The sequence below is a fragment of the Sarcophilus harrisii genome, chromosome 3 (genome assembly GCF_902635505.1).
Source record: "Sarcophilus harrisii chromosome 3, mSarHar1.11, whole genome shotgun sequence".
Lineage (NCBI taxonomy): Eukaryota > Metazoa > Chordata > Mammalia > Dasyuromorphia > Dasyuridae > Sarcophilus > Sarcophilus harrisii.
Genome location: NC_045428.1, coordinates 546,541,012 through 546,823,936, shown reverse-complemented (window position 1 = coordinate 546,823,936; position 282,925 = coordinate 546,541,012). Strand labels below are relative to the sequence as shown.

Here is a 282,925-nt window from a genome sequence, read left to right as displayed (position 1 = left end):
AGTGATAATTTGGTTTTCTCATTGGATGGCAGAGTTTAAAGTCAGGGACTCATCTGAGCTTTCCCATAACATTCCAAATTTCCTTAAATAACGATTCTAGGGACAGCTAGGTGGAGCAATGGATAGAGCACCACCCCTGAAGTCAGGAGGACCTGAGTTCAAATGACCTCAGACACTTAGCACTTCCTGGCTGTGTGACCCTGGGCAAGTCACTTAGCCCCAGTTGCCTCAGCAAAAGGTAATAATAATGACTCTAAATAGACTTAGAGCATCAGAATCTACAAAAAGACAGAATATAATAATTTTCCAACTGAAGACAAGGTCAGCAGGAAAGGTCTATTCTACCAGGGTCACAGTCCAGCACAGGCTGAGTCAACACAGCCCCAGACCCAGAAAACAAGGGTGAGTCTTAGGCCTCTGAATCAGCAGCAACTGGCAATTTCCAAATTTCTCAGCCCAGAGACACCAAAGACAACTTGGAAGGTTGACAGGAAAGATTTGACTCATAAGAGTGTGAGAACCTTGGGAATTACTGGCAGTAGCAACAGCAGAAGCAACACAGAAGACAGAATATCATTAGTAGCAATAATTTCTGAAGGGCTGGAGTTATGGTAAGAGGTCAAGAAGCTGGACAAAAGGAGGTCTCTTCACTAGTACTGAGGAAGGACTCCGTTACTTTAGCACATTAGAACTTCAACCACAATGGAGTGGAACCTTCCTCATAGTTAGAGGGTAAAAAAAAAAAAAGTATTTGAGGTCATTTAAATACAGTCTTCCTTGGATCACAAGACATTGGAAGAACCAAAAACTTGCATATCTCTAGAAAGATCTTTGAAAACAACAGATCTCTGAAGTTTCGTACATCACATCCTCCACCATGGAAACAGAGCCTTACTTTAACAAGAGTTAAAAGCTGAGTAATAAGCTGAGGAAATGAGCAAACAACAGAAAAAGATTCTGATCATAGAAAATTACTGTGGTGACAAGAAAGATCAAAGCACACACTCAGAAGAAGATAACAAAGTAAAAGTTCCTACATCCAAAGCCTCCAAGAAAAATAAGAATTGGGCTCAGGCCATGGAAGAGCTCAAAATGGATTTTGAAAATCAAGTGAGAGGAAAAAATGGGAAAAGAAATGATAGTGACACAAAAAAGAGATACAAAAAGCTATTGAGGAGAAAAATGTTTTAAAAAGCAAAATTGAACAAATAGGAAAGAAGGTACAAAAAAGGTCACTGAGTAAAATAATTCCTTAAAAATTGGAATTGAGCAAATGGAAGCTAATGATTTTATGAGAAATCAAGAAATAATCAACATTCTTTTAATCAAAAGAATGAAAAAATAGAAAACAATATGAAATGTTTCATTGGAAAAAATAACTGACCTGGAAAATAGATCCAGGAGAGATAATTTTAAAATTATTGACTTTTCTGAAAACCATGATCAAAAAAAGAGTCTAGACATCTTTCAAGAAATCATCAAGGAAAACTGTCCTGATACTCTAGAACCAGAGAGTAAAATAGAAATTGGAAGAATCTCCTGAAAGAGATCCCAAGATGAAACCCAAATTTTGAAACTCCCCTGTAAAGGAGAAAATATTTTAAAAATCCAGAAAGAAACAATTCAAGTACAGTAGAGTCACATTCAAGATGACAAAAAAATTAACAGCTTCTACATTAAAGAATTGGAAAGCTTGGAATATGAATAAGGGAACTAGGATTACAACTAAGAATCACTTACCCAGCAAAAGTGAGTATAATCTTTTAGGAGAAAAGGTGGAAATTCAATGAAATAGAAGACTTTCAAGTATTCTTGATGAAAAGTCCAGAGCTGAATAAAAAATTTGATTTTCAAATATTTGACTCAGGAGAAGCATAAGAAAGCAATCAGAAAAGAGAAACTATAAGATTTGTCTGTTTTCATTACTACATGGGAACATGATACTTGTAAATCATAAGAATTTTTTCATTGTTATGGTAATTAGAATGAGTATTTATAGACAGAGAGCATAGGTGTAAGTTGAATATAAAGGGATAATAGCTTTAAAAAATAAAATTAAGTGATGAAAGAGGAATGTAGAGAAAAGGGGAAAGGAAGAAGTGGAATGGTATAAATAACCTTTCATAAAAAAGGCTAGAAAAAGCTTTTACAGTGTAGAGGAAGAGAGGTTAGAGAAGGCATAAGTAAATCTTACTCTCATTAGAATTGGTTCAAAGTGGAAATAATACACACTCAATATGAGTATAAAAAAATCTAACTTAGCCTGCAGGAAAGTAGGAAGGGAAGGAGATATAAGAAGGAGAGAGACTGATAAACAAAATAACATATTGAAGATGGGGGAGTATTTAAAAACAAAATACTGTTGAGGAGAATCAGAGTAAAAAGAGAGAATAGAATGAAGAAAATACAGTTAGCAATAGTAATTGTGAAAAGAATTTTGAATTAAGTTTCTCTGATGAAGGCCTCATTTCTAAAATGTATAGGGAACTGAATCAAATTTTTAAAAATTAAGAGCCATTCCCTAATGGATAAAAAAAAGATATGACATGCCCAAAGGGCTATAAAATCATGCATATCCTTTGACCTAACAGTCTCACCACTAGGCATGTACCTTCAAGGAGATTTTGAAAAAGGAAAAAGACCTATATGTACAAAAATATTTATAGCAGCTCTTTTTCAGGGCAAAGAACTGGAAACTGAGCGATGCCCATTAGTTGGGGAATGAGTAAATAAATTGTGGTATGTAATTATAATGGAATACTATTGTTCTATAAAAATGATGAGCAGAAAAGTCCTTCATAAACTGAAGCAAAGTGAAATGTATTGAATACAAAGTAATTGCAAAGTTGTGGGATGATCAGCTCTTAATGACTTTGATGGTCCTAGCCCTACAATGATTTAAGACTTCTCTGAAGGACGCATGATGAAAAATGCTAACCATATCCAGGGAAAGAACTGATTGTGTCTGAATACAGAGTGAAACATACTTTTTTCTGTTGGTGGAGTTGTGAACGAATCCAACCATTTTGGAGAGTAGTTTGGAACTATGCTCAAAAAGTTATCAAACTGTGCATACCCTTTGATCCAGCAGTGTTACTACTGGGCTTATATCCCAAAGAGATTATAAAGAAGGGAAAGGGACCTGTATGTGCATGAATGTTTGTGGCAACCCTTTTTGTAGTGGGTAGAAACTGGAAACTGAATGGATGTCCATCAGTTGGAGAATGGCTGAATAAATTGTGGTATATGAATATTATGGAATATTACTGTTCTGTAAGAAATGACCAACAGGATGATTTCAGAAAGGCCTAGAGAGACTTACACGAACTGATGCTGAGTGAAATGAGCAGGACCAGGAGATCATTATATACTTCAACAACAATACTATATGATGACCAGTTCTGATGGACCTGGCCATCCTCAGCAACGAGATCAACCAAATCATTTCCAATGGAGCAGTAATGAACTGAATCAACTATGCCCAGAGAAAGAACTTTGGGAGATAACTAAAAACCATTACATTGAATTCCCAATCCCTATATTTATGCCCACCTGCATTTTTGATTTCCTTCACAAGCTAATTGTACAATATTTCAGAGTCTGATTCTTTTTATACAGCAAAATAATGTTTTGGTCATGTATACTTATTGTGTATCTAATTTATATTTTAATGTATTTAACATCTACTGGTCATCCTGCCATTTAGGGGAGGGGGTGGGGGGTAAGAGGTGAAAAATTGGAACAAGAGGTTTGGCAATTGTTAACACTGTAAAGTTATCCATGCATATAACCTGTAAATAAAAGGCTATTAAATTTAAAAAAAAAAAAAAAAAAAAAACATACTTTTTTCTTAAACTTGATTTTCTTGAGAATTTTTTTTGGGGGAAAGGAAGATCTATGTTTTCTTTTGCAACATGACTATTTTGGAAATGTTTTGCATAACTTAACATATATGAAGAAGGGAGGAATTTATCACCAAAGAACAACTAAGCACATTATTAAATGCAAAATAGACAACTTTGATTACATTAAATTAAAAAGGGGTTGCACAAACAATGTGCTGATTTACATTGTCTCCATATTTCTCTTTCTGAATGTGGATGGAATTGTCCATTAAAAATTTATTGGGATTGCCTTGAATCCTTGAATCTGAGAAGCACCAAATTTTCTTAATTGATCAATGCACAATCTTGCTGTTACTGTGTACAATATATTTCTGGTTCTGCTTGTTTTACTCAGGATCAGTTCATGTAAATCCTTCCAGGCCTTTCTAAAATCAGTTTGTTCATCATTTTTTATAGAACAATAATATTGCATTATGTTCATATACTATAACTTCTTCAGCCATTCCTCAATTCATGAGCATCTATTCATTTTCCAATTCTTTGCCACCACAAAAAGAGCTGCTACAAACATTTTTGTACATGGGGTTTCTTTCCCTTCCTTTATAATTTCTTTGGATATAGACCCAGTAGGGGCACTAGTGGATCAAAGGGTATGCACAGTTTGATAACCCTTTAAACATAGTTCCACATTGCTCTCCAGAATGGTTTCACAACTTCACTGACAATATAGTAGTTTCCCAGTTTTCCCTCATCCCCTCCAACATTTATCATTATCTTTTCCTGTGATCTTAGCAAATGTGTGAGATGATACCTCAGCGTTGTTTTAATTTACATTTCTCTAGTCAATAGTGATTGAGAGCATTTTTTTTCATGACAATAGATTTAATTTCTTCATCTGAAAATTATCTGTTCATATCCTTTGACCATTTTTCAGTTGGGGAATGACTTATATTCTCATTAATTTGACACAGTTCTTTATGTATTTTAGAAATGAGGTTTTTATCATGGCTCTTTTCAACAATAAGATGATTAAGGCCAGTTCCAAGGATCTTGTGATGAAGAGAGTCATGTATACCCAGAGAGAGGACTGTGGGAACTGAGTGTGGATCACAACATAGCATTTTCACTCTTTTTGTTGTTGTTTGCTTGCATTTTGTTTTCTTTTTGATATGATTTTTTTTTTTTTGCAGCACAATAATTGTAGAAATATGTATAGAAGAAGTGCATATGTTTAATATGTATTGGATAACTTGCCAACTAGGGGAACAATAGAAGTGGGGGTGTGGAATTTGGAATGCAAGGTTTCACAAAGATTAATGTTGAAAAATTATCCATGTATATGTTCTGAAAATCAAAAGCTTTAATTAAAAAAAAATGACGTCTTTATCAGAAACACTAGCTGTAACATCCCCTCCCCCCCAGTTTTCTGCTTCCCTTCTAATCTTGGTTGCATTGGTTTTGTTTGTACAAAACCTTTTTTAATTTGATATGATTAATCAGAGTTGTCCATTTTGCATTTCATACTAATCTCTAGTTCTTCTTTGGCCATAAATTCCTTTCTTTTCCAAAGATCTGATAAAAATTATTGCTTGCTTGACCTTATTTTGGTATGGAGTGTGAAATGTAGGTCTATGCTGAGTTTCTGACATATTTTCCAGTTTTCCCATCACTGTTGGTAAAATAGTGAATTCTTATCCCAGAAGCTAGAGTTATGGAATTTATCAAATACTAGATTACTATAGTCATTAATTATTGTGTCATATATATCTAATCTATTCCACTGATCCACTATTCCATTTTTTAGCTAGTACCATATATTTTTGATGACATTACTTTATAATATAGTTTTAGATCTGATACTGCTAGGCCATTGTTCTTTGTAATTTTTATTAATTTCCTTGATATTCTTGACCTTTTGTTTTTTCAGATGAATTTTATTGTAATTTTTCCTTGCTCTATAAAATAATTTTTTGGTAGTTTGATCGGTATGACACTGAACATGTAAACTAATTTGGGCAAAAAAAAATTTTTTCTTATTATATTAGCTCAGCCTATCCAATGTACAATTGATATTTTCTGTTTAGATCTGACTTTATTTGTATGAAAAGTATTTTGTAATTATGTTCATATAGTTCCTGGGTTTGTTTTGGCAGGTAGACATCCAAATATTTTGTTTTGTCTACAGTTATTAAATTTCTTTTTCTATGTCTTGTGACTTGGCTTTGTTGGTAATATATAGAAGTCCTGATGACTCATGATGGTTTATTTTATATCCTACAATTTTAAGTAGGTTTTTGGATAAAGTTCTCAAACACTCTAAAGTACACCATCATTTGATTTGCAAACAATGACGGTTTTATCTCCTCATTGCCAATTCTAATTTCTTTTTCTTTTCTTATCACTAAAGCCAACATTTCTAGTATAATAAATAGTTATATGAATAAAATAGGAAAAAGGGAGATCAGTGAATTGGGCATGCAACTAAAAAAGCTAGAAAAAGAACAAATTAAACAACAACAATTAAATACAAAATTAGAAATTCTGAAACAAAGGAGAGATTTAATAAAATTCAAACTAAGAAAACTATTGAACTAATTAAAACTAAGAGTTGATTTTATGAAAAACCCAACAAAACAGATAAATCTTTGGTTAATTTGATTATAAAAAGGAAAGAAAAAAAAACAAATTATCAGCATCAAAAAATGGAGAGTGAATTTACCACCAATGAAGAAAAAAATCAAAGCAATAATCAGGAGATATTTTCCAATTATATGACAACAAATCTGATGATCTAATTGAAATGAATGAATATTTACAAAAATATAAATTGCTCAGATTAACAGAAGACAAAATAAATTACTTAGTTTCATTTTAGAAAAATAAATTGAATGAGCCATCAGTGAACTCTCTAAGAAAAAAATCTCCAGAGCCAGATGTCTTTACAAGTGAATTCTACCAAATATTTAAAAAACAATTAATTCTAATACTAAGTAAACTATTTGGGAAAATAGGTTTAAAAAAAGAACCCTCCCAAATTCTTTCTATAACACAAATATGGTACTTATACCTAAACCAGGAAGAGCCAAAACAGAAAAAGAAAATTATAGACCAATCTCTCTAATGAATATAAATGCAAAAATTTTAAATAAAATATTAGCAAAGAGACTACAATAACTTATCAGCAAGATAATACACTATGATCAAGTGGGATTTATGCCAGGAATGCAGGACTGGTTCAATATCAGGAAAACTATTGCTATAATTGATCATATCAATAACAAAACTAACAGAAATCATATGATAATCTCAACAGATGCAGAAAAAGCTTTTGACAAAATGCAGTGCCCATTCCTACTAAAAACACTAGAGAACATAGGAATAAAGGGAGTTTTTCTTTTCTTTTTTTTTTTTTAATAAATATAATGTTTTATTGACAGAACCCATGCCTGGGTAATTTTTTACAACATTATCCCTTGCACTCACTTCTGTTCCGACTTTTCCCCTCCCTCCCTCCACTACCTGCCCCAGATGGCAAGCAATCCTATACATGTTAAATTTGTCACAGTATATCCTAGATACAATATATGTGTGCAGAACCAAACAGTTTTCTTGTTGCACAGGAAGAGTTGGATTCATAAGGTAAAAATAACCGGGGAAGAAAAATGAAAATGCAAACAGTTTATATTCATTTCCCAGTGTTCTTTCTTTGGGTGTAGCTGCCTCTGTCCATCATTGATCAACTGAAACTGAGTTAGGTTTCTTTGTCAAAGAAATCCACTTCCATAAGAATACATCCTCATACAGTATTGTTGTTGAAGTGTATAATGATCTCTTGGTTCTGCTCATTTCACTTAGCATCAGTTCATGTAAGTCTCTCCAAGCCTCTCTGTATTCATCCTCTGGTCATTTCTTTTTTTTTTTTTTTTTTTTTTTTTTTTAATTTAATAGCCTTTTATTTACAGGATATATGCATGGGTAACTTTACAGCATTAACAATTGCCAAACCTCTTGTTCCAATTTTTCACCTCTTACCCCCCCCACCCCCTCCCCTAAATGGCAGGATGACCAGTAGATGTTAAATATATTAAAATATAACTTAGATACACAATAAGTATACATGACCAAAACGTTATTTTGCTGTACAAAAAGAATCAGACACTGAAATATTGTACAATTAGCTTGTGAAGGAAATCAAAAATGCAGGTGTGCATAAATATAGGGATTGGGAATTCAATGTAATGGTTATCCTCTGGTCATTTCTTACAGAACAATACTATTCCATAACATTCATAAAGCACAATTTACCCAACTATTCTCCAGCTGATGGGCATCTATTCATTTTCCAGTTTCTAGCCACTACAAACAGGGCTGCGACAAACATTTTGGCACATACAGGTCCCTTTCCCTTCTTTAGTATCTCTTTGGGATATAAGCCCAGTAGTAAAACTGCTGGATCAAAGAATATGCACAGTTTGATAACTTTGGGAGCATAATTCCAGATTGCTCTCCAGAATGGTAGGATTCATTCACAACTCCACCAACAATGCATTAGTGTCCCAGTTTTCCCGCATCCCCTCCAACATTCATCCTTATTTTTTCCTGCCATCTTAGCCAATCTGACAAGTGTGTAGTGTTTTCTGAGAGTTGTCTTAATTTGCCTTTCTCTGATCAATAGTGCTTTGGAACACTTTCATATGAGTGGAAATAGTTTCAATTTCATCATCTGAAAATTGTCTGTTCATATAAAGGGCATTTTTCTTAAAATGATAAGCATCATCTATCTGAAATCATCAGTGAGCATTATTTTTAATGGGGAAAAGCTAGAGACATTCCTAATAAGATCAGGAGTAAAACAAGGATGCCCATCATCAATATTGTACAAGGGAAAAAAATTTATAGCCAGTGTTTCTGACAAAGGCTTCATTTCTAAAACGTATAAAGAATTGAATCAAATTTATAAGAACACAAGTTATTCCCAATTGAGAAATGGTCAAAGGATATGAACAGATAACTTTCAGATGAAGAAATTAAAACTATCTATAATCATATAAAAAAATGCTCTAAATCACTACTGATCAGAGAAATGCACATCACATCATTGACTATGATGACAGTAAAATATAATTATAAATATTGGAGAGGATGTGGGAAAACTGGAAAATTAATACATTGGTGGAATTGTGAAATGATTCAACCATTCTGGAGAGCACTTTGGAACTATGCCCAAAGCACTATCAAACTGTGCATACTCTTTGATCCAGGAGTGCCATTATTAGGTGTGTATCCCAAAGAAATCATAAAGGAGGGAAAAGAACTCATGTGTGAAAAAATGTTTGTAGCAGCTTTTTTTTTGTGGTGGCAAAAAATTGGAAAATGATTAGATGCCCATTAATTGGGGAATGGCTGAATAAGTAATGATATATGAAAGTAACGGAATAACATTGTTCTATAAAAAATTATGATTTCAGATTTCAGAAAGGCATGGATAGATGTACATGAATTAATACTAAGTAAAATAAGCAGAACCAGGGAAACGTTATACACAGTAACAAGATTGTGTTATGATCGACTATGAAAAACTTGGTTCTTCTCAGAGGTTCAGTGATCCAAGGCAATCTGAATAAACTTTGGATGGAAAATGCCAGGAGTGAACTATGGAGACTGAAAATAAATCAACACATGCTATGTTCACTTTTTTTTTCATGGTTTTTCTTTTTGTTCTGATTTTTCTCTCCCAACATGATTCAAAAGGAAATGTGTTTTTTAGAAAATGAATGTATATGTATAAGCAAAATAAATAAATAACTTTACATGTGCCTTCTCAATTGTGATGGGGTCAGGAGAAAATGAAAGAATCTGGAACTCAAAAATTTAAAAACAAATATAAAAAATTCTTTTACATGTAATTGGGGAAAATAAAAATATTGATTTTTTAAAAAATAAGGTATTGCTTTTCTCTTTTTCTTTTTGTTTTTTGTTTTTTCAGAGAGGTAGCTATGAAGGGAATTTCTCTCTTCCTCACCCCTGACTAGCAATTTCATCTTGTTGAGGAAAAACTCACCCAATAGATGATATTTCACCCACCAGGGAGAGTGTTCAGATTGAGAATTAAAGAGAGGTAAAGGTCTAGAGAACCTACTAAAGTGATTCACCCAAAAGAAAATCTGTACTGAAAGGAAGCAATGTGAAAATATTACAAGAAAATAAGGGATGTCAAGATTTTGCAGTGCCTGAGAGATGGGTTTCTTTGGCCACCATATAGTCCTTACATGTGTCTTTCTACTAGTACATTCGTTGCATATGCTCTTCCCACTAACACTAGATGTATTTGTGGGAAAGTGTGCTTTATGTTTATGGGAAAGATGTTTTGTTTCTATTGTTATTATTACTACTATTACTACTGCTGCTGCTGCTACTGCTACTGCTACTCCTCCTCATGCTATGTGTTATTGTTCAGTCATTTTTAGTTGTATTCAATTCTTCCTGATCCCATTTGAGATTTTTCTTGGCAAGGATGCTGGTAGGATTTGCCATTTCCTTCTCCAACTCATTTTACAGATGAGGAAATGGAGGCAAGGAAATTTTAGTAACTTGCCTAAGATGAGGAGAAAAGAGAAGACAACTACTTGATATAGATGGAAAATGATAATAGATGATAGAAACAGAGTTGCTCAACTTTTATTTTAGTTCTGTTTTCTTTTTCAAAGATTTCTGGACTAGAAAGAGCAGAACAAAGAATTCAAGACCCAAGATTAGTTGTTGTTCTTGTTAAATTATGTCTGACTCTTTATGACCCTGCTTGGACTTTTCTTGGTGAAGATATTGGAGTGATTTGCCATTTTCTTCTTCAAATCATTTTACAAATGAAACTGAGGTAAACAGTGTTTAAGAAATTTGTCCAAGGCAAGATCACATGACTAATTAAGTGTCTAAGGCTAAATTTGAAGTCACAAAGATGAGTCTTACTGATTTCAGACTTGGCATTTGATTTTTAGATTAGATAAGAAAATAATTCAGATAAATTATAGACCAGGCACACTGACTTGGATTCCTGGAAAAATTCTAAAATATATTTTGTCAGTATCTAAGTGGTTTATAATCTCTGGGGGAAAAAAAGCAGTGATCACTTACAGCTGTCGTAGCTTTATTAAGAATGGGACAGACTAACTTCATTTCCTATTTTGATAAAATTATGATATTAATAGCGTAAACGAATGACATATATACTTATATATTATGTATTTAATAGGGGCACAAGAGAGGGAGAAAGATTTAGAATTGGTAGAATGGCTATATCCACAGAGAAGTTTCTAATAATTCAATATCAACTTGGAAGTAGATTTTTAGTTGAATAATATAGAGATTTCTGCTTGGATTTAACTACTTAATGTGTTTATCATTTATTTGGATAAAGCTTTAAATGGCATGTTTACCAATTTTGAAGATGATGCATAAAGTGGATAATAGCTAATATTTTGGATGCTAAAGTCAAGAATCAGAAAAATATTAACACACTAGAATTAATATTCTAATTAATTAATATTCTAGTGTGTTAATATTTTTCTGATTCTTGACTTTAGATCTTATAAAATGAAATTTAACAGGGATAAATAGAAAAAAATTTTAAATTATTTTCAGAAATAAAGCTTTATAAATACAAATTGTAAGCAGCACATAAATTTTATAGCAGTTTGTCTAGGACTTAGTAAATACAAAGTTGTGATATAACAACCAAAAAAATCTAACATTTGTAAGCACTTTGTAATTTGCAAAGTGGTTTACATATATTATCTCATTTGATTTGATTTGATTCTTATGACAACCTGTGAAGGAAGTACTGTTGTTAACTTTATTTTATAAATTAGGAAACTGAAGCTAAGAGAACTTAAGTGATTTTCTCCTAGTTACATAATAGCTAGTCAAGGTCTCCATGATGTCAATTCAATTCTACTTGATCTAAATCCAGCTCTCTACTCAACTCAACTCTCCTCTACTCTAGCTACCTAGCTCCTTCAATATGTCCTTCCATTTATTTGGTAAAAATTGTCCTCTCTAAAATTGAGACAAAATTTTATTATAATTTAAAATAACTTTTTAATATTATTTTATTAAACAAGTTAGACTTTTTTGTGATATATGAAAATGTGTATCAGTCAGTCAGTAAACATTAATCAAGTGCCTATTGTGTGCCAGTCACGATGTATTAAAAAAGGGGAGGGGGGAGGCAAAAAACAGTCCTGATTCTCAGAGATTACAATATAATGTGGGGAAAACAAACAAAGAAATATGTACAGACAAGTTATATGTAGGATAAGTAGGATATAATTAAGTGAAGGATTGGAAAAGACTCTATAGAAAATGGGGCAGGGATTTTGCAGATAAAGATAGTAAAATAGGAGGAGCCTGGTTCCAGGAAAATTTCAGTTATACAAAATGGAAGTTCCATAGAAATACCTTAGAGCAGGAAAGACATTTTATAACTGGTTCTAGTTGACTAATTACGTGGTGAGTAGGATCTTCTTTAATTAACTGTGGTATGATTTGAAAGGGCAATAGTCAACCTAGATCTTCCTCTGTTGCTTTAGCTTTTTCTTTGGTTTGATATCTCTCTTTATTTGACTCCTTCCTGGCTGACAAATTCTGTGAGGAAAGATGCCTTGTGCTCTCCCCCTTTAAGGCCAACATGTTCTTGGGGCTTGAGGGGGACCAAAAATGTTGGGGTTCCAGACCAGAGCCACAAGGTATCTCAAAAGAATGTGCAGACTCAGACCCATCTCCTAGTCAAGGGAAAGGTTACTATAATTGTGAATGCCAATTAAAGTGGATTCAATTATAAAAAAGTTAGCAAAGAGCCAGGAACAAGAAGGCAAATTTATAGGGAAATATCAGGCACTTCACGTCAGTGATATATGCTAATATTGTGACTTAGAGATGCAGTTGAGAAGTGTGCACAAGTGCAGTTCCCATAGTTCCCTGAGTAGAGCTCATTAGTGGGGAGGATGGAAAAGGGAAATCTTATAAAAATGTTTTTGAGCCTGAAATACCAATAGGTCAGTGGCAGGCATCCAATTTTGTTCTGAGCCTTTGTTAACATTAAGTACCTCATTATTGTTACTCATTAATCTCAGAAACCCTGTTATCATTGACCAACAGGCTGTTTATCTGTCAGCCAGCTATATTTGTGGGCTCAGCATCCTGGTTGTATAAACTAAGGCAGATAGTCTAAGGGAAGAAATACATCATTTCTAAGTACATCTCTCCCAAGGCCATGTAGCCTTGGGCTTATTCTATATCATCCCCAAGAGCTGCATCACATCATTCTCCCCTCAAGCAGTTGGGACCCAAATTCATTTGGGGCAAAGGGATGAAGGTCTCATCTTCTGGACCTGCTTCAGGCTGACAAAGAGTGTAGAACTGTCCCTGCCTAGTGGATTCCAGACTAAGGAGGGGAAAGGTGTGGCTTGAAGAGGATGGCAGCAGCATGCATGGGGTCCTGAGCCTCAGAATCAAGAAGATGGTATCTAGGTTGAGCAGGTAATTTGGAGGTGCATGGCTTGGAGCCTAGGAAAGAAACAAGGCTCTCAAAAAGTTTGAAAAACAGTTGTCATGGAAACATGAGTAACCACACCCTTGCAGGTATCCCAAGTTAAAAGACTTGGGAGGGTATTTAAGGACTTAATTCCAGAACAGTACATATCAAATAAGGCACTTATAAGAAAATATATCTGTACCACAGGACACACAGTGCGAACATGTTATTTCCACACTAGTAACAAACTTGAATAAAACTGACTTTTTCAATGATGTAACAACAACAAAAAAAAATTCCATAAGTTACATTCCTTTAAGAAAAACTGATTGCATTAAAATTCTCTTCTCCAAATCATATCAAAGATGTTTTAGATTTTAATTTCAATAATCGATAGAATAACAGGTTTCATAGACAGTTGTATCAATTGAAAAATTTAAGGACATTATTTCACACAGACACACACACGTGTGTATATATATATATATATATGCACATAACTAGGCCAAATATTCATTTACCTGGTTGTTTAGGATATAATGACTACAGATGTTCAGGTTGAAAAAAGCAAGATCTTGCATACTTGTATTGTGTTCATGGCTTCAATTGACCACTTGTTCTATTTATAGAAATTTGCATTGAGAAAAACAGGGACATAATTCCAGGATCAAACTGGTCCTTAGCCTAAAGGTACATATTTGACAGGATAAAGTATCTTTAGCTATGTGTAACTTCAGGGAAGAGTCACAGTTGATAACCAAACATGCAGTATCAATTCCACCTCATAGCCAGACTCAGGAATAATTAGATGGGAAATGTTACTCTTCAAAGGAACACAATTGGGAAAGTGATTCACAAGGATATTATCTTAAGCAAAGCTAAAATTGTTCTCTCAGCTTTTACCCAGATACAGACCTCTACCTGCTACAGTTTAGGATCGCATCCCTCTGAGTAGCTTATGGCATTTTTCTGAAATGGTGGGATTACTGACTTGATGGTTACACCTGAATTCAAAACTCAAAACAATATCAGTTATAGTTCCAAGAGACTTCATCTCAAATAGCAAGTTTCATTAATCACAGCTTAGGGCTAGATACAATTATTTTTATTTTAGTGAAGCTTCAATAAACAGTAAGAGTTTACCATAACTCATACATAAGAAGAATTTAACTTAACATATTACACATGTTTTCTGTTTTTCTTCTTCATGATTTAAACTCATCCTAGTTTAAAGAGCAATCATTAGAAATAATTCCTACGTAATAAACAAAGGTAAATTATCTGTAAATCCATTCCTTGTTTGGAACTATAATATCGAAACAAGCTCTTCTATCGGGGCTGATGACCCTATTCATGCTAATTGTTTAAAAAAAACTGGCAAGCTTACAAATTAAGGAGAGTTGACAGGGCCCCCAGAAAAGGGGCTGAGCTTACTGCTCTTTCCTATCCTTAGGGATGCTGTGGGTTGAATTGACATCTTCTCTATTTTGTGAAGGGAGGAAGGGGCTGCACATCCTCACACCCCAAGGCCAAGTGAAAAGCCTTATTTCATACCTCTTTTTCCACACACAGTAATGTTTGTAGCAGTTCTATAACTTTAATTATCTAACTTTTTTTTTCTGTAGTCTCAACTTGGCCAGTGTCAGGACCATAGAAAAAAAAGTTTTAAGAGAGGGTTAGGAATGCTCATAAATTTTTCCCGGTGTTATTTCTTTAAAAGTTTTTCTTTCTGGCTGCATTTTAAATCTTTCAAGGTAGCAGAATCTAGCTCATAGACATTCTGCAAGCAGAGATGAAGACACAGACAAAAATGGCAAGACAAATAGAAACAACAAAGTGAAATCGTTGGGTAAATTTAGTATCCAAAAGCATTTTGTAAGAATTTCTAAAGTACGATTTTCAGATATGGAACCTCAGACCATTATTTTTCCCCATCTACTGAACAAATCCAATTGTTAATGGGTATTGTAATTTAGTGGTCCGTGCATTGGCCATTTCTTTCAAACTTCTTAAGTATATTGTGGCCAGGTCATATTGCAGAGAAAAACTAAGTGCTTGCATTAAAAATCCTGTGTCGCAAATTTCTCCCAATTGGTTAGCAAACAGCCCAGTGGGAATATGATCCATTTTCTCCACCTTCCCTGATTTTTAAGTGCTTCACCCACAGTTTCCATTATTTATGACATGAAGGCTGGGCTACTGTCACTCTCTAAAGAGCTGAGCAGATCAAAATGAGGTATCAACAAAAAGCCAGAAATAATTTTGAAATTCCTGCATATGGCATATGTGTAAAGTTTATCTGTCAGTCTTGTGGATAGGTAAACAGGTAAACAAGCAAACAGGTTTTTAAAAAGAAAGGGTTTAATAACAATTTCACTTGAGCAACCACCCAGAAGTAGAAAGAACATACTCCCTTTCTTTTGCAAGTGCCTTTTATAGGATGGAATATAAGAAATGGAGAGTTGAGGAATAAGGAGATTAAGGTAATAGACTGGTAGACAGCCTCTTTTGTAGCTGTATCAGCAAGCCAATTTCCAAAGAGTTGGTTGATGCCTATCTAATAAATTGTTTATAGGAAAACATGTTTATACCACAGGACACACAGTACAAACATATTATTTCTACACTAGTAACAAATTTGACTAAAATTGACTTTTTCAATGATGTAACCCAAAATAATCTATAAATTACGTTCCTTTAAGAAAACTGATTTCACTAAAATTTTCTTCTCCAAACCATATTGAAGATGTTTTAGATTTTAATTTCAATAATCGCTAGAATGACGGGTTTCACAGACAGCTTGTGTCAATTGAAACATTTAAGGACATTACTTCATACAGACATACATACATCTCACAGGGGACAGAGTCAGAAGACAGGCACCATTAAAAACATGTACTTGCATGTAAGACAACTCAGTTAGAAATGTATAATGAATGGATAGACTCTATCATATGATAAAAATGCTACAAACACCATTTTGTTGCCATAAATAAAAAATTTTAAAATCCCAAATGCTGGCATTCCCCCCCCTCCCAATAAATAATAGGAAGAAGAGATTTTTTCCCTACTTTGAGGATGAAGAATGTCTCCCATCACCGCGGAGTTGTTTGTTCTCCGCGTACTCGGCACGCTCGCCGCATCTTCTGGTGAGATAGCGACACGTTTTGCGTGGATAGCACCTCGTTTGCACAGATCAACCGGAGGCTTCATGTGTGTGCGGAAAGTTGCTGCAGCTGCAAGCGCAGATCTGGGATGAGCTCCCGAGCAGTTTTATGCACCGGGTGCTGGAAGGGAAGTTTATGCATCCGAAGCTCCGGGGACTTGTCAGATTGCACCAAGAGCCGCAGCATCCAGCCGGGAGCTTCTCGACCCCACTCCTCCAGCCCCCTTCCACTCCCCGGTGGAGTGCACTCTTGTGCCGCTTCCTGGGGGTTTTCCTCCTGTGCTGAAAACTTCACCTTCTCTTTTGGCCTGGGCTCGAAGCGAAGAGGCTGCCCAAACGCTGGAGGGATGCTGCTGCACTGAGAGCCCATTTTTTCTCACAGTTTATCTGTAGCCGTTTCTTATTCTGAATTTTCACTTTACATAAAAATGCATCGTCTATCACGGACGCTTGTTCTGCATGGATTAAAGAATTAAAGTACACGAAAACGCTTGGAACACACTGTGTGTGTGTACATGTCTGTGTTTTGCATATAAATAAAGGGGGGAATAAAAACAACACTTAGCTAGATCACAAGATAATATTAAAATGATATGGGATTCAAAACCCTATTGTTAACAACTAACTTCAGTTCTGACTGGGAGGCTTAAAACGTGTGTGTGTGTGTATGTGTGTATGTGTAACATACACATTCTGTTAAAGCTCCATAAATTAAAAAATGAATTTGTTACTGTTGCAAGAGTGTGCTTGCGTCCCTCCCACAGGGAGAGACTGTGGAAGTGTCTGTGCCCTCCACAGTGACACCTTGTGGTTATATGGCCGTGGTGCCCAAAGTTTCCTGCCATCTAGTTCCATCTTTTGTAGCCAAACAAATTAAATCTCTCAGCTCCATGACATCCTTTTTATATGGGGCATGAATCCGCTGGCCTCTCTAAGGGCCCAGATTACCCCCCTCAGGGTTTTCTGATCCCTGAAAGAGTTGGATGAATCTCCTTTCTTAGCTTAAATCTCAGCTAGCTTTTCCCCTTTTACCTTCTCCCTGCCCTTTTTTTAAGTCCATTGACTATCTCCACAATTCCATTTTTAACTATGTAACTCAGTGTTTTGTTTTGTTTTTTTTAACAAAAATAACCAAAACGTTTTGACAAACTTTTACAAAAAGTATATTTACTTCAAAAATATCACAAGGACAAGTATAAAGACACTTCCCCCAATACCTTACAGAAGTGATTTCCTCTGTAGGTGAATGTTTCTGGGCTTATAAAAGGGTGGGTTAGACTCACAGGTTAGCTTGGATCCTATATAGCATTAGTTCCATTAAATTCAAGTCCACAGTTCCTGGGACCCTTACTCCTCAGAGCATAATTACTGCGTTGGTTGCAATACTGGCTTGTATTTCTGATCTTCTGGACTAGATGGCTCTATTTCCTGCACATAGAAAAGAAAAAAGGAAAAGATCAAAGAACCAGAGCAAATTTGGAGGACCAGGTGAACTGGGGGTGGATAAAATAGGTTACTAGTTGTGTGACCCTGAGCAAATCACTTAAACAAAAATGGATTATTGCAGAAAATACATATGACAAGCCTGGAAGGGGAATCCCTCCACTGCCAATTCCTGTTCTCTTCCTTTTCTGTTTCCTTTTCTGAGCACAGGTCAAAGACTAGAGTTCTTAGGAATAGACATTTTCAGCCTGGAAAGATACCTCATGGGTTCCCTAAAGAAAGTTTCTGAGATTATATCTTCTAAAGAGAGAAGACTTCCATGGCATGTTTCTTGAAGAAGAAAAATAATCACCAATGTGACATTTGTAACTGCATGGCAACATCATGGAGGACCAAGAGATTTGCATCTGACCAACCCGTTCCTTATTATTGACCATGAATTACATGGACAGTTTGAGTTGGTGAATGGATAGTATTTGTTCAGAGGTCTTTAAAAGGTTTTTATCTCCCAAGAGGAGTTTACTAGGCTACTTGAGTACTTTGTGATTCTACATTTTTCATGGATTCCTGTGAGTCTTTTTTTTTTATCTTATGTATTATGTATAAGTAAAGTCTGTCTCATACCCAGTGCTCATTTTATATAATAAATGCCTGTGGTGAAATGTTAATTTACTTTTTAGGGGAGCCTAAATATGTCTCTTGGAAATTTTCTTGGAGAATTCAAAATTGGAACAATGAGTTAAAGAGTAGAATTGGTCCTTGGAGGTCAATCCTAATATTGAATCTGGTCTGTGAAAATAGTCAATAAAAGCTTTGCATTCCCTCAGTGAGTCCATTAGTCCTATGAAAAATGGAATATTGTTAATATTTGGACTTCAGAAGTAACTACTTTAGGTTTTCTGGTTCTATCTATGCCACATCAAGCTCCCAACATCTGAAATTATACTTGGACTCCAAAATTTACCTATTTTTAATATTTAACCTAAGCTAATAACACAAGGAAGACTCTAGGTGGAAACTTCTAAAGAAATCCATCTTATTAAAATAACATTTTATATGACATTTTAAACATGAAATTTGAAAGCAAAACTACATTTATTTTATAAGATCTTAAAACAAATTTAAGTAATTTAAAAAGAGAAGTTATAAAGTTTGTTGAACTTATTAAGTGTGAGATGACAAGACAGCTCTGTTGCACATAAATAGGAAAAAAAATAAGGTTAATATGAAGGCAGGGATTTTTCTATAGGACGGAAAATTTTCTGTGATCTCAGGCATGATGGAGATAAGATGACTGATAGCAAAATGGATGCCTTTAAAGTGCTACTTGGAGAAATAAACTGCTTAGATAGAAACTATGAGCCAAAAAGCGCAACAAAACTTTTAAACCGATTTAGGAACAGCTAGGTGGCTGGATTATTGAACTTAAAGTCAGGAAGATCTGAGTAGGAATTCTGTTTCAGGCATTTGCTAGTTATCTGACCCTGGGAAAACCATTTAACTATGTTAGGCCTGTTTCCTCATCTGTGAAATGAAGGTAATAATAATATCTACCTTAAAGAGATATTATTATGAGGATCCAATGAAACAACAAATGTAAAGTGTTTTGCAAAATTTTAAAGCTAGCTGTTATAACTACAATGTGCATCTGCCATGCTACGGATGAGGTCAGGGTAGCAATTCCTAGTTCTAAATAAACATGTGACTTTCACAATGGCCATTCTCTGTGTCAAAAGGAAGGTTTATTTAGGGGACAAGGTTACAAACAAAATAAGAGATAAAATAGACACCAAGAGTGGCAAATATGAAATAGAGCTGAGAGAGCAATAGGGTTAGTATTATCAAGGAAAGGAGTTTGGAAGAATCCATTAAAGGAATATACCAGGAACCCTGAATATGCCATTGACTTGCAAGTTAGATCCATAGGGGAGTTGAGCAGACTAACCAGAGTTAGCCAGAGTATGGAGAAAGATGCCATTAAAGGGAAGGAGGGAATGAGAGTAGCTCATAGTGATTTTGGTCCCGGAAAGGATTTAGCAAAGATCTTCATCATGGGCACATCTTTTATAGGGAAAATAAAACCGTGGGAGTTTCTCAGGAGAGATGGGGAAATATGAGGGAGCTCAGAAGGAGGGATCCAGAAGAAGCCAGATGGAATGCACCTGGCAAATCAGGTCCCAGACCTCTCTAAAGATATGCTAATCGATATCTCAAAGGCTGTTTAAAAATGCACAGATGGCATACCCTTTGATCCAGCAGTGTCTCTACTGGGCTTATACCCCAAAGAGATACTCAAAAAGGGAAAGGGACCTGTATTTGCCAAAATGTTTGTGGCAGCCCTGTTTGTAGTGTCCAGAAGCTGGAAAATGAATGGATGCCCATCAATTGGAGAATGGTTGAGTAAATTGTGGTATATGAATGTTATGGAATATTATTGTTCTGTAAGAAATGACCAGCAGGACGAATACAGAGAGGATTGGCAAGACTTACATGAACTGATGCTGAGCAAAATGAGCAGAACCAGGAAATCATTATATACCTCAACAGCGATACTGTATGAGGATGTATTCTGATGGAAGTGGATTTCTTCAACAAAGACAAGATCTAACTTAGTTTCAATTGATCAAGGATGGACAGAAGCAGCTACACCTAAAGAAAGAACACTAGGAAATGAATGTAAACTGCTTGCATTTTTGTTCTTCTTCCCAGGTTATTTATACCTTCTAAATCCAATTCTCCCTGAGCAACAAGAAAACTGTTTGGTTCTGCACACATATATTGTATCTAAGATCTACTGTAATCTATTTAACATGTATAGGACTGCTTGCCATCTTGGGGAGAGGGTGGAGGGAGGGAGGGGAAAAATCGGAACAGAAGTGAGTACAAGGGATAATGTTGTAAAAAATTACCCCGGCATGGGTTCTGTCAATAAAAAGTTATTAAAAAAAAAAAAAAACTAACTTTAAAGATAAAATAAACAGAAAGGCAAAAAAAAAAAATAAAATTTAATGAAACAGAATTAAGTTTTCAGAAACTGATATACCTTCTCCCACAAAGAAAGCAGAAAGGGAAGAGATATGCAGAGTAAGAAATCAATAGCCCTAAGGTTTTTTTTTTTTCTTTTTCTATTTTGCATTTAAGTTTAAAATAAATAAATAAAATGCCAGTGCTGAGAAAAAAAAAAATGCACAGATGTTGGGGGATAGACAATAAAGACTGAGAAAGTTCCATCCTCACAACCATTCTATACAAACAGAATAGCCGGGGACTTATTATGACTGATAATAGCCAGACAGAGAAAGTAAGTCCACATCACTATCATCTTAATAATATTTTAAAACAAATTTAGGCCAGATAGTGGGGGAATTTACTTACACATATCAATTTTGTAATCCAGAAAATATATATGGATATATGTGTGTACACACTAATTTTGTAGAGACAATGACAACTTAATTGTGTGCTTGGATGAGAGATGAAGTTAGTACCAGAACTTGGGAAAAGAAAGACATTCATTTCTTCATTGAGAAAGACACACATGGTTCTTGACTCTTTTCAAGAAGACACCCAGGGAGAAAAGAAAAATACTTTGGGAAGTGGCAGAAATGTAAAGGAGCTGAACTCTCAATATTCCCTGATCTATCTTGCCTCCCCAGGGCTTCAAGAAATTTTCTCCTGGATGAACCTCTTTTTTGATTAAGGTGAGATATTTCACTCCATTCTAAAGAACTCATTCGCACTGTACATTATTTGATATGATCTGTATAACTTCTCTGATTTCTGTTTGTTATTTAATAAATAGATATACTCTTTATTCATTATTTGTTATGGTCTTTTGTATAATTAGCATTTGGTGGGAAGTAGTCGAATTTGTGGAAATAAGCTTTTGAACTATTCTTCTCCAATAAGAAATAGTAGTCAGGAAAACCTTTTGAAGCTTTAAATAGATAGATAGATCATATATAGAGATCAATGTCTCCATTGATGAGGGGTGAGCAAGATTTCAGAGATACCTATCATCACTGACTTCCCACTAACCACGATTAGGTAACTCAAGTCTAATGAGGTCCTGGGTAACTAGTTGGGGTCATCAGAGAAAGGCTTGAAGTACTTTTAAGATTATAATACTTGTAAGTGAGTAGGGAAGGCACTGATGGGGATCAGTTCAGATTTACAATTCCACCCGTGTGGAGGTATTGGAAAACCCTACCTTATTGTATCTTGTCAGAAAGCCAAGTTATGATGTTAAAACCCTGAGATTAAATTTTCCCAGTATATCTGCCCCTGGTTTATACCATCTTTCCTGAATCCCTTTTGGGTTAGCCCACCACAGCTTTCTTCTTACCCTCCTCCATGTCTCATGGTGTCTTTCACTTTGTTAGCTAATTTTTTTTTTTTTTAATTTAAGAGCCTTTTAGGTTATATGCATGGGTAACTTTACAGCATTAACAGTTGCCAAACCTCTTGTTCCAGTTTTTCACCTCTTACTCCCCACCCCCTCCCCCAGATGGCAGGATGACCAGTAGATGTTAAGTACATTAAAATATAAATTAGATACACAATAAGTATACATGACCAAAACGTTATTTTGCTATACAAAAAGAATCAGGTTAGCTAACTCTTTTAATGTACTAAACTCATCAATGGATTTAACCAGCCAGTTAATGGCATACTCCCACCTCATGGTACATTTCCTTTCTCCTGGTTAATTGTGAGTTCCACAGAGAACATATCTTTTTCCATTATTAATTATTAAAACCCTTTCCCTTGCTAACTACATGTTCTCCCAAATCTATTTCATATGTACACTCCTGGTGTCTATTTTAATTCTTTATTTTGTCCGAAATTTTTCTTTTAAATAAAAGTACATTTTGGCAAAGAGAAAGCCTTTGGAATTTGTCACATATGTGGGTACCTGGTGCCTAATATTTCAAACTAGGAATTGCTACCAAACCCTAATGTTTGGTGTCTGAACCTTATCACGTCTTACATAACCTATTGACAATATGGATACCCTACATGTGAGAATCTATCCATAAGAATATGGCAATAATCTCTTGTTATTTATCTTTGCAGGAAATTTTTTGAAAGGCTGTCTTTTTTTAACTTTTTGGAAATCATTTTTAAAATCTTGCTTCTGAAATTATGGGCTGTTTTACTTCAGAGGAAGTCCATTATTTTATGGCAATATTTTAGTGCTTTCAGCCTGAATAGTTCTGGACAAGACAGGCTGTAAACACTTAATGACTCCAAAGTCCCAGGGCTTTGATTCTAATAAGTCAATTGTTTTAGTTTTGTTTGTACTTTTGCCTGCCTTGAATGAGTTTAAATCGGAATAGTTGTGGGTTTTGTTTTGTTTTTTTAATTTGTGGGTTAACAGTTTAAATTTATATATATTCTCTGCTCTTTTGAGTGTGACTAAGGGAAAGATTTTTCTCAATATGTTTTTTAGGGATAATAAATCCTGCTGATGTTTCTTTTGCCTATAATTCCTTACCGTTAACCTTTTGCACTTAAATAGGCGCTATCTCAGGCTAGCCATATAAGTAGGAGGAAACTTCTTTAGCTTTAAAGGAAAATTTTAGATATTTGCTGTGATCATTTGTTTCAGAGAATGATTTTGTCTCATTCTAAAAAATATTTTTCTTGAAGTTTTTTTTTCTTTCTTTTCAGAGTAATCAGATTTTCTTTTGATGGGCCAGTAATTTTGTTTCTTCCTAGTTATATCCTGGAATTGTTTTCTTATGTAACTTTTTATTTTCTAGAGTTATAAAGAGCTTATCCAAATTAGCTTAGCCTCATTCCTTCATCAAAATATTATGTGATTGTTTAAGTTATTGATGTACTTTATCTCTTAAAAGTTGTGAATGTTTCTATATACAAAACTAATTGCTAAATATAAGTAAAAAAATTTCCTACTGTTTTCATTATTTGAGTTAATGTTTTTTGCTGTGTTTTTGTGTTTTGTTTTAAGACTGAATTTCCCCATCTCAGGCCCAAAGTGCTGGGTTCTAACTCACTATTTGTCAACACAAGAGCTTTAATTACCTGAGCCAATTTATTTCTTCTTAGACAATCTGTTGGCTCCCCAACTTCTGGGGAAGGAAAAAAAAAATGTTTACCATTTTATTAATGCCAAATTTAATATGGAGACTTGATTGGCTTAGTCTCCTACAGCTCAGAATTTCCACTCAAGAGATCCACCAGCCTCAACCTCCATAGTAATTAGGATTCCAAGAGTATGCAACCACATCCAGCAATACGGTGTTGTTTAAGCACAGTTTACCAATTCAATAGAGCAGTTTTGCTGTAATACTACATTTTTGTTATTTCCATTGATATTGGTGTATTGACAAGGCAAACAAAGATGACTACTTAGGGGATTAAGTGATATTGTCTTTCTTTGCAATTATCAAGCATAGAGTGTTCTTAATATTAGAAATTGATGCAGAACTTAAGAATGATGACATTTTAATGATATTGGAAAGAAAAGTGAAAATCTTAAAAGAGTATAAGTTTATAGAAATAAAAGATACATGAAGTACCGAACTATCAGATGGTGGAATGTGAAGAATTCACAGGAGACCTTTATTGTAGTTACAAAGGATGCCTTTTATTGAAAGGAACATGGGCAATAAACAAATTAAGCAAGATGATTCAGGTGACATGGCTTTTTTTTAATAGTTTTTAATTGACAAAACATATGCATGGGTAATTTTTCAACACTGACCTTTGCAAAAACTTCTGTTCCAAGTTTTCCCCTCCTTCCCCTCACCGTCTCCCCCAGATGGTAGTTCCATACATGTTAAATATGTTAAAGTATATGTTAAATGCAATATATGTATACATATTATATATGAGGTTATCTTGCTGCAAAAGAGGATTTAGAAAAAGCTAAAAACAACCTGAAAAGAAAAACAAAAATGCAAGCTGACAAAAACAGGAGTGGAAATGCTATGTTTTGGTTCACACTCATTTCCCATAATTATTTCACTGCGTGTATCTAGTTCTGTTCATTACTGATCAATTGGAACTGGTTTGATTCATCTCATTATTGAAGAAGACCACATCCATAAGAATTGATCATCATATAGTCTTGTTGTTGAATTGTATAATAATCTCCTGATTCTGCTCATTTCACTTAGCATCAGTTCATGTATGTCTTTTCAAGCCTCTCTGTATTCATCCTCCTGGCCATTTCTTATATAACAATAATATTCCATAATATTCATATACCACAATTTACCCAACCATTCTCCAATTGATGGGCATCCACCCAGTTTCCAGTTTCTGGCCACTACAAAAAGAGCTGCCACAAACATTTTTGCACATACAGGTCCCTTTCCCTCCTTTAAGAACTATTTGAGATATAAGCCCAGTAGAAACACTGCTGGGTCAAAGGGTATGCACAGTCTGATAACTTTTTGAGCATAGTTCCAAATTGCTTTCCAGAATGGCTAGATGTATTCACAATTCCATCAACAATGTATTAGTGTCCCTGTTTTCCCACATCCCTCTGCAACATTCGTCATTATCTTTTCCTATCATCTTAGCCAATCTGAGAGGTGTGTAGTGGTATCTCAGAGTTGTCTTAATTTGCATTTCTCTGATTAATAATGACTTGGAGCATCTTTTTGTATGACTAGGAATAGTTTCAATTTCTTCATCTGAAAATTGCCTATTCATATCCTTTGACCATTTATCAATTGGAGAATGGCTTGATTTTTTATAAATTAGAGTCAATTCTCTATATATTTTGGAAATGAGAACCTTTAACTATAAAAATGTTCTCCTAGTTCATTGCTTCCCTTCTAATCTTGGCTGCATTCGTTTTGTTTTTTGATATAATCAAAATTTTCTATTTTGTGATCAATAATGATCTCTAGTTCTTCTTTGATCACAAATTCCTTCCTCCTCCACAGGTCTGAGAGGTAAACTATCCTATATTATTCTAATTTATTTATAATCTCGTTCTTTATGCCTAGATCATGAACCCATTTTGATCTTATCTTGGTAAATGGTGTTAAGTGTGGGTCAATGCCTAGTTTCTGCCATACTAATTTTCAATTTTCCCAGCAGTTTTTTTTACATAGTGAATTCTTATCCCAAAAGCTGGGGTCTTTGGGTTTGTCAAACACTAGATTGCTATAATTATTGACTATTTTGTCCTGTGAACCTAACCTATTCTACTGATCAACTAGTCTATTTCTTAGCCAATACCAAATGGTTTTGATAACCACTGCTTTATAATATAGTTTTAGATCAGGTACAGCTAGGCCACCTACATTTGATTTTTTTTTTCATTAATTCCCTTAAAATTCTTGACCTTTTGTTCTTCCAGATGAATTTTGTTGTTATTTTTTCTACGTCACTAAAATAGTTTCTTGGGAGTTTGATTGGTATAGCACTAAATAAATAGATTAGTTTAGGTAGTATAGGTGACATGGCTTTTTAAGGTTAGAGATGAATAAAGGCAGGGTCTAGGGAGCTAGGGAGGAATCAGGGAGGGAACAGGGACCTAGTTAAGAACAAACTCATAAGCACATCTGAGTGACCAGGTACACTGGAAACTGGAGGAAATAGAGTATGCCTTTTATATATTTTAATTAGATAGTCTAAGGGATTCAGCCTACCTTTATGTATGACTATGAGAACAGGATGAAGGATTAAAGTTTTGACCATGGAGATAAATCTGAGGAATTGACAATGGGAATTAGTACTGGGAATTTCATACGTGTCTATAGTCTGAGGAAGAATTGCTTAAAGAGATAATTTTGTAAAGCACATGTTAAAGAATTTTCTTATAATCCCACACCAGGGCACAAATACTTCTTTAATTAATCCATTCAGTATTTAACAATCTAGGCTTAAAAGTATTTTATGAAAATAGACCTCCTTGCCTTGTCAACAGGAACAAGAAAAGTGAGAGCAAAGATACTGGAGTATTTGTCATTTCCTTCTCCAGTGTAGTAAGGCAAACTGAGAGTAAGTCATTTGCTCAAGATCAAAGAGCTAGTAGGTATCAGAGGCTGCATTTGAACTTGGATCTTCCTGACTCCAGGCCCAGTACTCCACACACTATGGCACCACCTGTCTAGGGATAAAGGTATAAATGCAGACTGTCCTAGAATTCATCTTACTTAAATTGGGTTATGAGGCCATATGAGGTCTTTAAACAGAATATGAAAGACATGAAATTATTATTTATTATAAGTAAATGTTTGATTTGTATGTCTATTTTATACACATAAAAATTTCTTTAGTGAAAAGGTTTAAGAAGCCCTGTTCTAGTGGAATGTTCACTATTTCATGGTGTCTTCATATATAATTTAGCTGTCCAATTCTTAGACTTTTTCTAAGGTGTGACATATCTATTTTGTATCTGAAATCCATCTGCCTTTTAGTCCCTCTAAACCTGTGCTTTTTGCCTATTCTCTTTTTGGGGGGCTTTTTTTTTGTTTTTGAGAGGAATTAAGATTAGGTGATTTTCCCAGGGTCACACAGCTAGTCAGTATTAAGTGTTTTAGAGGCTGGATTTGAACTCAGGTCCTTCTGATTCCAGGGCTGGTACTCTATCCCTGCTCCTGCTTTTTTGCCCATGTAACAGTAAAAATAATTCTGTTCAATCTTGTCCTGATAACAACTATCTAACTTGACATAAAATTGTGAAATATATGATCACCAAAGCTATTCCCCATTGTGATGAAGGATGACATCCATAACAAAGTCCAAGGAGAAGAGTTTTCTGTGGATGATGAGGTTCTCCAGATGCTCCTATTTGTGGCTGACATTATATTGATTCTACTAAGCCTCAAACCATTGCAAGACTTCCTGGAAAAGATCTGTAATCATTTGTCATTACCTAAAAATAAATCAGTCTGCACTTACATACAAGACAAACCAAATGATTGAAGAATGTCTATTGTCCAGATTTCAACATGCATTTGGATAGACACCCTATTGAGTTTGTCCATAAGTTTGTCTATCTGGTATAAGCAGTATAGATGGACAATGAGCTGAACTAGTCTCAGTTTAAAAAAAAGAAGCAAGATGGATTGCTTTCGGGAAATTTCTGATCCCCATACTTCCCATGAAAGCAAAAGCTTATCTTTTCAATAACAATGTTTTGTTGGTGCTGCCATTTGACAGTGAGATGTGGAACATTACATATGCTTCCAGCTAACTAAAAATGAGCATTGTATGGAAGGCAATAAAAAGATATTTTGCTGTGAAAATATAGTTTTTTTCTAAAAATTTCTGACTACTCTTTGTTTTAAAAGTTCATTTTCCTTTGCCTGAACCTCCGGACCTATATTTAAGGGTTATATCAATATCATTTTTTGGTCCTGTTGAACTTCAACTGTGAAGATCTTTATATAATCCATTTCCTCTAGAATAGCAATATTTAGATAGATTGATAGATATAATTCTAGTTGGGAACCACATCTTTGAGGAAAGCAGAGAGGGCTAGCTTCAGGGCCCCAACCTTTTGTTCCCTTCTAGAAAAGAATCAAATTCTCCCTTGCAAATGAGTAACTTCTATTTTAGAGATATTTATTCTAGGTTCCCTGTGAGTCCCATTTACAGAGATCCCTGTAGACATTCACACAACATGCATGGGCAACATATACATTATACATTTAGATTTTCATTGCTCAAAACATGCCAAGAACTTAAAAGTCAAGGATTCATGTTTGTGCCCTGAAAACAGTTACTCTGAGGCAGCTAGATGGTGCAGTGGATTAGAGTATTGGCCTTGGGATCAGGAGGGCCTGAGTTCAAATCCAGTCTTAGACATTTAACACTTACTAGCTATTTGACTCTGGGCAAGTCACTTAACCCTAACCCTACCTTCCCCCTTCTCCCCCCCCCCAAAAAAAAAGCAATTACTCTAATTTCTTTCTTTTTCTAAAAGAGCAGTGGAAACTCAAAAGACTTGGGTGCTTAAAAGTGTGAATCAGCATTTTCCAACTAATTTGCCAAGGAACATTTTGGGACAAGGAATAACTGGGTCCAAAATATAGATGATATTCTCCATTTCCTAAATGTGACTCATATAAACATTAATTACAATCTATAATAGGTGTTATCTGCCAATGTATAAGATTTTTTTTTCAATAATTTCTCATTTTAGAGGTTCAACTTGTATTTGGACCACTGTGTGGTATGGATTGAGACAAAGAAGGAACAATTAGATAGGTTAGAGCATCAGGGCTCCAAAGAGTACTATAATCTTATAGAATGAACTTTAAAGAAGTTATTGAGGGAATTAAAAGACTGTATAGGAGAGGTAGTCAGGAAGCAAACTCTATTCCAGTTTTTCTTCCTGGAAGTTTTTGTGTGGTTGAACTGGAATAAGATGCATGAAAGATGAGTAGGACAGCATTAAGAGATTGGTGAGGAATGAGATGTCTTCACCTAATGAATGTTTATTGGGAAATATTTGCTCCTCACTACCTTTAATCTTCATTTAGCTCCTGTCTTCTTAAAGGAGATCTTCAATATCAGATATTTTCACTTCAGAGTGTTTGTTCACATGAATTACAATATGGCTACTGTTTTGGGATCCAAAATGTTTTAAGCTTTTAAGGATAAGTCATTTATATCCTCAGTTCCTTAGATGGTATTATGTCTTAGAAAAGTCTTCAGTAGACACTTACTTATGAAAGTGTTTTCTAATTATCAGCCCAAGATCTCTTGGGATTTCAGTTTCCTCATCTATAAAACAAAAAGTTTGAGTTACATGATCTCTTAAGGATCCCTTTAACTCTAAATAATATGATCTCATGATTATGCAATTGATTGATTTTGCAACATTTAATGTTCTTTGTATTTATTAATGTTTTTTCCCTAAATACATATAAAAACACTTTTAACATTCACTTAAAATTTTTTTGTGTTCCAGATACTCTCCCTTCTTCCCTTCCCTCTCCTCTCCTTGAGAAGGCTAGCAATTTGATACAGGTTATACATATACAATCATGCAAAACATTTTCATTTTATTCATGTTATGAAAGAAGACACAAAACAAAACAGGAAAAATAAAGTTTAAAAAATTATGCTTCAATCTGCATTCAGAATCCATTAGTTCTTTCTCTAGAGATGGACAGCATTTTTCATTCATAAGCCCTTCAGAATTATCTTAAATCACTGTATTTCTGAGAATTGCTAAGTCATTCACATTATCATACAATATTGTGGTTACTGTGTACAATGGTCCCAGGGTTTTACTCATTTCACTTTGTATCAACTCATGTTAAGTCTTTCCAAATTGTTCCGAAAGCATTCTGTTTGCCATTGTTTTTATAGCGCAATAATAATCTATCTCCATCATATACTACAATTTGTTCAAACATTCCCCAAGATGGGCATCCTTTCAGTTTCTAATTCTTAGCCATCACAAAAAGGGTTGCTATAAATATTTTTGGACATATAAATCCTTTTTTTCTTTTTTATCTCTTTGAGATATAAACCTAATAATCATCTTACTGGATCAAAGCTTATGCACATTTATATAGCTCATTTCCAAATAGTTACCATTTGTTCTACCAGGGTCACTAGTGGGTCTATATCCCAAAGACAGGAAAGGACCCACATGTATAAAACCGTTTGTAGCTGCTCTTTTTGTGGTGGCAAGGCAATGGAAATTGAGTGGATGCCCATCAATTGGGGAATGGCTGAATAAATTATGTATATGAAAGTAATGGAATATTATTGTTCTATAAGAAATGATGGAGCCGGATGATTCCAGAAAAGCTTGGAAAGACTTATATAAACTGATGCTGAATGAAGCAAAGCTGAAGTACGAGAACATTATACGCAGTGAGAGTAAGATTGTGTAATCAACTATGGTAGACTTAGCTCTTCTCAGCAACACAGTGTTCCAAGACAATTCCAATAGACTTAAGATGGAAAAATCCCAATTACATTCAGAGAAAGAACTAAGGAGACTAAATGCAGATGAATGTATAGTATTTTTTAACTTTTTTTTTTATTTTTTTCTTTTGTGTGGTTTTTCACTTTTGATCAATGTTTAAAATGATTATACATAATCAGATTAACCGATATCAAATTGCTTGCTGTCTTGGGAAGGGAAGAGAAAAGGGAGAGAGAGGGAAAATCTGGAAATCAAAATATTACAAAAATGAATGTTGAAATGTATCTTTACTAGTAATTAAAAAAAATAAAAGACTATCAAGTGACACAAATAAAAAAAAGAAAAGAAAACCAGATTGCTTTCTACAGGTTTGAATCAGTTCACAATTCCACCAATAGCATCTCAGTTTTCCCACATGTTCTCCAATATTAGTCATTTCCCTTTTCATATTAACCAATCTGATAGATGTGGGATGGTATCTCAGAGTTGTTTTCATTTGCATTTCTCTAATCAATAATGATTTACAGCATTTTTTTTCATATAACTATAGGTAACTAACTATAGATTACTTCATCTGAAAATTGCCTATTCATATCCTTTGACTATTTATCAATTGGGAAAAATGACTGATATTCTTATAAATTTGACTCATTTATCTATATTTTTAAGCAATAAGCTTTTTATCAGAGAAAATTGATATAAATTGTTTTCACAGTTATAATTACTGGGTTATTTCCCTTTATCCCTTTGTTTCCTATTTTGTTTCCTTTCACCCTGTCCATCCTAAAAAGATTGGGGTATACTTAAGATAAAAATAATAATTATGTGATACAAATGAGGGCAGAGGAAGAATAAACACAGAGGCATTAGAGTTGAGGGGAAGGCTTGTAGTTCTGAAACCTACTCACATTGGGAGTAGGTTAAATAGACAACTATATGTGTGTGTGTGTGTGTGTGTGTGTGTGTGTATACACTATAAAGGGTATATCAATCTCCCAAATATGTAAAAAATAAAATAAAATGGGGGGAATGGGCAGACAAGGAAGTAAAGGGTGCAGGAAGAAGACAAGGGAGGAATCCATAGGTGGGGGGAGATTAAGTAATAGTGAAGCAATTTAGGAGCAGAATTAAAGCAGAGTCAGCATGGATAGGAAAGCTCTGTGTGTGTGTGTGTGTGTGTGTGTATCCTTTTTTAACTAAAGCCTTCCTTTGGGGGGGGGGGGGTTTGAAAGGTGGGGCAACAGGATTCTTCAGAATAAGAAGCATTGCCTGCAGCTCAGCCCCTTAAGCAGATTGGCCAAAGGTAGGGATCTGAAACTTCTCCCCACCAGAGATGGGATGGTATATGGCTGCAGCCTACATGGTTTCCATCCCAGGAAGTAGACCTCTACTATAAAGTAGACCTCTTTTTGTTGGCCCAGGGATAGCCCTTCCCATGAAACATCCAGGATACCAGTGGTTTGGGCAAAGGAAGAAAGTTTTGCTTGTTCTCAACATGAAGGTTTTGAGGGCATTTGAGACCAATGTAGAGGATTGTTATACATGCTAGGCCCTCCAGTCTCTATCTTGAAGGTACCATTTGAGACCAGAACTAGAGATTGGTCTGAAGCAGAGCCCAGCTTTCAGGGGAATCCCACATTAACCCATGGCATAATAAAGATTTGGGTGAAAATTGTAGCAAGCTCACTCCCTGTAAAGATTTCTGTTTCTAGGAGGGACTCATATGTGTTCAGACTTGGCATTTCAGAAGTATGTGACAACGTACTTTTAGGCAGTCACTTTCAAGAAAATCACACAGAGAATTTCTTATCTCATTAATAGTCTACAGACTCTAAAATGTATAATTTTGGGAAACACTGACCTTACCCTGGAATTCTTCACCTGAGGTAGTAAGGCATCAGTGAAGCATCAGTGAATCCTACTGAGCTGTAGCCAGGTGGCCTCTTGCTGCTGAGGGACCTAGTCAAAGATGGTAGATTTTTTTGACCCAAAACATGAGGGGAAGGAGGCTCTGCAAATGGGAAATGTGTTGTTTCTAAAATGCAAACAGTCCAACAAGCCTTTGGGTCTCTAACATCCAGGTAACTTCAGGGCCAAGACCTGATCTTTTACCAGCCTCAATTTAAATGAAAAATTGTGGTATCCAAGATTTCCTGTACTGGGTCAGTTGTAGTTCTAGCTAGTAAATGGCACTTCTGTTTTGTGGGAATCAGTGGCAGGGGCCATTGACGATAGCTGGGCTATTCAAGTAATCCATAGAGAGCCAAATAAAGATACACTGATTCTCCTTAAAAATAAAGGCAAAAATTGGTTGTGACTCAGGGAAGATATGTACATAATAGAACATGTTAATCACATTAGTTACCCTGTATCAGGGTAGTAGGGATGACTACATATATTCTATCAGGTTAATCAAGATAAACATTTTCATTCAATAAAAACTGCAGCCCCACAGCGACTACCAGAAGACTTAATGTCAACAGATTAAAACACTTCTCTGAGCAGGAACAATCTGTTGATAACTTGAAGAGAAAGCTGAATAACACATGGTTGGCAGCAGTGGAGCAGAAAAGGAGTGGGTAGCTTTCAAAGGTCTGGTGTACAGCATCAATGTACTCCTCTGGGTCAGAACACTTACAGACATCAAGATTATTTTGACAACAAAGATGGAAAAATTCAGAAGCTGCTAAATGAAAAACGAGAAATCCACAGGGATATCCAGAGGGATAGATCATTTAATTCTAAGAAGACAGTATTTAACTTCATCAAAAGTACAGGCAAAGCTCAAAGAGGTGAATGATTCTTGATTCAGTAAGAAGGCAAATGAAATCCAGTTTTGTCCTGATAGTAACAAGATACTTTTATGATGCCCTGAAGGCTGTTTATGAGCCAAAAATCTGGTGCTTCTCAACTAGTCAGTGCTTATGGAATCACACTTATTAGTGATAAGGACATGATCCTGGAGAGATGGACTGAACACTTCCATAGTGTTCTCAACAGACCATCATCAATTAACACTGAAATAATTAATCATTTACTTCATTTTGAAGTCAGTCCCTTTCTAGACAAACTCCCAACTAAAGATGAAGTTTCCAAGGCCATTTAGGTTCCTCTTGTGTGGCAAAGTGCCTGGTGCTGATTCTATTCCTACTGACATTTACAGGGCAAAGGTCCACTGTTCATACAAAAGTTGACTAAAATTTTCTAGATTATATGGCAAGAGGAGATTATCTCTCAGAACTTCAAGGATGTTTCCATTGTCCATCTCTACAAAGTTAAAGAAAATAGATTGTCCTGTGACAATCACAGGGGACTCTCTCTCTCCTAGTCATTGATGGCAAGATTCTTGCCAAAGTCTCCTGGATAATAGATAATGCTCTCTTGCTTTCCCAACAACCCAAGGTTGTCTGCTTGCTCTCCCATGTTTTTTAGCATGATGTTTTTTTTAGCATTGTTGCCTTCAGCGACGCCTCAAAGTTAACTATGATACTGATGGTAAATTCAGTGGTAAATTATTTAACTTGGAAAGGCTACAAACCAAGACTAAACTGAAGGGAGAGTTAGTGCCTGATTTTTTTGTTCATAGGTTGTGCACTCAACATAGCCTCTGAGGCCAAGATAAAACAAAGTATGTTCTTCATCAGCCAGCACCACACCATCCTTATGTGGAGCCACTGGTTACAGCAAATGGAGAAATCTGGAATGCTGTTGTGAATAAATATTATTTCTGTCCCATTCTTTCTTTAATCCAAGCCTACTAAGGAGGCAAGCTTAGTCTTTTCATAATTGGATAGCACCAAGACCCAAAGGGAATTCTGGCCATTCTCTCAACTACAGCTGCTTAGAATTCAAATTCTAACTTTTACTGTCAGTCTTTTGCTAATCGCTTCCAGCAACCGCTTTCCTTCTGTGAATTCCACTGTTTCACTGTCCCAATAATTTATATCTGAATCTTGAGACAGTAATTATTCTCAATGGCAGTTCTCTTTTGTCACTGCCTTTTCCTTACTACTTAAACTTCCACTGTTTCCTTCCCTGACCTCCTACCTTCCTTTCATTAGGCTGCTGGCACCTTTTATTGAAATTGCACAAAAGAAATTAATAAATTAATTATTAATACATATTTATTATAATTCTTATATATTTGCTAATTATTAATTATTAATAAAATAATTATTGAAATTACGCAACTTGCCAATATACAAAGTACTTAGAGCACACACTTGAAAAGAAGCGGTTACATAATGAGTACATAATGGATAGCTACATGAGTTGAGACAACTTGCTAGCACCATTACATTACATTACACAAAGTACTGTTATGTAGGAGCAGGGTCCTATCTGCTTGGGAAAGTGATTTGAAAAACCTCTGATTTAATCTGGAGACTTTGAGGCCAGTTTTAGCTCTTTCACTACTGGGAGAAATTACATGAACCATAGCTATGGATTCGTTTACCTTGGCAATAAATCATACTTTCCTGCCACTTGGTAAAAATACGGCAATTCTGTCACTCAGATATCCAGTTGTCCTGTTGATGTCCTGTTGCTCCATTTCTGGAAGAGGATCATACTTGATTATGTAATGACAGGAGATCTGGAAGGAACTCCACTGGTTGCCTTAACATTACTCATTTGACAACCCTTTTGTCCACAAACTGTGGACTCTCTCTTCCATCTTGATGAGCCAGCCTGTCCCAGAAGTGGGAGTTCCTACCTTTAGAATTGGGATTCTTGTTTTTATCTGGCTTTAACTCCTGAGAGGGGATAAGGCGTAGCACCTGTTTTTCTACTTTTCATTCCTCAGACTCCACAACATAAACTTTGTTTTTCTTTTTTAATAGCTTTTTATTTTCAAAATATATGCAAAGATAGTTTTCAACATTCACCCTTGCAGAACTTTGAATTCCAAATTTTTCTCCCTTCCTTCCCATAGTTAACCCTCCCTGTAAGTTTCACTGCTCATTTTCACCACAAATTTCTAAGGAATGGTTGACCATGGCTAAGAGCAGGACTTTATTATCTGTGTCCCTGTGGAAGCAATACAGCTATTGATGCAATTAGTAACATTAATGATGGGATTCTGTAAGAAATTCATGAGCTAAGCAAAAGGAAAAAAAAAAAAAAAAAGCAAAAGAATGGCCCATGTTTGGCTTATTCCCACCCAGATGCTTCAGTTAGATTCTGACAGGAAAGAATAACTCTAAGAGACATTACAGGGTGTTGGAATACACGGGGGCCACCTGACAGTGGCTGCTGGAGTTCCAACCCAGAATGAATCTTCTCTTGTGAGAGGGTGATACAAGGAGACTGAGAGGCAGTTGCTGTTTTCTGACCTCTCTGACTGAGAGGCCGTTGCATTGTCTGACCTCTCTCCTCTTCCCTCTGCCTCCAATTTATCTCGTTCCCAGTCCGCAACACTAGTGTCAGCAAAGGCTGCCCTGCAACTCCTTCAGATGCTATGATCCACAGCTGTGGAGGCTCTAGGAGAATTGACCTGTTCTTCAACAACAGGAGACTTTATTAGTGATATATTAGTGGTACCCACTGTAAGAGGTTGTTGATGGAAGTAAATGAGGTCCAGACACCAGTGGCACAAGCAGTGAATCTTACAGGAAGAAATAAGGGATATGGGGAAAGGGTCTTACTTAGGGAATGAAGAAATAACTATGGGAAGCAGGAGCTGATTTCTGGACATCAGCTGAGAATCAGATATAAATCATGATATACATCATAATGTCAAAGAACTATCAATGATTATTCTACTGACTACACACCCATTTGCATGATGGCAGGATTCTATCTCCCAGAGCAGGGTAAGTAAAAGCTTTGTCATTGTTCTGACTTTGGGCATCTTGACAATGAGGGCCGTATGTTAAGAAACAGGGTAGAAGGTGTCTTATCAGAATACATTGATAGGATAGGCCAAAATGGGGGTAGAAAGAATGGGAGATCAGCAATTCAGACGGTAAGTTTCCACAGCAAATTAAAAATGTATCACAACTGAGAGTTATGGAATGAGTTTAAGAATAGAGTTAAAATAGAGTTTAAGAAAAATCAAAGGATCAAAACCAATTTACTTCTGCTATAATAGTCCTTCACCTCCTTGAAGACAGCTGTCAGGTCCCTACTAAGTCTTCTCCATCTTTTAAATGATCTTTATATGACATATTCAAGATCTTTCATCTTGCTGCCCTCCAGTTTATTAAAGTCATTCCTACACTGTGGTAGTGCCCAGAATAAGATATATCACTATCTTTTGACAAGGGCAGAGTGCCATAGGATTGTTTCTTTCTTTCTCCTGGAAATCTCCTTTCTTTACACTGCTTAAAATTGCATTTTCATTTTGGCTCTCACTTGTGATTCAAATTGAGCTTGAAATTCACTAAACCCCACCAGAGCTTTTTTCAATGACTACTATTTCACCATGTCTCCCATATTTTGTGATGAAGTCCTGGGTAGCTAGGTGTAAATCTGGAGCGTTGAGAGGATTATAATTCTTTCTGTGGCAAGCAGGGAAGGACAAGATAGGATCATCTCAGCCTTAAGTAAGCCTTTTGTTCTTAAGTAGGTCTTTTATTCAAGTGGACTCTCATTATAATCCCACTCCAGGAGAAACCCCACCTTTACTTATTCAATAGAAAGCCCAGTTATGATGTCAAACCCCAAGATTATATTTCCCCTATAAAAGATCCACCCATGATGTAGCTTTTAGCTAAATCACTTTTTGGGTTAACCTGCCATGGGCCTTTCTCCTGTTACAATTAATTCTTTTAGGATGCTGAATCCCATTCAGGGTTATCCCACCAATCAATGGTGGAATCCCCTTTCCTTGCTAACCCCTTTTGATGTTAGTCTGCTAAAATCTTCCATGGATTTAACCTGCCAGTCAATGGTGTATTCCTACTTCATGGTGTTTTCTTTTTAATGCTTCTTCCTCCTTATTAATTGTGAGTTCCCATTAGGCAACTTGTCTTTTCCTTTATTAACTATTAAAACCCCTCTCCTTATTAACTCCTGTGTGTTAATTCACATGATAAATAGCACTTCTTTGTACCTATGATAACTGTCTTATCATGGTTATTCAATGTCATGAACTGAATCTCTATTATGCTATTTCCATATTTTTTTTAATTTTTATATATATATTTAAATAATCAATTGTTTTCTTGAAACTAAAAGGTATGTAGTTTTATAGCTCTTTAAGCATAGTTCCAAATTGCTCTCCAGAATGGTTGGATCATTTCACAACTCCACAAATAACATTTATCATTATCTTTTTCTGTCATCTTAGCCAATCTGAGAAGTGTGAAATTGACCCCATATATCTTATACCATGCGGAGGAAAGAGATACTTAAATTCCAAATTCTATACCCAAAGGCAACTCAATAGACTGGGTAGATTTCTGACTCTTGGTCGGTGACAGTAGACCAGAGCAGGCTTTTTTTTTTTCCTTTTTGGCTTTATTTTTCCTAATTTTCTTTTATAATATGACTAATATGGAAACATGTTTTGCATGGCTCCATATGTATATCCTTTATTAATTTGCTTGTTTTCTCAGTGAGGGGTGGGGCAGGGAGAGAGGGAAAGAATTTGAAACTCAAAACTGTTTAAAATGAATGCTAAAAATTGTTTTTACACATAATTGGGAGAAAATACAATAAAAAAAAAAACTAACAAACAAAAAAGCAGCTGATATGGTAAGATTGGCAAATTATCCAACTAGTATTTCACTCGGATCTTAATTTATTGATGTAATTTGTAGATTCCCATTAGAACTAAATTTGAGAGAATATCCAATAGTGATTTTTGGTCAGAAACCTGACACTAAAAAACAGGACCTCTTTCAGAATAGAGTTAGGAGAGTGTGAGGTTACTAGAAACATTTACATGAAACATGGTTGACGGAAATGGGAAATTTGGAAGAGGGAAAATTTAATTGGGACAATGATTGCTACATTCAAGAATTTGATGGTCTTGGGTCTTGATGAGGTCCAGGATAAACAAGAATTCCACTGACTTGTGAATGAATCTAGGAAAGATTTTATTTTATTTTTGATATGGTATAACTTCTAGGGAAATATAACAGTGGTTTTAGAGTCCCCTGACCTTGGGGCGTTTTTGTTTGGTTTTGCTCCTAAATATTCTAGCTTTAGAATCTGCCCCAGGAAACCCCTATACCCAATCTGTCTGATTCTGAACACTCCTTAGACAGGTAGCTTCTAGCCTCAGGAAATTCCCACAGATCAAAGTCCTGAGACAATAGTGAAAAAGCCCACTCCTCAGATTCATTGCTGACTTGTAGTCTTGTTAGTAATAATCTGGTCAAGAGAACCAAATCCCAGAGACCACTTCTTCCTACCTATGAGCCATAGAATTAGTATATCTATGATTGGAAGCTAGATAAATGTATCTCTTTGCTTCTGTTTCTCTACTAAATTCCCTTACAATTCAGTCTGCTTTGTAATGGCATTACTATTATTATTGCAATAAAACTTTGTCCCTTGACTAAGAAATGGGTTCAAGCCTGCAAATTCTTTTGAGATATCTCACAGCACCGGTCTGGGACCCCAGACTTTTTGGGGTCTTTAATTCCCTCTCAGGAAGCCCAAGTCTATCTCCTGATTCCCCTTTGACTGGGTATTACAGAGGTTACAAACTATTCAGAGTGCCTAATCCCCCAACCTGAGCATAAGTCCCCACCTCTGATTACATCTCCTCTTGGCTTTATTTGACCATAGCTGCCTGTGAGTGCAGTCTCTCCAAGTTTCATTTCCTGTGTTCCACTTCAGCTTAACTCCTAGGATTTATTTCTTAGATTTCAGTTTCATTTGATATATTTTTTATATAATTGTGGAAACGAAATCCTCATCCAATTCTCACAATTTATAGGATTATAATACTCCTTGAAACAAGCAGAGAAGGAGCTGATGGGATCATTTCAGCCTTAAGTGAACCTTTTTGTTCTTATGTAGTTCTTAAATCTTTTGTTCAATGGACTTTCAATTACAGTCCCATCCCAGTTGGGGGTTTCTAGAAACACCACTTTTACTTATCCAATTGGAAAGCCAAGTTATTATGTCAGACTCTGGGGTTATATTTTCCCTAGAAAAGATCTATTCATACTTTAGATCTTTGCTACCTCCCTTTTAAGGCTAACCCAACAAGAGCAACTTCTACCTCAAGAAGTCTTTCTCCTTGTTATAGCTATCTCTTTTAGGGTGCTAAATCCCTTTTTAGAGTTAGCTTCCAGTCAATGATGTACTTCCACCTCATGAGTCTTCCCTCTAATGGCTTTTTCCTCCTGGTTAATTGTGAGTTCCACTAGCAAACTTGTTTTTCCCCTTGTTAATTGCTCATTCGTTTATGATTTTACATTATATCTGCTTGAATCATGTGCTATACATGTAAAATAAAATACCAAAACCTTTGTAATTTGTGATGCATGTCTGACTTGATTTTTTGAAGTCCATTGAACTGTAATCAAATCTCTTTCACATTATTTTACAATTATGCTCTCCTATTGCTTTCCCAAATCTATTCCATATTACTGCTTCTGGTACCTTTATTCTACTTCTTTTTGTACTTGTATAATTGATTTTTTTCTTAATCCAAGTATGAAACTTTGTTCATCTGCATTACATTTCATTTTATCCATCTTAGTTAAGTGTTCTATTCTGTCAAGATTTTTTTTTTGAAAAAACTTGATTCTATCATCTAATATATGAGTTATTTTATTTCTCCTAGTTTTCTGTCAACTGGAATTTTTTGTTTTAATTTATTTTATTAAAAAAAAATAGAATAGAAAAGAAAAAGGAAAAACAGAAAAGGGAAACAAGAACCCTTGACAAGGGTACTTGTCAAGTACCCAGCAGGACATCAGGGAGGATTCAAAATATTTAACAATAAATTACCTGTTCGTGAAAGGAGTCAGCTACAATTTAGTAAGCATGCCAAACCGCTGCTAAATCTTGTCATTTCTACTTCTATAACATCCTCATATTTGTCCTCTCCTCTTGGTTCATGCAGCCACCACTCTAGTTCAGTCCCTTATTATCTCTTTAGTTTATTGTACTAGCCTCCTAACTGTACTCTTATGTCATTTTACCTTATTGTAATCCATCTTAGCCATTAAAGTGATTTTCCTGAAGCACTTTTATAAGTACCTTATACACCCAGTTTCCACTTATTCCCTCTCCAGGTTATGTTGCAAAACTTTTGTCTGTTAGTAATTAGAAACTTGAAAGGGTCTTCATACAATTGCCATAAAAACAGTATTGCTCAGTGCTGGTTAAGTTCCCAGGGTAGCCAACAAAAGACTAATATAAAGGATACTTGCCACATAATTCTAATATTTATGTTGTTTCATCTATATCTAATCAGCATCTCCCACAAAATCTTTCCCTCTTGCTTTCAATAAAAACTAAAGAAAAAAAATTCATTACAAATATGTATAATTGGTGGGGGAATTAGGTATTCTGGATAAGTGGTAACTACTGTCTTACTCAGCCAATGGGGAATCAGAGGAGGAACTTGCCATTTGGGAAGGACACAAATAGTTATGTTTTAGTGCTCAAGTGTGTGCCTGCTTCTGGACACCGTTCTTTCAAGATCATAAATAAAAAATCTTTTTCTTTCCAAAACAAAACAAAACAAAACAAAAAATGTACAGTTGATCAAAACAAATTTCCTTATAGGCCATGTCTAAAAACACTATCTTAGTATGCACTCTTGAATTCTTTACCTTTCAGAGGTGGGTAGTATGTTCCATCATTAGTCCTCCAGAGTCATGCTTGGTCATTATGCTGTTAAGAATCCCTAATTCAAAAGTACTTGCCTTTGCTATATTCTTGTTATCATATAAATTGTTTTCTTTGTTCTGTTCATTTCATTTGACATCAGTTTATACATGTTCCCAGAGGTCCCCCAAATCACCTCCTTCATCATTTCTTACAGCACAATAGTATTCTATCACATTTATATACCATAATTACCCAATTATGAGTACCCTTTCAAGTTTCCACTCTTTGACATCTCAAAAAGTTATAAAGATTTTTGAACATCTTTAGAATTTGTTCTGCTTAGTACTAATTCTTCTAATTATCTTTCCCTTTCTTTTTTCCCTTTGAGCGAAATGTATTTCTGCACCAAACTCTGTGTGTAAGCCTTCTTTTTTCTTTTAACCAATTCAGATGAAAGTGAGGGTGAAATGTCAGTCCTTTTCATTTATATAGATGTCTTATTTGCACACTCTAATTATAAGATAATTTTCTCTAATCTTCCTTTCTCTTTCTCCATTAATGTATTCCTCTTTCCCTTTTTAAGATTATCAAGACATAACAGAACCACTCTCAAACCTTGCCTAATTGAATTTCCTCTGTTGAACCTGATAATAGGTAGGGTTCAATTAGGACACATATATGATCTCCTAATATTTAAAAGTAAGCAATTTGTCCTTGCTTATTCTCTTGTTACTCATTCATGCTGCTTTTTATTTCTCAGTTCCTATTCTTTTTACTTAAAGTTTGTATATGGCTGTGGTCTTTTCATCAGGAATACTCAGAAGTCCTCTATTTTATTAAAGATCTATTTTCCCACCCTAAGTATTATACCCAGTTTTCCTAAGTAAGTTATTCTTAGCTGTGAACCCATATCCTTTGCCCTCTGCAATATTGTATTCCAAGTTCTACATTCTTTTATGGTGGCAGCTGCTAAATTCTGTGTGATCCTAACTAGGTACTTGGATTCTTTCTTTCTGGCTTCCCTGAAGCATCTTGTTTTTCTTTGACCTGGAAGCTCTGGATTTTGGCTTTGATATTACTGGGAGTTTTCATTTGGGGATTTCTTTCAGGTAACCGATAAGATTTCTTTTTTTAATTTTCACTTTGCCTTCTGGTTCCTTATAAGAGATTGGGCAGTTTTAAGATTTCTTAAAACAGCCTATCTAGTCTCCTTTTTTGTTTATGATATTCAGATAAACCAATGATCTTTAGATATTATTTTTTCTGTCTGTTTTTCAGGTCACTTGTTTTTGCTAGAGATATATTGCATCTTATTTTTTTTCAATCTTTTGATTTTGTTTTAATATTTCTTATTCTCTCATGGAGTTTCTATTTTGGCCCATTCTGGAAGTGTTGAATGGTCAAGTTTTGTTCCTCTTATGCCAAACTATTAATTCCCTTTTTAATTTTTTCTTTTATAATTCTTATTTCTTTTCTATTTTCCCCTCATGTGATCTCATTTAATTCTTGCTTCATTTTATCTAAGAATTCTAGTTGAGTTTGTGTCCAAGCTGTGTTTTGACTGAGGCTTTACTTACAAATGACAAAAGTCATACTCTTTTTCTGGGTTTTTTTTTTTTTTTTCTTGAGCTTTCCCGCTAATATAATAGCTCTTTATGGGAGGATTCTTTTTTGTTTGTTCATTCTTCTAAAAGAATGACTTTGGACTTGATGTTAGGACTAGGCTCGATCTGGGCTGGTCCTATTGCTACTTTCTTAGGCTATTAAGTGTTTTGATTATCCCAGAATCTCAGCCACAGCTTAAGCTGGGGATTTTTAGGCTCTCAGTGCTTCCAAAGGGACCTAATTCAGGGCATAGTGTGATTGCTGTTCCCTATTCCCATTTTCTATCTCCTCCCCACCCACCTTGTCTGAGCTATGCAAGTTCCTGACCCAGATTTGGGTCTGAGTAACAACAGACTCCTGAGGGACTCAGCCATTATCAGCCAACAGGGAAAGTCCTTAAGGTTCAGAATGGCAAATTTTAGACTCAACTTTGGTCTGAGATTCCTCCCCTGGTTATTCCTAGGTTGGACAAATGCCTCACTGTGACTTTTCCTGGTTTTCCTCAACAGAATTTGTTCTGGTACATTTTGTAGTCTGCAGTTTTATGGAAGGGAGCATGACCATATTGCTTCTCTATCATCTTAAAACTGTCTTCCCATGTATTCAATTTTCACATGAGAAAATGTATTTCAAGTTCTAACTTGGTATCCCAGGAATATATCTCTCCCCTCCCTCAGTAACAGGATAGATGCTGCTGGCCAGTGGGAACTTTTTAACTCTCTATACCATTATACACACATACGATAAGGTGCTTGACAAGTCCATCATTCCAATTCTGAATTGGGGAGCATGAGATGATTGTCTCCATGAAAAGCAGGGTCTGCCTACTGCTTCATGTTCCTATATCCAAGCCCTTTATAGCTGGAATATTTAAAATTCAGGGACTACCTCTATTAGTTTCGTTTTTTCCAAAAAGTGTGTGCTTGACTTTACAACATTCCTTGAAATTGCATCAATTTAAAATTACCTACTGCTATTAATGTGATAATAGATTAGAAGGAAATATGGGCTGGTCATGTGATGAGAATGACAGCTGTCTGGGACTTAGCCAGAGGGCTGCACTTCTGTCATCCCCAGAGGAGAGGAAACCCTCAAGCACAATGGAAAGATCCCCTTGTAGGCACCATATGGGAGAGGATGGACGAATCACATGGGATGAGTCGCCATGGATGAGTTGTTCTCTGTATCCCTGGAGAAAAACTTCCAATCAGTGAGATCACAGATATATATGACAGATACGCATATTAGGACAAATACAGACAATCAGCTGGGAATTTTTATATCAAAGGCAAGTACACAAACTACACTGGGGAAAAGTGGAATGGAGCACACACCTTAGGGCCATTTGATAGCTTTCTATTTTAACTAATTATTCTTGCTAACCAGAGGCAAATCTCTGTTATTTATGTACTTCTAAAGAACCTTAAGTGCCCTGAGATAAGAATTCTGTGGTCCACCCTAGTTATATCTCTGTTAATAATGGTTTGAATTCATTTTAATATATCTATTTACATCATATTGCACAGAACTCCAGGTCTGTTGTCCCAGGCTTAATATACTAAATATCAATTATTTTTTCAATAGTTGACATTTCCTCACCAACCATTCCAATCCTTTAGAAGGAAAGTGGATTTCAGATTTTTCAGCTTTATTTTGTGACAGAGTAGTTTTCTTGATGGTAGAGAAGATGAATATGCTTTATGCAGATAGTCAGCTTGACCACCCTGAAATTAAAACTAGTAGAAATCATCAAATATGCATTTGGATTGTTGTTTTATTGGTGCCAAACTGAAAATGTTCCCTGTCCCTTAGAAAGTAAGCATTTCACAATACTATTTAACCCCCCCAAAAAATTCATTTTCTAAAATAATAATGTACCAAAAGTATGATTTGGGGGAGACAGAAGAGAAGGGCAGACCCAAATTTTCTTGTTCAACTCACTCATTTATTTCACTTTGTATTTTTTTCCAGTAAAAAACAAAACAAAATTGAACCACATAAGAACAGTAGGCACAGATCAAGTACATAAAAACATACACTATAGACCAACCCAGGAATGTACCACTATAGATTATTCCCCATCCTTTTGCAATATGTCCATTGCTGCTATCTGATGGTCTAGTCATTTCCAGCTTTGGTTTGACTTTTTTCCCCTTGTAATATCTTCAGTTCCCTGACAACAAATACATTTATCAGAGGAACTGGCTGCCTCAGAAACTTGGCAGCCAAAGACTGGATGACAGTTTTCTTTTCCTTTAGATGGTTTATGAAAAGTACAGAGCTGTCATGGTCTAGAGATCTGCAACTATAGCTCTGGACTCTTCCTCTGATTTTTGGGTCACTTGCCAAGTTATGATTTTTAGTACCACATACTGTATTGCCAAAGTAAGCTGCCATCTTCAATCAAAATCTCTAATAATCTCACTGGAGAGATTTTGATTAACAAAAATTGCATCTCCAAAGATAGATTGGTCTCTTATACCATAGAGCCAAGAAAGAAAAAGAGTTGACTAATGGAATCAGTTTTCTTTTCAAAGTACAAATAAAAATAGCCTCCATTTGGCTTCCTTTAAGTCTCAGCTAAAATCCCACCTTCTGGAAGAAGCCATTTCTAGGTCTCCTTAATCTTAGTGCTTTCTCTCTGAGATTATTTTTGATTTACTCGAGATATATTTATTGTATATGGTTGTTTGCATGTTGTCTTCTCCATTAGATTTAGCTTGAAAGCTTGAAAGCAGACGTTTTGTTTTGTTTTGTTTTGTTTTGCCTTTCTTGAGTATCTCCACTGCCTATAGAGTACCTAACATAAATGCTAGTAAACAAATTGAATGATTCCATTTCACAATGTGTTGCTTTTCCTCAACTAAAGTTTAATAATAATGTATTGATAATCATAGCATGTATCTAGTGCCTTAAGACTTGCAAAGTGATTTACATTTTCTCATTTAATTGATGGTATTCAGCTAACTTGATTAGTCTTTCACATAAAGCAAGTATCATCTTCATCTCAAGTTATAGAAAATCAAACCCACTGTTTGGAATATTAATGAGATCCAAGGAAATAAAAGATACACAACTAAGAGCAAAGTCTATAATTCCATACCTCCAACATGCATAAGCAACCCTTTTCTCAGCCATGTGGTGCTGAAGTTTTAAGAGCATCTGTAGGTAAGGTAACCTTTTGGCCACCCAAAAGGTCCTGAGCCACGCTCCATTTGATCATTGTTTGGGTCCTAATTGAGGGTCTTTCTCTCCCAGATTCATTCATTTATTTATTTAGATGATTTTTTTGGACTAAATGAAAAAGGAGATTCTTTGCCTCAATAGTTACCTAGTCTTAATCATTGAATGGGTTCATCCTCAGTCAAACTGAGACCTGTTGAAGACCTTAACTTAAAAAGGCCAAGGTATCCCCTTGCATTCAGGGCCATCTCCAGCCATCCTGATCTGTATCTAGCCACTGGACCTAGATGGCTCTGAAGGGAAAAGTGAGGCAGGTGACCTTACCCAGCCCTCCCTCACTTAAATCCAATTTACTTTCATGTCATGGTATCACCTCCCTGAAGTCAAGGTCCTCTTAGAGAGTAAAGGACAAATAACAACCTCTGGTGGAGCACTAAGAAAATGCTCCTAAGGCAGAATGTTAGACAGCAGTTGTCTAAAACAACATTGTCCATCAGTGATGAGCAGCACTGCATTACTGCAGAGTCTTACAACTTTCCCATGGAACTTGTTTATAATGGACGTACAACCTTATCATAAAAGCAGCATGATCCTGATTTAAAAAAAAAAAAAAAGGTATTTGATTTGGAGTCAAAAGACCCGAATTCAAATCCTTTCTCTGCCATTTAATGCCTGTATAATCTTGGATGAGTTGTTCACATTTTTGGACCCCAGTTTTCTCACATGTTACTCAAGGGGCTCCCTTGTAAGTGAGCTCGAAGATTCCTGGCAATTCTAAACCTATGATCCTGTCAAAAATGTTTGAGTTGCTTCCTCAGCCCAAGGTTTCCAGTGACCAACTTGAGTTAAATGTCCAGTACTAGAAGGGACAGGATATTCCTATACCTGCATTGGCTTTTGAGAATAACTGCCAAATAAGAAAAATCTTTTTATTGACAAATGCTGGAGATGTTCTCATTTAAGCTTTATGTTCCAGCCTCATTCTTTGATTCAACATAAACCAAGCAGGAATAATGGTACCTTAAGAATCATCTTCTTTTGTTCCCATGTTCATTTACTACATGAGATGCTAATTTGGACTCTTCCAGGCCTTAGATTCAATTTCATCTCAAAATAGATAAAGCCTTCTTTTAACACTGGAATGCTGCTTGAGGAGAGAGGAAGGAGGAGTAAGTATTTTTTTACTGATAGTCAAAGCAACTACTATAAAGGCCTTCTAGCAAAATTTTAGAGAAAGGATGCTGTTGAAGATGCTGTCACTCAAATGCGCTACGACTCCAAACATTAGAGATTCATTTTTACTTTGAACACCAAAATAAAATGGAAGATATGTCTGCTCATTTTTTCTTAGCTTCAAATGAGACAGCCCCACCCACCTCTTGAATCATACACACTTAATATCTCTCAATGAATACTGGATTCTTCCTATAATGCCATAAGGAAAATTTTGAGTTTCTTGTTTCACTATTACTTCCAAGGGGCCTTTTGAGACCAAGACCATGAACACATGCAAACAACAATCCCTAATACTTATTTAAAGTAAATGGCTTGCATTGGTTCTAATGTTCCTCTTTCATTCAAAGCCTGGACTTTGCTGAGTGCTGATCTGTTTGGGAACAAAAACACAGCAGAACTAAATAAACTTCCTTAGTACTGAAGGCATAGTGTGGCACAATGGCAGAAACATTGATGTTAGAATTTTTTTTTAAGTCTCCGCTCTGATTCCACTAAAGGAGTGACACTAGCCAAGGCACTTCCTCTTTTTGGACTTCAGTTCCCTCATCTCTGAAAAGAGATAAAGATACTTTCACCACAGGCAGTTTGGGAGAGGAGCCAGAATTCCCACTTGGAAGTCAGGAAGACTTGAGTTAAATACTGCCTCTAATAGATAATGTCTGTTTGATCTTGGGCAAGTCACTTACCCTCCTGATACCCCGGGGTATCTCTCTAAATGTATAAATCACAGAGCAGGTGCTGATCTCTATATCAGTGATATAGATGTTCCATCCAAAACCAAAACCAAAAACACTTTCACCACCTAACTCATAGGACAGTATAAGGAAAGCCCAATGAAATCTCAAAGTGTTATAGAAATGTAAGCTATTACTATTTGATTCTTCACATCCCCTTTCCTTGTCCAACTTTAAAACTGACCCATCCCATGTCCAATACCAACATATACTCATATGGGGCCCCAGTCATACTTTCCTCTGCCCAGCAGCTGGCCTCCTCCCAAAATAGTTCACTGATGTACTTATCTGATAACTGCACAATGTAATAGGAAACTTTAGACTAGTACACATAAGACACAGATTCTAGAGCTGGGACTGTGTAACTTTGTGTGACAGTGTGACAGACCCTTCCCTTCTCGATCTCTGATTTCCCTTCTAGTGATAGATATAATCTACATGACTCCAGCTAGGTGTGCAGTGCACAGAGTGCCAGGCCTGGAGTTAGGAAAACTCAAGTTCATGAGTTCAAATCCAGCCTCAGAGACTTAGTAGCTGTGTGATCTTTGAGATAGTCACCTAACTCCATTTGCCTGAGCTTCTTTATAAAATGACCTGGAGAAGGAAATAGCAAATTATCTTTACCAAGAAAAGCCCAATGAAGTTAGGAAGAAGTGGACATGACAGATCAATAAACAACTACAAGCTACCAGCTCTGACATTCTGTAACTAAGTGTGCAATATTTTATGATTATTCAGGGCTATCAGGTCATTAAAAGCCTTGAATCAACAAAAAATTCATTTCTACAATGTTATTGGTGAAAACAATGGTAATCATAATAGTAATAATAGGCATAATAGGTTTACAGTCTTTACAATGTGAAAATCATCTTGCTCACAGCAACCCTGGAAGGTAGGGAGTACTACAGATAATACTATTCTCAGCTTTTTATAAATAGCCCCAGGATTTGAGTTGAAAGGGTTTTCTTAGCCATCTTAGAACAAGGGCTACATGAGACACAAATCACCTCACCAATTCTCCAGGCCTACTTCCTCAAAAAGCCATGTGAGAACAAGGATTCTTTTTTTCTAGTTTTAAGGAGATACAATAGAATTTGGCTAGGAGCAAGAGAACTTGGTAGACTGACCAAACAACAGAAGAAACAAATCAATGCAAACATGCACTGGGCCAAACCAGATAATAAAGTGTGTCCTTTTCTAAAGGGATGACGGCCTTTGCAGGAAAAATGCAAGGTCCCCAGGAAGCTAAGCTATAGCATTCTTGGGTTAGTACTCATGGGTAATGTTTCTCTTAACCCAAGCTTTAGGGGGCCCAGCATTTCAGAAGGATGGTCCTGCTCTCTGTACACAAGGAAATCTCAAGGCCCAAATGAAGCCATCTGAGTAGTCTGATAGGTTTTTTCCTGTCTCTGGTTTCAGTTCCACCATATTTAGGCCTTTCTGCCTCTTCCCTTCCTTCCTTGTGAGTCTGATATGACTGCATCACTTTTCCAGGAGGTTCACTATGGTCAGCTTGACAAGATCTAAAAAGGTCAGAAATTTTCATGCTACACTGCAACTATGGACTATGGATCACCATCTCACTAGGGAAGTTCACTGTCTAATGATCACTCAAATATTTACACATAGCAGCATCTTTTGGCCAAAGAACCAGACAGTAGAATTCTTTAGTCTAGTACAACTAATCTGTATTTACATTCCAAACACACCCACCCCACACCCATCACTGGGAAGGCCTGTCCCCATGAATTTCCACTCTCCATGAATCCCATTTCAAATTTCATTACACACACAAACCCTTCTTTTTCTCCTCTGCCCACCATTTCTACTATTAAAGTCTTTCAAAAAGTTTCTTTGTGAACTTGAACTAAACAGAAGGAAAAGGGGTCATCAAGACTACCCTCTGGAACACAAAAATCTCAATTGCTATGGGCCTACGTTGGCACAGTTGTGAATTTACTGCTTATAAGCCATTATCAACTCCATTGAATGACAGTTTAAAGGCAATAACAAATGCTCAGAAATATCTCCTAATATAATGTGAACAGTAATTTAAAATAAATAGACATTTACTTTATGAACTGATATTGAAGATTAAAAAAAACACACCTCCTCCAGCAAGATGACAGAACCCAGTGAGCTGAGCATAATTACAAATGCCAGTACTTTTAGTGAGAATACTGCTCTCCAGAATTGAGATGAAGGGGAAATAATGGGCCATCTGTGATCATAACAAGCTGAAACATTATTGTGGAAAAAATCTCTGTCCTAGGGAAATGTTTCAAGAATGAAATTTCACATCTCATTTTCTCTTACTATTCTGCTTTCAAATTCAGTAATGGTCCATTTACTGGTCTGAGAACACACCTCAAAGCCAGGATTTCTTCAATTCTATTTCTTTACGTGAAATGAACTATCGCCTTGGGGTAGTTACCTACCATCTGTATCTTTGCAAAAAGAGGAGCCAACCAGTTTCCAAAGCTTTGGAGTAGAATTGGGGAGGGTCTGTGAAGCATTCTGATTCTGAAGGTGGAATTCAGGATATTAAAAAGAATGAAATGCTGACATTCTTCCTTTTCTAGCATATCCATCCTATTGGATCTTACAGAGAAGTCCCCATTGCGCATTTATGTCTTTATGCTCAGGAATACAGATTCTAAGGTTCTAAGATCTCAAATAGGATTGTGATCTTATTACAGGCCAATAACGGCACAAAAACTGGAATGTGAAGGTAGAAAAGTCTCAAACATTTAAAGAGAGGTTACTCTTAAGTTTCAACATTGAAAACTGCTTTCTTTGTATCCCTCCAACCACCACGTGTTTAGAGCTTCTGTCTTACTAAAATATTCCTTTAAAACAACAGGGAAGACTTGTCTCTTATTTTTTTATATCAAGGAAAATGTTTCTAGAATTGGTTCATTTTTTAATAGCAAACCTCACTCCAACAACTATAAACTTTCTTCCAACAGCCATAACTCTGGCTCTCTCTTTGGCTAGCTATTTAAGCCCATATCATATTAACCTCTTTGTAGTAACTTGTAGTTCAAAGTAATTTAGCCATAAATCATTTCTAGACCCCTAGCTAATTCCATAAGGCATATAGTTAGTTAGTTTTTTTTACTCAAGAGGCAGAAAACAAAGTAAGTATACTACCTTCAGGAGAACACATTTGTACCTCAAGAAAAGGCAGACAATGAGGCCACAATGTAAATTTAACCAGGGGACCCAATTATTAAAAAAGGCCTTATCACCCAAGATTTCCTTAATCCTTTAAACAGCCACATTCACCAGAATAACCAAGAAGATTGCAAAGAGGGTAGCCGAGTACCTGGGCTCTCACAAACATTTCTCTTCTCCCTGGGCACTACCCTATCTCCCTTGTGGAACCTTTGAAAATCTCAATTACTACTGGCCTGTGTTGGCACTAAAACTTGCTTTTTTAAAGTTTATACTTTGGTTTTAACATTTTGTATTTAAGTAAAACCCATGAAATTTCTGTTCAGCTATATTTCTATGCTTACATAGCAACAGAGCCTTGAAATAGAAGTTAGAAAGGGAAATCAGGTTATTATCTTGGCTCCTGGGACAATAGCCTGAATGGCACACAATTCAAAGGGAAGAAAGCTAGGTTTTGAGTCAAGAACCTTTGGGTTTGAACCTCTGGTAACTTTGTGTAATTTATAGTCAGTCTCTGGTAGTTTCTATTCTTGATCAATAAAATGGACTCTAAATCTATGATCCTTTGTGTTTCAGAATTACAAAATATGTGCTATGTGCATGGTGCCACTAAATATCAAAGGCTGAAAGTTGTGTGATTTATCACTGATTAGTTTTGTGATTTGGGCAAATAACTTAGCCTTTTAAAGCCTGTTTCTTAATCTGCAAAACGAAGGGTTTGGAACTGATGATTTTTAAAATCCCATTCAGGTTTAAATTCTGTGAAAGACTGACTGCAGGCCCTCTGCTGATCTCTCTATAAGGCTTATTTTCTAATTTATCCTTAGAGAGAGTAGAAGAGCCCTTTGATTTGTTCTTGAAAACTGCTTTCTGTGTATTAGTATTTATTATGTTTTTCATGTTTGCCTAGCTAATCACCATATTATAGAATCTGAGTCCTAGAATTTTAGATTCTCCTGGAACTTTGGGAAAATGGAATACTAGGGCCTTAACATGGTGGCATTTTAGAACCTTCAAATCTTGGAATCACAGAACCCTAGAATCTTGGAGTTGGGAGGAGATTTAGATGGCACATGCTTCCTCATCCATCACTATGGACAGACATCTGATTTTACATTCAAGTGTTCTACTGGTTTCCAGAATTAACTGATCATTTTAACCCTCTATCTAAAACAAAATTTAGAATTTGTAGTGTCTGAATTGAAGTACTTCTATTTGATGGAGGCATCAGAAAAAAGGAAGTCACATCTGAACAGTTTGGCTAAAATCCAAATGAAGTCCAAAGCAAAATGTCCCCTTAGCCATCTCTTCTCAGAAAAAGTGTACTAATTAGGGGGAAAGGGGGGGAAAGAGACCCGGTGTAAGTGTGTCCACATGTATATATAAGAGAGGAAGGGTCAGAGGTTCTGGGAGATAAGAAAACAAATAAGAAAACTCTTTCCTACCTCCTAGGAGAATCACCTTCTCTCCTAGTCGCATTTCCAAAATACAGCAGTGAAAAAAGAGATCTGAAAAACAGCCACAGTCTGACCAGAAGGAGGAAGTGGCTGACAAATACCTCAAAATTAGAGTGCACAGCACTGAGAAGTGAAAAAACATTTCAGAATCACAAAAACCAACCCCCTGCCTAGTGTTTATCAAAAATGTAAAGGGAGTCATTCTTTTAAAAAAAATCCTCTTGAGGTTCCATCAGACTGAGTCCATGGGTGGTTTTGAACCATCCCAGGATGCCCGGTCGCGAGGGGGGGGTCTAACAATCCTCCTCCTCCCTGCTTCTTGCTACATCAGTGTCGCTCTGTCCAGAAGGCTCCGATGCAGCTGCTGCTTGTCGTCAGCATCATCCCCCGCGGGGTCATTTTCTTCTCCGGACTCTACATATATGGGCCAGTCGCTGTCCGGATCGCCCTTCTCCTGAGCCTCTGAGGGCGTCTCCACCTGGCTCAGGCTGACGGGCGCTGGGTCATCCTGGGGATTCGTAATGCACGTGCAGCTATCACATAAACCAAACCGCCGCAGCCCCTGGGACAGGCTGCTTGTGAAGGTTCGCCGGCACCCCTTGCAAATGATCGGTCGGTTGGAGCGATGCACCTAAAACAAGGAACAGAATTCCCCAGTGAAGAGAGGGGAGAGCCCAGCGGTGAAGGGTGGAGGGACGGAGCTCCCCGAGACACGAATGAACAAGAAAAAAGCTTCAAGTTCTGGGCTCGGGACTTAACGGAGAACCACAATGCTGGGCTTGTGGTCGGCTCCTTCCCAGATACGGACCCCAGACCCAGCATGGGTCTTGTGACCAGCCTTCTGGGAGTGAGGCTCTCCGCACCTGGCCAGATTCAGCTTCAGAAACAGACCACTTGGGCCAGCGAGAAGATGCTTTGCAAGCCTGAAGGCACCATATACATGTTGGTTATTAATGTCATTGTTATCATATATACATAATAGATATTTTATATATATAAAATATTATTACTCAGCACTTCTAGATTACTGGGACTTGCCAAATCTCAGGTTCCACTGGCATGGCCTTTGCCAGGTCACCGAGAACTCCGATGTTACTGAAGGCACAATCAAGAGAAAGAAAAGGAGGGGGAGGAGAAGACCTTCACCATGCCATTTTATAACTCCATAAATATTGTGATTGGAGAGGCTGTGTGATAGAAAGTGCTAGACTTAGAATCAGGAAAGACCTGGCTTCAAATCCCCCCTCAGCCTCTGTTTCCTTATTTGTAAAATAGGGACAATAATAGCAGCCACTTCCCCAGGTTAGCATGAGGATCAAATGAGATATTGTGCATTATTATTGTAATGACTAATATTAGGATAGAGACTAGACCTATAATTACATTGGAAAATGCCATCCATATTCAGAGAAAGAACTATGGAGACTGAATGCAGATTAAAAGCACTCTTTGTTGCTGTTGTTGTTCGTTAATTTTTTCTTTTTTGTAGCTTTTCCCTTTTGTTCATATTTTTTTCTTTCACAACATGACTAACATGGAAATACATTTAAAAGAATTATATATGACTTACCTATGTCACATTGCTCTCTTGGGGAAGAAGGGAAGGGAATGAGGGAGAAAAAAATTGAAACTCAAAATCTTATGAAATGAATGTTGAAAAACATCTTTACACGTAACTGGAGGGAAAATACTATTAAGGAAAAAAATGAAGATGAGAACTCCCAGATTAGTAAACTCTCTCCAATGTGACTTGACCCCTTCTTTGCAATTTATAGTCTTAGTTGTCTGGGGTACTGAAAGATTGTAACCTGCTCCAAGTCACACAGTCAGAATGTGTCAGAGGCAGAATTTGAACCCAGGTCTTCCTGCCTCTACTACATCATTGTGTCTTACTGTTATTGATAATTTAGAAATTTAGAAAATTTAGCTGTGTTTTTGACAAGTTACAAAGAAAGATCAAAACCACCTGCTGACAAAAACCAAACAAACATGGAAGGGCACTGAGAGGGGAAGAGTTATGAAGCATAATTCTCAACATTTTCTGGACCATATAACTGCTTTGTTCTGTCTCTGCTGAGAGACCCCTCTTATTTAGACTTAGTTCTCCCCTTCACCCCCAAGTCTCCTCTTCCCCCTCCCCCCTCACTCCAAATGTAGGCTGGAGCTCTGACATCATGTGTCAGGATGTTGGGAACAGTCAAGTCAACAAGCATTTATTAAGAACTTACTATATCTCAGGCACTGTACTAAGCTAAGGACCTACTATCCTGCCTCTAGTACTTATTATGTGATGTTGGGCAAATCTTTTAGTTTCTCTTTCCTGGGTTTCTTCATCTGTAAAATGAAGGTGTTGGATAGATGATTTCAAAGATCCCTTCCATCTCCAGATCTATTATCCTTTGATCTTTAAGGTGAAAGTCATCCCCACCCCAATTCTATCAGAATCTGTATTTTAAACCTATTAGGCAACAGAATCTACATTTAATAAACTAAGGGAGTTATAAGATGAACTGAGAGTCAAGAGAAAAAAGGATGGAAGAATCGCAGACTCTCAAAGTTAAAAGGGATTTCAGAGACCCTCCAGGTCAATTCTTACTATAGGAATCTTCTCTACAATATTCCCAATAAGTGGCTAATCCAGCCGATATATTTAAAGATAATTACCATGCCCTCACTAAATCTTCTCAGGCTAAATTCCCCACTTCTTTCATCTAATCCCCTTAGAAGAAGAGTATTTCCAGTTCCTTCACCATCCTGGTTCCCTTACCTCTAGACAGCCTTTAGCTTTATCTTATCAAGTCAACAGCATTTATTAAGCACTTACCATGTGCTCTGCCATCTCATCAATTTCCCTCCAAAAAAGTGTTCCTCAAAGCTTGACCTAGGGTAGCTGGGATCTTGGCACCAGACACAGGAAGCCATCAAACAGGTGGGTCCCAAAGACAACATCCAGAATGCTGCTGCCCTATATCAGATGGCCCTGGGCCCATCCATCCCTGCAAGAAGGAGGGGCACCCCCAGACTCACACTCAGGGAATGGCTCCGAAGATGCTCCTGACGGGTGAACCTCTTGCCACAGGTGTCGCAGGGATAGGGTCTCTCACCGGTGTGGGAACGGATGTGCCGTTTGAGGATGCCCTTTTGCTTGGCTGTGTATGGGCAGAAAGGGCACTTGTGGAGTTTGATGGGAACCACCAGCACATCACCTTGAAAAGCAAATTAATGGTTTAACTATTCTATAATATAAGCAGAAGCAGCAGACAGTTGAATTACACAGATATAGGGCTGGGAAATTGTACATGTAAGAATTAGTCACAGTTTATGTTTCTGTAATCTTCTGCCCTCTCTAAAGGACTTTAGTACAATTCTAATTTTGCTATTTATGGTAAGTATGATTTTATATGTCACATCACTTTTTCCTCATCAGTAAAATGGACAGGTGGGATTGAATGATCTTTAAAGTCCCTTCCAACTCAAAATCCCAAGTGTAATTTTCCCCATTTTACAGATGAGGAAAAGGCTGTGGGAGTTTCAGTAGTTTGCCCATAGGCAAGAAAATAGGAATTCTATCATTTCATAAATCTTATAAATTATAAAATACTTAACATGTCTGGCATTTAGTAGAAACTAAATAAATATTTATACCCTTCCTTTCTTCCTTCCTTCCGAGATAGTAGGTAGCACAGTGGATGAAAGCACTGGACCTGGAGTCAGGAAGACCTGAGTTTAAATTCTGCCACTTTCACTTACTAGCTATGTGATCCTGGGCAATTCTATCAATCTTTGATGATCTCAGTTTCCTCAACTGTAAAATGGGGATAATAATAATACCAGCATCAAATGAAATAACATTTGTAAAGCACTGAGCATAATGCCTGGCACATAAGAGATATTTAGTAAACGGTTGTTCCCTTCCCTTCTCCTCTTTATATCTCAAAGGAAGGTGAGATCATGAAAGCCAACCCTTCATTTTACAAATAAGCAAATTGAGGTACAATTGGCTGAGAACCTTGTGTCATGTTTCACTGAAAAAACTGGTGTTTTATTGAGAGCTCCTTCTTCCTTATTATAACATTATTATCATCCCCTCTTCCTCAACTTGCATTGCCCCAATACCTTGACACCTTCCACCACTGTCTCCTCCTTCACTTATGAGACAAGGCAAACTCATGTATAGACATGCACAAGGAATTCCATTCCATCGCATCTTCAGCAGATTGTTCCTCTCTTGTCTCCACTCTCTGACTTTTCTTCATTCTCTCTGTCTGCTGGTTGCTTCTCTGCTTCCTGCAAACTTGCACATATGTCCTCCCTCCTCAGAAAACCCTCACTTGAACCATTCCTCCCCACTAGCTATTGTCCCATATCTCACCTCCCTTTTATGGCTAACCTCCTTGAGAAGACCATCCACTTCCTTACCTCCTCTCTATGGTCTATTTAACTGAAATTGCTTCTTCAAAGTTACCAATGATCTTTAAATTGCCCAATCTAGTAGCCCCTTTTCTCTCTTTGTCCTTCTTGGCTTCTCTGTAACCTCTGCAATGGATGATTCACCCTTTTCTTCCTCTTCTTCTTGACATCTTTTCTTTAGGTTTTCAGAACACTACTCTTTCTTGGTTCTAGTAGATACTTAATAAAGGTTTATTAATTGAGAAGGCTTAGAGGAGAAGTAACGTGTTTTCATTTGTTTAACAATCTCTTACTTAGAAAATGGATTAAACTTCTACTTGGCTTCAAAGGACAGAATTTGAGAATTAAGAATTTGAGCTTTGTAAAAACTCAGGAGGAAATATTACTCAGGTAATATTTCCAATATTACCATATTAATGGTAAAAGGCATTTAATAAATGTTTTTTGTTTATTGGCATCTATTATATCGCAAGGTACTTTACTAAGGAATGGGTGTACAAAGAAAGGCAAAATACAGTCCTTGCCCTTGAAGAATTAAAAATCTAATGAGGGAGACAATATGTAAAAAAAAAAACTATGTATAACCAAGCTATATGTAGGATAAATAAGAAATAATCAACAGGGAGAAGGCACTAGAATTAGGAGGGATTGGAAAAGGCTTTTTGTAAATGTGGCATTTTAGTGGGAACTCTTCATCAAGAAAAGCCAATAGATAGAGATGAGCAGGAAAAGCATTTCAGGCATTGAGGACAGACAGTGAAAATGCCCTAAATCTCGATGAAATGTCTTGTTTGAGGAATAGCAAGAAGTATAACATCACTGAATAGCCAAGTCCTTGGGGGGGGAAAGGCAGGGCTTAAAGTAATGCAGGAGCTTTGTTTTTCTTGCCTTCTCAATGGGTAGGAGAAGAAAATTTATCATTGAAAAATTAAATCAAGGAAAAAGAAAGATGAGTTCAGTTTTAGACATGTTGAGTCTATGATGCCTAACATCTAATTTGGGATACCTAGTAGATAGCTGGAGATCAACAGAGAGATTTGAGATACTATCAGTTTAAAGATGGTCATTTGAATCCCTAAGAACTGAGGAGCTCACCAAGAGAAACAATGCAGAAAGAGAAGATAATAGGGTCCAGGGCATATCCTTGGGGATAACCATTATTAGGAATGATCTAGATCCAGCAAAAGAGACAGAAGAATCAAGACAGGATGTGAAGCAGAAGAAAGTAGTGTCCTGAAAACCTAGAGAGAAGAAAGTGTCAAGAAGAGCAGTGCCAGAGATCGAGGAGGGCAAAGACTGAAAAAAAACTAATATATTAGCCAATTAAAAGATCACTGGTAACTTTGATGAGAGAAATTTCAGTTAAATCGAGAGTTAAAAGGAGTGTAAGAAAAGGAAGTGAATAAACCTGTTGTTTACAGACAGCCTTCTCAAGATCGGTCATAAAAGGAAGGAGAGATATGGGACAATAACTACTGGGGAAGGATAGTTCAGATGAGAGTTTTCTGAGGAGGAAGGACATATGTGCATGTTTGTAGGCAGCAGGGAAGCAATCAGCAGACAGGGAGAGAATGCAGATAAGTCAGAGTGGAGACAAAAGAGGAGCAATCTTCTGGAGCAGATGCAATGGAATAGAATTCCTTGTTCATGTAGAGGAGTTTGCTTTGGCGAGGAGAAAGGTCACTTTATCATGTGAGACAAATAAAGGAGGAGACAGTGGCAGAAGTCATTCATCTGAATGACAAGAGAAAAAGAGGGAATTAATGGCAAATAGTCTCAATTTTTTTTCAGTAAAATATGAAACAAGGTTCTCAGCTGAGAAGGTGGGGGGGCTGGGAGACCATGGGAGGTTTAAGAAAAGATTTATTAGAAATACTGTGGCAAGGGGCTTAGTGAGTACAGCAGTAGTGAGGGTCCAGTTGAGGTTATACAACAAATTTGTAATGGGACAAGTCAGAAGGGTTTCCAAATTTTCTTCACCTTTGTACAGAGGCAAAGGTAGAATCAGATGATAGAAGGGATCCAAGGCTGAGGTTTAGCAGAGCACTGTTAGTGATATGATAAAAGTCAAGAAGAAGAGATCTGGTCTACCAAGGGTCAAGTGGGAAGAGCAGAGTGCAGTTAATGGATATGTGTAAGGTAAGCTATTGTAGAACAGTTGTCAGAACGAACTCGTCTATGTAGCAAAATAGTGAGATGATTTTACAATAGGGGTGAAAAGCCTATTGAACTTAATGATAGCTGATTGTCCAAAAAATGAATTTAAGTTCAACTTTAAATTTAACTCAAGTGGCGAAGGCTAATTAGAGCACCCAAGGGTCAAGGATTGGAGGTCATGATATAGGCAAAAAGCAGGGTTTGGAATTGAAAGGCAGAGGAAGAAGTGTAAGTCCAAAAGATTGTGATCAAATTAGGGAATTCAAGTTCATGAACACCTAAATAGTGCATTAATGTAAATAATAAATGCTAATTGACTGACCAGTCTGTGGTATATTCCAAAAGCAAAATCATTTCTGTTTTTCCTCCACTGGGCTTTATCCAAATGGTTCCTACCTTGCTTTCTCCTTCAGATTCCTACATTTCCTCATAGGATTTTTATCTATATAATTTTTTTACTATTTAATGCTAGTCTACCTCTTCCACTTATCCTATTTCTTTGAGATTTTTAATATAGTGGTTTTTATTTAACAATCATAACATGATCTTTGTAGAATAATCAGACTTGTAGGAAGAGGAGGAGAATGGAATCCAAAGAGATTTGTAGGAAGTGAGATCATAAGTATCATAGGGTTTGAAAATAAATGAGAGTGAGAGAGGGTTGCTTTCCCTAACACATGGGAAGCATAGTTCGGCATTTAAGACAAAACAAAATTTTAGAATGTATGAGATTTGCTAATGTATTAGCAGTGATGGTCTGCTCATTAGTTTTGCCATCCTAGGATTCAAAGCACTCCATGGTGTCCACAAATGGGAGCCATTTGTCTTGGGTCCAACATTTGTCATGGACAATGTACCGGGACCTATGTGTTCAGGAAAGTAGAATATCTTGTAACAAAATTTCTTCTATTCAGTTACTCAGAGCATGAAAATTTTCTGCCTTTAGAAACTTATCTGCAAAGACCTGGAAAGTAACTCAATTTAATGACTCACTATCAACTGAAAATCGAAGTATACAATGAGATTGACCATGGACATAGATGACTGAGCTGGAAAACATTGATGGAAGCAATGGTAGTGTGGGTCAGTGTCCAGCAGGCCAAAGTTTGACTGCCAAGAGCAGCATCTGCAAAGCTTGTCCTGTGTTTTGTTATCTAAAGCTATACTACAAAAATGAATTTGACCACACTAATCACCAATAAATTTGAGATTAAATTTGGCCCCCCACATTATTAGCTCCAGTTTCTCTTACTAGCTAAATTTTGGACATTTATGTTTACACATTAGATTTTTATTACTGGCTCCTTTCTTTAATTTTTAATGCTGTGAATTTCTGGGTGTCTCAACTGTTATTGGTATTCCTTCATTGAAGTCACTTTCTAGCTTGATGTACACAAAACCATTTTCTCCTTCTTCCTGGTTTTAAAGAGCTTTTGATTAGATATGCAAGACTTCAGATAAATACAATCTTACCTTTCTTTGTTAGGTGTATTCCATCCTGGACCAAAAGTCTTGTCATCCCTAGAATGGTCTAGAAGTCTGAATCCCATTTTCAGCTACTACCTTCTCAAGTAGTAATCTTCTTTCCAAATCAGTGTTTCTCTTCTGCATCCCTTGTCTTTGTTGCTGTCCCAACCTTTTGCTTGTTTTCCAATGAATATAATGTAAAACTACCTATTTTAACTGACATATCCAAAATCTGCCTTTTGAGTTCCTTCAAAATTCTTGGAGGAGTGCCATATTGTTTCAGTGATATAAAAAAAATCACATTTGTCAATTTAGTTTAGAAGACATATTTATTACTTCCCCAGATCATAGAGCAAATTAGTGATAGAACCAGAATTAGAATTTGGATAGTCCAAGCTTCTTTCCCTTATAACATATATTAGAAAACTTATACCCCAGAAGCCACCATCCTCAGTCATGATAGGAAATGTGGTAGAGTAGAAGGAATTCTAGAATAATAACCAGGAAATTTACCATGACCACTTACTAAGTGTAACATTTATATATCATTTTGAAGTTTGCAAAGTGCTTTACATATGGCATCTCAATCCTTACAATAATCCTATGAGGTTGGCACTAGTATTATCCCTATTTTATAGATAAGGAAACTGATATTAAAATTAAAACACATCTACGCTCACATAGCTAGACAGAAGGATAAGCATTTATTAAGCACTGATTATGTGTCAGGTAAGGCCCTAAGCAAAAGTAATACAAATATAAGCAAGCCTAGCCTGAAACTATTTGCCCTCAGAACATTAAAATTCTGACAGAAGAAAACAACACATATCAGGAGCTAGAAAACATCTAGTATATTTCTGAGACAGGATTCAAACTCAGGCTTTCCTGACTTCAGGTCCCACATTTTATTCCATCAAGTCACCTAGTTGTATGTTCGATACTTCTATGCCTTGAAGGGTAGTCTCCTGGCATGCATTCTCTCCTTCCCAAATGATTCTGGCCTTGAACACAGAGCAAATCTGTGAATTTCCCTGCCTTGATCTGCTGTCCACAGATAACCTCAAAGAAGAAGGGTTAGTGAGAACTTCAGGATATGGCTTGTAGCTGTCATCTTCATCCCTGATTTAGCTGCCTTGGCTTTTAAAAAATGCTAACAGATGGCTAGTTGGGCAAATTCACACATTATATTTCTGCCAAATACAGTTACTTCCTTCCTAATGCCTCAAGGATGCTGGTGACTCCAGGCTCCCTGATGACCAAGATCAGAATTGAAGCTGGGGATACATGGGAGAGAATAGAAAGAGGGTTGGATCTGAATTCATAGGACTTCAGGATTCAAATGCTGATTCTGCCATTTACTAATGGTGGGATCTTAGCTAAAGGAAGGACTCTTCTCACCTCAGTTTCCTCCTCTGTAAAATGAAGAGTCTGAACTAAAATCAGGAATTCTAAATTTTTTTGAGTCATGGATCCCTTTGGCAGTCTGGTGAAACTTACACACCCCTAAAAATCTTTTTTTTTTTTAAATCATAGTTGTTCTACTTAGTTGCTAACACTGTTAGAACTATCAGGGAAGGGATTGTTGTACTTAGGAATTCATATACTCCTCATACAATAATCATGTTGTAAGCAAAGTAGATGTATACATTCATTTGATAGAAACATGTGGTACATTACAGATTTCTGGACTTGGAATTAAAAAGATCTGAGTTAGCATTCTATACATACACTTATTAGTTATTAGCTGTATGGCTATGAGTAAGTTATATAACTTCTCCGAGCTTTAATCTTCTCATCTGTAAAATTTGTATAATAGCATCTCATATGGTTGTTTTGAAAACCAAATGGGATGACATAAGTAAAGCATTTTGTTTAGTACTTTAAATGCTGTGTAAAAAATATTGTGAGAATCATCCTTTTAAATGCAAAAAAACTCGGGTAATTATAAAGAAAACCAAATATCTTAAAATAAAGATGTGATTTTTTTTTTCCATCTAAATTCACAGAACACCCATCCATGGACTTTGTGGTTCCATGAACTCTTAAACTAAATGACAGCTAGCGTTCCTCCTAGCTTTAAATATATGAAATACTTTTGGTCAGTATCATGGCATTCTTTCTTAAGTAGAGCCTGAGAACTAGATCTGTGATTTCACCAGTATAAGCTACTCCTAAATGAGGAAATTTCTTCTACAGACACTGGTTGGCACCTTTTCTGCAATTTAATGTCTTAGACAGCTTTCTACAAGTGATCTGTCCAAGGCCATCCAGGCCATAAGGCAGGCCTTGAATCCAAGTGTTCCTAGTCTCAAAGCTAATTCTCTAGCTACTATCCAGGCTGCCTCTTTTTTCAGTGTTACAATAAATATGTCCTCCTGGATAGTGTTCCTTGTCTATAGTCTTCACCAATTCAAAAATGGGTTTCATTTAGTTCCTGATCTAAAGGCTGTAAGATCAAAGGGACTCTTCCACTCTTCAGATGACTACCAGATCAGACTCAGTCTGGTGCAATAGGAAGAACATCAGACTAGCAGAGAGACCCAATGCTTCTGCCTACTTGCAGTGTGATCTTGGAAAAGTGCCTTCCTTTCTCTGGACCTTACTCACCCCATCCATTAAAAAAAAATGAAGAGATTGGACTGGATGATTCTTAAGTTTTCAATGACTCTAACAATGGAGAGACAGTGCTCTCTTAACTCATAGGAAATGACCTGACAAACTTTGCAAATGCCATATCAGAAATGTTCACAACCCCACTAACTGATGTAAATTATGACCTTAAAGCAAACGGCAGAGTTCAGAAACTCCCTCAAATGGAAAGAACCATCAGTCAACCTTTTATTGTTGTCTGCTAGGAAAAGACACAGTCCCTGCTCTCATGGAGGGGCATGATGTAGCTTGAGAGCATGTGAAGAGACTGTCATAATGACTCAAGTTCAACAAACATTTATGCAGAACTGCTATGTGAAGCACTCCTTGTAGATCCTGGGGAATGTACAAAATTCTGATAAGACATGATCTTGCCTTCATGAATCTTATAGTCTAATGGAGAATCTGATATGTCATAAGTACTTCAGAGATATTTGAGGAATTTGTGATTTCATTGGTATAGATATTCTTTGCACCATTGATTATATAACTCCTTCAAACCTTGGTAGATGTAGGCCATAGCTGAAAAGATCTATTACCTATGGAAGCTAACCATTTGGGGATGAGCTGCTGTCACATTAACTAGGCTGGTCCTCAGATAACAAACAATGGCCCACAATCAGGCCCCTAATCAAAAACTTCCCAGCTTTCAAGGTAGGCCCAACCAGAGCTTGTGCTTTGGCTAGCACATTCTTTGTTAATCACCTCCATGCCTCAGTGAATCCTCAGACAACTTTAGTGTAAAACATACAAATTAAAGAGGAACTCATGAGATATATATGTATAAAATATCATGTGAGGCATAAGGAGGGAAAGGTCATTATTAATCAGCAGATTTAGGGGTGGACAGCAAGAGAAGCTTCATTGAGGTACAAGAATCTGAGTTGGGCTTTAAAAGATAGGGTTTCAAAGAGTGAGGTACAAAAGAAGGACATTCTCAGCATAGGAAACCACATGAGCAAAATCACAGAGGCAGTGACATAGAGAGTGACAGACATAAGCAGTAATATACTGCTGTGTAGATACCTAAAGGAAATATACTGTATTACACACAGAGAAAAATAATATAAGCCTGAAGAAATAGGATAGAATATATAGTAGAGTGAAAAAAAAAAAAAACACTGGCTTTCAAGTCAGAGGACATGAGTTCAAAATCTGCTTCTGTCACTTACTATATGCATTATCTTGAGCAAACCAATGTAAACATTTGGGGCCTCAGTTTCCTCACTTGTAAAATTAGGGAGTCAGGCTAGCTGTGTTGTCTAAGGTTCTGAGGACCCTGCCAGCTCTAAATCTATAAGCCTATGAATGCTAAATTCAAATTAAGTTCAAACTAAGGAATTTTGAACTTGACTCAGGAGGCAATAGAGAACCACAACAGGGTCTTTTTTTTTATTTTAATCACTTTATTTGCATAATTCCAAATTGCTTTCCAAAATTTCACAAATCCATCAACAATGTATTAGTGCATTTATCTTTCCACAACCCCTCTGACATTGTTGCCGTTTATTGTCATTTCTGTCCATATGCAGGATATGTAGTTAAACCTCAGGGTTGTTTTGATTTACATTTCTTTTATTATTAGTGATGAAGTATTTTTATGTGTTTATGAATTCTTTGAAGTTTTCCTTTTGAAAATTGTTCATATTCTTTGGCTATTTATCTACTAGGGAATCTCTACTAGTCATATATGTGTGTATGTGTGATATGTGCATGTCTACTAGTCATATATGTATGTGTTTAGGTATTTCAGATATCAAATCTTTATAAGAGAAATATGTTTTAAAAGCTTTTTTTCCCCATTTGACCACTTCCTTTCTTATCTTAAATGCATCAATTGTTTAAAGAAATTTTTTTTTTCATTTGACCACTTCCTTTCTTATTCTAAATGCATCAATTAAATGTCTTACAGAAGCTTTTCAGTTTAAAGTAATCAAAATTTCATTTTAACTTTTGTAATTGCCTCTTATTTCTTGTTTGGTTAAGAATGTATCTACTAAATATGTTTAAAAGGATTGCACATATTTAACCTATATCACATTGCTTGCTGTCTTTGATGGGGTGAGGGGTAGAAAAATTTGGAACACAAAAGTCTCACAAAAATAAATATTGAAAAACTATCTTTATATGCTTTTGGAAAAATAAAATATTGTGAAAACAAAAATAAAACTGGTCACTGACTCCCCCAAAAAATTTTCTATCCACAGCTGTGAGAGGTAGATGACCTATTTATTTTTCAATTTTCATAGTATAATTTTTAATATTAAGGTCACATAACTAAGAATTTATTGTGGCATGTGGTATAAAATGTTGATTTAAGCTCAATTTCTGCCAAACTATTTTCTAGTTTCTCAACTTCTCCAGTTTAATAGGAAATTTTTCCCTAAGTAATTTTTCTATTTTATCAAACACTGTGTTATGACATGCAAATCTGTGAAGCATTCTAAATGTTTTGGATTTAACTACCTTGTCTACAGTGATGATTCTCAAATCTACTTATACTGTCCCAGCCTTTTTGCTAACATTTTATCTTGTACCTCCATCTGCTTTTTAGACCTGTTGAACTGAATGTTCAATGTATTCACAAAATAAAATTTATTAACTTCCCCCCCAACTCCCTCCTCCAACTTTCCTATTCCTATAGAAGGCAAGATGATCTTTTCAGTCCCTCAGGCTCACAACCTAGAAATCATCCTAGACTTCTCATTCTCTTAAACCTCCCGAAGTTCTGTCAATTTCACCTCTGAACCATCTTTGAGATGACAAAGTGCAGGCCCTCATCATCTCCTGCTGATGGGTCTATCTGCCTCTAAGTCTTTCTTCACTCCAATCCAACCTCTTCTGCTCAGTCATAACTACAGTTATTTTCTAAAGTACAAGTACAATCATGTCACAGACACACACACACACCTCCCACTCAGTAAACTTCAGTGGCTTTCGATTGTCCCCATGATCAAATACAAAGTACTCTGGTATTCAAAGTCCTATTTTTATAACCTATCCCCCTCATACCTTTCTAGTCCTCTTACATGTTACATCTTCCAATATTCTCTTTGATCTAGTGACACTGGCTTCCAAGCTATTCCATAAACAAAATACTCCATCTCTTGCCTCCAGGCATTTTCTCCAGTTATCTCTCATGCCTGAAATGCTCTCCTTCCTCTGCTCCAACTACTGACTTTAAGACCAACTAAAATTCCACATTTTACAAGAAGCCTTTCCCAATCTAATTTAATTCTAGTGTTTTCTTCTACTCAGTTAATTATTTCCTATTTATCCTATATATAACTTACTTTGTATATATATATTTGCATGTTGTCTCCCAATTAGATTATAAGCTCCTTGAAAGCAAAGACTTTTTATAGCCCCAGGATTTAGCACAGTGGCTAGCACATAGCTAATATAATAATAAAATGTTTACTGACTGATTGTAACATGAAGGAGTTGGATGAAATTACCTCTAAGGTCCCTCAAAATTCTAGTTGTATAATGGTTCAGTGATCTTATCATCAGATCAATGCATAAATCTGACAGCATGTGAAGGATGAACCAGAAAGCATCAATAATCTCACCTGTTTGGAAGTTACTGCAGTAATCCCAATGGATGGTACTCAATGGGTGGCAAGAATAAGGTAGTGGCAAAGAAATGGAAATTGAGGGGATTCTCAACAATTGGGGAATGGATGAGCAAGTTGTAGTATGATTATGATGGAAGACTATTATGCTATAAGAAATGATGAGCAAGATGGTTTCAGAAAAACCATGATATGAACTGATGCAAAGTGAAGTGAGCAGAACCCAGAGAACGATGCAAATAGTAACAGTAACATTGAACATTGTGAGGATGATCAACTATCATTTAGCTACATTGATCCAAAGGATTCATGATGAAAAATGTTATCTACCTCCAGAGAAAAAACTGATGAATCTAAATACAAACTGAAACTTGTTTTTTATTCTCTTTATTTTTATTGTTTTATGTTTTCCTTTGCAATATGGTTTAAATGAATATCTATTTTGCATGACTTCATATGTATAATCACTATCAAGTTGCTTGCCTTTTCAAGGAGGAAGAATGGATGGGAAGAAGGGAAAAAACTTGGAACTCAAAAAATTTTTAAATGATTGTAAAAATGTTTTTACACTTAATGGAGAAATATTTAATGAAATAAATAAAAATATTTTTAAAAATAATATGGAGGGTATGTAAGTAAATGCTCCTAAAGTGGGAGCTAATGTGGTACAGTTCTCAAAGCTCAGGACTAGAGTATGGAGACTTTAGGTTCTGGTCCCAATGTTAGCACTAACTCAATGACTTTTAAGTAAGTCACTTCCCCTCCCAAGACTCAATTGACTTTCTTCATCTATCAGATGAAAAGATTGAATTGAATGATCTTTAAGGCCCCTTCCAGCTCAAAATAATCTTGAACTATTACTTCCATCATTCTTAATGTTTACTTATCTGTATACATATTGCTTCTACCTACTAGAAGCTAAGCTCCGTGAGGGGAAGGACTAGTTCATTTTTATCTCTGTATCTCCAGTGCCTATCATAGTGCCTGGCACCTAGCAGACACTCAATAAATATTTATAAGATTGAACCTATGACTCTAGCACTCTCATAGGTACTCAGTAAATGTTTGTGAATGATAGCAAATACATAGATAAGTGCAGTAAATGCCAAATGAGAGGTAGAGATGGTAAAGACTTTCAGAAGTAGATGATAATCTCACCTGCATCTTCTCCATACCAGTCACTTGGGATGTCCATCATAGAGTTCATGGCCACTCCTGCATCCTCTGGTCTATTCTCAAAACCTCGAGAAAAGTGAGCAGCATCCTCTTTGCTCTGGGTTGTACTATTACGCAAGAGGGCCTCCAAAAACTGCTTCATGTGGTAATTATTACAGGCCAGATCCAAGGCCTGGCTCCCAGGCAGACCCCCCTCCAAGGGTTCCAGGGCCAGTGGGGCTGAATACTGCTGCAGCCGGTCACCAACTTCAACTTCAACCTCCACTTCCTCAGAATCAAACTCCACTTTGGGCTCGGACCCTTTGGGCAGAGAAGGGAAGTCATCCACAGAATCACTAGTGGGAGGACATTTCACCACTAGTTCCAGTGGGTGACAGCTGGTACAATCCTCACAAGAGGCATCTTTGGAACAGTCTCCAACTTCTTCTCTTTCTTCTGGCAGGGGCACCAAGATGGGACATTGGCTTTTGGGACCACAAGAAGTCATCTCTCGGCCACATGCAGAATTCCCACCATCAGTCTGGTGAGCAGCTGCAGCAGCGGCTGCAGCGGCCACTGCTGCCGCAGCTTCCTTCTCCATCTTCCGGCAGATGTCAAGTGAGGAACGAATATAAGTCTTGCAGAAGTTCACTACATCTGTCATCTGTAGATAGCTGGCAGCTGACATGACCTCAATTACATTTTCCCCACACAGATCCAATTTTCCAGAATAGAGGAAATCCAGAATAGTAGAGAAGGCTTCAGAAGTAACAATATCCAAAGAGGCTGTGCTATGCCGCCCACTGTCCTGAATATAGTGGATCAGCAAAGCTCGAAAGTATCCGCTGTTGGCAAAGAGAATGTTCCTATGGGCTTTGAAGATTCGTCCTTCCACAATGATGCTACAGTCACAGAAGAAGTCCCTCTTGCGTTGTTCATTCAGCTCTCCCAAGAGCTTCGTGTAATAGGACTGCATCTCCATTTCTGCTATAGCCACAGCTACAGCTGTTGCTGATGCTACTAAAGAAGTTGCCTGTGATCCCTGTCAAGATTTTTTAAAAGGTGACAGAAAAATTACTCTTATCTTATGAAAGTTTTTTTTAATAATTGAAAAGCATCTAATTCAAAAAGCCAATAACTCTATAAGGACAATATGTTTTAGAACCAAAAAGGACCTTTGAAGTCATCTGACATGCTGTCTAACCATTCCTTTGAGGCCCTTATGGTCTTCTTGTGTGCTACCATGAAGCAGAAACAGTCCTGCTTGGTTGGAATCCTGTGTTTTGCTTTATGACCCTGAGTTTTTCTGAATCTCAGTTGTTTCATTCATTAATATATATATATATATATATATATATATATATATATATTGAACTAAAAATTTCTAATAAGCTCCCAGAGTTATTTTTTTAAATTATATATATAAACTGCAAGAAAATAGGAGAAACTGGACTTGTGATTTCACTGGGGTAAGGAACTCCCCATTAAGAAATTCCCTTTACCAATGCAGACTTTTGCATTAGTAACATCTTTGCAACTTATTGCTGAGACAGTTGCCTAAGACTGACTTGCCTTGCCTAGGATCACACAGCTATATGTGTCAGAAGGGACATTTGAACCCAGATTGTCCTGGCTCCAAGGTCAGCTCTCTGTCCATGAGATAGGCTACTTCTCCTGCTGTTCAGAAGATATATAAATGCCAGTTATTCCAAAATGGTTCAAGTAAAACGTTTAGGTATTTGACAGGATTAAACCTGGTTCCCTGCAAGCAGATACCCGTTGTAGTTCAATCTCCCTTTATCCTATGGCCCAGCCCATCACCATCCCTCCTCCATCTGTGGTACCATGTTAAAAGGATAAAGCCCCAGAAACCAAAGCTATCGCTTACATGGTACGGAAAGGGATAGGGAAGGGATATGAAGGCTCCCCGCAGACCTCCCCCAAATCCGTGCAACCACCTTAGAGGCGTAAAACCCTGGATGTGCGAAGGTATCAGTAAAAGGGCTACAACCACTTCAAGTTACTAGGTTCAGGATCACGTCTATCTGCAGGACTCTGTTTACATACGGGACTGGGCCGGCCAGATCCTCCTGACGCACTACCCCGCAAAGTCGGGGCCAGGGACTAGTGGGGCTTCTGGACTCGGGCTGGACATGGCAGAGAGCGCAAAAAATGGAGCACGACCGCAAGGATCCTGAGTAGGACAGGAGGGAAGGGGGCAAATGGACGTGTGCTTGAGCCCCGCCCCAGGATCCCTGTCCAGCACGCGTCCCAGCGCTCGCTCTTAGGTGCCGGTGCCCATCCCCATCCCCATCGCCATCCTCATCCCCAGGCTCCGCGCCAGCCTCGGCCAAGGCCGGACCTGCCCGCAGGGGGCAGGAGAGGGGCGTATCCCCGCCGCACTGCACGGCGCAGCGACGCGCGCAGAGGCAAGCGGGCATAAGAGACCGACCCCCAGCCCTCGGGACGTCCCACACACCAGCACGCCCGCAGCCCGGAGAAAGGGGGCCCGCCACGGCACCCCGCACCCTCACCTCAGAGCCGGCCCCGGCCGCGCCACCACCGAACCGCAGGCGCAGACACGCCCCCCTCCTGCCATCGGCGCTCCCTCTCCTCCCCCCCCCCCCAGGTTCCAGCCAATCACACAGCGCCGCTAGGCTCCGGAAGGCGGGATCTCTGGTCAGTCCGTTCGCCTAGGTCGCTGTCCCTTTCTTGGCCTCCAGCGAAGAAGATGCGCTCGGAAGGTGCCCTAGGTAAGAGGGCTGCTGGGAGTTGTGGTTTCCACCTTCGTTTTCGGGATACAGGTTCGAGGACTGGACTGCAAATCCCAGGATGCAGTGAGATTAAGGATCCGAGCCAGGGACGAAGTGATGCTCCTGTCTCTCAGTGCCCAGCATTTCACATGCGCCACCTGTAACATGGCTGGCCTTCATCTTGGTCTGGACAGCGTGACATTATGTGATAGATATTCATTCAAGCAGGCCTAGAAAGAAACACGGTGTACCCATCTCACCCCAGTCTGATCCAGTTCAAAGAATTTCCTTCAGCACCTGCCCGATGCATGTCTGTAAGAAGGAGAAGCTTGCGAGAACTCACAATTGCACCAGGGAGTGTGCATTCAACTCCGTAGACAGTGTGCAAATTATCTCTTATTCTCTATATAGGAGGTGCATGCCCTAGTAGAATGTAAGCTCCATGAGGACAAGAAATGTCTTTCTTTTTGTCTTCATGCTCCCATTGCCAAATAAAGTGTCTTGCAAATGGTGAATATTAAATGTTGAATTGAAATTAAATAGCTGCAGTGTTACTACTGGGCTTATATCCCAAAGAGATTATAAAGAAGGGAAAGTATGTGCACGAATGTTTGTGGCAGCCCTTTTTGTAGTGGCTAGAAACTGGAAACTGAATGGATGCCCATCAGTTGGAGAATGGCTGAATAAATTGTGGGACATGAATATTATGGAATATTACTGTTCTGTAAGAAATGACCAACAGGATGATTTCAGAAAGGCCTGGAGAGACTTACACGAACTGATGCTGAGTGAAATGAGCAGGACCAAGAGATCATCATATACTTCAACAACAATACTAGATGATGACCAGTTCTGATGGATCAGGCCCTCCTCAGCAACGAGATCAACCAAATCATTTCCAATGGAACAGTAATGAACTGAACCAACTATGCCCAGAGAAAGAACTTTGGGAGATAACTAAAAACCATTACATTGAATTCCCAATCCCTATATTTATGCACACATGCATTTTTGATTTCCTTCTCAAGCTAATTGTACAATGTTTCAGAGTCTGATTCTTTTTGTACAGCAAAATAATGTTTTGGTCATGTATACTTATTATGTATCTAATTTATATTTTAATGTATTTAACATCTACTGGTCATCCTGCCATCTAGGGGAGGGGGTGGGGGGTAAGAGGTGAAAAATTGGAACAAGAGGTTTGGCAATTGTTAATGCTGTAAAGTTATCCATGCATATAACCTGTAAATAAAAGGCTATTAAATTAAAAAAAAAAAAAGAAATTAAATAGCTGCTGTGTATAAAGTGCTGGAGGGGGAGAAAGGGAGAAAGAATTTAGATAAGAGCCCTCCTACCTCTTTTGGTAGCCTTAGAAAGCTCAATCTAGTAAAGTGATCATAAACAAACTACATGATATACAATATTACATGTAATACTTGGAGTACCAATTAACTTATACATTGGTCCTATAGACGTGTCTACCCTAGGTTCAAGATACTTTAAGGATCTACATCTACACAAATCTATTGCTCACAAGTTCTTAAGGAGTAACCTTAACCAGGATGCATCATATATTTTTCCTAGGTAAAATTCTTCAATGCTTCCCCTCTCCCAGTTATCTGCCAGTTATTCTGTCGGTCTTATCTAGAAAAAGTCCACTTTCCAAAAGGCTATTCCTTGCTAAGGTTCCAAATCCACTGTTACACAGAGCAGTACCATTTCCAGTTAGGGCCCAGGTTAATTTTCTATTTTGTTCAAACTGTATTTCTCAGTCATTAAAGCTTGGATCTTCACTAGACATTATCCCCTAGCTTAGACCTACAACACCTATGTAACTTTTATGTTTAATGTCTGGCAAATTAATCAAACCTAGTCATCATCTATGTAGAGAATATTCTTCAAGCAAAAAATCAAGGGCTCTGGAGTTTGAGATCCCCTAGTTTCTCAATTCATATTTATTCTCTCATGAAAATGAATGGAGAGCAGAAAGGTGCTGAAACAAACCTAAGGGACATGATCCCCAATCTGGTACACACACATATACATGTATATGTGTGTATATATATATGTGTGTGTGTGTGTGTGTGTGTGTGTGTGTGTGTATTTGTGTGTATTGAGCAAATCTTTTTCAGGCATTGAACCCCATTCTATTAGTATCCTTTAATCTCAGAATTGGAAGGGATCTCAGAGATGATCTAGTCTAACCTCTATATGAGGAAGAATTCTCTCTAAAAGACATCCACCAATAGTTATATAAGTCTCAGAAAACTCTAGAACTATGCCCTTCAGAATTTTTTATAGCATAGTAGTATTTCATCATATTTATATGCCAAAATTCATTCATTCCTCAATTAATGGACACTCTTATCAGTTTCCAATTTTGTGCGAGCATGAAAACAGCAACTATAAATATTTTTGTACAATTGTACAATGTCTCATTTTCCTCTTTTATATTTCTTTTCAGCATAGATCCAATAGCAGTATCATAAGGTAAAGGATATGTGCAACTTAATAGCTTTGGGGCCATAATTCCAAATTGGAACTCGTTCACAACTCCCAACAGTGAATTCGTGTACCTATTTTCCTATAGCTTCTCTGGCATTTGTCATTTTCCTTTCTTATTGATTTTGATTATTTGAAAAATGTGATACCTGAAAGTTTTTATCTGAATTTCTCTATTCGCAAGTTAGAGTATGTTTTCATATGTTAATTGATAAGTTGTCTTCCTCTGAAAACTGTTTATTCACATCTTTTGACCATTTATTAATTGGGTAATGGCTCTTCTTCTTAAAAATTTTAATCCATTCCTATATATCTTAGATATGAGAAACTTGCTGCAACTTTTTTTTTTTTTACTTATTTGCTGCTTCTCTTCTAATTTTAACTTCACTGATCATGTTTGTGCAAAAATGATATAATTTATCTAATCAAAATTGTTATTTTACCTTCTGTGAATTTCTCTATTTCTTGTTTAGTCATGAACTCTTCCCCTATCCATAGATCTGACAAGTAATTTCTTCCATGCTCCTCTATTTTGTTTATGATGTCACCCTTTATGTGTAAATCATATACCCATTTGGAGCTTGTCTTAATATATGGTGTGAGATGTTGGACTATATCTAGTTTCTGCCAGACTGCTTTCCAGTTTTCTCAAGAGCTTTTGTCAAATAGTGAGTTTTATACAATACTTGAGATCTTTGGGTTTATCAAACACTGGGCTACTGTATTCCTTTGATTTTATTATATATCTAATCTGCTCTCCTGATCAACCTCTTTATATCTTACTTAGTATCAAAATGTTTTTATGATTACTTTGTAGTATAGTTTCAAATCTGTTCTATAGTTCTATAGTTCAAATCTAACTACTAGACTCCATTCCTTCCTACTTTTTTCATTAATTCCCTTAATATTTTTTTACTTTTTGATCTTCTAGGTGAATTTTATTATTCTTTTAAAGCTCTGTAAAGTAATTGTTTAATTAGTATGTCACTGAATAAGTAAATCTAGGTGGTATTATCATTTTCATTATACTGTCTCACCATACCCATAAGCAATTAATATTTCTCCAGTTATTCACAGCTATCTTTGTGTAAAGAGTATTTTGTATTTATGTTCATATTGTTCCTTTGTGTAAGGCATATCTTGGTAGGTAGACTTAAGAGTTTTTGAAAAAGGAATTTTTCTTTCTATCTCTTTCTGCCAGATTTTTTCTGGGGGGTGGGATGAGGCAATTGGGGTTAAGTGACTTGCCCAGGGTCACACAGCTAGGAAGTGTTAAGTGTCTGAGACCAGATTTGAACTCAGGTCCTCCTGACTTCAGGGCTGGTGCTCTACTCACTGTGCCACCTCGCTGTCCTTCCTGCCAGATTTTGATGTTAATATACAGAAATGCTAATGATTTGTAAGGATTTATTTCATATCTTGTAACTTTGGATCAATTAGTTTTTTTGTTGAGACTTTAGGGTTCTCTAAGGACTATCTGCAAAAGGTGATAGTTTTGTTTCCTTTTTACCTATGTTTATTCCTTCAATTTCTTTTTCTTGTCTTATTGTGACAGTATTTATAGTCCTGTGTTACATAATAATAAAGATAATGGGCATCCTTGCTTTACCCCTAAATTTGATTCTTTGAAACTTTTACCAGTTGTTCCTAGTTCACCCTTCTGAAGCCAAAGAGAACATCAAGTTTAATCCATCTTAGAAAGACAGGCCTTCAAATACTTAGACAGCTATTATATATCTCCTCAAGTCTTCTCTTCTCCAGGCTAAATATCCCATTCCTCCATTGACATGGTCTCCAGACTTTTCCTCATCATGGTTATGATTATACCTTCTCTATATAGTCTCCAATTTGTCCTAAAATGTAGAAACCAGAAATGAACAAGTGTATTCTGTCCAAGGCAGAGTACAGTAAAACTATCACTTTTCTACTCCTTGATATTATTTATGACTCTCTTTAATTTCGCACTCATATTTCTGGCTGCCATTTCACAATGTTGATACATATTGCTATTGTAGTTCACTGAAACTCCAAGATGTTTTAACATGTATCTAATCTTGCCACCTTATATTATACTTATGAAGTTGATTTTTTGAATCCATGGGAAATACTTTATATTTGTCCCTATTAAATTTAATCTTACTGGATTTAATCCAATATTTTAAACTGGGCAAAAATCTTTTTAGGTATTGACATCCAATGTGCTAAAAAAAAAAAAAAAAAAAAAAAAAAGCTGAATGATGTAGTAGAAAGAATGCTAGATTTGGAATCAGAGACCCTTGACTCAAATTTCAGTTCTACTTATTGCCTATGTGACCTTAGACAAGTCACTTCATGTATCTGAGCTCCAGTTTCTTCATGTGTAAAGTGAAGAGACTGGCTCATTGACAATTAGGGTTTCTTCTAGTTCTAGATCTATGATCCTATAATAGCTGTCCCTCCCAATTTTAATATTAATTTCTCTATTAATGATTTACAATATTTTTGCATAGGCTAAAGATTTGATAGATATTTGTTCTTTTATGCAAATCACTGATAAAAATATCAACCAACATGGAGCCAAACCCAGAATCCTAGAACACTCCATAAGAGACTTCCTTCCAAATTGACATCAAATCAATAATGACTTCTCTTTGGAGATCTAATCATTCAATCAGTTTTAAATCCACCAAACTGTACTATCATCTAGCTTACTTTCTTCCAACTTTTCCAAAGAATTATGCTGTCACATGCTTTACAAAGTCTAGGCAACGTCCCCCTCGACTCAACTTTTCCTGATAGTATATTTATAACATGGGTCTCCCAGTGGGCCAGTGACCATCTTAGATTTAAGGGTACACATTATGGTTCTGCACTCTTAAAAATATAGCTCATGAGACCTACTAGTTCTTCTGCCTTTAACAGTCAGCTGGTAACTGTAACTGAGTACAAAGACAAATCAGTTTTCTAAGATGATACAGTTAAGAGCATAATAGCTATCTATACATTCTATCAAACCATAAATCTTCACAAATCCATTCAGTGTCAATGAGAAGAGAAGTTCATTTAAGTGCAGCCTAAATTAGAGAACACTACAAGAATACATGTGTAAGAAGCAGGTGGCTACTTACAATATCCCTCTGGTACTGAAGGACCCAACACTTTCTCTTTTCATCACTTCTTCCTGGTCACTGCATCTTTGTGTTACATGGTGACAATAGTAGAGAAGGATAGGTAAATTCCTTTCCCCTTCTTCTCCATTGCCTTTTTTGCAATGAGTGGAGGGTGGAGAAAGCAGGAGGCAAGTGGGGATCACCCTCCACAATCCCATTCCCTTTCTCAGTTGTGATAATATAGAATGCTAAGTCAGAAAAGACCTGAGTGCAAAGTCTGCTTCAAATGATTATTAGCTAGGTGAACATGAGTAAGTAATTTAACCTCTCTCAGCTTCAGTTTCTTCTTATGTAAGGTGGGTATAATAATAGAATCTAATTCATAGGGCTGTTACAAGGATCATTTAATATACATAAAATTTTTCAAAAACTTTAAAATGCTATGAAAGTATTAGTCATTTTCAACATCGTTGTAATAGTTGCTGACATTGTCATCATGTCCCAGACCTGGCAAGTATAGCCTTTTAAAACTTTAAAACTTTCCAACCTAATTAGAGAAATGCCTTCACATCTCTTACTTTAATTAACACATTAACACCTTGCTAATGCTATCTATTATCTGTTTATAATTTCATTTGACTTCCCTTTGGTTCCATTCTACATGCTCCACTCTATTGAACATACTGGTGTTTATTTCTTGCTTTGATAATTTATTTTATACTTCTCTAGTGAGTCATTCACTTAAATTCTCAAATTTAATCCATCGTCTAGAATCACATAAAATTACTTTAATGCCATATAGAATAATCTCTAATCATTTCCTTGATATTTTCAAAATTTGTGTTATATCACCTTTCTTGAATCTTAATCTTAAAAAATTTAAAAAATAAAAATAAAAAGATTATGTCATTACCCACCAGTATTTTTAGTTTTTAGGGGGAAAAAATCCTGCTCTTTAATTAATTTACTATTTCCATTTTCTGTATTGATCCATGTGCTTACCTTGTTTATTTCTCGTTTTCTGTTTTCTCTTGGTTTTTGTTTGTTTGTTTTGGCTTAGTTCAAGAAATTCTTTGTCACTTTCTTGTTTCCATTCCAATGCATCTGGTTCTCTAGCTCCTTTATCACCTTGGCCCAGAAACTCCTGATTTTTCTTCCTCCTAAATTTTTCTTCCATCTGCATCTATCCCTAAGACCTCCCTGTTGCCCAAGTCTTCACCTAGAGAAGTAAGTCTACATCTAGATAGCCTCTGTGGTGTTATATTTCTTTCCAACCTATAATGCCTTGAGGTCATTTTTTAAAAACCAAGCCTAAGGGTGAAGCTCAGTTTATTAACTGGCCATAAATGTCATCAGAAGGATAGTATTGGGAAGGTAATTAGGACTCAGGATTATAATAATAGCTGACATCCATATGAAAAAAAATGCTCTAAATTATTACTGATTAAAGAAATTCAAATTAAGATATCTCTGAGGTACCACTACACACCTCTCAGATTGACTAAGATGATAGGAAAAAATAAAAATGAAGTTGGAGGATATGTAGGAAAACTGGGACACTAATACACGAATATATTGTGAACTGATTCAACCATTCTGAAGAGCAATTTAGAACTATGCCCAAAGGGCTATCAAACTATACATACCCCTTGATCCAGCAGTGTCTCTACTAGATCTGTATCCCAAAGAAATCATAAAAAAGGGAAAAGGACCCACATGTGCAAAAGTGTTTGCGGCAGCCCTTTTTGTAATAGCAAGGAACTAGAAAGTGAGTGGATGCCCATCAGTTGGAGAATGGCTGAATAAATTATGATATATTAATAGTATAGAATATTATTGTTCTATAAGAAACTATCAGCAGGATGATTTCAGAAAGGCCTGGAGAGACTTGCATGAACTGATGCTGAGTGAAGTGAGCAGAACCAAAAGAACATTGTAGGGGCAGCTAGATGATGCAGTGGATAATGTTGGCCCTGAAGTTAGGAGGGATGAGAGTTCAAATTTGACTTCAGACATTTAACACTTCCTAGCTGTGTGACCCTGGGCAAGTCACTTAATTCCAATTGCCTCAGGGGAAAAAACAAAAAGCAGTAAAAAAAAAAAAAAAAAAAAAAAAAAAGAGAACATTGTACACAGCAACAAAATTATGTGATGATCCAACTATGATGGACTTGGCCCTTTTCAGCCCAATTCCAATAGACTTGTGATGGAGAGAGCCATCTGCATTCAAAAAGAGGACTATGGGGACTGAGTTGTGGATCACAACATAGTAATTTCATCTTTTTTGTTTGTTTGTTTTTTGCTTGTTTTTTTTTTTCCTTTCTCACTTTTTTCCCTTTTTGATCTGATTTTTCTTGTCCAGCATGACAATTGTGAAAATATGTTTAGAAGAAGTGCACATGTTTAACTTATATAGGATAACTTGCTGTCTAGGGAACCCATTAAGGGAAAGGGAAAAATTTGAAAGACAAGGTTTTGCAAAGGTGAATAATGAAAATTATCTTTGCATGTATTTGGAAAATAAAAGACTATTATATGAACTTAACCAGCTAAGCCCAGAGAAAGAACTCTGGGAGATGACTAAAAACCATTACATTGAATTCCCAATCCCTATATTTATGCCCACATGCATTTTTGATTTCCTTCACAAGCTAATTGTACAATATTTCAGAGTCTGATTCTTTTTGTACAGCAAAATAACGTTTTGGTCATGTATACTTATTATGTATCTAATTTATATTTTAATGTACTTAACATCTACTGGTCATCCTGCCATCTGGGGGAGGAGGTGGGGGGTAAGAGGTGAAAAATTGGAACAAGAGGTTTGGCAATTGTTAATGCTGTAAAGTTACCAATGCATATATCTTGTAAATAAAAGGCTATTAAATAAAAAAGAAAAAAAAGACTATTATAAAAAATAATAGTTGACATTATAATAACATGTTAAATCTTAAAAGGCACTTTACATACACAATCACACTTGAACTTCAAATTACAAACTGGTAAGGCAAGTTTTACAGATAATTGTTGTCCTCATTATTCATATGAGGAAACTAAAGCACAGAAAGGTTAAAACTTGCCCATGATTATACATCTGGTAAGTGTCAGAGGCTGGATTTGAACCCACATCTTCCGGATTTCAAAGCTAGTACTCAATTAACATGTAAAATTTCCTTAAGTTTTACACATGGCAAATTCTTCCTAATACAGAATACAGAAAAAACTCCTAAGCCTGAAAATGCAAGAAATATAATGTGTAAATGTATTTCTGCCTGAATGTTGAATAGAGAAGAAAACAAATCCTAATTTATTGGTAGTTCATTGATACCAATTTAGTAGAGGGCTGTGTTAATTCTCCTACAATGCTTTTTTAAGATATTTCCACAGGAATTCAGACAGTTCTTCTTTCCCAATTCTGTTTAATTTCAGCCATTTGTTTCCCACAGAATCCTTTAGCCTTTTTATTAAACTTGGTATTACTTTCATTAATGTCATCAGTTTCAGAGTCAACTTTACAAAGATGTCTCTAGCTGTACTTGTCTCATTTTTCAACTTGTGTTCCTACATAGGTAACCATCCTATTAATTTCCTCTTGTCAAAGAGTTGATCTTTTCCTGAGAATTCTACACCTTATTGAGAAGACAGTAAAAGGAGATTTAATCACCTCTCTAATCATACTTGGGATACCTACCACATATTCATTATATAACATATTCTAATTATTGCATTATGATTTTTAAATATATGATCTCTGTTTTTTTTTTATATTTTCCTGTATTTTCTGTGATACCTGGCAGCAATGAGCAATTGTTATAAAAGTTCTCCATACTCACACAGAAGCATCATGGCCTTAGGAAAGTACCCAGGCAGAAGTCCTGGTACAATACAAAATAATAATATAATATATTATAATTTTATTATATTAAATTAAAAAGGTTTTGTACAAATAAAACTAGTGCAGACAAGATTAAAAGGGAAGCAATAAACTGGGAAAACATTTTTACATTCAAAGGTTCTAATAAAGGCCTCATTTCCAAAATATATAGAGAACTGACTCAAGTTTATAAGAAATCAAGCCATTCTCCAATTGATAAATGGTCAAAGGATATGAACAGACAATTCTCAGACGAAGAAATTGAACTTATTTCTAGCCATATGAAAAGATGCTCCAAGTCATTATTAATCAGAGAAATGCAAATTAAGACAACTCTGAAATATCACTACACACCTGTCAGATAAGGCTAGAATGGCAGGAAAAGATAATGATGAATGTTGGAGGGGATGTGGGAAAACTGGGACACTGATACATTGTTGATGGAATTGTGAACGAATCCAACCATTCTGGAGAACAATTTGGAATTATGCTCAAAAAGTTATCAAACTGTGCATACCTTTGATCCAGCAGTGTTTCTACTGAACCTATATCCCAAGGAGATCTTAAAGGAGGGAAAGGGACCTCTATGTGCAAGAATGTTTGTGGCAGCCCTTTTTGTAGTGGCCAGAAACTGGAAACTGAGTGGATGCCCATCAATTGGAAAATGGCTGAATAAATTATGGTATATGAATGTTATGGAATAGTATTGTTCTATAAGAAATGACCCGCAGTATGATTTCAGAGATGCCTGGAGAGACTTACATGAACTGATGCCAAGTGAAATGAGCAGAACCAGATCATCATTATACACGGCAACAACAAGATTATATGATGTCAATTCTGATGGGACATGGCTCTCTTCAACAATGACATAATCCAAACCAATTCCAACTGTTCTGGAGGAAGAGTCTCATCTACACCCAGAGAGAGGCCTGTGGGAACTGAGTGTGGACCACAACATAGCATTTTCAGTCTTTCTGTTATTGTTTGCTTGCATTTTGTTTTCCTTCTTAGGTTTTTTCCTTTCTTTCTAGATCCATTTTTCTTTTTTTTTTTTTAATAAGTTTTTATTGACAGAACATATGCCTGGATAATTTTTTACATTTTCCCTTGCACTCACTTCTCCCAACTTTCCCCTTCCCTCCCTCCACCCCCTCCCCCAGATAGCAAGCAGTCCTATACATGTTAAATTTGTCACAGTATATCCTAGATACAACATATGTGTGCGGATCCGTGTAGTTCTCTTGTTGCACAGGAAGAATTGGATTCAGAAGTTAAAAATAACCCGAGAAGAAAAACAAAAATGCAAGCAGTTCACATTCATTTGCCAGTGTTCCTTCTCTGGGTATAGCTGCTTCTGTCCATCATTGATCAATTGGAACTGAATTAGCTCTTCTCTTTGTGGAAGAAATCCACTTCCATCTGAATACATCCTCATACAATATTATTGTTGAAGTGTATAACGTAGATCCGATTTTTCTTGTGTAGCACAATAACTGTATAAATATACATAAAAAAATGTTCTATGCTATTCCTTTATTTTGAAGGCAGCTTGGTAGTGCAGTGGATTGCTTTTTTGTTGTTTGTCCTTAAAGAGCACCAAAATAATATTATTATGTTAGGATTAAGGTGCAGTGTGTTCAGGTATGGCTAATCAAACTAATATGAGCTTGAAAGGCTCTACCACAGGTCAGGCAGATTGTATGAACATTCTAAATTTGTACTTCTGACATTTCTTGTGAGCTACTTCAATTCAGCTTTGCTCATAGAGCCACAGTAACTTTTTTTTTTTCTGAGACAATTGGGATCAAGTGACTTGCCTAGGGTCACACAGCTAGGAAGTGTTAAATGTCTGAGGTCTGATTTGAACTTAAGTCCTTCTGACTTCCAGACTGGTACTCTATCCACTGCCCCATCTAGCTGCCCCTACAGTAACTTTTGTGATGCAGGAATGCCATGCTGGATGATCCTGTGCCAGTGTCTCCCTATATCTCCCAAATAATTCCAGAGGTCTTCAGAGAAGCCTTGAGAGGATTCTTGTCACCTTTCTTTTGACCCCTATATAAGCGCCTTCCTTATGTGAATTGTCTGTAAAACAGTCTTTTAGCCAAATGTACTTTTGGCATCCAGAAACTGATGGTAGCCCATCTGAACTGACTCTCTGCAATAGAGTTTTAATGGTTGGTAATTCAGCCAAGAAAGGACCTCAGTGTCCAGCACCTTATCTTCTGGGTGATCTTCAGAATCTTTCTAAAACCATCCATATGGAAGGGGTTCAGTTTTCTGGCACGGCCAATTGCCAAGTCCATGAGGTTGGCACACAGCCAACTTCTGTATAGTAGATGTCCTAACAGCTCTTCTCCCACACACATTCTTTCAAAGTCTCCCAAACACTGAACTAGGCCCGGCAATGCCTGGGTCACCCTCATTATGTATGTGGACATCCCTGGAAAAATAAAGAGTGCAACTAGACCTAGAATCAGGAAGGCCTGAATTCCAACTGGCTTTACACACTTACTAGTTGAACAAATCATTTAATCTTTGTCTCATTTCCTCACCCGAAAATGAGGATGATAATTGTATCTACCTCTAAGAATTATGATAAAAATTAGATATTATTTGTAAAGCATTTTGCAGCCCTTAAATCACTACATAAATGCTAATTGTTACTAATAGCATTTGGTCTTCTGGTTTTCTTGTCAATGTTAGCTCTTAATTTCTTTAAATTTATCTTTTTGAGGTGATCCTTTGGGATATCTTACATGATTCCTCTTTCCATTTGAGTTCTTTCTAGAATTTTTGTTGGTTCATTCCTCTTGACCATTTTTTCATACCTGGATGCCATTTCTTCTCTTGATTCTTGTGATATAATACCATTTTTGTCAGTCTCTTTGGTGGACAAGTGTCCTGCAAGAATTAATCCTGGGACTTTATCTCTCTTCTCTTTACACATTCTTCCTTGGAGAAACTCATTTACTATCATACCGTGGGGAATAGATAAGGTGAAGAACTTACAGGAATGTATGAATTCTTTTTCTGTATTTTATTATTTCTATGTTTCCCCTATGACTTGTATAATATGTGCAGGCTCATATCTACTTGAGCCTTGGCCAGCTAGAAACATATTTACTTAACCTGAGCTGATGACATTTATTGGTATTTGACATTTATCGATATTTAGTCTATTAGCTGGACCACTATCTGCTTGATTAAGTCTGAAGGCCGACTTTCTGTTTCCCTGAAATCAGGAGATTTCAGGGAAACAGAAACCTTCCATTCCAATCTCCCCAAATAGCAACAACCAATTAGATGCCTCCCCCTCCCCTTCTCAATGCTCTCTTACTTGTGATGTAATTTCTTGTATAAAAGCTATGTATCTTTACTACTTCTTTAGCCCTCCTACCGCAACCTTTCTCTTTCTTATCTTGCAATGGGACAGCTCATCCTCTGGAGGTTTTCAATAAACAACTTTTCTGCCTTCTACTGAGTGATCTCTGAGTAGTCATTTTGGGTAAGGGTCTTCTATATCCCTCACAATACTTATTCAATTCTATCCACTCTTAAATCTATATATCCAAACCTAATCTCTCTCCTGAGATCCAGGGCTATATCTCCATTTGCCTGCTGGACATCACTATCTGAATATCTCACAGACATCTCAAATTCAGCTTGTCTAAAATGAACTCATCCTCTACCCTCATAAAGTCTCTTTTTCTCTAAATTACTAACATTAGTCCCCAACCATGGGTCTTAGGCTAATCTGACTTTCTCTCTAGTTGTTCTGGAGACTGGAAATAAATCAGAACTCCAGTTATTAGTTAGCAATCATTTTGTAAAAAGATACCAAAAGCAGAGGAGATATATGCTCTTTATGAGTTGATTGGAGAACCACCTCTTTTTCCGATCAACCTATCTTCTAGGGGATGTCTAAAAAATCTAAGACTTTTGACATATTTATATGAGAAACTGAATTTATATACAAAACTTTCAAATATGTTTTTCTCTATAATACTGTTGTATAGATTGTTTTCATAGTTCTGCTTTCTTCTCTGTATCAGTTCATAGAGATCTTCCCAGTTTCCTCTTATCTATTCCATCATTTTATAGCCTAATAATATTCCATTATTTTCATATGCCACAATTACCTTCAAAGGCCACAATTGGCCTTTTAGTTGCCAATTCAAGGCAACCATAAAAAAGTCTGCTGTAAAGATGTTTTGTGCATATAGGTCCTTCCTCTTTCTTTCATCTCTTTAAAGTACAGGCCTAGCGGTGTTAGAACTGGATAAAGCTTATGTACAGTTTAGTAAATTTTTGGACCTAATTCCAAATTGCTTTCTGAGATGACTGAATCAATTCACAGATTCATCAAATGCGTACTACTGTGTCTATTTTCCCATAGTCCTGCCAATATTTGTCATTTGCCTCTTTCATCATCCTTATGAGTCTGAGGTAGAACCTCAAAATAACTTTATTTGAATTTTAAAAATTATTTATTAAAAACATTTTTCCATATGTTTGTTGATAGCTTGGAAGACTTTCTTTAGAAAAATCCTATAATGACTCTTCATCTTACGAATTTGAATTAGTGGAGTAGCTAATTGGTGCATTCGATAGAGCATCAGCCCTGAAGTCAGGAAGACCTGAGTTCAAATCTGGCCTCAAACGCTTAACATTTCCTAGCTGTGCGACTCTGGGCAAGTCACTTAATGCCTCAGCAAAAATAAATAAATAAATTTGAATTACTTCCTCATTTATCTTGGATATAAGACCTCAATTAAAGAAATATGCTTCTTTTTGTAGTGGCTAGAAACTGGAAACTGAATGGATGTCCATCAGTTGGAGAATGGCTGAATAAATTGTGGTATATGAAAATTATGGAATATTACTGTTCTGTAAGAAATGACCAACAGGATGATTTCAGAAAGGCCTGGAGAGACTTACACGAACTGATGCTGAGTGAAATGAGCAGGACCCAGGAGATCATTATATACTTACAACAATACTAGATGATGACCAGTTCTGATGGATCAGGCCATCCTCAGCAACAAGATCAACCAAATCATTTCTAATGGAGCAGTAATGAACTGAACCAGCTATACCCAGAAAAAGAACTCTGGGGGATGACTAAAAACCATTACATTGAATTCTAATCCCTATATTTATGCACACCTGCATTTTTGATTTCCTTCACAAGCTAATTGTACAATAATTCAGAGTCTGATTCTTTTTGTACAGCAAAATAATGTTTTGGTCATGTATACTTATTATGTATCTAAGTTATATTTTAATATATTTAACATCTACTGGTCATCCTGCCATTTAGGGAGGGGGGGGGGTAAGAGGTGAAAAATTGGAACAAGAGGTTTGGCAATTGTTAATGCTGTAAAGTTACCCATGTATATATCCTGTAAATAAAAGGCTATTAAATTAAAAAAAAAAAAGAAAAAAAAAAAAAAAAAAAAAAAAAAAAAGAAATATGCTTCAAAGAATTTAACCATTAGATTTGTGTAAAAACTTTAAAAATCTCATATAATCAAAATTGTTCATTTTATCCATTCTTTCTATCTCTTGTTTAGTTGTGAATTCTTCCCCTGTTCATAAATCCAAAAGGCAATTTTTTTCTTTTCTCCTCTAATTTGTTTATAATGCAATCTTTTATAGGTAGGTCATGCATCCATTTAAAATTTACCATAGTATATGGTGTGAACTGCTACTGTAAACCTAATTTCCCAACAGCTGTCCAGTTTTCCCAGCAGATTTTGTCAAACAGTGAATCCTTTTCCCAGTAATTGGGAATATTTGGATTCATCAAACATTATGCTTTTTGTTCAGTTGGTTGGTTTGGTTGGTTGGTTCTATATGGTGGGGACCTAATCTGTTCAACTGATCAAACTTTTTTTAATATATTACAAAATCTTTTTTATAATTACTATTTTATATTACAGTTTGAGATCTGACATTAATAGACACCTCTTTTTCACTTCTTTCTCACTTTTTTCTTGAGATTCTTTGCCTTTTGTTCCTTAGTGTGAATTTCATTTTTTTTTTAGTGCTATAAAATAATCCTCTGGCAATCTGGTGTAGCACTGAATAGATATAAGTAATATTGTCATTTTTATTATATTGGGTTAACCTATAAGTAATTCATGTTTGTAAAATTATTTACGTCTTTATTTCTGCAAAAAATGTTTGGATTCATGTGGTTTCTGGATGAACACTGGTAGCATATACTCCCAAATATTTTATAGTTCCTCCATCTTGCTTTCCAGAATGGTTGTATTAATTTATAGCTCCACTAGCAATGCGATAGTGTGCCTTTCTTTATACAATTGAGGAGGGATATTCATGATTGAAGGCTATGTAGAGATTTGTTGTAGAAAGAATGCTGGACTGGGAACCAGATGTCATGGCTTCCAGTACCAAGTCTGTCACTTAAACCATCGGGAAAGTACAAAGTGGTTAGGTCTTCCGATGCTTGTGTTCTGGCAAAATGATCTCTTGGGGAAATATGTGGACCTAGACATGATGGAGGTATTTTATCTGGCCTTTTATCGCCACCTGCTGGTAAGAGCATTATAGTGCTAAAGACAAGTTGGAAATGAGGGACAAACAGTATCGATTTATTCAGTTAAGAGCATTTTATGGAGAGGAAGTAGGGACTTAATGACCGGGAAATTGAGAAAAGGGGGAAGGATTGGGTATACAAGTGCTAGAATTGTAGACTTTGCAAACGAGAAGGAATTAGGAGGTCATTTAGTCCAATTCCCCATTTCCAGTTTATAGATGAGGCCCAGAGAGGGAAAGACATTTGTCCAACATTACATAGCCAATTAATGGCAAAGCAAGGACTTGTAATATCTGTTAATGAGACCATTCTCCCTCTCCCTTCCTGGATGGAAGAAGGCACATATGATGCTGGAGCCAAGAAAGCATTCTTCAGAATGCTCCTTTCATTCGCCCAACAAAGAAACTAAGACTGATTTTTCATGTTTTAGAGTTCAGTGTAGGCAGAGAATCTGGATCAGATACTGGAGAGGACACTGCCCCATTCTGAAAGTCACCATGAAGCACTCCTTCGTGAATAAGGGTGTAACAACCTTGGAGGATGAGATACCCAGAGTTGCTCTCTGCAGAGCCAGATATTACCTCCCTACAGCTAATTCTAACACAAGGGAAGCCAAAAGTGTGCATGAACATGGAAGAAACCAGATGCTGATTCTAAGCTCTGTTTCCCCCGCTACCCCCTTCATCTGACTTGTAACAGGATAGAAGAGAATAAATAAAGCCGCCAGAAAAGCATAAGGAAGGTCAGACTTGGTGTTAGATGGCTATAATATCTGGGAGGTTGAGGCCTGTGAGATACACTGTCCTGAGCTAATAATATGTCCTCACTATTTGGCACAGTGAATCCCTAGGACTGAAGTTGCCACTAGGCTGCTCAAAGAAGGGTGAGGTGACCCAGGACTGGAAAAGAGAAAGTCAAAGTTCTATGCCAAAGAGAAAGTGTTTCCACCATGAACAGCTCCTTTACTAATGACTTGGAGGAGATGGGAAGACCCAGTGTTAATAAGCAGAGATAAATGGATGAAGAAAGGAAGGGAGGAAAACAGAGAAGGGGAGAAAAAGAGATGGAGAAAGAGAGATAGAGAAAGAAAGAGAGAACGGGAGGAACAGAGGGAGAGGGAAGAAAGGAAGGAAGGAAAGGAGGGAGGAAGAAAGGAAGGAAGGAAGGAAGGAAGGAAGGAGGAAGGGAGGGGAGAAGAAGAGAGGGGAGAGGAAGGAAGGAACAGAGGAAGGAAGGAACGAAGGAGGAAGGGAGTGGGGGAAGAAGGAAGGAGGGAAGCAAGGGAAGGAGGGAATAATATCTTATTTGATCCTCACAGTAATATTGGGAGATAGGTGCATTATCCCCATTTTACAGTTGAAGAAACTGAGGTAAACAGAGGTTAAGTGACTTATCCTGTGTCACACAACTAGTAAGTGTCTGCATCCTTATTTGAACTCAGTTCTCCTTGATTTCAAGCCTATCACTGTCTCCACTGAGCCATCTATCTGTTTCTGCAGGAATTTTTAATTTTTGTTGTGTCATGGACCCTTTTGGCAGGCTGGTGAAACCAAGGGACCCTTCTGAAAATTACATTTATAAATAACAAAGAGAAATGCTACATTTCAGTTAGAAAATAGTGAAAATTAAAATGCAGTCTTTTTGAATTCATTCAAGCTCAAGAACCTCCAGAAATCTATCCAAAGATCTCTTGGGGATTCATGGACCCTAGGTTAAGGATTCCAACTTTAAAAAAACAAATTTCAATTAGCCACACACATATTGAAGTATCTTCTCTATCAAATGCAAAATAGCTGATAACATTTTGATTTATTTGTATGAGAATTTTATAATTCAAAAAGTGGAAGGGAACAGCAATTCTAAACTTGACTTTCACCACAGTTGATGAACCAGAAATGACATCCACCTTGAGGGAACATGTAACTGATCCTTCTGTGATAGACAACAAAGCTGGATATAGTCTGATGTGTGTCCTGGACTGTGAAAGAGGAAAAAGATTCAAAAGAAAGGGAAGGTGGAATATCATGGCCCAAATTTCTACAGGGGAATATAGCCCAGGAAGGATGGAAAGCTCTGAGGACTGAATCCCAAAGACACAAAAAGAAACAATTTTAGTGAAGAAAAGGACAAGAGTTAAACATGCTTGTACCAAAACTCATCAACTTTGATTTTTAAAAGACTTAAATGGATGATTGAAGGCAAGGACAGTTAACAGAAGATGAATATAAAAGTAGAAAAATATATAGTTCTCATCAAGCCAAGGCAAGAAAGTGTGAACTGCTCCACTTCTGGCAGAGAGAATCCTCCCTTCAGCAGGTGTCCATTCAGATAACTGAAGTCTTCCTCTGTCATGTCTCTGTGCTGGCTTGTGATCAACATGTCTCATAAAAACAAAGTTTAAGATGAGCAGAGGTTGCTGGTACAGTCCAAGACCCACAAAAGGGAAAAAAGAAATGATAGTCATGCTGCTAAGATGGATGATACAAAAATAATAAATTATCTTTGAAATAAAAAGAAAAGAACAAACATTTTTAGTAGGCAATTAAAATCCAAGAGAAATAAGTTTATAAGAGAACACCTGATTGCCCTTAAGTTCAAGTTTAAGTTCATTGCCCTAGGTATAACTGAAACACATTTTGGTCTACCTAGAAGGCCTCACAGATTCTGCCATTGGCAATGATCTTTGAAAACTCATGTTGGCTAACAAAAAAAAAAAAAATTGTGGGAAGAAGGGAGAATGAAGAAGGAAATGACCTGGCTTTTGCAAATTTCCCTCCAAATAAAATAATACATCAGATTTTAGATTTTTTTTTAAATTTTAGAGCAGCAGACTTAATAAAAAATAAGAGCAAACCAGTCATGTAGTCTAAGACAATTTGAGAGGATATTAGATCTGACTTACCAAGAGGGTGGTCTGCTCTGGTCTAGTCTAGAGCAAAGTGCAGGCACTACCATGTCAACAAAAGCAATCCTCGGGAGTAGCTCTATCAGGTTCCTGGAGGGAAAAGACTGGTTATGGCCACTTTCAGAAGAAAAATTATCTCCGGTTTTGGTTGCAAGTTAAAACTATGAATTATTGCTTGCAGAACAAGAAAACAAGGGGCTGGTGGCACATTCCTAGGATCATAGGGACTATGCAGTGGCAGCAGTGTAGAGGCCCCAATCTGGACCCAGGTGTGGAGAAGAGTAGTTGAAGTAATTCAAAAATCAAGGTATAAGCTGTTAGAATAGTCACCATACCTGACCTTGAATTATAAAACACTGTAAGAACCAAAAAGTCAAAGACCTCCTCCAAATAGCTCTGAAAACAACGTGAAAGATCTGAAGCTTAAGGCATTATCCCCCACAACTCAAGAGCAGAGCCCAACCCTAAAATAAGTTAACACTCAAGAAGCCATTTAAAAGATTTAGCAAAACAGAAAAAGAACCTGACCATAAATACTTGTTATTCAGAAAGATCAAGGTTCAAACTCAGAAGACAACAAATTAAAACAGCTACTTGTAAAACTTCAGAGAAAAATGTAAAATGGTCACAAGCCCAAAAAGAGTTTTTGGAAGAGCTTAAAAAAGACTGAAATCAAATGAAAGGTAGAGGACAAATTGGGAAAAGAAATGAATAAGGCAAGGAAATTATGAAAAGAACATCAGGCAATTGAAAAAGGAGACCCAAAAATTTATTAAAGAAAATAACTCCTTAAAAATCAAAATTGGAGAAAGCTTAAGATTTCATAAGACATCAAGAAATAGTAAAACAAAAATCTTAATTAAAAAAATAGAAAAGAATATGAACTATTTTCATTGGAAAAACAAGGAAAACAGATCAAGGAGATCTGTTGAACTACTTAAAAGTCATGATCAAAAGAATCATTTATAGACATTATACTTCAAGAAATTATTAAAGAAAATTGCCCTGAAGTTTCAAAACTAGTGGGTAAAATAGAAATCAAAAAAACAAATCTACTGAGGCTGCCTGAAAGAGATCCCTTAAAAGAGAAAAATGAAAACTCACAGAAACATTATAGCTAAGTTTCAAAACTCCCAGATCAAGAAGGAAATATTATAAGCAATTAGAAAGAAACAATTCAAATATTGTAGAAGTATAGTCAGAATAACAAAATTTATCAGTTTCTACGTTAAAAAATCAAAGGGCATGAAATATGATATTCTAAAAGGTAATAAGCTAGGTTTGCAACCAAAGAATAACCTACCTAGCAAAGCTAAGTGTAATCCTGCAAGGGAAAAAAATAAATTTTCAATGAATTTTAAAAACTTTCAGAAATTCTTAAGGAACTGACCAAAACTGAACAGAAAAAAATTTATTTTCAAATACAAGAATCAGAAGAAGCTTAAGAAGGTACATGAAAAATTAATCATCAGTGATTTAATGAGGTTAAGCTCTTTACTCTTTTATACAGAAAAATATTACTCTTAACAGTGTTATCATTAAGATAGAAAAAAAATATACATAGATAGGGAGTTTGGATTTAAGTTAATTATGATAGAATGACTTTAAATAATAAAACTGGAAGGGGAAAAGTCAAATTGGAAAAAAATCTCATACAAAAGAAGTGTGAATGGAAGAACTTTTATAATGAAAAGGAAAATAAATAGGGTGGAGGGCTGGCAGCATGGGAATTTTATTCTCATTGGAACTGAGTTAAAGAGTGAAAAATACATACAACCAATTAGTTATAAAAGTCTTTAAGATACAGAGTTTCCACAGGTGGAAACAGATAGCAAAACTATAAAATAGTGGATGGCATCAACCTTCCTATCTCAGAGCCTGATAAAACTAATCAAATAAATAAATAAATGAAACAAGTGGGGGAGGGGGATGAATAGAATTTAAGTAAGCTAGAAATGATACACATCTAGAAAGAATTAAATGGTGATAGAAAGAAATACCACTTTTGCTCAGTGGTACATAACATCTTTAAAAAAATTAGAGCATAAAAACATTATGGTCAAACGCAGAAAAATAGAAATGAAAATGATGCTTTTAGGATCTACAATAAAAAATTACTTTTAACAAAGGACCATGGAAACACTTATTAAAAAATAGAGACTAAATAAACTAATCTTAGAAAATGAGTGGGTCAAAAAACAAATCATAAAAACAATAGTTAATTTTATTAAAGAGGATGATAATAATGAGACAACATACCAAAACTTAAGGGATACAACAAATGCAATAATCAAAGGAAAATTTGTTTCTAAATGCTTTATTCAATAAAATAAAATGCAAATCAATGAATTGAGTATACAATTTTTAAAAGCCTAGAAAAGGAACAAATTAAAAATCTCTAATTCAACACCAAACTGGAAATCTTGAAAATTAAAGGTAAGAGTAATAAAATCAAATTAAGAAAACGATTAAATTAATAAATAAAGAAGGGAGTTGGTTTTTATTTTTAAAATAACAAAGAAACCATTGATTAATATGATTTTTAAAAGAGAAAACCAAATCACTAATACAAAAAGTAAAAAGTATGAATATACCACCAATGAAAATTAAATTATTAGAAGTTATTTTGGCTAATTATATACGAATAAATGTAACAAGTGAAATGCAAAAATACTTACAAAAATATAAACTGCACAGATTAATAGACGAATAAATAAAATACCTAAATATTGGGGTTTTTTAGAAAGAGAAAGTGAATAAACCATAAATGAGTTCCTAAGAAAAAAAATCAGGACCAGATGGATTTGCAAGTGAATTCTACCAAATTTTTAAAGATCAACTATTAATTAAAATATTAAATAATTTGAAGTGATAGGTAAAGAAAGAATTCTATCAAACTCCTTTTATGAGACACATATGGCATTAATTTTTCCCCCTTGAAGTAATTGAGGTTAAGTGACTTGCCCAGAGTCATACAGCTAAGAAGTGTTGTGTCTGAGATCACATTTGAACTCAGGTCCCCCTGACTTCAGGGCTGGTGCTCTACCCACTGCACCACCTAGCTGCCCCTGCCATTAATATCTAAAGCAGGAAGAGTAAAAGCAGAAAGAGAAAATTATAGATTAATTTCAATATTAAGGCAAAAATCTTAAATAAAATACTAATTGGGAGATTATAGCAATATATCATAGAGATTATATATTGTAGCCAAGTTAGATTTATATCAGGAATGTGCAAGGCTTTTAAAAATAAGGAAAATTACTAACATAACTGATTCAATCAATAATAAAATCAACAAAAAAATCATAAGATTTTATCAATAAATGTAGAAAAAGTTTTTTACAAAATACAACATCCTGTCCATTAAAACCACCTGAAAGTATAGGCATAAATGGATTTTTCCTTAAAGTGATAAAAAGCATCTACCTAAAACCATGAGCAAGCATTTTTGATAATGGGGATAAAGTAGAAATCTTCCTAATGTCAGAAGTGAAATAAGGATATCCATTATCATCAGTATTAATCAATATTGTACTAGAAAATACTAGCTGTGCATTCCATGCAACTACTAAGGTTAAAATGCAACAAGGTATGGATTAACTCTGTTGCTTGTGCTAATTTTAGCCTAACAATTACCAAGAAAACAAAGGTTCTTCACCCATCATCACATCACCCATACATAGAGCCATTAATTACAGCAAATAGAGAAATTGTGGCTGGGATTGATAATTTCATTTACCTTGGCAGTAAACTTTCCAGGGATATACATATACATGATGAGATTGACATATGCATTCCCAGAGTTAGCTCAGTGTTTGGGAGGCTCCAAAGAGAAATGTTAAGACTGCCCACCAAACTGAAGATCTAAAGAGACTTTGTGATGATCCTCATTGTTATATGTGCCTATGAAACCTTAGCAGTCTTATTCAGTGTTGCCCGGAAATTGAATTGCATCCATTTGACTTGTGTTAGGAAGATTCTGAAGATTACTTTGCTAGATGAAATCCTTTCTCCAGCTGAATTGCCAAACATTCAAATTTTATTTCTGAGAGTACAATTCAAATGGGCTGGCCACATTATTCAAATTCAAATGTATGTTTGCCTAAAAGACTATTTTTTTCTTTTTCTTTTTTCTTTTAAATACTTTTTCCTGTTACATGCAAAAACAATTCTTTACATTTTTTTTAATAAACTTTTGAGTTCCAAGTTTTCTACCTTCCTCTCCCTCCTATGATGGTAAGCAATTTGATATAGAATACATTGTGTAAAACATATGTCTATAAGTCATGTTGTGAAAGAGGAAACAGAACAAAAGGAAAAAAAACAACAACAAAAGTGAAAATAGTATACTTCAGTTTGCATTCAGACTGCATTACTTCTTTGACTGTGGATAGTATTTTCCTTCGTGAGTCTTTTGGAACTGTCTTGGATCATTGTATTGCTGAGAAGAGCTAAGACAATCATTTGATCATACAATGTTATTGTTTCTGTGTACAATGTTCTCCTGGTTCTGCTCATTCCACTTATTTCCATAAGCTCATGTAAGTGTTTTCAGGTCATTTCTTATAGCACAATAGGATTCCATTACAGTTATGTACCACAACTTGTTCAGCCATCCTCCAAATGATGGGACATCCCCTCAGTTTCCAATTTTTTGCCACCACAAAAAGAACTGCTATATTTTTGCACATGTTGATCGTTTTCCCTTTTTTATAATCTCTTTGGGATATAGACTTAGTAGTGGTATTGCTGGATCAAAAGGTATGTCCAGGGAAGGGGTGGGGGTTAGGAAGGGAAAAGTTGGAACAAAAGGTCTTGCAATTGTCAGTGCTGAAAAATTACCCAAGCATATATTTTGTAAATAAAAAGCTATAATAAAAAAATTTTTTTTAAATAACAAAAAAGAAATAGATATATACAAAAGGTATGCCCAGGATAATTGCCTCAATTGCTCTCCAGAATGGTTGGATCAGTTCACAACCCCACCAATATACATTAGTGTCCCAATTTTCCCATATCTTCTCCAGCATTTATCATTTTCCTTTTCTGTCATAGTAGCCAATTTAATAGATATGAGATGGTACCTGAGAATTGTTTTAATTTTAATTTATTTAATCAATAGTGATTTAGAGCATTTTTTCATATGACTATAGAAAGCTTTGATTACTTCATCTGAAAACTGCCTGTTCATATCCCTTTGGCCACTTATTGGGAAATGATCCATATTCTTACAAATTTGATTCTGTTCTCTAAACATTTGAGGAACTGGGGGCAGCTCGTTTGTATAGTGGATAGAGCACCAGCCCTGAAGTCAGATGGATCTGAGTTCAAATCTGGCCTCAGACACTTAACACTTCCTAGCTGTATGACACCGAACAAGTCACTTAACCCCAATTGCCTCAATAAAAAAAAAAAAAAAAAAAAAAAAGAATATTTGAAGAATGCGACCTTTATCAGAAACACTTGCTATAAAAATTGTTTCCTAGCTTTGTGCTTTCCTTATCTTGGCTATTGGTTTTGTTTGTTGAAAACCTTTTTAATTCAACATAATCAAAATTATCTATTTTATATCTCCTAATGTTCTTTATCATTTGTTTGGTCATAAATTCTTCTCTTTTCCATAAATCTGAAGATAAACTATTTATTCCTTGCTCTCTTAATTTATGGCATCACTCTTTATGTCCATATCCATGTATCCATTTTGACCTTATCTTGGTATACAATATAACATGTTGGTCTTTACTTAGTTTTTGTCATACTGCTCATTTCCTAACAGTCAAATAGTTTTTATCCCAGAAGCTGGAGTCTTTGGGTTTATCAAACACTAGATTACTTTGATGATTTGTTACTGTGTCTTGTGTACCTAGTCTTTTCCACTAATCCACCACTCTGTTTCTTAGCCAGTACCAAATAGTTTTGTAATTGCCCCCTAAACAACTATTTTACAGCGAACTCACATAAAGCAAATACTCATGCAGAGGGAATAAGAGATAACAAGGACACTCTTATGATCTCTCTGAAGAACTTTGGAATCGAGTGGGAGACATAGGAAGCACTGACACAGGACTACCCAGCATGACACTCCTACATCAAAGAAGGAATTATCCTCGGTAAGCAAAGAATTTCAGTAGCTCAAAAAACCAATGAGATCCACAAATTTAGAGACATTTCCACTCCAAAAGTCCATACAGACTATTTGTGTTGGACCTGTGGTAGAGTCTTCCAAGATCCTATTAATCTGATGGGTCACACAGTTGGACACACTTGACCCCAATATAGAGCTATCATTTTGGTCCTCTTTAAGAACAAAGGACAACAACCAACCAACCAACCAGAAATGCTAGCACATAACAAGAGTAGAAAAAGAAATTGAAAGAATCAGAATGGGCAATGAGATAATAAGACTATCTCTTTTTGCAACAATATGATGTATACTTGGAAAACCCTAGAAATTTAACTAAAAATTAGTTGAAACAATAATTTTGGCAGAGTAGCAAGATACAAAATAAACCTACGTAAATCATCAGCATTTCTATATATGTTAATAAAGCCCTGCAAGAAAAGATAGTAAGAGATTTTTCATTCAAAATAATTGTAGAGAATATAAAATGCTTGCCAAGACAAACCAAGGAACTATATGAATATGTTTATAAAATACTTTTATACAAATAAAGTGGAATTTTTTTAAATTGGAGAAATACTCATTGTTTTTGAATGAACTAATAACCTAATATAATAAAAAGTAACAGTTATACCTTAACTAAAATACTTAAGTCCCATCGCAATTAAACTACCAAAAACATTTTTACAGTTAGAAAAAACAATAACAGAAGAATAAAGGTCAAGAATATCAAAAGAATTGGGGCAAAGTAAATGCTCATAAATAGTGGAATGGATAATCAGATTTTGGTACATAAATGTAATGGAATATTCAGGAGATGAATTCAAATCCTTCTTCATCTTATTGCATGTGTACAGATTAAAAATTGGGACTACTGCCAAAATAATCAGGTGCTCCTGTTTAGTAAAATGTTTAATATTTAGGCACAGGTTTTGTTGTCTGCCCTCATTTAAATTCTTTTTATCTCTTGTAAATCCCTGGCCTCTTTATGTTTAAGGCAAAAATTAGGATACAGGAAACATTTAGGTAAAATAAACAAGTAGAACATATTATATTGTCTTTTAATGAATTGACAGGAGTGGAAGTTAGGAAAAGAAAAGACCCTTTTTTAATAACTTCCATCAGTCCTTGAACAAAAGGGTACAACCTGAAACTTCAGTCTGAATCCTATGCCCTGAGATGTTTGGAGGAGGGACTCAGGGGACCTATTTGAGTTCTTCCTTCTCTGACACATTTCTTTTTTTTTTTTTTTTTTTTTTTTAATAGCCTTTAATTTACAGGATATATACATGGGTAACTTTACAGCATTAACAATTGCCAAACCTCTTGTTCCAATTTTTCACCTCTTACCCCCCCCCACCCCCTCCCCTAAATGGCAGGATGACCAGTAGATGTTAAATATATTAAAATATAACTTAGATACACAATAAGTATACATGACCAAAACATTATTTTGCTGTACAAAAAGAATCAGACTCTGAATTATTGTACAATTAGCTTGTGAAGGAAATCAAAGATGCAGGTGTGCATAAATATAGGGACTGGGAATTCAATGTAATGGTTTTTAGTCATCTCCCAGAGTTCTTTTTCTGGGTATAGTTAGTTCTCTGACACATTTCAACCCTCTTTTCATTTTTCACTTTTACTTCTGGTCCTTGTACCACCCATTCTTTTTGGTTTTGCTCTTTAAAGTCCTGGGCAAAGCAAGGAACATTTGTCTCCCCACTGATTAATTTTTAAAGTATCCACTCCTTCCTTTCCATCTCTGTCCCAAAGAATGTTTCAGAATTCCTGGACATGACTCCAATCTGCCTCAAAGATATGAAGAGTCCCAAATAACTCCCAGGGCTAAGAGTGAATGCTTGTCCTTTTGAAGTGCAAATCATAAGATGCTAGTGAGTTCTCAAGCCTCCATTAAAGAAAGAACAAAAGAAAAAAAGCTGGATGCTCTATAAGTATAATGATTAGGCTTAGCTCCAAAAAAGAACTGAGAAAATGTAGCTCTCTTCCCACTTTGCAAAAGTGGAAGGCTATGTGCGGATTAATGCAAGTACTACTAGATAAATCTGGTTGACATGTTAATTGATTATGCTGAAATAATCTTTTCCCCTTTCTTTTTTGATCTTAGAAGGAATCTCCTGAAGGATAGAAGAGAAGGAATATATAAAGAAATCAAAGTGGCATAAAAAGAATAACTAACAATAAAAATAAAATTGTTATGTTAAAAGAAAAAGCACAGAAATATATTTGGGACTTCCATATCACATGAACAGCAAGGTACAAGACTAGAAACATTTTTTCTGATCACCACTAACTCTCAAGCTTCTCCGAAATAGACATTCCAAAGATAAAATCATCTTCAGTTGTCTCCATGGTCTAGGATTTCCACAATCTAAAAGGTTTACCCTTCTTTTAGTATCCTTCTCTTACCAACTAGACTATCAGCAACAAGACTGCACTAGTAAACTAAGGCTGGGACACCCAGCCTTGTTTATGGGACACCCATAAACTAAAGATCTGAAGAAGAAGAAAAGTCAAGACCTTGAACAAAAACAGATAAATCGATAAGGAAAACATTAATATCAGGAGGAAATGTGACTTCCAAATCTAATAAGCAAGTTTAAGCAAGTATGAATAAAAATTATAAAACAAAGGAAAATGAACCAATTCTTGATGAGATGGAGGACTCTGTCAGATATGAGAACATGAAATTGCAACACGGTGTTCCTGAGTGGTTCAAAAGGGAAATGAAAATTATGAGAGCAAAATTTATGGCCTACACAACAAAAATAACGGCAGAATACAAAAAGTAGAGTCCTCGATGGCAAGTCTCATCAAAGAAACAAAAGTGAGAACAATAGATTGGGAATACAAATGTAGACAATCTAGAAGAGAAATAAAAAAACAATATGCAAGCATAATATAGGGATCTAGAAGATGCATAGAAACAATCTAAGGATCATAGATCTGCCAGAACACGAAAAGCAAAAACTCTTAACACCATAATTCAGGAAATAGAAGAAAACCGCCTAGAACTGCTGAATATAGAATACTAAATAGCACCTAAAAGAATTCACATATTACTTCTAGAAAAACAAAAACAAAAACAAGGCTGCAAACTGCAACACATAATGATTAAACTTGATAATTTGATTCGGAAACAAGTTATTCTAGAAATGATCCAGGAATAATACCTTCAAATATAAAGGAAAATTTAAATAACACAAGACTATTCTGGACCTACCCAAAAACATAGGAGGGAATGAAATAAGGTGTCCCAAAGAGCAAAGGAGTTTAGGATGCAGCCCAGAGTGATCTACCCTGTAAATATGAGATTAACCATATGCAAAAAAGAAAGATAGATGTTCAACAATAGAGGATTGTTTGAAACATTTTTTGAAAGAAAACCAGAACTGAAGAGATTATTTGCTTCTTGAACTCTCCAAAAAACATAGAGGAAGAGTGACTAAATGCATCAGCTAATGACAGCAAAAATAACAGAGTAGCAGCAGAGATATTATGAAGAGAGTTCCTTCTAAATGTACAGAGAAAGGAGTGAAGGCAGAAGTCCAATGGCATTAATTGTGAGAAGATGGGCATATGGAGCATTATGGACAGGACCTAGTGAAGTTACAGGTGAATCCGTGTTTTTGTTTTTATTTTGTGGTACTATATTACAACTTAGGAGGGTACAGGATAGGGAAAGAGGGGAGCACAAGGGCCTAACAAGAATATGTGATCTTCAGGTCAAATGGATTGACAGCAATGGGGAAAGGTGATCCCTGCAATATCAAAGAAGCATCTATGGAAGAGTTGGGGGGGGGGAAGGAGAGAGGGAGAAGGATTAAAAAGGTGGGGAGAGGGAGGAATGAGGCCTTGCTTTGGTGGTGGGAGAGGATTCCATTGATGAATGCTCCTAAGAGAACGATCTGTGCAGTGAGATGAGGATTTTGCACTAAGAATGGCCTGGAAAATTTGATGCTTGAAAAGTCTACTCATCCCACCTCAGGAGGGAGACAACCTGTATCTGGGGCAATGGGAGAGCATGGACCCTGGGATAATATTTTGAAGTAAATGGGGAAAGGAAACCAGGAGAGGACTGTATAACCAGGATGTTATAGGAGTGGGGTCCTATTCCTCTCTGACCCTTGCAGTAATCTGGCATTTTTCTGGGAGCAAGATGTAATGGAGTGGTTCAGAAACCATAAACAAAAGATAGAAAGTCAAATGGAAACAAAAATGAAATCCTAAATAATGAGTGGGTCAAAAAACAAATCATAGAAACAATAACTATGTAAATGAAAATGAGAATGAGTAAACAACATACCAAAATTTCTGTGATATAGATAAAGCAGTCCTCAGGGGGAAAATCATATCCTTAGAAATATACATTACAAAATAGAAGAGAATTAATTAACTGAATATGCTTTTATAAAAAAAAATCAGAAAGCTAATAAATAAACTTCAAAACAAGCACAAAAAAGGAGATATTTAAAATTAGAGGGGAAATAAATTAGAAACAAAAAGAACCATAGAAATGATAAATAAAACTAAAAAATAGTTCTTTGAAAAGTCTAATAAAATTGACAAACCATTAGCTAATATAACTAAAAAGAAGAGCAGAAAAATCAAATCAATAAAATAGAAAATAAGCAAGATGAAATCACAGCAAAACCTGAATAAAAATAATAAGCAGAACATACTATGTAGAGTTATATTGTAACAAAACTGAGAACACAAATGAAAGAAAAGCAATACTTTCAAAAATGTAAAATGCCAATAAAATCAGAAGACCAGATAGTGGTCTTAATGAGATCTCAGAAAAGAAAATAGATCTAGCTGCAAAAGAACATTATCAAATTCTTAAAGAACAGTTAATACCCATACTTCACAAATTGTTTTCAAAAATAAAGAAATAAAGCACATTATGAAAATTCTTTTATGGACAAATACAGTCTTAATATCTAAACCAGAGAAAGATAAAACAAAGAAAGAAAACTACAGATCAATGTCATTAATGAGCTACTTAATATTTTAAACAACATCCTGTCAAACAGATTACAACTAGTTATACAAGAAATTATTCATTATAACCAAGTGGGATTTATACCAAGGACAGGTTCAATATTAGGAAAACAAACAAACATAATCATATTAAAAACCAAAACATCCCAAACCACATGATCATTCTCAACAAATGCAAAAAAAGCCTTTGAAAAATTACAACACTCTTTTATGCTAAACACCCTACAAAAAGATAGGCATAAAGGGATCTTTTTATCAATAACATAAAAATCATCAAAAACCAAAAGCAAACATGCTATGTAATAGGAACACACTAGGACCTTTTCTAATAAATACAAGAGTGAATCAAGGATGCCCGCTCTTCCCATTATTATTTGAAATGGAAATGCAAGCAATAGAAATAAGACAAGAGAAAGAAAGTAAAGGCCTAAAGAGAAGTAAAGAAGAAATAAAATTATCACTATTTGCTGATGATATATGATGGTTCACTTAGATAATTCTATGGAATCAGCAAGGACACTAATTGAGAGAGGTGTGCAAAACTGCACTATAAAATAATTACTCAAAAAACAATTATTACATAGTTTTATATAATAGTAAAATACAAACAAAAGAATCAGTAATAGAAAGGGAAATACCATTCTAAATAACTATAAAGGCATAAAATATTTGGAGATTGGCCTACCAAAGCACACAAAGGAGTTTTATAGATTCAATTATAAAAGTATTTCTTAAAGAAATAAAGAACTTGAAGAACTTAAGGAATAGTGAGTGTTCATAGCTAGGCAGTACCAATGTAATAAAAAGGACAATACTGTGAAAATTAATTTATATTTTTAATAGTATACTAATCAAATTACCTACAGGATACTTTATAGAATTTGATAAAACAATAAAATTCTACTTAAATGTGTTATTAGATGCTCAGAAAAGAATTAGTAATTTGGAATCTGATTTTCTAGGTTGGCAAATCTCTGCTAAAGGAGAACCCTATATCACTAAGACAAGAATTTATGAAAGCCCTAAACATGTCTTGTAGATCTCTGTCCCTATTTGTGATGTGGAATTTTGTAGAAAATTGGAAATTTGTAGAAAATTTGGAAATTTTCTCTTTACGTAAAATATAGTGATAACTTTATATTGTTCAATAATTAAACACTGAACTATTTTATTAGGAAAAAATTCAACTGGAAATGATAAAAGGAGGGATAAAGGGGGGAACGACACTTTTAGACCTCACACTAGATTATAAACCAGCAGTCATCAAAGCCATCTGCTAGTGGTTAAAGAAAAAAAAAAAGAGATACATAGAACATCCTTAATAAAAGAGAATCCAAAACAATGTAATATAATAACCCAGTGTTTGATGAAGTAGAAACCTTAATTTACCTAGGAAAAACTCCTTATCTGACAAAAACTGCTAAGGAAAACTGGAAAGTAGTCTGGTCAAAATTAGACGAGACCAATTATACCATATTTCACAATACAATCTTAGTGGACATGTTTAATATTAAATTATTAAATATTACAAAATAAAAATATTAAAAATTAGAAGAAAAACAGAATATATAAACAGATTTGGAAAATTTTTTTCAATGTATTGATCAGTTGTATAGACTTTTCCTCCCCCCCAAAAAAAGTCTATTTGTTATACGAAATGGCTAAGGATGGGGAGGAAGGTATTTTGTGATATAAAAATGTTGATATAAGAAACAAAATATAATAAAAGTTTATTTTTTTTAAAAGAAAAAGCATGGAGATATGAGAGATACAATAGACAATGGACACAAATTATATATATGGTAACATTAAATAAGGATACATTGTGGTACAATGGAGATTACTTTGGTTTTATAGTTTGTGGATCACTGTTCTAGATTCAGAACTTCTTAGAGATGGAAACCTTAGAGGCCACCTAGTCTAATGCCCTCATTTTGAAGAAGAAGCTTCCAAAAGAGGAAGTAACAAAAATCAAACCAGTGTCAGAACCAGATCTTGAACCCAGATCTTCTGTTTCCTAGTCCATCACTCCCCATCACCACACTATACTGAGCCAATCTTGGCTCAGTATCAACTGATTAATAACACCTATTTCAATTGGATTAAGGCGATTGGGGTTAAGTAACTTGTCCAGAGTCACACAGCTAGGAAGTGTTAAGTGTCTGAGGCCAAATTTGAACTAGGGTCCTCCTGACTTCAGGGCTGGGGCTCTATCTACTGCACCACCTAGCTGCCCCTATTTCACTTCTTTGTTGTAAAGATCAAATGAGATAACATGTCAAATCAGATCAACTCAACAAATATTTGTTAATTTCCTACAGTCTGTCAGACACTGTGCCTATTTAGTGCTGGAAATATAAAATGGCAAAAAAAAAAAAAAAAAAAAAAAAAAAAAAGACCCAGTCCCAGTTCTTAAGAACTTAAAGTCTAATGGGGAGAAAATATGCCAACAACTCTGGACAAGCAAGATATATGCAAGATAAATTGGAGATGATCTTAGGGAAGGCAATGAAAATAAAGAAGACCAGGCTTCTTGAAGAAGGTAGAACTTAAGGTGAGATATGAAGCAAGTAGAAGGCAGAAATGAGAGGGGAGAGAGTTCCAGGCACAGGAGATTGAAAATGCAGTCAAGAGATGGTCATGAGTCACTGGATTGCAGAGTACATGAGATGTAACATGACAAGAATTATGATCAGATAAAGGAATTTTGAAGTTCATAAATATGGAAGTAGCACACTGGCAAGTGAAGGAAAGATCAAGAGTATAACTATTCCTATGTGTGGCTAAGGTGGGATGAAAGAGTAGGTCATTGGAAATGAGAAAATTGAGTAACTGTTTTGGTAAAGTGTTTGAGAGAGTATCATTAAGTATGTTGAAGTCCCTACAGTATGAAAATAGAAATGGGTTAGGAAAGAAATGAGCCAAGCTTTGAACTCTGATTAAATGTCCTGGAGATCATGAGAAATTTTAATTGGGTGATAAATATGGAAGAAAGATTACTGAGCATTAGTGGTGGGAAAGAAAAAAGTCTGAAATCACTAGTGGCCACAAGTATTCCAGTTCCCTTTCTAGATCAGTGATTGGGAGAAGTAGGGAAGGGTATTAGTGAAATTATAACTAGTGCTGGAAAGGCTAGCCTGGGAAGCGCTCAGTGAGGGCAAGATGGAAGGAGTGAGAAAGGAAAAGATTTTAAGATGAAAGCTAGTCTCTTACCTATAGAGCAGGCACTCCAGAGTTCATGATTTAAGGATGGCTAACTTTCGAATGGATCCCAGTGGAGAAGGGTGGGATGAAGAGAATATGAATAAGGGAACCTTCAGTGAAGAGGAAAAAATGGGATTTGAACAGTGACAAACACATTCAGAATCATTGGGATGGGAAGGGCTATGATGGGGATAGGAGCGGATTAGTCGTTGAGGAATGAGTTCAGGCCAAGTTTTCATTATCCTTGGGTTGTTCTAGGGTGACAATTTTGTGTAGCTGGAAAACTATAAAGGGACATGGGAGTGCTGAGGTCTGGAACCAAATGTTGAGGTGTAGACCATGTGTTGAGGTCTACATTTGGGGTACCTAAATGAAATTAGGGTTTAGTTAAGGTCTAGTGGCAGGTTTGGGGTACAGGGAGTCAAACAGAGTCCCCCTTGAACCCCCTTAGATTCGGCGCAAGGATACGGCGGTAGTAGCGGCGCGGGATTCCCAATAAAAGCATTTATTGGCCCAGAGAGCTAGATTAATAAAAAAGGTTTATTACTGAGTTTAGAAGTAGGAGATAGGTGAAGGTAGAGATAAGGAGGGCACTGGACAGAGGGTCCAGTGGACAGAGGGTCCTTACATGGCGACCGTGTTTGGAATCTCCGCAAAGATGGGTTCCCAGTGTGGTCCTTTTAAGTCGGAGACTTAGCTCGAGGGGCTTTGGGGTATAGCCCCAAAGTTGGCTCAGATCCGGGTGGGGCTGGGACAGGTCTGGACCTTCTATTGGAATTCAAAGGGACCAGGGTTTGTGAGTCAAAGGGTAATTTACTTTAGCTAGGGGGGTTGGGAATCAAAGATTGGAATCTTTCCCTCAGGAGGATGGGGAGGTGGACAGTTGGAGAAGGAGCAAAACAACTGTTAAAGAGTTCTATGTGGCCAGAGATGGTTCCTAGAGAGTGACAGAGTGGATGTTTGGAGAAGCTAGGAAGTTTCTCCTTCCTTTAGGTGTAAGCAGGGCAACTATTATTATTCTTGTCTCAGTGGTGCTGGTGGTATTAGTTGTATGACCTCAATCAAGTCACTTCCCTTTTCTGAGCCTGTTTCCTTCTTTATAAAATGCCTAGTTAGATTACATGATCTCTGTTTCCTTCCAGCTCTAAATTCTCTTCGAGGAGAAGACAAAAGAAACGTTTACCTACCACCACCAAGGTGGGTGCTGTGAGATGATTGGAACCTCCTCTGGCCACTCACTCCCACATTGCACTTCGAACTTCATAAAGGAAGGCCTTGCCTTGATTATAATAACCCTTGCTGGTTGCAGTACCGGCTTACCTGTATGCTGCCCTTGTTCAGCCCCTAATGGACTCAACTATGTTCCTTTGCCCCCCTCCTGCCCCATTCACACATTGGTTGGTAACAGTCACAAAGACACAGACTTTACCCTCTAAGGGGAAAGAAGGCATCACTCAGGTCTCTGAAACCCTTTGAGAGGGTCTACAAATTCAAAAGCAGTTTTTATTTCCAATAATGGTAAAAATGTCTATAAATATAACCCAGATAAACAAAAGCTCTTTGGAGAGATCCTCAATCATTAATAGGACGAAGATACTGAAAACAAAAGTTTGAGGACCACTGTCCGGGCTACGCGCTGCTTCAGGGACAAGAGGCTACTGATCCGGTGGGATTAAGGGGTTAGTAAAAGGGATTAAGCGGACTGAGGTTTCGAGGACTGTTTTCCCTTCCCACCTGGCCTGGCCGATGGCATCAATCAGCCCACCAACAAGCATTTATTAACCTTCTGTGTGTCAAGCGCGGGGGTAGATGCTGAGGATGGCAAGAGAAAGTTAGACCGTCCCCCGGAGGAACACACAGAGGGACGCGGCACGGAGCGCCCGCTGCTCGGCTTTCAGCTGAGAAACCTTTATCTAGGGCGCCGTCCAGGAAGGCAGCCGATGATAGGGAGGGAAGCTCGGGTCATAAGGAGGGAGTCATCTGCATAAAGACGATAAGAAAGCCCGGGTGAGCCGATCAAGTCACAGTAGGGAAAGGCCCAGCACTCGCAGGAGGCCCTTCCCGACGAGCGGGCTATGGAGAGAGGGCCCAGAAAGGAGCCCAAGCAGCAGCCGGACAGGTGAGAGGAGGAGGGGGAGGGCGCGAGAGACACGGCCGGGGGCAGGGAGCCGAGGCGCGGAGAGGGGCCGCTCCGGGATGGAAGGACTGCTCCACGCCAGCGGCCGGCGGGGTCCCCGGGGCCAAAAAGGCTAAGGACGGAGAGGGGACGTCCGCCCCACCCGCGGCAGCTTGGGGCCGAGAAATCCGCACTGAGGGAACGCGAGCCTAAATGAGTGTTGAACTGAGTGGAAAAGGACCGGAAAATGCAGGACGCGGCGGCCGTGGCCGAGGGCCGCGGGCTGGGCTGGGCGGGCCCGGAGGGAAAGACACCCAGCCAGTTTGCCCAAGAACTTCGGGCTCTCCTGCGGCTAAACCTTCGGCGTCCTCTCGGAGCTCCGCCGGGACCTATAGGAGTCAAGACTCCTCGCCTCGCTCCTCCCTCTCTCTCCGCCTGCTGCTCCCTCCCTCTCCGCCTGCTCCTCCCTCCCTCTCCGCCTGCTCCTCCCTCCCTCTCCGCCTGCTCCTCCCTCCCTCTCCGCCTCGCTCCTCCTTCCCCTCCCTCCTCCCTCTCTCTCCGCCTCGCTCCTCCTTCCCCTCCCCTCCTCCCTCTCTCTCCGCCTCGCTCCTCCTTCCCCTCCTCTCCTTCCTCTCTCTCCGCCTCCTCCTTCCCCTCCCCTCCTCCCTCTTTCTCCCCCGCCCGCCCGCCCTCATACCCGCCCTGTCGGAGGCCTGGGGTTTCTGTCCCACGGAAGCCACCGTAGTGGGCGTTGTTGCTTCTTTGGGGCCGGGGACGGAGTGAAGGAAGGTGGGTTGAACTAAGAGGGGTGGGGATTGGACCAAGGCTCGCGGGGATAGGCGGAGCTTAAAGGCAGAGGTCAAAGGGCAGTAAATAGTGGTGATGTCAGGCGGGCAAGATGGCGGAAGGGTGAGATTTCCCCATCCCGGCGCCGGGGCCCAGGGTCGGGCGGGGAGGCTGAGACGGAGGGCGGCGTATGGAGGCCGGAGAGGCCCAGTCCGTGGTCTCTGGAAAAGAGGCCGGGCCGGGCCGGGCGAGGGGCGCTCGGAGCCAGGAGGAGTAGAGAGTTCTGAGAAAGGGAAATCATGGCCAGGTTTAACGCCCCCCCCCCGCCTGCCCCGCCCACCCCAGCTTCGGGCTCTGCCCCGTCCCCCCGGCTGCGCGTTCGCATCTCCCCCCCATATTCCTGTCCCCTCCCCCCACTATTCCTGACCCCTAACACCCCTCCCCCCCGGCGCGGGGAATCTTCATCCCCGCCCCTTAGCAATTTTTACCTTCCTCTGATTCCTTAAAATGTTCCCATGCCCCGGCATTCCCGTCCTCCCAGTCCCAGGGGCGCTCCTTTCCCAGTACTCCCGCCCCCTAAATCCGGGGAACGTTCGCCCCCCAGCGTTCCTGCCTTCCCGAGGCCGGGCCCCCCTGTGCCGCTTCCCCATTCCCCCCTCGCGCGGTCCCGCCTTCCTGCCCCGTTCCCCAAGCCCTCGGAAAGTCTGTGGGATGGTCACCCCCGTTTCCGTTCTCTCCCAAGTCCGGGGCTGCCTCTCCTGGGCTTCGCCCCCTCTCCCCGCGCTCCCCTTTCCCGGGCACGGCCTATGGAACGTTCCTCTCCTCCGTGTTCTTGCCCCCCCCCACCTGCCGAAGCGCCGGGCCCCCCGCCCCCGCAGGCGGCCCCCCCCCCAGCTCGTCTCCGGCCGGACCTAACCCCAGACTTGCTGCTTCCCTTCTCAAGCTGTGCCTGTTTCTTCCCCAGGGAGGATGGAGGCTGGTGGAGGAGCTGGCTGCAGCAGAGCTACCAGGTTGTCAAAGAGAAGGTAAAGGGGGCCAGGACCCTCCCCGCTTCTGGACCGCAGTTGTGGAGAGCCTTGGACTCTTCCTTCCCTACCGGGAGGAAGCTCTGGCCCAGTTGTAGCACATGTGTAGCTGATAAGCCATTTAGTGTTTCTGAATCCAAAATCTTGAGCCCCACAACAGTCCTATTTGACATTGCCCCATTTTATAGAGGAGGAAGGAGCCTGAGAAAAGGGAAGTGACCTGCGATGATTACATGGCTGGCAAATGGCAGGTTGTATGATTTTTTTTGGCATGAGACAACCATTTCCCTTTTCCTCATCTGTAAAATAGGGGGATGGACCGGGTCATCTGACAAATTCTGATTGTGATTCTGCAAGTTATTCGTGGCCCAGTGTGCTGTGCTAAGCATCGGGGCATACAGAGAGCAATGATTGCCATTCCTCTCAAAAAGTTGACTGAAAAGTTACGAGAAACAACAAAAGCATCCTGTGGCATGTGCCCAGGACCAGCTGTAGGACCAGAAGGCAGTAAATATGACTAGGGGTAAACAGAACTGGGGTAATCAACAAAGGCCTCTTAGAAGAGGCGAAACTTGAGTTTGTCCTTAAACATTGGATAGGCTTCAGATTAGGAAAGAGACATAAGATGAGCATTTTTTCTTTTTAATAATGATAATAGCTTTTTATTTTTCAAAATACATGCAAATATAGTTTTCAGCCTTCACCCTTGCAAAACTTGTGTTCCAAATTTTCTTTCTCCCTCCTGTCCTCCTCTCCTAGACAGCAAACCATGTGATAAAGGTTAAACATGTGCAGTTAGAAGAGCATCTTAGGTAGAGACCGAGTATGGGTAAAGGTAAAAAAATAAAAATTAAAACAAAAGCCAGGAATGAGTCTGACATGTTCCTGGAGTAGTCAGTGGGCCAGTCTGTCTGGAGTGGACCATTTTTATGAAAGAATAGCAGGGAGCAAATATTGAATAGATGGAATGATAGGGGTTAGAACTAGGATTATACCTTGTACATCATCTAGTCCTCTCATTTTACAGCTCCCTAAGGAAGCTGATATCTGAACCTGGGTCCTCTGACCCCAGCTGCCTAGTGGCACTTGGGAGACTTGAAGTAGAAGAAGGAAGACCCCCGAGTTCAAATTTTACCTCAGACAATTGATTAGCTGTGAGACCTTGGGCAAGTCACTTTAAAGTCTCAGGTTTTTCATTTTAAAATGAAGATTATATGTATAGAAGAATTGCACATGTTTAATACATATTGGATTACTTGCCATTTAGGGGAAGGAGGGGGAAAAGGGAGGGGAAAAATTTGGAACCCAAGGTTTTGCAAGGGTGAATGTTGAAAATTATCCATGCATATGTTTTGAAAATAAAAAGCTTTAATTTAAAAAGGGGAGGGGGACAATTATAATCACAGCTACTTCCCAGAATTATAGTGAGAATCAAATGAAATATTTATAAGGGTAGTATCTGGCACATACTAGGAGCTACATAAATGTTGTTCCCTTCTTCCACTTCTTGACACTGCCATGTTATGCTTGGGATGCTAAGTGGCCCAATAATATGTACACTAATGCCATTCCAAGATACTTTGTCAAAACTAGCTTCTGAGTTGACTATATGAAGTTAATTACTGTTTACTTAGGCAGGAGACGGGTAAGACCAGTTTTGTTTCTCCAAAACAGGTTTTACTTCCTGGGAGCAGGTAGCTTTTTGTTTGACTTGACTAAGTCTTTAGAGCATTTGTAATTGGTAAAGTGACCTTTGGCATTGATCCAGCCCAGTCCTTGATTCTGTACTGAGCTATGTCTGCTACTCTGGAGGAATGAATGATAGGTTTTAATTTATAATAGGAGCCTCTGAGGTGCTTCCTTCCCATTTAAGAACATTTCCTGGAGATTGTGAAAAGCTGTAGTTCATTTGTGCAGCAGCAGGGTAGGTAGGTTGTTAGTGTCTTTAGCTGTCTCTCTTGCCCTTGCCCCCTGTCCTGAGCACTGTGGTGAGTACAGAGAAGACTTTGTGCTCTACCCTTAAGGAAGTCCTGATTTGAGATGAGAGACGTCATATCCATTTGAGGATACAGAGTGTATCCTGAGGGAAGAGTTTCTAGAAAACCCAGTTGAGTCCTTCAGAGTCTGTGAAATAAATGTAAATTATTGTAGTCTTACCTAATTACATACATAATTTCTACAGAAATTATGGAATAAAGGAAATAGGTACATGTTAGAATTCCTCCTAGAAGGCTTCATGAAGGTTGAGTACATGGAGCTGTTGAGGTTACAGGCTGCAATTAGACTCTTCCTATACCAAGCCATCAGAACAGTGGGTTTAGCCTCCAAGATGATGGGTTATGGGTGAGACCCCAAAAGTAAATTGGGATTAAAGGCCAGTCAGGGGACAGCTAGATGGTGCCGTGGATAGAGCAGTGGTCCTGAAGTCAGGAGGACCCGAGTTCAAATCCAGCCTCACACCTAACACTTCCTAGCTGTGTGACCCTGGGCAAGTCACTTAATCCCAATTGCCTCACTTAAAAAAATATATGTAAACATAGACCTCCAAATCAAAGGGCAAAAGATTATATTTTGCTTCTAAGAGAAGGCTAAATTCCTAGTGGAGTTAGTAAGGAAACGGCTTTTTAGCATTTAACAAGAGAACAAGAAATTCCCTAGTGAAACGTACAATTAATCAGGAGGAAGACGTTATTAAAGAGAAAACACCTCATAGAGAAGTTACTATTATAAGGAGTACAATGGCAGACTAATCCTAAAAGAGAGTTAGCATCTTATAAACAGTTACTGTAGGAGCAGATCTTTGGTAAAGAACCTCCAGCTGGGGTAATCAAAAATCCACTTGAACTAAAGGCCTACTCAAGAAAAAAAAAAGCCTACTTCAGCTTGAGATGATCCCATCTAGGCCCCTCCCTGCTTGCCTCAGAAAGTATTATAATCCTATCTGTACTTCAGGCTTTCTCTGCTAATGCCCACTTTGATACCCAGCACCTCATCAGAACCTGGTTTGAAATGAGAAGGAAATATGTGGAAATAGTGAAGGGAGAGTTGGGAGGTGAAAGCTTGAGGTCTAAGGGAATCCCTTCCTGCGGGCAATGTGATGTAGTAGGAAGACTCCTGGACTCCTTTTGAACACTTAGCTTTGTTTAACAGCCAGGTGACTTCCAACTAGTCACTTTTTCTTAATAAGCTTGTCTAATTGCTTTTTTAAGAATCAATATAAAATCATAAACAACATTAAGAATGCATGTCATTATAATCAGTCATTATTATTCATTTGATTAGAGCTTGTTTCCAAGACAAGGTATTAGATAATAGAGAAACCTGATTGTGTGAATTTGGATTTTGATATGAGCTTGGAATTGTAGTCTTCTGAAAATTGCCTCTGATATCTAAGTTCTAGTTTGAATTTTTGCTAGCTTGATTTGGTTAGTGAGCTCAGTGTTCAGGTGCAGGAGTGTTTGGGAAAGTGGTCATTTGGGTCACGGTGGGTAAATTTGAGGGGAAGGGAGAAAAAAGTAGAGACCCAGCAACTTAAACTCTGTAGAAGTTGACCTTTGGTTTCCCACTCCCCGCAGTCCACAGAAGCCCTAGAATTCATGAAACGCGACCTTACTGAATTCAGCCAAGTGGTCCAGCATGACACAGCCTGCACCATCGCAGCCACTGCCAGTGTGGTCAAGGAAAAGCTGACTGTGAGTATCTTTGAGGCAGAGCCAACTGCACACCTCCCCTTGGGGAAGCTGCTGACCCTACAGGTAGGGGGGACTCGCTATCCCGGGACCTCACCTCATTTGGTACCACTGAGCCATTCCCTTATTCTCACCTTACTTTGTGGCCTTATGCCTCCAATTGCTCCTGTGTGCCCCTTGGGCCACATGCCCATTCTCTAAGAAGTCCTTGTTCTTGTTGTTGGTAAGATATTGGGTGTTTGTTAATTTGTGAGCAAAATTTCTGGGCTTCAGGATGGCTTGGAAGACAGTTGGAGAGGCCTAGAAATGTCCTTCCGCCCTTCCTCCCCAAGCAGTTGTGACCTGGCTTACCTTGAAGTTAAACCCATTACTTGTGATTGGCTCCTTGGAAGCTCTTGCACAAACCCCTTAGTCAACCCTGAGCCATGCATTTCCTCTCCCTTGTTCTCTTATGCCCTTTCTTTCCAGTCTTCACAGTCCCAGGGTGGTCACCAAGCCCCTGACAGGAAAGGTGACTGGGCTGAGTTGGTGTCCAGTACTCTTCATTCTTTCTGTGCCTCTCATTCATTCATTTGCAAAACAAAACATCTCTACTTTTCCTTTGATTTCTTTGCAGACTGAAGGTTCTTCAGGAGCAACAGAGAAGATGAAGAAGGGACTATCTGACTTTCTCGGAGTGATCTCAGACACGTTTGCCCCTTCTCCTGACAAAACCATTGATTGTGATGTCATTACCCTGATGGGCACACCTTCAGGAACAACCGAACTTTATGATAGTGCCAAGGTATGTGTCAGATCACCCCAGGAATCCCAGAGAACTCTATGTGGAGTCAGTATGTGTGGAGGAGAGAGGGGAGACATGGGAGAAAGAAATGGCATCTCCCCTCAGATAAAACAATGTCTGGCAGGGCCTTGCTCCATGGGACCTTGATGGGAATGTCAAGCTTCCCATTCCTATGGCCTTTCAAGATTTACAGCATACTTTCCTCACAACCACCCTCAAAAGCAGGGAATAAAAGAATCATTCCTATTTTGCAGATGAAGAAACTGCATCTGCCAGAGGTTAAATGACTTATCAAAGATGGAGACATTGTTACTGACCTTAGGGAGTTCCTGCTACAAGAGAAAACAAATAATACTCTGAAAAAGGGTGATAGGGGTCATAGTTGACATTTCTATCTTACTTTGGTTACAAGCTACTTTATGTGAATTAGCCTATTGAATTCCCAGAGCAACATGTTACCAGGAAGAAGTACTCCTATTTGGATGGATTGGTAATGGCTCAGGAGTCAGCCCTCCTTTCATCAGAAGATCATAGTAAATCATGGGTGTTTCTTGCCCTCTATGGCTTCCTGTGGATCTTTGTCAGAGGGTACACTCAACATGCTGGGGACCTTTTCCAGGCCAGATAGTTGGACTTAACCTATAAGCTTAGAATATTTTTTGTATGTTTATATATAGTAAAACCATTCTTAGCTCTCTGGGCTGCACAGAACCAGGTGGGAGGCCACATTTGGCCACCAGTGGTAGCTTACCATTTACTCTGCTCATTTTATTGATAAGGAAAGCAAGTGTCAAAGTGAGACGGATTCCCTAAGACTACCTAGCTGGTAAGCAGGGAAGCCAGGATTCAAACCAACATGCAATGTATTTTTTTCTTTATTTATTGTTATGTGTTTGATAGAGCAATGTATTTAAAATTTAGAAATGAAATTTGACCTAAATTTAGAAATTTAGGAATCAGACAAACCAAGAGTGCTGTAAGTGATTTGCTCAGGAAATTCACACAGCTAGTAAATATCCGAGTCAATATTTGAATAAATGCTGTGCTATGTAGCCACCTCTCAGGAGCTTTTTTAGAATAAAATAGTGTCTGTAGTGATCTTGATTCCAGTAGCTCCTCATTCCTCAATAAAAATCCAATTCCTTTATCCTGGAATTCAAGTTAGATTTAATTTGTAAGGATATACTGACTGCTGGGACAGACAGCCTGGTAGCATGCTAACACCAGAGCTTCCTTTAGACTAAACCAAATCAAGAACAATAGCTCTGGCCCCATGCTGTGTATGTTTCCACATTCCCACTTAATATATTGGACAGTGACTTGAGGACATAGCTAGTGGGAGTAATGTCTTCCCAGCTTGTCATTCAAAAGTCCCAAAGCTCTTATGCTTAAAAATCAGTCCTTAGGTGCCTCCCTGTCTTAAGTTTAACCCCTTTGAAGGTTCAATTCCTCACTTGTCACTTAGCATTAATAATCCAGGAGTATACCATCTAAAGACTAATTACTTCAAGGGTCTGTGATTTCACTGGTATGGCATCTCCTGATCCCAATCACAGTCTCCACACTCTTGTAAAGGATCTTCCTGAATCTCTGACTGAACAAAATTCAGCCCCCGCTGAACCAGCTTATCCTATGATGTCTGACAGAGTCCATGACCACATCCTTGCCGAAGCCTCTGAGACTTTGGGCAAATCAGAGGCACAGTGGCCCTCTGGTAGAAGGGCAGTTAGGAGTTTGTGGCACAGACGCTTGGATGAGGGGCTGGGCATCTTGGTCAGGACGATTTTGGGTAGGCTATACAAACTCTTGCTGGGCAGGCTCCTGGGCAGCCTTCAGAATCAGTCACATATGCTGCCCATCACAGATTACAGAAGGTTTTTCCACAATGGCTTTGGTAGATGAACAATGGGAGCAGTACTGTTCCCATCCCCTTTTCTCAGATGAGGGAACTGAGACTCGCAAGAGGTGAAGTGGGAATGCCAAAACCAAGGCCTTCTAACCCCCATGGTCAGAGGGTGGATTTGCCTCCACAGTCTTACTTGCTAACCCAGGGCCTCCCTGGAGAGTCAGAGAAAGCCTGCCAGAACTTTCTCATGGATGCTCAGTGGAGAATGGAATATATGTTTCCTGAATGGTGGGTTTCCAGAGGAAGCAAGAAGCAGACAGTCGCAGTTTTTCAGGGAAGCTGGAGGGGAATTGCCCCGCTCCCCTCTGAAGCTTATCTCATACCCTGTGCTCTTTGTGTCTTGTGCCAGGCTCGTCTGTATAGCCTACAGTCAGACCCAGCAACGTACTGTAATGAGCCTGATGGTAAGTAAAAAGTGAGGGGGGCATGGGAGCTGCAGTGGGGCACCCCCTCCATATGCCCTATATAGAGATGGAGGAGCCAGTGTGCTGGCTGGAACTGGCTTCCTATGCCCACATTGGTGACCAGCTCTGCTGCTCACTGCTCTGGAGCTCTTCCTCCAAGTCATAGGATCATGGACCCAGAGCAGTGGGATAGCATGAAAAGAGTTTGGATCCCTGCTCAGTCTTTTACTGCTCAGTGAACTTTTGCAGGCCTCAGTTTACTCATGTCTAAGAGAAGGAGTTGGACCAGATGGCCTTCCTCTGGTTTGTGATCCCAGAGGTGACGCAGGCCAACCCTCATTTTGTAGAAGCAGGAATGCTCATTAAAACACCACCCACTAAGGAAATTTACTCAGTTTCCTTCTCTTCCTTTTCACCCCTAGTCCCATGAACAATAAAGGCCAATTTTAGATCTCCTTCCCTGCCTGTGTTTGCAGCTCTCTCAGACCCTTAGCATCTAATCCTGTGTTATGTCTGGGTCTATCTCCTTACTTGACCAAAGGGGATCTTTAGTGAAATTTAAGCTCTATGAGGGCATGTTGCATTGTATCATCCTGTATCTGTCCCATTGCAGGGCCTCCAGAGCTATTTGACACCTGGCTATCTCAGTTCCATTTGGAGGAAAAGAAAGATGAAATCTCCAATCTGCTCATCAGCAGCCCCTCCATCCGGGCTCTCTATACTAAGATGGTGAGGAGCCCTTTGCATTGGGATTGAACGTGGCCAGTCCAGCATAGGAGGTTCCTGGGCAGCCAGTACCAGAGCTAGCTGAGCCAGGTGTCAGGGAACCATGGCTGGGAGCATGGACTGGAACCAAGGGGCATAATCATTGTGAGCCAGACAGAGGCTATTGCCTTGCATCCACTCAGCAAACTCTCAGCCCCTTTGTACAGAGACTTGATCTAAGTGCCAGGGGAGTCACAAAATGCAAGTCAGACATTGACCGTCTTCTCATAAGCTCATAATCTAGTATAGGGACCTGTGATTCACAGTATTAGGTGAGTGCATTAAGGAGTATAAAACAAAATGAAGTCAGAGATGGCCAGTGGAGAAGGGGAATCAAAGAAGACTTCATGGAGAAGGCAGCATTTTAATTAGGTTTGAAGCATCTTACAGGCATTATGCAGGTGAGGAGAAAAGTATAGGGCACATTGTGGGGATAGTGAACTGTCTGATTTGGCTCTATTGCCCATCTTTGACATCTATTATGTCTCCTGGATGCACTTTTATATAATGTAAGGCTGGAACATGACAATAAGTATATGTTGAAAGTTAAGGTGTGCAAGAGTTTAGAGGAAATTGAATATCAGATATGAAGTTTTCATCTTGACTACATGAGAACTAGGGAGCCAGTGAAAATGTGTGAGCAGAAGAGTTTCATGATCTGATATTTGTAACAATGCCTGATTGAGAATGAAAGGACTCCTCCAAGGGCTTGATGAAATTTCTCCTCTCCAAATGAAATGTTTAAGGAGTTCCACATTGTTTTAAAGCTTGCTGACAGGTATTGCCTGGTACAAAAGGAGGGTGACAGCCCAAAAGAATCTTGGTACATCATACAGCCTCTTCCCCTGTGATACAGACTTTAATGTTTCTCTAGGTCCCAGCAGCTGTTTCCCACTCAGAATTCTGGCACCGATATTTCTATAGGCTCCACCACTTAGAACAGGTATGTCCGTCCCTCCCTTCCAAGGGTGGTAGGCAGAGTATTGGTGGGTTAGGGAGAAGGGAAGAAAGCACTGGGGGGAAGGCATCTTGATCCCCATCTGTCTCTTCTCTTTTTCTAGGAAGAGGCACGGAGGGATGCTCTAAAACAACGGGCAGAACAAAGTGTCTCTGAGGAACCAGGCTGGGAGGAAGAGGAAGGTAAATGAAGAAGGGCTATGTGACCAGATGTGCCACTTGTCTGTAGTTAGACGCAAACACTAGGCATTTTGCTGTGCCGTACTGAGGTGCTATTGTTCCTTCTTTAATTCACAGTGTACCAACTGTGCAAAGAGCCACGAGCTTCCCAGAATTTTTAGATGAGACATAATCTCTACCCTCAAGGAATTTACATTTCATTAGGAGACCATGGTGAGATATTACGTGACCAGTGTAGGGCCGAGGTGCCAAGGGCTGTTTGAGGTCTGAGGGCCAGACTGGGTGGCTGGCTCCCTGGAGGAGACAGTGTTTGAGTTTGGCTTTAAAGAATATATGGGAACTCATCAGGTGAAGAAGAGGATGAGCGGCTTCTCAGCAAATTTGAATAGAAGACATAGGATTATAGCAGATGCTTTCTCTAAAGTCCATGCTGGATCCGTGTTAGTTACATGCTGGGACCCTGTTCAGTCACATTGTCAACCCCTTCTTTTCCCTCTCCATTTCCCCACATAGAAGGACCCTTGGCAACAGCTCAGCTGAATGAGCAATCCCAAGAAGAGGGAAAAGCTGCCGTATTAAGCCCTGCCTCGGCTGCGAAGGGCCAGGCCAGCAGTCCTCAGAGTCCTTCTGAGGAGAGTCTGGGAACTTTGGCTTCCCCCTCAGCAGAGGTCACCCCTTCAGAAAGCAGCGAGAGCGTCTCCCTTGTGACCCAGGTCATCAATCCTGCTTTTACACCTGAAGCCCCAGCACCGGTGCAGACAGCCCCTGCTAAGGACCTCTCCCAAAAGCTTTTGGAAGCTACTTTGGAAGACCAAGTTCCCACAGCTGATACAGGAGAGACGGGCCCACCTCCCGTGGAACGGCCCAAGCCTTCAGCCCCTGCTGGGCGTCCAAGCAGCTCTGAGCCCAAGCCAGTTATCAGAGTAGAGACTCTGAGAGAGGAGGGACCAACAGACTTACGGGTGTTTGAATTGAACTCAGACAGTGGGAAGTCTACACCTTCCAACAATGGCAAGAAAGGTGGGTCTCACAGGCCTAGGAGGGAGTGGGGGGGGGGGGTATTGGGAGTGTCTTTGAATCTTACTGAGCCATCCTTCTTTATTAGGGGCAGATCCCAGCTGCCTCTTACTGGCTTTGATCAGTTCTCACTGACCCTGGGCTGGGAGCTCTGACTTGGCAGCATCTGTAATGGTATCAGCTGCGGTGATAATGTTATAAGGCTGATAATCAAGGATAAGGTGACAAAAGAAAAGGATTTAGCCAGGAGTCACCAGATTTCATGGTGCATTCAGAGCTAAACAGCCCTTCTAAGGGATACCAGTCAGAATCGGGAGCTTGCAGGGTAGCTGAGGTCAAATGGGCTGTCTGTCTCTCCCACTAGTTAATGTGTGAATTCAGATGCTTGCTCAATAGTACCCTGTACTCTGTTCAATCTCGCAGTACAACAAAAGTTTAATTCCTTCCAACTCTAAATTCTACCATCCTAAATTTGTAGAAGGAAGAGATGATGTAAGAGTAACAGTAACATTTCAATAGCAATATAAGAATAATTTGGGAAAATTACAGGTGGTATGAAACTTTAGCTTCAAGAATAGTGTAATTTGCCAAGAAGAAGTGAAGGTGTTTTAAACTGGAGGAAGGTCCTGACAGAGAAGGGGGTAGAAGCCGGAGGACCACATTTGGGGAAACAGTGAAGAGATCAGCCCATGAAAGGCAACAGCATGCCCTAGGGAAAAGGATACTAGTTCAGGAGTCAGCTGCATCTCTGGCACTGACTGACTTCATAGGATTCTAGTCCCCTTTGTGGGCCTGTTTTTTCATATGTAAACAGAGTTTCAGGCTATGGCCACAGGATCCCAGGACTTCAGACTTGGGAGAGATCTTGGTAACTATCTTAGTGACTCGTATCTGCAAAAGACTTCCCCTACAACATATACAAGTGGGCATCCTTATATTCGGGAAGAAGTTCCCAAAATAGCCCAGCTCAAACCATTTCGGGGATCTTAGAATTAAGTTCTTTTCTCACACTGAGCCTCAGTTTATCACTTTGCAGTTTCACTTGATAGTTCCTAGTCTACCTCTTAGTATTTAATATTTTGCAGACCTTAAAGTCCTATATAAATGCTAAAAATCATTATTATTATTATTACTATTATCCTCTGGGAGATAATGGTCCTTCAGATATTTGAAGACAGTTATCATGTTTGCAGAAGAAATCTCTTCATCAAACTAAATATCCTTAAGAAATGAACTTGAGGGGCAGCTAGGTGGCGCAGTGAATGGAGTCAGGTTCAGATCTGGCCCCCAACCATTACTAGCTGCATGACCCTGGGCTAGTCACCTAATCCCAATATCCTCAAAAAAAGAAAAGAAAGTAGCTCAAGGCCCTTTACCACCTTGGCCATTCCTTCTGGTTGCTTTTCTTTCTAAAACATGACCAGGACAGAATACAGAATTACAGATGTGGCTACTCAGGGCAGAGCAGAGGGGATGAAGGGACCGCCCCTTCTTCCTTCCTGAAATGAGCTTTCTTCCTTCTCAAAGCTTTGTGAAGGTCTGGGAGCCTTCTATGTGCCAGGCACCATGCTAAGTGCTGGCGGTGCAAGGACAAGCAAGAAGAAAGAGAATCCCTGTCCTGCCAGCATATGAAGGGGGGAGGGGAAGCAGCACAGCCAGGGGAGGCGAGAAGCAGGGACGGGGGAGCCAGGGCCGGATGCTGGAAAGCTTTGACTGGCTGCCCGGAGGATGTTTCTGGAGGCGGGAGGGAACAAAGAAGCTCCAGGGAGGGCTGCCCTAGGCTGTGGACAGAAAGGAATGGAGGGTGCTGGGGTACTGGAGCCCTCTCTGTCTGGGCCCTCAGAAGGGCCCTCAACAGGCCTACAGCTCAGCAGCTGGGCCCAGGGGGCTTGGTTGGGCCTTGCCAGGCTGCGCCTTAACTCAGTGTCCACATCATCTGCCGGTATAAAACAAGCTGGTTGGTTTTGTCGCGCACCCCCCACCACCACCACCAAGAGTGCAGCCACCAGGTGGCGCCAGAGGACCCAGAGCTGGGCCTGGAGTCGGGAAGATTGAGTTTAGATTTCATTTCAGATCCTTACTGTGGGCAGGTCTGCCAGCCTCAGTTTCCTCAACTCTAAAATGGGGGTAGCAATAGCGTTCACCTCCCAGTGGTGTTGTGAAGATCAAATGGGCTCTTTGTAAAGCGTTTAGCACAGTGCCTGACAGCTTAGTCCTGTGGAAACGCTTCCCCCCAAGAGTCTGATGTCGGTTCCCTGATCTCCCCTTTTCTCTATCTCAAGGCTCATGAAATGACTGCCTTTATTCCTCTGGGGAATTGTGTGAGGGATGAGGCAGATTGCCATAGAAGAGAAAAGGCTGGGTTTTTTCAGGAGATCCGGATCCAAATTCTCATGGCTATTTGCTAACATTGAGCAAATTAATTCACTTCTCAGAGGTACATTTTCTTTATTTGAAAAACCAGTGTCTTGCATTTAATGAAGGTTCTGTCTAGCCCTAAGTCTTTGGTGATCCTGTGATGAAACCTCTTAAAATCTTTTCTAGCTTTAATATTCAGCAAACATTGAGTCATAACTGTGTGTAAGACTTAGCATTGCAGACACCCAATCAGCTCTTGGGGAATCTCCAGTCTGATTAAAGGTCCCCAAGGGATGCTGCTAGAAGGGAGCAAAACTAGAGAGCAAAGCAAAGTGCATGGAGAAATCACTCAAGGGAGAAGGGCTGCCTTCACCTTTGGGTAGGGGAATGGTCTCCTCGCTGGGCCATAGAGGGAAGGTCAAGAAGGGTATGGGAGGCACAGGACAGAGCTAGTCCACCAAGGGTGGAAAAGACTGCCCGAGGAAGCTGCAGCCATGTTCTGGGCAACCTTGAAGGCTAATCAGGAACTGAATTGTTGAAAAAGCTGGAAAGTCAAGCTTTATTCACTAGATAACAAGGAGCCAAAAGGGGGTACTGATTTGAGGGGTAACATCGGTAGGATCAATGTTTTTGAAAGATTCCTTTGCAGTAACATGAAAGATAGATTACAGGAAGTCCCTTGAGGGCAGCTGCTGATTTTCAGCTTTATCTCTGAAGCAGAAGGCCTTCTCTGTTCCACTCTCTTGGATCCATTGTCCTCTTCAGCCCTATCTTTCCCAAGGCCCTAGCTTTTTCTGCCTTTTTCTTTCCTAACACCCCCTGGAACCTCCATTCTCTTGCCATTATGGAAAGCTAATTCCTTTCCAAAGACACGGAATCCCTGACCACCCTTAGCAGTGCCATGCTTGTGCTCTCATGGTGTGCCACTGCTAGACCCTGGTTATACTGGAGAGGGGCCCTGTGCCAGGCAGGGTGACTAGGCCCTCACTGTTCCTAGGGAATCTTTTTATGCTTCCTCAATTCATCCACATACCAAACCCTTCTTCTCTCCTCAAGACCCTCAGAGGACCCATTCTCTGCTCATTGCCACCTTAGTTTCTGCTTTGCTGACACAATTAAAGGAACCGGGTCAACCTTTCTGAACCCTTTGGCATTAGCCTCCCTTTTCCCAGCAGCCTGCATTTTTTCAGGCTCTCCTCAGCCCAGATGCTCTCCTAGCTCACCTCTGCCCCTTTTCAGGATTTGGCTCAGCTTCCTCTTCCTCCTTCTCCTCCTCAGGACCTTTCTCTTAGCTCCTAGTGCTACTGCCCCTCCCCAGATGATTACAGCCCCTCCCCAGATGGTTACAGGAAGTTCACCTCCAGGATAAGATAAACTCCTTGAGGACACGGATTATTCATATCACCTTCCTATCTCAGGGAATGGCACCTAGGAAGCAAATTATTAGTAAAGGCTTCCCCCGTCTCATTCTGTCCTCTTCTCTTTCTGTGGGTTCAGCCAAGGCCTGTAATTGTGCTCTTGATCCAGTTTCCCTCCAGCGCCCCTGCAGTGAGTCTCATTTTTACTCTGTTTCCGGACTCTCTCCCTGCTGGATACAAATGTGTCTAGGTTTCCTCTATTCATTCACTCTTGTGAATTCACTGCCAAACTCATAGAGGAAAAAAAAGAATAACACCTATACTTGTAGCCACTTGCTTACCTCCTGCTCACCCTTTTTCACTCCCTGGCCTCCAATCCTACTCCAACTAAAACGGTTTTCTCCATGATTGTTGAATGCACTGACCTTTTCTCAATTCTCCTCGGCATATCTCTTGGTTGTGGGCATTTATTAAATATTTAATTTATTAAAACACGACACAGTCATTGGGTTAAGTCCTGAGGTTATAGAAAAAGACAAAAACAGCCTCTCCCCTCCAGAAGGTCACAATCTTAAGAGGGAGGCCTGTATGAATAGATGAAAGATAATCCTCAAGACACTATTAATAGCTAACATTTCTATAGCATTTTAAGGTTGGCAGAATGCTTTACATTAAATACCTCATTTGATTTTCACACCACCTCTGGAAGAGAGGTGCTGTTGTTCTCTCCCTTTTATGGTCTTTCTGAGATTGAGAGAGGCTGGGGACTTGTCCAGTAAGCACCTCTGAGGCAGGATTTGACCCCAGACTTCCTGATTCCAAAGTCCCCAAACTAGAAACCAGGAAAGCCTTCCTCCAAAAGATGGGTTTTGAGCTATGGAGTCCAGTCATGGTGTGATTTTTGGGAAATGCCAAGAAGGCTTATATGTCTGGATTATAGTGTGTGGAAAGAGAAATAAAGTCTCAGAAGACAAGAGGAAGAAGGTGCCTGGTTGTACAGCTTGAAGTACCAAATAGAGGATTTTATATTTTGTCCTGGTGGTGATAGGGAGTCATTTGAATTGACTAATGTGGTCAGTGATTTTTCACTTGAGAAAAATCACTCAAACTGAAGGAGAAGTGAGGAGAGACTTGAGAGCAGGAAACCAATTAGAAAGAACCACTTAGAAAGCTATTGTAATAATCCAGGAAAGAGATAATGAGGACCTGAACTAGCATGGAGAGAAAAGGGGGTGTTGTAAAGGAAGAAATGATTAGAATCCTACTTTGGACATAATTGGGTTTGAGCTACCTATTGGATATACAATTTCAGTTGTCCAAAAAGACAGGATGCCGCCCTCCTCCCCAGCTCAGAAAATAGTGAGAAAGAGCACCCCTCTTTCTGCTGAATTGTGTCCCTTCCACGGCCTTTTGTAGCAGCATTCTGCTGATTGTTCTCCTGGGTGCCTTCACCTCTTACTGGCTGACCATCTATCTCCTTCCCACTATCAGGGATATTCTCCAAGGCTGTGTCTTATTTCTATTTTTTCTTAGTGACCAGATCATCCCAGATCTCCTAAATAGTAGCTAGAACTATAGTCTTTATCTATAGTCATCTATATGCTATAGACTATAGTCTGCATCACCTGCTACACATTTCCTTGGTGTGTCCCACTAGCATTTGAAACTTGGTATGTATCAAAACAAGACTCAGTCTTCCCCCACTAAACCTGTGTTCCCCATCTTCCTCCAAAAACTTCCTTTCTGCTATCCTATCTGCTTATCCAATTTTACATCCCTAGAAGTCATTATTTACACTTTGCTTCCCCTCACTCCCCATATCCATTCAGTTGCCAAGTCTTGTCAATTCTGTCTCCACAATATCTCTCAAATTCATGTCCATCTCATTCCTGAAGTCTTCTGAGCTTGCTCAGGCTCTTATCTCTTCTTGCCTAGGCCATTACAGTGGCGTATTAGTAGTTCTGCTTTGCTACAATTCATTTTTTTTTTAGTACCTTCTCTGTATTTTCCTTATTTTTTTTTTTAGTACCTTCTTTGTACAATCCAATGGCATAGCATGTAAAGTTAGATCTATTACTTCAGCTCCAGACTTTCCCAAGCTCGAATCATATATTTCTAACTGACTGCTAGGCATATTTAGTCTGGAGAAGAGAACACTAAGACAAAAGGATTTTAAAGGATGTCATGGAAAGAGGGATGAGGCATTTTCTGGTTGGCTCCAGAAACTAGAATTAGGGGCCGATGAAGGAAGTTGGATAGAGTGGAATTTCAATCCAAAGGTCTAAAAGAAGACAGTGAGCTCTCCCTATCACCGTCCTTGTCAGCAATCTCATGGGTTGAACATGAGCTTCCTTCAAGCTCTGATATATTGGGCTTTAAGAGCCCTTGCCTAGTCCCACATTTGTGATCCCACAATTCTATTTGTATCTTACACAGGACTGAATGAATCTATAAAGTGAAAGATCTTAAAAATATTTGGTGCTTGTATTTAGAACTGGAAAGCACCTTATGGATCATGTTGTCCAAATGTTTATCATCAGACACCCAAATTCATCAGATGCTATCTGGTGTCCCCCAATTCCCCTGATATAGATGGTCAAAAAGAATAGTATTGATAATAATCACTGATATTTATATAGCACTCCAAAGTTTGCAAAAGACTTTGCATCCATTATCTCATTTGAGTTTCACAACCACCCTATGAGATAAGTACTACAAATATTATTGGTACCATTTTGCAGACCAGGAAATGGGCCAAAACAGATTGTGTAATTTACCCAAGATTACATAGCTAATGATTGAAGTGGGATTCAGACCCAAGTTCTCCTGACTCCAAACTCCTGACTAACACTAGGCTAGCTTGGTGCACCCAAGATCATTCTTGGTTGTTAGGTTGGGGAAGGTGTGCATCCCTTTAAATCTCAGAGTCCCAAAAGTCTCTAGTCCAAAAGAATGGGTTCTAAGAAATGACAAACATTGATGACTGTTCTGGGTCATTGAGGCAAGTCCCTTTAGGATAGGCTTTAGCTCCAAGCCTTCCTTTTGCCTTTGTTTTGGTTTTAGGTTCCAGTACTGACATCAGTGAAGACTGGGAGAAGGACTTTGATCTGGACATGACTGAGGAGGAGGTGCAGCTGGCTCTGTCCAAAGCTGATGGATCTGGAGAGGTGAGGCTGTGCTTGCTAGGGAAGGGCCCTCCAGCAAAAGCCAACCCACCCTCCTTTTCAGCCGCGTTCTCTTCTCCCTTCCCTGCCCACAAAGTCGGCTAACCTGGAGTTAAAGGGATGTTTCCCTGTCCATCCCTAGCATGGCAGCTAACAGCTGAGGCCACCAGAGACCCAACCCGCCTCAGAAGTCTAGCACCCTTCTCTCCTTCGTTCAGAGAGCGGCAATCTGCCCAGCGGGGGGAACGAGATGGGGCCCCGATCACTGAGCTGTCCTGCTCCCCTCCCAGGTGAATGTGGCTGACAGTGTGAGGTCTAGTGGGCTCTGTGGCACAAATGTACTTCAGGGATTCTGGCAAGAGAGGCAGGAAAAGTCAGCTGACAGATCAAGTCTGTACTGCCAGTGAGGAGGTGACAGCTTCTCAGGCCAGCCCCGATTCCTGGTCTAAAGGAGGCCCAAAGGTGCACGGCCTAGTCCCCGCAGGTGGGCAGTTTAGGGGTGGGTTGGAGTCGAAAAACTACAGATACATGGATGGTTTTTTGTTCTCTCCCCCACCCCACCCCTCTCTGCAGCTGGAAGACGTGGAGTGGGAGGACTGGGAATGAGACGGGGCTTGGAGAGAGCAGCCCCTCCATGCAGGCCCCCAGCCCCTTGTCAGCCCACTCCTGGATGGCGCCCCGGACACTTCTCCATTCACCCTGTGCTGTCTGCTCCATCTTCTGAATACAACCCACGCCCCCCTCCTGGAAGGGAGGCCTTTCCACAGGGCTCTTCCAGAAAGGACCTCCCTGAGGCCAGACCGTGTCTTGTGACCCGTGCCAATTCTCGGGGTGGGGGACACCCACCGGTACTCCCCCTCTGAAGAGCCTGTATTACTCTGCTATAACCCCACTGCCCCCGGGCAGGCCCTGCAGCGGCCGCCTCTCCACCGGCCTGCTTGTGGGGGGAGCCACACCTACAGCCACTTTGAGTCCGAGCCCCCAGTGGTGCCCTCTGCTCCCCTCCATGTCCTGTCTTTGAGCTCAAAGAGACGAAGGGACAACTTGTGAAACCCCCCGTCCTGCCTTAGGTCTACTTCCATCTCTCCCCGAGCAGCTACTTTACCTCCGTCATGTCTTTCCCCACCCTACCATAGGTGGCCTTCTTTGTCTGACTGCTGGCTGGGGGAGTGAAGGGGCTGACATTAGGACGACAACGATGTTCGCTTCTCCTCTAGGGAATGGGGGGGGGGCCATGTCCGTGTCGTAGGGGATGCCTCTTCCCTTGCCAGACCTTTTCTTCTCTGTTCAAAGGCTGGAGTGATCTTTGTCTTTCAGATTCTAAGTGAGTGCTATAGTAGAGATTGGGGACCAGTGCTGCCCCCCCATCACCACGATCCCGGTATTTCACAGTCACCCTCTCCCAGTGCCTCTTGTACAGCACCTGCTTCTCAGACCTGCGGGAGCTGGGATAGTCACAGACCTTTGGGTCTGTGAGGCCATGCTCTCCTTGCATTTCTTGCTCTGTCTCTCCTGCTGCCCAAGCCAAGAGCAGCAGCCTTCAAGCTTTTCTCTTGTTCCTTGGTTGGGGGTGGATGGACCGTCTCCAGTCCCTTTCCTTGGGACTCTAGGAAACACACCATGTGGAATGTAACTGCTTCACAAGCAGGATAGAAGGTCAGTGTCTCTGAGAACCCTTTTTCAGCCTTCATTGGGTAAGCCATGAGACCCCCTCCCTTCTCCCCCATTGCTTCTCTTTGAGGCATGTGCTGTGGGGCAGGCCCATGCTCATCTGCTCCTGCCTCCTGACAACATTTGGCTAGTGTGGATTTTTCCTCACTCCTCTGGTGTCCATGGATCTGGGGAAGGCTTCTGTGCATTCATTCTCTGCCTCCTTCTCTGGGTGGGGAAGGGCTTTCTGGGGTTCCTGAACACCCTCATGCTGCTTCCAGGCTAGTGTGTCTGACAACCAATTTAAAAGGGTCAGCGTCATGGGATAAGGGGAGGGTGGCAATCAGTCATGTTCATCAAGAAAGTCAAGTTGGGGAAAATGCTGAATCTTTCTCGGGGGTGGGGGTGGGGTGGGGGTATTCTCTTTGTAATGTTTAGTTTAACCTTTTTGGTTGTTTGTGCAATATTATATATTTTAAATTATAATGCATCTCCCCAGAGCATTTTGTAGCTGGGGGAAAAAAAAGATTCTAACAGCTGTTAGTTTTGTAATTTAAAAATCCCACAAAGAAACTTTGTCCTGAACCTTTTGCAGAGTTGCAGTTAACAGCTATTAAAGACATTCGACATTAGCCAGAGGTGTCTGGGCCTTTGTTCTTGTCACCCTTCCTGGTCATGCTTGGGGGGAAGCTATGGGCCCAGCCCTACAACAGCATTCCATTGTGGCCAGTGGTTGGACCAGAGCTCCCAATTCCCCCCCAATCTCCCACCCCTTGGCACTCTGTTTTGGAGCTAAGCTAGTACTCTGGACTGGGGACCCTGAGTTGAAGGGGACGATGGCCTGCCAGGGCCCATTCCAGCATACTGCCTAAGAGGCAGGCACCTGGCTCTCACTGAGACAAGGAGTCAAGAGGCCTTTTCTGCATTATTCCCAATGCTTCTGCTTTTATTTGGAAAGGAAGTTGCAACAACGGCGTAGATCCAATAGTTCTCCTGGTAACTTTTTTTCCTCCTCCTCCTCCCCCAGGTGTGTGCTTCTGGGATCTATTTAATTAACTTTAGTTAAACACCTGTTGTATAAAAAAAAAAAAATTCACATCGGGCATGATAAAATGGGAGGTCTGAATGAAGCCCTTGGTTCCATGAAGGTCTTTTAAGGGAAAGAGAAAGGGGGGGTGGGGATGAGTTTTATAGGATAAGCAAACGTAAAGTGTAAAATATATATCACCATTTTAGAAGCAGACTTTGGGTTTTCTTTCTCCCCTGCTTTATTGGGGAGGACTTGCTATTGCTTTTATCAAGTGTTTGCTAGCCATGGATGCCAACTAACTTCTTCGATTGAAGGCCGGAGGATCATGTCTGGTTCTAGGAGCCTCTTGAGCAGGTCCTGGCATTCAGCCGAGATGCCCAGGTGCCCAGGGAAGGACACCCCCTTCTGCTGCTGCCACAGCATCTTGGGGATGTCTGTGTCGTCAAAGGGCAGGCTGGCGCACAGCATGACATAGAGGACCACGCCCATGCTCCAGACATCACCCTTCTTGCTGTCGTGGGGGATGCCCTGCAGCACCTCTGGGGCAGCGTAGGCCGTGCTGCCACAGAAGGTCTGGCTCAGCTCCCGCCGTGTCTTGGGCAGTACCTTGGCAAAGCCGAAGTCGGTCAGCTTCAGGTTGTAGCCCTGCAGCAGGGCGTTCTCACACTTCAGGTCTCGGTGGGCCACGCCACAGCCATGGCAGTAGCGGATGGCCTCCACCAGCTGGCGGAAGAGGGCCTTGGCCCGGCTCTCGGGCAGAGGCCCACCGTGCAGCACGCAGTCAAAGACATCTCCCCCCTCGGCCAGCTCCATCACCAAGTAGGTCTTACCGTCGGCTGACTCCAGCATCTCGTACACCTGGATGATGTTCTTGTGATCCAGGCTGCGGACGATCTGGAGCTCGCGCGGCAGGAACCTCTGGATAAATTCTGTGGGGAAGGAAAGAGAAGGCTGTGGGGAGGAGCAGCAGGGCAGGACACGGAGATACAACCCCTGTCTGTCGTGTGGCCCCAACTCCATACTGTGCTTGCCTAGAGATGGGCTCTCTTCACAGCTTAGGCTTTCCTAAGCCCTCTCACATGTGGGCAGGACAGGAGTTATGCAGCCTAATCTGCAAAATGGGAGCTTCTTGCCACTCTAATAGTATGCATCTAGGAAAGCAGCATGCAGCGGATAGGCCCCACAGGAGTCCCAACTCTGCCCTAGAGCTAGCTGCGGGCGCTACTTGCCCTCTCTGGGAGTCTGTGTCTCGGCAGTAAGCTCAACAGGGGTTAAAGGTCCAGCTCTAATCATCTATGAGTCCCTGCACTTCCTACCTTACAAGGTGGTTAGGAGGATCAGCCTGGAGGGACCTTGGCCCTGGAAAGCACTTTAGAACCCGCCTGTAAAGTCCTATATAAATGTAAAGTGGTGGCATTAGCCCAATTTTTATAGAGGGGAAACTTAAAGGAGACAGTAGACTGAACCCAAGGGGGCAGGACCGAGTGCCCAGCCCACTCTTCCATTAAAGTGGCCCTGCCATCCTCGCCCTCCGATTCATTGCTTCCTGGGGCCGCCGACACCTCTGCTTCTAGGACCCGTTAGCGCACAAGGCCCTTGGCCAGGAGCCCCACACACCTGATCTGATGCACTAAGGGTCGTGCGAGCCGGAGCCGCCACCTTGGAAGGACCGAGTTACCTCGTCCCGAAACGCCCGAGCCAAACACGTGCGTGTGCCACGGAACTGCCCGAAGGGAGCCCCACCCACGCCCTCCCCAAAAGGTGGGGTGCCCCCCGCCAGACAGGAAGACCACAGTTCTAGGCCCCCCGGCTCAGCCTGGGCTGGAGGATCAGACTGCGCGCGCCACCCCTCCTCTCCCCCCCCCCTCCCGCCTCTCCCGCCCTCCGGTGGGAGTCCTCCTACCGGCGCAAATGAGGGAGAGAAGGCCTTTTCTCACCTTCTGGCCCTCCCATCTTGTCTATAATTTTAACTGCCACTTTTCTTTGATGTTTTTTGGAAAATGCTTCCTTCACTTTTGAATAGGTCCCTTCCCCAATGGTCTTGCCCAGCTGGTATCCATTGGAGAGCAGAAAGTCCTCCATGCTGTCTCTCCTCCTTCCTTCCTTCCCCGTCACCGCCTCAGCTCATCCTGCCTCTGTGAGGCAGCTCTACTCCACCATCGCCCTCGGCCCGCGCCTCTCCCCCCCAGGACTTCATCCGCAGCCGCCCCCAGCGCTAGAACATTCTCCGTCTGGACACAGCCGCGGGTGGGGGCGGGGGCGGGGGCCGGACATTTTTAAGCTAGGGCCCTGATTATGATGTAAACTGATGTGGCACAAGTGACCCGGGGGGTGGGGGGGGTATGCTGCCCCGGCTACCAAAATGGGCAGTGCCCCCCTCCCCCGCCCCCTCGGGCCCCGCATTGTCACCATCGCCCGGCCGGCGGAAAGCTGCGGCTGGGCCAGCCCGTGCCTCGGTGGGCGCCTGCAAGAGCAAGATCGCGGGCTGCCGCCGTCCAGCCGGGGCCACGAAGCGAGCCGAGTCCAGCTGCGCCGAGCCGTGCCGCGGAAACGCCTATGCCCGGCCTAGAGACTGCTCCGCGCCCCCACAGTGTGCACCGTCCCGGGCCGGCCGCCCCCGGGGCCCAGCGTCCCTCCCGCCACGACCCGCCGCGGCCCGCCCGAAGTGGCGGCCCGACCCGCGCCGTCTCGCCCGAGCAGTGAGGGTTCCCCGAGGGGAGGAACGGGCCCGGGGCGGGCCGCGGCCCCCGGCTACTGTGAGGTCAGCGCGCCCGCCCCGTGGGTCACAATGCAGCCCGCGCCCTCGACGGCCCGGCCCCGCCGCGCGCCCCGCCCCGCTGCACCAGACACCTGCCCGGCTACCCCTGGACCAGAGCGTCCTCCCGCGGCCAGGGCGCGGGCAGCTGTTTCCCGCCTGGGACCGGCTCCGGCCTCCAGCAGGTGAGACTCCCGGGCCGGAACGGGCGGGGACCAACGCGGGGCAGTGGAACGAGGGCCGGGGCCGGGGCTGAGCGCAGTGTTGCCCCCTGCAGAGCTTCCCGGGGCCCGGACATGAGCGCCCAGGAGCCCCCGCAAGGTCGGAGATTCCCCATTGAGGCCGGAGACTCCCCCGGCCTGGCCGCAGCCCCCGAGCCCCAGGACAGCGCGGAGCCCGTTGCTACGGAGCACACCCCGGTCAGGTGAGGGAGAGACGAGAGCCGCTCGAGCCCTGACCCGTTTTTTCCCCTCCTCCTCGTGCCCCCTCCCCGGCCATCCTCGCCTAGGGCTTAGAAGTGGGGGGCGGGGGAGGAGAGGGGGCGGGGAGGTCATTTAGGGCCGGCCCTGCCCAAGGCCCTGCCCAAGGCCCTGCGGGGTAGATGTGAAAACAACCGAGTCCCAGGGAGAGGATTCCAACTTGGAGCTCTCGACTCCAAGTGTAGCAGTGCTCGACTCTTTCCTAGGCCTGGAGCTTCTAACCTCCAACTTCTACGCCCCCCACCCCCACCCCGCTCCCTTCCCAGCAGGCCGCTGCGACGCTGCCCTGGCTGCCACTGCCTGACGCTGCTGCACGTGCCCATCGACGTCTACCTGGCAATGGGCGGAAGCCCCCGGGCCCGCGCCACCTGAGTGTGCGCCTGCGCGGCGGCTCCGAGGGGGCCGGGCGGGGGCGGGGCCGGCCGCGGGGACACCGCGCTGAGGTCGCGCGCGCCGAGCACGAGACAATGATGCACATTTTAAAATAAAAGAATGATGCACATTTTAATAAAAGCACAGCTTACACTGTTCTTTACACTCCGGGCTGGCTGCGTGTGTGTGCGCGCGCGTCTGTCTGTCCTTCAGCCCCGCCGGCAGCTCCTGAGATTCAATGCGGTGCCCCGAGAGCAACACTTAGTACGCGCGCTGCTGGGGGCAGGGCTTTGTACGCGGCCAGGGCGGGGCCGAGGCCCGGAGAAGTGGTCCCTCCTGGAGCCTGCGGCCCGCGGGCGTGGGGGGGGGGGGGGGGGGGGGGGGGGGGGGGGGGGGCGGGGAACGTGGTGCCCGAGAGAAGCAAGCCCCGGACACCGGGAGGGAGGAGAGAGCGCCGGCAACAAGGGCCATTCTCAGGCTAGGTTCTCCAGCCGTGGTGGCGCCGGAATGACCGGACCCCTCCCCCTGCCCAGAACCTTCTCAGATGTGTCTGGGGGGGCCCTTAGCCTCTCTGAGAGCCTTTCGTGGGGTCCCCCGGGCAGAACTTGTTATGTAAATAGAACACACCTAAACAAAAGCTGGGCTGGGCAGAAATATTTTTAAGGCTGTAAAAGGGTCTTGAGACTAAAAATGTTAAGGGCTTTTACTTTGGAAAACAGGGACTCAAGGAATTAAGGAAGAGGGTTCCAAACCCGGACAAAAGCACGGAGGGAGAGGGAGATTCTTACCACATGTAATATGAGACAAAGCAGAAAAAGTAGATGCTAGTCTTTTCTCTGTCTCTCCTTCCCTCCTTCTAAAATCGTTTCTCATTTCTTCCAGGTTTCCTCCCCGCACTTCTAAGACCTCTAAGATTCCCTCCCACTCAAAACAGTGTGATCCTACCCCTTGTGGTTTCCCTCTCCCTCCCTCCTTTCCCCCTAATTCCTTGTGCTGTGGGGGACACAGGAATCAGACCCAGCCCCAGGAAAGAGGGATGACTCAGAAGCAAAAATGCCAGAGCTGGAAAGGGCTTTAATGGCTATCATCTAACCTAGCCGCTATCTGACAACACAGGCCAGGCAGAGCAAGCTCTAAAATGTGCATTCGGAAGGAAAAAGAGAACATATTCAGCTATGGGAAAGAGGGAGAGAAGGGGAGAAATCAGAAAAAACTTCTAGGTGGGATTTAAGTCGGGCCTTGAACAATGAGCAGGATTAAGGGACCTGTGTCTTCTGACAGTGGGAATAGCTGAACGGAGAATGAAACCGCCAAACTATTGGCCAGCAAACTTAATTTTGATCTTAACAAAATTCTAGAACCTGTTCACCTAGAAAAGGAAGTGGTCAGTCATTGTTACCAAGAACCAGAACACAGCAATGACCAGACTAACCTTATTTCCCATTTTGATCCAAGATATTGGACTGGTAGGACCAGAGGAAGACTATAGATAAATAACACAGAATTTGGAGAGCCCTTGTGGTAATATGATTAGGTTCCTTTGGAAGTGATTGAATACTCAGACACAAAAAGTGGTCATCAGTGATTTGACATCAAACCATTTTGACCTCAATAGGAAGACCTCTAGTGGCTGGCTAGTGGAACATTTAAGGAATCAGCTTGAGCCCTGTGCTCCTTTATATTTTATTGACCCCAATGAAAATAAAGATTTCATGTTTATCACATTTTCAAAGGGCACAAAACACTGGATGACAGGTTAGAACAATGGGCAGTCAAACTTGTATCAAAAGGTGGTGGGGAGGAGAGAGAAAACTACATTTTTCACTTAAAGCAATGTAACTGGTATTAATCTAATAATTTTTTAAAATTGTGATGGTCAATGAGATGAATGCAAAGTTCCGCATTTAAGTTCAAAAAGTCAATGTCATAAGTTCAGGGATGAGAACTTGAAAGTTTACTGGGTTTTTTAGATCTCTCAATTTGATCCTCACAAAGTTACCCATGCATATATCCTGTAAATAAAAGGCTATTAAATAAAAAAAATTAAAAAAAAAATTTGATCCTCACAACAATCTTCTAGGGTAAGTACTATTATCATCCCCTTTTTATGAATGAGGAAAATAAAGCTTAGAGACCATAAGTTAAAACTTAAGGTCATGCCAAAATATGAGAAGAGGGATAGAAAATACAACTGTGTCTTCCAGATATTTGAAGGGCTCTCTTGAAGCAGCATTGGGACCAACAGGTGCAAATTGCAAAGTTATAAATGATGTAAGTATCCCAACTCAATATAATAACAATTAAAACTACACCCAAATAAAATGAGCTTCTGTGCAAAAATATTTATAGTTGTACTTTTTGTGATAGCAAAGAACTGCAAATGGATGCCTGCCAGTTGAAGAAATGATTAAGTGATGTTTCTGAGAAACCTGGTAAAACTTGTATGAACTGATGCAAAGTGAAATGAATAGAACCAGAACATCCAATAACATTCTAAAGATAACTTTTAAAGACTAAAGAATTTTGATCAATTCCATGTCCTACCATGATTGCAGCTTCCAGAAGACCAATGTTGAAGCATGATTAATTTGTTTTGCTCAACTACTCATAGTAGTTACAAGGAGTTTTTCTTCAGTGAACAGAGGGGATGTGTGTGCGTTGATAGAAACAGAGTTAAGAGAGTTGTAATTGGGAGGAGGAGATTACAATAAGATTAAATGGGTTGCCTCTGGAGGGAGGGATTTTCCCATCTAGAGGGAGAAGTCTTCAAGCAAAGGCTGTATCATCCTAAATCGTGGATAAAAAAAAAAAAAGGAATTTTCCAAATAAGATTTTGGCTTACTCCCTTTTAAGGTCTCTTTCTGCCCTAAGGAATTTCCCATCTTCTTTCCTTCCTCCCCTGTCTCTTCCCATCTCTTCTACCTCTTCTCCGTTTCTTTTTTCCATTCCCCTTTTCCTTCTCTATCTTCCCCCTTTTTCCTACTACCTCACTCTCCAAATTCCTCTTCACCTTGTCTTTGATTCAGATGAGCTCTTCTGCTCCTTAGCCCTTCCCCTCTATTTCTCAGGCTCGGGGTGTGGAGTAGTCTGCCCTAATACTTGTATTCCAAGATGGGGCAAGACATTTGGAAGTGCCAGGAGAAGTGGGGGGAGAGTAACCTAGGAGGGGAGAAATGTCCATCTGTGACCACAGTGGGGCGATAGGGAGCCAGGGAGCTCATGGGTCACACCAGCTTGGTGATGTCATATCCCCAGGGGATTCCCTTTCCAACCTCCCCTCTCCCCCCACCTACAAAGTTCCCAGCACTTGGATCCCGGACCAGGAAAGGGAGGGGGGGACCAAGGAAGGGGGAGGGGGGGGAAGACCTGCACCAATGAGCTGGGAACCTGGTCCCAGAAAGGGGCTGGCCCAGGTGATCCCCAGACAAGGAAACTTCCCCTCTCCCCAGACCTGATTTGGAATCTTAAGGACTTAAAAGATACAATAATCACATAATCACTATCTTCCAGAACCAGAAAAACATTCCACCCTCTCCAAGGGTCAAAAATTAGCACTTAGCGTCAGGGTCCGAAGAAGTGAAGTGTCCTTGTAGCCTAGTCCAGCTTAGTCCCGGATCGGAACCTAAGTGTTCTCCTCTGGGGAATAGGGAGGTGTTTTGAATGACCCCCCTAGACACCTCAGCTGTGGAAACCATAGCTCTTCCCTTCCCCTCCCTGCTCTCCCCACACAAATATGCCCACTTTCTCTTTCATGTTCTCACTGCCTTTTGTTTCTCCCTGTTCCCAGTCCTTCCTAATTAGAACCCCTCCCCTGCTCTTTTCTGACTAGAGACCCCCATTTCTAAATGGGGGGCTGCACAGATGGAGGCCCGGTTACCATGGTAACAGCAAGGAAAGGGGTTTCTGTGTCGCCATAGCAACTTCAGACGTCAGACCTGTGCCCTTTCCTATCACCCACTGAAGGGAGGTAGGAGGGAGGGGGTGGAAATGGGGGAAGGGGATTTTTGGAAAAGGGGAGAACGGCTGCCTCTTCACTCATTCCTATCCATGTGCAGCTGGGGGGGGTCAGACCCAGATTTTTTTTCCTTCTAACTCCTCCAGACTATGGGGACTTATATTTACCTCCTCTCTCCCAGCATTCTAGAGGGTCCCTGGCTTTCATATTTGCTCAATGAACCCACGGGACTGCTTGGCCTAGAAAGGGATGCCCTCCCTTCCGAACTCTGGAGATTTCAGGGTCTCCCTGCATTAGAGTCAGGGATCTTAGAGTTTGGATTCTCAACACCAAAAAGGTTAGGACAAGTTAACAAAAACCATAAGTGGGGGAGGGGTCTGGAAACTTCAGAATTGAAGGGTCACACGTCCAGACTCTCAGGATTTGGGGGTCTAAGGATCCAGAAATTTCAGGGTTGGAGTATCTCATGATGGAGGTGTCTCAGGGTCTGGGGTTCCCAGGTTTGAGGGGGCTCTGTCTGGATGTCTTTATACTTGGGTTGCTGTTCAGTTGTTTTTCAGTCATGTCTGACTCCTCTTAACCCTATTTAAGGTTTTCTTGGCAAAGATACTGAAGTGGTTTGCCATTTCTTTCTCCAGCTCATTTTACAGACTAAGGAAACTGCAGCTTGCCTAGGGTCACACAGATCATAAGCGTGTGAGGTTAGATTTGAACTCAAGACAATGAGTCTTCCTGCCTCCAGATCAGATGCTCTCTCCACTGCACCATCCAGACACCTTTTATAATTACATAGAGCAGCTGCTCAACATTATTTGACTTAGAGGTCTCAGAATCTGGGTAGTGAAGGTTAGAGAGTGTCAGAGTTGGGAAAATCTCGGGACATAAGGGTGTTGCCTTAGTACCAGGAGATGGAGGTAATAAAATCTGGGGGTCTCAGGGTTGGGAGATTCTGTGTCATGGGTCTTGGGTTTAATAGTCATAGGGCTGAGGATCTCAAATCCTAAACATTTCAGGAATCAAGAAGTCCAGGGGAGACTCAGAAAGGACTCTTGTGTTTCCAGGGGCTCCAGATTGGAGGTTTTCAAGGCTCAGGAGTACTCAGCACAGAGGGTCTGGGGAGTCTTCCTGAGATCAGAATACTTCATTGTGAAGGGTCTCGAGTTTGAAGTACTCAAACTGGTTGGGGGTGTGTCTCAGTGCCCAAGAACCTTGGAATCTGAGATTCTCCCAGATGTCACTTAGAACAGTGTGGGGAAATTCCAATGTCAGGAAACCCTGGAGCTTCTCTCCATGAAAAAAATGCCATTGTATCCGGAGCCTCGGGTTCAACTTCCCCTTCCTCATCTTCTGTTTCCTCCTCCCACACTATCTACCTTCCTAAGCCTCCATTTCCCCTTCTAGAAAGTGGGGAGGGAAAAAGAGGAGGGTAAGAATTTGCATCTGGCTGAAGGATGACTTGAATAGCTAGAGGTGCCAAATTTTAGGTTCTGAACTTTATGGGATATTTCTGAATTATTTCTAAGCATGGATCTTTGTGAATCTTTAGGATTCACGGGTAGAGATGAACCAAATCCGCTCAGTCAACAAGCATTAATGAATGCTTATTTCATAAGCATCTCTGAGCTCTTAAAGTGAAACTTACCCCCCTCCCCATCACCGACATTTCAAAATCCTAAAGAGCTCCTTTTATCCCCAAAATACCAGGAACACTGGTTCCTTCCTGCTCAGGGAAGCTGAGCATCCCAGAGTGAACTCCATCTTACCTATTTCTCTTTGCTTAGACACCCCCTCCCCTTTCGTCCCTGAATCTATCCTCTCTTCCCTAGTCTCAGCAGACTGTGCTGATCCCTTCCCCCACCCCTCCTCCCTTCCTACCCTCTATCAATGATCTTCCTGTCCTTGGGCACTTCCCCATCTGCCTTAAAACAAGCCTAGTTCCTCCCCCAGCTTAAAAACAAAAGGAAAGAGGCAGAGAGGATGTGATAAGGGATGAGGATATGAGCTTCCAGCTACCATCCTGGCTTTCTCCTCCCAGGACCAGACCATCAGCTTTCCTCCCATTCTCTCCTCCCACTTGTTCAAATCACCTCCTGTCACCATCTCTCCCTTCGTGCCTTATTTTCTACCTTTTATTACTTCTGTCTCCTTTGCCAAGCTCCTTTTTTTTTTTTCCTTTTTAATTTTGTCCCTTTTAAACGTGGCTATGTCTCCGAGTTCTATCCAAAGTCTTCCATTCTTAGCTCTTGGCTCTCTTTCAGCTCAGAGATCTCACTCCTGCTATGGTTACAACTCTCACCTGTCTCTCTCCTAATCTCTTTTCCCAAGCTGCAGTCCCACATTCTCCTGAACACCTCTCCTGCATCTCCTCATAACGATTTCGAGTCACCATATCCAAAGCCAAATTCCTCTACCTCATGGAGCCTCTCCCTATCCCCACTACCCTTTCTCTCCACTGCTTCCACTTCCAAGTCACCTTTGTCTCTCCTTGGTCCTGACTTCCCCTAACCCCTTAAAAAAAGGTCACTTTTAATACAGGAAAGCAGAATCTATACAATGATTGCAACACTGTAAATGAAGTTAAAGTGGAGGGGACATAAAACTCCAGTCCCAAAGGTCAATGTTAAGGCCAAACTGTACATACCATGATGGGAACATCCTTCCATTCCATTCATTTTTCCTCCTCAGGAAATGTACTTTGTAATGGATTTTGTTGGGGGATTTTATTATTGAGAAGTATCTTTTTTGTCAAAAAATGTATCCATTACATTTTAAGTCTTTTTCCATCCCTCCCCCTCCTTTCCCACTGCTAACATTTTGGTTTTCTGAGGGTTCAAGAAAAACCAACAAGATAGTGATGGAGGTATAGGTTCACTAGGAAGAAACATCAAACTCCTCTCTCTTTTTTCAAAGCAGTTATCGCATTAGTAGAGATCGGGAGATTTCCACAGTTTCTCTCCCATTTCAGTATGGCATGGCATTTCACTAATTATCTAATGATGTCCTTATGGACAAGATCCAAAGATTTAGATTAGAAGACAGTATAATTAGAGGAATCTGTAACTGAGCAACTACCCACCAAGAGGGATGATTAATAGTCTCATTCTCTGAAGAGGAGACCTCTAACGTAGAAACTCCCTCCCCTCATCGGTCCTGGCTTATGGATCTTTTCAACATTACACATGGTATTTAGTTGTGACTTGAAAGAAAGCATAAAGTGACATACTTGTCAAATTTATAGATGACAGGAAAGCATTTGTCAAATGACAGAATAAAGGACTCAAAACAATTTTGACCCTTAGGATACACTAAGATGAAATTCACAAGTTCAAAAAATTCTGCATTTGGTTGGACCCAGTACAGTAGGGACTCTATTCCTATCAATTAAGTCGCATCAATTAAGCGATCAATCAGCAATCATGTCTTAAACATCTATATATGGCAGGTACTACAAAGACAAAATGAAATTCCCTGCCAACCGTGAGCTTGCCTTATATCAAGGGAATGTTATCTTACTAGATACTATTTAGCTAGAAATTTTACCTTTGAAAAGGAAAAGATTTGGGAGGGACACAATTGTTGCCTTCAAGTTACATGAAGATGGTGTTGTATAAAAGAGAGATTCAACTTTTTTTTGCATTTATATATTATTTATGCTAACAAATATTACTTCATTTGGTCTTCCCAACAATCTCTTTGCTACCAAAGCAGAGATGGCAGCATGATATAGCAGACACAATACTAGGCTTGGAACGGAGAACTGAGTTCAAATTCTGCTTGTTAATTCTTACTGTCTGTGAAATCTTGAACAAATCACTTATACCTTTAAGCCTCAGTTTTTTCATCTGTAAAATGGAGGGAATAGTTGATGATTTTTAAAGTCTCCCCCAGCTCAAAGGATCCAGGAAGACCAATGAGGGTGGAAGTTACAAATAGGTTTCAGCTTAATATAAAGGAGGATTTCCCAAAAAAAAAAAAAAAAAAAAAGCCCAGAGATCTATTCCAAAATCTCCATTTTGCTCTTACTGAAATGTTTGTATTTGGTGGGATTAAGCTCATTATAAAATCCTTTTGTTTTGTTTTTAAAGAAACATTGGCTGGCTTGAGATGGAGTAGCTAGCCAGTGTTTCCCCTGATCAGAGGAAGGATCCCTCCCAAATATTGTGCTCAGAGAGATGTGGTCCTTAGAAAGGCCCAGCCCTGCATATCCCTATTTCATTCATATTTATTCAGTAGCTATCTATCCAGCAAATTTCTGCTGTGTTGGACCCTGGGGTGCACAGAGTTGAGTTAAGACCTGGTCTTAAAGGTACCTTTTTTCTACCTCTCCAGCTTTCTCCAATTTGTCTCCCCCTCCCCACCTACTTTACAAGGAGACCTGCACCACTTGCTGTTCCTGGAATAAGCCACTGCATCTGCTAACTCAGTCTCTCTTACTGGGGTTGTTCCCCATCCCTAATGAGGAGCCTCCTCATTGAGTTCCCAGTCTTGGGGGTGGGTGGGCTTGAGGTGCAAAGGGAGGGCTGAGGAGCAAGATCCTTCCTGACCAGGGAATCAGGAAAGGCTTCCTGGAGAAGGTGGCAGTGGGACTGGGCTTTAAGAAATGGGGAGGAATTCAGCAGAAAAAGGAGAGAGTTTAGAGCTTTAGAAGAGTGGGAAAACTCCCTGCATTTTTTATTTCCTTCTCAGGTTATTTTTACCTTATTTCTAAGTCCGATTTTTCTTGTGCAGCAAAATAATTGTGGATATGTATACATATATTGTATTTAACATATACTTTAACATATTTCACACATATTGGTCTACCTACCATCTAGGGGGTGGGGAAGGAAGGGAAAAGTTGGAACAAAAGGTTTTGCAATTGTCAGTGCTATATTACCCATGCATATATCTTGTAAATAAAAAGTTATAAAAGAAAAAAGAGTGGGAAAGAATGTAATAGAGAAAAGCACTTTGAAAACATTATCTCATTTGAGCCTCAAAACAAGCTAATTGGGGTAGATATGGATGACTAGGTGACTAAAACTGATGGACTTGAAGTGAGAAAAATTTGAGTGTGAGTCTGGATAAAAGGACAACCTCTCAGTCTCAGTTTCCTCACATGTAATATGGGCTAATGATAATACCTCTAGGTGTAACTTGTGAGGATCACATAAAATAGCATACATGCAACTGCTCTATAAACCTTAAAGAGCCATTTAAATGATAGCTGCTATTGTTAATATTATTAATGCTAACTAGTATCAGCACTAAAAAATAGTATTTACATTATTAGTATAAAATATCATCATCCCCATTTTAGAGATGAAGAAACTGAGACTCATTTCAATGACTTGTTGGTATAGTCATGCAGTAATAATCAGAGACAGGATTTAAATCCAGAAACAGTGGTTTTTTCCTACATACACCCCTCCTCGGGTGCCAGTCTGTGACTGAGTCATTACTTCCTGCCCCATCTCTTCTGCACATCCCATCCTCTCCATCAGATGAGACACTCAGCACCGTGCAGGACATTGTGTAAATGCTATTCCCCTGTTTCAACCCTCCTTCCCCTCCAAAGCTCTCATAGCCACCACTCTGAAGAAAACCCTCTTTCCTTATCCCTTTGACCATATCCCAACAGCTTCCAGAGCCTCCCCCAAAGTGTCTGCCCTGCCTCATCTCTCCCATTCCAATTTACCTTCGGCTCACCTGCCCAGGTGATGTCCTGAAGCTACTTCTGACCAAGTCACCATTTCCCCACTCCCCCCAAACACTCAGTAATCTCCAGGGATCTGGCTGGCACCGAAAGCCCTGTTTGCCATTTAGAGCCCCATAACCCAGCCCCTCCCTACCTTTTTCCTACTTCTCCAGCTTTCTCCTATTTGTCTCCCCTCTCCCCATTTTATGAGTAGACCAGAAACCCCTTTCTTTATGAGGTTGTTCCTGATCCTTACAAATGGATCCCAGGCCTCCTGGCTTTCCTGATCCTTCCAGCTCAGCTCAGATCCCACTTTCTACAGGAAGTCTTTCTCCTTTCCCATCCCCCAGTGCCTTCCTTCCCTTGGGGCCCCCCTTCCATCAGCCCAGTCTCTCTCACACACAGTAATATCAATTTATTCATGTCATTTCCCTCAATAAACTATGATGTGAGCTCCTTTAGGCTCGGGATCTCATTTTCCCCTTATAATCACAGGGCCTGACTCACATACTAAGCAAGCGCTTCCTAAATGTTTGTTAACTGAATGAATCGCCCCTGGTTGTTCCGAAACAGACCCTCCTGGGCCGTGTGGTGAGCAGCTCCGCATCTGTGTTCCCCAGTGTGGCTGCGGGTAGGGGAGGGCTGCAGTGGGGGCCGGACTGTGGGGGACATATTCTCTGGCCTTGGGGGACAGGTTAGGGGACATGAGACAGCTGCACAATAGTCTCCCCCAGTGAGTCACTGGGGGGAAATAGCAGAGATAGATTGGCTGGGGCAGCTGCTCCTGCTGGGGAGGGGTCAGGGCCTTCATGTTCCCCCAGATCCCCTGAGACCCCCGGGGTGGGGCAGACAGCACCCAGGCCTGAGCCAAAGCTCCCTGCCAGCCCTTGTAGATGAGCGGGCTTGTTGGGATGAACATGACCATGATTGTGCAAGAGAGCTGAGGGAGGTCCCAGCCGGTGTGCACTGGAGAACGCCGGCTCCCCCTCCCCTGCTTTGGGGTCCTTGCCCCTCCATGGGTCTCCAGACTCGGCTCTGTCCCTGGGGCTCCCCGTTCTCCCTCCTGCAGGCCGTGCGCTTATCTCCGAGACTGTGGATCCCGGTCTCCCGCGCTGTGTCCCCCCCATCCTTGCTGCGCGGCTGCCTCCTGTCTCTCCCTCCCCCTCCCCTTCTCCTCGGCTCTGTCCTTGTCCTAGCTTGCCCTGGGAGGACGGACAAGCAGGGGCTGGGCCCGAGCGCCACCCCCGGCCCCCCGGGGATGGGGCCATCTTTCCGAGGAGCCTGATGGGGCTTCTCTGCCAGGAAAGGGGGGGCTAAGGGGAGGATCGGCAGGGGGCAGGGGCCGCTCCCTCCCTTCTTCCCTCCGCACACCCGCTGACGCTTTGGGCTAAAAACACCCGAGGGGGCCGCCGGGGGAGTATCGCCTTCCCCGGCCCGAGGCTAAAGGGGCTGAGCGGGCGCGGCCGCAGGCAGACGCCAGAGACACCATGATCTTCCCAGAGGCCGCGCAGTTTGTGGTCAATTATTTGCTGAACCGGTGAGGGAAGGGGCGGGGGCGGCGGGGAGCCCCGGGGGCAGGGGCTGGAAAGGAAGGCTTCTGGGGCGGAGGGCGGGACTGGGCTCAGAGCGAGGCGGGACCGAGAGACCCCGCTTTGGGGCCCGACACGTGGGGGCTGGGGGGGGGGGGGCGCCGGAGCAATCCCGGATTCGGAGCCTGAGAGCCGGGGGGAGGACCTGGGGGGGGAGGGGGACTCCCAAACTTCCGTCCCAGATGTCGGGGAGGAGGTCCCCGAGTTGAAGGTCAGAGATTCCGGGAGGGGCTCAGGAGGGCGCGCCTAACGCAGAAGGGGCGGGACGGGATTGCCGCCCAAACCCGGGGCCCGGGAGCGTCGCGAGGGGCTCGTGCCAGCTCTCACCGCCCCGCTCCCCCACCAGGAGGCCCCGGGCGACGCCCCCGCACCGCCTGGACCAGGAACTCTGCTTCTGGGGAGTGCGAGGGCCCCCTCCCCCCGAGCCGGCCGCCCGCCGCAGCCTGGGCGACTTCTGGCTGAGCCCCCAGCGCCGCTGGCCGCCGGGGGCCTCGTGGCGCTGGCCCAGCCGCCGCCTGCTGCTCTTGCCCCCGGCTACCGGGCTGGGCGACGTGCCCTCGGCGCGCTGGCCGGGCTGCTTCTCCGCGCGCCCCAACCTCGTGTGAGCCCGCCGGGCCGGGGCCTGCGGTGCCCGGGCGGGGGCGGGGCCGGAGGGGCGGGGCCGGAGGGGCGTGGCCGCGGGGCGGGGGGAGGGGCCGGCCTGGAACGCGGGAAAGGGCTGGGGGGGGGGCCTTAAGGGGAGGCGCTGCGAAAGGCGTGGCCCACGGGGCCTGGTGCGGGGGCGGCCGCTCCCCCCCTCCCCTAAGTACGTACCCCTCCCTGCAGGTGGAAGCACCGCTGGCAGAGTCTCAATCACGAATTTCTGGGCAGAAGGATGAGACGCCTGATGCCCCTGTACCTGTGACGCCCGAGGGCAGGATTAAGGTGGGAGCCCGAGGGCGGGGACTTAGGGAAGGGTTCCGGGAACCTTTGTGCAAGAATTAAGCGCCTACTGAATGCGCGGCTTGGAGGGGATTCAGGGGTGGTCCCTCAGCCCGGTAGGGGAAGGGCGCAGCGGAGCCCGGTGGAGCACCCCATTACGCGGCGCGTGCGTCAGGGTCCTCTGTGAGGTCTGCGGGGAAGAGCCTGACCGACCTGGGGCCGGCCGGGAGGCCTCCTGGAGGAGGGATCCTCGCCGCTGAGATTTCGGGGGCACGGAGGGGGCGGGGCGCCAGGGCCGAGGGCTCCCGCACCCACTTGGGAGCTCTCTGGCCGAGGCCCAGGCCCTCCGCTGGGCCGCCCTTCCCCCTCTCCAGTGTTCTGGGGCTCGAGTGACCCTCTAGGACTGGGGTCAGGGGAGAGCATCCTTGTTCTCCTTCGCCCAAGGCGGGAACCCGCCGGCCTTCTCCTTCCCAGGCTGGGCGGGCTCTGGTTGTTGTGTCAGGGAGAGGGGGGCAGGCTGGCCAGGAGGTGGCTGTCAGCGCTCTCCAGGGCTCCTCCGGGACCCTGTGGCGCTGGAGCCGGGACCCTGTGGCGCTGGAGCCGGGACCCTGTGGCGCTGGAGCCGGGACCCTGTGGCGCTGGAGCCGGGACCTGGGATCATCCGTGTGGGAATCGGGATGGTGCCACACGATGCTCCAGCGCGCATCCCTGCGGATCCGGGCCTGAAATCCAGGAGGGGGCTCTGTGGAACAGCCCCCTGCTCCCCACCCCCAGTGCCCTGGTCCCGCGGGGCCTCTCTTCTCCCCACAAACCCGCCTGCAAAAGCCGGGCTGGGGCTGGGCCTGAGCGCCTGCTCTACAAAGACCCGTCCGGCTTCAGCCACACAAACTCGGCCTCGGGGTCCTCATCTCTAATAGAAGCCTGGACCAGGTGATGTCCGGGTAGTCCCAGTGTGAAATGGCTCCAGAGAGAGGAAGACTCACTAGCCTGGCTTCTGTAAGAGTCCATGCCTTTACCTGGAATCCCACGGTATTCCTCTCCGCCAGCCCCTCCCGAAGCTAAGCGCTTTGAGAAAGAGATTTTTACTTTATTCACCAACCTCTTCTGAGAGTGTCTGAACCTCCCCTCCCTCCCAAACTCCCATCCTGCAAGGTGACTCCCGGGCGTTGGATCAGCTAGTCCTCCATCCCGAGGCTAGACTGGAGAAGTCAGGCTCTCACAAGTAGAAGGGGGAGACAAAAGGACCCAGGACTCCTGGTAGGGTAGTGGGAAATCTTGGGACTAGAATTCCCTACAGCAGCGTCCTCTGGCTGGAATCAGCCACCTGCTCAGTATACTAACCTACCCCACATCTGGGATGGAGAGCATCAGATTCTCCGGTCTCCAATGTTAGGACATGGACAGTAAAATCCAAAACAATGGATATATCCTGTCCTTTGAAGAGGAACACTGACAAGCTAGAATATAGCCAGAGAAAGGGGTCTACCAAGATGGTGAGAAGTCTGGAAACCATGTCCCAAAACAGTGGTTCCTATTTGGTTGAGAACTCCTAACAATGGTACAAGGCATTTAGGCTAAAAATTATTTAATGGTGCCTTGAAGAGTAAATAATTGTAGAATATTTTAAAGAGCATATTAAATTACCAGGGAGGTTCATAACACACTTTTTGTTGCTGTTGAAAGGAGTTTACAGCACAAAAATCAATGGGAACCATAGTCATTGGGAAGCAGTTGAAAAAACAGGGGTTATTGAGCCTGAAAAAGACTGCCAGGATCCATGAAATGGGATGGAAAATGCTTAAAGGCAGAGTTAGGTTTCATATTAGTAAAAACTTCCTGATTTCAAGGGTTGGCGAAAAGAAGAAAAAGCTGCCTAATGAAGAAGTGAATGACATCAGCCAGCTTCTGCTTCTTTATGTTAAATAGGGAGATGACAAGATCGGGATTCCTGTCGAGATATTGGGTCAGCCTCAGTGCCCTCTCAGGTTCTGTGATTCCAAACACAAAATGAGAATCGGACTTCGCTGACAGGAGGAATTTTATCTAAAGATAAAATTGTTAGGAAACTGAGACCCCCCCCCCAAGGAAAATGAGGTCATGCCATTGTTCATAATGGTTACAGCATTCTATCCCTTAACAGTGACCTAAGTTGCTTTCCATCAGCCCCCATCCCTAGGGAGAAGTTAGGCTGCCATATTATACTGCATCCCTTTCCCAAAGGACGGCGTGCACTCCACTTTCCCAAGCCTTATTGGAGAGCAAATACTTAGCTGAGTCACCTGTAGGTCATCTGTTTAGATGGTTTAAGACAAGTTGGGCCAATTAGATCTCTGCACAGCTGGGTCAAAGAGCCCCGCTTTGTCCTGCTTACAGAATGACCCAGGTCAGAACTAGTCCCAAGATCTGCCTCTAATTATTGTGTGACCCTGTGCCATCCTGCATCTGATTCTCAGATTTCCTAGTCTGTAAAAGAAGTCGGGACCATTTAGCATCAGTAGGGCCTTTTCTTCATGGACAGTCAGTCATCTTCCATTCTTGGGTGTGAGGAAAAGGGAGCCATACCTTATGTAACAATGAGTGGGTGGGTATGGAGAATAATAGGAGATATTTCTGGGGGGGGGTCTCTAGGCTATATCTCTGGGGACTAAGTGTTTCTAGGGTTGCTTCTGGATGATATCTCAGGAGGGTTATTTCTGGGGGTATTTGGGGAAGTCCTTGGAGGTGTTTGGGAGTTATTTCTGAAGACATATTTTGGAGTGTGTTTGCACATGTTTGTTGGGTGTTTCTTGGGGGGAGTTTCCATGAGGGAGAGTCTGATGGGGAGTAGTGTTTTAGGAAGATGTTAGAAGCTTCCTCTGGGAAATCTCTGGAAATGTCTCTCATAAGGGGCAGGGCCAGTGACTGTTGAACTGAAGTCCAAAAAATAAATAAATAAATAAATCCCCTTACACTGGTGGGGGTGGTGAGACTAGCCAAGGCAATGGACATATCTGGACCAATCTCAGTGAAACCGATTCAGGTCATTCCTCTTGCTCTGGAGCTGCCCAAGATTTCTAAACTCTGGGAGGGAGGGGGTCTAGTTCTTAGGAACCAAGGAGTAACCAGAAGTCAAGACTTTTAGAGGAAGAAAAAGAGTGCCCTAAGAGAGAATTTGCAGGAAGGGACTTCCCCAGTGGTCAGTGGAATGCCTTCCCTTTTCACCCTCATCCCAAAGCCTTCACAAAAACACTTTCATTTTCTCTTTTAGGGGACTTTCCCTGAAGGGAAAATCATGATTGGAAAGTTGGAAACAATCCGAATTCATTTATACACACACATACACACACACTCCTAGCAGCCTCAGACTCTAAAACCTGGAGTTCAGGAATAAGGGGTGTTTACAGGAAACAGAAAGCAGATGAGAGAGGGCTGCAGTGATGGCGGTGTGGGGTCAGAAAGCATTTTCTTGCAGCCCCTCTCTCCTTTTCCCACGGCCCCTACAGCCCTGTGAGATCCTTGGGGAAGTGAGAGGGACTCCATCCTGTTCCACAGACAGACACAGGTACTGAAATCAAATGAGGAACGAAAGAATATCAAAGCTTTGTGTTACAGCTGAAGCCAAAGTGCAGAAAAAAGGCTCCCATATTACAGAGCTTCTAGTCCCCTTTCTGCCATTACACCAAGGGATGGAGGGGGCTGGGAGGGAGGGCCAGGTGTCAACATCCAAGAGGGGGACCCTAGGACTGCAGATTTGGCTAATCAAGTAAGAAGGCAGCGGAGACTATATTTGGAAGCCATCTTTATAGAGCTTGGGACTTACCAAAACTCCCAAATGACTTGCCAATGCAAAAGCTAACATTTCTGTAGTGTTTTGTGGTTGAGAAATGATTTTAGATGCATAATCTTATTTGGGCTTTACAACTGAAACCCCTCCAGTAGGAAATGCAATTATTGTTAACCACATTTTACAAAAGAAGAAACTGAGACTCAGAAAAGGAAGGAAGCAAACAAGCATTTATTCATCACCTACTATGCATTAGGCACTATGCTAATTTTTTACACTTTACAAATATTATTTGATTCTCACAACAACAATCTTGAAAGGGAGATATTATTCCTGTTTTACAGCTGAGGAAACTGAGGCAGGTAGAAATTATTTCCCTAGGATCACACAGTTAAGGGTCCAAAGCTAGATTTGAACTCTTCTTGCCTCCTAGGCCCAGCCACTAAACTATGTCTCCTTTTAGAAGCCATCTAATCCAATCCCCTTTTATAGTTGAAGTAACTGAGCGTTATAGTAATTGGAAGTCACAGTATGAGAGACAAAACCCAAATCCACTGATTCCAAACTTGGTGCTCTTTCCTCTGGTACCTCCCCCTGCCCTATTCCTCCTTCTCATTGCAAAGGAAGAGGTGTATATTCCCATTACACAGATGGAGAAAGTGAAAGTGAGAGAGAAACAGAGAGACAGAAACAGAGGCAGAGACAGAGGAGAGAGAGAGAGAAACAGACAGACAGCAACAGAGGCAGAGGCAGAGACAGAGGAGAGAGAGAGAGAAACAGAGACAGAGCCACAGAAACAGAAACAGAGGGAGGAGAGACAAAGAGACAGAGGAGAGAGAGAGCAGAAGGGAGAGAGAAAGGGAAAAAAGGGACAGAGACAGAGGAGGGAAAGAGAAAGAGACTGAGACCCTCTCTCAAGGTCACACAGCGAATCTTTGATAACACTGAGACCAAAGCCAAAGCCCAGGTCTCCAAACTGAAGTTCAGGGCTCTTGGCTCTCCTCCAGGTCACCTCCCTAAATGGAAAATTTGCTATTCCCAACTTTGTGTCATCCTCAGAGATGATAAGCACATTTTCATCTCTGATTAACTCCCTATTGCACTCCACACAATAGAGTGTCTCTTCCCTTCATGTCCCCAGTGTGGTCAATGTTCCCACTTTCATTTTCAGAAGATTGAAGCCTCCTATCAAGAGTCTCCCCATCTCTCCTTCTCCATGTCTCCAGTTCTCTCTACAACTGCGTCTTCTCCTTTGCCCTTGCCACAGGACAAGGTGACTGTCCTTTGATCCCACCCCCCTTTTTCTCCTCTGGGAGTCTGTCCTGTCAGCCATTTCTCCCTTTCTCACATTGTTCCCCCTCTAGAATGGAAGCTCCTGAAGGGCAGGAACTGTTTCAATTTTGTCTTTATGTCTCCAGTGCCTGGCTCCGGGTGGGTATTCAATAAAGATTTGTTGATTGATTGAATTTTTTTATTTATTGACTCTTTCCTTAATGCTTACAAACTGGTCTCCTTTCTCTTTAAAGATCCTCCACCACCGTGTTTTTTCAAACAATCATCCTATTTTGTAGAGCATACATTTTCAGCTAGAGGTCATCCAATCTAGTCCATTCTCAGAGCTCTTGCCCAAAGGCCACACAAGTATCAAGTGGCAGAATTAGGTTCTGAACCCAGGTCCTCTGACTCAATCTTTCTGCTGTCCCAAGCTTCTTTCCCTCCTCACTTTCACAGCTAATCTCCTAGGAAGAAATCTCTATTCATTGTTTCCACTTCTTCACCACCCATTCATTCCTCAGGGGTTTGGTGATAAGATTTCTGGCCTCGGCAGGCCAGTGAAATTGTACTCTCCAAGGTCATCAATGACCTAAATGCCCAGTCCAGTGGCCTTTTCGCAACCCTCATTCTTCACAACCTCTCTGAAACTTGTTTGGTCCCACCCCCCATTCTGAATGGTTTCCCTCTCCTTTGAATAGTTATACTGCTCCCTTTCAGCTGTATTTTTGCCACCTCTTCCACCTTTTCTTTGGTTCAGAATTCTGTTCTTGCCCCTTCAGACCTCAGATCAGAATCTCATTTATTTGGAGAGAACCCTCTCTCTTTAGGTTGAAAACCCTAAATCCACCTGTCATATGTCACTATCAATGTGTCAGTTTCCCGTGAATAATAAGGCCATTAATCCAATTGTTCTCTTCTCCTCAAAAATTGAGAGGTATGAGGTATTCAGAGAGGAACTGGAACTCTAGTGTATGCAAGGACTTCCCAAGAGCCCTTTTTAGGGTTCCAATCCACCTCAGGTGTCTACCTGGAACTCAACTCTCACCTGGGGCTCCAAGAAGCAGAGCTGCCATACCCTGGTAAACCTCTTAGGCAGAGAAGCTAAACCAGGTTAAGAATGATCAACTGATGTGAAATCTGAGGGTGAGTTAAGGGAGTGTTCCCCAAATCTGTGACTATATTCTCTAGTGGAATAGGCAGATGAGAACATTTTATTGCAACTGCCATAAAGCAGGCCCTATGGAGAATATGTTAATTAGCCCTCATTAATTCTTGCTTGTATGGCCCACTGCTGGACCCTAACTCAGCCATTCCCTCCAACTCTCTTTAGGTTCTCTTTTTTTGAGCTGGGGCTTGTTTGTTTGTCTCCCTTGCACCCACGAGGCTGGTTGGGTAGGTCCTCAAAGGGACAGCCACATTGCTACAACTTACTTTCAAGGTCCTGGTTGACTTTGATGTGAGGATAGAGATACATCTCCTTCTTACAACCCTAGCTCCTGAGCCCCCACTGACATGTTCCTCATTTAAACCAAACTACCAAAATGAAGCCATTAACTTTTTTTCTTTAATGGTTTTTTATTTTTATTTTTCCAAATACATGTAAACATAGTTTCCAACATTTATTTTTGTAAGACTTTATATTCTAAATTTTTCTCTCTCTCCCTTGCCTCCTCCCTGGCAAAGACATCAAGCAATTTGATATAGGTTAAATATTTGCAATTCTTTTAAACGTGCTCCATATTTGTCATGTTGTGCAAGAAAAATCACACTAAAAGGGAGAAAAAAACAAACAAACAAAAGGTGAAAATACTATGTTTTGATCCACATTCAGTCTCCATAGTTCTCTCTCTGGATGCAATTGGCATTTTCCATCCCAAGTCTATTAAGCCATTAACTCTTAATCATTCGACATTTACTAAATCTAATGCAAGGCAATAATATCATAACATAATAATTTACCAATAAACTTGGGCCACACTCTTCCACCCAGGTGCATAGTGTCTGTGGGAGAGTATTATAGGAACATTCTCACAGAAATTCTCACAAACTCACAGAAACTTAAAAAGCATTTAAGTAAGGAATCCAATGTGTTGTGGGCAACTCCTGACTCTACTGCAAACCCAGACATCCTTGGTCTCATTAGGCAACAGTATGTACCAGGTGTCATCTGCTGGCTGAAGCTAATTCTTCCCTAGTTGGGAGGGCTGTCCTGGGGTTAAATTCCTTTTAGGAAAGAGCACATTTAAGCTTGGATCTCCAGAGCTTCCAACCTGTTTTTTGGGGGGTAAACACTAAGGAAGTCCTACTTTTTTCATCAAAACAGTTCCCTTAAGGAGGGGAAAATTTGGAACAGAAGGTTTTGCAAGGGTTAATGTTGTAAAAATTACCCATATTTTTTGTAAATAAAAAGATATAATAATAATAATAATAAACAGTTCCTTTACTCTGAGACATGCAAAGCTAATCTTGTTTGTTCCCTGGCTGAGAGGAATTTCTCTTGATATAGGGTAATGTCTGAGGGGTTTCTACTTTTCTCAAATTATAGATGATTAACAATGGATAGAGAGGAAAGCATCTTTTCCTTATTCCATTTGCTGAGTAACTAAGGATTTTTGTTTCTCTAATCAGCTCCCAACATCAAGGCTCTTCTCCAGAGCAGCTCCTTACATCAACCACAGAGCTTCTCAGTCTCTACTCAAATGGGCTCATCTGGACTAGAGTTCTTTCATTTCAACTGTCATGGTGTGTCCCATATGTCCCAAATTCTATTCTGGCTTCTGATCTCCACTTCTATAAGCAGTTTCTTCATTAACTTTTACCTTTTTATTCCATGTAATGACCTCCTTCTGTCTTAAGTTGAGAAACCCCAAATCCACATTTCTTTCACATATGACATGAATAATCAACATGCATTTATCCCATAAACCCAAAATATTTCTTTGTTTCAGAGTTTTTCATCTGTAAACCTCAAAATTCTTAAAAACAAAACAAAACATATAGTCATTTAATTCAGTATTAATTCAGATCAATAGTGTCCAACTTTTCATGATAAAGATACTGGAGGAAGGGTTTTCTATTTGCTATTTTTTTTTCTGACTCATTTTGCAGATGAAGAAACTGAGGCAAACAGGATAAAGTGACTTACCCAGAGTCACACAACTAGTAAATGTCAAAGGCCAGATTTGAACTAAGAGAGTCTTCCTGACTCCAGATTCAGTGTTCTATACCTGATCCATTTACTTTAGTTCCCAGGCAGCAATACACTCATTCTGCCCATCTTTGACCATCAGTTGGTACATTTGCCTCAGAGTTTCCTATGTTTCTTAAGTTTTTCTGTGTTTCTCAAGTAAATGTTCTCTTTTTGCTCCTTTCAGGAACATTAAAAATGCCCACATACGACTGAATGTGGATCACACCACAGTATTTTCACTTTTTCACTTGTTTTTTGTTTTCTTCTTCATTTTTTTTCCTTTTTGATCTGATTTTTCTTGTGTAGCATGATAATTGTGGAAATATAGATCGAAAAATTGCACATGTTTAACATATATTGGATTATTTGCTGTCTAAAGGAGGGGGTGGGAGGAAAGGAAGGAGAAAAAATTTGTAACACAAGGTTTTGCAAGGGTGATTGTTGAAAACTGCATATATTTTGAAAATAAAAAGCTAAAAAAAAAAGAAAATAAGGAAAATGCAAAAACAAAAAATAAAAACAAATTTTAAAAATGTTCACATAAGAAAAGGGTCAGTACCTTGTTATACTTTGGACTACTATCTTAGTTTCCTAACTGACCTCTGCCTTCACTCTATTCTTTATAGGTGACCTTCACATGGTTAGCCAGTTAATCTTCTTGGTATACTTCCTGACCCTACTCAAAAATCTCAAGTAAGTACCTCATAATAACTTACAGAAGAAAATATAACCTTCTTACCCTGATATATTTTAAGACCTCCCACAATAGTGTTCTACCCTGGGAAGTTTTACCCTGGGATACCCGGCCCCTCCAAGGCATCTGTAGATCAATTTCAGGAAGTTCATGTATATTGGATGGGAGGAAAAAAATCTGCTTTTATTTTCACCATCTTCTAACTGCAATTTAATGATTCCATCACTTATTTAAAAACCCTTATTCTGAGAAAGTGGTTCTAGGCTTTACCAGACTTCAGAGGGGTCTGTGGCACAAAAAAACGAGGGAAGTCCCTTCTCTCAGGCATCTTCAAGCCTATTTCACATTTACGTCTCTTTTATAAATTGTACTGACAAACTTTGAGGATCTTGACGTGCCGTGCCCTCCGCATTTGGGATGTTCTTGGCAAAGATACTCCAGTGTTTCACCATTTCCTTCTCTAGCTCATTTTACAGATGAGGAAACTGAGGCTTCAGTTAAGTGTCTAAGATTGTATTGGAATTTGGGGGGGAATGGGTCTTCCTCACTCCAGGCCCACTGCTCCTCTCACCACTTTGATGTCCCCACATCCCCCTGTTCTAATAGTTTATGCAGACAGGGCTATCCTGCCTTCAATGTCTTCTCATCTCTGCCAGGTAAAATCCTTCTTTAATTCAAAGCTCAACTCAATTGCTACCTCCTCTAAAAAGCTTTCCATGATGCCTTCTACTGAAAATGATCTTTTCTTCCTTGAATTTCTATAAAGGATTCTATCGGGCTGTCCTTCCCTCTCTTGTTTTAAGTTTAGCTTTGTACTTGTCCTATCTTCTCCTGGAGGCAAGGACCATCTCATTTTTTTCCTCTCTATATCCCCAGCATCCATCCCGATCCCTTGGACACTGTGGACACTTTTGAATATTTTCTGAATTGAATAACTTGATTCTCTGGCTTCATCCAGGTCACTGATTAAAAAAAAAAATTATCAGACTTTCTGAGGTATTTAAGAAAGAACAAATGACAGAATCCTCCATGTTTGTATCTGTCTATTAACCTCATTCTTTGGGCCCTGTCCCTACAACTAACTATGAACCCACCTAAATATATTATCATCTCTCCATCATACCCATAGGATACCAAGAAAGATTTTGGTCAAATGCCTTGCTAACCTCCAGATATAATCCTGTCAAAAAACGGGGGATAAAGTTAGTCTTGTATAACCTGTTCTTGAGTCCATTCTGGCTCCCCAAAAAGCACCTTTTTTCTATGTATTTGGAAACTCCCTATTTGATAATCAACTCAGAAGTGGGCCTGGAATCAACATGAAGTTTGACATTTCATTTCTTGGATTCTACCTTTCCCCCTTATTGAAAATCAGTATATGAACTTGTCTCCAATCCTATGCTTGTTCACAGTTGTAAAATGTCACTGGCACTGGAATCACATCTGCAAATCCTTTCAGTACCTGGATCTAGAGACCGAAACTCATGTAACATAACTTGGGCTTCTCTGGTCTTCCTTTCCCATATCATTTTCCACCGGATCTTCTCTTATCAATTCCCTTGGAATGTTTGTCTCAACCTCTCCAATATTAAGACTGTTCTTCTAGAAAAGAAGCAAAATTGAAGATGGATTCCATGATTCAAACATTTCTTTGGTGCCTGCTCAGGACAGACATCCTATATATAAATACATATTTGTATAAATATATAATACATAATTATATCTATGCATATGTATATGATACATATATATTTGTATGTTTAACATGTAATGCTATCCATCAGCCCCTAATAATGTGCTTTTCTTATAATTATCCATTGATGTAAATTAGTCATTCAGACTTTTAAAAGCAGGTATTAGAGTTAATATTAATCCCACCTCAAGTAAAGGGCTACACTGACCCACAAATATGTCCAGGGAAAAGTTCATTCAAACTCAAAGGGTACATGTGTGGCAAAGAAGTAACTCCCGACTCTTGATGATGATAACGAGAGGTTGATGGATGACGATGGAAGATGGATGACAAATTCCAAACCCTCTCTAAGGTCCGTAAGGTCCTGTGCCAGCTGGCTGGGGGAGGAGGGAGGAGAGAGAGAGGGGGTGGAGAGGCAAGTCATTTGAAGAAGGTAATACAGATAATCAGCATCCAAGGTTTGCTTTCTTTCTCTTGTACCAGCCTCTCATGTTATTTAGTGACTGTGTGAACTTGGACAAGTCACCTCATTGCTCTAGACTCCAACTTATAACCCTGCATAAGGAGGAGGGGGGAGAAGGAGGAGATCAGACAAAACAAGTCCCTTCCAGCTGTAAATCAGTGATCATATGGATGCAAATGAATGTAAGTGACTTCAATTCCCTGGGTCTGAGTTTCCTCTTCTGTAAAATCATGAGATTGGACTAGATGGCTTTTTGAGTCCATTTGAGCTCAAAATCTGTGATCCTATGGGAAGGAAAGAAGGAAAAGCAGGTTTGGGGAAGGCTGCTCTGCTTTCCCTGTTGATATGATACCGTAGGTCCCATGAACTGATCCCCTTTGGTTCCTCTTCTTCCAAACTTGGCTTAACTTGGCCAAGCTTTGTCATCTTTAGTGTTTTTCACAGGACTCAGCTCTTTCTGAGCTCCAGTTTTCCTGGTGCGGTGTTTGTCCTTGGTCCCCAGCTCCTACTTCCATCTTTTGTCCTGGCAAGGCAGCTCCTCCACCCACTTTAAGATCCTCCTCCAAACATTCTAGAATTCTTTTCTTCCTCATAGGAATCATTGACATTTCCATCCTTGGAATTCCACCATGGACAACTTCCCAATCCCTCTCTGAGCCGATTTGATCCCTTTGACAGTAACTGGGGGTAGCTTTCCTTCTGCCTGTCCAAAGTCTAGGTGTCCTCATCCAATTAGTATCTCTTTCCTATGGCAGGATCACTTTCTCTGACCAATTTTCCATCATTTCCTCATTATTAACTAGTTCTTCCTTGTTAGCAAAAATTAGGTCTAAGACAGCTGTAGTTCCCCTTCGTTTCTTCCTGTCTGCCGAGAGATGAAGTCAGCAGAATCATAATTTTATCAAGCGCATCATTTTTAGCTAAGCCTTTTGACACAACCCTGTACAAGTCATACCTGAATCCCACTGGGACCGCCCCTCCACAAACCATTCTGCACATTGCCTTTGTAATCTGATCTTGTAACTCCCCTTCTCAAAGATTTTTGGTGACTCCTTTGAGAGAGAGAGAGAGAAAAAAAAACCCCATGCAACGTAATTAGTCTGGCATTCAGAACTTTTTAGGATCTGCCTCAAACCTTTCCTTCCAGCCTTATCTCCAACCTTTGTCTTGTGAAGAATTTATGTTTCACACAAAATGGATGACTAACTTTTCCTCAATATTCCTGACCTCTCACTGATGTGCATTTACACAGACTTCCTCTCATGCCCCAAATGGGACTCCTTCTACATTTGTGCCTTCTAGAATCCTTCTCCTCATTCAACAATCAGCTCACATGCCCACCATGAAGTCACCCCCAATCATTCCAAATAGAAGTGCTCTCTCCTTTCTCAACTTTCCTGTAATCACTTCCTCCAATTATTGTACACCCGATCGATCATTTCTGACTTGGTATTCTCAGGGCCCTCCCAGACTGTAATTTCCTTGAGGGCCGGGATCATGTAATATTTCATCTTTGGATTCTCAGTGCCAGGAGCCTAATAAATAATATGCTGCACTGAACTGAATGTTGTGATCTCTATTAGGAAAGCATCATCTATAGTCTTCATAAGGTCAGTTGGTCAGTAGAATACTCCAACAATACTATCACTTCTAGTTTTGTTTTTTCCTCCTCATTCCTCACCCAAGTTCCCCCTTAAATTTGTTGATTTCCATTTCTAAATATACAGTTCACTTCCTTTCTATTAGGGCTGGGGATTTTTGTTTGCTTGCTTTTTTTGAAAGGTTATATCCTTCCACTGATGAATTCTAGTACCGAATCCAATGCCACTAAAGTCTTCATGGAGACTTTGATGTCACATTTACTGCCTTGAGTAAAAATCTCAAGGTTTTTTTTTCCCCTAGTACTGTCCATATGCTAACCACTTGGATATAGATATAAGACCAGTGCTTTTCCTGGTTGATTCCTTTTGAAAACCAACATCTTTTGCTTTTTTTTTTTTTTTTTTTACTCTTTGTTTACCACCTAGTTTCCCACCATATTTGTAACCCTAGCACTTGGCATAGTGCTAGGCACAGTAGGTACTTAAACATTTATTAACTGATCATAAAATAGGGTTTTAGGTTTTTTAGCTTTTCCCTTTTATAGTATTTTATATTATTTTCCAATTACATATAAAGATAGTTTTTTATATTCCTCTTTATAAGATTTTGAGCTCCCAATTTTTCTCCCTTTCTTTTTCCCTTCCCCTCCCCAAGGTGTGCATTCTTGGAGTAAAAAAAAAATTAATTTAAATCCATCCTCTAAAATTTATTAGTCATATGACCAAAGATTTTATTGTAATCTTGGAAATTTTCAAGCTCCTTACGAATAAAGACTGTTTTTACCTTTTTGTGTGTGTTTTGTTATTCCTTCTTTCTCTCATTTTTAATACAGTGCTTAGCACATAATAGGCACTTAAATGCTTGTTGACTTGACCCAAGCCAAGTCATGTAATCCTTCTGAGCCTCAGTTTCCCCTCTATAAAATGAGTTGAAATTCTCAAAGTGCTAAGTCTTGAGGGAAATGAAGGAGTACATTCTGAGTTTAGCAGGGGATGGGGAGGAATGTCTACAATCAGTTTAAAAGCAGAGAATGTGTGTGAGGATGTCAGGTGCCTCGTACTGAAGAGGGCATGAAAGAGAAGGTGGGAAAGGAGGGTTGGAGCCAGGTTGCTTTAAATGTTAAATATTGGGGTTTTCCTTGATCCTTGAGGCAATGGGGAGCTGAAATTTAGGAAAATCACCTTAACCCAAGTGGGAAGAAGGGCCAACCCAAGAGGGGCTGAGGGGGAGAAACCAATGTGGACTCCTGAAACCATCTGCTTAGGTGGAGAGGAGCTGTGATTTCTAAGTGACAAGGAAATCTTGAAGTCAGTAAGAAGTTAGAGGAATGATGATTATTCTGTAGCTAGTGGGGAGCCACAGAAAGTTTTTGAGAGAGGGAGGGGACGTGCTAGCTGGGCGCCCACCCACCCACCCACTGATAGATACACAGAGGCACTCTCCCAGCAGTCTCACACACAGACTCGGAGATACACACTGGCAGAAACGGACACTGGCGCAGAGTCCCAGAACAATGGGCTCATTGTCTGAGCTGGGGCCTCCGATATAGACCCAGGTTGGAAGAAAGAGGCCCTGGGGAAAGGGGTTATTGCCCCCCTTTTCTCTCCCCTCTCACGTTCTCCATCCACCACAGCTATGCCTGTATCAGAGGCACCTGTGACTCCCACCACCCTCCCCTCGAACAGTGGGGAAACTGAGGCAGCAGCCCCCGATTCAGGGCTGGGCAGCCGGAGATTGCCTTGGACACTCAGTGCCGCGGGGGCAGCAGCCGATACTAAGTTATGGTCCCAGCTTCCTGGGGACAGCAGCGGGAGGGAGAGATAGGAGCCCTGGGGCCCGGAAGCATGCCGGGATAGGGGGCAAGGATGTTAACCCTCTTCCTCAGGTACAGTCTAAGGTCGGGCACTCAGTCTTCGGGATCTCAGCCCTGCCCACCCAGTAGAGGCTAGGACTGCTCCCAAACCGTCTCAGCCCCCTCCCCCCAGCCCCTGCCCCCCAGCCCGGAGTTTCCCAAGTGTCTCAATGCCGGTCACACATTAGTCATCCCTTTGGGCCGGGACAGTGCCTGAGAATGTCCCCAGGCGGGAGCTCAGGCCCCCCCTGCCAGCAATCTGGGCTAATAGTGTGCCCCTGCCTGGGGAGGGGGGGGTGTTAGGGAGGCACTCCGGAGGAGGAAACGAGGCAGAACTGGCCGGCCCTGCCACATCCCAGCCACTCACTTTTGCAACTCGCACAGAGTTTCCTCTCCTGCTCGGCTTTTCCCTCTTGGGGAGGGAACTCTTGGGTTCTGTAAATGCTTCTCCCACATGGGGCAGTGCTTAGAATAGGGGTCCCTCCTCCCTCTTCCCCTTTTAGCCCCGTGGAGGGGCTGAAATTGGGAACAGGGCAGCCGGCAGGGTGAGGGGACTTCCCCAGTTCTTTCTCAATCTAGCTCCCACATAACATCATCAAGGGTAAACAAAAGAGACCCAAACCAGAGATGAGATGGCTCAACCTGCCCTTGGTGGGAGGAGAAGGCCCTTCCAGGGCATGGGGGGGGGGGGGGGGGGAAGGAGGTGGTTGCCCTGGAATGATTTCATCTGGAACAGAATTAAATTTTTCCCAGTCTGACAGATTTCCATAACATTAAACTCAGGGCTTTGATGACCCAAAGGAAGAGTTGGAGACATATGTGGGGATGGTGTGTGAGGGGGGTTAGAGGACTTTGCTTCTCAGCTGAACCAAGACTCTAGCATTGAGGATGGCGAGGAGTGGACCCATTTCTTATCCTGGATGTCCTTGGCCACAGAGAGACCCTTGCTTGGGCCAGGAAAAGGCCCAGGGAACGAGAGAGCAGGAGCCGGCAAAGATTTACCAAGATTTGGAAACGTCAGCTAGAAGCGATCTCATTGTGTGGGGTGGAAAATGAACCCCTCCTCCCCAAGAGGAAGGGACTTAATCAATGACACCAGAATTAGTGGCAGAGAAAGGAAGGACAAAACACAGGATTCCTGACTTGAAGGCCAGAGGAAATAATGCCTGGATGGAGCAGGTCAGCTAATCTCCCTGGGGGACCCCCAAATTCCTCTAGTCCAGGCCAGGAGGAATAGCTTTCTTCCCCAGCTTGTGCCCAATGGATTTCTCCAGTTTTTAGAAACTAAAGAAGGACCTGGTGGAACTAAGGAGAGCTTGGGAGTCTGAAGGAGGAGGATGGTCTAGTTCCTGAACAACTTCCCCTCCCCCACTGTGACCCTGGGGGCATAAGACCTTTGGGGAGGGTCCGGTGGCTTCCCTTTAGGGTGGGGAGACTCCCGTGCCTACTCTTGCCTTAAGAAGAGACATCACCCCTCGGAGACACAAGGTCCAAGAAGACCCCAGAGAAACCTAAACTCTCCCCTTCCCTTTCCTTGTGTGATCATCTCTCCTGTTCCATAAAGGTTCTCCAGGCCCGCACCTCTCCTTGAGAGGATCCCTCTCTTTCCCTGAGGAGATCCAAAGGTCTCCACCTCTTGGGGACGCCCCCCTTCTCACTGAGGGTGCCCTCTTCTTTAAATGACCCGCAGGTCGGCCCTCTTTTTAAACTGCCCCTTCCTCCCGCGCAAATCCAATTATGTCAGAAGCCCGTGTCCTCCTTAATGACCACCGCCTCCCCTCCCTTACGCCCCCCGCCCCCGGGCCGGGACATCCTCTACTTAAAGTGATGTCTCAGAATCCTGCTCCCTGTGCTGGGAGCTTGAGTCTCACACCCAACCCCATCCCCCACTTTTCCTAGGCTTTGGTTTTGGGGGGGTGGAGGGGGCGGGAGGAGCGGGGAGGGGCGAGGGGGCTTGGAACTCCAGGCTGCCGGTGGTGCAGGTGGGGGCGCCTCGGGCCCCACCCCCGTCCCTTGATTGGGTGCTTATTTAAATGGACGGCCACGCCCCCCCGGGCTCGCGGTGCTATTTAAGCGTCGCGGCGGGCGGCGGGCGGCATTCCGGCGCGGAGCGGAGTGGCTGGGCTTGGGGGCTGCATCTGGGTACCCCCTTCGCTTCCCCCCCCCCCCCCACCTATCAGGAGTTCGCTCTACTGACCGTAGCGCCCGGGTTCGCCCCCCACCCCAGCCAGCCTCCCCCTTCCCCCTTCCCTCGGGGCGTCCCTAGACGCGGGCGCCCCGCGCTGCAGACCCACCCCCCTCCACCTCCCCCGACCATGGGCAGCCAGAGCTCCAAAGCGCCCCGGGGCGACGTGAGCGCCGACGAGGCGGCCCCAGCCAAGGCCAATGGACAGGTGGGTGCGCTCTTTGGACCGGGCCGGGGTCGGGATGGCGCGGGCTGGGCCCTCCCCCTCCCCGCGGTCTCCCTCGTCGTCCTCCTCCGGGCCGCGGGCTTTGTGCCCGTCCGCCCGCCCGCCCGGGACACGCGGCGCCCCCTCCCCCTCCCCCCGCGCCTTTTGTTCTCGGCTCCTCGGCTGCTCCCGGCGGGCGGAGGGAGAGAGAAGGGAGGGAGCTCGGGAGGAGGGGGCGCGGCCGGCCGAGACCTGGGCCCCGGCCCCGGGCCCGCTGCCTTTGTTTCGAGCCGCGGCCCCGGCGCCCAGAGCACAAAGGCGGAGCCCAGAACGCCAACCCCGGGAAACCTGAGGCGGGCGCTCGAGCCGGTCCAGGGAGCGAGGGGGCGCGGAAGAAAAGGAGGAGGAGGGCGCGGACGAGATGGGGGGATGCCCGGGGGAAAGCCTGGCGGGGGGAGGAGGGGCGGGGGTCCGGGGTCGCGGGCTGCAGCCTGATCCGCGCGCCGCATAGACGGCGCGGAGACAAAAGCCGGGCGGGCGGGGATACCCGCAGGGATGCGCCCGGAACCCGATCGGGCCGGCCCCGCTTTCGGGGCCCCTGGGCTGGCCCCGCCCGGCTGGCCCGCGCGCCCCCTGTCGGTCCCGGGCCTGGAGGGTGGGGGGCCCCGCAGCTCCCCCCGCAGGCGGTTCACGGCGCTGCCCTCTGCTCTGCCCGTCTGCAGGAGAACGGCCATGTGAAGAGTAACGGCGACGTGCCCCCCAAGGCCGAGGCCGAGGCCGCCCCCCCGGCCCCAGCTGAGCCCGCTGACGCGGCCAGGGCCAGCGGCGACGCCATCGAGCCCACGAGCCCCGCGGCGCAGAGCCCAGGGGGCGAGGCCAAGGCCGAGGGGCCCCCCAAGGAGACGCCCAAAAAGAAGAAGAAATTCTCCTTCAAGAAGCCCTTTAAGCTGAGCGGCCTATCCTTCAAACGGAACCGGAAGGAGGCTGGGGGCGACTCCGCAGGATCCTCGCCCACCGAGGAGGGGGCGACCGAGGCCGAGGCACCCAGCCGCCAAGAGCCCGTGCAGGGGGCTGAGGAGGCAGCCACCGATGCCACGACCGCCCCGACCCAGGAGGCTCAGGCCGACGACAGAAAGTTGGAGGAGCCGGCCCCCCAGGCGGCTGAGGATGCTCCGGCCTCCGAGCAGAGCCCCACGCCAGCCCCTGAGGGCGAGCAGAAGGAGTAGCCCCCCCTCCCATTTGGGAAGGGCAGGTGGGCATCTCCCGAATTCAAAGACTGTGCTCACACCCCGGCCGGGTCAGTGCCCTCCTTCCATGCCCAGCTTAGAACAGGCAGCTGAGAGCTCCAGGCAGAGCCGTTCTCTGCCCCCCCTCCCCTGTGGACTGTCTTTCCCCAGCCAGCCCTCCGCCCTCCCGCCTGCCTGCTCTGCGGTTCCCCGTTAGGTTAGTGGAGTGAGATGCTCAGACCAGCCCCAGCTTCAGGCCCTGCTCCTGCCCCTTTCACTGCTGAGCCCAGGTCTTCCCGGGCAGGTTTGCTTGTTGCTCCTCCGTGGAGGCTGGATCGGGCCGCCTGGCCATCTTCTCTGGCCTGGCCCTTTAGGGCTGGGGCTCACTAAGAGGACTCTGGCCGGACCCTGCGGGCCCCTCCGGTTTGGGAGGGATGCTGTAACCTGGTTGGGTTTTTACAAATGTCTTGGTCAGTTTCAAACTCCAGCTTTGTGCGCCTGCTGTGTGTTCCTTTTGAATTTGTAGGGGAGCTGAATGGGGTTCTGGGGGGAGGGGGATCTGTATAATGTGAAGCAACTTGTTTTGTCTCATTTTTCTTCATTTGTAAATAATTTTTAATGGCCAAAACTAAACTTGTGACTTTTTCTAACTGCTAAAACCAATTTCCCATCTGGGTTTTAACTGTAACATTTGGAAAAGGAATAAATGTCAGGCCCTGTTGTGATGACTTCCTGAGTCTGTGTTGGGATGGGATACAGAGATACTTTTTCAGTAGCTAACAGCATGAAGGCCTGGTGCTTGACTAACTCTTAGTGGTTCTCAAGGATTTCCCTGGACCTGCTGTTGGCCACCTGCCCCTTACAGCCTAACCTTTGGAAGTACTCTACAAAGAAAAGTTACCAGGACTGCCCTGGGCTCAATCCTGTCAGGGATTAGTCTGCTGTAGGCCTTAATTTTTTCATCCTTAAATTCTAGCAGTCCATATAAAATACCATGCTAGATTCTATTTAACAGAAAAAGAGACCTCATCTCCACTATCCTACTATCTGGACATCAGAAATGCCAGCCAAGTCAAAGACATAAAAATGTACCAGTTTTATTACAAAGGTTCTTCAAAAAAAAAAATTCAAAATAACTTCAAAATAGAAACCACACCATAGATCCCAACCCAGACCACTTTCACACAAACCCAATCGACAATGGTGGGTCCCTGGCCAGGGTGAACAGGGGACTATTTGATGGTACCAGTGAAAGGGCAGCCAAAAGCCCTTAGCCTAGAAGTCTGCTGAGGTATGGGAGCACAAGGTGCCCCCTGGCAAACCAAGTAGGTGAACCAGCTAGAAGGCACATACTTGTCACATGTCTCCGTGGGCACCAAGCATAGCACCTTTGAGCAGTTGCTAACTAATTTCACCTCAGGACAGGGAAAAGTAGTGGTTGGCTAAGTACCTGAACCTACTAAGGAACCACCAGAGGAAGCTAGACAGACACACATCACCTGCCATCCTTACATCCTAACTTCACTGAGTTTCAAATTAAATTTGGAGGAATAAAAAAGGCCCACAGAGGGAGAAAAGGGGGCTGTGAAGGCTACCCAACCCAGCCACCCAGGGCAATGTGTCCTATGCCATGTTAAAATAACCCACCCAGAAAAGATATACCCAGGCCCTAAACAGTCAAAGGGATGTGTTTACAACGACAAAGGGAGGGAAGAAATGGATTCACTTGCCTGAGACTGGGATGTACAAGGCAACAAAGGCACTGGATCGGGCAGCCAATAGCAAAACCCCTAGTTCCTGTGTTCTGGGGACAGTTCTATTTCATATATTTATATATAAATAGAGACATAGAAAATATAAACTCTGAGGGTGTAGGGGTAAGGAAGGAGGTGTAGGTAGCAGGCCCCAAGGAAAGCTGGAGAGCTCAGGCAGACTTGGTTTCCTCCTTCACCCTGTGGAGTAGGAATATGACCAGGGTTAGAAAGAATTTGATACTTAGCCCACAGGATCCTCAAGTGGCACAGGTGGGGAAAGAGATGGTGTCAGGATAGGTGAGGCAGATTTCCTTATTTAACCAGACAGTTCTCACTATGGGACCATTCCAAAGTCCTCTACCCACCCACTTTGCTGAACCTGTTAACAAAGGCTTACATAAAACATATCTTTACAAGTCATAAAACGTACTAAAATGCAGAATTTTAAATATAGTACGATAATAAAGAGAACTGTAAAGCTACAAAGGTTGTGCAGTGCTTTGTCCTTTCTCCACCCACTGCACCAAGTTTTTATCCCTGGTAACTATCTGGATTTTTGGACAGTGGCTCTCTTTATCCTTATTCATCCGAGGATAGCAAATGCTATTGTCCTCAATTAGTCTTTGAACTTTTAAAAATCTTGAAGCATCTGGATCTATCTTTTCAATACAAGAAAAAAAAAATTCACTCAAGTGATGAAATGCTTCTGCCAGCTACTTGATTGTAACCCTTTTTTGGTTTGACCTCAGGCTGACAAGCTTCGTTCTCATCTGCAGTTTTTGCAGCTAGAAGCTTAATCAGATCCTCATCCATAGTTCTTCTCCATGGGACTGACTTTTCCACATCATTCTTAACCACCTCCAATTCTTGTGCTAATTTTACAATCCAGTTACTCTCCTCCTAAAATATTTCAGCTAAGTGAAATCCATATGAAAATTGGGAAAGGAACTCTTTTCCCCAAATTCTCTTTATACATATTTCCATTAGCAACCACTGCTCAAATACCTGTGTTGCTTCAGGGTACTTTATTTTTAATTATTTAAAAAGGCTTTGATCCTTCATTGTCATCAAGCTTAAAGGAATATTCTTCGGAAATCTGGTCATCTATCCACATACAGTTCTTTCATCTCTAAAACAGGACCTTCAACAGCTGACTTCAAGCAAGTACTGAATTACTCTTTACTATGCTGTTTACAGTTGACCCCATCAAACTAAGTTCACATGCTTATCAATGACAATTTTTGGCCTCTTAAATAATTTCTAATTATTTTCATTTCCAAGTCTTAAGCTTATACTTAGGAGATGGTTTGGCCTTTCCCCTCAAGAACAAGTTGCCATCAGCCCCAAGGCTCACTATTGAACAGAGATGTACAGTATCTGTCTAAAGGGAACTGATATAGAGATGGTTCTCAACTTCCCACCAATGCCCAAATCCTATGGCATCTTATTGTACAGAGTTGCTTTGTGTTAGGGCATTTTTGTAATTTTTTTTTTAAATATAGATTTTTTTCAAAATTCTTTATGTAAAGGTAAATTTGTGTAAAACTGAGAAAATATCTGTAATCCATTAAAGGACCTTCTCTCAATTATGATGGTTTCCCTTTATCATGTTTCAAAAGAAGGAAGCTAGATAAAAGAGGGCTGGGACTTTTTTAGAAACAGGGCCAATTCTCTTTCTATCCCCCATCATCCAATCCCGTTCTTCACTCACCCTTTGGCTTCAGGTTTCTCTTCCTTTGTTTTTTCCTCCTCTTTTGCTTCTGAAACAAGTGATTTCAGGAATGACAAATGGCAATCCTACTTCCTCCAATTGGGGACCTTCCTACCACCCACCATCACCTGCCCAGTACTAGAACTAGACCAGATTAGGGGAAAATGTTATGGGTTCCTGCATTATCCCAGATAGAGCTGTATCATCACTTCCCCTGCTGGGCACAGCTGTGTGAACCCAGAAGACAGATATTTCCCCCAAGCTCCAAAAACTGCTGCCCAGTGCTGGAAAGGACCAGACCCAAGGACAAACAAGTTTGACTAGTTTTCTGGGAGACTAAGAGGAGCTGGCCCCCCTGGGAAGTGTGAGGTGGCAGGAAAAGGGCTTGGGTGGTATGTAAGAGTCACCATTAGCTATGGGGAGATGGGTCACACAACAGGCTGGGAGGCCTGATGGGAGGTGAGGCCAGCTGAGCTGGATTACAAGTCAGCTCTTGTTCTTTTTGTAGGCCTGACACTTCGGGGAAACAAGCAAGAGGAATGAGAAGCCCTGCAGAGGCCCTCAGGCACTGATGGGTTTAAGACCTCCTTTCTACCCTCCCCCTCTGCTGAGCTCAAGCATTGGAAGCTTTTGCCCAAGAACCTACCCACCTTTTTTCTCCTCTGGCTCTCGATCTTTCTCCTCTTCCATTTTGACCCTTTTGGCTTTCTTGAAGTTGGAAGAGTTTTTCCGACCGCCCTCACCTTCCTCATCTGAATCTGAAAACTCCTCCTCACATGCAATTCTTTTGTCTGAAGAGCATACTGGGGGGGGGGAGGAAAGCAGAGGCACAGGCAGGAAGTTATATAGCACCTCTGGCCCAACAGAGTTTAACAAACATGTAATGCCCATCTCAATTCCTCTCCTTGACTGAATGACTCCACAGAAGGATAAAGACTTAATGCTTGGGAAAGAGGAAGGAGGTAAAAGAGGTAATTGCCTTCTGAATAAAACCTGACAAGATAGATTTCCTGCATCTCATATAAGGCATCATTTCAGTTGAAAGGACATGGAAAAATATGTCCATAAAATCACATACAATGAGAACTGAAAGGAACTTGTACTTCCCCCATCCTGTCATGTTTCTCCTTGGTCCCCAGATTACCTCCCCACTCATTCCAGACAGCATTCTCCTTCCTCCAGAAACCTACTTGAAATGCGCTTGTCAGGATCTTCCTCATCTTCATCTCCACTGTCTTCCTGTATGCCATCCTCAGGAATTGGTTGCATCTGGACACCAGGGGCATGAGGCAACATCCGAAGGTTCTCAAACAATCTCTGCCTGAGGGTCCAAGAAAAAAATAAACAAAATACTGTGTCAGTGGTGGGTGGGTGGAGGTAGAGGTGCAAAACTAAAGGTAGGAAGCACTCACTTGATCTTCTCCAGGTACTCATTTGTATTCTGGTTTGTCATGTTAGATGGGCTGATATGAAGTTTGAAATCCGGTCCAAAGTATTCAAAATAATCATTGTAGGGAAGTTCTTTTGAAAGTTTTTGAGAGGAGAAAAAACAGAGGAGTCAGAAGACATGGATTGTCTATTGCCTCCCCCATCCCGCAATGAAACTGATCAAATCATATGGCCTCTCCACAATAACATGAATGAGCAGATGACGACTGAGCAGGTGGTGGGACTGAGGATGCTCCTGAAGCTGCTCAAAGGTAGCCCAGACTAGATTCTAAGACTTAAGAGCCAGAGATTCAAAATAGTCAAATGCCTCATTTTGTAGATGAGGACATTATGGCCCAGGGAGTTGAGTGAATTGCCCAAGCTCACACAGAGTGAGATCTTCCCTGAACTGATGACCAAATCTAGCATTCAGTTCATGCATCATGCTGCCCTGTTAGATACTTCTCTTGTACAAGACTCTCTTGTATGTGAAACAAGTCACGTTTAGAAATTTCCAATGCTCAAAAAAAATTTCAAATAAAAAATTCTCCATATCCAGTCAATACTTTCTGTTTATCTGTCAGATTGGCCATTTAGTGATTCAAGATAATGATCTAAGCCACAGGGGTCCTCAAATTTTTTAAATAGGGGGCCAGTTCACTGTCCCTCAGACTGTTGGAGGGCCGGACTATAGTTAAAAAAAAAAAAAAAAAAAAACCTTTGTTTTGTGGGGCCTTTAAATAAAGAAACTTCATAGCCCAGGATGAGGGGGATAAACGTCCTCAGCTGCTGCATCTGGCCCACAGGCCGTAGTTTGAGGACCCCTGGTCTAAAGTAAAGCTATCAAGCTCAGCTAGCCTAATTGATTAATATGTAACTGGGAAATGCTTTTACAAAATAAATAAAAATGATGATAACATTAATTTGTGGTTTTCAAAGTCAATAAGTGTCTCACAGGGATTCATTTCTGTTTGTGTTTATTGGACACCACTGGTATAAGGGGTTTAGGCTAAAAATTCTTAAATGGTTTCTTAGCCTTAAATAATTGCTTATGAATATGAATGGTATTAAATTATCCTGGAGGCTCACAATACATTTTTGTTATTGTTGAAAGGGTAGTTCAAAGAACAAAAAAAGTTGGGAACCACTGGTTACAAGTCATAGGATCAGTGATGGGAGACTACTTGCATTGAAGGCCAAAAGCCTTAATTAACTCACTATGTGATTTAGGTTAGTTAACTTCCCACTTCAGGTCTCAGGTTTTCTCTTCTACAAAGGGGGGGGTGGGGAAAGAGAGAGAAAAGGGAAGAAGGGGCTCAGCAGATTAAAAATAATGGTAATTCACATATATATATATGTTGCTTTAAAGTTTTAAAATGCTTTTTTCCTTATACCAAGCCTAAAAAATAAATACTATTGATATTTCTTACCCCTATTTTATAGATGATAAATTTGGGGCTCAGAAGCTGAACAGTTATGGGATACAGAGCTGAGGTAAAATTTAAGATATTATCAAATACAACGCTTCCCCTTCTCCCTTTTTTTAAGGAGGCAGGGCCCAGAGTTAAAGTAGTTTTCTCAAGCTCACAAAGCTAAGTGAGAATCTAAATGCAGGACATTTGCCACTCTACCACACGCGAGGTTACATATCAAGTAAGTATCCTAACTGAAACTCTAACTCTGGCACTCTTGTCACTACACCCACCAAAGGAACAAAGGTTGTGAAACCTCATAGAACAGTCCTGAATGGATAACAACTCCCAGAAGGGTAAGCGGCTCCAGAAGGAGTAGGAACCAAACCTATCCTCCCAAATACCATCTTATTAGCCCAATTTTAAGTTTACCATTAGGGATCTCTGTATCCAAAGCCACAGCTGTCTCATATGTCCAGCACCTGGCTACATTGCGGATAGTGTAGCCACCCCCTCCCAGCATCAGCATGGGCAGATTAAAGCTCTTGACAAACTCTACACATTTGGCATGACCTAGGAAGAGTAAAGAAAAGGGTTTTTAATCATAGAACATTTACCAAGAATCTACTGTACAGAGGTCCTAGTGTTAGAAATAACAAAAAAAGAAATGGATTGCTTTCAAGGAATTTATATTCTATCAAGGGACACAATATGTAATCATTAAGGAAATGCAAAACAGACAGAATAATAAGATATTATGAGGTTCTGCAAGCCTTAGTATCCGAGAGGAGTCAAGACAGGCTCCATGCCATAAGTGGTGTTTGATGGGAACTTTTCAAAGAAACCAGGAATTTCTAGAAGTTGTGTTGAAGGAGGGCATTCCAAGCATAGGAGACAGATTAGGCAGAATCAGCAGGACTCTGCAATGACCTCTGCTCTTTTGTTTACCTTTAATGGTAAGGTTGAAACAACCTAATCGGTCTCCAGACAGGGAATCAGAACCACACTGCAAGACCACTGCACTGGGCTGAAAGGTCTCCATCACCTTGGACATAACCTGAAAAGACAAACCTGGATCAACACTATGCTAAGGTAACCACACTGGTCAAAGCATAGGCTATAGAGCTGACTTTAGACAATTTAGAGGTTACTTAATCCAGTGCTGTAATTCAGTAGTATTTGAGAACCAGAAGCCTAGAGGTTAGAGATGGCTTGGCCAATGTTATTAAATGCTCTGACTCCAAAGGCAGGGTTATTTTTTATTAACCCATCTTTGGCAGGATATTGAAGGCAGTCAAGGCTGCTTAGCTCTCCATTCTTCCCCCAAAGCAGATTCTTGACCCTCTATTTCAACTATTTACAGCTCCCATGAAAAGAAAATTTTTGCTTATAATTTCTCTACCTTCTCCGATAACTTCTCTTCAAGAATTCTTGATACTAGCCAAAGTAGAAATTCTCCATCTTTGTTGTTGTCTTGTCTTTTTCCACTTCTGTCCCTATACTCCATGCTTAATTAGAACTGATTCTTCAGTGCTTTCCTTCCATGGCCAATTCAAGATTTTATCTTATCCAGACTTCTCAGACCACTTCACCCACCTCTCTTCTTTGAGATCTCTCCTTGTATTTAGTTGTCTTGTCTTCCTCTTGTGTTGCTCCAGCCTCCCTCAGTCTAACCTGCCCTATTCTGAAGCTGCCTAAACCTTAAACTATAGTCTCTGGAGTGGCTACTTTGTAAGCAACAAACTAGTTTTCATCTAAAACCTTTTCCTCTCTCAATTCACTCCCATCATCACCGAGACTTGGTCCCTTCCTGACAATACAGGTTCTCTGACCACTCTTTTCTAGCACTAGTTTCACTCTCACCCATAATCCCCAACTCACTGATCTTGGAAGGAACTGGAATACTCTATACCAATTCTGGGCTTCCTTCCCTCTTTAATCTCTCTTCTGAGATTCATTCAATCCATATTATACAAGCAAGATTCTGGTAGCTGTTGTTTACAAACCTCCAGGACACTCTTCCTCACCATGACCTCCAAATTCTCTAGGCGTGTGTTCTTTCCGAGGTCATTACCTACAATAGTGCTTGTAAACATGTCCTTGTCTTCCTCACTCTCAAAAACTTTATCCCTGAAATACAGAGATACTCACTCTCCTCTCATTTACGGCATAACTCTTCTTCACTTCTTTTCCTCTTTCTCTCCTAAACTCTATGTAGGCTGACATCCAACCTCATCATCCAACCAAAGTTACTTTTTCCAAAATAACAAGCTAAGAATCCAATCCAATAAAATCCAGGCCAAATCTAGCAATCCTAAATACTCATTCTTCTTGCCATCAATATAGCCTTTAACATTGTCAATGATAACCTTGTTCATCTCCAGGTTTTTATGATATTGCTTTCTACCAGTTCTCCCCCCATTGTCTGACAGTTCCTTCTCCTCCTTCAATCTGTATCCTATCTAAAATAGCTCTCCTGGGGAGATTTCCCCCCTAAAGTTCTGTCCTAGGTTCTCTTCTCTATTCTATTTACATTTGATGGATCCCCCACAGATTAAATGACCATCTTTATACAAACAATTATCGGATTGCCATGTAAACTGAATGTCCTGTAGATAACTTAAACTCCCAACAATTCCAAAACGAACTCTTTATCTACCCTTTCCCCCTTCTCCCAGTCACCCAGGCTCACAATCTAGATGCTATCTTCAACTCTTCACTCTTGGTCTCCATATTCAATTAATTGTCAAATCCTATTGTAGATAGCTATCTTCAACTTCTTTTAAACACTGCTCCCTCCCTCCATCCCCAATTTCTCTGACACTTGGACTCACCCCAATAAAAGTCCTAACCACTTCCACATAAATTACAATAACTCACAATAGACAGCAAGCCTGCTGGCTGGTTTCCCCTATTCCAATTCATTCTCCACCAGGTTGCCATACTAATCTCCCTAAAATATATACTTGATCATGTTATCAGCTTACTTAATACACTCCAGTCTTTATTACATCTAAGACCAAACAGGAAATTTTGTTTGGCTTCCAAAGCATTCCATAACCTAGCCTTTTCCTAACTTTCAAATCTTCCCCTTATTCCTTTCTCTGTATTCTTAAATACAGTGATGGTGGCTTCCTGGTCATTCCTCATACATAACATTCCCTCCTGAGTGTATGTACTCCATGCCTAGAAATCTCATCTTCACTGTCTCAGCTTAAGTTGTATCTTCTATAAAAAAGCCTAACTCCTGAATTCCTCAATCTTTTTTCCATCTGAGACCATCCCCAATTTGTATACATTTTTTCATACGTTATTTGCATGCTGTCTTCTCTATCAGACTGTGAGCTCCTGAAAAGGATGAACTAGAGTACTCTTTTCTGTCACCCAAAGTCTCAGGATTAAATCCTAGTTTCTCCAAGAAGCCTTTCCCAACTAGGAAGCCTTCCCATTAAGCAATCCTTTCTCTGAATCACCCTATTATGGGTACTGCCTTACACAGCTCACTGTACATTTATAAAATCCCCCACTGAGGACAATAGTCAATGCTATATGTCTTTCTATTCCCACACAGAGCTGAGAACAGGATAGCACAGGGCGGGTGCTTGTTGATAATCTATTAATCACCCATATCTCCTAGTGTTGATATGTACCAAATCCTCTTATTCCAGCCAGCCAACAATGGCAAAATGAGCTCTCAGAGTCACAGTATGAGAGTCTTGCTTTTCCCCTTGTTCCTCTAGCCATGATCTCTGGATGCATAACACTTACTGGTTTAAAAATGGCCTCATAAGACTCATCATCGATCCCATCTCGAAGCGGGTAGTTCACAGCATAGTATTTGCCTTTGCCAGCTCCAATGTCCTGATTTAAAAGAGACATTAAAGCAAAATGAGGTAAAGAGGAAGAAAAAGCCAAGGGCTAAAGAGTAAAGAGAACTAGAACTTTGCAAAGGAAGAACAAGATTAAGCAGAATTGTAGAATTCAACTGAAAGTAGTGTAAAGAAAACACCCCACGCATCCCTCGAAAAGCACAGTCCCTCTGAATCCCTGCCCAAACATCACCAGTGACCCTTTTTATCACTTCACAATGACCATATCAGCAAAAGATCTGCCCTTAGGCAAGCACAAGGCCACCACAGATAGAAGTGCCACAGCTCTGGGATGGGACACAGATCCATGTGATCAGTCATGAACTGAAATAGACAAAGCTTCAGAAGGTGATAACACAGCACATAATGTCCCGCTTCATGCTGCTGATGGGAACAGGTTATCATGACAATTGTCTCTTAGGACTAGGTGCCAGGCAACAATTTCTAGGGCCTACCTGTAAGGTCATTCTCAGAGTGCCCCCTACTCTGTGGGCTCATAGGATTTAGAGCTAGAAGGATCCTTAGATAATCATTCAGTTCAACGCACTCATTTTATAGATTAGGAAACTTCAGTTCAGAAGTGATTGGTACAGGGTCACACAGGGGATAAAGTAGCATTGTCAGGATTCAAATCCAGTGCTCTTCTACTAAGTCACACCTGCTTCCCCTTCTAAGGATTATCTCCTGATGAACTAGGGGGGAAGAGAGAGGAAAGGAAGGAGAGAAGAGAAAGAGGGGTTGGTGATATCTCCCAAACAGATTCCCAATTTTAATTGGTTCTATACTAAGCAGCAGATGTCTATTTGTCTCACTGACTGCAATAAATAGCTGTGCTGCCAGTGAAAGTAGTAGGTGGCACCTTTTTGCCCAAGGTCAGGGGGCTCAGCAGACAGTTTTTATTTCAGTCACTTTGATATTTGTGAGACAGTAAGGTTATGTAAGCAGATGGCTCATGCCAGGCAATGCCTGAACATTGTCACCAAAACCCGAGACTCACAGGACATCTGGAAATGCCAAGTCTAGCCCCAAACCCGCCTCTGCTGACGTGCTCAATGCCAGCTGGTAGACTGGAAGGACCCCCCCCCCACCCCCACCCCCACCGAGCTGCAGCTGCCAGTGGGAGCTCCAGGCTGAGCTCTGAATAGTGGAAGAGAAAGGAAGTGGTTTAGTAGTATGAGGCATGAGAGTTAGAGCCGGAAGAGAGCTGGCTATTGCCAGGAGGGAGCTCTCACCCGTAGGTCACCCGTTCCCGGAAAGTACTCTCCATACTTATGAAAGGACACTGTCATGACCCGATCTGTGGTGTAGAAAGCTTCTTCCACGCCATCGCCATGGTGAATGTCAATGTCAATGTACAGCACCCTCTGGTGGTACCTAGGATCAGAAGCAGGTCAGGGGGCCTAGGGCACTAAGGGGAATGAGATGTCCCAAGTACAAGGCACTATGGCCCTGCTTACCAGGTTGGTGGCCTCCCTCAAGGATCTCTAATCGCAAGGGTTAAATGGTGAGGATGACAGAAGGAGGAAGAGCAGCTGGGTTGTCTCCAAAGGCTGGATTGGGCCAAGAGTGAGAGCGCCAGCATCCCAGGTCAGGCCACACTGGCCATTTCCAAACCTGGGCTCTGAGCAGTGCTTCCGAGTCATTCCCCGAGCCTCTTTCTAGGTTCACACCACCCTGATGAGTGGCTGCAGACACTCATCAGAGCCATCCCTGTCACTTCACTCTAAGGAGAAATACACTAAGGAACTGTGTGCAGCAGGGCAGAGGGCTAGATAGCAGTGCTTCCCCCCCCCCCTCCCCCAGGGGATATGAGGTAAACGTACTTCAACAGCTCCAGGATGGCCAACACAATGTCGTTGACATAACAGAAGCCAGAAGCTTCAGACTTCTTAGCATGGTGCAGGCCCCCAGCCCAGTTCACAGCAATGTCTGTCTGCTGTTTGTTAAGCTTCACTGCACTTGCTACAGGGAGGGAAGAGACACGGTCAGGTAGGGAACTCCCTGAATATCCTTTCTACCTATCCCACCTCCCAAGACACCGGAAAAATTAGCCAAATTATACAATTATTTGATACAATTTAATCAAAACCATACCATTTGTACCAAACAATTCAACTCTCAATTTGCAATAATGTCCTGTCCCCCCAACCTCACTGTATGTAGACAGTTTTAGGATATTAACAGAAGTAAACATTCTACTTTTGACTTTCACTGATCTAGGCTCCAAATATAATTCCAGGTAAGACTTATAAAAATAAAGCCTTTTGAATTCCAATAACTGTCAATAACCAAATGATGGTTGGGTCCTGAACAATATTTTGCAAATCATTACATAATGATGAAGGCATTGAACTATGGCCCAAATCTAAGAAGTCAGTTATCAGTAAGGCCTACAATTATCTGTTCTACAACAGCCAGAAATTCCTTACCTACAGATCCACCGGTGGATAACTGGCAAAACTCAAACAGGCCGTCAAACACTGGACAGTCTTCACCAACATTAACTTGAAAAAGAAAGGGAAAAGTAAAGAGATTTGCATTCTCCACCACTGAGAAAAACTCAGGTTTTGTTATGAGACTAAGTTTCCCATTTATGTACCTCCGAGGAAAAGCCAAGTCCTGGGGCCTCCAATGCAACAAAGCAATCTCAGAAACACAATCCTTTAAAGAGTGCGACCAAAAAAGAAGGAATCCTCAATATAAAGGATTCAGGTCTCTTTCTCATTTGGCAAATATGCAGTAATTGCAGAGTTTAAATATTATCCCAATTTTACAGTTGCAGAAAATAAAGCACTGAGCTTTTAGTGACTTGCTCATGATCATACAGCTTGTATCCGAGGTAAGATTCAAACTTAGAACTCCTGATTAAAATCCAATGCTCCCCCTCTACAGTATGTTGTCTTCTCTACAAATAACAACTAATCTAAGTTCTAACATCAGATTTGAGTGAAGAATGACACAAAACTAATGCAAGCACACTGGTTACCAACAACTCACTTGGTTATCAAGCGAGCCCCCAATATAGAAAAGAGTTACCAGCCTGCTTTAGACCAAATGGTCCAAAAGACGACTAGCTAAAAGATTCACTGACCTGGGGGCAGCTAGACAACACAGTGAATAGAGCAATGGACCCAAAGTCAAGAAGGTCAGAATTTAAACTTGACTTCAGAATGTGACTCTGGGCAAGTAAGTCACTTAAGCCCAATTGCCTCTCCTTTCCCTTGCCCCCTCCCCCAAAAAGTACAACCAAAAAGATACACTGATCATATACTACCCTTGGGAATTATCCTTAACAGAGATATTCCAAAGAGGAGCAGCATCTCTGAAAGGACTAGAGAAGCAATTCTTCCCTACATACTGCAGCAAACACCACCAGGTTCTAACAGTATGAACTTTGGTCTCTCACAGTCTTGCTTATTTTCACAAAGGAAGCTCTTTTCTACTTTGTCCTTCAGGGGGCTAGCCAACTAAAGTTCAAATATGGAAAGAACACATATTGCTCAGATTCTAAATACTAGTACAAAAAAGTCAAAGAAAGGTAAATAAAAATGAAACTTTCCTTTAAGTCTAACATTCATTTAAAAACAACAACAACAACTCAGGATTCCAGAATTTTAGCACTAGAAAAGCCCTTAAAGATAGATCATCTAGTCAGATTTCCTGTAGTTAAAGGCAGGGAAAAACATTACCCACCAAAGAGTGCTCCCCCACTACAGCTTACATTACTGGTGCTCTGGGGAAAGAAGAGACAACTCACTTGCACCTTCATTAGCATACTGGATTCTTGAACAATGCAATAAAGCACTTAGACACAGTAAATATCTACAGCGGATTTTCACAATGCTGTTAGGTAGAACACCTAAGAAAGTTCTTAACCTGGGTTCCATGGACAGATTTTAGGAAGTCCAAGAACCACGATAGGGGTGGGGAGGTAGAAGAGAATGATAGCTTTATTTTCACTAACTTCTAACTAAAACCTAGCATTTCCTTTAATTATATTAATATTTTTCTGAGGAAAGAGCCATAGATTTTCCCAAACTGTCAAAGGGATAGATGATCAGAGATTAGGTGACATTAGGGCAGGGTCTGAACTTAGATCTCTAATCACCAAGCTATGCTGTCACTGTACATATTCAGCTAGGTAAGTATATCAAGAAAAATTTACTTGGAAGAGGAAGTAAAGACCCTCAAGGCATCCATCCCTCTCTAAGCACTTTTTTATTAACATTAAAAGGATTAGAATTTAAGAAAATCTCAAAAGACCAAGCTTCATGGGTTTTAATTTTCTAAGGCAGATAAACATGGAAATCTATTTTAAAGTAAAATTATATTTGCATTTAAGGCACATTTTGTACAACTGCAAGAAATTATAGCAAATTATAAAAAAATAATTTTGGTACAACTCCCTCAACAAATCCCAATCAGAAATGGTTATTAAGAGTTTTGGGGGGGGGGAGGGGAGAGAGCCAGCAAGAGAGTATGGGGGCAGCTAGATGGTGCTATGGATAAAGCGCTGACCCTGAAATCAGGAGGACCAGAGTTCAAATCAGGCCTGAGACACTTAATACTTTCTAGCTATGTGACCCTGGACAAGTCACTTAACTCAGCAAAAAAGATAAAAAGAATAAAAAGAAATAAAAGGGAAAAAAAAGTTTATGGTTATTTTCCTTCTAGGAGTGTTCTAAAAGTGTCTCTTTGTGTATGTGTTTGTCTCTTTCTATATGTATCTATAAATTACATAAAATATAAACACATCTGCATTTTTACTGGGAAATCAGGTAATGCACGAAATATTTCTGGGCAGTGAGGCCACCCTGGAATTCCTTAAAATACATTTCAGTAGGGCAGAATAATGCAAGAATGTTCCTGAACTTTAAGTCAGGAGCCTTGGAACTGTCTATCAGTCACAAGCTGTGATCCTAGACAAATGAGGGGATTGGACTAGCAGACCTCTGACGTCCATTTCAGCTCTAACATCTTACAAGCAGACAGCTGCACATTAGAGAGTGGATACTAGGCTGGTATCTAGGCTTTATTTACTGTGGTCCTGGGGAAGAGACATCCTTTTTCTTAGCTTTAGTTTTCTTCAATTGCAAAATGAGGAGTTTGGACTGGATATTGTTTAAATTATCCTCAAGGTCTCAATATGCTACCCAGTTCTTAATGATACTCATAATCCTAAGAAAGGACTTGGAAGTCGAGCAGAGTTTAAATCCTACTTCCATAGGCAAATCAATTAGACCTGTCTGAACCTCTTCTGTCAAACAAGGATTAGACTACTTGTGCTAGTATTTTTTTTTTTGAGGCAATTGGGGTTAAATGACTTGCCCAGGGTCACACAGCGAGGGCACAAGTGCCAGAGGCCAGACTTGTACTAAGGAAAACATTTTGCAAACAACAAAGCCTGCACTAGCAGAAGCAAGCAATTTATGTCCTTACTAGTACTACTTTTAAAGCCCAGCCCAGAAAGACAGATGAAGATAATAAGGTTGCTGCCAGTTCACAATGAAGATAATAAGGTTGCTGCCAGTTCACAAGGGAGGATGTGCTCTGTCAAACTTTCTCAAAGAACATCTCACCAGACGGAGCAGCGTCTCCTTGAGTAGCATGTGCCCAGTAAGTAGACTAGTGGAACCAAAAGCAGGGCCCTTTTTCCAGGGCTGAGCAAGGATTTTCAAAGTGACTAAGAACTGATGGAGGACACACACAAGTGGGATAGTGTATACAGAAGCTATTTCTGTTCCGGCTTCTGTTCCATGCTACCATCAGTTTAGTGGGCTCGGCTCTTCCGTATGGCAACAGACCCTGAAAACTGTAAAAGATCTGCTCTTTTAGGACCCCCCAAAATTTTCAACTTTCCCAGCTCTTCAGGCTGCCATTAGAAGCATTCTGCTTGAGACCCTCCATCTGTCCTTGATCTGCCTGAGACCCTCCATCTGATCAAGGACCTCATATATCTTTCTACCAAGTACTATAAGTCCTGCTGTTCACAGGTTTCCTAGTGCTTCTTAAGTGGTCGCAATTATTAGCATTTAGTACAAAATAATATTAATCAATTCACATTTCTATAGCATTTTAAGATCTTATAAAATGCTTTCCTCAACATCACCCTTTTTCCCCTCCAGCTGAGGCTTAAATACCTGCCCAGGCTCAGAGCTAGGTAACAGCCAGAACCAAGATTTGAACCCAATTTTGACCGACATTTAATGAACTAGGTGACCACTAGTAAATCACCTCAGGTTATAAAATGGCAACAATAATGCTCAATATCTACCTTCGTAGGACTATTGTGAGGGAAAGTACTTTATAAACCTTAAATCCTTACTGAAAATGTTATCAATTTATATTACATACCAAGTCTTTAGATGTGAAGGCAATAACCTCTAAGACCACCTCACTTTGAGGTACTAAAATTTGGGAATCCCCCCACCCCTTAGGGTCAACTGTTATAAGATGAATCTGTTCTTGTCAGAAGGAGCTTATGAGACTGAAGGCACTTGGCTTTTTGGTATGGAGTTACCCGGTTTCCAATGATACTAGTATCAACTACAAAACTTTAAAGATCATTTATGTTGAATAGAGATTATAAGGAAAATTAAGCCTCTAGATGTTAAAAGTACCTGCCCAAGATCAAAGCTGGGAACAGAATCTCCTTCCTTTGTAATATAAAGGTGCTGAAAGCAAGAACAAGCAAATTATAAACTGCTGCTGAATTATTTTCCTGATTTGTCAACACTTGGTGGGAAAAAGACATAGGACACACATTAGACACAAGAGATGACCTCCAAGACAAGAGGGCTTTGGGTTATGTGTCCTGTCTGACATTTCTTTGTGACCCTGGGCAAATCACTGAATTATTCAATCCTTGATAAATCACCCAGGAGCTTCCCATGCCAATGAAAGCTACTTAGTCCCTGTCCCCTGTCCCTTTGGTGGGAAAATTCTTTGGTAGAGTCCAATGCAACTCTCTAGTCAGTCAAGTGGATGAACAAAGTTTCTTTGGGCAAAAGGTTCAGAATAGACTCACATCTCTGCATCTGCTTGCTGTACTCCGACATATTATCAGGACGGATAGAGCGCAAAAACTTAATGTAGTCATCACTGTGGTACTTGGTCATCTCATCCGCATGGGCTTTGTGGGGCCGCTGTTAGGACCAAACAAAAAAGGTTGAATTATTGTCATCAGCTTCAGTTTCCTGAGAGAAATCCAAAGATGGATAAAATATTGTCTCTCTATAGAGCTCAAGACTATATGGAGAGATGACACTAAGAAGGAAGAAATGATCTGGAAGACTAGGACTAAGTACTAAAAGCTTGTGCTATGAGCTATAAACATGAAGTAGCTTTTGAGAGAAAGAGCATTACATATCTGAGAATACAAAAGCAAGCTTTTTGGAAGAGATGGACATGGACAGTCAAAGTTTCCTGAGACATTTCAAACCAAAGAAACCCTAAAAATCCAAGGCTAGATTAAATAACCTGGACTAATCTATACTGTCCTGCCTCCAGCTCGTTCCCCCCTTCCCTCCCCCCCCCGCATTTCCTATGCTCAGAATACCTCCCCTCTTTTCTACCAAAAGGAAAGACTATTCATCCTTTAAGAAAATGCCACCTCAGAAGTGTCCCAAGATCTGGCTTATGAGGAATTCTACCTTCTTAAAAAGCACTTAACTGTAATTTTATTGTAGTTATTTACTAGAATATAAACTCCCCAAGGCACAAGGGAAGCATCTTATTTAATCTTTGTATGTATACCAGAAAATTGTACAATGCTATGCTAAATGATTAACTTAGTACATGTGTAGGGGGTTCAGAGGACAAACCTGAGATATCCAGAGGGGGAGGCTATATGTGGAATTGCTGTGGAGAGAAGACTATAGAAGCAGGTTGGAGAGCTCATCAGCAAACCTTGTATGATATGCTGAAAAGTGAGTATTTCAATTGGTGGAAGAGGGCTCACTGGAAGTTTCAGATTTTCTGATGAACAACTCTCCTTCCCTAACATTCCCACATAAGTAATCTTTATCTGAAGTTTAAACTGAATGTCTGTTGGCTCCCTATACTCACCCCAAATTTTTTTCTTGCTACAATCACTCCCACCTAAGCCCTTCCAATTGTCTTTCTCTGGTCAGCTAAAGCTTCCCAGTCCTAGGTTCTTTAGTGCATTGCCTAATTCTTCACCACTCTCTTCCCAAAGATTTAACAGCAATTCCCTATGGTGACCATGGTCTCCTCTGCTTCTGATGAGCCAAGTTACTGGTGGAACTTGGGAGGCTACAACTGAACTCTCTCCCCCTGCAATATACACAATACCAGGAGATGCCTGTTTTAAGCAAATAAGATATAGAGCAGACCTGGGAGCAATTTGAATTCATTCTGTCCTAGGTGGATAAATAGGAGTCCCAATTGGAGAGTCCTTTAGGCAAGGAAGATATAATCATCTCTAGAATGCAGGCCAAGAAGAGAAAAATCTCAGAAAAGTTATTTCCCAGTTCATTTCTTTTAATCTTCTAGATAGTGAAATGCTTTACTTTCTATCTTCCAATGAATTGCATTTTAATTCCTTGGGATCCATTTTTATTAATGGGATTATTTATTTGGATCTCAGGTTGAATGTTCTCCATAGTACTACACTAGGAACTGAATGATCTGATCTGGCTAGGTAAGGAGAATGATAGGGTTGGGTCAAACCTAGAGGGTACGTGAATTCACCCAAACTATCCAAACTGTAAAGCACCGAGTGCCCAGCTTTTTAGTGGGCTAGAAGTAGAGAAGCAACTGACAGTTCAAGTATGAATTATCACTAACTAGATGGTAATCTTTAATTTTATGCCTCAGAGAAATATATCCCCCATGAAATATAAATCCTCTGCTCTCAGAAGCAGTTTCCATGGAAGACTAGGGCTTATATAAATCAAACTCCCCCAAACTCACATATATTTCCATCTTCCGGTAGAGTCCATAGTTAAGTAGCAAGTTGTGAGTCATTCGGATTCGATGAGGTTTCATTGGGTGGCCCTGCCCATAGTAGTAATTTCCAACATCACCTGAGAAAGAAAAAGTCACAATTTCAGTGACAGGAAGGTAAAACATTACTTTTTTTCAGTCCAAGGAGAAAGTTAAAGTCCCTGCTATGGATAGTAACTTTATAGTATCAAAAGAATTTGGAGCTGGAAGGCATCCAACAAAACCTTTCAGTCCAAACCCCTCATTTTACAATTGAACAAAAATAAGGTCAGAGTCCACCCATTGAATCTGGAGGGATCTTTTCAGTTTTGAAAGTCTTCTGCAAACAACAAACTAAGAAAGCTCTGTAACTACCAAACCCATGGATGCCAACTCAATACAGTGCATTTCCAAAGATTGCAGAATTCCTTTATGAAGAGTTAAGGTCCTTAACAAAGTTCCTCTAGAAACCTGTGCCAGTCAGTAATGGCTTCACTCTGAGAAATCAGGATGCCCAGGCCCAAGGACCTTGGTGAGACTATGCTAATCCAAGGCTTCCTATTCTGCACTAGAATCTTAAAAAAAATTTTACTCCAAGCACAATTTTTGACACAATGTCAAAAGCATAGGATACTTTAATATTAATAGATGGTTCTCCATGCTTAGGATTCCATGTCTTCAATTTTAATACTTTTTTATGAGTGTCTGCAATATCCTACCACTTCTTGGATCCCTCCAATATATTTACCTAGGACTCTGCCTCACATGCTTGGAGCCAACAGACAGATCGCCAAATGCTGATCATTTTTAGGACTTAGATCATAAGAACAGTACATTTTAGCCATAGTGCTCAAATTGTCAAAAGGTGGGACTCTCGAGGGGTTTCTAAGAGGACTTTCTTCAGCAAAGGAACTGAAGACCTAGTCTGCCTGAACCATTCAGATGCAAATCCCAGAGTAACCATTCAGATGCGAATCCCAGAGTCAAGTGATAGAAGTGGAATGGAATCAAATCCATCAAGGCAAGAGTTGAGGAATAGCTGTCCTTACAAGTTATAGGATAAGTATCAAGACACTTGGGTCATCTTGTTAGAATCCTAGAGTTAGCTCAATGGAATTGATACAATGCTTATTGGTTCACACATTAGAGTAAATCCTAACAAGGTGTTAAGTCACTAGTATTGATAGAAACAATGCTTAAGTTAACACCTTTGAGAGTTCACACATTAGTTCACATGTTTGAGAGATTTCAGGGTTCAGTATCCAGATCCAGTATCCAGTATCAGATATCCAAATTCACATCTACCATAATCCCACTCTCAGAGGAGGAGTCAATCTTTGAGTTTACACTTCTAAAAGAGCATAAAAAGAACTTCAGTCAGCCAGGTAGATTGCCAGGAGTTGGAGTTGAGCTAGAGGCAGAAGCTGGCAGAGGCAAAAGGCAAGCTGCAAGAGCTCTTGGAACCAAGGAGGGAGAGAGGCCTCTAAGAAAGCTAACCAGGCCCAAGAAAAAAGACAAGACTTGGAAGGAGAAAATAAACATTTGGATTTTAATAGCTGGCTGATTTGGGGTGTTTATTACGTTGAACTGAAACTAAGGCTGCCTCCAGAAAACCTCCCCAAGAAACCTGCTCCCAAAGAACCATCATATATTATACAAAAGAAGAGAACACCACATCATCCCTAACTCTTCTACCTTTGCCAAAGAGGATAGCAGACAAACAAAGGACTGAAGCCAAAGACACAGAAAGGACATGACAATCTATGGTACTTAGAAGGCTTCTACTTTAGACAGGATGCAAAGCACTTTACATTTGAAACACTTTGCTGTCCTAATTTTTTTTTTTTTGGCCCTAATTCTTTAAATCTTTGTGAGAAGGGTGGAGTACCAAACTCCTCCCAAAGCCTTCCTTTGTAGAAGGCAGAAATTGGATTCTGCTCACTTCACTTTGCACACTCCCTTCTTTAAGAATAATTCAATATCTGGCCCAGTCCTCCCAATCTTAGGTCAGACATTACATACAGAATCTCCTCAAACATCTAGGCTTCCAATAAATCAATTTGATTGCATCTTTCCCTCTTCCAAGACCCAGAATTCTGAAATTCCTTCTAAAGAAATCCCTTCTATTTTCTGAACTCACCAGCACTACTTACTTTTCTCCCTCCCTTTAAGAGTTTTACTCTAACCAGTGCAAATTTCTGCTGTCCATTACTTTTAAATCCTTTTTCTCTCACCTCATCCTTTTCCAAAACCCAACCCTGAATTACTCCTTCCATTCACATTTATTTGAGTGGTGCTGAATTCTCAGAGAAAGTCTCAACTGCTGGGACAATTACAAATATATTATCTAATTTCAACTAGACCTTCACAGCTGTTCTCTTCCCTTATAACTATTTTAAAAGCCTAGGTGATATATATCAAATAGAACATTTAGATCTGGCAGCAGAAAGATCTGAATTTAAATCCAGCCTCAGATATTTACCAGCTCTGTGACCCTGGTTAAGTCATACAAGCTGTTGGCCTCAAAAATTTCCAGTTCTGTAAAACTGTAATAAGAACAACACCTACCACCCCAGAGTTGTGAGGATGAAATATTTGTAAAGTACTTTCAAATCTTTTTATTTAAAGCCTTTTATTTTCAAAACATGGATTATTTTAAACATTCACCCTTATGAAATTTTGTGTTCCAAATTTTTTCCTCCCTTCCCCATAACCCCTCCCCTAGATGACATGTAATCCATTATGTTAAACATGTGCAATTCTGTACATATTTCCACAATTATCGTACTGCACAAGAAAAGCCAGATCAAAAAGGGGGGAAAAAATGAGAAAGAAAACACAATGCAAGCAAATAACAAATGTGATCCACACTCAGTTCCCACAGTCCTCTAAGGGTGCACACTTAAAAAAATCTTAAAGCACTACAATAAGTGCTAGCTATTATTACTTTTATTACACTCTTTACAAAGTATTTCAAATCTATGCTTTTTCCTTATACCACCTATATCCAGCCCTCTCAGAAGAGGATCTCAAACTTTTACTGAGACCATCCATCCTAAGCTTCCTCTTGTAGATTCTACAATTCATCTTATCATTCTTCTCCATGCAAGGGCTAAATTATCCTCTTGTATTCTCAATACATTTCCTACCTACTCCTCCAGAACCTCTTTTCTCCATGCCATTTTAAAATTTCTTTTTATCCACAGACTCATTCCCTGCTGCCTAAAATATGTCTAGATCTCCTTATCCTTAAAAAGGCTTTACTTGAGCCCAGTACTGCCTTAAGCCTCCTCTCTTTCCCAAACTCCTAGAAGATATCTTTACATACTTTTCCATCTTCTACCTTCACAGTAGAGTAGAAAGAGTACTAGCTTTGATGTCAGAGACCATGGGTTCTAATCTCCCTTCAGTCACTTACTAGCTATGTGACACTGAACAAATCACAATTTCTCCAAGCCTCAACTATAACATGAGGACGCTGCTCTAAGTCTATGATTCTCATTGGGATCTGACTTCAATTCAAAATCTCTCCAAAATTATCAATTATCTCTTTTTTTTATAGATGAGGAAACTAAGGAAAATAGAAATTAAGTGACTTACCCAGTGATACACTACCTAGTCTTAGTCCCAGATCTTCCTGACTCAAGGTTTAGTGGCTTCTATTGGTTGGCTCAAGCCATTAATTATATCAATGCAGATAACACTCAATCTACATATACAGCAAGTATCTCTCTGAGTTCTAGGCCTATTATCAACTAGATGCTGAATATCTCTTAAGTAGCTCAAATACTCCATAGCCAAAACAGAACTTTAATCTCATACTTCCCCTAAAACAAATCTCTAAATTTATCGATTTGTTAAAGGTATTCCTATCCTTCCCAATATCCTTTGTATGAGTCCTTTCTCCTTACCCCTTTCTATCTTTTTCTCTTATCAGGGGGAAGTCAAAATCAGTTAAGTCCTTCATTACACAATCATCCTACCTAGTTCAGACCCTCTTCCCTGAATTGTTGCAATAGTTTTCTAACTGGTCTTCTGGATTCTACTATTTCCTCTTTCTAAGCTTTTTTCTACACAACTGCCAAACTAATATTCCTAAAGCCTAGGTCTGAACCAGTCACTCCTCTGCTCAAGAAGGTTCAGTGTTTCCCTCTTGCCTTTAGGATAAAAATATTTACTCCTCTGCTTGGCATTTAAGGCCCTTCACAATTTGGTTCCATCCAATCTAACTGTTCAGATTGATTACTCATATTCTCATTAGGGAATTCCTACACCAGTAAAAATACAGGTCCAATATTTATTCCTATCACCATTCTTATTCTATCAAACTGGCAGAATGTCTGTTTCCTGAACACCCAACATCACAGAATCTCCTATCTTTGTGTCTTTCCTATGTTGTCCAATGACTGGATTATTCTTCCTCTCATTGCCCCAAGGAAACTCAAGTTTCCCATAAAAGTCCAGCTTAGGTGTTGCCTATTGAAGAGTCCCTTTCCAATTTCCCACTTGTTCATTGTCCATTCCCATTGCTTTGTATTTTTAAATTTGCTTATGTACATGGCACTGTCCCAACCCCAAACTAATCCCTCTAAGGGAACCTTCATTTTTTTCATTTGTGTTTCTGTTCACAGTGTTTGGCACATCAGAGAAACTTAATACTCGGTAAATTTAACTAAATAAAATGTCTACCTGCTTAAGTTCTTCTATGCCAGGAATAAGATCAAATCAAGCTTCCAACGAACCACATTTCTTAATAAGGGGTTTTTCTGAAAGTAACTGGTAGATAGTAGGTAGTACAGTGAATAGAGGTAGGCCTAGAATCAAAAGTAACTGAATTCAAATTCTCCCTCCATCCCTTACTAGCTGTGATCCTAGGCAAATCACTTAATCTGTCTCAGTTTCCTCAACTGCAAAATAAGAATAATCCTACCTGGAAGCATTGTTGTGAGGATCAAAAGAGATAATTGTAAAATGTTTAGCATAGTATTTGCTGGCATCTAGTAAGTTCTACATAATAATAATTATTACTATTATCATGTAGACTCAGGGAGTATTCCTTTCTGGACAAGAAAAAAAAGATATTAAGATATTAGGATTTACAGCCCAGAACTTTCACTTACCAGTTATCAGAGACTACTAATAAGGGTAAAGAGGATACAAGTACAAAAATATGAAATATGCATACACTACCCATCCCTAAGTACTTTACATTCTAATAGAACACAGGTTATACAGGAGTCCAAGAAGGTTAAGAGTTCAGAGGGAATAAGACTGTCATATCCCATCTGAGAGCAAAGAAAGTTTATTTTAATTATAATTCCAAAGCTGTAAAGGCTGAAGCATGGGAGAGCGCAGACCTGCTTTACATGTTCCAGGACACTTACTGACTCAAGAATGGTGAAAGAATTATCAGGGGCAGCTAGGTGGCACAGTGAATAGAGCACCAGTCCTGAAGTCATGAGGACCTGAGTTCAAATATGGCCTCAGACTCCTAACACTTCCTGGATGTGAGACCCTGGGCAATTCACTTAACCCAAATTGCCTCAGAAAAAAAAAAGAGAGAGGGAATTGTCAGAAATTAAAGTGAGCTATCATTCAGCCACCCGATTCATCTCCACAATAAGAAAGTTAATGAGCATTTATTATGAGCTTACTATAAGTAGTACACAGAATTGAAAAATACAATTATCTTTCTGTTTTTCAATTCTTCAATGAGCTTACACAATTCACTCCCGCAGCAATCCAGGAGGAAGGCAGGCATTATACTCATTGTGAAGACCAGGGAATTGACATCTAAAGAAATTGTGATGTATCTATCAGACTAATATATATGTTAGTATAGATCCAGGCTCCTCGTCCAGTATTCTTTCACTGTGCCAACTTTTGGATATGTTTTAGGATGTAAAAACCCTGAGAGCTCCCAAGGATAATTCAGAGTTGTACATCAATACAATGCCACTCCTTTCCCTCAGAACCTCTCTCTGCAACAGGTGCCACTAGCTAAGTACAGAGTCAGCCGCGGGGAAGACAGACTGTTGGGGTCTCATCACCAAAGAGCTGGGGAGTGAGACAAAATGCTCAACAGCCCTGACCAGAATAGTGGTCTTAAAGTCACTGACAACGTTTCTTTTTCCAAAGGAAGTAATCAACCCCGTTAAGCAATATTTAATAGCTAGTGCTCAAACACAAAACCAGGTTTTTTCCCCCCCATAAACAGAACAGAGAAAGATTGTGTATAAAAGTGTGGAATGCTCTTCTCCAGAGTTTTCTTTTTTCACTCCATTCTGTAAAAGCCTCACATCTTCAGCAGCCAGAGCTCTCAACAGCTCCATTTCATACTGGCCCCCATTTTTTCCAGCCTAATTCCTCTTTCAAATCTGTAACTTGGACTTCTCCCCTTCCACTTCTAGGATACCTTACCAGATACCCCTCCCTACCTGGGGGTAGTTAAGGCCCCTTATATCCCCCACTTTTGTCCCCTCTCTAGTCCAGTCCCTTCAAGCTTCCCTTCCCCCATCCATGCTAGTACTTGCCTCCAAGGCTCCCCTCCCCCATTCCAATTCTCTCAAGAGTCCCCTCCCCCCAGTCCGGTCTTCAGTCCCCTCCCCCACCTCGTCTTTAGTCCCCTCCCCCACCTCGTCTTTAGTCCCTCTCTCCTCTCTTCCCCATCCTAGCTCCCCCTCAGACTCTTCCCCCAAGTCCTGCCCCCCCAGCTGCCTTCCCCCTAAATCCTGCCCCCCCCAAGCCTTTTTTTCCTTCACTCTTGCTCTCCCTTCAGCCTGCTCTTGCCCCCAGGCTTCCCTCCTCCGTGTCCCTGTCCCCCTTTTTTCTTCTAAGAACAGCGACCGCTCAGGCTCCCCTTCCCCCAAATCCGGCCTTCCCTGGGTCTCTCCTCCAGACCAGGCCTCCTTTTCCCCTCAGGCTGCCCCCGCCCGCCCGTCCGTCCCTCCACTACGGTTTCCTTTCCCCCGTAGTCCCCCTTCCCGTCTCGCCAGGCTCCTCTCCTTAGTGTTGCGCCCCGTCTTCCACCTACCCCTCCCCGGGTCCTGGCTCCCCTGCCTTTCCTCCCCCTGAATCCTGCCCCCCCCCCCCCCCCCCCCCCCCCCCCCGCTCCTCCCCCCAACCCTGCCCCCCGCTTCCTTTCCTTATCCCAGCGCCCCTCGGTCTGCTCTCTCCCCGGGGTCCCTCCCCCCATCCCCTCAGTCCCCCCTGCTCCTTTCAGTCCCCGCCACTCCCTAGCCACCAGGGCCGTCTCAGAGTCCCCGCTTCCCACATCAGTCCGCTCGGGTTCCGCTCTCCTCCGCCCGGCCCCGCAAGCCCCCCAGCCCTGGCCGGCCGCCCTTACCGTCGTAGTAGTAACAGACTTTCCGCTTCGTGCCCTGAGTCAGCGCCATCTTGCCTCGCACCCTCGCGCCAGCCCGCGGCGCCGCACTACGTCCAACCTGAGGGAGGGGGCGCGGTTCCTTTCATTCCGCCCGCCCCCTCCCCACTCACCTGCCAATGGCCGGCCAGGCTCGACTAAACGAAAGCCAATCACGCCTCAGCATCCCTAGCCCGGAAGTTGGCTCCGGACTGGGAGGCTGGGAAAGAAACCGGCCCAGAGTCCCTGACGGTACCATGTGTGGAAGCTTGGGGGCGCCCTTCGGCCATGGACTGTACCACAATGCATTGGAATTGGGGGGTTGGAGGGGGTTATTGGTCCTTTCTTTAAAGGTACTTGAGATAGTGCGAACCTGGGTTCAAAACAGGGGCTGCTCCATTTACTCGGGGGTGAATTTATAAAGGGCTTTGGCGTTTTGCCGCAGAGAAGCTTAGTGGATGGAAGCTTCGAATCCTGCCTAGATGGCGTGTTTTGTGATCTTGAAAAACACCTCTGACCCCCAGCTTTCTCCTCTATGAACTGGGGTCAGACTAAAGACCCCCTTACAGCTCCACATCCCGTAATGGGAGAAAAGTTGCTTCTCCTCCTTGGGCTTCAGCTCTTTTCACCTCATCTGTAAAATGGGAAGAATAAACTCTCACTACCTGTCTAACGGAATCGTTTGTTGTTATTGTTGTTTTTTAAGTAAAAATTGCACTTGTGGAGGAGGAAGGAATTTGTGACCAAAGCAGAACTAGAGACCATTGTTGATCACAAAATAGAAAATTTTGATTACATCAAATTAAAAAGCTTCTGTACAAACAAAACTAATGCAGACAAGATTAGAAGGGAAGCAACAAACTGGGAAAACATCTTCACAGTTAAAGGTTCTGATAAAGGCCTCATTTCCAAAATATATAGAGAACTGACTCTAATTTATAAGAAATCAAGCCATTCTCCAATTGATAAAAGGTCAAAGGATATGAACAATTTTCAGATGATGAAATTGAAATCATTACCACTCATATGAAAAGATGCTCCAAATCATTATTAAACAGAGAAATGCAAATTAAGACAACTCTGAGATACCACTACTCACCTGTCAGATTGGCTAAGATGACAGGAAAAAATAATGATGAATGTTGGAGGGGATGCGGGAAAACTGGGACATTGATGCATTGTTGGTGGAGTTGTGAACGAATCCAACCATTTTGGAGAGTAGTTTGGAACTATGCTCAAAAAGTTATCAAACTGTGCATACCCTTTGACCCAGCAGTGCTACTACTGGGATTATATCCCAAAGAGATTATAAAGAAGGGAAAGGGACCTGTATGTGCACGAATGTTTGTGGCAGCCCTTTTTGTAGTGGCTAAAAACTGGAAACTGAATGGATGTCCATCAATTGGAGAATGGCTGAATAAATTGTGGTATATGAATGTTATGGAATATTATTGTTCTGTAAGAAATGACCAGCAGGATGAATACAGAGAGGATTGGCGAGACTTACATGAACTGATGCTGAGTGAAATGAGCAGAACCAAGAGATCATTATATATGTCAACAACAACGATACTGTATGAAGATGTAATCTGATGGAAGTGGATTTCTTTGACAAAGAGACCTAATTCACTTTCAATTGATCAATGATGGACAGAAGCAGCTACACCCAAAGAAAGAACACTGGGAAATGAATGTAAACTGTTTGCATTTTTGTTTTTCTTCCCGGGGTTATTTCTACCTTCTGAATCCAAGTCTCCCTGTGCAACAAGAAAACTGTTTGGATCTGCACACATACATTGTATCTAGGATATACTAGGACATATTCAACATATATAGGACTGCTTGCCATCTAGGGGAAGGGGTGGAGGGTGGGAGGGAAAAATCGGAACAGAAGTGAGTGCAAGGGATAATGTTGTAAAAAAAATTACCCTGGCATGGATTCTGTCAATAAAAAGTTACTATAATAAAAAAAAAAAGTAAAAATTGCATTGACATTTTGTTGTTACATAACCTAAATTTCTCTTAAAGTTCCTCCCATTCCCTTCCTAAAAAGAGCAAATAATATTTAAGAAAAAAAAAAAGGAAAAAGAGATGAAGAAATTAGCAAAACCTATTAATGCATGGGAGAAAAAACCGAAAACATGTCATATCCAACACCGTGGTCTTTCTATCTCTCTGCAAAGGAGCAGTACAAAGGAGCAAAGTCTTCCCATCTTTTCTTTTAGAGGCACAATTGTTCTTTGTCATTCTGCTACAATTACTTTTAATTGTTTTGTGGTTATTCTTTTTGTTTACATTGTTATAGTTGTTGTGTAAACTGTTTTTCTTGGCACTGCTTATTTCACACTGTACCAGTCCATGTAAGTCTTTTAATGTTTCTCTGTATTCATCATAATTGATCCTTTCTTAGAGCACAGGAATATTCCCTTACTTCCAAAGACCAGTTCTTTCACAGCATGGCTATACATGACTGTACATGTATAATAGACATCAAATCGCTTGCCTTCTCAAAGAGAAAAGAGGGGAAGGAGGGAGAGAATTCAATTCTTTGGAATTCAAAAGGAATTCAAAAATTTAAAAATTAATGTTAAATATTATATATTTTTTTTATATAACAAAATTGTTTTAAAGACCAATCAGCCATTTCTCAATGAATAGTCATCTACTTTGTTTTCTGTCCTTTACCACTCTCAAATATATGCTACTGTAAGTATTTTGATGTATTCTGGGATTTTCTTGTCTATGATTTCCTTATGGCATTTCTTTTCTTGCTCTCTCTCTCTCTTCCTCTCTCTCTCTTTCTCTCTCTCTCTATAACCCCCAGACCTATGGTTTCACCTAAGTAAGGAATACCCAGTAAAATAACAAATTATAATCAGAATAGAGAATTGCCTGAGAAAGGGAAATCTGGGAGGACAGGAAAAAGGTCTTTTTCAGGGAACATTAAAAAGTTAATTGAATAGTTCAGCAATAGATTATTATATGAGGATCTAATTTCATTCATCATTAAGCACCTACTATGTGTAGTTGATGAAATCAGGCAAGAACCCTGCATTAAAATCCTGGCTATACTTAGCTGACTTGGCCAATTGATCAAGTTATTCCACTTGTCCAGTTTGCAGTTTCCTATCTGAAAAATGAGGGATAATAACAATATTCACAATAACTTACATGTGGGGCTTTAAAATTTTTGAAGCATTTTACCAATTCAATCTCATTTGAGTCACATAATGATACCATGAAAAAGCCTTTGTTCTGTAAATCACAGAACCTAGGTTCAAATCCAAACTGTGTTACTTAAAATGGGAGTGATCTTGGGCAAATTTCTCATAATCACCTTAGATGTCAATTTCTTCATCTGTAAAATGAGGTGTTTGGACTAGCATTGTCTTTTAGGTCCCTTCTGGTGCTATTATCTCCATTTTGTAGATGAGCAAATTAAGACTCACAAGGTAGGGAAAGAAACAGAGGTGAGAAGAATAAGCATTTTAAAAGAATCTATGTACTAAACACTGTACAAATGTTATCCCATTTGATCCTCACTACAAGCATAGGAAGTAGGCATTATAATTATCTCAATTTTACAGTTAAGGAAATTGAGGCAGAGAGCAGGTAAGTGATTTATTTGCACAGAGTTAAACAGCTAATAAGTAAGTGTCTGAGCTTACATTTGTCCTCAAATCTTTCTTACTCCAGACTATATCCACTGAGCCACCTAGCAGTCCAAACTTCCTAGCTCCCATCAACTCCCTGACTTGGTGCTGGAATTGGTGTGGCCACCCAACTGATTTTAATTCCCGCTATCTCAGAACTCTTGCTCTCAAATAATCCACTAGCCTCACTTTTCCCATTAGCAGGGATTCCAGGTATTTGCTGCCACAAGAAGCCCAATATTGGGAAGAAATTGCTTGGTGGCATTTAAAATCTAAAGACTTTTTTTTTATTTGTTTTTTTTTTAAGGCACTTAGGTGGCACAGTGGATAGAATGAGGTCAGGAGGATATGGATTCAAATCCCTCATTCATTTGCTTCTCTCAGCCTTAGTTTCCTTATCTGGAAAATCATCAAGATTGAGTTAGACAATGTATGTTCATCATATTGCAAATCTTAAATCCACATGTAAATATTAGTTATTCTTATTATTATTATTGCTCCATGACTGGAAAGCGCTATATAATTAAGCTATCATTATTATTCTAGGATGAGATCAGAGGTTCAGGACGGAAGATTTACTCTTACTCAGTAGGGGAACACCATTGTTCAAGGGACTCATCTGTAGTGGGGGAAGCGGGAACTCGGGAAGTTCTAGGCACTTCCTGGCCAGGTTCTGGTTCTCTCCAGCCAAGGTTTATGTGGATCTCTCAAAACACAAATACCTTTTGTTGGAAAATGCATAACAATAGCCGAATCTTCCTTAGCACTCTAAAGCTCCCAAGTCACTTTCTCCTACCTTCATCTGGGAGGGAATAACACAAGATTGTTGTTTGTCCTTTGTTCTAGAGAAAGATTGTAACTTCAGGGAGAGGATGCCGGGACAGGCAAGTGAATTGCATTTAAGTGAGGGAGGGTTTAGCAAAGTCATCAACCTCTCTCCTCCAAAGTCATCTGGGTCCAGTAGCAAGTAATAGATTGGGACAATTGGAGATGGCCCTGGATGAAGTGAGATACTTTGGTAGCTATGGTCTTTGACAAATCAAACTGAGGTTTGACTGAGGCAACTGAGCATTCAATGATTAAGGTTAGTTAAGAAAGAAATAAGACAAAGAATGACTTCTATTACCTCCTCACAAAACAAAAAAATCCATTCTGGGAGGGGAAGAATTTCTTAGAATTTCTGGCCAAAATAGAAACAATTGTTATTTCCATTCACTCTGAGATAATCAGGGGCCAAACTACGACTAAGTGGGGCTTGGCCTGAGACCTATTGTTGGCCAATCAGTGACAGCCAGACTGATTTGAGTTTTAAGTATGGTCTTTAACAAAATCTTGCTGGTAAACCCAAGATATCTTGAGGAGGTTTCAACAATCAAAAAAAAAAAAAAAAAAAAATCATCCCTTTGGGCAAAGCACCTGAAGGTAATAAGAGAGGAAGGATGGGAGGGGAGCTATGTTGCCCAATGGGGCAGCTCTACTCACAGAGGTTATAGTTTGTCCTTCATTCTTGAAGAAGACTGTGACATTGGATAGATGATGCCATGCATGCAAATGAATTGGATTAAAGTGAGGGAGGACTGTGCAAAGTCACCAGCCTCACTTTTTCCTCTAGAGCCATCTGGATCCAGTGGCAAGATATAGATCAAGACAATTGGAGATGACCCTGGATATAGTGGGATACTTTGGTCTTTAAAAGCTAAGGTCTTTGACAGGTTTCAGTTTGACTAAAGCAACTGCCCATTCAGTGACTGAGGCTAAGTAAGAAAGAAATGAAATTTTAAAATGGCCTCTATTACCTAGTCACAAAATCCAAAAAATCCAGTCTGGGGGAGGAAGACCCTCAGGATTTCTGGCCAAAACAGAAATGATTGCTATTTACAAGATTATGTTGGAGGGGATATGGGAAAACTGGGACACTAATAAATTGATGGAGTTGTGAACTGATCAAACCATTGTGGAGAACAATTTGGAATTCTGCCCAAAGGGTTATCAAACTGTGCATACCCTTTGATCCAGCAGTGTCTCTACTGGATCTGAATCCCAAAGAAATCATAAAAAAGGGGAAAGAACCCACATGTGCAAAAATGGGGCAAGAAACTGGAAACTGAGTAGATGCCCATCAGTTGAAGAATGGCTGAATAAGTTATAATATATAATGTTATAGAATATTATTGTCTGCAAGAATGATCAGCAGGATGATTTCAAAGAGGCCTGGAGAGGCTTACATGAACTGATGCTAAGTGAAGTGAGTAGAACCAAGAGAACATTGTACACAGCGACAAGATTATATGATAATTCTGATGGATGTGGCTCTTTGCAACAGTGAGATGATTCAGGCCAGTTCCAATGATCTTGTGATAGAGAGAGTCATCTGTAGCCATAAAGAAGACTGTGGGGACTGAATGTAGATCACAACATAGTATTTTCACCTTTTCTGTTGTTTGCTTGGTTTTTTTTTTTTTCTCACTTTTTTTTCCCTTTTTGATCTGATATTTCTTGTGCCGCATGATAAATGTGGAAATTTGTATAGAAGAATTGTACATGTTAACCTATATTGGATTACTTGCTGTCTAGGGGAGGAGGTGGGGAGAAAGGTGGAGAAACATTTGGAACACAAGGTTTTGCAAGGGTGACTGTTGAAAACTATCTTTGCATATATTTTCAAAATAAAAAGCTATTATTAAAAAAAAAGATTATATCCATTTTAAAGATGAGAAAACTCAGTCTTAGAAAGAGGACTTGCCTAAAATTATACAGCCAATAAGTTTCTTAGTGTAGGGATGCATCCCCATAAACTCTAAGGATCTTATTCCTACCCTTCCCTCTATCCCAAACAACATTTTAAATCATATCTAACTCTTTTTGACCCCATTTGTGGGGGGTTTTTTGGCAAAGAAAATAAAGTGGTTTGCATGTCCTTCTTCAGCTCATCTTATAGATCAGAAAACTCAAACAAACTTGGCTAGGATCACATAGCTAGTAAGTGTGTCTATGGCTGGATTTAAACTCAGGTTTTCCTGGCTCTAGGCTGTGTTCTATCCACTGTACCACCTAGCTGCCCCACTATATCCTACTACTCTTTTCTGCACCTCCTTTCCTCACAGCGCAGGGAGGAGTGCGGCTGAGCCTACCTTGGAGAGGTGGAGGGGTGGTGCTGGGTAGAAAGTCATTGTTCTTAGCTAATGTTTATAGTATGTTTTCTATGTGCAGGGCAGGGACAGAGAGACATGGTAAGGTAGAACAATCCCTATCCTCAAAAGGTTGTTGAGAATGTGAATTTTGTTGAGGGAGACAATGAGTCAGTCTAGGTGGATACATAGACAAAAGAGTCAAAATGTTGAGGTAAAGTCCAGGATTCTCCTCTGCCCCTGGGAAATCAGGGAGAGGACGGAGTTGGGGAGATCAGTCTGGGAGACAAAGTGTTGGGGGCGGAGTATACAAAGGATGAGTCCAATCCCAAGTTTTCTCCTGTCTTCCTTCCCTGGCAGGTTAAGAAGAAACAAGCATGTTGACCAAACTGTCGGAGTCCCATGCCATCTTGATTGGAGAGGGTAACCTTAGGCAGGATGCTCTTTGTCTTCCCCCAGACTCATCCCTGTCTCAGTCTGGGTGGGAATTTAGGAAGCAAAGGTAAAGTGGGGACCAAGGACTGGGATGGGAAGTAGGAAGGTCATGGCTGGGGCTGATACTGGCCCTCTGTAGCAGTGAAGAAGTCCTCTAAGACACTCCTCAGGTAGTCAAAAGTGGGCCGATCCTCAGGCCTCTCCTTCCAACACAGCATCATCAGTTTGTACAGCTCCTCTGGACAGTTGTCAGGTCTTACCATCCGATAGCCTTGCTCCAGGTTCTGAATCACTTCCGGGTTGGTCATTCCTAATCATTTTGGGGAGGAAAGTAAGTGGTCAGGTCAGGGGGCTATGTGGTAGGAAAGTATGAACAGGAGTTCAGGTGATCAGAATTTCCAAGGACCTTAGAAATCATCTAACCAATATTTATGGCCTGAAGATTAAGGGGCCATCTAGAACAAATTCCAGGTTTCTCCTCAGCACCTACTACAATAACACCAAGAAGTGCTTATCCATTATTCTTTTGACTGCTTCTCCTTTCCTCCCTCTACCCTCAATTCCCCTACCCATCCCCAGGACCACACCTCACAACTGAAAGAGGACTTTGTTTCTCATATTCTGCTGGACTCAACTAAACAATGGGCTGGGCCTTAATTTTATTTAAAAGGGTTTTAAGTGGTTCTGGACTTATAAAGTATTTTCCTTCTGAACCTGCCCCCAAATTTATACTAGAAAAGGGTATATCCATGGACCATGGGGTGGAGCTGGGATTCTGGCCTGGAAGTCAACTCAGAAATCTACAATGATGGATTATAGTCTGAGGAGCTACAGAATTCCAGCAGCTGTGGGTTTAATTACTTTAGAATAAGGGAGATTTTAGTGAAGTTCTGGGAAAGGGGGCAGAGGGAGGAAAAGAGGCTAGAGAAAGGCATGCTCAATTCTGGAGAGTGAATCTTGGATTTTGAGCTAGGTGGGAAGGCATGGGGAACAGATCTTAGAGATCATCAAGTCAGGCCCACTTATTTTACAGGTAAGGAAACCAAAGCTTCTTCAAAGTGAAGTGACTTGCCTAAGGATTCATGACTATCATATGTCTGAGGAAGAATTTCATGTGAGAGCTCTCTGGCCCCAAGTACTTATTTAATCTACTGTATCACCCAGCTACTTCTCTAAACACAGAGATGAGGATTGGATGATCCCACAGAGAGTAGAGGAGCTGCATTGCCCAGGACTGCCTTCCCTAGCGCTTTTCCCAATTTGATTTCAGATTTCACTAGATTAGAAGGAGGAATAGCACCTACTCTGCATTAGAGTGAACCCCAAAGGTGAAGGAAAGTTCCCCTTGTGATTGTTCCTCAGCAATGTAACAGGGTTGGGGAGACCTGTTTTCACCTTCTGATTAAAAATTTTAAGCACACACACTTCTGGGGTTCCACTGGGTAGAGATGGTCCCTAGTGGACATGGTTGACAGTGACTACAATTCACAATGAAATTGAATTTTTCCCAGTTTTTGTCCCAACATTTGAAGGGAGTAGGGATATTTAGCCTGAAGTATATTCAGGGAAGGTATAATAAATGTCTTGAGGTATCTGAGGGGCCAAAGGCTTATCACAGGAAAGGGGAAAGGAATAAGAATTTTTATGGCACCTACTTGGTATTAGATACCAAGTTAAGTGATTTACAAATATTTTCTCATTTGGTCCTCACAACAATAATCCTTCAAAACAGGTGCTGTTATTATTCCTATCTTACAGAAGAATTTCCTCTACTTTCTAAGGCAAAAAGAGGTTAAATAAATTGTTCAGTTATTTAACTAGTAAGTATCTGAGGCTAAATTTGAGCTCCTTTCTTTCTGACTCCAGGCTCTATCCCACTGAGCTACTACCTGCCTTGAAGAGGAAAGAGAAATTAGACTGTTCTATCTGGCCCCATTAAGACCTAAAGGAATTAATAGCATGCTCTCTCTATACACGGTTCCACAAACTTCCCTATAATCTAGAGAGTAACCTCAGGCAGGTTAAATAGATGGCACTGTGAATCTTCCCAGTTGGAAAGAATCTCAAAGTAGTCTTAATTCTTTCTTTTCCTTCATTCTGTCCCCTTTGTGCAACCTGACAATATTTCTCAAATCTCTTTCTCAGTCTTGATTTTTATCTCTGTCTTTCCAACCCAATCCTCTTCTTCCAGTAAAGGGGAGGGCTGTATCCTTCCTGACTAAGCTCTTAATGCTTGCTTTTTCATTCATTCATTCTCTGTGATCCCTCAACTCTCTGACTGCATAAGATTCATAAATCTCAATATTCAGCCTTCATCTTTCTCTAGAACTGCTTGCTAGACCTTTTCAGCTAGATGTATCACAAGGCATCTTAAACTCAATATGTCCAAAATGGAACTCATTCATTCTCTTTCCCTGTTAAACCTATCCTGCCTCTGGAACTTCCCTCTCAATCAACAAGCATTTATTATGTGCTTACAGAGTGCCAGACATTGTGCTAAGATCTGAGTATTCAAAGACAAAAGTGTTTTTTTTTAATCCTCAAAAAACTTTCACTTGATCCTTTCATCCCCACTATGTCCATCTATCTCTACATTCCCAGTATTTCTTCTTTCCTTTGTAGTTAAACTCAAAAAGGCATAGAGTAAGTCCCTCTAATGTCTTTCTTCTCTTAACTCCATATAATCCAGTTCCTGGTGTCATCATTTCACTGAAACATCTCTCTCCAAAGTTACTACTGAGCTTTTCATGATTCTCTAATGTATCTAAGTAGCATCTAACTATACTATTGCTTCTTAGCCCTTGTTCTACTAGACCTCTCTGCAGCTTTCCATACTGCCAGTCACTCTCTTCTCCTTGACACTCTTCTCTCTCTAGGTTTTCTGGACACCAAGTTCTCCTGATTCTCTCCTGACCTATCTGACTGGTTCTCCTCTGTTATAATCCTAGTGTTAACTCAATGGAATTGATAGAAACAGTGCTTATGTGCTTGGGTTTACACCTTTGGAAGAATTCACACATTAGAGCTTACACATTTAAGAGAGTTCACACATTGGCTCACACACTGGAGTTCACAAGTTGGGAGATATCCAAGTTTACACCTCCTACAATCCCACTCTCTCAGAGGAGGAGTCAACCTTTGGGTTCACACCTTTAAGAGATCATGTATAAGAAGCTCTCAGTTTCAGCGAGGATGAGTTGAAGATTGAGAAGCCACGAGTTGGAGTTGAGTTAGAGGCAGAAGCTGGAAGAGCTAAAAGACAAGCTGCAAGAGCTCTTGGAACCAAGGAGAGAGATAGGCCTCTTAAGAAAACTAACCGGGCTATTTTGGAAGAGACAATAAAAGATTGGATTTTAATCACTGGCTGCATTTGAGGTGATTATTGATCTGAACTGAAACTAAGGCAGCCTCCAGAACCTCCCCGAGAAACCTGCTCCCAGAGAGAACCATCATATAATTTAGAAAAAAAGAACACCCCACTCTGCCTTCTTTGCCAGATCCTCTTCTAAATTTCACACTCTAATTCTTCTAGGAGACTCGGTCCTAGACTCTCTTCACTTCCTGCTGCATACTTGGTGATTTCATCAACTCCCAAGGAAAGATAGGGAAAGGATAGGTAATGCAGGGCTTTGAATACTGAACAGGGTTTCATATTTGATCCTGGAAGTGATAAAGAACCTCACAGTTTACTGAATTAAAGGAGTGATATGATCAGAATTAAGCTTTATAAAGGAAAATTACTTTGCCTGTTGAATGGAGACTGGACTGGAGTGGGGAGAGAATTGAGATAAGCAGTCTCACCCCAAGGGCTATTGTAAGAGTTTAAGGCTGAGGAGGTGAGAATTTGCTCTGGGGTGATGGCAGTGCCAAAAGAAAAGAGGGGATTTATTCAAAAGAGGTTACAAAGGTGAAATCAATAGGCTTTGGAAGCAGATCAGATAGAAATGGGACTGTGGGGGGGAGGTGGATAATGGTGACACTATTGGGGAGAATTGGAGGATGATGGAAGGGGGGGGAAGTTTAGGAGGAAAGATAAAGTTTTGGACATACTGGGTTTAAAATGTCTGACATCCAGTTCCAGATATGTAATAGGCAGTTAGAGATACCAGATTGGCTATCAGCAGAGAGATCAGAGCTGGATAAAAGAATTTGAGAATCACCAACATATAAATGATAACTGAATCTATGGAGCTGATGAGATCATAAAGTGAAATAATATAGATGCAGGATAGAAAAAGCTACAAGGCAGAAACCCTAGGGATACCCAGTTATCAGAATATCTGATTATCTAACTGAATATCTAGCAAAGGAGACAGAGAAGAAACAGGTAAGTAGGAAAAAAGCTAGGAGAGAGCAGTGTCCCACAAACCTGGAAAAAAAGAAGAGTGTCAAGGAAAAGGTGATTAAAGGCTTCAAAGGTCAATAGCATCAAAGGCTGGAAAGAGGTCATTGGATCTACCAATTAAGAGATCACTGGAGAGAACAGTTTCAGGTGAATGGGAAGGATGAAAGATGGATCATTGTGTGTGTAGTACAGCAAGTCTCTATGGATATATCAAGAAGGTATGAAGGGAAATAAGCAAAAAGATTAAAAAAGTGGGACTTAGCCAGGCTTATGAAGAGATTTAAATGGCTAGTAGAGCAGTTAATATATGATCCTAGAGATAATAGAGAACCACTGGTGTTTATTGATGTGGATGGGTGTTGATATGGTAAGACCTAAGCTTTGTTTTAGAATAATCACTTTTGTGTTTGTGCAGAGGATGAATTATAGGCAGCTAGGTCCACAGGGGATAGAGCACTAGGTTGGAATCAGGAAGATTCATCTTCATCATTGACCTCAGGCAATTATTAGCTGTGTGACCCTGGACAAGTCACTTAATCCTGTTGGCCTTAATATCCTCATCTGTAAAATGAGCCAAAGAAGGAAATAGTGAACTGCTCCAATATCTTTGCCAAGAAAACCCCAAATGGAGTCAAGGAGAGTTGGTCATAACTGAAAAAATAACTTAATAACAGAAAAAGGAATACATTAGTTGTAGCAAAAGACTGAAGACCAGGTAATAGTCTAGTTCAATAGCCCAAGTGAGAGGTGTGGAGGATACTGCCATCTTTCCAATCGCTGGGAGTCACAAACTAGGGGTCTTCTTTAACTTTTTACACACTCATCCTCCCCAATCAGTTAGTTACCAAATTTCATCTCCAAGATATCTATTATATCTATCTCCTTATCTCCACTCACCCCACAACCATCCTAGTTCAGACTTACAGCCCCTCTTGCCTGAATCATTATAATAATCTCATAACTGCCCTCCCCAATTTAGTTTCTAAGGCTAGAGAGAAGGATTGGGTGATCCAGTAGGAAGTTAGGGGTTTCTCATTGGGAGGGCTGACTTCCCTGGGGTATCCCCCACAGTTTGGTGTCAGATTCATCTGGATTAGAGAGAATCCCAAAGGAGAAGAAAAATCCTGTTTGCTTCACTCCAATTCCATATGTGCCAAAGCACAAATCTGACTGTGTCATTTCTCCTGCTCAAGAACATCAAAGGGTTCCCTGTCACCATTAGGATAAAATACGAATGCCTTTGACAATTAAAATCCTTTGGGACCTAGCATACTTTTGTAGAGTAATTACACATGGATCTCCCTCAAATCTTCTACACTCTAATCAGACTGGCCCACCTACATTTCCTCGTATACTGCATTCTATCTCTTGCCTTACAACTTTGCAGACTCCCCCACACCTGGAATGCTTTTACTTCTCCCCCTGTCTTTTATTATAATCCCTAATTCCCTTCAAGATTCACCTTAACTGCCATCTCTGACAAGAACTTTTTCTAATTTCCCCAGGTCTAGTCCCCATCTATTTATTTTGAATACATCCTGTGTATTTACTTGCATGTGAACCTGTTCTATCCCCTCAGTAGAATGTAAGCTCTCTGAGGTCAGGAACTCTCATTTTTGTATTTGTGTCCCAGTGATTGGGATACTTAAGTATTTTCTGACTAATTCCATTCACATTCCAGCCCTCATTGCCTTTCCTCTAGATTATTCACAAGACATCTAACTAGTCTGTTTGCCTCCAATCTCTTTCCTTGCCATCCTTCACATAGCTGCTAAAATAATCTTTCTAAAGTACAAGTCCAATGATATTACTCTACCACTCGAAATCTTTCTGTAACTTTCTAATACCTCAGGGATAAAATAAAGCTCTGTAGCCTAACATTTCAGGCTCATTTAAGACACTTCAGAATCTAGCTTTATCATCCACAACTTCCAGGCTTATCTCATTTTTTTTTTTTTTGAGGGAGGTGAAATTGGGGTAAGTGACTTATCCAGGATTGTACTTCTAATAAATAAGTCTCAGATTTGAACTCAAGTCTTCTGTCTCCAGGGTCAGTGCTCTATCTGATGCTCTCTAGCTGCCTCTTCTAGCCTGATTATTTCTTTGTTATTTCCATTCATATCCTTTATGCTCAGTCCAAACAGGACTAGGCAGCCAGGTAGCTTAGCAGATAGCATTCTAGGTCTGGGGATAATCAACCAGTAAACATTTTTCTAAAGAGCCTACTATGTTCCAGGCACTGTGTTGAGTGCTAGAAGTGTCTGGAAGACATGAGTTCAAATTTGACCCCAGACATTTACTAGCTGTGTGGCTCTGATCACACTTTACTGTTGTCTGCCTCAGTTTCCTCAAGTGTAAAATGGGGAGCATAATAGCAACACCTATTTATAAAGAGCTTAACTTTACAAGGCTTGACACATAGTAGGTACTTAAATGCTTATTCCCTTTATGGAATGATTCCCCCAAATTCACACAACTATTAAATGGTAGAATTGAGTCTTAGACTCACTATGCTACAATGCTTTCCTTTTAATTCCCAGTATAATGCTTTGCTCCTTGTCCTTTTCTACACTACTATGGCACTGGGGTCACTGGGGATCCTGAGCTTCCTCCCAGATGAGTCATCTCCTCTGTCACCCCAAAGGCCTCAACTATGAATTGATTTTAAGGGAGAGGGGTCATTGCAGACATTTAAGCCTCCTCACCAGTATAAAGGGTCCTCATTCATATCATTCCCTTCTCCCAAGTCCCTGTTGGACTCTGATTCTGACCAACCTGGGTAGGGGATCCTTCCATAGGTGACAATTTCTGTCAGCAGGATTCCAAAAGACCAGACATCTGATTTGATGGTAAATGTCCCATAGTTGATGGCCTCAGGAGCTGTCCACTTGATGGGAAATTTCGCTCCTGAAATGAAGAATTACCTGGGTCTATTGAATCCCACAGATTTCCTTCCCTATTCCTTCAATGGGATGGAAGGTTCTATTATTCATCCTTTTTCCCACCAGCAAGATGGAAGTTCCTTAGCTGTGGTTTTCCCACTACATACACTTACCCTCCCTAGCTGTGTATTCATTGTCTTCAATTAGCCTGGCTAGCCCAAAGTCGGCAATCTTACAGTTCAGTGAGTCCGATACTAGGATGTTGGCAGCCCTAAGGTCCCGGTGGATGTAGTTCCGCTCTTCAATGAAGGCCATGCCCTCAGCAATCTGAGGACACAGAAAGAGAAGGAAAAGGTCAGAGGTCTGGAGGCCCTTTCTTCCCTGACCCTTTCCCAAGGTCCATTCCCAAGTCATTTGACACCCTCCCTCCCCTACTCCCCTTCAAACTTATCCCAACCTCACCTGTGCAGCCATATCCAGCAATTTATGGATGGTTAGTTTGACCCCTGTTGAGGTTTTGAGGAAGTCTACCAGGCTCCCTGTGGATCAGAGTACTCAGCTGAGGATAGAATGGACCCTAACCCCCAAAGGGAAACTCTTCTGAGGGAAGAAACTTCAGTTTCTATCAGAAGTCTGAGCTATTACCACCTCCTCCACTCTGGTACTTCCCATAATTTCCTCCATCCCAGCTCAGAATCACCAAAGTACCCCCACATTAAGTCTAGTGTCTGAACTGGGTCTCAAGTACTTAATTCGTTAACTTGAGGCATAAGGAGTAGAGAGAAAGATTTCAGAAAAAGAGAGACGGAGGTGACATATGGAGATCTGGAATCCAGAGGAACCACTTTTAGGTAATGTCTTTGGGATGAGAAAAGGGATAGTATGTTTGGGCCTTTGTAAGCATAGGCACCTATTCCTTAGTGCTGCCCTTCAAAATCAGAATCTCATTTTAGAATGCAGATTATCAGAGCTAAAAAAAGTACCCCACAATATAGAATTTCAGCTTTGGAAAACACCTTAGAACAGAGAGTAAAGAATGTCAGTGCTAGAAAGGGTCTTGGAACACAGAATGTCCCTGTTAAAAAGGGGGAATTAAAAAGACAGAAAATCAACATTATGTATATGTATATTGGATTTAACATATATTTTAACATGTTTAATATATATTGAATTACCTGCCATCTAGGAGAGGGGGTGAGGGAGAAAAGAGAAAATAAAAAGCTTTAATTTAAAAAAAAAAAAAAGAAAAAGAAAATCAATATTAAAGGTGGAAAGGATCATAGAAAATAAGACAGAATCCCAGAACTGGGAGGGAACTTAGAAAACAGATGTCAAAGCCGGAAGCATTTTTAGCACGCAGAATGTCAGAGCTGGGAGGGGAAATCTTTGAACAAAGGACATAAAATATCATAATTGGGAAAGTCCTTGGAATACAGAATGTCAAAGCTGGAAATAATTTCAGAACATATAATATCAAGGACTGCTAGGTGGCGCCATAGTGCATAAATCACCAGGCTGTGATTAATAGTGAATAAAGATACTGAGTTCAAATACAGCATCAGACACTTAGTAGCAAGTTACTAATTCTGTTTGCCTCATTTTCCTCATCGTAAAATGACTTGGAAAGGGGACTAGCAAACCACTCCAGTATCTTTGCCTAGAATCCCCAAATGAGTGACTCTGGGCAAGTCACTTAACCTTGTCTGCCTCAGTTTCCTCATTTGTAAAATGACTTGGGGGAGGACATAGCGAATTGCTCCAGGATCTCTGATGAGAAAACCCCAAATGGGATCACTGAACATGACTTAAAAACAGCAATGTATAATATCAGAGCAGAGAGATTTTGGAATACAAAGAATGTCAGAGCTAGATAGGATATTATACGATCAGAGATGGGGGACCTTAGAGCACAGAGTACAGAATGTCAGAACTGAAAAAGGATTAGTCTACGGAAAATAGAACCTCAGAATTGTGAGAGATTTTGAAATACAGAATAAGGAGATAGAGGGATCTTGAAATATAGCATGTCAGAGCTGGAAAGAACCTTAGAGATTATCTAGGCTAACTGTCATTTTGCAGGTAGGGAAACTTTCAGAGCTGGAAAGGACATTAAAAATGTTGATTTGCTCATTGCCAAACAGAGCATCAGTGACTGAATTAAAACTAAAATGCAGGTCCCTTTCCAGTCCAGGACTCCTTTCACTTTCCCAAAGTACATTTTAGTTTATTAACCAGTTTACTAGTTGACTAGCTAATTTACTAGCCAGCCATTAGGATCTTCAGCCTTGGATCAGAAATTTTCTTTTTTCAAGTCAGATTCTTTTGCCAGTTATTGAGTAGAGGGAAGGGCAAGGTGTTCCTACTCCTCCCATTGGAAAGGGGAATAACCAGAGGACAGGAAGAGAACCCTTTGGGTTTGGGCCAAGGTCTGAGTGGGGCCCGAGGCCCCAGCCTGGTGTTGCTGACCAAGATTCTGTGGCTATGTTTGGGTCTGTGTATCATGCTCTGTGACCTCCTCCCTTTCTACATGTCTCTGTTTTCCCTTCTGCCCCAGAGTAAAAAAACTCTTTGGAGAACCTATAACCGTAGTTCCCCCAAAATGATTTGTCCCTGCCCCCCATCCCTCCACCATTTCTCTGTAGGCTCTGGCCTGGTCTGACTGTTTACCCCCGAGGGATTTTAGTGGGTTCCTCAGCTTCTCGGCACCAAAAATAATCAGTACTTGCTAGGGATGTTGCAGAGAAGATTCCAGTTTAGTTCTGGGTTAGCCTAGATACCCTGCAGGATCCCTTCTGTCTCTGAGATTCTATGACTTTGATTGTGGGGCTCCAGATTGCTTCTGTTCCCTTGGGGAGGGGAGGCTGAGGTCTCTGGGGCAGGGTGGGAGCTCTGTGGGAGCTGTGACACTGGGCAAGGGGGCAGCGCCAGGGTGCTAGAGGGACACCCACCATTCTCCATGTATTCGGTGATGATGTAGATGGGCTCCTGCGTGACTACCGCATAAAGGCGTACCAGCCGCTGGTGCTGCAGCTGTTTCATCAGGTTGGCCTCTGCCAGGAAGGCGTCCGGGGACATGCTGCCCGCTTTCAGGCTTTTCACTGCCACCTTAGTGTGCCCATTGTAGTACCCTGTGGGAGGGGAGAAGTGACTCCCGGGCGCCCGCTCGAGGCGGCGGCAGGGAGCGCAAAGGCTGGCTCATCCTAGTGCCTGCATGGCCATGAGTTGTGGGGGAAGGAGGAGAAGGATCATAGGTCCCTCTTCTTCCTCCGGGAGCTATTTCTTGATGCAGGCCCTAGCAACAGGTAAGCTAAGGTACCAGTGGTTCCATCTATAAATACTCTGCGAATCCCTGTCATGGGTCTGGTCACTCCTCCCAGACCTCTCTCTGTGGGCTAGCCCTCACTTACCCATCCAGACCTCCCCAAACTGGCCGCCTCCCAGCCTCTCCACCAGCTTCAGCGTCTCTCGGGGAACCTCCCACTCATCTTCCCACCAGGGCTTCTGTGGCTTTTGGGTCTGGCAGGGTCGGCTCAGTCGAGTGCATAGCCCATCTGGGACTTCTGTGGACTCAAAGAGAGGATTGGGTGAGGGGAAACCTTGGTCACACAACACCTCCCCTCACCAAGGGGATGGGGAATCAGGGTGAGGACTGCGGAAAAACCTCTGCCCTTGTTTGTCATGGGATAATGACTCCAAAGGAGGTTAGATGGTGAGAGGTTTGGGGGAATTCAGAGGGGCCTTTAGCTAGAGCTGGGAGTCTAGGGGATTTGAGGTTTTATAGGAACTGAAAGATTGGGAGTAGAGGTATTGTGATATTTGCAGAGGCTAGATGATAGGCATTTTGTGGGGGCTCTATAATTAGGAACTTGGGATAAAGACCCTGCCTTGGTAAGGTTAGGGAAGCTGAGGATGCATTGGAGATTTGAAACTGAAGGCAAGGAGTTTGGGGAAGGGGTTCTGGACAAGTTGGGTATGTGGAACTGAGGGATTGTGTAGGTTGGGACTGGAAAATGGAGGCTAAGTATCTAAAAGAGTTGGGAACTGGAGATTTTGGGCCTGAGGTCAGGACTCACTGGAGTAATGCTGGACCAGTTCCTGCAGATTAGGAAAGGTGATTCGGGGGGAAATGTAGAAGCCACCATTGTCCAGGTTGCGGATCTTGTAATGTTTCACCACTTCCCCCTGGCTCTGGTCAAAATCCCGCACAGACAGAGAGAAGGACCCTGAAAGGAATGGGAACAGTCAAGTTTAGGAAACATTCACATTCCTCCTCTCACCCCCAATGTCAAGCAGATTGCACAAAGCTGGAAGGCATGACTAACACACTAAATGATGGAGTCATAGTGCAAAATTTTATAGGCTGAAGCATTGGGTTAAATCTAGTCAGATGAAATTCAATTGAGATAAATTTAAAGTGTTTCCCTTGGGTCTAAAAAATTAATTTCACAAGCATAAGATGGAGGAAACATGATTAAACAACGGTTTGAAAAAGATCTGAGGGCTTTAGTAGACTTTAGTCAATGAGTCAACAATGTGATATGAAAACTGGAAAAGCTAATATGATCTTAGACTATATTTAGAGAATAAGGAGGAGGTTCTCTTTCTATATTCTACCCTCATTAGACCACATCTAAAGTAAAGTTTAGCTCTCAACATTACATATTAGGAAGAATATTAAAAATCTAGAGGGTGACTAATCAGGATTGTAATTGAGTCCATGATATATCTTGGATGAAGGAATTTGGTATATTTATCCTGGAGAAGACTCAGGAGGGACTTAAGGACTATGTTCAAATATACAAAGGACTATCATTTAGGGAAGGGATTTGATTTGTTCCTTTTGGCTTCAGAAGGCAGAAACAGGAATGATGAATAAAAGCTACAAAGAAAATAATTTAGGAAAACCTTCCTAAAAATTGTAGTTGTCCCAAAGTGAAATGGATTTAGGTGGCACAGTGGATAAAGTGCTAGACTTGGAGTCAGGAGGATTCATCTTGCTGATTTCAAATCTAGCCTCAGACACTTAGTAACTGTGTGTTAGTTAGCCTCAGACACTTAGTAACAGGGTCACACAGTTACCCTGAGCAAGTCATTTGACAGTTTGCCTCAGTTTCCTCATCTGTAAAATAAGTTGGAGAAGAAAATAGAAAAAACCACTCTATTATCTCTGCAAGAAAACTCCAACTGGGGTTATGGAGAGTTGTATGTGATTGAAAAATAACAAAAGTGAAATGGGCTCCATCTCTGGAGGTAGTGGATTTATCCTTTTTGGAAGTCTTCAAAAATAGGATGAAGGCTATGTTGAAGATATTATAATGAGGATTCTTTTCTATGTATGGGTTGATTAGATGTCCACTGAGGAACCTTCTGATTCTAAGATGTTGGTGTTCTGTAATTCAAGTCTGAACCCCATATCTCATATTTTTGATTCCTTGATCTCCTTTCTCTTCTGCTGAAGTCCCCTACCCTCCTCACCTGCAGTGGTCTCACTCTCTCTGATGAGGAAGGATCCATGGGTGTTCCCAGGGGCCAAAAGTTGTCTCTCAGCATCCTTCCGGCTCAGGTCCTTGAAAAACCAACTGTACCGAGACCCAGTCAAATCTTTCCCCCACAGTTCTCAAAAGTCTCCCCTCCCCCGCTAGGATCTCCCCATGTTTTCCCCTTTCTAACGGCCAAAGACTGTTATCATCTGGGTAATTTTGGGAGTGAGCTGGGAGTAGAAAACAGCCTGGTGTCAACTCCAATCAGCTGAAATCAAAGATTGGAGAGCCAAGCTGAGCCTGGGAAACTTTTTTCAGGGGAAATCCTGGTAGCCTACCCAAAGAAGTCCAACTTTGCTCTTGGACTCTTAGAGCTAAAAGGGATCTCAGAGATCATCTAATCCAAAATTTCTTTAATTGTGAGTCATAACTCCATATGGATCACATAATTGAATGTGGGGGTTGTGAAATTAGGACTTAATATCAGTAAATATTTGGGGTGTTTACCTCTTTTATTCACCTATATACCTAGTATTACGTAAAAATCTCTTGGATGAAAAGGGATCATGAGTGGAAAAAGTTTAAGAAGCCCTAATCTAATCCAACTCTTTTGTTTTAAAGAAGAGAAAATGTAAAGACCAAAGAAAAGGGACTTGTCCAAAGTCATCTAGTTGACACATATATAATCGAGGTCAAATTGTCTTCTTTATGGCGGGAGGGGGGGAGGGGGGAAGGGAGGGAAAAACTCGAAACTTTAAAAAATGTTAAAATTATTTTATCTGTAATTAGAGAAAATAAAATATTAAATTAAAATAAAAATTAAAATCTAGGTAGAAAAATGACAGATCTAAATCTAGCATTCATTCTAAGTAGTATGTAACATTCTTACAAAACAGCAGGGACTGTTTTGTTTTTGCCTTTGAAATTTTGGCTACAAAAAATTTACATTTACTATAAGAATACAACAAAAGAATCTATAGACCCACTAGTGGTGACTAGTCCATTTAAAGAGAAAAAAAAAGACTACTAATAAATAATTATTTGCAAAACAATGAAATCCCATTTTAAAGAGAGAAAAGTAGGAAAATTAAAATGCCATTTTAGCTAAAGTCCAAAGAGTATTTCTTATCAATGTAAAAACTGACAAGTAAATAAGTGATAGATACAGATAAACACCGTGGTAAAGGACAACTAATAACAGCTTTACATCCTCACATATCACTCATTTTCATATTGTTTTAAAGAGTCAATGAATCAAATAAGATAGTATCTTTTCACACTTGCTGGAAGAAGCACCCATTTCAGTGTTCTATATTATCTGTTTCACAAATACATTATTTTAAAACAACAAAAACCATTAATGGTGCTTTACCTGCCTTAAGCTCAAGGGAACATACTTTTGTCACAATATGGAGAAAAATACATTAAATTTCTAGCTACATTTAAAAGTCATAAGCCATAATAGCACTTGCTATCCTTAATTGCCTTTGAATTCTTAGGATCTTGCACAATTCCTGGCACCTGGTAGAAGTTTAATTGATTGGACTGAATTAAGTTAGAAGTTCTGGGGTTCTGGGCCATCTCGTGATTGCCAGCGTTTCCTCTTTATCTCTACTCTGGTTATCTAGTTATTTCTCTGCTTACTCATTTCCCTGGCCAATAAATCCTGGAAAAGTGGTCTAGTCAGAAAGGAGAGGGAGGGGAGCCAGATTTAATGATCTAATGATATCGAAATTGAGCAGAAGGTAATTGGGAACTAGGAAGGACACTGGGATTGGAGTCAGAGGTTCTGGGTTCAAATCTCACCCCAACATGACCTATTTAATTGTGAGCAAGTCGCTTAACTAACTCTGGGCCTCAGATTGTTTCTCTGTAAAAAGAAAAGGTTAGATTAGAAGAGCTTTAAGAAGACCCTTCTAGCTCTGTGATCCAGGGAGACAGAAAAATCGGGGCCAAGAAAATTATAGGATCTGGACTGGGGGCTCTGAGATCAGGGACAGTTTGGACAGGAGAAAGCCCTAGATCCAAAAGCTAAGGCCTGAGAAGTGCTAGTGGGAAGTGAGTGGATTGGCAGAGAGATCGAGAGCCTGACAGAGGGCTATGGATGCTCACAGTGTCTGTTTACCTCCAGTCTCCCTAGGTGACTCCATTTCTTCCCCATCCCTCCCCACCTGGTACTCACGGCTCAGGCTCCAGGCTGTTTGCTTTGGCCACGAAGTTGAAGGGAATATAGCCCTCTTGGCCAGTAGTCAAGGACTGTGCCTTCCACCATTCTCCATTCCTGTGGATGGAAGGGGCCCAACCAATTCTCACAGACTGTCCCAAGCACTGGGTACTAAGACCTGATTTCACCCCCAGCCTGGTCCCTGGGGGGATGGGGACCCAGGCTTCTGCCCTCTCTCTGCCTAGAGGAGTTAGGAAAGACTCACTGCTCCAAGATCTTCAGCTGCTCCCCCTTCTCAAAGCCCAAATCCCCATCATGGGAAGGCTTATAGCTGTGCAGGGCGATGACCAGGTTATCTGTGAAGGTCAAATCCACAGGTGAGGAACAGGGACAGAGATGGGCTTAACGCTAGATAGCTGGTGACAGTCAAAGGCAGATTAAGGGGCACTAGAAACTCCTGAGAGAAGAGGGGTAGGAAAAGGCATCCAAGAGCTGGACAAAGCCGGCCAGGTGACCCAAGATAGTAGACCGGAATCTGTCTGCCTCTGAATGAGATCCTCCTCCCTCCACACACTCAGGAGCTGTGGTACCTTGTAATGGAGACACAGGTGGGTTTAAACCCTCATAGGTGACCAAGGGATCCCGGATGTCAGAACCATTCCTCATTGGAAACTGGGAAATAGACAAGAAAGCAGGTAAGGCTTGGGGTGAGGATGGGGGGGAGTTTCTAGTCTCTGGCTCCCCACCCAACCTCCCTCCCCTACAAAAGAGCAGCCCAATCTGGGAATAAGGAGATCTGCGTTCTAGTTCCTGGCCTGCTATGGAATCTTGGGGAAAATCCTTTCTGTTTTCTGAGCTTCCATATCTTTTTCTGGAAAATGAGGGAATTTCCCGCTCTCCCCCGAGTGTCCCACAGACCCAGGACCCTCACCATGCTCTTGGCATCCAAAGGCACAATAGGATAATGGCAGCGTTCACACACGTCAATATTTTCCATCCAATCCTCTTCGAGGCTGGAGCTGCAGCTGCAGCCCATGGTGCCTGTGGGAGGATGGGGGAGAAAGGAGGGGGTAATGGGGACAGGGGGTGGGGAAGAGAGGGGTGGAAGGAGAGGGGAGAATGAGTCATATTTTCATGTCATTATTAAAGATTGCTACTTAATCATAGAGAGCCCAGGTTGCCCAGCTCCAGTACAAGAACTGGGCAAAGCCAGGAAGTGCCCTGGGCCTCCTGACCCATTTCATTTTTATGTCAGATCCCTCCTCCCCATACCCCTCCCCCTTGCCCAGGCTCTATCCTGGCACCTGGGACCAGCAAACTGCCATCAACACCTTTGCCATTCTTCTATTTCCTGCCATCCTCTTTTCTCCCCCAAGCTCCTTGGAGGTCTTGAGTTCCCAAGACCCTCTCCCCCTATTCCCTACAAAAGAGAGGATCCAAGGCATGGTAACTCCCATCTTAGGGAAGAATCCTGGAGCCAGTCCCACCCCCCCTTCAGATGAACTTTGGAGGATTTATTTAGGAGAGGGGGAGGGGTAGAAAGTAGAGCTAGGAAGCCTCCTTCCTGCACAGGTGGCCTTAGGGGTGGGGGCTGAAGGGAAGAGGCTGCTACAAACAGCTCTGAGATCACAGCCAACTTGGCTATGTCTCAGCTCTGCCATTTACTGGCCATATGACCCTAAGTAAGCCACTTGTCTCTAAACCTCATCTGTAAAATGGGGCTAAGGATATTTGTATTTGTATTTTTTAGAGATGTTAAGAGAAAGGGGTTTCTTAAAATTTTAAAATACTGTGGAAATAAGAGCTCAGTTTTCTTATCTGTAAAATGGGGCTAATGATATTTGCATTGGCGTTTTTTAGAGATGTTAAGAGAAAGGGGTTTTTAAAAAAATTTTTAAATACTGTGTAAATAGTAGCTCTTATAATTACCTAGGGGTGGTGGATCTAAAAAGTCATTCTAAACTACTAAATTTACAGAATCAGAAAGAAGGCAGGGGAAACTCCTTGGTCCTGAGAGCAGAGAATAATGGGAGCCCACCTGAGGCCAGAGGGAAAAGAAGCATCATTAAACTACAGAATTTCAGATCTCTGAAGTCCCTCTCAGCGTATCTACAAATCAGGAATTTCCTCTTTATAATATTCCAGAAGGAACAAATGGAGTTTTCCTTAAAATAGCATCTATCTAAAACCATTAGCAAGCAATGTCTGTAATGAGGATAAGCCAGAAGCTTTCCCAGTAAGATCAGGAGTGAAGCAAGGATACCCATCATCACCACTTTTATTCAATATTGTTCTAAAAAATGCTAGCTATAACAAGAAGAAAAAGTGAAGGAATTAGAATAGGCAACGAGGAAACAAAACTACTATTCTTTACTGATGGTATGATGTTGTATTTAGAAAATCAATTTTTAAAAACAGTTGAAATAACAAAGTGAGCAAAGTTGCAAGATATAAAATAAACTTGCACAGATCATCAGCATTTCTATATATTACCAACAAAGTCGAGCCGCAAGAGATAGAAAAAGAAATTCCATTCTAAATAAATATGGACAATATGAAATATGTGGGAGCTTAGCTGCCAAGACAAATCCAGGAACTATACGAACACAATTACAAAACACTTTTCACACAAAGTCAGATCTAAGCTATGGAAAAACATCTATTACTCATGGGTAGGCAAAGACAATATAATAAAAGCGACAATTGTACCCAAGTTAATTTACATACCATACCAACCAAACTACTAAAAATATTTTATAGAGGTAGAAAACATTAATCCGGAAGGACAAAATGTTAATAATATTATGGCAATTGTTGAAAAAGATGGGAAGGAACATGGCTTAGCAGTAGCAGATCTCAAAATATATTTACAAAGTAATAATCAACAAAACAATCTGGTACTAGCCAAGAAATATAATGGTGGATCATTGAAATAAATTAGATACACACTACATAGTAATAAATGATCATAGTAATTTAGGATTTGACAAACCAAAAGATCCAAGCTTTTGAGCTAAGAACTCGCCATTTGACAAAAATTGCGCAATTTGGCAGAAACTATAGATAAATCTCTCATACCATATTCCAAGATTAGGTCAAAATAAATACATGATTTAGACATAAAGAGGAATATCATACATAAGCAAATTAAGAGAACATGGAAAATTTTACCAGTCAAATCTATGAATAAGAGAAGAATTTATGATCAAATAAGACAGAGAAAATCTGATGATTCTGATCACATTAAACTAAAAAGTTCTTGTACAAACAAAACCAATGCTACCAAGATTAAAAGAAAAGCAGAAAACTAGGGGGGAAATTTGCAGCAAGTTTCTCTGATAAAGGTCTTATTTCTCAAATATATAGAGAATTAAGTCAAATTTATATGAATATATCTATCTAAAATCATCAGGAGGCATCATATGTAATGGGGATAAACTGGAACCATTCCCAATAAGATCAGGAGTGAAACAAGGTTGCCCACTATCTCCATTACTATTCAATATTGTATTAGAAATGCTAGCTTTGGCAACAAAAGATGAAAAAGATTAAAGGAATTAGAGTAGATAATGAGGAAACCAAATTATCACTCTTTGCTGATGATACGATGGTATACTTAGAGAACCCCAGAAAATCTACTAAAAAGCTATTAGAAATAATCCACAACTTTAGCAAAGTTGTAGGTACAAAATAAAGCTACATAAATCCTCAGCATTTTTATACATCACTAACAAAATCCAACAGCAAAGAAAAATTCCATTTAAAATAACTTCCCATAGTATAAAATATTTGAGTTATCTATCTGCCAAGGGAAAGTCAGGAACTATATGAGCAAAACTACAAAACACTTTCCACACAAATAAAGTCAGATCTAAACAACTGGAAAAATAGTAAGTGGTCTTGGATAGGTCAAGTGAATATAATAAAGATGACAATACTACCTAAACTAATCTATTTATTTAGTGCTATACCAATCAAACTCCCAAGAAACTATTTTACTGACTTAGAAAAAATAACAACAAAATTCATCTGGAAGAATAAAAGGTCAAAAATTTCAAGGAAACTATTGAAAAAAAAAATCAAATGAAGGTGGCCTAGCTGTACTTAATCTAAACCTATATAATAAAGCAGCAATCACCAAAGCCATTTGGTACTGGCTAAGAAATAGACTAGTTGATCAGTGGAATCGGTTAGGTTCAAAGGACAAAATAGTCAATAAATATAGCAATCTAGTATTTGACAAACTCAAAGACCCCAGCTTTTGGGATAAGAATTCATTATTTGACAAAAACTGCTGGGAAAATTGGAAACTAGTATGGCAGAAACTAGACATTAATCCACACTTAACATTGTACACCAAGATAAGGTAAAAATAGGTTCATGATCTAGACATAAAGAATGAGATTATAAATAAATTAGAAGAACATAGGATTGTTTACCTCTCAGACCTGTGGAGGAGGAAGGAATTTGTGACCAGGGAAGAACTAGAGATCATTATTGATCACAAAATAGATAATTTTGATTATATTAAGTTAAATTTTTGTACAAACAAAACTAATGCAGACAAGGTTAGAAGGGAAGCAATAAACTGGGAAAACATTTTTATATTTAAAGGTTCTGATAAAGGCCTAATTTGCAAAATATATGGAGAATTGACTCAAATTGATAAGAAATCAAGCCATGCTCCAATTGATAAATGGTCAAAGGATATGAATAGACAATTTTCAGATGAAGAAATTGAAACTATTTCTAGTCATATGAAAAGGTGCTCCAAATCACGATTGTTCAGAGAAATGCAAATTAAGACAACTCTGAGATACTACTACACACCTGTCAGATTGGCTAAGGTGACAGGAAAAAATAATGATGAATGTTGGAGGGGATGCGGGAAAACTGGGACACTGATGCATTGTTGGTGGAATTGTGAATGAATCCAACCATTTTGAGAACAATTTGGAACTATGCTCAAAAAGTTATCAGATTGTGCATACCCTTTGATCAAGCAGTGTTACTATTGGGCTTATATCCCAAAGAGATCTTAAAGAAGAGAAAGAGACCCATATGTACAAAAATGTTTGTGGCAGCCCTCTTTGTAATGGCCAGAAACTGGAAACTGAGTAGACAGCCATCAATTGGAGAATGGCTGAATAAATTGTGGTATATGAATGTTATGGAATATTATTGTTCTGTAAGAAATGACCAGCAGGATGAATACAGAGAGGCCTGGAGAGACTTACATAAATTGATGCTAAGTGAAATAAGCAGAACCAGGAGATCATTATACATGGCAACAACAAAATTATACCATGATCAATTCTGATGGAAGTAGCTCTCTTCAACAATGAGACAATTCAAACCAGTTTCAATTGTTCAGTAACAAAGAGAATCAGCTACACCCAGAGAGAAAACTATAGGAAATGAGGATGGACCGCAACATAGTATTTCCACTTTTTCTGTTATTATTTGCTTGTATTTTTGTTTTCCTTCTCGGGTTTTTTCTTTCTTTCTAGACCCGATTTTTCTTGTGCAGCAAGAAAACTGTATAAATATGTATACATATATTGGATTTAACACATACTTTAACATAGTTAACATGTATGGGACTATCTGCCATCTAGGAGAGGGAGTGGGTGGGAAGGAGAAGAAATGTTGGAACAGAAGGTTTTGCAAGGGTCATTGTTGAAAAATTACTCATGGATCATTATATACTTCAACAACAATACTAGATGATGACCAGTCCTGATGGATCAGGCCATCCTCAGCAACAAGATCAACCAAATCATTTCTAATGGAGCAGTAATGAACTGGAACTCTGGGAGATGACTAAAAACCATTACATTGAATTCCCAGTCCCTATATTTATGCACACCTGCATCTTTGATTTCCTTCACAAGCTAATTGTACAATAATTCAGAGTCTGATTCTTTTTGTACAGCAAAATAATGTTTTGGTCATGTATAACTTATTGTGTATCTAAGTTATATTTTAATATATTTAACATCTACTGGTCATCCTGCCATTTAGGGGAGGGGGTGGGGGGGGTAAGAGGTGAAAAATTGGAACAAGAGGTTTGGCAGTTGTTAATGCTGTAAAGTTACCCATGTATATATCCTGTAAATTAAAGGCTATTAAATTAAAAAAAAATAAATAAATAAACAAATGGAGATAGTTGAAAGATTAAAAAAAAAAAAAAAAGAAAAATTACTCATGCATATGTTTTGTAAATAAAAAGCTATAACAATAAAAACAAAGAAATAAAAAAAGTTTACATGAATATGAGTCATTTTTCATTTGATAAACTGTCAAAGAATATTACAGGCAGTTTTCAGAAGAAACCAAAGCTATCTATCATATAAAATGCTCTAAATCACTATTGATAAGAGAAATACAAATTAAACAACTTTGAGGTATTGTCTTAAACCTATTGGATTGATTAATATGACAGAAAAGGAAAATGACAAATGTTGGAAGGGGTGTGGAAGAATTTGAACACTAATGAATTATTGATGAAGTTGTGAACTGATCCAATCATTCTGGAGAGTGATTTGGAACTATGCCCAAAGTGCTATAAAACAGTGCAGACCCTTTGGCCCAACAATCCTACTACTACTTCTATTATCCTAAAGAGATCAAAGAAAAAGGAGAAGGACCTATATATACAAAAAATGGATAGCAGCTCTTTTTGTAGTGGCAAAGAATTAGAAATTGAGGAAATGCCCATAATTGGGGAATGTCTGAACAAGTGGTGATATATGATTGGGATGGAACACTATTGTGCTATGAGAAATGATAAGCCAGAAGTTTTCAGAAAAACTTGAGAAGACACATGAATGGATGCAGTGAAATGAGTAGAACTAGGAGAACAGTGGAAATATCAACAGCAATATTATACGGTGATCAACTGTGAATGGTAGCTATTCTCAGCAATACAATTATCTAAATCAATTCCAAAGGATTTATGGTGAAAATTGCTATCCACCTCAATTAAGAAAGAATTGATGGAGTTTAAATGCAGACCAAAAAATACTTTTTGGAGTTTATTATCCTTGTTTTATTTTTGGTTTTGATTTTTGTTTTCTTTTGCAACATGGCTAATATGAAAATGTTTTGCATAACTGCATATGTATCTATATCAAATGACTTGCCTTTTCAAAGAGGAGTGAGGGGAGAAAGAAAAAAAATATAGAACTCAAATTTTAAAAAAAATGTTAAAATGTTTTGTTTGTATGTAATTGATAAAATAAAAATTAAGTTAAAAAAATAACAAATAACATCCCAGACAAATGATCATTCAGCCTTCACTTGAAGACTGACAGTTTACAGTAAGCTCATTATTTCATCCAGCAGCCTCTCCCACTTTGGGAGAACTCTAGTTATCAGGCAGTTTTTCTTGAAAAGGAAGTTCAATCTGTCTTCCTCAAAACTACTCACATGCTATCCTTGCTCTACCCTTTAGGGTTAAACAGAACCAACCTTATCTCTTCCCTATAGCTAACCTTCAAACGATTGAGTAACTAGTCCTCCCCAACAACATCCTCCCCACCTTTTTCTATACACACATACATATACACATTCTCTCCCTTCCTCTCTCCTCCTTCTCCTCCTCACTCTTCTTTCTCCTCCTCCTCCTTCTCCTTTTCCTCCTCTTCTTACTCCTCTTACTACTACTACTACAGGATAACCATTCTGTTTTGTTTTTTGTTTTTTGGGAGAGGGAGGGGAAGATTGGAGGCAATCAGAGTTAACTGACTTTCCCAGGGTCACACAGCTAGTAAGTGTTTGAGTTACATTTGAATTTAGGTCCTCCAGACTCCAGAGCTGGGGCTCTAACTACTGTACTACCTAGCTGTCCCTCCATCCTGTTTTTCAATGGATCTTCCTATGATTGCTTACCCTCTTGAAGAAGTTCTTATCCCAATCTTGAAATTATTCCCCACAATTAAACCAAAAACTCCAAGACCAGGAGAGGGGACACTGCAGCCACTCTGCCCTCATTCTGGATTTTTTCCTTTTCTTAATGCATATTAAGATTACACAAACTTTTCTTGGAAGCCCTTTCACATTATGGAAAAGAAACGAACATTTATGTAGGGTTTACTGCATACCAGTGACTTTGCTTAATGCTTTGCAAATATTGTATTTGTATCTAAACAAGTCAGGGGAAGATCCATGGGTAAACAAAAAAATATTTATAGCAGCTCTTTCTGTGGTGTCAAAAACTTGGAAATTGAGAGGATGCCTATCAACTGAGGAATGGCTGGACAAATTGTCTTAAATGATTGTAATGGAATATTATTATGCTATAAGAAATGACGAGCAGATGGATTTCAGAAAAACCTGGAAAGACCTACATGAACTGATTCAAAGTAAAATGAGCGGAACCAGGGGAGCATTTATAAAGTAACAGCAATATTGTATAATGAACTGTGAATAACTGAGCTCTTTTTAGCAATACAAGGATCCAAGACAATTCTAAAATACTCATAATGAAAATGCTATCCACATCCAGAGGAAGAACTAATGGAATCTGGATGCAGATTGAAGCATACTATTTTTCACTTTTTTTTCTGCTGGTCTGCCTTTTTTCATAACATGACTAATATGGAAATATGTTTTGGATGATTGCACAAGTTTTTCAAGTTGCTTACCATCTCAGGGAGGGGAGAGGTGAAGGAGGGAGGGAGAATTTGGAATTCAAAATTTTAAAAATAATGTTAAAAAGTATCTTTGCAGGTAATTGGGGAAATTTTTTTAAACTAACATTAATAAATAAAAGCAAAAACATATATATCATTTGATCCTCACAATAGTCCTGAGAAGTAGGTAGTTCTTCTCTCCCCACCTCATTTTACAGCTGGGGAAACTGAAGTTAAGAGAGATTAACTGACTTGTCCAGATCCATACAGCTAATAAATGTCTGAGGGTGGATTTAAACTCAATCAGTTCTTCAGGCTAGTGCTTCATCCACTACTCCATTTAAGGCATCTACTAAAGCTTGAGTTTTAGTTTGCAATTCACTAAAATGCTGGGGGAAGGAGTGAGAAACCGAACCAACAGTAGAAGGGGTTGGAATCTGGCCTTTGCAGAGATCTGGAAAAAAAATTGGATTGGGTTGGGGGAATAAGACTGCAGGAAATTGAAGAGGAACAAAAAAGCAGCAAGCCCTGGATCTATGCTGAAGACTGACTATCTTTAAAAAAAAAAAAAAAAAATTGGAATCCTAGGATGTGGAAGCAAAATTCAGGGAGCCAATTCTAGGGTTCCATCCTTGGTGGGGGTTAAAAGATAGATCTTGTTACACCGTGGAGCCCTTGCCCCTAAAATTTGTTATTCAGTCATGTCTGATACTTCATGGCCCCATTTGGGGTTTTCCTGGCAACCATATTAAGAGTGATCTTCCATTTCCTTCTTCAGCTCATTTTACGGATGAGGAAATTGAGGTAAGACAGGGTTAAGTGACTTGGCCAGGAAGTATCCGAGGCCAGATTTTTAACCTGGCTCATTATTTCAGACCGCTCTTTTTTTTTTTTTTTTTTTTTTTTTACTTTTATTTTTATTTAATAGCCTTTTATTTACAGGTTATATGTACGGGTAACTTTACAGCATTAAAATTGCCAAACCCTTGTTCCAATTTTTCACCTTACCCCCACCCTCCCCAGATGGCAGGATGACCAGTAGATGTTAAATATATTAAAATATAACTTAGATACACAGTAAGTATACATGACCAAACTGTTATTTTGTGTACAAAAAGAATCAGACTTTGAAATATTGTACAATTAGCTTTGGAAGGAAATCAAAGATGTTGGGGATAAATATAGGGACTGGGAATTCAATGTAATGGTTTTAGTCATCCCCAGGTCTTTCCCGAAATTTCAGTTCTTACTGCCCATTGGAAATGATTTGGTTGATCTCTTGCTGAGGATGGCCTTCCCATCAGGACTTATCATCTAGTATTTTTTAAGTTTAACATCTCCTGGCCCTCTTGTTTCCCCCATCGGGTCCGTAAGTCGACCCCTGTTTTATCTCTCATACCACCGGCCGCCTCTTTCCCCAAGGCCGATTTGGTTCAACCAAAGCTGACTTAGATTTTTACTAAATAACACACCACTTGACATCCAGCTCAGATTTGCAAAGCTTGGAAGGACCGGGGTTTGATTCGCGGGCCGCAGCAGACATGAGGAGGAGAGAAGGGAGGCCCTGTGGGTAGAGCTCCGTGAGGGGGAGGAGGGGGTCGTGTTTGCTTTCCGGAATGTTCAGGGGAAAGGCCGAATTTCCCAGGGGTACCTGAATTAGATTTCACACAGTGTTGGGGGTCCTGGGGGCTGACCCGCTGAGGCCTTGGGGGAGAGGCCGGGGTGGGAGGGGTTTCCCGTTTGAGTTTTCTTGTTTCCTGTAGTGCCATGGTTTGGGAGTAAGGGCTGAGGTTTTGGTTTGGGTCCCGGACGTCCCCCCGGGCCGGGGCACCCTCGTTGGTGCCCAGGAGGGAGGGCAGGGGCGGCCCTCAGCCCGGCGTTTCACCCCTTGGTTTTGTGATCCCCAACCTGATTTCCCTCCGCGCAAAGGGGGAAACCTCCTGCCTCGGTGCCTGGGGTCCTGCCGCCTTTCCGGGACGGGCCTTGAAGCCCACTGCGCGGCATCGAGGAGAAGAGCGTGGGAGGGGGGCAGGGCCGAAGGTGGGGGAACTTAGTTCAGGAGCCCTTGAGCTCGCTTTGTTGTCTGGTTCAGCCGGGGGGTGGGGAGGGGGGGGGACAGAGACAGAGAAAGAGAAGAGAGAGGGGGGGGGACAGAGAGAGAAAGAGAGAGAGAGAGAGAGAAAGAGAGAGAGAGAGAGAGAAAGAGAGACAGAGAGACAGAGAGAAAGAGACAGAGAGGGAGAGAGAGACAGAGACAGAGAGAGAAACAGAGCGAGACAGAGAGAGAGACAGAGACAGAGAGAGAGACAGAGAGAAAAAGAGAGAGAGAGAAAAGACAGACAGATGAGAGAGACAGAGAACGAGAGAGAGAGACCCCATATAGATTAATAAGCCTGTGTGAATATGTCTGACTAGAGATGTCTGGATGTGTGTGTGATTTTACCCATGGGTGAGCATTTGAGGTGATTACACATTTGCCAGTCCATGTCCGTGCTTGGGAATGAGGGTGGCTGACCTGGGGTGTGTGTTCCTATGTAGAGAGAGCGCCCTTAGGTGAGAGCAGTTGGCCCTTGGAACCCTCTCCCTTCAGCTGTTCTCGCCCTGGAGGGTCCCCAGGCTGAGGCTGAGCCTTCTCAGAGAACACACAGGAAGCCGCTTCAGTTGCAAAGCAAAGCCTTTAGCAACATGTTGTACATGAAGGGGAAAGGAAGAGACAAACATTGGTCCCAGTCAGGGCGGAGATGGGGGTGGGGGGGTGGGGAGGGGGTTGAACACGTGAGCCTCCCTGTGCATCAGGGTCCTGGCCCTGCTTCTCTCTTCCCTCCAAGAGACATGGGCTCCTGCTTCCAGGAGATCCAGAGATCTGATTCCTCCAACTTTCCAGGGAACCTGAGCCCAAGCAGGGAACTCCCAAGCCCAGAGGAATGCAGGTAGAATGGTGGAACTTCAGAAAGGGAGGGGGGAGAGTCTGGGGCCCTGCTCTGCCCTGCCTGAGCGCTTCACAGCACCGGGTCCCATTGCCCCCACCTAGTCTCCTCAATATACTATCAATAACAACTGGAAGGCTTCTTTTCCTCACTCCCCACCTCCATCCCTAGATACTCATCCACCTTCTGATATGATTCATAGAACCTAGAATGTCGGAACTTATAACAGAAAAAACAAAATCCAGATATTTTGTCTTGCTGTCCCCTCTGCTTGGAGCCCATTCTTTAATAGCTTAACCTTAGCTTACAAAGGTCTAGTCTCCCACTGCATCCAGGGCCATCTCCAGTTGTCTTTCTATATCTGGCCTCTGGACCCAGGTGGCTCTGGAGGGGAAAGTGGGGGAGGTGACCTTGCCCAGCTCTCCCTCCCTTAAATCCAATTCACTTGCATGTCCCGGCATCCCCTCCCTGATATTTTGGTCCTCTTGGAAAAACAAAGAACAATTAACAAACACTTCTGGGGAGGGCTCTTCCTCATCTCCAATTCCTAGCTTTCATCTGGTCCCGGATAAAATCCTGCCTTCTGCAGGAAGCCTTTCCCAATCCTTCCTAAAGTTAGTGCTTTCCCTCTGTTATGTAGCTTGTTCATACATCTTGAGCAAGTCACTCGCCTCCAACAACTTCAACAAAACAAAACAAAGGGAAAAAAAACACACAAAGAAAGGAAAAATGTAATTCCTGCAGGCAGGGAGCTTATATCCTGGGAAAAGATGTATGAACAAGTGCTCTAACCACTATACCACTTAGCTGTCCCTTTGCCTTCCGTTGTATCTCCAACGCTTGGCACATAGTAGGCGCTTAATAAACATTTGTGAATGGACTTACTGATGTATGAGAGGAGCTTTAGAACACAGTGTTTCAGAGACGGAATACATTTTAGAACGCAGAATATTACAGAACCAAAAACTACTAGATTTAGAGTAAGGAAGGAAATCGATGGCCGCCTTGCCCAATTTCCTTGCTTTACAGATAGGGAAACTGAGGTCTAAAGAAGGGAAGGGTCTCGCCTAATGATTCCCAGGAACTAAAGGCAGCTAAGCCTGGATAGGACAGCAGGCCTTCTTCCTCTGACTCTGCCATCATGGTCCCCAGCGAGGTCTGCATTAAACATTCATGAGGGGTATATTCCCTGGTGAATTCTACAGAAGGTCATTTTTGGAGAGCAATGCACTTGGCAATAATAATAGCATTAAACTACGCCCCCCCCCAGTTCTCTGGTTTATGAAACATCTTTTCTATGACCACCTATTGATAAAAGGGCTTTTGTCTCCATTTTATCGATGAAGAGACTCTGCTGGAATCCCAGCGGAGCTACTAGAGGCCTGAAGCAGGAGGTGGACCCCATTTCCAGGTCCCCAAGTTTAGCACTCATTCCTTGTAATGCAGTATCTAGAGGGGCAGGGACACATCTTTGGAACTTGTTTGTTGGAGAAAACTTCAGTGGGGGTGGAGAGTGGGCAGGGAGGGCCCCAAGGCAGATGGCACATCAGAAGGATTAGTAACAATAGGGGCTTCCCCGTGCCCCATATTGTCACCCTTCATTCCCTGAAGTTTCCTCTTTCACGCAGATTCTAATCTTGTTTCTTTAAGAATTGGAAGGTGTTTTTTCTCATAACAGCCCTCAGAAAGGGGGGGGGGGGATATTATCCAAAGATGATCGCCGCTGTAGTCTTAGAGGTGAGATTTAGGGATGTAGAGTACAGATTAGCATTTAGCACTAAAAAGAATCTCAAGGTCATTGGGTTTAACCCCCTCACTTTACAGAGGGGAAAACTGAGGTCCAGAGATGAAGAGCTCCTCTAGGTAGGATTTGAATCCAGACCCTCTGACTCCAGATCCATACTCTTATCTCTGCACCAAGATCCTGAATCCAGGTGTCCTCACCTGCCCAGAATTCTCTCTTGGTTTGACTTCCTAGTCAGATGACAATTGTGGGACAGTGTACAACTGGTCCAGAGACCAAGTCTGTCTGAGGCTAGGTCTCACCAAAGGGGGAGAGATGATGAAACTCGGTAACATGGCAGACACTGTCTCTGGTGGAGCACGGAGGAGGAGGAGGAAGGAGGAAAATTAGAAAGGTGACTAAGGGAAGGTGATAGAAGATGAGAGATTGTACACGGCTTGGAAAGTCCAGATGAGACCGGATAACTTCCATCGGACCCCTGAGAAGTTTAATCGCAAGACTTCCTTAGCCAGCATCCAGTGAGAAAGAGACTCCAGGGTCAGATTCCACTGCCAGTCATCATCCCCCCCCCTCCTCCCAATTTAAAATAGCCTTTCTTCCTTCCTTTCCTCCCTTCCTGGGCCTGGCCTTTTTCATGAAAAATCTCAGCTCCACATCAGAAATCTTCACTGACAAGTGTATCCAGGAAGCTTGGCTAAACCCTTCCCTCTCATGGGAATCTCTGGCAGCTAAAATCATTGGAGGGTCTGAGTCTCTTTCCCATGGGATTCTGACCCCATTAAGTCTCTCCATTAAGTTTCCTGATGGAATTTTTCTCCATTCGCCCAAATGACGCAAGAAAATAAAGCTCTGACTTTCTTCTTGTCTCTGGGGTCACAATTCCAGAACTGAGAGATCTCAGAGATCTCTTAGTCCAAACGCCTCATTTTACAAGTAAGGAAACAAGCCCAGAAAGTTAGGGATAAAGAAATGAGCACCAGAAGCAGGATTTGAATCCAGGTTTTTGAAATCCCCTCTCTCCTTTGCCACGCTGGCAGGAGTGATTGGAAAAAGGCCTGGATTGTAGCCCTATCCTTGCCACTAATTGGCCATGTGGCAACTCTTTGCTCTTTTCTTCGTCTTCTTCCAAATGAAAATTAGTCTGAACTAGTCACCAAGTTTCTATAAGTATGTATTAATAAGGCAATCTTATAAGGAATCTACAAATATGTATTAACAAGGCAATTGGAGACTCTCCAAAGTCTTTACCTGATCCAGGCAAGGGGTTATTTTAGGTCCCACCTTATCACTCCCTCCCAAGAGCCCAGATACAGCATAAAGCTTTCTAGCCCTCCTCCCTCCAGCAGCTGGCTCCCGGTCACCCTTGTTTGGACCACAACCCAGTACCTTTGCCTGCAAATCCATCTCCCCTGATACTTAGTCCAGTTTCAGGGACTTCTCCACACTGTTCTTTGAAAGGGCAGCCTTTGCCCCCAGGGTACCTCTGGGGCTGGCATTGGGATGGCCAGGGGGCTGTCACAGTGATTGTGTGACTATTGTTGGGGGGCAAAGGAGGCTAGTATCAGGATTCTCACAGGATCAATATTAGGAAGGTCTCCAGAGACAAGTCAGGGATCAAAGGGAGTCATGTAGGGTCATTGCCACTGCCAGGGTGTGTTCCACGGCAAAATGGTACTGTCAGGATGCTCACTGATGCCACAGGGTCCCACCACAGCCCTGAGCCAGAAATCTGAAATTCTCTCCAGACCCTTCTCTGGTTCTTCTCTCCTCAGGGACTGCTGACCTTTCCCTCTAGATGCCCCCTAAGCCCTGTGCCCCCCTGCCTTACCTGCCTCTGGAGGGCTCCTGCCTGGTGTGTTTAGTGGGCCTGGTTCACATGGTTCTTCTGGTCCAGAGGCTCCATCACCATCCAGGTGATGGATGAGGCGCCCAGCTCCTTATCGCTGCCTCAATTTGCCTTCTCAGCACCCAACCCACGTCCAACCCCAACTTCCTGCCTCCTGAGAGAGTGTGAGTGAGAAAGGAGGCGGCAGCCAACCCCAGAACCCAGTCAGGCCCTCCCTCAACCACAAGCCAAGAACAACAGTGCCAGCCACGCCCCTCCCAACATCCAGGGCCTGACAGTAGGGAGCTGCGATCCCAGGGGTCCCAGGCTTCCCCCAGTCCCCGCAGGGAATTCCCAACATGTGGTCGGGGAAAGAGGGCCACGTACTGTAGAGAGTGTCTGATGGTGAGTGGAAATTGCCCAGGATTTGGAGCAGAAGCCCTTGACTGAAGTCCTGTCTCTGTTATTTTCCAGCTGTGTGATTGTGGGTAAGTCATTTTCCTCTTGTGTAAAGTCAGCTGATTGGATGAGATTGATGGTTCTTAGCAGTCTGTGTGGGAGTTATGGGCTCCTTTGAAAAACTGGTAAAACCTAGGGACCTCTTCTCAGAATTTTTTTTTTCAGTCATCATTGAAGGAAATGACAAATTTCATTTAGAGGATAGTACAAATAAAGATGGTTGTTTCTCATCCAAGTTCATAGACCCCTTTCTCTGTACCCCCTCCCCCAGAAAATGTATTCATGTGTCCCTTGGTAGTCTGGAAGTCACAGGTTAAGATGATCCTTAAAGACCTTTTCAGAATGAAGAGTGGAGGATTCTGGGAAGAAGAGGGCAATTGAGCTGAAGGAGGTAGGGAGCAAGGAAAGGCTCACAAAGGGGATTAATCTCCCCCTCTACCTCCAGCCCCACATAGACCAATTTACTATTGCCTAGCTATGTGACCTTGTCTTAGAGTCTGACTTTGTGATAAAGGACTGAGCTCATAGAAAATCACACATTTATAGAGGTGAAAGACCACATGAACCATGGGGCACAACATAATCACCTTACAGAAGAGGAAACAGTCAGTAAACATTTATTAGGCACCTACTATATGCCAGGTGCTGTGTTAAGCACTGGAAAAACAAAAGGATGCAAAAGGCAGCCTTTACTCTCAAGGAATTTACCATCTTACAGATGCTAGGAATTAAATGATTTGTCCCAGATCATACAAGGAGTCAGGGGCAGAGCGAGGTTTTGAAACCAGGTCCTGTGATTTCAAATTCCATACACCTTCCACTCTATCCCTCTACCCCCTTCAGGCTGGATGATCTCCAAGGGTCCTTTCGGCACTAACACCAAATGGACACTGGCTATGTTGTGGGAAGCTTTGTCCCATCTAGGCTCACCAGAGAGAGAAGACGGGTATTTGGTAAGGGCCAGAGGTGAACCCCCTGATGGCTGAGCTCCAGCTGGGCCCAGCGCATCCGCCAGGGCTGAGCCAAGCCGGAGTCACCCGTTCCTGTGCTACAAATAGCTCCTGCCCCTTCACCTTGAGCCAAACTGTTGAGGAAAGGGGAGGGTGTGGAGAGCAGAGAAGAGGATGCCACAGACACATTGTTGGGGTTTGAGAGGTGGAAACTGATGCTGGTTCTGCTCACCTCAACTGAGGCGGGTGAGGGGGGCAGGAAATGGGGGAGGGAGAGGAAGCCAAAGGCGGAAAGTCAGACAAAGAGAGGTGAACAGCAGAAACAAAAGTTAAAGAGGGAGAGAGACAGAGACAAAATGGAAACTGAGATATATGTTTAAAAGGAAAGAAAGAAAGGGGGAGGGAGGAGGGAGAGAGGAATACAGGAGAGGGAAGAGAGGAAAGGGGAGAAAGAGGGAAGAGAGAGGGAGAGAGACAGAGAGAAGAAGAGACAGACAGAGAGAGGGAAGAGGGAGAGACAGAGACAGAGAGAGAGGGGAGAGGGAAGAGAGAGGGAGAGAGAGACAGAGACAGAGAAGAAAGGGAGAGAGAGAGAGAGAGAGAGAGAGAGAGAGAGAGAGAGAGAGAGAGAGAGAGAGAGACTGAGAAGAGGGGGAGAAGTAGAGGAGTCAGAGATAGAAATACACTAAGAAATTGAGACAGAGGGGCAGCTGGGTGGCGCAGTGGATAGAGCACCAGGACTGAAGTCAGGACTACCTGAATTCAAATATGATCTCAGACATGTAACACTTCCTAGCTGAGTGACCCTGGGCAACTCACAACCCCAGTTGCTTGGGGGCGGGGGCAGGGGGATAGTTAAAAAGAAAAAAACAAAACAAAACGGAGAAACAGCCACACAGAGAGAGAACCCAAACCCAAAAACTAGATAACAAAAGAAGAGAGACAAAGCTGAATGAAAGAGAAAATCCGGTTTTGACATCTGGTGTCCTCTCTCTCTCCCACAGAGATAAGGGAATAGTGAATGACTCTGGAACGATTGGAGAGCTCCCAGCCTCTAGGCAGGGGGTCCCTCGGGCCAGGGCAGGATCCCGAGGTCTGGGTCAGGCAGCAGGGCCAGCCTGTTTAGCAAAGGGTGAAGCGACGAGTGCTGATGTTCATCCGGGTGAGACCAATGTCCCTGAGCGAGGGAGCCAGCAGGCGAGGGGCCCGCAGGGAGTCTGGGCTCAGCAGCTCTGCCGCCTCCCCGAAGCCCATCCCCTCGGCCTCGGCCTCCAGTTCAGCAGCGTCCAACAGCTCCTGGTGCTGCCTGCAGATCTGCTCCACCTTCAGCTGGTGCATGCGGGACCGGAGGCGCAACAGCTGCCCTGCCAGCTCCCGATCCTGGGCCTGCATCTGCCTCTGTGGGAAATGGTGCAGGCTGTGGATCCAGGCCCAGCCACCTGCCCTCCACCTGGGCCAGGGATGCTCTGAGCGACTTCAGTCCTGGTGCTCTATCCACTGCACCACCTAGCTGCCCCTCTGTCTCAATTTCTTAGTGTATTTCTATCTCTGACTCCTCTCCTTCTCCCCCTCTTCTCTCTCCCCCACCCTCTCTCTCCCTCTCTGTCTCTGTCTCTCCCTCTCTCTGTCTCTCCTCCTCTGTCTCTGTTTCACTCTCTGTCTCTGTTTCACTCTCTGTCTCTCCTCCTCTGTCTCTGTCTCTCCCTCTCTCTGTCTCTCTGTCTCTGTCTCTGTCTCTCCCCCTCTCTGTCTCACTCTCTGTCTCTCCTCCTCTGTCTCTGTCTCTCCCTCTCTCTGTCTCTGTCTCTCCCCCTCTCTGTCTCTCTCTGTCCCCCATCTCCAGCCCGTGTCTGGGCAGCTTGCCAGCCCCCAGGATCTCTAACATTCGGTGACCCTGAAATCCCTTCCGTTCAGCTCAGCCCTTCCTGGCTCCTCCTTCTCCAGCCCGGCTCCACCCTCTGCTCTCCTCTTCCTCCTCTTCCAGGAATCATAAGAATAACTCCCATCACCGCGGCCTTGGAGGATTTACAAAGCACTTCCTCACCACTGACAGGGGAAGAGGGGGGTGGGTGGGACTGGAACCCACAACTACCAAGTAACGGGGTTGTTTCCCAGCCTTCTAAATGGACTCCGGTTCATCTATTCTTCTTGTCAACAAAGATTTATTAAGCACCTACTGAGTACAAGAGATTAGGCTGCGGGAAAATGAGCCTCACTCTCTGCATTGCACAACCCCACTGCAGACTTTAGCCTCTCCAAATCTGTTGGGAACTTAGGGTCCTTAGGAAACTTTAGATCATTTAGTCCTTTCCTTGACATGTGAGTAAACTGAGGCTCAGATTTACTCAAGAACCTCACACGAGCTTCTCTAACTCAAAAGTCAATCTTTTTCACCTGGTCCCCATGCTGCCTGTCCTGAAGCTGGGGACTCCCTAAGGGCCAGTCCGGGGCGTCCCTCTGCCAGTCTCCTCTCCTCGGATCCCCCAACCCCCGACTTACCAGCTCCTCTCTGAGCCACTGCAAGGCGTCATCCAGAGTGTGGAAACCACAGATGGTCCTTGCGCCTGGTTCCCCTAGGTCAGCCCTGGTCTGGCCTCGGCGCCAGGCTTGGCTTTGGACCCTGGCTGTCCACTCCAGGTAGGAGGGCCTTCTGGTCTGCAGCTTTAGTTTGGCAGTGAGTGCCTTCAAGCTGTCCAGGGTCTCCTCCTCTTGCTCTTCCTCCTCACCCAGAGCCCCAAACGCCAGGGACCCCAAAGCCATGGTGATGGCGGCTCTAGTGGGAGAGGTGTGATGTGTACGCCGCTCCCGGGGCTGAAGGGGAGCAGATGGGTAAATGTGCCAAAGTCGGAGTGTGTAAGATTGATTGTGTGGCTTATTTCCCTGGAATTCTATAGTAATGGGAACTCACGTGACCCCCAGAGGAAAGAGAGGGGGGAGCAGGATCTCAGTTTCTCTGGCCTCAGGGTCAAATTTAATTGTCCCTGCCCAAAAGGAGACATCCTATTCTCTGAAAGGAAACTTCTACAAGACCAGTTTGTGCTGAGGATATTGGCTTTTTCCCTTGGCATCTATCTACTTTCCTTCCCATCTGTCCCAATCATATTGCTACTAGGGGATGCATCTTCAAAACTCCTAACCTGGAGGGAGGAAATAAATGTATGGGGGTCCCATCCCGGAAGGAGGAAATACATGTATGGGATCCCAGCCTGGAGGGGATCGATGGGAGGTATGGTTCGGTTGGGATACTCAGAGGAGGTGTCTAAGATGAATTGCTGGAGGTGAGAGGTGAGAGGAAATAAGTGCTGAATCTTGGGAAGCTCCAGCAGAGGCTGTGAGGTGGACATCCCTGTGGCATTCTGGGCACCAAAGGACGGGGACTTCACTCAAGTGAAGAGGTAACTGCCCCCAGGGGGCGCTGCTTAACCAGTGACCACCAGATGAGCTGACAGATACAGACAGCATTTAAGGTGGCCCTGAGGAGACCCAACAGAAGGCTCAATTTAAGAAGTAGGAAGGACTAAGCTACTCCATCTGTGTCATGTTGGAGAGGAAATTGAGGAGGAGAGGGGAGAACCTAGAATCAGTCAGTGGCAAAACAATCAACTGGAAATAAATCATGTGCCCTTGATTGGGGGATGGATGAACAAATTGTGGTCTATGAATGAGCAGAACATCATCTCCCTGTAAGAAACAAGGAATATGAGGTATCCAAAGAAACATAGGAAGGCGTGTGGAGTGAGAAAAAGGGAAGCAAGGAAAGCCAAGAAAAGATCATGATGCACATCGACTCTAAGAGTGACAGGAAAGAGATCCCTTACTAACAGGTAAATGAAGGCAAGGGGGAATGCATTTCTCCCTCTCTTTCCCCTCCCCCATTTCCTTGGAGAGGTGGGCAAAATAGCCTAAACATTGCCTGTCACGGGTCAAAGAAGGTTGTTTTGGCTTAACAGTGTTTCTTTGTTAAAAGAGAAGGGTCATGGGGGGGGGCTGGGGAGGGAGAGGCGGGGAGAGGGATGTATCTGAAAATTACTGTGATGTATAAACAAGCAATATCAAAAATGAATTGATTTTAAAACTAGGCAGGACTTCTGATCCAGGGCTTCTGATTACAAGACAGAGGACTAAATGAGCCAGGGAATGAAGGAGGAAAATAAATTACGGTTTTCTGGTAGATTATTTCCCGAGCAAGGGCGAGGGGAGGAGAGTTCTGTTTAGGAGTGGGGGTGGAATGGGTACACTGGGTCCAAGAAATGAGTCCCCAACTAGGCGCCAAGCCCGAGGCTGTTTTGACCCCCACTACGAGGGCAGTGTTGTACTTGAGCACCCCGAGTCCTCTAGGTCTCAGGAAATGCTGAACCCTCTCTTGGTGGGGCCACCTTAACCACCCCATCCCGCAAGTTTCACCCGCCCCGGGGGCAGTTCCTGTTTCCCCCCTCCCTCCCGGGACTCATCCGGATCCTGGGGTTCTCGCTTTGGGCGCAGAGGACTCTGTGCCTGGGCTTCGGCCCCGCCCTTCTCCTTTGCGCCCCACAAAGGCCCGCGACACCCCCAGACCCCCAGATTTTCAGTATGGAGTTCTCGGAGCTGATCCGTACTGGTCGCGCGGAGGCGCTCCTTCTGCCGGGTCCCGGGCAGCCCCCGGTGCGGGGCACCCTGTGTATCACAAGTCACCACCTGCTGCTCTCCGCGGGGCACGGGAGCCCCGGCGACCTGTGGCTGCTTCTGCGCAACGTGGATGCCGTGGAAAAGCGGTGAGAGGAACTCCAGCCCAGGCTGCGCCTTCGTGGGGCGCAAGGGGACAGGAGGGGGCACCTGCCCAGGGGAGGGAAACGGGCTGGCAGAACCGAGAGGGTGGGGCGGGAGGTGGAGGGGACCCCGGTGTGAGCGTGTGTGTGTGTGTCGGGGGTAAGGGTCCTCCTGAGGAAGCGCTGGCTCGCATCGGTAAGGCGTGTCCCGCGAAGATCGGGAACTGCTTAGCCGGGCTTAGCCGTGAGCCCGAGAGCCGACGTGTCGGATGTTGGCTGGGAAGGCACACGTAGCTCTCCAGGTCTCAATCCTCCAGCTAAGGAGATCTGAGCTCCCTCTATCCCACTGATCACCGCCCCCCCCCCCCGACTCCTTTCCCCCACTGGCTCCCAAGTTTTCCCCCTCGCTAACCCTCAGACCGATGATGCTTGTAGTGTCCCCTTCCCCAAGATCTCTCTGATCTCTTTCTCCACTGTCCCGTGTCCTCTTCCCCCACGCCCCATTTATCCACCAGTCGATGGTCGAAAGAGTCTTTCCACTCTTTCCCTCCTAGCTCCACCCCCACCTCGTGACCCTCTACTGGTCCTTGAATCCTATACCAACTCAGTATCTTTTCCCCCTGACCCCCGCATGCCCATTTAGCCCTCTGACTCCTCCAGGGTGGCAGGAAACTCGGGCACTATCACCCTGAAATGCAAGAACCTGCACGTTCTGCAGCTGGAGATCGAGGGCTTGGAGGAGACCCTGGACATCGCCAGTTCCATCGAGGTGGGCGGGGCGTGCGGGGAATGGGGCAGAGAGCGGCAGGGTGAAAGCGTCGGCTAGGGCACGGAGAGGTTTTGCCTGTGGAGCCCGGGGTCTCCAGACGTACTTCCTGCCTTTCTCCTCAAGGCTTTGACCTCGCTGGAATCTGTCACCACTTCCTATCCATTCTTCTACAGACCCCAGAGCCTGAGGCTTGGAGACGCTGCGAACCTGCACCCCCCGGACCACTTCTATCAACAGGTGGCCCTCCAGGTAGGTGCGGGGACAGAGCATTGAGACCAACTGCAAAAAGGGTTGGGGGAGGCTGTGGGGAAAGGGCTTGGAGCCCCGTCTGTGGGGGGAGGGAACTTTCCGAGGATGTGAGCCTGCGAGAGCCCACCCCACCCCCTCCCACCCCGTCTCTCCCTGTAGACGGACGCCTGGCGCCTGAGCGCAGTGAACAGGGACTTCGACGTATGTGCCAGCTACCCGCCAGCCTTGGTGGTACCCGTCGGGATTGGGGACGAGGTCCTGGCGCGAAGCGCCCGCTTTCGCCAAGGGGGACGCTTCCCTGTGCTCTGCTACTATCATACAACCAACGGAACAGTGAGTCTCGAACGGGCTCCCTGCCCCGGGAACTCTGCTCATCTCCCAGTCCTAACTACCCCAGCCTTGTCCCCACTCTGCTCCCCTTGGCTCCCCCCTGACCCCCATCCCCGGGCCTCACCCCAAACCCCACCTCACACTTTCAGCCCCTGCAGGACGTCTGGCCCCAGTCCCCAGAGGGACTCACCCTTGCCCTGCCTGATCTAGTCTCCGGTATTCTCCCAGGTACCCTGAGCCTGCCCGCTCCCACCTTGCGGCCCACGGGGTAGCCCGAACCCTGGGCCCTGGGAAGATGGCCCCTAAGCCGGCTCACTCATCCCACTCCCAGGTGATGCTGCGCTCCAGCCAGCCCCTGCAGGGGGCCAACAGGCGCCGCTGTGCGGAGGATGAGGAGCTGCTGCGCGCCGTTCTGGCCCTGGGCGGCGGGCGGGGCTTGGTGCTGGACACCCGCTCCGCCCAGGCGGTCCAGCAGGCCCGAATAACCGGGGGCGGCACGGAGGCCAAGGCGGCCTACCCCGGCTGGAAGCGGCTGCACCGGCCCCTGGAGAGGTAAATAACCAAGTCCTACCGGTCCGGTGCGACTTCGCGATTTTAACAGCATTTGTGATGCTGAGACAAAGGATTCTAGGTGGTGATTCTACCGCCAGCTGTCAACATTTATTAAGCGCCTACTGTGTTCCAAAGGTGGTACTGAGAGCTGAGAATATAAATATGAAAAAAGCCGGCCCTTTCCTCCAGCAGCTTATACTCCAAGTGGAGGCCACACCCCAGAGGAAGCTGGAGGGGGGGAGGGGAGGTGCATGGAGGCGGGCCGCAGAGAGGTACAAACAGCCAGGTGGGAAAAGGAGGGGTGGCTCTTCTAGGTGCCCTCACCCATCCTCCAATCAGAGGGGCACAAGGTACTGATGATGAGCAGGATGAAGAGGTTCCTAGTGCCTGATGGGGAAGACCAGGAGGGAAATGAGCAGCAAATCACTGGGTCAAGGCTAGCACTGAAGAAAATGAAACGAGAGTGGGAGGAGGGTGTAGAGGCCGGAACTCTGGAGAAGTATCCTTGAAACATCAGTGGAATTGAATAACTCAGTGGAATTGATGAGATGATGGTTCTCTAGTTCATAGATACTTAGTACTTAGTATAGTGATGTAATGGTTCTCTAGTTCACACATATTCGGTATGCTGTAATGATGTAATCACAATAAGGTATAAGGTGGCCATCCTGCCGCCTGCACTATGGGGGAAACTGGTTGAGACTGGCAGACTGCTGGAGGAGAATGACAGACACAGACCTTGTAAGAGACAGCAAAGACTTTGGACTCTATTCTTGTCCATTCTCATGGTGTCTCTCCTGCTGAGACCAAGGCCCTTCTGGAGGACCTCCAGAAAGCTAGCCAGAACATTATAGGAGGGGACAATGGGGAACGGCCTCAAGATGCTGATTAGGGCTGAAGGGTTAGGGTTAGTGGGGAAAAACGTGGATTCTCATCCACTTTTAGTGATTTTGGGGAGTTTTCAGCTTCTCAGTCTTTCTGAAAGGAAAGGGAGTGAAATCTAAAGGAAGATCATGGAGTAGGATGGAGAAGGAAGTTGTGAGGACTGAGCAGACTGAGGAATTGTGTGGTCAGACTGTTAGAGCTGAGGGGGACGAGATGGACAGGAAGACTATTAGCCAGGTTCGTGGTTGTTGATCTTCCTGATCTCACCTAGGGATTTCTTGGCAAAGCTACCGGAGAGGTTTGTCATTTCCTTCTCCAGCTCATTTTTACAGATGAGGAAACTGGGGTTTCTTTCCAGATGGGGTGACTTTCCAGGGTCACTGGGCTAGGAATCGTTTGAGGCCAGGTTTGAACTACGATGAGTCTTTTTGACTCCAAGTCCAGTGCTTTATCCACCTAAGTGACCCCAAAGCCAGGTATAAAACGCATTGGGGAAAGCTGGAATAACACCTTGAAGGCTGGTAGAAAATGGACAAATCACAAAAGAAACTTCATTGACAGGTTGGATGTGTCAGAATCAATGAAAAAAACATTGACAATCAAGTCAGTCCCTGTCCCCTAGAAACTTACCTTCTAATCAGAGGGGAAAGCACTGGTGGATAGTGATAACATTCAGCTCAGGTCAGATAAATCAACAAAAGCTAACATTTAGACATTATGTGCTGGGACTGTGCTAAGCACTATACAATTTGGTCCAACCTAGGGTACAAGAGGCTATTATCCCTATTTTTCAGGTAAAGAAATTGAGGCAGAAGTGAAGTAGTTTGCCTGGGGTCACAAAACTACCACGTGTCTGAAGCTGGATTTTGAAGCTAGGTCCTCTGAACTCCTGGGCTGGTGTTTTATCCAGGGCACCACCTAGGTGCCCCAGGCCACACTTTAACTCGGGTCTTCCTGACTCCAAGGCTGACCCTCCGTGCTCCACACCACACAGCTGCACCAGGGATATCACAGAGGAGAGTAACAAGTTTGCCTCCTCCTCCTCCTGGCCCAGAGATTTGGGGGGAAATAGGAGTCATCACCAGTGTAAAAGGTGGCAATGGGTAGTGTATTTACAGAAAGGCTAGCAGACTGGAATACTGGTCGAGTTAGAGCAGACCTAACGAAGGTCAGGGGTCATCAGATTAGGGATGAGAGCCCAAGAAGAGATTGTGCCTAGGATGTCAAGACTGGACAAGCACAGCGGCGGCAGGCAGGGGCGCTGGGGCTCCCTGAGAAGAGCGGGCTTCTCAGATTTGGAGGAAGGGGTGACTAACCTGCCTTTCCCCCCAGGGGCCGGCCCCTGCAGGACAGTTTTGTCCGTCTGGTAGAGGCCTGCACAGACCCCTCGCTGAGTATGGATCGTTGGCTCAGCCGACTAGATGGCTGCCGATGGCTGACACATGTTAAGGAAACACTGACTGCCGCCTGCCTGGCAGCCCAGGGCATGGACAGGTAAGCCCAGGGGGCTGGGGAATGTGACTGCCCTCCAGGGGGGAGGGACCCTAGGCTTAGCATCCTACTTCTACAGGGGATGTTTCCACATAGGAGGCCACGCCTCTAACCAACAGGAATGCTATCAGGGAAGAGCCAGCACTGTGGTTTGGCCAGAACAGCACGGGAAGGAGTGTAATGTGAATCAAAAAGGACCAGGCGGGCCTTAAATGCTGGGCAGAGGACCACAGAGAACTGTTCAAAGTTTTACCCAGGACAGTCAGCTGAAAAAACCATTCTGGGCAGCTTGGGAAGGACAGATAGTGGAGGGGAGAGGATGGAAGCCATTACAATAGTCCAGGTGGGCCCGAATAGTGGCAATGGGAGCAGAGCGGCTACTGTGGGTCATCAGTCCTGGTGTCACCCCCTTCAGGAAGCTTTCCTTGAGGCTTCTGGCCTCCACAAATGTCCCTGGAACACTTGTTTCTCGTTTACAATGCAGTACATTGTAGTGCACCTCTTAAAGCCTGTGCCTTATCACCCCTAGTGTCATCCTGACTTGTCAGGGTTGGGGAGCCACCCCACAGAGAAGCAGGAGACTGCTGTTGATGGAGCCTCTTGGGTCCATACAGGGAAGGAGTCTGTATCCTGGTACATGGAGCTGAGGGCACGGACACCACCCTCCTTGTGACCTCACTGGCACAGCTAATCCTGGATCCCAAGTGCAGAACAATGAGTGGCTTCCAAAGCCTACTGGAACGGGAATGGATCCAGGTAATAGGCCCCAGTGGGAGCCCAGGCTGTTGGGACCATCTCCTAAAGCGGGCTCCTGCTCATCCCCGCTTTGTCCTCTTCCCCAGGCCGGTCACCCTTTCCAGCAGCGCTGTGCCCACTCAGCCTATGCCCAGGCCCGCCCCAAACACGAGGCCCCCGTCTTCCTGCTCTTCCTGGACTGTGTGTGGCAGCTGAGCCGTCAGTTCCCATTGTCCTTGGAGTTTGGGGAGGGGATGCTGCTGGCCGTGTTTGAGCACGCCTACGCCTCACCCTTTGGCACCTTCCTGTGCAACAGCGAGAAGGAGAGGTAAGAGCCAGCTGGGTTGCATCTCTCCCGTTCAGACCCTCTCTGCTCGAGCACCAGGCCCTCCCTCTTTCTAAGGTGCTGGGGAGACCCTTCCAACCAAAGTTGACTGGTCCCCATCCTTGCCAGCCAAGCTCAGTGTTACAGCCTCAGGAAAACACGCTGAAGGCTAAATGGCCCCGGATCACAGCATCCCTCACAGGCACAGAGCAGCAAGGGGCTTCAGAGGGCAACCAAGATACCCTGTACCCAATCAAGTAGGCAGCTCTGGCGCAAAGGCCTCCAAGGATAAAATGGCAACCGCTGGCCCTCTGAAGTGAGGGACATTACTGGGATACGGAAAGAATCCTGGGTTCCTGCAATGTTCTCTTCTCTAAAATATGATCGTTCTCTGGGAGCAGGTTTCTTGGGGAGCTTCTGGAGGCAGCCTTCCTTTCAGTTCAGAGTAATCATCACCTCAAATGCAGCCAGGTGTTAAAGTCCAGTCCTTTATTGTCTCTTCCAAAATAGCCTGGTTAGCTTTCTTAGAGGCCTATCTCTCTCCTTGGTTCCAAGAGCTCTTGCCGCCAGTCCTTTGCCTCTGCCTCTGCCAGCTTCAGCTCTCTCTCTGAATCTTAGCTTCTCAATCTCCCAAAGTGCTCCCAGTGGGCTTGTCCTTTTATATCCTCTTTTAGAGGTATGAAATCAAAGGTTGACTCCTCCTCTGAAAGTAGGATTGTGGGCTTCTGACTTGTGAATCTTCTCCACTCCTCTCTGACTTGTGAATCTTGTAGAACTCCAATGAGTACTAAATGCATTAGTGAACTAGAGAACTGTTAAGTACCAGGCTAAATTAGATAACTGACTTGGCACCTTGTAAGAATTCTAACAGGTTCCAATCACTATTTTACTATTAATTCACAGGGTGACTTATCACAATTAAGATACTTAACTTTTCAGCCTCAGTTTCACCTCCAAATTTAAGAACAGTACAACCTCACAAGTATGATCTCAGCATGAGATGAAGGCAGTGGGGCGGCACAGTGGTTAGTGTCAGGGTGGAATCAGGTAGACCCGAGTTCAAATTCAGCCTCAGAAACAGTAAACAGTGTGATCCTGGGCAAGTCTACCCCGTCTGCCTCAGTTTCCTTTTTTGTCAAATGAGCTGGAGAAGGAATGGCACATCTATCTTTGCACAGAAAACCCCAAAAGGCGTCACAAAGGATTGAACAGGACTGAAAACAACTCCATCTCATGACAAATGAGGATAATATTGACTTGCATTATCCATGGTTCTACTTACTGTATGACCTTGGATAAGGTCAGGCCAGATGACCTTGGAATCCATGCCTAGGGGTGGCAGGAAGAAGGCAAAGAACTAAAAGCCTGAGGGCTTTCTTAGCCATCTCTCCAGGTAGCTAGAGGGCAGCCTCAACTTCCCTTTCTGGGTATGTGCTCAAGGTCTCACAGCCATGATTGGAGTGCAGGTTTCCTGACTGCCCTGCATAAAAGTAATCCCTAGAATCCTGCTCAAGAGAGGAGAGAGCTGGAGGACCCTGGCCTGCTGCATGATGTCAATTCCTGTCCTTATCTGTCTGGATAGCCAAGAAGTGACTGCAGTCAGTGGTCTGTACCTTCTTCAGCCTCCAGTCCAGCTAGACTTACCCTAACCCACAGAATCTGTAGGCTTGAAGCTTCTGCTCCAGAGACAGTGCATGGGACCCCTCAAAAGCAGGAGCTGGTCTCCCTTATGAAACCTCAGTCCACAGAGTTCTGAAAGACCTACTTAATCCACTCTGCTTCTTGGTTAGGTACCTGTGTGAAGTGAAGACAAAGACCCACTCCCTGTGGTCCAGTCTAAACCAATCAAAGGAGAGAAGGAGACTCCGTAATCCAATCTACACGCCCAACCCTCTGGCCCTATGGCCCTCTGTGGAGCCCCAGAGCCTTCAGCTGTGGGCAGGTAAGGTGTCCTTTTCTGCTCCACCCGTCACCCTCCTGCAGGCTTGTCTCTAATGGGCTTCCTCTCTGCTCCCACTCCCAGGTCTTTTCCTACGCTGGACTCGACCACCTGAGCCTGCCCAAGAGGCATGGGAACAGCTCTGGAGAATAGTGACAGAGCAAGAGGGAGGAGACACCCTATGAAGTCTCCAGTCTTAAGGAAGGGATTTTGCTCCAAATCCCCACTTCCAGTCTTTGCTTCAGGGTTCTTGGCTAGCTGCCTTAAAGACTGAAAGGCTAGCTATGGATTTCAGTAGCTCCAAAGTTCAACTGCAGTTACTCCCAAACCCTTTCACTTCCAGGGCCATGAAGTAGAGGAAAAAGCTGACAATAAATGGACCTGCACTTGTCCTCTGTCTCCCAGAGTCTCATTGGGAAGAGGGGATAGACATGTCCCTATTGACCAATAAGCTCTGCCTAACCCAGAGCTCTTCAAAGGACAAGACCATCGTCACATTCCATTTGGTTTATTTTTTGGTGTCCACAACTCATTAATCAGAGCAGAAGGGTCAGGAGACGCTAGTTTCAACTCCTCACGCTTCAAATTCAAACTCGAAGTATTGTGGATCGAAGTAATGAATTCGGACGTAGCCGTCTTCCCCACCACTGCTGTAGCTGCAAGGAGAAGATGACAGCAGTTAGACTCGTCCGTGTATGTATTAAAGGACCCCACTCATTGACAGAGAACAGAAGTGGGTAGGTTTAAGGGTCTCCTCATTCTGGTTTGAACTTTATCCCAAAGATATTTACCTCTTGCCATCAGGATGGAAAGCAACACTGTTGATGGGGCCAAAGTGACCCTTGACTCTTCCAAACTCCTCTTCAAAGGCAATGTGGAAAAACCTAGGATATAGGAAATAGGAAGACATATGGATAGCAAAGCTTCACCCTTTGGTAAATTCCCCATGACTGCCCTCCTCCAGCAAACAGGCCTCCCACTTACCTGGCCTCAAACTTGCCAATTCTGGTGGAGGTTGTGGTTACATCCATGGCCTCCTGCCCACCACCCAGGACTACCTATAGAAAGAAGGAGACCCAGAGCTAGCCTTTAGGCCAGGCCCTGCCCCTTAGTATAGCATCATCTGTACATCCTCTAGACATTATGATTCTCTTCCCCCATCAAACTTGGGAGCCTGGTCCCTTGGAGCTTCTCCTAGTTTACCACACACACCCCTCTCCCCAAAGTGCTCCTTTGCTGTGGCCTTGAGAGTCCCACCATCCTTTATTGTGACTAATGGATGAGCAGGAGAGCCAGGAACTGCCTTACATGATCGTAGATAGGGGAAAGAGCGGCTGAGTTGACAGGTCGTTCCGTTCTGAATGTTTTTTGATGCTCAAGGGTCGTGGAGTCAAAGAGCTAAAAACACATTAGAAGGGGAAAGTGAGATGAAAATAGGGAAAAGCCCCTGATTTGGAGCAGTCAGGTACACTTTGAGCCCAGCACTCACCTTGGCTGTATTGTCCTTAGAGGCAGTGACGAACATTGTCATGTCTCGGGATGTCTGAATATCATTAATCTGCCTCGAATGCTCCTTGACATTCACCATCACTTCTCCAGACTGTGAGAAAAGGCATGGAAGAAGGTGCATGCTTGGCCCTACTTCCCACCACCAGGAGTCCAGAGCCGCTCTCTTCTCTAGTGAATGGGCAGCTGTGGTCCCTTCCTGCCCCCAAGCATTCTCCCCAGATCCAGATATGCCCATACTCATCCTCCTGTTTTCCTGCCTCCCCAACTCTCACCTTAGCACTGTACTGGTTGAGTTCCCCATTTTCATGGCCAGCAATGATACACTCCCCTAAGGGTCCCCACACGGCACTTGTGATCTTAGCATCAGCATTACATGGGATCTTCATATAAGGTTCGTTGCTATCTGTTTATGGAGTGGGGAAAGAGATGGTGAAGACTGGCCTGTGGCTACACTATACTGGGCCCCACCTCCAATCCAAGTCCCTGCATCTCCATCTCAGTCATTACCGATCTGGCTGGGGTCCCGCAGATCAAAGAAACTGACAAAGCACTGGTATCCCATCTGCTTGTCTGTGGAGAACATGATGATGTTGCCTCCAAAGTCAAATCCACATGTACGGACGGCTGAGTTGGTCTTCAGCAGAGCCAGTTGCTTCCCTAGGGATGGAGACAGGTTGGAAAACTGCTCTTAGTCCTTTTTTCATCCCCCTAAAAGCCCTAGCTCCATCTCTACCAAACTTTACTGTTCCTTCTATCAGTAAACATGATTTCTCAGGAAAGTGGGCTCAGCTCTCAGAACTAGACTAAGGCAGCCCAGAATCCCCTCCTCAGCCTCATGCACCCTTGTCAAAGAATCTCAAAGGCCATCAACTCCAAATCATCCACAAGCAGAGATGCTATGCCGAATCCCTTTGCCAGAGGGAACAGCTTATTCCCATTCTACATTGAGCTGCATCTGATCACTAACAAGTTTTTTCCCAAAATTGAGGCAAAACCTGCTTTTCCCTCATCATCCTAGACACCAGACTTCCAGCCCTGAGGTCTGAGATTACATCAGGAAACTGCTTCATTAAGCCTGGGAGGGGAATGCCAGGAACTGGGGTCCTGAATTTTTGACCAATCATCTGGCCACTTAGGAATAGGTTCATCCTAGCAAGGTAACCCATTAATCTATGAAGATTCATCTCCAGAATGAACTTTGTCTTTGGGGACTTGTGAAACATAAGGAAGCATTCACTCTGTCATACTGGAAAAGGCAGGATGGTGTGGAGGAAGCCAGAATAACTGGGTGCTGGGCCTAGCCCTAACCTTGTGACTTTGGCCAAGGTATTCATTCCCTTTCTCTGGGCCTCAATTTTCTCCTTCACAAAAAAAAGGAAGTTGGACTAAAGAATTCCCAAGTTACTTTCCAGTTCTGACATTCTCTATCTGGTAACCAATATCCTCTTGACATCAGTCATGCCCACTCCCAAATGACCAGCACCAGGTTACCAGACCTGGAAAATTGAGTCAGCCGAAAGTAGAAGATCACTGATTACCTGTCTCACAATCCCAGAGGCGGCAGCTGTTGTCGGCGGAGCCGGTAAGGACATGTTTGGTGTCCCCTGGAGAAGTTGTTAGGGAATGTTACCAAATTCATCTGCCACCTTTTCCACTTGGCAAGGGAAGCAGTCTGAAGTTCTTTAAACCATCTGGATAACCTCTGTAATCAAGCACTTCTGTCTTTAATCAGCAGAAAGTGCCAGTTCTTTCTCTAAGAAGGATCATTGGAAGAGAATGAAATCCCCAACCCCTGGGTCTTTCTGAAGGGACAGTCAAAGAATGAAGGATACAATCAGCATCCACACACCACACAGCTCCAGTGTGCCCAGTGTAGGTGCCCAATCTCTCTCCATTCACTGAGTACCATACATTGACAATCTGGTGAAACAAAGACAATTAGTCTGTACCCATCTCCTAGAAGAGGTAACCAAGGAAAAAAAAAGTAAAAACCTTCCTTTCCTGGGAGTCTTCCAGCAGCTTCTGGCCTAATGGTTTCCCTTTTGCTTCTCCCTCTCCCATTCTTCCACATGGCCTTTCCTTCCTTCTCTCACTCCTAAACCCCTACCAGGGAAGCTCCCTAACCAAATTCCTGCAAAGGATCGTGTGAGTGGGCTTTTAATATCAAAATGTGTTTTGTGACATATTCCAAACAAATGATTTGAGGGAAGATTTCTTTGTCTTGAATAGGGCACCCCAAAAATCTTAGCATATTTTTATAGTTTTAAGAGCTATAAGCTAGATGTTTTGTATAGTAACAGTTACGTACTTGCTTCTTCCGGGTCCCCCAAAACATTCACATGTCTTTTTTCAAGGTGGTTGTTTCTGTAGCCAACTTTATCTACCTGATATTTATTTAATCTCAGCAGACACGCTTTCTTGCCTAAATCATAAATCCGACCTCATATTTTTCAGTGCGATGAATCCACCCTGACACAAAGAGCTTCATGGCTCCCACAGGTAGCACCACACTAGTTTTCCCTTCCTTTAGAGTAAGGAGGTGTAAAAAAAAAAAAATCCCCAGACTTCTTGAGTAAAACTGAACTCAGCACAGCCACCATCTATTCCCAAGGACAAGGAATCCTTCCTGTATGAGGAAATCAGTTTGAGATAATATGGAATAGGAGCTGGAGGTGGAAGATAATGGTGTTAACTGTAAAAAAAAAAAAAAAAAAAAAAAAACTGGAAAAGCAGAAAAAACAGGTAGCAAAGGGGAAGGTCTGTACAGTAGGAAGAACCGAAAAATCAGGAGATGAGAGGAGTTCTGATCCTGGCTCATAGACCTCTGACGGGTAAAATGTAAAGAATATTAATAATAATTTTTGATATTTACAAAGCTCGTTAAAGTTTATAAAATGCCTTACACACCTACTCTTATTCCAGTCTCACAACCACCCACCTGACCGAGGTTAAATGACATTGAATATTGTCCCACTTTTTCAGATGGGAAACAGACTTGCCCGGGGTCAAAGAGGCTGAAATGGAACTGGGCAGCATTCTTATCTACTGGGCCACTGAGCTGCCTATACTAACTACATTAAAACAACAAGTGCCTTAGTATCGGCCATTCCAGTTCTCCCACCTAAGTCTCCCCACACTTCCCACCCAGCCCCCGCCCCACCCCCTCCAGTCCCTCCCCTTTCCCCTCTAGCCCCGCCCCACTCCTTCCCATTTCACCTTTGGCCACTCCCACATGCGGTCTTTCTCTCCCCTCTAGCCCCGCCCCACTCCCTCCCATTTCCCCTTTGGCCACTCCCACATGCGGTCTTTCTCTCCCCTCTAGCCCCGCCCCACTCCCTCCCATTTCCCCTTTGGCCACTCCCACGTGCGGTCTTTCTCTCCCCTCTGGTCCCGCCCCACTCCCTCAGTGCCTCCCACCTCTCCTCTAGCCCCACCCTTTCCCTCCAATCCCGTCCGCCTCACCCTTAGCCCCTCCCCCTCCCCGCCAGAATCGCCCCGCCCCTACTCCTAGCCTCCCTTCTCCCCTCCAGCGCCGCCCCGGGATCGCTTCCCCGTGCTCCCTCCCCCCTCCCCCTCCCCCTGCCAGGCCGCGCGTGCTCACGGGGTCCTTGGCCACGGTGAAGAGCAGGTCTCCCTCGCGGTTATACTTGATCTGCGTGATGGATCGCTCGTGGCCCTGGAGCAGGATCGGCTTCTGGGGATGGCGCCGGACAGGGAGCCACTGTCAAGGCATGGTCTTTGGAAGGGATCCCCGTTCTTACCCTCGGCCTCCTCCCGTCCTTGCTTCCCCTTCCCTACCCGGACTCACCATCTCAGCAGCTCCGGGGATCGCACCGGCACCACAGACCCGCGAGGCAATGTGAGGTACGCACCGGAAGAGGGCTAAGCTGAGCTTCCGGGTCATGAAGCCGGGCCGGCACCGGAAGTGGAAGTCTTCCTTTTCCGGCGTTGTCATGGCGGCGACTCTGGGTGAGAACCTCTGAGCCCCTCCCCTCCCGTGTTCCTCTCTCAGTTTCTTCCTCTGTAACCATAATGACAGCTGGCGCCGAGCGCTTTGATCCGACGTGGCTTAGGGACTCCGGGGTGAAGCCTGCTTGGGCATCACTATCACCTCCATCTTTGGGCAAGGGGGTGACTCCGGCAGCCGGTGTGGGGGCGGGCCCTTCCCAGAGCTGGGAGTCCGGGGGTGCGTGGTCGGGGTGAGTGACGGGCCGTCCTCCCTCTCAGGGCAGGTGTGCGCCCTCGTGCTGGTGGCGCTGCTGTGGGGCGGCTCCAACCCTCTGCTGAAGAGAGCCGCGGGGACCCTGGTGCCGGCGCAAGAGGGCAACTGGCTTCAGCAGCTGCTGCAGGAGACGAAGTACTTATTTTTCAGCTACCAGGTAGGGCCCGGGGAATGTACGCGGGGGGGGGGGAACGGACGCCGGGGGTTTTCCAGGCTTGGCCCGGACGCGTCCCGGAGTCCTGCCTGTGTGAGGAGGGCACAGGCTTCTCTCCTCTCTGAGCCTCAGACTCATCCCCAAGCCCCTCTAACTTAACGCAAGCCTGAATTAACTGAAGACTCAGGGCATTTGACCAGACCCGAGGCTGGGTTTGTTTGCGGTTCTTCCCTCCCGCATCCGCCCGGGTTTCCTGTCTGGAAGTGGGTGCCGTCATTAGCGGGACTGCCGGCCCCCTCTCTCAGGTGACCCTGCGCTGCCCGTGTATACTGACCCTCGCTTTTCTCTCACCTTCAATCCCAGTATCTGGTGCCCCTTTGCCTCAACCAGTGTGGCTCCCTGGTCTATTACCTTACCCTGGCATCCACAGGTATGTGTGACTCGGTTCTGAGGGCTGATCATCTGGGTGGGGTCCGGGTAATAAATATCAGAGGGGTTGCAAGAGGCCTTCCGGAGTGGTTCCTTTGGCAGTCTAATGTCTTTCTTCACCTCCCTCCTCAGCCGCCATAGCTATGCTGCGTGGTGGGACTGGCGTCCTACCCTAGCAACCTTGGCAACTCCCAGGCATTATGAGTATGAGAAACCAGTCTTGAACTAGACAACTTAATTCTATCAATGTGGTACATGCTGAAGCCTTGGGCTTGATATTGGAAGACCCGAGTTGGAATCCTATTTCTGCTGCCGCGTGTGATCTTAGGCAAAACACTTCAACTCTTTGGGGCTATTTTCTTATCTGAAAAATGAGGATCTTGTTCAAGAGTGCCCTTACCTATCCCTTCCATTTCTACATCTCTGATGCGCCAGACAAAGGAATGAAAAGCCATTCGAGCAAGAGGAGATGGGTTCATAGACTGCACAGGATAGGCAGGCATAGTTGAGTTGCATTTGCATCATTGAAGAGAATACCCCCCTGGGACCACTGATCTATTGGATATTTGTAGCACCACTAAAGAACTGCTTCTCGGATAGGTCTTCATCTCCTCCATTTGACTTACATGCACATTACTTCACATTCTATCTACTCAGGTCTTTATTGGCACCAGTGTTTTGTTTATTCTTGTACTTTTCTTTATTGTTTTTTATTCATTGGCATAAACCAAAAAAGCATTAATTATTCCTCCACCCCTAAAAGACTGTAGCATATTTCCTTACTTTTAAAAGATCCCAGACTTCATTCATGTGGTGTGGACACTCCTTCCAGGACTTGGGAGATTAACTTTATGAGTTGCCACATCCATTCCCCATGATGATATATTTGGCTTGGCTGGTTTTCTAACCACAGCCTGCTGTAAAGTCTTTCTAGTTTCTATTTGGGATCAGGTAGGTGGGAGGGATCTGTCGTTACTATGTCTAGCCCACTGAATTTGCCTTACAGAATCTGAGTTCAGAGACTGTGAGCACCATATGACTTCAATGTTTAGTGTGAAAGATCCTGAATTCTTTAAACATTATTTTTTTTAAGAATTTGATCCCTCCCAAAAAGAAGTTAGAAATGAGGCTTAGATTTAGCTATGCTCCCACTGAATGAGTTTCTACATCATGTTTTTATTATAGCTGTCAAGAGTTCTGTATGTGTCTATCTTTAACCTAAAAATTATGAAATCTGGCATTTCTGTAACTTTCTGGAGGTTTGCAAAGCACTTTACAGTAGATCATTGGAGCCTCACAGCACCCTTTGAGGTAGGTGCTGTTCTCATCTCAGTTTTACCGACAAGGAACCTGATGGTCAGATTCCTGATGATAAACAGGGAGGTTTAAATGACTCACCCAAATGATCTGTCTAGAAATAAGTGTTTTGAGGAGGGTCCTAGCACAGATAGCCCCTCCTAATAGACCAAATCCTTTTTGAGGATAGGGACACATTTCCTGCTTTGGAGTGAATCCCAGGGAATATCAAAATGTTCCCCTCCAGATCTGTCCCTGGCTGTGCCCATCAGTAACTCCCTGGCTCTTGTTGTCACCCTGGTTGTCGGGAAGTTCCTTGGGGAAGACATTGGTGGAAAATGTAAGTAAGGCCACTCCTGGGGAGAAATCACTTGCCAGGCTCTTAGTGTCCAAGCTGGGTGACTTCTGTGCATTTCCAAAGTCCATAGTCTTTGGGGGGGATGAGAATCCAGTGTCTGATATCTCTCAGCAGCCTTCCCCTTCTTTTTCTACAATCAGGGTAGGGAACCATAGATTATGGGAAGACCCCATCTTATGTCTCTTTCTTTCTGACCCAACACTTAGCCTATTGTCTGGCACACATTAGGTGCTTAATGTTTATTAATTATTGATTGACCCAGGGCCTGCCCTGGGAATGGTGTTCACCATCTCCGGAATCATGCTCTGCATTGCAAGTTCAGTGGGCAAGACAGAATAACAACAGGATCCCGTGGCCAGCCCCACCCAGAGACGACGGAGCCTTGGAGCAGGGAACCCTGAGCTGGGGATCTTGAGCCACTGAAGCTTGAGCTTTCCTTGAGAAGGCTGTCTTTGACTTTTTTTTTTTTTTGGCAGGGGCCTCTCCCTTGACAATCCAGTGAAGCCTCATGGGGAGGGAGGCATAGAGACTTTACCGCTTTGAGCCCAAAATTTCATGCCTTGGAAACTCCTCCCCCTCTCCCCCTTCAGTGTGTGACCCAACCTCTCTCATGACCTTGGCCTCCAGCCAATATTGTGGTTTGTGCAGAGCACCCTGGTTGTCAGGTGCAGAGTCCTCCTCAAACTCAAACTCTGGGCCCTTCTGAGCCTTGGAGTGAGCTGGTGTGGGTTGGGGATGATAGTGAGTCACAGCCCACAGGTGCTGCAGTCAGTTGAACGCCTTCCTTCCCTTCCCCACTTGCAGCCTCGTAGGGGGCCCCTCAGATCCTAGGCCAAGAGGCTAGTTTCATCACCAGCTTTTGCTTCTCTTAAATTCTCTCTAGTTCAAGCTTTAGAGTGGGATGTGGTCTGGAAAGATGGGTAAACAAAATTCAGATGACCCAGAAGCAGAGAAAACTATTTATTAGGCTAGAGCTTCTCCCAAAGTGTGTGGGCCCCTGTGTCCTCCCCACCCCACCTTGTTGTTGGGCCCTATACAGGGTGGAGGAAGGCAATCCTTCCCTTCCCCTGGTAGCTGAGGCTTTCCCCTCCCAGGCAGGCTCACTGCAGGTTTGTGGGCCAGGCAGACTAGAAAGGCCTGAGATCTCTCCTGGCAGGAAGCTGGGAGACCACGCAGAAGAGGGTCCATTGGTTCAATAAAAGGCTGAGCTATGGCTGCTGATGGAATGCTGGCTTGGGATGGGGAAGGGAAGGGAGGGAGGCTGGGCCAAGCCGCTGGTGTTCCACTTCAGCATCCAAGTTTAGTTCTCTACTACCTATCCTAGGCAGCATTTTCCAAGAAACAGGTTTCTTCTACCATTTCTGCAGCCCTCTAGAAGAGAAAGATCAGTCAGGTAGAAATGCTGATTTGGACCTGAAAGCAAAGTCGTCCCCCTTAATCTATCAAAAACCTAAACAAAAGGACTCTAAACAACATCTGATTCAACATAGTCACTGTCCAGATGAAGGAACTGATTCAAGATGCAAAGATAATCTGTTTAAGGTGACAGGGCCTGGTAAGACAGCTAAAGTACTCCTCTGGAGCTTTAGGGTGAAATTATGGGAAGATTCCAAGTCCTGCCAGAAGGGGCAGCAACATATGGGTTGTGGTCAGCATGACAGAAGGGCTGGATGACCAGAGCTGATGAGGATGTGCTGGCAGAGTCTGAATTAGAACCCAGATCTTTTGCAGTTTTGAGCTCTTTGCTTCTCCTTGGCTAAGTTGTGGGACTACATACTTCAGCTGAATCTAGAGCAGCTCTAAGGACACAGATCTCATACCTGATCCAAGGGCACCTCTGTCAATGTATTCCCATCTTCCTCTACTTCTTGGGCACCTGCCAGTTCCCTCCTGCTGTGGGGTGCACCATACATACCCCTTTCTTCTGTGAGGAAAGAGGGGGTACATGTTGACCCTATTGGGACTACACAGGAGCCAGAAAAGCACATATGGCTAGACTTTCTTCTCCAAGCCACTGGGTTCCCTTCGTCAACTTCCAGCCCACAGTCAAAGACTCTTTCCTCCTCCAAATTTGTCTTCAGCTGTCTCCTTCTCCATACTGACTCCTTTCGTCAGTTAGGTTTTTGGCCACCAAAGAGGCTCATGGAATTAATGAAACAACTTTTCTAAGTCACTGTTCATATCCATAATAAATTTTTCCTCACAGGAAGAAGATAGACCTGTGAGGTGGAATCTGAGGGCATCAGTCCCACTCAAGTCCCTGAAAAATCACCATTATAGCTAGTAGATGGGATACCTCACATTTACATCTCTATTTACAAAGCACTTTTCTCATCCCTCAAGGAAAGAAAGGCCCCTGAGCCTCAGGGATTCAGCAGTTTCCCCACTGTAATAGAGCCTGGGGCCAGCTGTCCTTTCCCAGCCTATCCTGGAAGATAATAAAGAACAGGGAGACTTTGGATACTGGACAACACTGAGTCCAGGGCCCAGACACAAACTGCTCCCATCAAGATTAGCCCTATTTCTAGAGCTCTCTTAACCTCCCCACGCTTCCTCTAGTCTAAGTGTGTGGGGATGCAGAACAAGACACAGAGGGAGTTACGAGGATGCGGAACTTTTTGTTTTCAATCATCTCGGTCCATGTACTAGCTGTATAACCTGACCTCTCCAAACCTGTTTCCTTATTTGTAAAATGTGCTGGATTCATTCTAGTAGCTAGTTCACAGGGCTGTTAGGAGGGATCGGGGGACAACTTGCCAGGCTGAAGTAGGGGGCGCTTTCTCCGAGGGCTTCGGGCCAGCACAGGTTTGGCAAAGAAAACGGAGGACTCTTTCCTGGAGGGCTGGACTGCTGGAGCCCTGAAGCTGTCTGCCTGGGGGAGGGAAGACCTTCTGCATCTCCTATACCCAGATCCCCTTCTACCCCCTCTTCAATTCCCACAGTCTTCCTTTGGGCCTTGGCAGGTACCATTTCTAATGCCTCTGGACACAGACCAGGTACCATCCATATTGCCAGCCTCAGTAACAGGGATGTTAAAGCATAGCTCCTGGCCCAGGGCTCAGGATAGTGTGTGCCTCAGTTTACTCATTTGTAAAACATTACAAATTCCTCTAGGGATTCCCAGGACCTTTCTCTACTTTTTATCAATCATATCCTCTTGGGACTTCACTATTATGCCCTTTCCACCTTTCCTTAGCTGTCTCACTTAACCTACCTTCTGCCTATAGGTTTTGGGTTCAAGTCTTGGTGGACGCCTGTAACACAGAAGGAAATTGAGCAGATTGCTCAGATTAAGATTAAGGAGGATTCAAAAGATAAAAGCCCAGGAAGCTGAGATGAGCCCATCTCTACCTCCTTCATCTCTTGGCTATACCTCCCAAACCCTAATGTACCAGAAGCCACCCGGCAAGGAGGGGCTCGGCACCAGAAGCTCCAAATAGGGTAGGGCCTTATACCCATCATCTGATACGGCCACGTAGTAACCGCCATTCACCAGCGCTGCTTTGCCCAACACTGGCACTCCCTCCAGTGTGCAGAGTCTGTAGGAGAGAAGGAGTCACTCCTTGCAGAGCCATACCTTGGAAGATAGCTAGAAAAAGATGCTTCCTCAAATTTTATGAGAACAGTTCCAGTTTAAGGATTAAGGCACCATTTTTCACACCACTAGAATCAGATTTAGACCTGGAAGAGACCCTCTTAGGTCTATCAATAAATGATACAAAGAGACAAAAAACAGCCTCTGCCTCAAGGAGCTTGCAATGTAATTGAGACAATGCAAAAAAAAAAAAAAAAAAGGAAAGCAAGCTACATATGGGATAAATAGGAAATAAGCTACTGGGATGTAGTTGAAGAAGGTATTCTGTAAAAGGTGGAATTGTAGTTGGAACTTGAAGTCAGAGAAGTCAGTAGTTGAGCAAGAACATTCCAGGCATGGGGGACAGCTAGAGAAAATGTCCCCAAATAAGAGGGCATTTACTTAAAAAGATCAGCCAGGACGCCAGTGTTGTTGGAGAATGTGTAAGAAAACTGGAGAGGTCGGAAGGGGCTACTTTTGAAAGGTTTTGAATTCCAAAGAATTTTATATTTGATTCTGAGGGTGATAGGGAGCCACTGGAATTTAGGGACTTGCTCTCAGGTTAGGATTTGGGCCCAAAGCCAGAATCTCTGTTGTACTATGGGCTCTTCCCTAGGATTTGGAACAAAAGACTTAAATTCAAGTCATTATTTGTAAATGGGGATTACTCAAAGGTTCCTTCTATCTCAGCACCTATGCTCCTCCCATAGTTCAGTGACAAGTCGGGAACACTAACTGCTCATTTGTGGGAGGGTCTTTCCTGGGGCCTCATTTCCTCCCTGATTCTTTCCTTCTACTGGGCATCCTCCAAGCCACTCCTTCGGGCAGTCCGGGCCCAGCTCCTACCCGCTCACAGCTCCGCCCTTCAGCTGGGCCTTCTCCGTCAGTTGCCTCAGCACTGCTCCCCAGTCCTGCCAGGAGGTACGGTCTAGATGCAGGCTAAAAGGAGGGCTCAGCAGGTCCCCATTTCTAAACACCCTGGAATAAGAACAGAACAGGGGCCTGTGACTCCAACCCAGCTGAGGATTTCAGGAAGCTCTGGTAGCCTTATTAGTCTGCAACCCTTGATGGACCAACAAAAGGACTGTCTGCCATGGCTGAAGAAGACTGTTCTCATCAGCATTTTCCCTCAGCCCTAATTCCCATTCCACTCCCACAACCTCAGCACTCACTGAATTGTGCAGGAGGCCGAAGCTGGGATCGTCCTCCCAGGAGACCTGTAATTTGGTCTTGGGAGGGCTGGAGGACCCTGGCAAAATAATAACTGACAGTTACATAGTGCTTTGTGATTGCCAAACATTACCTCATTGGCCTAGCCTGGAACAAAGGGAAAAGCAATACATTTAGAGTCACCTTTGCCACTTCTCAGGGCCTCAGTTTCCCCCTTGGAAAAGGAGTTTGGACTAGATAACCTCCAAGTTCCCCCTCGGCTCTTAAGCGTTTATGATCCAACATTGTTCTAAGATAACTAGCGCATCCTTTTACTGATGGGACTGCTGAATGTCACAGAAAGGGAAAGAATTTGACTAAGATCACCCAATGAGGATAGGGGAGAATCAGGTCTCTTGTAAGTCTTGACTCCAAACCTATGGCTCTCTGCTAGACTGTGCGGTTTGAGCCTGAGAAGTTGCTGCATCCTCTGAACTGTACCAGTCTGAGGCCCAGCTCTCCTCACTTTGGGCAAATCCCTGACCCCTTCTGGCCCATGTGTGTTTCCTTCTAGTTAGAAATCATCCTCCCGATTCTGATCAACCAGAACTCAGGAACTTCAGGCTAAAAGAATCCTCAGCTTAGCAGGCTGCCTACCTTCAGTCTGCTTTGCTGTTCAGACACCTTAAGACATCTAGGGGGCCTGGGAGGATCACTTAGTGCTATTTGATAACTCCCTGGTAAAGAAAAAGCCCACAGGGGCTGATTTGCCCAGGGTCACAAGAGAAGTGGCTATTGGTAGACTATAAACTCTGGTCCCCTTTACTCCTGATACAGGGAGACAGGTACACATTCATAGCCCCAGGAGCCTACTAGGTCCAAATGTTGCAGGGTAAACATGGGTGAAGGAAGGGCCAAGTTTGGAAAAGTATAGAACCCACCAGGAATCTGATGTTTTTCCTCCCTGGTTTCTCCCCTCCAGGATAGATATAGCTGAAAGACACAGAAAATGTTGCCTCCTGAACATGGCACCTTCCCCAAACTACCCACTTCTCCCCCTACTCTCCCTTCTTCAGTCTTACTCTTCTGGGATTGGAGGGTAGGAGACAACAGATAGAGGTTAGGGGACAGTCCTGTTCAATTTTTTTTCATCCTGATGGATGTTTCATCTGCTTGCAGCCTGATTCTCCTTGACTCTTAGATTGAGTTGCTACCAGGTCTGATGTCAGCAATCTGTATTAATCTAAGTTGTTTTCTGATATAAACCAAGGCAAGTTGGAGCTTCCAAAATCCTCTCTCCTAAGGTGAGAAGGCCTCAAATGGGAGTTCACAGTGAGATTGGCTTTTGGTTCGTCCGTGGCCAGCCCTGCCCCTCTACACATGGATCCCTGTTTTGGCCAATACCAATCACCACAGGATATCATATTCAGGGGAAGAAATGACCCTTGGGCTTAGAGAGTTCTCAGTTTAACGTAAAGACAATGCATGAAAGTTAAGCCCACAGATAAAAAGCACTATCTTGTGCGGTAAGGAAGGGAATGATGAAGAACATGGAAATAAGTCAAGGAGAGCTTGTTAAAAAGCCTTTGGTGCAGTGGGGTAATGGATAATCTCTAGCTGCCCAAAGGTCCCTTGGTCCCCACTCACGGCAACCTCCGGAAACGTTCAAAGCCAGCAGCAACATACTCCCCACCGCTCTGAAGCTCTGACAAGTCAGTGATGACATGGCCATGCTGAGGAGTGTAGAGGGAACGAATGGCCAGGGGAGCCTGTATGGCACTTGTCACCTCATTAAGAAATGCCTCGAAAGTGGGGAAACGGCGGTGGGTGACCACCAGCCGTCTTCCTGGAGAGAACGGGTCCCCATTCCGGTATACCACCACCTTCTTGGCCACAGGAAGCCCAGGAGTAGTGGCAGCCATGGTGCTGCTGACCTAAGCTAGCAAGGGACGCTCAGCCGTTGCTAGGCAATCAGGATAGAGAAAGGAGGGACTCAGACACTTAACTCCTACCTTCCCATTTTAGTCTGTCACTAGAAATCTAAAATGGTAGCCTTCTAGCTGGAAGTGAGACTAGAGCTAACTTTTTATTAGAGATTTTGATTACCTAATCCAATCATTATCTGAGCAATAGTCCTCTCTATACTATCCTTAAAAACTGGTTCAAATCTCAATATTCCTTATTTTGAATGGCTTTGCAAAGTCCCATTTCCCTCCAGAGACCTCATTTTTTTTTTCCTCCTGTCAAAGGGGATTGGGTCAGATAATCTGGAAGGGCTCTTCAGGTTCTAAATCTAGTGATTCAGCTTCTGCTTGTACACACTCCTTTCTACCCCAAACACGCATGTATACACATACCCTTTTTCATGCAACTGATGAATAATTGTCAGGCTCAGTTGACTTTGGGGAGGGCACCATATCTCAGTAAAAGAGAGAGCTGGATCTAAAATATACCTTTCATGGCACGCAAATACCGGGTCAACGAGATGGAACTACCAAAGCTCCAGAATGGAAGGTGTTTAATTCTTCCTCTAACCCAGTGACTTGATTCTCTTACTCTCTCCTTCAGTTCTCACCAAGTTTCTGTTCTCTGTCTGCCCAAAGGATGCCCTCTGAATCAGGGTCCATCTAACCCCAGACTTGATGCTGGGAGGCAGGATTATGGTCTCACACCTTTTTCCAGGTGTAGAGTTGATAGTCCTAGGCCAGGCTCAAAGCCCACCTATTTCGAACACGGTTTGTACTGAGGCTTAGAAATCTGATACCAGTCTGGTCCCTGGAGCCAAGGAAGGAGACAAGAGGTACTGGCATACGGGGCTGCAATTGGCCTTGAGAACAAAGCTGAAGTTGTGCTCTGACTTCACTCTGGCCCACTGGAACAGGTTGGAGAACAGGAGTCTTCAGTAGTGAGCCATGGGGAGGCCCTTCCCAGCAGTATCAGCTTCCCAGTCTCGCTGACAGCTTGGCCACTCAGATGATGGTATTATGGTGATGTGAGTGCTTGAGGTACAGCCCTCTCCAACTAATCTTCTGGGAGATCTAATGTTTGTCTGAGAAGCAGATACTGTGGGAGATAAGAGGGGATGGGGCTGTCAGGGAATGCTGAAGGCCTGCAGGACCTCTGAGGTTTTACCCATATGTAAAAACTGAGAAAGCGCATGGGAGGCTGGAAGCTCAGGAAAGCCGAGAATAGTCAGGAAGGAGAAAGCTGACAGGAGGCAGTCACCTTCTTTCGACTGACAATGGCCTGCTGCAGCCAGAGCATTTCCATGGCCAGGTGTCTCCGAAGTTTCTGGAGCTGGGCAGGTTGGGAGGCTGGTGTGAGCTCCAGGCCCTCTGTGTATGTGGAGACATTGCAAAATGTGTCAGGGGATGCCACCAACTGGCCACAAAGGCTGGTCCCCTCTAAAAATGCCCTGTTTCCATTTAGCTCCAGCCTGGAATTGGGGATCTTGGGTCCATTAGGGAGAGGAGTTTTTGGTGGGTCATAGGGAGAAAGGAGGGAAGAGGAGCTACCTGGGATCCTTATCAGCATCGGGTCACCAGCCTCCATCAAGAGGCTGGGCTGGGGGCTACCTTCCTGGCTGACCCTGAAACCATCTTGCTGCTCAGGCCCCTTCACGGGAGAAGGTTCCTTCTGGCCTCGGTCTGTCTCTGGTTCTTCACTCTGGAGTCTGCCGGGGGGCTCCTGAACAAGGTCCAGGCGGCTGCCTCCTTCTGTCCTGGGGCCGCAGGGTCTTCTCTATGGGGCAATCAGGGCAGAGCCTGAGGGCCTGCTCGGCCCACCCCTCCCGTCTGCCCCCTGCAGAGAGGAGGGAGGGAGGAGGAGGCAGCTGAGCAAGGAAGAGAAGAGGGTATATGTGGGGAGGACGGCAGGGTTCCGTTCGAGGGCGCAAGAGACAACACAGGGAAACGGGGAAGTGAAAGCCACAACAACCGCCCTCCCCCAGGGAGAGGGCCCAAGGAGCAGTCCCGAAGCCCCAAAGTCGGCCACACGTCAGGCTCGGCGCTCAGGAGGACCCAGCGACTTACCCGCGCCTCCGGGGAGAAAACGGGCCTCGGAAGCCAGCGTCCCACCCAGCGCGGCTGCCCGCCCAAGTCTCCCTCCACCTGCCGCACCACCTCCTCATACTCGGCTCTCAGGCTCTGCAGCCGCCTCCGAGTCTGACGGCCCCTCACGCAAGCCTGGGGACAAGTGGATGCGGTCACTCCGGGCTGGGGCAGAATCCCGGGCCGCCGGGAGCAGTGAGGGAGAGGGGGGGAATCTCGGGGCCCGCCCGCCCGCAGGAGGGCACGGGGAGACCTGGGAGCCCCAAGGGGCCGCTCCAGGGAGGGTCTATCCAGGAAGGATGGTGCCCCTGTCCCCACCTGTAGCTTCGTCACGCGCCGAACCAACTCGGGGAGCTCCATGACCCAGCTACCGCCTCAACAGTCCCTTCCTTTCCTGGCGCTTCCAATTGTCGTCACGACCACGCCCGCGTTTCCATGGAGGCGGAAACGCCCGAGCCGCAGTGCTACTGGGAAACGTGCCCACCCTTCCGTCTTTATGAAAAGGCGTCACTGCCGGCCCCAAGTAGACGAGAACGCCCTGCCCTCACCTCGGAGTCAACGCCAGCTCTCTCGAGGGGCTACGGCGGATCTTCCTCACCTAAAGGGGCGCGTGGGATCTCAGGCGGAGGATTGGCCGATGAGCAACACGCGGATGGGAGGAGCCAATGAAGACACTGACATCCAGTGGGCTTCGGTCCATCAAGTTTAATTCAGCTGCTAGAGGCCCGGCCGGAACTGGGGGGGAGGGGGGAGGCGACCTAGGCTATATCACAGCCGGGGTCAGAGGCCAGGGTCATGTGAAATCGGAGGGCCTGAGGGCACAGCCCGTTCAGAGCTTGGTGAGGTCATCGGACCTGGTGGACAACCTGGGTCAGAAGTCAGGGTCATGTGAGATCAGGAGGCTTCAAGTCCCAAGCCAGGGTCCTAGCTCTGGGTATTTGGGGTCCGAAGGCCTGGGGGTCACAGCTCCAAGGCCCACAGCCAGGTCACAGAGTCAAGGTCTTGAAGGGGCCGAGCTCCTTCCTCAGACCCTAAGATCTGAGAGACGCCAGCTGCTCCCCTCTGCTATCCTGGGGAAACCGAGGCAGAGAGCAAGTCTGATAGGCCCCCGAAGCCTTCCCTTAGGCTGTGGGTGCCTCCTCGGGCTCTGCGTTCTCCGCCAGGTGCAGCTTCTGTCTGGGCGCGGGTAGTTAAGGCGGTGTATGAGGTGGGGGCGGGGGAGGCTGAGGGTCCCTCCCGGTTCAGGGTTTTGGGCACGCCTCCTTGGGACTGCTGAAGCCCGGCCCCCCACCGGACACGCCCTAGTTGCAGGCTGTTTGGGGGAAGGGAAGGCTCCGCGTCCGTGAGCAGGTGGGGCAGGGGAGCCGGGTTCGAACCACTCTGAGCCCCTTGTAGTGCCAACCCCACGGGGTCTTAACGGCCCTCCCCTTCAGGAAGGATACATAGAGTTGCTGAGGTCCTCCAGCTGCAAAGGGAGAGAGGAGTCAGGGGGGCCGAGCCCCGGGGCGCAGACGACCCCCAGAGGTCCCCACGCCCAACCTCCCCGAGGCCCCATCCCCGCCTCACGTTGCTGAGCAGTTGGTCTAAGTTCCGGTCAGCCACGGTTTTCTTCTGCTCTTGAGGCAGCGTTTCCGCTTCCCCCTCGTCCTCCTCCTCCTCCTCCTCTCCACACACGTCCAGGCTGAAGTGCAGCCGGGCTAGCTTCTCCTGCATCTCCCGGACGTGCTCCAGCTGCTCAAAGGAACACTCCTTCCCTGCCCGGCCCAGGAGCCCAGTGCCCATCATGTCCAGGCCAGCTCCCTCACCCCCCGCCCCCCTTCCCCGGGCCTGGCCCGGCCCACTAGCGGAGGGGAAGCCTCGGCCTTAATGGCCTGCTCTGCGCATGCAGATACAAAGAGTCTGTCGGGACCCGGGGCACATTCTAAGCCCGATTGCTCAGACCCAAGGAGCTCCCTAACATCCCTCCTTCCCCACCCACCCCACAAACCTACCAAAGGCCTGGAGCCGGCCAGAATGGAAGTCATTGAGTAGGTTGAGCAGGCCGCCCTCCATCTCATAGACTCCAGTCACCTCTGTCAGGAAGGAGTGCTGCAAGGGGGTGCCTGCTGGGGCACCCCCTCCCCCTGCGAGCACAGGGCGGCCCTTCTCCTTGGTCACCCTGGGCAGTCGGAGGAGCCACTGGTCAGGCACAGGAGGCTTTTCCCTCAGCCCTCCGGCTCCAAGATGTCTGGGGGTGGGAGGGCTAGCTCCTTCCCCCTCCTGAGTCCTAGGAGGCAGCACCACCAGACTCCAGGTCACTGGCCCTTTCTAGGCCTCAGTCTTCCAGTCTGTATTCTGGGGACAGTTGTCCCTAAGGTTTCCCTTAGTGTCATAGGAAAAGGGGGGGCCCTCCTGGATGTCCACGCTGGAGCAGACCGACTTACCGCTTAAATTTAGTCCGCTGCTTTGGGGACGGTAGGTGGGGGAGGCCCAAGGAGAAGGAGGCACTTCGGCTGGTAGGGACTGGGACCCTGCGCAGAGCCCCGGCGGAGGGCGCGGGCTGTGACAGACAGGGCTTAGGGCTTCTCTTCTTCTTCTTGTCATCCATGTCTGTGAGTGGCCAGGCTTGGTTCCAAAGGGATCAAAGTGCCCTTGGGGAGGAAGCCTGGGAAGAGAAAGACTAGTGGGGACAAAGGAGTGAGACACTTTGGCTTGGCCCCAAAGCGCAAATGGGGAGCAAGAAGCAGATTTTCTCTGTATACAAGAAGAAACTTCCAGAGCTCCCCAGCTGTCCAAAAGTAGGATGGGGCAAGTCCTCATCCCTAGAGGTCTCCTCGATGACTAGATTCCCATTGGCAGAGATGATTTGGAAACCCATTCAAGTACAGATGTCGATGTTTTCTGAGGCCCCCAACTACTGATTCTCTGACATGTCCACCTGGTCTGGGAGGCCTAAGATTCCATTTGTTCAAGGGACCAGGAATCCTGAGTTCATTTCTTAGAGCTATCCTCTTGTCCCCACTGTCTCTGAAATCAAATCTTAATTAGATGGGCCTACTGCAACCCTTATTGTACTGTGTTCATGGAGAAACTGAGGAGCAGAGAGAGCGAGAGGGACTTTCCTACTCACTAAAGCATACATTTTTTTTTTAACTTTATAGAATTTTTTTCCCCCAAATTTTAGCATGTTCTTAAAAACTGAATTCCAGATTCCCTCTCCATTGAGAATACAAGCAACAACAATATTGGTTATGCACGTGTAGTAATGCAAAACATTTCCACAATGGGTCAAAGCATAAAATTTCTGAAATTTTATTCAAGGTGTTCCATAACCTGGCTTCAAGTACCTTTCCACATAAACAATCTGGTCTACTGTCCTTTAGGTCACCGCCTTGTCCTTTCCCCTCCCATTTCCAGTATCTTCATCTATAACTGTCTCTACCAAGTATGGTTGATGATATTGGAAAAGCCCTTGCCACAATACCTGGCACACTGGGAGTGTAATCAAAGTTCCCTTTCCCTTCCTGTTCCTCATCCCACCATCTTCACTCTGTTGAAGACAGGCCCCTTCTTAAAGCTCAGATACAAGTGTCCTCCTAAAAGCATTTCCTAAGGCTTCTCTCCCCAGCTGAGAGTAATCCCCCCTCCTCGGATTTCTCATCACCCTTCGTCCTTGTCAGACAGGGGTAGTAGAATGGAGAAGGCCCCGGCTTGGTGCCAGGAAGCTGGAGCTTGACCCCTGGCCCACCCTGCAGCTTCATTTCATCATGGGTATATCAATATGTTAAATAATCACACAGGGCTATTGTGTTGAAAAAATTCTGCAGACTTTAAATTGCTGTAGACATGAGATTTTCCTCACACTCTGCCTCAGGACCAGGGTTGTTGGTCAGCTCTGGCTTAGTGTTTGTCCAACTGAGGCAGTAACTGGCCAGATGGCAAGCAGACCCTGGGCCTCTGGCAGCTGGGAGCAGGGAGAGGGTTTGAGCAGACTGATGTTGTGGGGAGTGATTATAGAGATGTCCCCACCAGCTTTTCTTCTGTCCCACTTTCTGCTTGTCTTAGCTTGCACACTAATGAAATTAAACCCCTGTCCTCAGGTACCTTAAAAGGTCCCTTACAAGCCTCGAAGCTCTCAGAGGGAGGGACAGGGTGAAGCTCTGGATGAGGAACTTCCCCAGGGCCTATTTCAGGTTGTACCCTGACTTCTCCACACACATCCAGCAAAATGGGGGGAGTGGGGAGAGGAGGGGTAGCTGTCCTACTTGGGGGAGTCAAGGGGAGATTGAGGCAGTTTTTGTGCCAAGGCTGCCTGCTTCCCCACAGAGAATAAGGTCCTGGTTCTAGGCCCCTCCTCCTGGCTTCTAAAGGGGATCCCTTTCTTGGTGGAGGACCTGCGTCTCAGTTCCCAGGCTCCCATTCTCAAAGATGTTTGTGTGAGCATTCAGGCATGATACGGATCTTGGCTGTGTCTTTTGCTCCCCTCTCAAGGAATCTCTCTTACTGTTCTCTACAGGCAGGAGTGGAGGGGCAGGGCAAAGTTCCCCATCCCAGGTCAAAGGCGGCACTCCCAGCAGGGTCCCAGCAGCCCCTTTGGCCTCAGGCTGGTGTCTGTTGGGACAGGGAATGTGTGCTAAGCTTGGCCTGGGGCTGGGGGATTCGGTGTGTTCCACTTTGATTGGAAAGAACATTACAACTGCCCTCAAGAGGTTGGGGATTCAGAGGGTCCCAGACATGAGGAGCAGTGTGATTCTGGGCAAATCATTTTCGGAACTTCAGTTTCCTCATCTGTCGAATCCTCATCCAAGGTACTGGGCAGTGGTGGACAATGTTTTTATTCTCCCCCTCCCCCAACTACTGAAGTGTTCTAGAAAAGTGATCTCATTAAAGAAGCATTAGGCACCTGCTGTGCGGCTGGCACCGTGCTAGGTGCTGGGAGATAGTGCCTCAACGGGCAGCAGCCCCTGCCTCTCCAGCAGCTTTCCCTGTCTGGCCTCCATCCACGGCGGGAAGCACTTGTGTCTGTGTGCAAGCCTCCGGGCGTGTCTGTTAGCATTTGTCCGGGTGGGGGGCAGCCCCTAGCTGGGGCCTGGCTCCCACCAACGCCCCCGCGGCCCGGGGACATCCTGCCCCACTTAGGCAGGGGCCTCGAGGCTGCTGAGGGACGGGTGCTCAGCATCCCCAAGCGGATCGCTGCGCCCGGTGGCCGGCTCCCTCAAAGCGCACATTGGGACCCTGTACTCCATCCCCCACAATCCCATAATTGGCCCCGGCGACAAAGACTGACCTGGACAGATCCCAGCAGAAGCTGCCGGCCCCGCCTGGGCCGCTGCCGCGTCCGGCCTGGGTTCCCCCGCCTCCCACTCCCTGTGATGAGTGTGAGTGTGTGTGCGTGTGTGAGAGAGAGAGAGAGAGAGAGAGAGAGAGCGCGCGCGGATTTGCATTTAAAGGGGACGCCTCTTCTTTGGGCTCCCAGGGTCGGTCTTCTGAGAGCCGGCCTTGGCTTTCTAACCTGCTTCTCCCTTTCCAGGTCTGGCTCTGGCCCTGCTTCAAGGGTGGCAGCGTGCCCAGCGGGCAGGGAGGAGGCCAGAGCCCGCCCCCGGCCGGGGGAGGGGGGAGTGGCCCAATTGTCAGCTCTCAGCGGTTTCCCAGAAACCACAGGGCCAGTCGGTTCCGCTTTGGGGAAAATAATGGGTTAGGGGTGTTCGACACCGTAGGGTTGCCCATGGATAATGCTGACAACTGAGTCCGACCGTCAGAGCAGCAGCACGCATTTTTATAGCGTTTTTAAGTTTGCCAATTCAAAACAACCCTGGGAAGTGGGTGTTTAAACACACACACACAGAAACCCCTTTTTCAGAAAGGAGAAGTCAGGTAGAAAAAGGTTAAGTAACTTGCCCAGGATCAATCAGGTAGTGAGTGACTGAGGCTGGAGTCGAATTCAGGTCTTCTGGAGTCCAAGTCCGGTGCTCGGATCTCTTGGGCCACCCAAGAGCCCCTGCAAGCTTTGATGGTTCCTCAGTAGTACTCGTTTCTCAGAACGGTCCCAAGCACAGCCACACTTTCAATTCAGTCAGAGCTCAGAAGGATTAAGTGCCTTTGGGCATCAGAAATAGAGCCAAAGCCCTATTCAGGGGAAATAACAGGGAAGTAAATACAAGGTATATACAAAGAATTTGGGGAAGAGAATAGCCTCACCAGCAAGAAAAAGGCCTTCTCTCAGAGGCCAGATCTGAGCTGAGACTCCTTTATTCTCCTGTGAGGCCAGGAGTCTTTTGAGCATGGAGTCACTTGAGCCATAAGCAGGCACCGTGGGGAGGTTGGGGAGGTGGAAGAGTGTGTGAGAAATGGTAATGGGAAATGTCTGGAAAAGTAGACTGGAATTTATTGAGGGATCAGTGCTTTTGAGTTACCTCAGTGTGGTAGTTGTGTAAACACTGGATTGGAGAGAGAACAGAGGAAGAGGGAGTAACTAAATCCAGGAAGGTAGGGACGGCCTGAACTGAGTGCAGAGATGGGCTTGGATGTGAAATAGATGCACTATGGAGAGAGAATTAAAGAGACTTAGCAACTGTCCACGTATGGGATAATGGACTGGACAGGAAGAGACAGACACTGAGATAGAGAAAAAGAGACACTGAGGAGAGACAGGAAGAAGGTAGAAAGAGAAAAGGAGGGACTGGAAAAGGGGAGAGACAGTAGAAAGGATGACTTCTGCCGTGAATCTGGGTGACTGGAAGAAAAGTGTGGCCCTCAACAGTTAGGAAGAAGGGAAAGTAGGAGAGGGAGCCGCAGGTTGATGGGATAAGAGAACAAGCTCCATTTTGGACATGTTGAGACAACTGGGGGGAGACTTTTACTGACAGTTGTGGATATGAACAGTAGGAAATCTGAATCAGATAGTTGCAGGGAGGGAAGGAATTCTTTCCCCAATATCCACTTCCAAACATTTCTGAGTTATACTCTTGCACCTCACTTTTCTAATCTGAATTACTAAGAGATATGATTTGCTATGGCATTCATCAAGGGTCAGTCAAAATTTGAATCCAGGTCTTCCTTTATCCACCCACCTTTATGGACCTTTATGATGAAAAGAGGAATTATCTCCTTGGGAAAGTCAAGGCTGAAGAAATGCAAGGAGTCCCATGCAAAAAGGGCTTCTCCCTAGCCACCTGCCCTTCATATGGATACAGGACTTAGCTTCTGTTAACACAAATACTCATTTCCTAAGGATTTAGAGAAGGAGAAGTGATTGAAAAATTTAAGGTCTTGGGGGGATTTGTCTTCATTAATTTGTGAGATCAGTCCATGGTCCATCCCTAACAGTTAACCCTTATCCTCCCTCTCACTGATCAATCTGTTTGTCAATTAGCCAATAAACATTAAGTGCCTACTATGTGCCAGGCACTTGTGCTCATCTTGCCTCTGCTGGATGCCAGGTCCTGTCTTTGGAAATGGGAAGAAGTCTTTTCCCTTGGGGGGGAAGTGCTGTGTTGTTGCCCCCAGCTAAGTGAAGGCTTCATGGAGGAGATGGCACCCGCAAAGCAGGCATGCTGGTACATTCTCATTCGTTGTGGAGCTTTGGCAAAGGCAGAATCAGGGCGAGTGAACAGTAGGGTGCCCAGAGGGCTAAGGCTAGAAGGTCGGTCATGGCTAGATTACAGACCTTGGGGGTTGAGCCAGGATTTTTTACTCAGCAGGCAAGGAGGAGTCATTAAAGATTTTCCTAAAGAAACAAGGCCATCAGAACTGGGCATTGGAGCAAATTCAAAAAGTATGTAGAGGCAGTGTGGGGCAGAGCTGAGAAGCCTAGGCTGGAGCTATCCAATAACATCTTGCCGGATATCAGTTTCCTCATCTGTAAAGGGCATTGGAGAAAGACTCCAGGCCCTGGGTGGCCTGGGGCTAGTTCTTGCTTCTCCTTTCCCATGAGGGCCTGAAATGGGATCTTCTGTGGGAAGCCTGACTTGTCCCCCTGCTCGAGTCCCAACCAGACCCCCAAGTAGGGGTTTGTGGAACTTGCCCAAGAGCTGCAAGCAGAGATATATATAACCAACCCAAAGCCGTGCTCTGCTGCAAGATGGGAGCTTTGAACACCAGGGTGGACTCCTGAATGGCTCCGTAGGCAAAAGGCAGCAGTCTTTATGCTGGCCTAAAGTAATACTCCAGGAGAGGAGCCACGAAGGAAACTCTCCCCCATCCCCTTGCCTGACACAAGCTGGATTGGGGCTGATGAAAGAAGAGGTCACAGCTGTCAGTCATTGAAAGGGCCTCAGAATAGTGCACCTTCAGTGGCAGCAATATTCCCACCACAGCTGATGCTCACACAAACTTAATTCCATTCTCTAGGTAAGGAAACTGGCCCATGGAGAGGACACGCCAGGCTCCAGGTCACAAGGCTGATCAGCAAATCCAGTGTTTCCCCCCTTCCCCGGCCAACAGGGGAGAGCCCACCATCCCACTTCAAGCTCTGGGGAGGACAAAGCCTGCCCACCCTCTTCATTCAATCCTAGAGCAGCCTGTCTCAGGGCGTTTCAGTTTAGAAAGCAGTGCTGTGTAGGCCATGCCCATTGAACAGTGAGAAGCATGGGGCTGGGTGGGAACCCATTAGTCACAGACCGCAAGGTCTCAGCCATCAGGAAAAAGCATCAGTGGGAAGGCTCAAAGTCAGATGGAAGAGCATGGCCCTTGTACTGGCATTTCACAATAGCTAGATGGCTTAGTCTCTGGGCCTTGGAGTTCTGTGGGCTTCCTGTACCTCTCCTCACTGGAGTGTCCCAGAAACAACCTGTATGTGCTGGCCCTTGGGCCTTTGCTTTTACTCTCTCCTTTGCCTGTTGAACACAGGACAAATGCTGTTCAGAAGGGATCTGCTTCAGTCTTCCCTGAAGTAACAAGCTGCTGACCCGTTACTGGGTTTGTCTCTTTTCACCTTGTGCTGGATTAGCAAATCCAATGAGGTGGAGCCAGGATAAGGACTGAGCCATAGACAACACTAAACACATCAGTACTTGGGAAGGAAGGCAAGATAGAAAAGAAGTGGAAAGAAGTCATGGGGCCGGCCCCTGAATCAATCACTCTAGAACACATTAGACAAGATTTAAGTTAAGGCAACAGACTTTAATGTGGTTAAAAATACATCAAAATCACCCCGTCTGTTGTGAAAAGGAAAAAAAATTTAGCTGTTAGCATACAACTTCCAAACCCCATGAGGTCAGGCTGCCTGGACAGCCCACCAGGCAGGAAGCCAACCCCTTACTCTTCTCCCCCAAACCCTGTTTACCCTGCTGTACCATTGGCCGGGTGGGGGTGTTTCACAGCCCCATACCGAGCCATTCTAAGCTACTCAATACAGAAAATGCCCAAGTTTGACCCATGGACAATTAACGCCAGAATGCCATGGTCCAATGGGCTGGACAAGTTCTTGGGACGAGAACCACAGGCCAAAGTGGAGTGTGCATGGGGCTGAATCCCTGAAACAAAAGCCACCAGCTTCAGAGCTCTCTGGGTCCAAGGCTGAGGGGGCCAGGTACAGTACTCTTTTTGGATCACTCGTCCACTGGGACCTGCCCAGGCTCCTTGTGCAACAAAATCCCTTTTCCTGCCCAGGGCTAAGCAACCACTTTAAGAGCCAAAAGGAGGGGGCTGTAGCTTTGTAGAGCTACCAGCAGCAATTCTGAGATTTGGTCACTAGTGGGAGAAAGGCTAAGTAAGAATTAAAAGGGCCCAAGGAGGGTGAAGGAAGCCCTAGTGTGGTTAACTCTTGTTGCCTGGGTAAGCAGATCCAGCACTGAATCCTAAACAGGGTTTACTGGTGTTGAACCAAGGAGTTATCGTCTGTGGCAAGATGAAGCATTTGGACTCATTAGCTCATTTCCCAGCAAAGGGACCCAATGTGGAGGGCTAGAGTCTGCTCCTGTAGTCCCAGGCCTACAGCAGCTCAGAGGTAGCTGAAGTGAGTTGGGCAATGAGTGCCATCTGTGCCCTCTTTATGCAGAGAGAAGTCCAAACGAACTACCCAGACAGCCCTGTGTGGCCTTGGAAGGCAGCTCTGGGCTAGCAGGCAAAGGACAGAGGAAGAAAGGGCACCTTGGAAGACTGAAAAGGAATAAAGGGATAGAAGCAACACAGATCCATCTATTCTACCCCAGAGGTGAGACTTCTTAGGCTGAAATGTAAATGAAACCCAAGTGCTTGGTCAGGGTCCACAGAAATTCCTTCTAGGGCAAACATGCATCCATTGACCAGTCCCATTGCCAGCTCCTGAGAACCCAAGTGTCCCATGCCACACCTTCAGGCTGGCCCTACTAAGACAAGGGATAACACATATAAAGTTTCAGCTGGATGCTAGTCTGGTCTCTGAGGCCTAGGACTCCCCTCGAGAAGGAAATCTAATCCAGAGCCATCCAAAAGAAGTCAGAGCACAAGGGGAAGGGAAGACTATGATGCTGGGAAATAAGGTCTGTGAGAACATGATTTAGGATTAGTCTGCAAACAAGACTTGGTGAGACATGAGACAGCCTCTGTGATGTGGAAAAAGGTGAGGAGGGATGTGGAGAAATCAAGGTGGTTGAGGTCCTCCAAGCCAGTCCCCTTAGTCTACTCTACCCTTGCAGTTTGTGTGGCTCCTCTGGTCCCCCTGAGGCAAAAGGCTGGGCTGCAGAAGTCATCACCCAGCAGCTGGGGCTTGGCTGGTCCTGGGGCACCATTTCCTCCCACAGGTTTGCCTACACCACAGTAGGCATGATTGACAGTGTAAGCGTGCTACCTGGTCAAAACAAGGGAAGGCAAAACTCCCTGGCACCAGGCTCATTAGATGGGAGATGGCTCTCAAGCTATAGATCTCTGGCCCTTTCCAGTAATCACCCAACGGTGCTCTTCTGTCCTTGGCTGGTGTAGAAGCTAATCCAGAGCCAGAGCTCTCGGCCCAGACTCCCAAAGTCCAGGCAGTCACCCTTCAAGCAGCAGGCCCCATGTTTGCTGCTCAGTCAAGGAAGGCAGAGTTGGAGTCTGGCTAGAAATTTCACTGGAGTAATCCCAGGTGCTGGCTGAGGATCATTCTGAGGAATCCATGGAAATGGGGAGGAGGGAGAGAAGGGGGACTGTGATTCTGGGGCTGAGCCGCTATGGGGACAAGAGGCAGCCCTCGAGGCTCTATACAACTTTTGTAGTGATTCAAGCACATCCTGGGTAACGAAAGGGAAGCATCAATCTCTCTCCACAAGGTACAGGCAGGCACTGCACCGACTCAGTTACAGGCCCGAAGCTGTGGCCAAGAGGAGTGGGATTGTTGTAGTCAGAAGGGAGACAGTCTATAGTCTCTTCCAACCTTATCAATTCCTCAGTAATACAAACCCCCCACCCCAAACCACCTCAAACCACCCTCTTTGGACGACCTCTTTTCAGTCTGCTTGTGCTGGAGGGAGAGGCAACTGTGAATCATAAGGCTACTGGGACGCATGGTCTAGTTTGGGCACAAGACTCCCACTAGGTGGGTCTTTAAATGAATGGGCTCTGTGCTTTTGCCTCTCCCCCCTGGAAAACACAGAAACAAGAGGGACAAAGACAGTGCTGTGGGAGAGCTCCATCCTCTCATCCAAGATGCAAGAGCGCGTGTGCACTTGTGCGTGTATACACTGGGACACCAGTGAGTTACGGTCATGGGAGCTGGGAGCGAGGCGAACTGCGAATCTGGGAGGGAGAGGGAAAGGACGACCAGCCAATAACATAAGCTGCCATGACTGGGCAGTCACAGGCGCCACCCCCAGCTGAGCCCTCCAAAGCACAGAGTAGACACATGTCTCTCCCCATGCATTGAAGCACGGGAAAGCGAGCAATCGTTTTATACATGTATGTATATAAAAGTATGGGGCACCGCACACACTTTTATATGCCATATATATATAAAAATCATCTTCAAGAACCTAAATCGCAAAGTGTCAAATGCCTCATGGGCCCCAGCTCTTCCCCACAGCCCCTAAGCCAAGAGGGGACATAGCAGTGGGGCCTGTAACATTCACCAGCCCCCTCCTGCCATCCCTGGTCTTCCCTCCACCAGGGTCTCTAGTCAGCAGAAGGGGTGGCTTCATCAGTCTCCATCTGGCCTGAAACACTTGGGCTCAGTTCTAGGCTCTGGGGGGCAGCCTCTGTGGGACCCAGAGCCCGGGGAGCCTCCGGGCCTAGGCCCTCCACCAGCGGCTCAGCACCGCTGTCCCTCCGAGGGCCTTTGGGGGATTCTGGGGTGTCTGCTTCGCCTGGTGGAGGGTGGGCACTCAGGTCCTGCACCTTCTTGTTCAGGTCGTTGCGTTCGCTCTGCAGGGCCCGGCAAAGCTTCTCCAGCCGTTGAATTTTCACTTGCAGGCCCTCCAGCTCCTTGTCTCGAAGAGTTTTCTGAAAGGAAAAGTGCCTTTTTAGAATTCAGCAGCTGAAGGGTCCAGGCCAGAGTCCCAGACTAAGGCTCACTGCTGGCACCCGGACGTCACTGACATGTTCCTCCTTAGTCTTGAGAAAGAAGCTTTAACCACCACCTCAAGGGGATATGGACCCTGAGGCTGTGCCCACCCCAAATGATGCATTTCACACCATGTCCCCCCGTGCTCCCTAGTGTCTTTCTTTCCTTCCCCATTCTCTTCATATGCTGCCCTGAGAAGCATTTTCCCTGCTGAAGGACTTCCCTCCCTCCCTCTCTCCAGCCTGGGAGTGGCCCGAACCCTCACACACCTCCTCAGCCATCTCCAGCAGTGCCTTATTGCTGCTCTCCCACCGGGATCGGTACATGGTGGTCTCTTTCTCCAGCTTCTTGATCTTTTTGGTCATCTGTCATGTAAGAAATAAAAGGGAACCGTTTACTGTGTCCATGGAAGCAGAAGGGGGATGGGACAATGTGGAGATCAGGTCAATACCCCAAGGCCAGGGAGGGAGTGAGGCTAATTAGGCTCCAACACCAGGCTTTCCTAACCTGCACATCTACCACAAGTGATCAGCACAGCAAAAGACCTGGAGTCTTTCCCCAAAGCTGGTCAGTTTGTCCACATAATTATTTTATCTTATTGCGAAGAATTGGATAATATCCACCTTAACTAGAACATAAAAAAAAAAAAAAAAAAAAAAAAGGAAAAGAAAAGTCTGGCAAAACTAGGAAAATGGCATTTCCCAAAGTAGCGTCCCCAAGCCGGCCCTGGCTCCATGCCAGGAAGAAAAACTCCACTCCACACGTCCCTCTTGTGTCCCCTAATAGCCCTGTGAGAGACTGTGAGCACAGAGAGCCACTTCCATGCTGCAGATGGAAAGACACATGGAAGTGGAAAGTGTACAGTTAATGAACAAGAGCTGTACTTGAGGGACCCGAGTCAGGCCAAAGCCATTACCTTTTCCATTTCCTGCTTAAACGTTGTGAACACTTCGCTGCTCTTGGACAGTGTGTTCTGGAACTCCTCAAACTTCTCTGTGTACAGTGCAAGCTGTGAAGGTGAATTTGGGCATCAGGGCCTGCCGCCTGCCCACCTGTCGCCTCCCACCAGAGGTGCTGCCTCCCACGGGCCTTACCTGCTGCTTCAGGTGGGCCTCCTGCTGCTTCATCAGCTCACACACACGCTGGGACTCCACAGCTTCCTTCAGGAGCTGTTTCAAAGACATGAGAGTCAGGGCCGACATTCAGAGGGGGGAGGTACAGAATGGAGCTTTGCCACCACTGAAGACAACGGCTTTCTTCAGCCTGGGCACAGTGTCCATCTTAACCAAGGCCTTGCAGAGACAACACCAACCTCCTTGTCTCAGACTGCCATACTAACCTTCTTTGTGAACCTGGTGTCACCTCATCTCTAACACAGATGAGGAAACTGTGACCCAGGGAAGGTAAAAGGTAAAAGTTAATGCCTGAACACAGGTTTGGACTCCGAGCCCAGCCCTCAGTCCCTGCCAGGCTTCTCTATGGCCTCAGAGCTCTCCCTGCAGCCTTTCTGACCCTCCCAACCCTCCCAGGCTGAGTCCCAGAAGGCAAAGACTAAGGTTTAGTGATTTTAATTCTTAACATCCATGTTCCCTAGCCACAGATGAGACCAAAGGCTCACGGGATGCCCATCTCCAGCCCTGTGTCCACCTCGGGTGAGCCACGGCTCCCCTGGCTGAGGTAAGGGAGCCTGATCGTCGGGGGGCACTTACAAAATCCTTTTCTCGCTGATGCCTGTCCTCTGCCTCCTTCAGCATCTCCTGGGCCTGCAGGAGCTTGGCATCCACCAGCTGCTGCTGCAGATCCTTGTGTTTGAAGACCTTGTCAATATGCTGCCAAGAGAAGCCCAGGTCATGAGGAAAGGGGGCATAAGCTGGTGCCCAGATGACTGGGCAGAGCCACAAATGACACAGACCCAGCCCAGTCCCGGAGAAGTGGTCAGGCACTCAAGATTAAGTAACACTACCCCTTCTCCCTCTCGGGGGTCTCACCAGAAGAGTCTGCCTTCAAGGCTCCTTCTCAGGTTAGGGAAGGATCCTCAGGTTTCATCATACCAAGAAGTATCTTGGGATAAGGGACTCAAAGCTAGGACGCCTGAATTCAAATCCTGCTTCTGCTTCTACCTGGCCTGAATACAGGGCAAACCAGCCAACCTTTATGAGTTCAGTTTTTGTGTCTGTAAAATGGGTGAAATAACAACTGGAGGTCCTCCTCTACCCCCATCACTACCCAGGCTGGACCTGAAGTAAAGTCCTTTGTACACAACATGCCATGGCTACTTTACTTTTAGGAAGTTGTAGGTGGGGAGGTTGTTATACCCAGAAACAGCAACCTGTGTCCCCCAATTAAGCGCCCCACCATAATCAGGCTGGAACGGTGCCCAGAGGCTCCTTGGTCAAGCCTCCTATTGAGGAACCTGAAGCATCCTCTCTAGGAAGAGTAGCGTGGGACCTCTGTCACTGCCCAAAACTATGGGTGCTCCCTGGTGTCAGGGACCACCCCACTACTGTCATCCCAAGCATGAGAGGTAGCTGGGCTCGGGCCCAGAAGCCGCACCTCTTCCCGCAGCTCATACTGCTCAATGAGCTTCTTCAGCCGCTCGGCCAGCTCCATGTTCTCCTGGCGCAGCTTTGAGTTGCGCTCATTATGCTGTTCCATCTGCAGTTGGATGTCATTCAGGGTCACTTGGAAGTGGGAGGTCACCTCCTTCCTCTTTTCTTCTTCCTCTCGTGCTCGCTGGACACCTTCTTCCTGCAGAGGAGGTGGGAGGACACAGGTAAGGAGCCCACCAGACTGGAGGGAAGGGCCCCCAAACTAGCTGGGGACAGAGGTACAGGTGCACGTTGGTGACCTCCCACTGGGAGCAGCAGGAGGCCTGGCCTCTGAATGACGGCTGGCAAAAGCCTGTGTTTGGCCTCTGGAGGAAGGAAGAACCTTCTCCCAGACTCCCTTGGCCCGGGCCGGCCCTGACCCAGACAGCAGGCTCACCTTGAGGGTCCGGTTGTGTCTCTGAAGCTCCCGACACAAGCTTTCCAGCTTACTGCGGGCCAGTACAGCCCGACTGTGCTCACTCCTTAGGTGTTCTTTCTCTTGTACCAGCTGACTCTGCTTCTTCTGCAGGACTTTCATCTGTTTCTGGGAATTGCGGTGTTCCTCCAGCTATAAGAACAAGGGGGCACAGGTCATGGAAGCAGCAATTATGGCGCTCAACATCTCTGGCAGATAAAGTGAATCCTTTAGGGAGACTGGCCTGCATGTCCCTGCTCCTGACCAGACTATTAGGGACCAAAGCAGCCAGACCTTTTAATCCTTCTCTCCTGGCACTCAGTCCAACCTCTCTCCATTTTCTCCCTTTTCCCCCCTCATTCTAAAATTTACAAGTTGAAAGATGTTGGGTGAGTAACTGAACTTCTGGAATATCAGTTTGTCACCTGTAAAATGGGATTAATACTTACAAAGTATCTTTCTTACAGTCCTTACAGGAGGAGAAAGTGCTTTGAATCCTCAATAACAGGATTAGTGCCCCAAGATGAGGCTGCCTCAGACTCAAAAAAGAACTCAGCACTTAGAACAATGCCATCATGTATAAGGCAGGGGGTACTACTCCAGGCAATGTCCATTACCGTCAGGTCATCCCCCTCCAGAGATGAGGGTATCTGACCTCCCTCACCAGCTCTCATTTCACCCATAACAAAGTAGCCAGAGAAGCTGAGAACAGATATTTCTCATATTCAAAGTTCCAGGTCATGTTGAAAGAAGGAACAGAGTGTTACAGCCCTGGGAGCCGGGCCCATCTTTGTATGACCTTGAGAGCCTTACTGAACTCTTTGAGCTTGCCTTTTCAGCTCTTGAAGAGTAACACCCCCTCCCTCCCTCTATTTCCCTAGGCAGCTGCAAGCAGGGAATGATTCTGACAGAGTATCCAAAGCAAATACTTCAGTGTTAACTGACAAGCTATTGCCCCCAATCATTGCAGATGGAACCTCACCTAGGCCGGAGGTTCACTGCCAGGCACACAGTCAAGTTTACAGCTTCCAAATTGAGGAATTATTTCTGAACGAAAACTTATTCTGTGGTCAGTTCTTCTAGGAATGTTTCTCTTTTCTCAGAGAACCCAGGGAATACATCTAGGAGGATTGCCCACTAGTCCCAACCCCTACTCTCCATGTCTTTCATCAAGGAACCAAAGAGGGACTAACAGAGATCTTACCTTTATGCTCCATCACCTGGGTTTAGCTCCCAGGCTGGTATGTGTTGTCACCCATGTTTCCTCAGGTTCAGACCCACAACTAGGAGCTCACCCACATTCTACAACCCTTAAGAAGGCAAAGAGAGGGCCCAGAACTGACCAGTTCAGCATATTTCTTGCATAATGCAGCCAACTTCTCTTCTGGGGTGCTAAGGGTGTTCAGGGTCTGCATCAGCAGAGTGATCTCCTTCCCTGGAAAGCACAGTGACAAGGGGTAAATCTTCTTCACAAGGGACTAAGGTTGGTTCTCAGCCCCGGATCCACACTCTTGACAATTCAACCCTGAATTCAGACCCAAGATTTGCCACATAGATGAACGGGGGAAGGGCAGCTCAGGCCGCCTTCTTCCTCCTTCCCAGCAATTTCCCCTCATTGATCCGGCATGTTATGAGCAAGCTCAGTAATTTGATTTCCTGGGACCTGTAGATTTTTCCTCTTTAAAGAGAAAACAAGTGGCAGGAAAAGATGGACAAAGAAAAATCCCCACTAGTCTGAGTCATCTGGAGTCTGTACCCCAATTCTACATACATTAAACTACTGTCACTTTTGAGCCTCTAAATCAGACAGGCCAAATGTCAAGTGACATTTATGCCAAATTCTCTTTCTGGGACAGGCAACTGAGGTTATGACTTGCCCAGGATCTCCAAATTCTCTCATCTCTTGAAACCAAATTCAAACAGTTGGGAAGAGACAAAAGTCTCTGACCTCAAGGAGCTTGCACTATAGAGGTGGGGCAGGGGAGGAGATCCAACAACCCCACAATGGTAATAGGAGGGATGTGATAAAACCTTGAAACTCCATGGCTCAGGGGTTTCAGGCTCTTACCCAGGCCTTTGGCCTTCTTTTTTTCCTGGACCCGCTTCTGGTCTCGATCTCCACACTCATCATTTGCCCGAATCTCTTCAACACCTGGCTCTCCCTTGGAAGTTTCCTTCACTCCATTGACTACGGGGGTCCCTGGTTCTGGTTCTCCATTCCGTGCAGAATAATTCCTATTCTTCTCCATCTCATCTGGCTCTGTGTGTTCATTCTGGCCCCCATCATCACCTGGTCCCTCCTGACTACTATCAACACAGTAGGTATTCAGTATGTCTTCCAACTGCCGACTCAGCTCCTCGGAGACATCACAAACTGGCCCTGACTGAGAATTCTTGGTTTGCCCCCCTGTAACAGAAAGACAGGGCAGAAAGTGAATCTAAGAGCTTCATTCAAAGTTTGTAAAAGTTTCCTCCTAACAGTCCCATGAAGTATTTGTGTCACGATAATCATTTTCCTATTTTTATAGAGGAAAGCACAGGCTGAAAGCAGCTGTGTCTTAACTATTGTCACAAAACCAGGAACTGCCAGACCTTAGGTGGCTTCGGAGGTTCCCGATTCCCAACACAACCTTCTTTCTAATTTACTAAACTGTCGTGCTTAATGAATGATGTGCCCAAGAATTTCTAAAGATCTGGCCATTTGCTGACATAGTCTCCCAAACTGGCACAAAAGCCACAGGGAAACCTCTTAAGGAAGTTCCTCAGGCTCTGAGAGAATTCTGTTCCACTTGCCATCTCACAAGGGCACTTCTAAGATCACTTAACTCTAACTCTCCTCGTCTAGGCTAAGGCAACAAGTCATGACACTCCGCGGAGAAGAGGACACGCAGGTTAATAACAAGTATTGTAGCCCGTCTGTCAAACAAGCGTTTCTCGCGCAGGCCCGCTGCCGGGGACACAAAGAAAGGCCCGCGAGGAGAGGGACCCCGAGCGAGTGCCCCCCTCTCTGAGCCTTGGTTTCTACGCGAGTAAAATAATTTCAAAGCATTTTTCACAAAATGAGGAAAAGGGTTCTAGGCTGCCCACAAACTGCAAACCTCCCGCCCCACGGTGCGCGGTTACTGGGCGGGCAGCGGCCCGGGGCCATACCGTCGCTCTTGTCCTGGGCTTGGCTCTTGGGCCCTTCGGCAGGCCCGCCCGCCCTGGGGGCGGGGGCGCCGGATGCCCCCTGGCTCTTGGGCTCCGGGGCGCCGTCCGGCTTCGGGGCGGGGGCTGCCCCGGCTTCCTGAGGCCCCGCCCGGGCTTTGGCTTTGGCGGGGCTGGCCGGCAGCTTCGAAGCGGCCCCCTCTTTGTCCCGATTCTTCATGGCGGAGTCGGACCCAACCTTCCAGAAACACAAACACAGCGGCTTAGGGCTTCGGGCCCCGGCTTCTGGCCGGCGGCCGCCCCCGAGTTTCCGAAGCCGAACTTCCCCCAGGCCGGAAGCCCTCCGGGCAGCTCCAAGCCTCCCCCGGAGGGATGCTCCAGAATCGGGCCCACCGGGGGTGGGGGCGGCGCGCGAGCTCCCGGAGAGCGGGGCCCGGCGCGGGCGGGGGGGCGTGCTCGGGCGGCCTAAGCCGGCAGCTTGGCGGGACTGGACGGGGGTGAGGGCCGGACGTGTCCTCCCGCCCCGTAGCCCGGGCCTAGTACCCAACTAGGAGGTGCGTCCAGTCCTGGGCTTCCCCCCTCGCACGTAGCTCAGGCACGCTCAGCCCCGCCTTCCAGGGCGGTCGGGGGAGGGGCACGACCCGGGAGACCCCAGCCCCACATCCCACGTGGGCTCCGCCCCAGAAGGCCTCGCGCCCCTCGGGATGCTCGCGCGCAAGCGCGCTGAGCACCCTCGCTCATGGCTCCCCCTTTCTCCAGCCAAGGCCCGAGGTTTCTCCCTCCTCTTCCCGCGTCCACGCGCTCCGTACCGCGCGCCCCTCCCGGGCCTGAGTCAGACGGGCTGCGATCCCGCCGTGTCCCCACTCTCTTCTCCCACCGCCGCCTCGGCCGATCTCCCTTCTTCCTCTAATGCCGATTCCCTCCCCCCTCCCCCAAACAAGACGCGCTGCGTAGGGATACCGGCTCAGGCCTCACACCGGAAACGTCGAGCAACGGCTGCTGCTGGAAACGCCCGCCCCCTCCCCAGTCCTGGCCAATCAAAGGCCAGAGGTCTCGCTAGGCCTGTCGGGAAGGGTGAGGCGGTGGTTGCTTCAGCCGAGGGGAAGCTGGTCACGGATGAAGTAGGAGGAGGGAAGGGATGGAGACTACATGTCCCGACATGCTTCTCGCTGAGGATGGAGAACCAATCCCAGCATGCAGCGGGGCTGAGCGTTTTTGCTCTCCCTGCTGGAGGGGGACCGAGCAAATAAGTCCCTAGAAACCGCAGGATCTAACTCCTAGACCTACAAGCATCTACTGAGCGCGGTCACACGCCGTGCCCGGTGCTGAAAGGCAAAAACGGAGCACTTTTTCTCCCTCAGGGGGCTTGAATTATAATGAAAAAGAGAGCGTGAAGGGGGAAGCCCCACCCGTAGGCTCCCCTTAGGGAATGTAAGCGAAGTAAAACAAGACAAAGTTTATTTAAAAAAAAATTAAAGCCCTTCCACGTTCAGTCGTTGCAAAAAGACCCTCACCCTATCTTTGACCCGGACAATTTGGAAGTAAACAAGCCCTCGCTAAGACCTACTTAATCTGCCCCGCGCTGGGCAAAGCACCGCCCTGGAATATGGCTGCTGCCCTACCACGCTCCTGGTACAGCTGAGCAAAGCGGCGAAGCCTTCCGAGAGTCCCGCTGGGGTGCATTTGAACTCCGATCTTCCTGTCTCTAGCCTGCCACCCAGCGGCAGGCGATTTCTGGGGCGGAGCTGGCGCAGAAGAGGCGGGCGGAGCCGGGCTTAGCGGCTCGGAGATAACGGACGTGCGGCGGAGGAGGGCAGGAAAAAAGAGGGCTCGGGACGCTTCGCTTGGGCATTGGCAAGAAATGAGCGGAGGGTACTTAAAAGCGTCCGTTAGCCGGGTAGGTGCAGAGATGAGTGCCAGGCGTGCCAAGGAGGGGACGAGGTTTCACCGTCATGCTGCAGAGAATCAGGAATGAGGCGCAGAAGTTTGGCAATTTGGAAACAGCCGTTTGGGCGATTAAGGTAGCAGCCATAGGGTGGGTATTAAGGAATAAAGTAGTGAAGTCACTAATTGTAGGTGGCTTTTTTATTTTAAAGTACGATCTGATGATTTTTGTTTTTGCGTCATATACATTTTTAAATTATTTTTTTTCAGCAAAAAATCTCTTTTCCCTTTCTCCCGTCTTCTCTCCCCAAATTAAGAATGAAAGGAAAAAAATGAAAAAAACAAAACCATTCCCTTCATGATTTCTTACAGCGCAATGCAATAGTAATCTATTACTGTATTACTATGCCATAACTTCCCAGTGAACGCGCAGCTAACTCTTCAGGTTCCGATTCTTTGCCATTTCAAGAATAAATATTTTTATACGCCTTTATAGCTTGTTTTGCAAACAAGACTTAATAATCCCTGTCCTAATTCATATGTGGTTCTATGGTAGTACAGAAAAAGAAGATTGCTACATACCCATCACTGTGCTAAGTTCTGGGGACATAAAAGTGAAAACAATTACTGCTCTCAAAGAGCTAACAATCCAATCTACTTTGAATTTATTGTTATATAGTTGGTCCGAATCTAATTTCTACCAGATTGATTTCCAGTTCTCCCAGTCATTCTTGTTAATAAAAAAAGTTCATGCTTGGAGGTAGTAAACCCTCAATACGGAATTAGTGAGTTAGTTTTGGGGGCAATAAGCATTTTATAATGCTCCTATGTGTTAGGCCCTGCGCAAAACTCTTCCAGATAGATGTTACTAACCTCATTTTTCAGTTGAGAAAAATAAGGCAAATAGGTTAATCGACTTATTCATGGTCACATAGCTAGAAAGACTGGATGTGAACTCAGGTCTATATATGCTATCCTGCGTGCGGTTACCCCTTCTATCTCTTCCCATGGGAATGAGGCTTCCCCCTGCTGTTAACTCTGGGAAATTAATCCACACCTTATCTTGTCTGATCTTAGACTCAGGACATCGATTCCCACCATTTTTAAGCCATGTCATTAAGAATGTATTTTCTCTCCCTTCCCACTCCACTTTTAAGTTCTAGCTCCCTCTATCTTGTCTCCCTCATTCTCTTGTCCAACCAACAAGTATTAATAAATACTCTAAATTATAATTACTCTACACCAGGTGCTGTATATTAGGCTGCTTTGGGGAAGGGTTTCTTTGTTTTTCCTTTCATTTTTGTCATTGTATTAACCAGTGCTTCACGTGATGCATGAAGGCTTAGCTCATGACGTAGATGTGGTTATTCATTCACCCAGTGCCTATGAGACATGGCGGTGACTTCAAAGACCTAAGATTTTGTTCTTTCAATAAAAGGCCTTTTCCGTTTCTCCCAGTTGTTAGTGGTAGGTACCCCACCCTCTCAGTAATTTTGTATTTACTTACTTATGGATATCTGTATTTTATGTCTCTATGGCCAGATGTCAGCTCCTGCTCATTTTTGTTTTGGTAGCTTCATTACTTAGCACAGGGCTAGCACATAGGATAGGGACTAGCCCTATGATTCCAGAGACATATGAACTCCCAAGTGAATAAATGCCCTCTACCAATGCAGGTCAGCACCTCTCCCTGCAAACTATGGGCATCTGGAGTTGCCCAGAGCATTTGCAGCTCAAGAAACTTGTTCACAGTCACAGAGCCAGTTTCCACTGCTCCCCATTCCTAAAATAAAATCCCTCAATTATGTTTAGAAGAATTGCACATGTTTAATTTATATTGGATTACATGCTATTTTAGGGAATAGGGAGGGGGGGAGGAGAGGGAAAAAAATTTGGAACACAAGGTCTTCCAAAGGTGAATGTTGAAATCTTTGCATGTATTTTAAAAAAAAGCTATATGATAAATGTGGAAATATGTATAGAAAAAATGCATTTTTAACCTATACTGGATTTCTTTTTTTTTTTTTTTTTTGATATCCAAGTCCTATTTTAATCTGAGCAAGATCTACTTCTACAATCTTAGCTCCATAAAATTTTCCTTTTTTTTTTTTTTTTTTTTTAAGTCTTATTTACAGGTTATATGTATGGATAACTTTACAGCATTGACAATTGCCAAACCTCTTGTTCCAAATTTTCCCCTCCTTCCCCCACCCCCTCCCCCAGATGGCAGGATGATCAGTAGATGTTAAATATATTAAAATATAAATTAGATACACAATAAGTATACATGACCAAACCGTTATTTTGCTGTACAAAAAGAATCAGACTCTGAAATATTGTACAATTAGCTTGTTTTTTTTTTTTTTTTTTTTAATTTAATAGCCTTTTATTTACAGGATATATACATGGGTAACTTTACAGCATTAACAATTGCCAAACCTCTTGTTCCAATTTTTCACCTCTTACCCCCCACCCTCCCTAAATGGCAGGATGACCAGTAGATGTTAAATATATTAAAATATAACTTAGATACATAATAAGTATACATGACCAAAACATTATTTTGCTGTACAAAAAGAATCAGACTCTGAATTATTGTACAATTAGCTTGTGAAGGAAATCAAAAATGCAGGTGTGCATAAATATAGGGATTGGGAATTCAATGTAATGGTTTTAGTCATCCCCAGAGTTCTTTTTCTGGTATAGCTGGTTCAGTTCATTACTGCTCCATTAGAAATGATTTGGTTGATCTTGTTGCTGAGGATGGCCTGATCCATCAGAACTGGTCATCATCTAGTATTGTTGTTGAAGTATATAATGATCTCCTGGTCCTGCTCATTTCACTCAGCATCAGTTCGTGTAAGTCTCTCCAGGCCTTTCTGAAATCATCCTGTTGGTCATTTCTTACAGAACAGTAATATTCCATAATTTTCATATACCACAATTTATTCAGCCATTCTCCAACTGATGGACATCCATTCAGTTTCCAGTTTCTAGCCACTACAAAGAGGGCTGCCACAAACATTCGTGCACATACAGGTCCCTTTCCCTTCTTTATGATCTCTTTGGGATATAAGTCCAACAGTAACACTGCTGGATCAAAGGGTATACACAGTTTGATAACTTTTTGAGCATAGTTCCAAATTGCTCTCCAGAATGGTTGGATGTATTCACAGTTCCACCAACAATGTATTAGTGTCCCTGTTTTCCCACATCCCCTCCAACATTCCGCATTATCTTTCCCTGTCATCTATACTGGATTTCTAGTCTCCCCTATCTAGGGAAGAAGGAAGGAAAGAGGGGAGGAGAAAAATTGGGAACAAGGTTTTGCTAGGGTGAATGTTGGAAATGCTACATGTATTTTGAAAATAAAAAAAGCTATTTAAAAATGAAAAATAAAACGCTATTATAAAATAACATCACTTTTCATTTGTATCTCTCAGAATCTTGTTTTCCTTCAAAATCTAACTCAAGGGTTACCTCTTCCATGAAGTCTTCCTGAGCAAGAGCAAGAGCATTTCAGATGTGGCAGAGAGTCAGTGCTAGCGCATGGAGACAAGAGGGAGAATGTTGTGTGGAAGCAACTCCAAAGAGTCAAAGGAAGCTGGATTGGAGAATGCAGAAGAGTAAAATGTATCAGGAGACCGGTTTTGTATCTTTAGGAAAATCACTTTGGCAGCTATGAGCAGAATGGATCTAAAGAGAGATTTGAGGCAAGAAGACTAATAAGGCTATCAAAACAGTCAAGGCAAAAAAAGAAAAAAAAATTAGAGGAAGTAAAAGGTGATAAGGGATTGAACAAAGGTGGTAGCTCTGAATGGAGAGAAGAGGCATTTCTGAGAGAGATGAAGGTAAAAATGACCTCACAGACCTATGTAAAGTATAAACATGGATATTGATATGTAAACTATAATCAAATCATACTTTTTTTTTTTTTTTTTTTGGTGCAGAAGTGGAACAAAAAGAGGATCCAAAAAGCCTTTTGTACCTAAGGCTGTTCAGCCCTTTTCCATGCCCTAAAAAAAGAAGGCAGCAGGAATCAACTGCAAAGGATTAAATCATTTGAACCCTAAAAACCCCTTGAAGAACACGAAGGAGGGCAGGGAAGGGGTGGCTAGTTGCCAGCATGTGGATAAACCCAGGACCTTAAGATGGGGAGTTAGGTACCATGTAATCACTTCACTGTGTGGATGACAAAGGGAAATGACTTGCTCAAAAAAAAAAAAAAAAACAAACCTACTACTAGTAACGGAGCTGGAATTCAGACTCTGATTCCCTCATCCCCAAATACAGATGTGCCCTACAACATCATGTTGTACGATACAATCCTCGATAGCTTCACGATTACCACTGTTTCCTGCCTGGTTCTCATATTGACACTAAACTTCTCGTACATTTTTGGATTGTTAGAGAGGAGTTCCTCTAGCCCAATGCTCATTTTATAGGGGAGAAAATAGAAACTGGTGGAGGGGAGAGTGGAAATGACTTGTCCAAGGCGACACAGCTAATGACAGAACTGTGACTTAAAACAAGCTGGTTTGAAACAAGCTCCCCTCAGATCTGGAAAGTACCTTGTCCCTAGTGGAAGGGATATTTTTTCTTGAAGTCAGGATTCTCCTTCCACACTTCAATCTTTCATGGATCTATACTTCAAGGGGATGGAAAAAGTAAGTTCTGTCTTAAATCAATTGGAGTCAAGCAGAAAATGAGTAAGTTGGGAGGATCCTTTAAGCCTGTATAGTATTTTTCTTTTTTCTTTTTTAATAGCTTTTTATTTACAAGTTACATGCATGGGTAATTTTACAGCATTGACAATTGCCAAACCTTTTGTTCCAATTTTTCCCCTCCTTCCCCCTACCCGCCCCCATGGCAGGATGACCAGTAATTGTTAAATATATTAAAGTATAAATTAAATACAAAATAAGTATACATGACCAAACCGTTATTTTAGTGCAGTTTTTTAAAACTTAACCAAAAAAAAGTGCTCCCCACTGGGTAGGGGGAATAGCTGAATTACACTAAGTGTCATACAGTAAGCTAACCGCAACCCCACGTAAGACTCTTGCCACAGCACTGGAATCCTATCAGTTTCTAGAATGGCATAAGTTGAACATACTTTTGTTCCTTTCAGAGATGAGATTCCAACCCTAAAATTGTAAACAGAGTGGGGCAAGTGGAACTTTGCCACAGATTACTAAGACTTCAAGAGTGCAAAAAAAAAAAAAAAATTAATAAATATCCCTCTAGCAGTATACAGTTGCTACAATGACTGCCATTCAACTGAATGCCTTAGGAATTTGTGGCCAAAGAACTGGAGTATATTATGGAATACAAAACAGATAATTTTGATTATATTAACAAGTTTTGTGTACAAACAAGATTAGAAGGGAAGCAATAAACTGGGAAAAAAATTTTTATATTCAAAGTTCTGATAAAGGCCTCATTTCTAAAAGATATAGAGAATTGACTCAAATTTATAAGAATTCAAGCCATTCTATTGATAAATGGTCAAAGATCTGAACACTTTTCAGATGAATGAAAACAATTTCCAGTCATATGAAAAGGTGTTCCAAATCACTATTGATCAGAGAAATGCAAATTAAGACAACTCTGAGACACCACTACCCACCTCCCAGGTTGACTAAGATGACAGGAAAAGATGTGACCAATGTTGGAGGGGATGTGGGAAAACTGGGACAGATATATTATTGGTGGAATTTGGAATGGATCCAATCATTCTGGAGAGTAATCTGGAACTTATGCTCAAAAAGTTATCAAACTGTGCATATCCTTTGATCCAGCAGTGTTACTACTGGGCTTATATCCCAAAGAGATCTTAAAGGAGGGAAAGGGACCCACATGTGCAAGAATGTTTGTGGCAGCCCTCTTTGTAGTGTCCAGAAACTGGAAACTGAGGGGATGCCCATCAGTTGGAGAATGGCTGAATAAGTTATGGTATATGAATGTTATGGAATATTATTGATCTGTAAGAAATGATCAGCAGGATGAATACAGAGAGGCCTGGAGAGACTTACATGAACTGACGCTAAGTGAAGTGAGTAAAACCAGGAGATCCTTGTACACAGCAATAGTAGGATTATACAATGATCAATTCTAATAGAAGCGGCTCTTTAACAATGAGGTGATTCAGGCCAATTCCAATGGTCTTGTGATCAGAGCCATCTGCCCCCAGAGAGAGGACTGTGGTGACTAAGTATGGATCAAAACATAACATTTTCATTCTTTTTTGTATTTTGTTTTCTTTCTCATTTTTTTCCTTTTTGATCTGATTTTTCCTTGTGCAGCAAGATAATTGTGCAAGTGTGTATAGAAGAATTGTACAGTTTAACATATAGTGAATTACTTGCCAGCTGGGGAGGAAGTAGGGGGGAGGGGAAAAAATTTGGAACACAAGGTTTTGCAAAGGTGAATGCTGAAAATCATCTATTCACATGTTTTGAAAATAAAAAGCTTTAATAATAAAGTATTCCTTCTATTACTTTCATATCATGAAGGGGGCCTAGGAGTATCTTGCAGGTTGCACCAACTGCTAAAATTATTATGTTCTGTACATAACCTCTCAACACAAAAGGCCAATGTTAAGAGCCTCTGCTTAATACCAGGGAAAAAAGCTAATTAAGTACAGAATTTAGGTAACCCAGGCTGGAAGCAAGGAGATGCGAGTTCAAATTCTAGCCTTTTCACTTAGTCACTATATGGTACTGGGTAAGGATACAACTTACTCTGAGCCTGGTTCCTTCTCTACACGATGAAGAGGTTGCATTTAAATCCCAAATGGCTTGGAGACTATGATCAATGCATTTCTTTTCCCTCATACAGAGGATGGCCTTGTGCAGCACCTTGAATTGTGAGGACCACTGCTCCTAGGTTGCCCTCTTTTCTATCCAATGCTATGAACTCGGCACCTTCACACCAGGGGACCTACACTGGCTACTCTGGGCCATCCCCCACCAGATGGAGAGTTGTCACAGATAAAATTTTTCTAGTACAAAAGGCAAAGTGGGATTAGAAACAAACAGTGAACCCAGCCTTTATGGGATG

General features: G+C 42.8%; 14 protein-coding genes and 1 long non-coding RNA gene across 27 annotated transcripts; 5 read left to right on the top strand and 10 right to left on the bottom strand.

The window, feature by feature from the left end:
* Positions 1–46,658: 46,658 nt before the first annotated feature.
* Positions 46,659–71,585, bottom strand: ZBTB8B (zinc finger and BTB domain containing 8B). Its single transcript, XM_003765449.2, has 4 exons — positions 70,940–71,585; positions 68,409–69,447; positions 56,020–56,198; positions 46,659–53,623 (listed from the first exon to the last, which is right to left on the bottom strand). Exons 2-4 carry the CDS (start codon positions 69,385–69,387, stop codon positions 53,315–53,317), a joined length of 1,467 nt encoding a protein of 488 aa, XP_003765497.1. The 5' UTR covers positions 69,388–69,447; positions 70,940–71,585; the 3' UTR covers positions 46,659–53,314.
* A 34,427-nt stretch (positions 71,586–106,012) lies between these two features.
* Positions 106,013–127,237, top strand: BSDC1 (BSD domain containing 1). Of its 4 annotated transcripts, none has more exons than XM_012545981.2 (11): positions 106,013–106,565; positions 108,313–108,373; positions 111,949–112,065; positions 112,679–112,846; positions 115,102–115,156; positions 115,770–115,885; positions 116,796–116,864; positions 116,983–117,061; positions 117,572–118,078; positions 124,855–124,958; positions 125,529–127,237. In XM_012545981.2, the coding sequence occupies exons 1-11, from the start codon at positions 106,522–106,524 to the stop codon at positions 125,559–125,561; spliced, it is 1,353 nt and encodes a 450-aa protein (XP_012401435.1). In that variant the 5' UTR covers positions 106,013–106,521; the 3' UTR covers positions 125,562–127,237. The 4 variants fall into 4 exon arrangements, with proteins under 4 accessions (XP_012401435.1, XP_031818148.1, XP_003765475.1 ...); XM_031962288.1 differs by lacking the exon at positions 106,013–106,565 and adding an exon at positions 107,280–107,351; XM_003765427.4 differs by lacking the exon at positions 106,013–106,565 and adding an exon at positions 107,375–107,471.
* A 284-nt stretch (positions 127,238–127,521) lies between these two features.
* TSSK3 (testis specific serine kinase 3) lies at positions 127,522–130,235 on the bottom strand. The gene is made up of 3 exons (XM_031962289.1): positions 129,573–130,235; positions 127,834–128,564; positions 127,522–127,675 (listed from the first exon to the last, which is right to left on the bottom strand). Exons 1-2 carry the CDS (start codon positions 129,715–129,717, stop codon positions 127,903–127,905), a joined length of 807 nt encoding a protein of 268 aa, XP_031818149.1. The 5' UTR covers positions 129,718–130,235; the 3' UTR covers positions 127,522–127,675; positions 127,834–127,902.
* A 117-nt stretch (positions 130,236–130,352) lies between these two features.
* FAM229A (family with sequence similarity 229 member A) lies at positions 130,353–131,409 on the top strand. Of its 3 annotated transcripts, none has more exons than XM_031962291.1 (3): positions 130,353–130,575; positions 130,668–130,814; positions 131,136–131,409. In XM_031962291.1, exons 1-3 carry the CDS (start codon positions 130,424–130,426, stop codon positions 131,239–131,241), a joined length of 405 nt encoding a protein of 134 aa, XP_031818151.1. In that variant the 5' UTR covers positions 130,353–130,423; the 3' UTR covers positions 131,242–131,409. The 3 variants fall into 3 exon arrangements, with proteins under 3 accessions (XP_031818151.1, XP_031818150.1, XP_031818152.1); XM_031962290.1 differs by having other exon boundaries at positions 131,076–131,409; XM_031962292.1 differs by having other exon boundaries at positions 131,139–131,406.
* Positions 131,410–159,997: 28,588 nt separating this feature from the next.
* Positions 159,998–163,073, top strand: MARCKSL1 (MARCKS like 1). Its single transcript, XM_031962286.1, has 2 exons — positions 159,998–160,308; positions 161,028–163,073. The coding sequence occupies exons 1-2, from the start codon at positions 160,231–160,233 to the stop codon at positions 161,529–161,531; spliced, it is 582 nt and encodes a 193-aa protein (XP_031818146.1). The 5' UTR covers positions 159,998–160,230; the 3' UTR covers positions 161,532–163,073.
* HDAC1 (histone deacetylase 1) lies at positions 162,613–188,100 on the bottom strand. The gene is made up of 14 exons (XM_031962285.1): positions 187,997–188,100; positions 180,640–180,752; positions 178,733–178,850; positions 174,135–174,209; positions 173,529–173,667; positions 172,938–173,079; positions 171,605–171,697; positions 168,785–168,893; positions 168,269–168,409; positions 166,409–166,517; positions 166,187–166,317; positions 165,647–165,799; positions 164,997–165,045; positions 162,613–163,483 (listed from the first exon to the last, which is right to left on the bottom strand). Exons 1-14 carry the CDS (start codon positions 188,043–188,045, stop codon positions 163,456–163,458), a joined length of 1,449 nt encoding a protein of 482 aa, XP_031818145.1. The 5' UTR covers positions 188,046–188,100; the 3' UTR covers positions 162,613–163,455.
* Positions 188,101–194,656: 6,556 nt separating this feature from the next.
* Positions 194,657–227,045, bottom strand: LCK (LCK proto-oncogene, Src family tyrosine kinase). Its single transcript, XM_003765425.4, has 13 exons — positions 225,234–227,045; positions 211,030–211,139; positions 210,689–210,770; positions 210,364–210,454; positions 210,117–210,215; positions 207,930–208,033; positions 206,528–206,677; positions 205,862–206,014; positions 205,403–205,582; positions 202,917–202,993; positions 202,628–202,781; positions 202,348–202,479; positions 194,657–195,537 (listed from the first exon to the last, which is right to left on the bottom strand). The coding sequence occupies exons 2-13, from the start codon at positions 211,132–211,134 to the stop codon at positions 195,335–195,337; spliced, it is 1,530 nt and encodes a 509-aa protein (XP_003765473.1). The 5' UTR covers positions 211,135–211,139; positions 225,234–227,045; the 3' UTR covers positions 194,657–195,334.
* A 547-nt stretch (positions 227,046–227,592) lies between these two features.
* On the bottom strand, positions 227,593–229,505 carry FAM167B (family with sequence similarity 167 member B). Its single transcript, XM_003765446.3, has 2 exons — positions 229,139–229,505; positions 227,593–228,037 (listed from the first exon to the last, which is right to left on the bottom strand). The coding sequence occupies exons 1-2, from the start codon at positions 229,397–229,399 to the stop codon at positions 227,762–227,764; spliced, it is 537 nt and encodes a 178-aa protein (XP_003765494.1). The 5' UTR covers positions 229,400–229,505; the 3' UTR covers positions 227,593–227,761.
* A 1,620-nt stretch (positions 229,506–231,125) lies between these two features.
* Positions 231,126–239,050, top strand: LOC100927256 (myotubularin-related protein 9-like). 2 transcript variants are annotated; one of them, XM_003765445.4, is made up of 10 exons: positions 231,126–231,390; positions 232,045–232,153; positions 232,277–232,402; positions 232,562–232,735; positions 233,064–233,284; positions 235,502–235,663; positions 236,275–236,416; positions 236,503–236,723; positions 238,511–238,662; positions 238,744–239,050. In XM_003765445.4, the coding sequence occupies exons 1-10, from the start codon at positions 231,209–231,211 to the stop codon at positions 238,842–238,844; spliced, it is 1,590 nt and encodes a 529-aa protein (XP_003765493.2). In that variant the 5' UTR covers positions 231,126–231,208; the 3' UTR covers positions 238,845–239,050. The 2 variants fall into 2 exon arrangements, with proteins under 2 accessions (XP_003765493.2, XP_023355986.2); XM_023500218.2 differs by lacking the exon at positions 232,045–232,153 and having other exon boundaries at positions 232,327–232,402.
* Positions 239,051–239,151: 101 nt separating this feature from the next.
* Positions 239,152–244,138, bottom strand: EIF3I (eukaryotic translation initiation factor 3 subunit I). Of its 2 annotated transcripts, XM_003765444.4 has the most exons (11): positions 243,977–244,138; positions 243,770–243,862; positions 242,001–242,088; positions 241,707–241,772; positions 240,676–240,825; positions 240,441–240,571; positions 240,149–240,259; positions 239,968–240,057; positions 239,644–239,717; positions 239,451–239,543; positions 239,152–239,315 (listed from the first exon to the last, which is right to left on the bottom strand). In XM_003765444.4, the coding sequence occupies exons 1-11, from the start codon at positions 244,121–244,123 to the stop codon at positions 239,234–239,236; spliced, it is 1,125 nt and encodes a 374-aa protein (XP_003765492.4). In that variant the 5' UTR covers positions 244,124–244,138; the 3' UTR covers positions 239,152–239,233. The 2 variants fall into 2 exon arrangements, with proteins under 2 accessions (XP_003765492.4, XP_031818138.1); XM_031962278.1 differs by lacking the exons at positions 243,770–243,862; positions 243,977–244,138 and adding an exon at positions 242,477–242,670.
* A 3,326-nt stretch (positions 244,139–247,464) lies between these two features.
* On the bottom strand, positions 247,465–253,766 carry DCDC2B (doublecortin domain containing 2B). The gene is made up of 9 exons (XM_031962284.1): positions 252,998–253,766; positions 252,292–252,343; positions 251,374–251,450; positions 251,048–251,179; positions 250,020–250,166; positions 249,842–249,881; positions 249,385–249,499; positions 248,448–248,551; positions 247,465–247,998 (listed from the first exon to the last, which is right to left on the bottom strand). The coding sequence occupies exons 1-9, from the start codon at positions 253,270–253,272 to the stop codon at positions 247,948–247,950; spliced, it is 993 nt and encodes a 330-aa protein (XP_031818144.1). The 5' UTR covers positions 253,273–253,766; the 3' UTR covers positions 247,465–247,947.
* Positions 253,767–253,851: 85 nt separating this feature from the next.
* Positions 253,852–255,972, bottom strand: IQCC (IQ motif containing C). Of its 3 annotated transcripts, XM_031962281.1 has the most exons (5): positions 255,718–255,971; positions 255,382–255,534; positions 254,866–255,091; positions 254,576–254,685; positions 254,270–254,413 (listed from the first exon to the last, which is right to left on the bottom strand). In XM_031962281.1, the coding sequence occupies exons 1-5, from the start codon at positions 255,757–255,759 to the stop codon at positions 254,372–254,374; spliced, it is 573 nt and encodes a 190-aa protein (XP_031818141.1). In that variant the 5' UTR covers positions 255,760–255,971; the 3' UTR covers positions 254,270–254,371. The 3 variants fall into 3 exon arrangements, with proteins under 3 accessions (XP_031818140.1, XP_031818141.1, XP_031818139.1); XM_031962280.1 differs by lacking the exon at positions 254,576–254,685 and having other exon boundaries at positions 253,852–254,413; XM_031962279.1 differs by having other exon boundaries at positions 254,576–255,091; positions 255,718–255,972.
* Positions 255,973–256,462: 490 nt separating this feature from the next.
* Positions 256,463–260,791, bottom strand: CCDC28B (coiled-coil domain containing 28B). Of its 2 annotated transcripts, none has more exons than XM_031962283.1 (6): positions 260,666–260,791; positions 257,823–258,058; positions 257,391–257,557; positions 256,966–257,153; positions 256,842–256,864; positions 256,463–256,575 (listed from the first exon to the last, which is right to left on the bottom strand). In XM_031962283.1, the coding sequence occupies exons 2-6, from the start codon at positions 257,984–257,986 to the stop codon at positions 256,521–256,523; spliced, it is 597 nt and encodes a 198-aa protein (XP_031818143.1). In that variant the 5' UTR covers positions 257,987–258,058; positions 260,666–260,791; the 3' UTR covers positions 256,463–256,520. The 2 variants fall into 2 exon arrangements, with proteins under 2 accessions (XP_031818143.1, XP_031818142.1); XM_031962282.1 differs by having other exon boundaries at positions 257,823–258,043.
* Positions 260,792–264,483: 3,692 nt separating this feature from the next.
* Positions 264,484–275,035, bottom strand: TXLNA (taxilin alpha). Of its 3 annotated transcripts, none has more exons than XM_031962276.1 (11): positions 274,940–275,035; positions 273,983–274,217; positions 272,901–273,239; positions 272,176–272,267; positions 270,815–270,985; positions 270,383–270,577; positions 269,539–269,658; positions 268,924–268,998; positions 268,746–268,838; positions 268,099–268,194; positions 264,484–267,768 (listed from the first exon to the last, which is right to left on the bottom strand). In XM_031962276.1, the coding sequence occupies exons 2-11, from the start codon at positions 274,197–274,199 to the stop codon at positions 267,442–267,444; spliced, it is 1,725 nt and encodes a 574-aa protein (XP_031818136.1). In that variant the 5' UTR covers positions 274,200–274,217; positions 274,940–275,035; the 3' UTR covers positions 264,484–267,441. The 3 variants fall into 3 exon arrangements, with proteins under 3 accessions (XP_031818136.1, XP_031818134.1, XP_031818135.1); XM_031962274.1 differs by lacking the exon at positions 274,940–275,035 and adding an exon at positions 274,789–274,938; XM_031962275.1 differs by lacking the exon at positions 274,940–275,035 and adding an exon at positions 274,523–274,607 and having other exon boundaries at positions 266,365–267,768.
* A 40-nt stretch (positions 275,036–275,075) lies between these two features.
* LOC116422788 lies at positions 275,076–280,105 on the top strand. The gene is made up of 3 exons (XR_004233327.1): positions 275,076–276,014; positions 279,307–279,714; positions 279,814–280,105. It is a non-coding gene; the product is annotated as an uncharacterized LOC116422788 (long non-coding RNA).
* The last annotated feature ends 2,820 nt before the right edge of the window (positions 280,106–282,925 follow it).

What these genes read in the sequence shown, in the direction of transcription:
- MARCKSL1 (XM_031962286.1), top strand. Translation starts at nt 160,231, where the DNA reads ATGGGCAGCCAGAGCTCCAAAGCGCCCCGGGGCGACGTGAGCGCCGAC. An exon ending in CAGCCAAGGCCAATGGACAG is followed by an intron (nt 160,309 to 161,027) that starts GTGGGTGCGCTC and finishes GCCCGTCTGCAG; the next exon opens with GAGAACGGCCATGTGAAGAG.
- ZBTB8B (XM_003765449.2), bottom strand. Translation starts at nt 69,387, where the DNA reads ATGGAGATGCAGTCCTATTACACGAAGCTCTTGGGAGAGCTGAATGAA. An exon ending in CTGGTATGGAGAAGATGCAG is followed by an intron (nt 56,199 to 68,408) that starts GTGAGATTATCA and finishes TTGCTTTTCAAG; the next exon opens with GTGATGTGCTGGTGGTTCCC. An exon ending in TTCGGAGCCATTCCCTGAGT is followed by an intron (nt 53,624 to 56,019) that starts GTGAGTCTGGGG and finishes TCCTTGTTTTAG; the next exon opens with GTGCATCGCTCCAACCGACC.
- DCDC2B (XM_031962284.1), bottom strand. Translation starts at nt 253,272, where the DNA reads ATGGCTGCCACTACTCCTGGGCTTCCTGTGGCCAAGAAGGTGGTGGTA. An exon ending in CCAAAACCTATAGGCAGAAG is followed by an intron (nt 249,500 to 249,841) that starts GTAGGTTAAGTG and finishes TCCCTCCCCCAG; the next exon opens with GCAGACAGCTTCAGGGCTCC. An exon ending in CAGAGGTGCCCTTGGATCAG is followed by an intron (nt 247,999 to 248,447) that starts GTATGAGATCTG and finishes TTTCTCTTCTAG; the next exon opens with AGGGCTGCAGAAATGGTAGA.
- FAM167B (XM_003765446.3), bottom strand. Translation starts at nt 229,399, where the DNA reads ATGGCTTTGGGGTCCCTGGCGTTTGGGGCTCTGGGTGAGGAGGAAGAG. An exon ending in AGTGGCTCAGAGAGGAGCTG is followed by an intron (nt 228,038 to 229,138) that starts GTAAGTCGGGGG and finishes CATTTCCCACAG; the next exon opens with AGGCAGATGCAGGCCCAGGA.
- IQCC (XM_031962279.1), bottom strand. Translation starts at nt 255,759, where the DNA reads ATGGAGCTCCCCGAGTTGGTTCGGCGCGTGACGAAGCTACAG. An exon ending in GGCGCGTGACGAAGCTACAG is followed by an intron (nt 255,535 to 255,717) that starts GTGGGGACAGGG and finishes ACTTGTCCCCAG; the next exon opens with GCTTGCGTGAGGGGCCGTCA. An exon ending in CCATTGTCAGTCGAAAGAAG is followed by an intron (nt 254,414 to 254,575) that starts GTGACTGCCTCC and finishes TATCTCCCACAG; the next exon opens with TATCTGCTTCTCAGACAAAC.
- LOC100927256 (XM_003765445.4), top strand. Translation starts at nt 231,209, where the DNA reads ATGGAGTTCTCGGAGCTGATCCGTACTGGTCGCGCGGAGGCGCTCCTT. An exon ending in ACATCGCCAGTTCCATCGAG is followed by an intron (nt 232,154 to 232,276) that starts GTGGGCGGGGCG and finishes TTTCTCCTCAAG; the next exon opens with GCTTTGACCTCGCTGGAATC. An exon ending in TGCAACAGCGAGAAGGAGAG is followed by an intron (nt 236,724 to 238,510) that starts GTAAGAGCCAGC and finishes CTTCTTGGTTAG; the next exon opens with GTACCTGTGTGAAGTGAAGA.
- HDAC1 (XM_031962285.1), bottom strand. Translation starts at nt 188,045, where the DNA reads ATGGCGCTGACTCAGGGCACGAAGCGGAAAGTCTGTTACTACTACGAC. An exon ending in GGATACAGAGATCCCTAATG is followed by an intron (nt 166,518 to 168,268) that starts GTAAACTTAAAA and finishes AACTTTCAAAAG; the next exon opens with AACTTCCCTACAATGATTAT. An exon ending in AGAGCCAGAGGAGAAAAAAG is followed by an intron (nt 165,046 to 165,646) that starts GTGGGTAGGTTC and finishes CACTTGTTTCAG; the next exon opens with AAGCAAAAGAGGAGGAAAAA.
- TXLNA (XM_031962276.1), bottom strand. Translation starts at nt 274,199, where the DNA reads ATGAAGAATCGGGACAAAGAGGGGGCCGCTTCGAAGCTGCCGGCCAGC. An exon ending in AGCCCAGGACAAGAGCGACG is followed by an intron (nt 273,240 to 273,982) that starts GTATGGCCCCGG and finishes TTTCTGTTACAG; the next exon opens with GGGGGCAAACCAAGAATTCT. An exon ending in GCAAGAAATATGCTGAACTG is followed by an intron (nt 270,986 to 272,175) that starts GTCAGTTCTGGG and finishes TTGTTCTTATAG; the next exon opens with CTGGAGGAACACCGCAATTC.
- LCK (XM_003765425.4), bottom strand. Translation starts at nt 211,134, where the DNA reads ATGGGCTGCAGCTGCAGCTCCAGCCTCGAAGAGGATTGGATGGAAAAT. An exon ending in AGAGAGTGAGACCACTGCAG is followed by an intron (nt 206,678 to 207,929) that starts GTGAGGAGGGTA and finishes CATTCCTTTCAG; the next exon opens with GGTCCTTCTCTCTGTCTGTG. An exon ending in ACTGGTCCAGCATTACTCCA is followed by an intron (nt 206,015 to 206,527) that starts GTGAGTCCTGAC and finishes TTGAGTCCACAG; the next exon opens with AAGTCCCAGATGGGCTATGC.
- EIF3I (XM_003765444.4), bottom strand. Translation starts at nt 244,123, where the DNA reads ATGACAACGCCGGAAAAGGAAGACTTCCACTTCCGGTGCCGGCCCGGC. An exon ending in CCTCTGGGATTGTGAGACAG is followed by an intron (nt 240,826 to 241,706) that starts GTAATCAGTGAT and finishes CTCCATCCCTAG; the next exon opens with GGAAGCAACTGGCTCTGCTG. An exon ending in ATTGGCAAGTTTGAGGCCAG is followed by an intron (nt 239,544 to 239,643) that starts GTAAGTGGGAGG and finishes CCTATATCCTAG; the next exon opens with GTTTTTCCACATTGCCTTTG.
- CCDC28B (XM_031962283.1), bottom strand. Translation starts at nt 257,986, where the DNA reads ATGGATGACAAGAAGAAGAAGAGAAGCCCTAAGCCCTGTCTGTCACAG. An exon ending in CAGCGGACTAAATTTAAGCG is followed by an intron (nt 257,558 to 257,822) that starts GTAAGTCGGTCT and finishes CCGACTGCCCAG; the next exon opens with GGTGACCAAGGAGAAGGGCC. An exon ending in GAGGACCTCAGCAACTCTAT is followed by an intron (nt 256,576 to 256,841) that starts GTATCCTTCCTG and finishes ACCCGCGCCCAG; the next exon opens with ACAGAAGCTGCACCTGGCGG.
- FAM229A (XM_031962290.1), top strand. Translation starts at nt 130,424, where the DNA reads ATGCAGCCCGCGCCCTCGACGGCCCGGCCCCGCCGCGCGCCCCGCCCC. An exon ending in CCGGCTCCGGCCTCCAGCAG is followed by an intron (nt 130,576 to 130,667) that starts GTGAGACTCCCG and finishes TGCCCCCTGCAG; the next exon opens with AGCTTCCCGGGGCCCGGACA. An exon ending in ACGGAGCACACCCCGGTCAG is followed by an intron (nt 130,815 to 131,075) that starts GTGAGGGAGAGA and finishes ACTCTTTCCTAG; the next exon opens with GCCTGGAGCTTCTAACCTCC.
- BSDC1 (XM_012545981.2), top strand. Translation starts at nt 106,522, where the DNA reads ATGGAGAGAGGGCCCAGAAAGGAGCCCAAGCAGCAGCCGGACAG. An exon ending in ACCAGGTTGTCAAAGAGAAG is followed by an intron (nt 108,374 to 111,948) that starts GTAAAGGGGGCC and finishes CACTCCCCGCAG; the next exon opens with TCCACAGAAGCCCTAGAATT. An exon ending in AAGCTGATGGATCTGGAGAG is followed by an intron (nt 124,959 to 125,528) that starts GTGAGGCTGTGC and finishes CCCTCTCTGCAG; the next exon opens with CTGGAAGACGTGGAGTGGGA.
- TSSK3 (XM_031962289.1), bottom strand. Translation starts at nt 129,717, where the DNA reads ATGGAGGACTTTCTGCTCTCCAATGGATACCAGCTGGGCAAGACCATT. An exon ending in CAAGATGGGAGGGCCAGAAG is followed by an intron (nt 128,565 to 129,572) that starts GTGAGAAAAGGC and finishes CCTTCCCCACAG; the next exon opens with AATTTATCCAGAGGTTCCTG.